The 288,358-nt window shown below is 38.6% G+C and overlaps 4 protein-coding genes and 1 pseudogene across 5 annotated transcripts; 4 read left to right on the forward strand and 1 right to left on the reverse strand.

The window, feature by feature from the left end:
• The first annotated feature begins 40,409 nt into the window (after nucleotides 1–40,409).
• On the forward strand, nucleotides 40,410–173,500 carry Adgrg4 (adhesion G protein-coupled receptor G4). The gene is made up of 23 exons (XM_090327178.1): nucleotides 40,410–40,479; nucleotides 56,222–56,836; nucleotides 76,265–82,201; nucleotides 83,688–83,782; nucleotides 86,005–86,069; nucleotides 87,263–87,302; nucleotides 88,968–89,020; nucleotides 90,812–90,975; nucleotides 93,272–93,404; nucleotides 95,255–95,373; nucleotides 106,608–106,824; nucleotides 108,432–108,591; nucleotides 113,341–113,475; nucleotides 116,717–116,836; nucleotides 118,720–118,765; nucleotides 120,425–120,528; nucleotides 126,909–127,030; nucleotides 129,288–129,556; nucleotides 134,067–134,145; nucleotides 137,526–137,806; nucleotides 144,966–145,067; nucleotides 146,034–146,201; nucleotides 173,361–173,500. Exons 1-23 carry the CDS (start codon nucleotides 40,410–40,412, stop codon nucleotides 173,498–173,500), a joined length of 9,234 nt encoding a protein of 3,077 aa, XP_090183304.1.
• LOC150041594 (ATP synthase peripheral stalk subunit b, mitochondrial pseudogene) lies at nucleotides 67,826–68,768 on the reverse strand (annotated as a pseudogene).
• A 38,711-nt stretch (nucleotides 173,501–212,211) lies between the features above and the next one.
• On the forward strand, nucleotides 212,212–216,355 carry Brs3 (bombesin receptor subtype 3). Its single transcript, XM_090326075.1, is given in 4 exon segments — nucleotides 212,212–212,645; nucleotides 214,301–214,652; nucleotides 215,944–216,314; nucleotides 216,316–216,355. Coding segments are annotated over 4 exon segments (1,197 nt in total).
• Nucleotides 216,356–220,983: 4,628 nt separating this feature from the next.
• On the forward strand, nucleotides 220,984–238,239 carry Htatsf1 (HIV-1 Tat specific factor 1). 2 transcript variants are annotated; one of them, XM_090325742.1, is made up of 10 exons: nucleotides 220,984–221,103; nucleotides 221,389–221,626; nucleotides 223,196–223,376; nucleotides 223,711–223,758; nucleotides 224,188–224,342; nucleotides 226,251–226,414; nucleotides 226,868–226,967; nucleotides 234,224–234,313; nucleotides 235,305–235,442; nucleotides 236,401–238,239. In XM_090325742.1, the coding sequence occupies exons 2-10, from the start codon at nucleotides 221,441–221,443 to the stop codon at nucleotides 237,607–237,609; spliced, it is 2,271 nt and encodes a 756-aa protein (XP_090181868.1). In that variant the 5' UTR covers nucleotides 220,984–221,103; nucleotides 221,389–221,440; the 3' UTR covers nucleotides 237,610–238,239. The 2 variants fall into 2 exon arrangements, with proteins under 2 accessions (XP_090181868.1, XP_090181869.1); XM_090325743.1 differs by lacking the exon at nucleotides 220,984–221,103 and having other exon boundaries at nucleotides 221,326–221,626.
• Nucleotides 238,240–252,398: 14,159 nt separating this feature from the next.
• On the forward strand, nucleotides 252,399–274,409 carry Vgll1 (vestigial like family member 1). The gene is made up of 6 exons (XM_090326415.1): nucleotides 252,399–252,431; nucleotides 253,931–254,003; nucleotides 256,021–256,240; nucleotides 264,505–264,924; nucleotides 266,819–266,878; nucleotides 274,244–274,409. The coding sequence occupies exons 3-6, from the start codon at nucleotides 256,027–256,029 to the stop codon at nucleotides 274,285–274,287; spliced, it is 738 nt and encodes a 245-aa protein (XP_090182541.1). The 5' UTR covers nucleotides 252,399–252,431; nucleotides 253,931–254,003; nucleotides 256,021–256,026; the 3' UTR covers nucleotides 274,288–274,409.
• The last annotated feature ends 13,949 nt before the right edge of the window (nucleotides 274,410–288,358 follow it).

A 288,358-nucleotide genomic window follows, 5' to 3' on the forward strand; every position in this document is an offset into this window, starting at 1 on the left:
GATTTTAATTTCTTGAGCTGTAGGTATATATATATACCTGGAGCTTCAGCTCCAGGCCTGAGCACTGTCCTTGGACTTTCTCAAGGCTAGAGCTCTACCACTTGAGCCTCAGCACCACTTCTGGCTTTTTTCTATTTATGTGGTACCAAGGAATTGAACCTGGGTCTTTGTACATGATAGGCAAGCACTCTACCACTAGGCCAAACTCCCGGCCCCTGTGTAGGTATATTTTAAATATGAGGCCCTTGTCTGTTGTGTGACTAGTGAAGATCTCCCAGTCTACGGGCTTTCTATTTATCTTCTAGCTATGTCCTTTGCCATGCAGAAGCTCTGCAGCTTAATGTAATCCCATTTATTCAAACTTTCTTTGATTTGTTGTCTTTTAAGGAAGTTTTAGCCTATACCTAGGAACCCTGGTGATTCTCCTATTCTTTCCTGTAATATTTTCAGGGTATCTGCTTCTACCCAGAGGTCTTTGATCCTTTGGAATTTCTTCTGGCACAGGGGGATATATAAGGATCTAACTTTAGTTTTTAATAGGTGTTTAGCCAGTTCTGCCAGCACCATTTCTTGAAGATGTTGTCTTCCTTTCATCCTATTTTTTTGGCTCCTTTGTCAAGGATTAGTTGGCCATAGATCATAGATTCATTTCTGGGTTTTTAGTTTTATTCCATTGGTCCCCAGGCCTGTTTTCGCACCAGTATCATGCTGTTTTAATTACTATGGTTTTGTAATAGAGTTTGTAGTAGTATTGGTATTATTCCAGTGCTGTTCTTTCTGCTAATGATTGTTTTTTTGCTATTGAGGGTCTTTTATTATTCCATATGGATTTTTAGATTGCTTCTTCTATTTCATTGAAGAAGGGTGTTGAGGTATTGATGGGTATTGCATTGAATTTTTATGTGGCTTTTGGCAATATTGCCTTTTGCATGATGTTGATCTTCCAGGAACATGAAAGGTTTTTCTACTTTCTGATATCAGCTTTAATTTCCTTTTTCGAATTTTTGAAGTTTTCTTCATAGAATCCCTCCAATTCTTTGGTTAAGTTGATTCCTAGGTATTTTATTATTTTTTGAGGCTATTGCAAAAGGAGTTGACCACTAACACTCTGAAAGATAAAATTTGATGAGAAGTTACGTATGAAAAGGCACCATATATAACATTTTCAGGCTTCTTAGTGGCTCTTAAGTCCTTAAGTCTACAAGGGACTTGGTAGAAGTTGGGAAAAGAAGACATCCACAAGCCTAAATTATATGTAAAGAGCCAGGTGAATAAAAAGGGTCTTAGAGGACCAATGGAAAAGAAGGCAGTCTTGTTTGGAGTGGTCAGTGAGGCCCATAGAAAAGCACTGGCACTTGTTCTGGATCTGAAGTGGAGATTGCGAGATTGCCTCTAAGCTATAGCTTTAATGTTACTGATAAGACGAATCTATCAATGACCAGATATCATTATTTCCCCCTCAAATAATCAGAGAATCTAGCTTTCAATGTGCAATATCTCATTTTCAAATGATAATTTTTAAAGTTTTTCCAAACAATGTGGAGGACAAATAAAATTATTAACTATCTAAATTATCCAATACTATTAAAATTTTCTAATTGCTTCATTATTTTTTGTTAGTCATAGGGCTTGAAATCTGGGCATGGGCACTGTCCCTGAGCTCTTCAGCTTCAGGCTACCACTCTACCCCTAAGCCACAGCCCAATGTCCCATTTTCTTGTGATTAATTGGAAGTAAGTTTCTCACATTCTTTAATGCCCACACGATCCTCAGATCTCAGCCTCCTGAGTAGCTAGAATTACAAGCATGAGCCACCCTGCCCGATGAATGCCTGATTGTTTAATGTTTGAAAACACACCCAGAGTCTGTACTTTGCTTTAACTGATATGTCTTTTAGACCTCTTTTATTCTACAGCCTTTTGTTGTCTATAGATCTTTCATTGATTAATATGAAATTTAGAAATCAACTTTTTATCAAATAGGTGAGTCATTCACTTAAACTTTTACCAAGGACCCACTTCATACTTAGCCAAAGAGATGAAGAGTCTGGGAGGGAAGTCTTATTCCAGGTCCACAAATCTTATTGGTTACAAGTAATGATTATGAAACCCTTAGGTGTTTCCTTTGAGGCTACAGCAGCTACCTAAACAGCTCCCAACAGAATGAATATTTGTCTGTGTGTGTGTGTGTGTGTGTGTGTGTGTGTGTGTGTGTGTGTGTGTGTGTTTCTCAGAGAAATACTAGAGTTGAAATCTGTCTGTTTGGGAGGCGTACTGTTTATCTGGGAGTCAAAACAGATTCACAGCTGTGAAAGGCTTCTGGAAGCTCCTTTCCAGAATTCTTCCTTCTCCTTACTCCTCCCTTGTCCTGCTCTGCTCTCCTTCCTGTATTTGGAAAGCATATGGTCCCTGGTGAGCAGAAGAGAGTTGGGATTCTCTCCTACTTGGCCATTCCCCCACTCTAGTCCTGACACCACATAGTCATCATGGCTCTAGAAACGGTCAAGTCTTTTACTAAAAGGTGAAGTTTTGAAAATAAAACATATACAATCAGAGAATTTACCATATATACTCTGAGAAATGACCAAGTCTCACAGATTTACATTTAAACTCCACTACTCAGATTGTAAACTTGCAAGCTTACAAAGCACATGATGGCTCTTTCTTTCCCTCCTATCGATCCGTTGGCTTCATCCATCACACCATAGTTGGGACAGAGCTCAGGTTTCTTCTTTTCCCCTTTCTTTTCTGACTCTTGCCCTGCATCTGCTGTAACTTGGCTATGATGCACAGGAACACTGTTGACTCATTCTGGATTCTTTTCCTTTCCTTTTTCTTTCTTCATGCCAAATCGACTCACATTTTCCTTCCTTTCCCCAGACCTACATTTTCTTGTCCCCCGTGGTACACTCTTACCCTTCAGTCTTGCCATTTCTCGCTTAGCTGATGAGGGCTTTCTCAGCTCTGGAATTCTCACAACAATTACCATACATACCCTTTATCCCTAACTGAGCCTGTGGCAGTCACCTACCTTCCCTTTGCACAGCTGGTCAGACTATCCGTGTCATCTCACTCAAGGGGGTATCTGGCCCTTCCTGGGAGGACAGCTGATTCTCACTGCTGGAGTTCAGCACACTGGAAAGAGCCAAGCTCCCAGAGGAGGAAGAAGAGGCCATGAAGGATATCCCCTTCCAAGCTGGAAAGTCAAAGCACAGAGAAGAAGGGTGTGGCAGCAGTGACAATCTGCCTAGAGTAGTCCATAAGTCTTGGATACCTCCTTGTAACTAGCAACAGCTGCCATTTGTCAAGTGACTCAATGGCAAGTCTTAGTGCTAGAGGTCTGTTATGGACTACCTCCTGTAATGCTCACCACAACTTTGTGAGTCTGCCTCTGTTATCATCTTTATATTACCAATGAGGAAACAAACACAGAGGAATAACTTTGCCCAAGTGTGACAAAGCCAGCAAGCGTAGGCTCAGGACTCAGTCCACATATATCTGACTTCATGGCTAATATTCCTTCCATGGGGACTCCCAAGTTTCTCAGTTGATAAACCTTTATAATTCCTAACTTAGTATCTTCTACTTCTTCTGTCATCCAGTTAACAGTCTGGCTACCAACTCTCTTCCAAGTTGTGCTTTCTAGTAGGTGAGGCCTCACTACAGTTGTGAACCCAGAAATTAGTATAGATGAATCCAAATTCTTTAATCTCTGACACCTTTAATGGACTGGACTTAAATCACTGAAACTGAGTTTTAATTTTCGTTGATCTCCCTTGTATTTTGAGGCAGGGGAAAGGGTAGAGGCATAGCTGAGACAATATATGTTAAAGGGAAACATATGACATTTATCACACTGTTTATACATAACACTGGGAATATTTGTTCAGTGAATGAAAGAGTACTAAAAGTCTCCCTGGATACAGAAGAAATAAGAAATAAAAATATTTTGGATGGCAACTGGGATGTGGAAAAGCCTGGACTTAAAATTATTAAAAGGCAACAAAATGTCCTAATTTTTCTCTTGATTTCCAATAAAGTAAAACAAATATGAATTGCTTTTTTGTCATTCAGAAAACAGCCTGCAATATAAGAGGAAGATGTATAGGATGTCAAAAGCGCATAAAATAAGCCAGGCACCAGTTGCTCACGCTTGTAATCCTAGCTTCTCAGGAGGCTGAGATCTGAGGTTCATGGTTCAAAGCCAGCCATGGAATAAAAGTCCTTTAAACTCTTATCTCCAATTAACCAGCAGAGAAGTGGCACTGTGACTCAAGTGGTAGAGTTTTAGCCTTGATCTGAATATCTCAGGGACTGAGCCCAGGCCCAGAGTTCAAACTCCACGACTGACAAAAAATGGGGTAGCATGCATGAAGACCTGATCTCTATTCCTCAGTACCACATACATAGAAAAAGCCAGAAGTGGTGCTGAGGCTCAAGTGGTAGAGCTCTAGCCTTGAGAAAGTCCAAGGGCAATGCTCAGGCCCTGAGTTCAAGTCCAGACTGGCAAAAATAAAAGATAGTTTGGGATTCTAATAGTGGTAAAATTTGGAGCTGGTGGCTGGGACTTTGGCCTAGTGGTAGAGTACTTGCCTAGCATGTATGAAGACCCAGGTTCTATTCCTCCGTACCACATGCATGGAAAAAAAGCTGGAAGTGGTACTGTGGCTCAAGTGGTAGAGCACTAGCCTTGAGAAAGCACAAGGACAGTGATCAGGCCTTGAATTCAAGCCCTGGGATTGGCAAAATTTGGAGCTGGTACTGGTCGCTCACTCCTGTAATCCTTGGTACTTAGGAGGATGAGACCCAGGATCTGAGTTTGAAGCCAGTCTGGGCTAATTAATCACAGGAAAAGGCAGAAGTGGCACTGTGTCTCAAATGATAGAGCTCTATCCTTGAGTACAAAATGCTCAGGGAAAGTGTACAGGCCCTGAGTTCAAGCCTCAGGACCAACAACAACAGCAACAACAAAAAAAATCCCCACACATCACACGTGGCATTCCTTCCTTCCCCCGACATAAGACAGTGTAGACCCAAACCCAACTACATTTTCAAACTTTAGACATGAGTTGGTCCTGTGGCCAAATGGAAAGGGACAGTATCCATATATTCATAATCACACACACACACACACACACACACACACACACACACACACACACACACACTGTAAGCTAGTGGTTCCCACCTATATTTCTAGCTACTCAGAAGGATGATGAGACCTAAGGATCACAGTTTGAAGCTAGCACAGGTAGACACCCCCCCCCCCGAGAAATGGAACTGTGGCTAAAGTGGTGGAGTGCCAGCTTTGAGAACAAAAAGTCAAGAACAGTAATGAGGTCCCGAGTTCAAACCCCAGGACTGGCACACACACACACACACACACACACACACACACACACACGCACACAACCCCAACCAATCAACCAATCAACCAAACAACAAAAGAAAAGGTAAAACAAACTCCACTTTTATGAAACCTAAAAAAACGTTTCCTAGGGAATTTGAACCACATTGGGAGTTTAGTCAAAGGACAGTTTAGACCTCCCTTAATCTTGTGTGGGTTCAGAGACAGAAGTTGATTGAAGTTCCAATTGATGGGGCCGTGCTCTCCTGACACCAGATGTGGTGTTCTTTCTTTAACATATGCATGTGAACAGCTTACCAAAAAGTCTTTTGGAAGGAACATAAAATGAGCATAACCGATACAGTTCTGGGAACCGTGTACAAGCCAGCTACATTCTGATTAAGCAAAAAGAAATATAGGAGAAAAGTGGGAGGAGATGATCCAAAATTGAGAAAAGTGCACTTGAAGACCGTTCAGCAAGCCTACAATTTTGTCAAGCTTCCTAGAAGATATCTACATGGGTGTTGTTGTGGTCTCATTACTCACTGCTCCCACTCAGATAGTCACGCTGATCCAAAAGTGTCTGATTTTTCACCTTTCCTATTTCCCATAGGTGTGAGTCAAAGTCAGGATAATGTGACTCAGGAGCTATCCAGAAGATTAAGGAGTTAGAGGCAGAGAAGGTGGCTATAAACTGTGCCTGTGAGCCTAGACCAAAGGCTGAGGTGCAAAGAGGGAAGATGAGTGAACTCTAGTGTCCCTGCAAGACTTTGTAGAAGAAATGATACTTCATGAGTTTGCTGTCAATTGGATGACACCATTTCTTTTGAGACAGTGTTGCTATGCTGTATAGGCTGGTCTCAATTTCCTGGGCTCAAGTATTCTTCCTGCCTCAGTCTCCCAAGCACAGCTCAGAGCTGTGTGTATGATTTATAGTCAATAAATTTTGTTGGTGCTGATGAAGTTTGCTATTCTGCATAGAGATAATTAATTCAATGGAAAAAGACTCAGGAACAAATGTGCAGTCGATTGGAACTAACAGTTCTTTTCTCTCTCTCCTTTGCCTCGGAGAAGAGTGGGTGGGCCCAATTCTGGTTTCTTCTGGATATGTGTACACTGGCAGAGTGTGGATGAGGCCCACTTAAGAAGGAAGGTGTGAAAAATAAAGCACTGACTTCAATTTTGGTTCTGTAGAAATATTTGGATAGCTTTTTTAGTGATGTTTTCATGATTAAAAATGACCCAGTATGTATGCTTGACAAGAACAGAGGCCACAGTATGCCTGACATATGCTTTTTTTCTCATGGCCATATGTTTTGTTTATATCTTAATCCCCGGCCTGCTGAGAAATAGCTGGATAAGGCAGCACTTGGGGGAACCTCTGTCAGTTGGTCTTAAGATATTTTCTAAGCCTCTGCTATTCACACATCCTCCACTCTGAGTTGAAACTTGGCCCTGGGCCTGTGGAATTGCCATAGGGCTGATTGAAGGGGAAAGAAAATGTGAAATAACTTTGTTCAGATTTGAGTCAGGAATATGTCGTCTATTTAGAGAAGCAAGACAATGACATTTGAAGGAAATTGGTTCAAGGAGATATACTGTCATTATATGAGCATTTAAATTTTAGTCACAGACTAGCTTGCAAAAGTACTTTTTGACTTGTTTAGTCCTCAAATGTGTTATTTATCCTCTGCACTGTGATGGAAAGAGTGTGAGTTTAGGGATTTAATATTTCTAGGCCCAGGCTCTGTTCTGCAGTCTCAGTTCTGCCAGCTAAGGGTTAGAGTCTTAGGCCTGGAGCTGCTTGTGTTTCCCCATTTGTAAAACAGTAATGACAGTGGAGGTCAAGGCCCATTGTTTTCAAATGTTGTATTGATAGTGCAATCAGTTGATATAAAGGATCAAATGCAGCTAGGTGCTGGTGGCTCTCACCTATAATCCTAGCTACTCAGGATGCTAAGATGTGAGGATGGTTGTTAAAAGCTAGCCAGGGCAGGAAAATCTATGAGACTCTTATCTCCAATGAACCAGCAGAAAACCAGAAGTGGTGCTATGGCTCAAAGTGGTAGAGAATTAACCATGAACAAAAAAGCTCAGGGATGGTGTCCAGGCCCTGAGCTCAAGCTAGACTGTTAACTGGATGATAGAAGAAGTAGAAGATAATAAGTTAGGAATTATAAAGGTTTATCAACTGAGAAACTTGGGAGTCCCCATGGAAGGAATATTAGCCATGAAGTCAGATATATGTGGACTGAGTCCTGAGCCTACGCTTGCTGGCTTTGTCACACTTGGGCAAAGTTATTCCTCTGTGTTTGTTTCCTCATTGGTAATATAAAGATGATAACAGAGGCAGACTCACAAAGTTGTGGTGAGCATTACAGGAGGTAGTCCATAACAGACCTCTAGCACTAAGACTTACCATTGAGTCGCTTGACAAATGGCAGCTGTTGCTAGTTACAAGGAGGTATCCAAGACTTATGGACTACTCTAGGCAGATTGTCACTGCTGCCACACCCTTCTTCTCTGAGCTTTGACTTTCCAGCTTGGAAGGGGATATCCTTCATGGCCTCTTCTTCCTCCTCTGGGAGCTTGGCTCTTTCCAGTGTGCTGAACTCCAGCAGTGAGAATCAGCTGTCCTCCCAGGAAGGGCCAGATACCCCCTTGAGTGAGATGACAAGGGATAGTCTGACCAGCTGTGCAAAGGGAAGGTAGGTGACTGCCACAGGCTCAGTTAGGGATAAAGGGTATGTATGGTAATTGTTGTGAGAATTCCAGAGCTGAGAAAGCCCTCATCAGCTAAGCGAGAAATGGCAAGACTGAAGGGTAAGAGTGTACCACGGGGGACAAGAAAATGTAGGTCTGGGGAAAGGAAGGAAAATGTGAGTCGATTTGGCATGAAGAAAGAAAAAGGAAAGGAAAAGAATCCAGAATGAGTCAACAGTGTTCCTGTGCATCATAGCCAAGTTACAGCAGATGCAGGGCAAGAGTCAGAAAAGAAAGGGGAAAAGAAGAAACCTGAGCTCTGTCCCAACTATGGTGTGATGGATGAAGCCAACGGATCGATAGGAGGGAAAGAAAGAGCCATCATGTGCTTTGTAAGCTTGCAAGTTTACAATCTGAGTAGTGGAGTTTAAATGTAAATCTGTGAGACTTGGTCATTTCTCAGAGTATATATGGTAAATTCTCTGATTGTATATGTTTTATTTTCAAAACTTCACCTTTTAATAAAAGGCTTGACCGTTTCTAGAGCCATGATGACTATGTGGTGTCAGGATTAGGGTGGGGGAATGGCCAAGTAGGAGAGAATCCCAGCTCTCTTCTGCTTACCAGGGACCATATGCTTTCAAAATAGAGGAAGCAGAGGAAGGAAGTTCTCATTTTTCATCTACATATCCATATTCTTGAATTTCAACATTTAGCCAATGGACTTGAGGTGCCAGGTCTAACTTCAGTCACTTAGGCATTACCAATTATTTAATAATAATAAGTAACAGGATTGGGTAGTTAGCTCTGTAAATCTAGTTACTGTTTTATCTAATAGTTATAACAACTTTTGGAGTAAACATTTTATACAGAAGGAAACTGAGAATTAAATGAGATCATTTAACTTGCCCAAATCACATAGCTAGGAAGTAGCAGAGTAACATTATGCACTCAATTCACCTGATTCAAGGGTCAGGATTTTGTTTTCAGATGGAGGGTGGGGGACAGGGATAGAAACATATGTTTCCAGCACTGACTGTTAACTGCTGGGCTCAAATTGATTCTCCCATCTTAGCTTTCTGTGTGCTGGGATTATGGATGTATACAACCACATCTACCTTGATCATGTTTTGTCTCTCATGTTTTCATTTATGAGATTGTGACTTAACTGTCTTTCCTATGCACTCTACTGATATATTATTTTTTGCTAGTCCTGGGGCTTGAACTCAGAGCCTGGGCACTGTACTTGGACACTTTTTGCTCAAGAGTAGCACACTGCCACTTGAGCCACAGTGCCACTTTCAGGTTTCTCTTTGTATGTGGTACCAAGGAATTGAACCTAGGGCCTCATGTATGCTAGGCAAGCCCTCTACCACCTGGCTACACTCTGGCTATCTCTACTGATTTTTCAAGTATAAAAAATGTGATAAAAATTCTAAAGCATCTTATAGGGACTAATTAAATGTTGCTTGAATATGTAGGAATTTTGTAAATGGAAGTTTTTTTTATCAGTTGTCCTTAATTTAGCTATAATAATTTGATAGGATGCTACCAGTCACATAGCCCAGCCAAATTGTCATGTGGCTGGAGAGAATCAGTGATACATGTCTGAGTAGTGGGTCATGTCTGATGACTGCAGTATGTTGTTTATAAATATGATATTTTTCTGTGCGAGACTCACCTTTGTTGACCCTTTCATATACATGTATTCAATAGTATCAGATAAGGTAGACATGGTCTGTATTGTCAGAGGAAGCCTATCTCTTCTACTTCAGGTCTTTGTTATGGATGCATGGAATGAGACTTTAATCAAAGAAATTAGAGAGGGAGACACATAGAGTTAGACTTATCACACCTTCAGATTTGAATCAGACACTGTTTTCATTGGGAGAGGGCTTAGATATCCTCTCATGTGACATCTCCTTTTCTTAACCTGTTACTTCTTGAATCTAGCTTATTGATTCTAGTTAAAAATGCATATGCTGTGCAGTATGAGGAAAAGAAATAAAATTGTAGGTAGTATATTATATCAGACTTTACCACATGAAATTGAAGTACAAAATGTCATCAAACATCTCTGTGTGGACCTAGTGGTAGAGTGCTTGCCTAGCATGCAAGAAGCCTTGGGTTCGATTTCTTGGTACTACATACACAAAAAAGCCAGAAGTGGTGTTATGGCTAAAGTGGTAGAAGGCTCAAGGACAGTGCCTGGACCCTGAATTCAAGCCCCAGGAATGGCATAAATACTCTGAGACAGGCTCAATTATCATTTCTCAAATTACATATGTCTAGGTAAACTGTCCCAGTGTACAAAGTTACTAAAGGAAAATATTGGGTGTATTGACCTCCCAAGATGGAAAGAAGAAGAAGCTAGTAGAAATAAAGACATCTGAGCCATTAACTATTTATTTAATCTTGTGTAAATCACTCTAGATGTGTTTTATTCTCTTTAAATTAAAAGGCCTATTTGATTACAGCTCTCATTCTTTCCTGACTTTATAAAGTCTATGCTTCCTCCCCCAACACACACAATGTGTATAATCATTTGCAATCATTTGTGATTGAAATGAAATAACTTAGCTGTTCAGAAAAATTTAAAGATAAAAATACAAATTGTGAACTTGTTTCTGAACCAAACACAAATACTAGAGGTCACCTTAGAAATAACAGGAAAGTCCACTTGCTGCTGTTTGGCAAAACTGAGTGCTGCTGCCACCTAGTGAATAAAAGGAGTACTGACTTCATGCAAGGCTAGGTCCTTCTGTGCAAGTCCAGTCATTCAGTTGAACAGATAATTCAGTAGGATTTCATGGGTGTGTTAATATCAAAGTGTTTGCTTCAGTATTTTCCAGCTAATATCTTTCCATTTGAGAACAATGGGGCTGTGAAGAAGTCCTACACTGGGCAAGACATTATCTGTCTTTTGCGTCTTCAGATTACAGTAATAGCCCTCAATTAGTGAATTGCAAATTTCATCTGAGAAACTGCCCAGGGATCTCAGTGCTTTAACATTTCTAACCATTTTCTATGTCACCTGACTACTGGTATCTCACTCCTGTAATCCTAGCTTCTCAGGAGCCTGAGATCTGAGGATCACAGTTGAAAGCCAGTCTGGCCAAGGAGGCCTGAGACTCTTCAATTAACCACCAAAAAAGCTAGAAGTGAGCTGTACCTCAAGTGATAGAGTGCTAGCTTTGTGCAAACATTTTCAGGGACTGTGCCCAGGTCTTGAGTTCAATCCTCAGGACCAACACACAACACACACACACACACACACACACCACACACACACACACACACACACACACACACACACACACACACACACGGAGATACTTCTTAGAAGAAGTAAAAATGTACAATAGAAAACTTGAAGAAATAAAAAAAAGAAACTTGAAGAAATGTTCAATGCCTCTGACTAGAAAGGAAATCCAAATCACCTCACCCATAAGAATGGATCAAGAAAATAATAACAGATACTGTCAAAGATGTGGCCATAATGGAACCCTGATACACTGCTGATGAGAATGTAAACTTGTTCAAAGATTCTGAAATGAAGCATAGAGGTGTCTTGAAAAGATTAAACATAAGAACTACAGTATGACTCAGAAGTTCCACTCCTGGACATTTATCCAAAAGATCACAAATCATGTTACAGTAAAGTAACCAACACAGCCATGCTTACAGCAGCACTACTCACTATACTTAAGACATGGAATCAGCCTTGCTGCCCTTCAATGGATGAATGGATCAAGAAAATGTGGTATTTGTACACAATAGATTTTACGTATCCATTAGAAAGAACAATAATGTACCACTTGTACAGAAATGGAAAAATTTGGAAAAAATTATAATTAAGTCAGACACAGAGAGACATATGTTGCATGATTATCCTCATGTGTGGAAGCTAAAATTAGCCTATAAACCTATATGTAAGCACATCAGGTGGTATGCAAGTGGTTACAAATGAATTCATGGAAATAGGGTGGATTCAAGGGAGAACTCAGTATAATTCATTAAAAAGGCAAAGTCCAAGTCCAACAAAATGTGCACCAGGAAATAAGTACTAGAAAAGGATGGAATGGGGACAAGGAGAGATGGGTAGATGAAGGAAGAGAAGAAGAGGGGAGAATATAGTTAAGAATTCAATGTGGGGGCCTGGAGTTTGGCCTAGTGATAGAGTACTTGCCTAGCATGCACGATGCTCTAGGTTTGATTCCTTGGTACCATATGCACTGGAAAAAGCCAGAAGTGGTGCTGGGGCTTAAGTGGTAGAGCACTGGCCTTGAGCAAGCCCAAGGACAGTGCTCAGGCCCTGAGTTTAAGCCCCAGGACTGGCAAAAAATAGAAAAGAATTCAATGTGTATACTACAAAATTAAAAACAAGGAAGGCGTGTGTTGGAGGAGTGGGTGTGAAGGTTGAAAAGGGTGACAGTGATCCAGACATATTGTACTCATAAACTGCTTTGTTAAATGGCAACTCCATTCTACATTATTATTTGTAAACTATAATGAAAAACATAATACAAATGAAAGTGAAACGCAACAATTATTGTGAGGTTCACCTAAATCTGATAGAGTGCATTCTTTGTCACATAAAATCTTTTCTTTTTTATGTGAGTCTTAAAAAAAAGTTAAAAAAAATTGTATTGTGAAGGTAATGCGAGGCAGGGTTACAGTTACATAAATCAGGTAAAGAGTACATTTTTATGATGTTTTGTCAGTCATGGGGCTTGAACTCAGGACTTGGGTAAAACAAGTGCAATGATGGTACTCATTAGACACTGGAAAATGAATGGTACATCTTGTGGGAGAGGAAGGGAGAGAAAAAGGGAGAGAGAGTGAGGGAAGGGGAGACACGAATTGTATATACTGCTCATTGCCTGATTCATATAACTGTATCCTCTCTGTATACCAGCTCTACAATAACAATAACAGGAAAGAATACACCTCTTTTTAGACAATCCCCCCTCTCTCTTTCTCTCTCCCCCCCCCAGTTTTTCCCGCCCATCCCCACCCACAAGTTTTTGAATTCAAAAGCTATTCTTGCTATTATAACTAATAACTTACAGCAATAACTTACACCAACAACTCTACCAGTTAACAGCAACAACAACACTAATAGTACTGGCTGAGAGAAGCAGGAGATGGATGTGTCATGCTTTGTATTTAGTATCCCACATATCTAACCATAGCGTGATGAGGTCATTATTATTATGATTACTCCCATTTTAGAGTTGAGTAGACTTAGGTTCAGAGAATAGCTGATGGAATATCACATGGCTCTTCCTCCTGACCTCAGAGCACAAGTCAGCTTTCTCAGATGCACTAATACCAGAGAGCAGAAGGCAAGTGCATACCCTGGCTCGGGCACATACATCTTTCTATGTCTTTGAGGAAACTTGCCATCCCCAGAGCATGTTGGAAATAAATGCAATGACAGTGGAACATTGCAAGCCTCTTCTCAGGGAACTGATGTATCGGCTTAGTAGGCTAGTTGCCTGTAGGGGGAGAGATTACCTCGGGAAAATGTTTTCCCTAATGCATTAAAAAAAATAGTTTGCTAGTTAGGAGGTAGAAAGGGAGATGGGACTATAGGAAAACAGTTGACTCATTGTTGGAGAAGAATTTTTGATTCTCTGGTTTTTTAGATCATCAATAGAAAGGGAAATTGCTTCTCTCTATTATCATTTAAGAAATTAATTGTGTACTTATATGATCTAAATATTTTTTTCCATCACAGCCAAAATGCCTTCAGTAATAAAGAAGCATGTACAGAATTATTCATGGAAGAAACAGACTTCCTTCTGGTGTTTGTTGTTACATGTGAACCTCCTTCCCTCTCACTGAATTAATAAGTAAATCAAGTGGTTCCTTAAATATCTATCTATCTATCATTTACCATCCAGTACACTATAGAATATGTACTACAAAGATTTCATTTTGGTCCTTTAAACATCTCCCCTTTTGGTTCTCTGGGCTCAAAATATAAGCCTACACAAATTTAACATTTTATGTTATTTCTCTGAAATTTTTTAAAGGCAGAGAATTATTAAGGAATTTAGAATATGTAAACAGGAAATGGTTAAACACAAGCTGAGAATACTTTTAAGAAGAAATGAGTTTGAGACTAAAGGAAGTTTTGTACTCACGGGGTCATCAAATGAGAAAAAGCCTGCTTTAAGAAATAGGAGATTCAGGCTAGGAGTGTGGCCTAGTGGTAGTGTGCTTGTCTATCATGTATGAAGCCCTGGGTTTGATTCACAGAAAGAGCCAGAAGTGGTGCTGTGGCTCAAGTAGTAGAGCGCTAGCCTTGAGAAAACCCGAGAATAGTGCCCAGGCCCTGAGTTCAAGTCCGAGGACTGGCAAACAAAAGAGTAAGAAATAGATTCACTCTTGGATACTGGTGGCTAAAGCTTGTAACCTCAGCAATTCAGGAGGCTGAGAGCTAAAGATCAGAGTTTGAAGCTAGCCCAGACAGAAATGGTAATGAGATTATTATTATCAATTAACCAGTAAAAAGCCAGAGGTGGGGTGTGACAAGTTGTAGAGGGCCAGCCTTTAGAAAAAAAGTCAAGCCAGAGTGTGAGGCTCTGAGTTCAAGCATCAGTAGAAACAATAAACAAAGAAATAAAGAAATAGTGGATTCTTCTTTTCAGCACTTCATGTGCTGATATTGGAAGTTGCAGCAGAATTTTCAGTCATTCTCTAAAATAAGCCTGAGGTGCAAGAAGACCAATTTCCCTTCTAGGGGATAGAGTGGGTCATATTCATCTTCAGATTCTCCGATGTTAAGGTTCTTCATAAATACTTGGTGAGTTAAAAGAAACTTTGTAATCAGGTGCCAGACTTTGAAAAGTAAAGAAAACGAGGAAAAGAAAGGAGAAACTACAGACTTCATTTCCGAGTGTGAAGATTGTAGACAGTGAAATGTTCCATCGCATTTTATGAGTCATAACTGTGATAAAAAGCAGCACATATGGGCAATTTCTCAGTGAATTGCTACAGCTCCTTTAGAATCCAGATATAGACCTTTATTATGGAGTTTACTCTAAAACAGTATTTAAATTTCTATAAACTAAATCTTGCCTGGCTGGGATGTTAGCTCAGAGAGAAAGCACTTGCCTAGCAAGTACAATGTCCTAGGTTCAATCCCTAGTACCAAAAAGAAAGGACAAAAACTAGTTAAAAACCCAAACAAAAAAAATAGCTCTGTGTATGCACACTGTGTGTGTGTGTGTGTGTGTGTGTGTGTGTGTGTGTGTGTGTGTGTGTGTGTGTGCATACATGTGGGTGTACTTAGTTCAGAAGAGCTTGTACTGAAAAAAATTAGACTTAGGGTATTCTTACTATTGGAAGTGTCTTAACACTTTCATGATGTAGAATATGACTTGCTTTCTCCCTAGCTTTTCCATACCCTTTTGTTCAAGTATGTGGCTGCTCCCAGAAATTCTGGGATTTCTGTCTTTAGGTAACCTCATCTAAAAACTATATCTGAGAAGGAGGAGGTAGAAGCTGTGAAATCTTACAAAGGAGATTTTTTTTTGCCAGTCAGTCGTGGAGCTTGAACTCTGGGCCTGGGCACTGTCTCTGAGCTCTTCAACTCAAGGCTACCGCTTTACCACTTCAGCCATAGCCACACTTCCCATTTTCTAGTGATTAATTGTAAATAAAGAGTCTCACAGACTTTGGTGCTAGGGTAGGTTTTGAACCGAGACCATCAAATCTCAGCCTCCTGAGTAGTAGCTAGGATTACAGGTGTGAGCCACCATACCCAGCCAAAGGAGATTTTTTTTTATGTATCAAGGATGATGCTACCAGATGGCTGAATAGAGGTCCAATATCATCCATCATTGTAATCATGGCTATAAAAGAAACACAAACTGATAGCATCAAATGCCGATGAAGATGCAGAGTATTTACATCTCTTTTATTTCTAGTGAGATGAGAAATCTTCAAGAAAAATGAGATAAAAATATGTAATAATTAATTCTGTTGCCTGGAGTGGATTTTTTTTGGGCCAAAGACTAAAAAATGGTATTTTATAACCAGATCCTTATAGGGTCAGTAGCTGAAAATAGTGGTGTTCATGTGGTGTGTGCTTACTGAATTAGTACAATTGAAGAATCCATATGAAAGACAAGTTCATGATCTGGACCTGAAGTATTGTGCAAAGGAGTTTATTTGTGATTAATTACTGTAATTAAAATAATATATTTTTGAAAACAATTTCTACCCTTGGCAGAATACCTTCTTCCAATTAAAAAATATGTTTTAAATTCTGAGTCCCCTACCAGTAAGACAGAAATTTGGAGAGAGACAAACAGAGACATAGATACAGAGAGACAGAGACATAGAGACTGAAGACAATGTAATTTGTCTCTTTTTGCAAGTGTGAACGGTGAAGGTCAAAGGTAGGAAATCTTCCCTCTAGTTTCCCAGTCTAAAGCCAAGATCAACACCTTAGGCCCCAGGTTGGCCAGCCAATGCAATTTAGTGTGTCCATCATGCCTCCCTTCAGTTTTATGTAGTTTCCCAGGATCTCCTGATATGGAGATGCATGTGATCAGAGGATTTACTGTACCTTTCACAATCAATATTGATTACTTTCTATCATTAATGGCTTCTGCTTTCAGCCAGAATAGGGCACTTCCCCAGCTCAGTTATTTCCCCAGTAACTATAAATTACAGTCAAGGTCCTGTCTTATCTCCACCTGACTCAAATCATTCTCCTGGCTTAGGAACTCTGGGTAGTTTGCTCCACAGACGTTGCTATGGTTATGTTTGCCTGAGCACCTGCCAATTGGGTTAACATAGTCAAATAAGAATATGCTTTCTGTCTTTTGCTTCTGGAGGGGTCTTGTCTGGAGTTAATTGAAAGAGAAAGCATCAAATATTCTGAATAAACATACACTGCATTACACGGGGAAACTAAATCGAGCTGGAAAGTAATCTGAAGCAATGGCTACTCAATAGAAGCAGAAGTCTGTACTGTTATTACATGCCTGAATTGTTCATTGAGAAGCCATGTTGGGGGGAGGTGGCAGTTAGAAAATGACTGATTACTGTATAATCAATAGCCTTACCATCTGGTTGATTTCATTCCAGTTACTTTCGCTGAATACCAGCAACCAGAAAACAATTCATCTGCCCATGGTCACTTAATAATTGTTCTGACAGAATTGATTGAGACTTCTTTTCATCCATGGAAACACACTGACTTTTGTATGTTTTTGACAGGAATTTGGAAGTCTTGTCAGTCTGTAAATGATTCAAAAGCTCCATTTTCTTTCATAAATAAAATACAAATTTGCCTGAAGGCAGAAGGTTTTACTATGTAACCTATTACTTATATAATGGAATCACTAAACACGCTGAAAATTCCCCTTTCCCAAGTCCTGCCTATCTTGTGAGTGCCATTAATATCTCCACCCTACTCCACCAAGAATACTCCATGAATCCCAGCATGTACACAGGCCTATTTGTTTGAATGAGAAGTCCTAAAGTTTACCCGGACTAGAACAAGAAACTGTCACTCACCCAAAGTTCCTCTGGGGACCCAGTGCTGGGGTGAGTGATTTCATTAAAGAGAAGAGAACGAAGTTCTATGCTGTCAAAAATTTCTATGTATTTGGAGCTGGGTGTATTATGGCTTGTGACTCCCAGAACCTTCCCATGAGATATGTTATTTTCTCATAGTTTATCTCATTTCTTTCTCACTGTGTAAGAGATTTTGTCTCCATTGTGCTGTAGAAACTACTGCTGATGTTGGTACACAGTTCCTACAGTGTTCCCAGGCAACTCGATAAGTATTTTCTGTGTCTACAGCCAGAAATCCCTTTTAACCACTACCCTATTATATGACAGAGGAATCTAGCAACATATAGAGTCACCTGAGAGAAGGGGCCAAAGCAGCATCCAAATGTACATTGGTCTTTTCCTAGAGAACCAGACAAAAGATATTTATTTGTTTAGTTACTGGGCAGAGGACCAAGGAAAGCAGGATCCAATCAGGATGAGGGCTGGTTACAGGGTGGGGCTAAGGATGGACCAGGCTGATAATTAACAGAAATTTCCAGCACCAAGGAGAGCTCCAAGCTTCTTTTTTCCCATTGGGGGTAAACCTGGGCTTTGACATGTCCTCTCATTTGTTCAAGGAGCCTTTCCCACCAAGTCAGTGTCTTCAGCAGCTGGGAAGGATGGCTTGTACTACTCTTGTGGCTGACAGCTTACAGATATGAGTGGACTGTTAAGATGAAGGGCCAGATTTCTCAACTGTAGCCTAGATACCCCTCTAGCTTTATCCTCAAACTGCCTCGAATTCTGGATTAGAGAAGAAATAAACATGGCAGCCAAGAAAACAGGCAGCATTTCATATCCATGTAGCCTCAACTTTCAGAGTAAATTATTATAAATGGAATAAGTAACATGTGTCTTTCTTGGCCCTTATTTAAGTTATTTTTAGGAAACTTCTCCATGTCCTCCCTCTGTAATTACTGTGAATGATACAAAAGAGGGGAAGAAGAGAGAAAGAGAGAGAGAGAGAGAGAGAGAGAGAGAGAGAGAGAGAGAGAGAGAGAGAGAGAGGGACTTAATTTGCACAGGGTGAAATGAAAATGTACCAAAGTGTAATGGAATTTCATTAACTTCGGAAATGATGATGAATGCTGTCCAAATAATTCTCACTAATGCATAATTCACAGCTGAAAATAGAGCCAAATTCTCCTAAAAAGCACATCCATTTATGCCCCCAAATTAATTTGGTGTGTTATTCAGGATGGTTGACAGGATAAAAGATCTACTATGAAATGTAATCATCTATTAAGATTGAGAATCTATGAGTCTTTCTGGTTTAGTAGATGAGGGAAGCTGATACAAGTGGCACCTTGAGAGGCAGACACCCACAATTCTTATTCTCATAATTTGAGTCTCCCCAAAGACATAATTTCAGACATAACCACAGAGAAAAGAAGTTTGGATGAGCTTTGAAATCTCCATAGCAACCATGGCCCAATTCATATATATCCCAAAAGCAATTTAAAATCAGTTTTAAAAGATTCAAATGGGGCCAGGAAAAGGCCTGTAGGTATTCTGACTGGGAATGCCATTACTAATTAATCAATATTATATGTTTGTATGATATGCAAATTATGCAGACCATTATATATACATTTGCATATAATTAGACTGAGAGATTCTCATTGTCTCTATCCATTCCTACAAATTCCCAGTGACATTTTGCACTTAGTATCTTAAGACTATGAGCTTTTAACTATTTTTTTAATAAAAACCATTTCATGCTCTTTTTTATACTCAGGAGAGGATTAATGGAAAGAGACCTTTTCACCTTTATATCTGACATAAATCCTACCACCTATAGTTGTCAGTGTAAGATTATTATTTTGAAGCATGAAGCCCGCCATTGGTTCAAGTTCCATCCATGTGAATCTGTAATTTCAGAGGTCACTTAAAACCATGTAAATCTCCATCACTCTTCCAAATAAAGAGTTCTTTAGCCATCCTAGAGGTCTTTAGTTAGATATGTGAATAATGTACTAAGAGAGGGATTCTGTAACAGAATGAAATCCTTCTCTTGGTAGAAAGCACTATGCTGAAGTAGAGAGGCCTAAGCCACCAGGCCTACATGAATCTATAGCAAGATTAGAACCGAATGTAGAATATGGAAACAAAAGTATGCGATTGTTGTTCTTAATGTACTCTGTTATTTCTTGTCTCTTTTTTTGCCTTTAAGGTTAATCTCATATTGTTACTGTTATCTGACTTTGTTACCTGGTATATTGTATATACATTTATTGGTTTATTTGAAATAGGAAATGGAAATGGGCAACAAGATGATTGCGAGGGGGAGGGGGGATGGGGACAGAAACATGAAAAGGTATTCAATGTGTGAGAAGTAAGGCACCTATTACCTGATGAATGTAACTGTAACCCCTCTATACATTATCCTGACAATAAAAAATAAAAGATTTTTTAAAAATATTAGAACCAAATATAATGAATGGTAATATAGAGAGAGTGATGAACTAGGAGAACATCCATTGGCCAGTTCCCCCAAAATGGAAATCTCAGTGAAGAAGTCATCAATTACTTATGTCATGGCTTCTTCAATCTAAGGTTCCCCCATAAGTTAGGGAACACTGTGCAGGAGTTGGTAGAGTAATACCAGAAATGACTTCTGAGCCTGGTGCGGTGGCTCACACCTATGATCCTAGCTACTCAGGAGGCTGAGATCCGAGGATCATGGTTCAAAACCAGCCGGGGCACTAAAGTCCATGAGACTCTCATCTCCAGCTAACCATGACAAAAACCAGAAGTGGGGCTGTGGCTCAAGGGGTATGGTAGTATCCTTGAGCTGAAGAGCTCAGGGACAGGGCCCAGGCCCAGAGTTCAAGCCCCATGACCAAAAAAGAAAAAAAAAGACTTCTGAAAAATATTTTATCTATTTCCCCTCAGTAGAGTATAGGGCATTGGTGAAGGTACAATATGAGAAATAGTGCATATACAACTACCCTTACTAATCTTTTCTTAATTTTTTTGGTCAGTCATGGGCCCTGAAGTCCATGAGATGAGTCTGATGGACTTTAGTGCCGGGATGGCTTTGAACCATGAACCTCAGAAGTGTGACAGTTTCTTTCTACAAAAGGTCCCTAAGCAACTCAGTAAGCACCTTAACCAGACTTGTAATAAGCAATTTCCAGAATGACCACTAAAACAATCTGATATCTTCCTCCAAGTAGAGGATGTGCTTTGGGTGAGGGAATGTGATACAGAAAGCACTTCCTCCAAGAAATATACCTATCATTCCTTATGGTCGATGCAACTTTCTAGATCATGCCTATTTGTGTTAATGGAAGACCTTGTGATATAGATGACAAGTGCCTCTAAATTTGCACAGTGTATATAGCAACTGATGATGTCATCAGGAGGGAGAATAGCCATTGGCTCTCTGTCAAAAGGAAATCTTGTGGAGAGGGGAGTATTGCCTCATAGTGGATGCTCAAGACTTCCTGCTAAGAGTTTTCTCAGCCACTTTCAGAGTAACGTCAGAGGGGTCTGGAGTTTGTCCTAGTGGTAGAGTGCTTGCCTAGTATGCACAAAGACCCGGGTTCAATTCCAAAGTACCACATAGAAAAAAGCCGGAAGTAGTGCTGAGGCTCAAGAAAGTAAAAGGACAGTACTCAGGCCCTGAGTTCAAGCCCAGGACTGACAAAAAAAGAGTAATGTCAGAGATGACTTCTACAACAATCTACTCTCCTTTCCAAGGTAGAGTTCAGGCTGTAGGTGTAATGTAGAAAACACTGCTTCCTAATACCACCCCTGTCAGTCTCAATAACAGAGATGATCATACAGACCCCACAGCTGAGAGACATCTGCACATCAAGTTTGGCAGCTAATGATGTCTTTGGAACAGAAAGTGCATTGGTTCAATTTCCAACAATGGAAAATATGAGTACAAGATTCATGCCTGACAAAGGATGTGTCATTGCCCCATGACTTACATCCTTCAAGTCTAGGAAAAATATGTGGCAAAACCACAGCACTAGCTCACACATGAAATTCTAACTATCCAGGAAGCCTAGATCTGAGGACTGAGTTTCAAAGCCAGCCTAGGTAGGAAAGTCCATGAGACTTATTTATTTAGTTATTTATTTTGCCAGTTCTGGGCCTTGAACTCAGGGCCTGAGCCCGGTCCTTAGGCTTTCTCAATGCTGGTGCTCTTTTACTTGAGCCACAGCACCACTTCTGGATTTTTTCTATGTATGTGATACCAAGAAATCAAACCCAGGTCCTCATGCATGCTAGGTAAGCACTCTACCAATGGGCCACACTCCAGGCTCCATGAGACTCTTTTCTTCAATTAATCATTAAAAAAAATCTGGAAGCAGTAGAGCTGAAAGTGGCTCAAGTGATAGAGAAGAAAAGACAAAACAAAATAAAAATACCCTCCTAGGCTCTGAGTTCAAGCTCCAGGGCCAGCAAATAATCCAACACAGCAACAACAAAATGGAGTAGTAATACGGAGATCATCTCATTAAAACTGATAAAATCTAGAAAACTCTAAATCGATTGTTTAGTGGAGGTACTATGTGAATTTCAAATGTCCTCAAGGTCCCATTACCTGATCTGGTCTATCTTGATTTAATTTTATGAAATCATGCTCTGAAGAGGAGCAGACTTGAGTTCTGTTTCAACTGGTAGAACACCAGTCAAGTAAGCAAGGCAAGCTAAGCACGTGTGAGACCCTGAATTCAAATCCTGGTTTCCGCAAAAAAAAAGGAAACCATTATTTTTCAGAGATACTCAAAGACAAAAATTTAATAGATGGATCATAATGTCCTCACAATGGAAACATCATGGCTTTATTACCTGTTATACAGCACTGTGTTCAGGTATATGAAGAATTTAGTCAGTGGAGACTTCTGAAACTCTCTAAACTCTTTTCTTTGGACAAAGTACATTATATGGCTTTCCTTGGCATCACCATTTGCTGTAACCACTGCTATCTGTGTTAATGGTAATCCCTGTGATATAGTCTACAGTACTATTAAATCTGCACATTGGGACTGACAAGACATAATGCCCTTAGGAAGGAGAATAGCCATTAGCCACTTTTCCCCAGTGGGAAACCTTAGTGAATGCCTCACAATGGAGACATTGAGGCCTCTCTAGCTGTTAATGAGTTCTTCAGCCATTCAGAGAACACCGTGTGAAGATGTGTGAAGAGTAACGTTAGAGAATTTGTGAAATAATCTCATCCTCCCTAGTTAGACTGCATGGTTATGGTGTGAAGGTTTAAGGTGGAAATTGTTTTCTACATATACCTGTAGCTTAATACATGATCTTATTTAGACTTCAGTATAGTTAATAGTGCACATCAGGTGGTAATTGAGGTCATTAACAAGGAGGAATTTCAGCTGGCAGCTTGTGACTCATGCTTGTGATCCTTGATACACAGGAGGCTGAGATCTGAGGATCATGGTTAGAAGCCAGCCCAGGTAGGAAAGGCCACATGACTCTCATCTCCAATTAGCCACCAAAAAGCCAGAAATAGAGCTATGGCTCAAGTGGAAGAGCACTAGCTTTGAGTAAAAATGGTCACGGACAGAGCATAGGTCCCAAGTTCAAGCCCCTGGATTGCTACACAAAAAGAAGGAATTTCATCGGCCCACCTTACATTAATGGGAAGCAGTGGATGGTGGGAGCATGATATGTGACAAAAGAGGTATCATGGCCCCTCTCTGTGAGAAAGTGGAGGTGAAATCCCAATATGTCTGTAGTGTATTTAAAATGTCACTAGCTATGGAATGATAACATTTGGAACACTGTACATTTTGTTTTTTACTGATGTTACCCAGAGTGAAATTTCAGATTTCCTATAGAGACCACTACCTTATAAGAGCATCTCTATTATTTTTATGATATAACCCTTTTATGATGAGTTAAACCAGGAGAAGTGTTCATTTTGGTTATTATAGATGGCCTTGCTTAAGCAAAAACTCATCACATTGATCAGGGAACTCTATAACTTAGTGGACATATCATGAAGTCCCCTCAATGGAAGCTTCATAGTTTTTCAATACTAAGGGTTCCCTAACATTATCAGAGAGCACTACATTTAGGTGAGAAAAGATAGATATTAGTAATGATGGCTAAAATTCTCTAGTCCTCTCCTTGGGAAAGTACAAGATCCAAGGGCAAATAAATCACTGACATTGTATTTAGGTAAACTCATGAAAATAGTATTATTTGTGACTGGAGAGTCATTTGTAAATTCTAAATTGTGTCCGGTGTATGACATGTGTGGAAGTGATGATGTGAATAGGGAAGTCTACCTTTTCATAATACAGCCATCACTTCTCACGTTGTAAGCTCTCATCATGGCTAGTCATAGTCTGCTTTTTAGTAGGAAGATGGGCATTGGCCCCATTCCTCCAATGAGGCACCTCTGTGTATCAGCTTCCCTTACAATGGACCTATTGCAACTCTCCCTTCCTCTGTGTGCCTTCAGCCACTTAATGAATTGCTGAATAGTGAATAGCAATATATTAGTAACATATTTGATGACTTCAAAGTATTGCAATTTCTCCAGGACACTATTCATGTGTGATGTTGGCAATTGTCCTGGGTGGGGTGGAGGTAGAGTGTTAATCTGTAGGGATACTCATATTTCCTTTTTTTGTTTTGCCAGACCTGGGGCTTGAATTCAGGTCCTGTGCATTTTCTTTGTCTTTCTCCAGGCTAGCGCTCTACCACCTGAGCCACAAAACCAGTTGCAGATTTTTCTGTGTATGTAGTACCAAGGAATCAAAATCAGGACTTCATGCATGCTAGGCAAGCACTCTACCACTAGGCCACCACACTCCCAGCCCTTATGTTTTCATTTTTGTTTTTAATAGCCGAATCTCATTGTATTAGCTATTTTTATGGAAATAAAGCATATGGTCTTAAGAAACTAGGTGGCTGCAATTGGCCCATTTTCCATTAACTGGATCTTTAGTTTCAGAGGCCAATGATATTTTGTAATGGAGGCACCATGGCTCCTGTTTCACATCGATGCCTTTAGACTGTTAGGAAGGACTTCAGATGATATGTGTTTAGTAATGTCAGACAATATGTGTCTTTCCTTGAACTGCTTTCTTAAGTTCCTTAAAGTCTGACTACATCCCATTCTTTTCTTCATCCTCTACTGTTCCCATCCAGTCACCATGGTAACATTCTGGCATCATATAATTCTTACATCACAGTAACCTGGCAACCCCTATTAAGGGTACTCAAGTTGAAACATAGCATTTACTCAATTATCCAGCATGTTTTCCTAAGGCTTATCTTAAAGGAAGGTGTACATACCTCAGAAATCTTTTGAAAAGTGCTGAGTAATTGTAAAAGTGCCCAGTGTAGCTCCTTTGCAGGCACTCAGAACCCTGCATCACTATCAATTGTTGTTTGCCATTTCCAGTCTAATTCATCTCCTGAGGTTCCTCCCCACCATCTCCACTTCAGGTTTTTAGGCCTAATTTGCATTCAGGGTCAAAGCAGTTACCTTTCACAGTCCAGGTCCATAGTCAATTTCTGAAGGCTTCTTCCAACCCCTAGGTTTAGTCATTTTCTTTCACTTCTACAGTGACTTGAGACCCTACAATGAATTTGTCTCATTTCTCTATCCACTATTAACACACCTGTTGGATTCTATATTTCTTATTTAAAAACTGTTCATTTTACTAAGTTGAATGAATCCTTATAAACTCTTTGGAGGAAAAAACAATAAATCAATATATAAATAGCAAATAAATAACTTCTTCCAGAGAGTTCCTCTTTTAAGCCCTGGCTTGGTGAGTCCACTCTGGCACTTGTTCTGTGTACGCCAACTACCCTATCTCTCATTACCTTTTGCCTTTTATCAGCTGGCTCTGCTTCTTTTTGAGTGCCTTGATTAGTGTCAAGTGTAACTACTCACCTGGTGGGTGGATGAGCATTGTTAACTCTCTGAAATGAGCTTTGCCTTGAATGTGGTTTGTGATGTCCTCAGTGAAGTTCCTCTGCAACAGCTGTCCCAGAGGATGAGTCCACATTTTTTTTTACTTTGGCCCATCCTTGATTGTCCCTTGTGTCCTAAGTAGCCTACTAGGTATGACCTTGCCTGAGTGATGACAATTGCACCAAGAGTACTTTAGATATGGAATATATTTTGAGGATTGAATACTTTCAAAGTAGAAGCCTATCCATGTGTCAAGCATAAAGATTAATACAATGACTTCCCACGATCCCACATTCAAAATGTCACTACCCTTCTCAATCCTAGAACATCTGAACAGTCATTGGAAATAGTGATGGAATCACCTGAGATGTATTATTTATTTTCGTATTTCATTATACCCAATAACTGAAGCATGTCCCTTTATTACATGATGTAGCAATGTGTTATAGAAAAACTTATGTAGATTGCAGGTACATTTAATGATTCGCCTCGGTGTAAAACTCTTGTATTAAGACCAAAGTTGCTGGTCCCTAGTGGCTCACAACTATAATCCTAATTACTCAGAAGGCTGAGATCTGAGGATCCCAGTACAAAGCAAACCTGGGCAGGAAAGACCATGAGGCTCTTATCTCCAATTAACCAGCAAAATGTCAAAGTGAAACTGTGGGTCAAGCGGCCAAGCACTAGCCTTGAGTGAAAAAGCCAAGTGAAGGTGTTGAGACCCTGAGTTTTATAAAACATAGTTGCTTTCTTTTTTATGAATCATGGAATAAAGCATTGTTCGTTTTTATAACATGTTTACTTTACCTGGAAAAGAACCCCCTAATTGTTCACTGGTATTAAAAGTTAAAAAAAACCATAATACTATACAGAACATCTAGTGATTCTCTCTAATAATCCTTATGTACTAAGTGTCCATTAATTCTTCACAGATAAAAAGTGAAACCAAGGTGGTCCCAGTGGCTCACGCTTGCAATGCTACCTATTCAGGAGGCTGAGATCTGAGGATCAAATATGGAAGCCAGCCCAGGCAGAAAATCTACAAGATTTTTTCATCTCCAATTAACCATAAGAAACCAGAAGTAGAGCTGTGGTCAAAATGGTATAATGCTAACTTTAAGCAAAAAGATCTCAGGGACCATGCCCAGAACTTGAGTTCAAGTCCTATGACCACCACCAACAACAAGAAAAAGGAAAAACAGAACAAGAAGGGGGGTAACACTAGCCAAAAAGAAATGTACTCATTACCTGACTTATGTAGCTGTAAATCCTCTGTACATCATCTTTACAATAACAAGAAAAAAAAAGAAAAAAGAAAAAAGTAAAACAAAAAAATAGACAAGTAGAATATTTTTTCACAAACTTATGTTTCCTCTTAAACTTCTCACAGAAATTAAATCAGTTCTGGTGGTTTCACTGATTATCACTCATATTTACCAACTGACAAAAGATAAAAAAATAAATATAATGATAGTAAGCATATGATTTTAACCTCATATGACTTTAACCTCAAAATGCTTTGGTATAAACTTTTTTCTGATCTTTACAGAAACGCATATGAAAGTGGACAAAATGAAGGCCCTTTTAGATGCTGTTAACATAAGGAAATAGCTATGATAAAAGTGGAACACCATTCAAACCACAAGGCATTAGAATCACATCATATAACCTTAGCTGACCAGTAGCAAAACAAGCAGCCTCTACAACGTACTTACTGCAGTAATCACTCAGGAGGGACAGACTTAAAGGAAATTAAATGAACTTGTTGTTAGCCATCAAAGACAAATCCTTACTTGGACAAAAAGGAATTGGGGGCACATTTTTGAGATCCACTGGACAAAAATTTTATTTCTGTCAGAATGGGTTAATGGAATCAAATCCCTTAAAATGGAATTCAGCGGATGTTAGTGGGTCATGCTTGTAATACTAAGTATTTATGAGGATATTGGTTCAAAGTCAGCTAGGCAGAAAAGTCTGCCTATTTTACAATGAGCCATTTAAAAGTCAGAAGTGGAGGTGCGCCTCTAGTGGCATAGTACCAGCTTTGAGCAAAACAACTAAGTGATAGCCCTGAGTTTAATACTCAGTACAGGCTGGCATTACCCTTCTCCCCCCACCAAAAATGGAATGCAATAAAACATTCTTCATAACATTCTGTACAGTATTGGAGATAGATTGGTAATAATACCAAACTAACAATGACGGGAGTAATTTAAAAGGTTTTCTCAAAGATGCCTCAGTTTCTAACAACATAGTTTTGTCTCAATGACAGAACTAAACGCCTTTAGGAACTTTTGTGTACCTTTATATGGACTCCATAGAAATGCAGCCTGAATAGACTGCATTATGTTTGTGATTATTTATTTAGAGGAAGAGTTAAACCTTTCATGTTAGAGGGCTACAGCTCTGTATTTATTTGTAGAGGTTGCTATAACAGAACATCATAAACTTGGGGATAAGCAGCTATTGTTTAAGTCTGCCATAAAGATGTGAGCAATTTTTGGTTTCTTTGGGAAATAATCATTCTCAAATTTCCTGTTTGATTTCTTCTCCTGGATATCCTCACATCAATTTTCCTCTATGTATGCCTGTCTCTATCCAGATATTTCTTTTTTTATAAGGACAGGGCCCACTCTAATAACTACATTTTAATGCAACCAATTATCTTTGCCAAGAACCTAATTCTAAATAAGGTCACAATTAAAGCTTCTAAGATTAGGCTTCAGAATGTAAATTTTGGAGGAAATATCATTTAACCTATAATAGACCTTAACTATGGCACAAAGGATTTTATTTTTTATTTTCTTTTTTTCCATCCTGGGGGATTCCGACTCTAGTGACAGGGGAACTCATTTTAATGACACTGTTATTAAGAAACTCTGTAAAGTTTTACCTTTTATCCAGAGACGCCACCTGCCTCATCACTAACAATCTTAAAAATAGGGAAATGTTATGGAATTCGAAAATGGTAATTAGCAAAGCTCTCAGAAGCCCCAATCCTTTTGTGTCCTAAAATACTGCCATAAGCTTTAATGTCTGCATGACCAAATTCCTCTGAGATTCATCTACAAGTTATCTTATGAATTAAGAGGCTACCCTATGTGTTTGGAGATTTCACATGTACTCTTAGCTGTTGCTCCGTTACAGACAGATATGTTCAATTACATGTTAAGTCCAACCAGCAATCTAGCAAAAATTGGCTCTTGACCTCACATCAGTGAACACTTCCAACTTTACCACCAGTAGGTAAAAGCTGCACTTCTAAAATTCCTGTGTAAACAGCCTGTGCATGACCTGAAGCAAGAAGGTTTAATCTTTTGAAAAAGACACCAGGGAAGCATCCTTATCAAGCTTCAATACAGGACCTTGTTAGCCATAAGTGGTGATTTTTGGTTTCATATTTCCCAACTCAAAAGCCATATGTAACTTCATCCTCATTACTGTTCAGCTTTCTATCTGAAGACTTTAAATTTTGGCTTCTTAGGAATCCTCCATAAACTTGCTCATTTTAGAGGTGGACAGTTTTTATCTAAATTGACAGAACAAGATAATTTTTTCTCATTTCACAGCACCTTTCTTTGTTGTTTTTTACTTTTCTACCAATATTGCTTATTATTCCAGTTTCATGACTTTTCGAATATTAATATGACATTCGTTATCTTCTTTCTATTATTTTTACCTTAACATCTACCACTTAAAAAAATAAGGCACTCGTATGTTTTTTCCATATAGCCATAGCTTTCAAGTTAACTGATTGCTGAACAGGTCACCCCCTGCCTAATCCTGCTGACAAAAATGTAATAGCTTTTCTTTAAACACCTAGGAGGTAGATTCTCTTTTACAGGTCTCTTCTGGTACTTGTTTCTCTCACAGCATTAAGTCCAACTTGTAGTCCAGCAAAAATTGGATCTTGACCTCACATCAACAAAATGGTTCAATTTCAAACCATCATAAACCTACCAAAAAGATCTAGTCAGTTAGGAATGAATACTTTTCTGATATTGTGGTTGCAGTATTCAGTTTGTTCTCTTCAAATTTCTTTACAAGAATTAAATATATTAAAAGGATTTATTCATCAAAACATACAAATCGGTGCATTCCTAATGTAATAAATGATAATTATACTCCTAAACTATGTTCCACTAAGATTCTACCACTTCTTCTGTATTGCCAGTTTATATACTTGCTCCCACATAGCACCAATTGTGTATTTCAGGTAACTTTTAAAGACTTAAAAGTACCATCGCTAGCTGGGTACTGTGGCTCACGCCTATATTCCTAGCTCCTCAGAAGGCTGAGATCTGAGGCTCGAGGTTCAGAGACAATTAACCACTAAAATGGGAAGTGGGGCTGTGGCTTAATGGGTAGGGCAGTAGCTTTGAGCTGAAGAGCTCAGGGACAGCACCGAGGGCCAGAGTTCAAGCTCCATGACTGACAAAAAAAAGGACCATACCTTTAGTGGCTTAAGAAAGAAAAGATTATAAAAGAGGATTTATTTGACTGGTGAAAATGTGGGCCTGGGGAAGGAAAAAGGAGAAGGCAATTGGAGGGGATATGATTAAAGTACATTATATATTTATAAAAGTAGCATAATGAAATCTGGCATTGTTGTCTCATGCATGTAAATCTAGCTATTCAGGAGACTAAGACTTGAGGATCATGGTTCAAAGTCAGGTTGGGCAGGAAAGTTTATGAGATTCTTTTTATTTGTTTTATTTTTTATTGTCGAGGTGATGTATTGAGGGCTTACAGTTACATTCGCCAGGTAGTAGGTGCATTACTTCTAACATGTTAATACGCCTTCTCATGTTTTTGTTCCCATTTCCCTCCCTCTCACCTCCTCCCAAGTTTATGAGATTCTTATCTCCAATTAACTCACCAAAATCCAGAAGTGACTCAAAATGTGATTCAATTGGTAGAATGTTAGCCCTGAACAAATAAGCTAAGGGACAGCACCCAGGCCCTGAGTTCAAATACCAGTACCAGTGCGCACGCGCCCCCCCCCACACGCAGTGCATTATGAACCACATTGAAGTATAAAAAACTGAGTATAAAGGAGGGAGTGGGGTTAAGAAAGAATATAGATGGGTGAATTAAATCAATGTCCTTCTATGTAAATATTGTAAGTATCATAATTAAAACAGTTGTAGAATTTATTTATGCTAAGAAATTTTTAAAAAGACATATCCAGAAAGCTCCCAAATGAGATAAAACAGAGGTTATCCAAGAGACCTTCAAGAGGAACAATAAATTTCTTCTTTATGATTATATTTCACTGATTGCCTAAGTAAACATAAAAGAACAAGGAAATGAAGTTTGTCTCTGACACTAGTCAAAAATGGTACAATTCTCCGACAAATGGTCTAAAATCATGAGAATTTACTCATGGGCAATCATATAGCCCTTGATTTCCTCTTAGTTAATCAAGGAGGATTTTGTACTAAAGTTGTTTATTATAACTATGGAAAAAAAAACAGTTGTTTGTGAGTATTAAAAGAAAAAGTTACTTGGTTTTCTGAGATTCTAGGATGTTTCCATTGCTTGGGTTTCATAATTTAGGCTCTTGATTTTGAGACTCATTATTATAGTTTTTTTAATGGTAACTACTCTTCATACAGTTGCCTGATAAAAATTTCTCCAGAGAGTTTTTTTTAAAAAGAATTTTGTGTTCCTACCATATATCTATTTTTATATCTGTGAATGCAACAACCCATCCTGCAGCAAGGAGAAAACACTAAACACAGTCCAAGTATTGACTCTAATCTCTAAATAACCTCCTAATCATTAGTGGGGAGAATATGGATATCAGAGAGCAATGTCCTAATATCTAACAACATCTACTCTTGTCAATGGAGACAAGAAAGCATGCTGTCACTTCAAATGTCTTGTCTCATGCCCACTGCTAGTACTCCATGTTGTCCAGAATATGCTGGTCTCCTGGGGCTCATGAGCAATCTCATGGAATGTGTCTGACTATTTCTCTAAGATCATCACAAAATTTTTCATAAGTTTGTCTAGATATAGACAACATTAACCTCACTGTGCAGCTCACAAAATGAAAACATCCCCCTTTCCTGGCTATTGTGAGTAAATTCTACTTCTTTACCTTCCCTCTGGATAAGATTTAGTAAGACGTCAACTTATAGAAAGTAATCGGATGATAATTCTGGTATATTCACCATAAACTCTCCTCAACTGCCCCAACCAAAGCCCAAATCTTATAATCACTCTTTTCTTATTCCCTATTACTGGGTTTTCCTTTGCTGCAACAATAAACCCAACTTACTGTGTTAATATTTTTTCTAGTATTTTGCTGAGGGGCATTGACACTAGATAAATTTTTAATTAGTATCTATTAATTATACAAAGTGAGGGATTTCACTGTGACATTTCCATATACACATAATACACTTTGATCATATCGTGTTCTTTATTAGTCTTCTTATCCTCTTCTTCCTTGCTCTTTTCCCCTTCCCTGTCCACAATTGTAATAGTCTCCCTTTTGCTTTTATGTCCTTCCCCCAACTAGATTCCACCTATAAGAGAAAACTTGTGTTATTTGTTTCTGTGAAACTGGCTCATTTCACTTAACATGATGATCTCAAGTCCCAACTACTTTGATGGTTGCTAAGAGCTGCTAATGAGACTCATCTCCAAGACATTGAAGATAATTTTCAGAAAGCTAGACTTTTTTCAGAGAACAAAGTTAATGTATTTTCCACAGTTTTCCAGCTGGCTGGAACAGAACAAGAGAAAAAAAAAGCTCTGATAAGATTTGGAGGGCACTATGGAAGAAGCGTAGTTTTATAGACATTATGTCTTCTGACCAACCAGGTCTTCCTCCCTCTCAGTTTCTCCAGGTACCTTTGAAGTCTTATCTAGTTTTATCATCAGGGTAATGCTACACTGTTCTGTCTTGAGAAATCCAGCACTCTAGTGTTGAGTACTTCAGTTTTGTTTGGGGGCTAGGTTCTCTGAATTGGAATTACCTTGAGTATCATGCAAACCTTCAATATACATGTGCATTAGAACAAGGGAACCCCTAAAAGTGGTTTTCTCTTTCCTAGCAATCAAGAGAAGTTAGTGAAGGAGAGATTCTGTTTCCCATGATGAAATGTGTGAGACTACCATTGTCTGAATGATGATTTACTCCTTGGTCGGGATGCAAGTGGAAGATATTTCTCAGGGAAGGCTTCACAATGACAGCTACCTTGCGTCTTAAATGATGAGATAATCAAGAGGTGGGAGGCAAGTTGTGGAAAGAATATTCTAGGTAAAAGGGAGTAGCAGTTGAAAAATCATACACTCATGAAACACAATACACGATTTTGAAACTCTGAGTGGTTCACTATAGGACAAAATGAAGCAGCTAGGGATATAAGTGGTGTCGAGAGACAAGACTGAGGAAGAATGTTCTTTGCAATGCTACAGGGTTTCAGCTTGATAAGTGAAATTATCAGAATTTTCACAGAAAGGCCACATGGTGAAACGTGCAGGGAAAGAAACCTTCTCTGTTAATACAGATGGATCTTCTGCTATTCCCTTAGTTGCCTTAGAGTCAATTTTTAAGCACAGCAGACTGAGTGAGCCTTTTAAAATGTGTTAGCTCCTGTTACTCTTCTGCTCAAGCTTGCCATGACTTGGGTCTTTATTTTTGCATCCCATTTTTTTTTCTAAAAGAAATCAAGAATCCTTAGAGAAACCATGTATTTTAGCTACTAGGCTAGTATAAAAAGCAAGCTAACCTTGGAACATCTTGTGCAAAAAATCGTAGGAAATATATTGAAAGGACACAGAAGCAAATTGAAAAGGCTTCCATTGCATAAATTGGGGACAATTTGGGTATCAACATAACATTTTAGGATAGAGTATAATCCAGTGATTTCAATAGGAATCCATGAGTTCATACTGATAAAAGGAAGAATTAATGAATATGAGAGTAGAGAAGATTCCTTTCAGGAGAAAGATGACTAATAAATACAGAAAAATGATGAGTAGAAAAACGTCATCATTTGAAAACTGTCAGATAAAAATTAGTAATGAAAGCTGCTGAGTGCTTGTGGCTTACACCTGTAATCCTAGTCAGAAAGCGGAGATCTGAGTATCATTGTTCAAAGCCAGCCCAGGCAGACAGTTCTGACTTTCATCTGTAATTAGTAGAAGTAAAATACTAGCTCAAGTGGTATAGCATCAGACTTAAGCACAATATTTATACAAAAACATATAACCCTGTCAATTCTAAGTTAGAAATTAGAGTTAATTGAAAATGGAACTGATTTTGTATATTATTTCATTTATACTATGAATACTGCAGAGTGAATATCACCATCACAAACACTTCCATCACGCTCATCATTTCCATTTTACAGATGGGAAACCTGAAGGAGTAGGATGTTAGCGAATGCAAGCAAACTGACTTCAGTCTATTTTCTTAGCTCCTATGCTGTGTTGCCTCTACTGAGTTGTGACACATTTTATATGATGCATACAGGCATGCAAATTTATGTGACATTTAAAAACATATAGTAACTTTGTACAAAGCAATACTACATACCTGTAAGGGAGGTCAATATATTTAGTATACGTATGAAGGTATGTATGTGGATGACAACAACTAGACAAGTTGATTGGAAATGTTTAAGGTGACAATTAAATGTAATTAAAATTGTCTTCCAAAATCACTTAGGAAGTCATCAACACTTAGGACTTTTGATCCATCATTGCTGGGCCCAGATTCAACAGCTGGCTGATAGTTGGGATGCTGGCACTAAGAAAGGCAAGTGTGAAGACTGGCAACATGGTGCCATCAACAGAGTCAGGGTCTTTTCTGGTGCCAGAAATGGGAACAGAGTCTCAAGTCATTCATCTCAGCCATGTCTATGACAAGACAAGTAAATCAGCAGAGCCATATGGCCATGTAGGCCTCTTGAGTTTTCAGGGATGGATGGCTCATAACATCCCATGATAGCCTTTTGTGGTATTTATCAACTCCTATAGTCAATAATGACTTATTTATATCTAGTCCATGTCTCCCACTGCAATTTCAGTCCATTTCCTATTACTCTGTAGATATGGGGAACAGATGGTCACCATTCTCCTGGTAACCTCCCAGAGAATGGAAATTACTGAAGCACCCCAAAATGGCACTTACTTGCCCAACCAAAGAGTTCTAACTCCTTTTATTTTGCACAGGTTTTATTTTCCAGTTATTTCATTTGAATTACATTGGATTTTCTCAGAAAACTACATAGTGGTTTTCTTTGAAAAATAAACCACATGCAAATGATTAAAATGCTAAGATGACAAAAGCATATGTGGTGAAAAGTGAGTTTTCCTCCCACCCAAGACCCCTCAGCCCTTTTGAAAGCAACTATTCTCCCTAAAGTGTCATTCCAGAGAATTATATTGATGTAGCCAACTATGTAGAAACTCTATTGTCATTAGATTATTTTCCTTGTGCATTAGCTCTTTGGCATCATGAGAAAATACTTGACACAGGATAGTGATTCAGCTTCCCATTACTGTAGTTTAATTTCTGACACAGGCTATTTCAGAGGCAGACTGAAAGACTGGAGTCCAACAATCCCTTTCAAGAACCAGCCCCAATGATGGAGTCTATTAGCACACCTCATATAGTTCCACAGAACTTCCCTATAGTACCACACTAGGGACCGAGCATTTTTTAGCCATTTGAGGGACACCACTAATCTTCAGACTCTAGCTATCTTCAATTCAGCAAGTATTCATTAAACTGCTATTATAACTCATAATTCAGGCACTATGTTAACTCTTGTAGCAGGTGACAAAGTGAACAGAGATGAATTTCCTTGTCCGTAAGAATCTTACACTGTACTGGGGAGGAAAGACAATGCTCATTCATGTACCAAATATTGATTTTTTTCTCTTTCTGTGCCAGGCAAAGCATGGAACCACTAAATAACATGGAATTCTTGCCCTTCTAGGACTTAGGGTTTTGTGGGACACCAATGAGCGTTTATGATGTATTTGTGTAGTATCAACAAACAGGAGAGGGATGGATCAATCCTTTACAATTATTCCACAACTCCTTGTAAGCCAATGGATTGGAGAGAGGAGGTTATAAAACTTTGGCACTCCAACTCTGAGCCAAGAACCTTTATACATGTTGTCTTATAATCTTCACAACAATAGAACATGAGTTTCATTATCCATGTTTTACCAATAGGGACAATCAGAGATCCAGAGATGTAAAGCACCTGGCCTTGGATAACACAGCTGGGATTTCATGTGAGTCTGTCTTTTCAGCCAATCCTTAGATCTTAACCATTTCATCAATCACAGCTTTTTTTGTGTATCTGTGGGTCATGTGGCTTGAACACTCAAGGCTACCACTCTACCCCTGGGCCTGGGCGTTGTACCTGAGCTCCTCAGCTCTAGGGTACTGCCCTACCCTTGAACCAAGTCTCATTTCCTGTTTTCTGCTGGTTAATTGGAGATAAGAGTCTCAGGTCCTTTTGTGCCTGGGCTGGCTCTGAACCTTGATCCTCAGATCTCAGCCTCCAGAGTAGCTAGGATTACAGGCATGAGTCACAGTGCCTGTCCAATCATTCACAGCTTTTGCACTATGTCTGCGAATCAGGAGATCTCAGTTTTAGCTCTTGTGCTTTTACCAGCTTTCTGATGGTAGGCAAGTCATTCTACTTGCTGGATGTTAGGGTCCTTGTTGTGACTTTTAGAGGCTGAGAGTAGAGGATGTCAATATGTTCGTGTCTTCTTGGCCTTTGCTTTCTGCTAATAGTCCTTGAGTATCTCCATCTTCCATTGTCTCAATAAAGTGTAATGAACCTTATTTAAGTAAGCAAGTATCATTTTAATATATCCAGCTTAATTGAAGCAATAATTAACTAGGAATTCAAGATAATACTTAATGAAAATTGGGAAGGAGCCCTGAAATTAATGGGTTATTGCAGGTATACAATAACCTGAGAACTTTGCTCAGGCTGATTTTATGCTTCAGAGAACAGCCCTATGACGTGCTGCAAGGCACAAAAAGAGGATCTATCCCAGTCAATATGCCCCATAAAGTCAAGAGCAGAGAGGTTGGTTTGATTAGCAAAGGTGATCAAGGCTCCCTGTTTTCTGCTTGTATCATATAGTGTCAAATGCAGGGATTTGGTGAGCAGATTTGGTCATTTGTATAGCAAATTCTTTGTTGAGGCTCCACAGAGACAAAAGGGTAGGACATCAAAGGGATTCTGTTCTCAGGTAAGCTTTTCTCCCTGTCCTCATTCTCTTTCCTCCTGTGTTCTCCCCTTCTCTCCTCCTTCCTTCTTTTCATTTCTCTTTTACTACTTTCAGTGGTACTGGGAAACTCAAAATTTCTCCATCAGCCTCTTTCTTTAAAATGTTTTATGAAAGCAACAATTATTCACGGAAAGAAACCAGTTTGCATGTAATTGTATGAATTATGCAGGTGTCAAGCTTCATTTTTTCTTTTTCTCTTTTTTCTTTTCTTTTCCTGTCAGTTTCCATTACCTTTTTTTAAGTGATAAAAAATATATTCTTTTGGAAAGCAAACAGTGCATAACCATAGATGGTATAAAGAAAATCAATTTCCTTTTATTCTTTCCTTGTCCTGTTTTCTCACCCTTTCTTTCTCTTCTTTCCTTAAAATATAGAATGTAGATGAGAAGGAAAGAATAAAGCAATATAGAATTATATTGTATACAGAAGAAACTTCTTCCCGCTCTGCCCAACCTCCAGTCTATCATTCCATGCCTGACATATAGACTTACTTATTCCTTTTAGTGGCTGCATAGTATTCTGTTGTTGAATGTCCATTGATTTACTTATTGGATGCCAGGTAAGTTTCTGAAACATGCCTTGGAATTGTTATAGAAGTTTAGAGGAAATGTAAGAAAGATATAAATTGGCTTGTTTGTTGCTGAAAATTCCATTTTATAGATAGCGATCATATCCATTTCTATAGCACTTTATGCTTTGAAAATTGCCTTTGCAATATCATCTTATTTGATTTTCTTCTAGTGCAGCTCTGGGAAATAGGCTGATTATTATCTAAATTTTTACAGATAAGGAAACTGAGGCCCAGGGAAATTAAGGAACCGAAATGTGTACAGTCTCAAAGCTATTTACTGATTCTCAGTGTAGTCCTCTTATGGCACTATAAATTTAAGCTGCACTTCATCTCAAAAGTCACAAAAGATTTAGATATCCTTTTACTCCTAATCTTATAGTTTAGAAAATCCATCCAAGTCATACAAATTGGCTTATTATTCTAATGAGAATAGTAGTTGAATTCTTGGTTGAGATGAAGAGTCTGGTTAATGGCTGGTTGTTATGGCCAGCTTAAGATTCATTTGGTTTCCTAGTTGACTTCTGTTATATTAAATGTAGCTCCAGATTCCACTTAGCAGTGGAAAGAAATACAGTGTGTTAAATTATCCGATAGGAAAGGAAATGCTTAAATCAGAAGTGAGCCATTCAGAAATGTATTTATTTAAATCAGAAAATGCCCATCATCATTCTACTGTCAGATTTCTGTAATACATGCCACTAGAATCTGTGGTTTTAGCCAAAATTTGTATTTTAACTACAACTGTTATTGAAGAAAGGGTGACATTTTTGTGCTGTTTCCTAAATAAAATATTCAGGTACAATTAATTAAGGAGAGATGAATAAATCCAATAAGATGGTGCTAAAATGGTGGTCAAGTTTCTCCATATAGATCTGCTTCAAGAATAGACATGATCTGAGGAGTTACTTTTGTCAATAAAGTCTTGCATAGCGATCTTTTAATCCTGCATGATCATTACACAGCAGATATGCTGAAAATCTCATATTGTCACCACAGATATGTGTAAGTGTGTATCCATTAAAAATTAAGATGAAGCAATTGGGATGACATGAATAAATAGGATGGTGTCTTAAAAGGGATTTGGGTGCAGTGACACGAACACAAGAAGCCCATGTGATAGCGAAGCAGAGATCAGAGTGTTGCATTTGATTTAAAGGAAGATGGCTAGCTGTCACTCCATCAACATAGAGAGAGGCCAAGACAGGGTCTTCCTCACAGGCATCTGAACGAATTAACCCTTTTGATCCTTTGACCTCAGATATCTAGCCTCTAGTGTTGACACAAATTTGAAAGAGGCTTTTCAGTAACTTAAATTGCCATTTTTCCTAAGGATTGGAGGATCATGCTAAAATTTAAATAAATATTCCGAGATTGATATACTACTGGAATAATAGTGTTTGAATGAATGCTGCTTTTGTGTCTATTCCTAAATGACATCTCGCTATTAAATATTGTTTTGAAAAAAATTTAAAGAAAATTCTTCTTCCAGATTTGGCAGGCCTGTTGATGCTGAGTATAGGAGGTCTTGTGAATCTGATTGTTGCATTTTGCAGTACAAACAACGCAGAAACAGATGAAGCACACACACACACACACACACACACACACACACACACACACACACACACACAAATAACACTTGTAGTCTTCCCAACAACACGAGTTTCCATCATGGTCTGCCAATTTTTGACCATGGAACACATTTTGTCTCTGGTGAGATCCATGCCGTGGAAGTTGATCAGGCAGATCTTGCCCTGAACATCCTCAGGAATTAGCTTGGACCTCCGAAAGGCAACTTCATCATTCTGCACATCAGCAAGGCTCACTGCGTACCCCGACACTTGAAGCCATCACATGCGATTTTGGTTCCTTGAGTCCTTGTGACTAGTGTTTCCCCAATATTCCTTTTTTCTCCCAGTCCTGGGGCTTGAACTCAGGGCCTGAGCAGAGTCCTTGGGCTTTCTCAAGGCTAGTGCTCTATCACTTGAGCCATAGCACCACTTAGTGCTTTTGCTATTTATGTGGTACCAAGGAATCAAACTCAGGTCTTCATGCATACTAGGCTAGCACTCTTACCACTAGGCCAAACTTCCCATTCCCCAATATTTCTTATATTGAACATGGCCGGCGCTTTCACATCGTACCAATCTTTCTTAGGAAATAGATCAACCACTTCCTTCTTGGCTCCCTTTTTGCCACTTTTGTAAGGCACTTGTTCTTGCTCACTGTCATGTTGCTGTTCAGAGCCAAATAGCAATGGGAAAAACTTGTCAGTTTATCTACATCATGATGTCTTCAGTAAAAAATAAAAATGCTTAAGAAGCCTGAGTTTGAATTGGGAAAACTGGAGCTTCATTCTAGTTCTAGAAAAGCTACTGGGGACAAGACTAGTGCTAAAGTCAAGCAAGCTGATGGATATGAACCACCAGTCAAAGAATTCATTTAAAATTCTGATTTTTAATAGTGACAAACAAAAGGCCTATTTGTGATGGTTAAAGTAAAGAAAATTACAAAATCCAGCTAGAAAGTTAAGGATCATTAAAACTACAGATAGTTGGGTTGAAATTTATGAATTAAAGTATTGCACTGTGTTTTGCAGTACAGAGGATGAAACCCAAAATCCCGTGCATGCTAGGCAAGGACTATTCCACTAAGCCATATCTCTAGTTCCAAGTGCATCATACTTAGTAATCATGCATCTCATGACTATCTTCTCCATTGGACTAGCTGCTCCATTAAAGTCAGTTTCTATCTTATCTACATAGTCCTGTTTTCTCAGTGAATAAAATGAGGACACATAGTAGGAATTTAATAAAATTTATCAAGCAAATATAAAGAAAAATCAGTCAGTAAGGTTTCAGCCAGGGTGAATAATTAAGACATGAGGTTGACTGACATAGCTTAAAGCCTAAGCTGTAGTGGAAAGAAGTGGGCACATATACTTAGACATTTTTTTTGTTCTGAAATTGAGCTGGGCATATTTTGACTTTTTGAATGCAGGTTCAGACAATGAAAGAACACATCGTATATCAGAGACTTTATGGATTGCTTCTCGTGTCAAGTTTCATCTTTCTTTCAGGTAGGAAAATGCATTCTTATTGTTTCTTCCACTACCTCCTATGATCTCAGAAGTAAACCACTTGAACTGTTGGGCTGTCTATGAACAGCCTTCTATTGGGCAATATGATTATGGGGCAAGGAGGAAATCTATTCAATTGCTGGAGAACTGACCTTAAGCAGGCAGAAGCTTGGATCATTGCTTTCCACCAATCTGAAATGCCATTGATGGACAATGTACCCCTAACAAAAGACTTTGAATTTCTTTTGCGTTCTTTCCTCCCACACCTACTGCTTTATGTAATGTTCCCTGGGACCTATTGTACAATCTTTCTGCCCATTATACATATGTGACAATGATCACAGAATACAGGGAAAGCTGATTCATAATGATAAACAAGCATATATCTGAAAGATGGCAGACCTTACCTGTACCCTGTGACAGGAGCAGAGATAGACTCTTTGTTGCTATTTTGCAGTGAATATGATTAAGATGGTTCACCGACATAATTGGTAATTTGGAGACTTTAGGGAGAGGTTTGCTTGAAAAACTGCAATCCTAGTAATATTAAATAAATTCCATTAATAACATTGTTCATTTATCTCATCAGTCTTTATATGAGAGGTCATGAGTTGCCAGTGAATGGCAATACCTGATGATATTGACCTTAAGTGCCATTTGAACAAAGCTCAGGTTTCAGAGCTAATCTGGAAAAATACCAATTCATCATCCCTCCCACAAGCAAATACAGGCTGGCTCCTTGCTGAGTGCAGGGCCTGATGGGAAATTGTGTTTCTTGCAATAAAAGTTGAAATGGGGCCTGCAGGGCATAGTGGCAACTCTATCACCTGGTTTACCTACCTGCTAAGATGTTAATTCATCTTTCCCATGCCTGTTTTTAGAAAGGCAAGAAATGGTGCTTTCTCTATTTCCAAAATATCTAACACAGATCTTGATGTAGAGATTAGACACTTGTTTCATACAAAACTGCTTAAATATGGGCTGGGAATGTGGTTTAGTTGTAGAGTGCTTGCCTAGCAGGCATGAAGCACTGGGTTTGATTCCTCAGTACCACATAAACAAAATAAGCAGGAAGTGGCACTGTGGCTAAAGTGGTAGAGTGCTAGCCTTGAACAAAAAACAAAAACAAAAAAACTCAGGGACAGTGCCTAGAACCTGAGTTCAATCCTCAGGACAGGCCAAAAAATGCTTAAATAAATACAATTTGAAATAATACTTTAGACATCTTTATTCTGGGGATGTATGTGACACAAACCTTCATGGCTTTTGTATGAAGGATCATGGAATAGAATCAGGGATAGAGTGATATAGTAGAACAAAAATAGATGAGTATGTGGTCCTGAATAACTGTGGATAGGTTTTTTTTTGAGGAATACCACTAATAACTGAAAATTATGATAAATATGCAGAATAAAACCTTGAAGAAAGAGAGGCCAGGAATGGAGGTTTATACCTCCAGAGGTGAAGATTAGGTTAGTGGTCAGTGTGCAGTCCAGGCAAAAAAAAGTTGGTAATGACCTTTCTTAACAAACAAGCTACATGCCTGTAATCTCACCCACATGGGAGGCAAGGCTTGATCCAGGGAAAAATATGAGACTATATCTGAAAAAAAGTAAAATAAAACAAAAGGATTAAATGTATGGCTGAAGTGGTACAGTGCTCAAGTTGCAAGCACAAAGCTCTGAGTTCAAATCCCACTTCCATACAACAAGTTTTGCAAAGGTTAATCTAAAGCATCACACGGTTGTCCACACTACTTTTCTGTCAAATTTATGAGTCAAGGCAATGATTCTTTCTAGGTTAGCAAATAATTAAGTACAATTGTCCTTCCACTGGTGACAAATGCATCATTTTCTTCCTGGAAAAAAAGCCTTTTGTCCTTGAAACAGTAATATAACTAAAGTTTTAGTTCCCTTCTGGCGCCAGACCAGTCACCAGCATCCTAACTGTGAGGGTCATTGTGAGGCAGAGATTAAGACTAGCTCAGAGCATGACTCAGAAATGCTCTACCTGGATGGAACTAGAGTGAAGTAAGTGTTTTCATAGAAGAATACCAAAGGTCAAGAAGAAGGAACTAGATGTGTCATAAAGTCTAATTGGCAAAAGCAGGGTCAGCAAGAGGGGACCAAGTAAACTCAGAAGTTGCATAGTTTCAGGATACAGCAGGACATGCAGGATGAAGCTGGAATGGAGTGGGCCCAAGACTTGGGTTGTCAGAAGGATTCATCTTTCCTGCTGTTCTGTCTTAGTTGGTTTCAGCTGCTAAAACAGAATACTCTAGACAGAATTGTTTCAACAGTAAGTATTTATGTCCTAAGTTTACAAAGATAGGAAGATCAAGATATTGGCCCATCTCTTCTGGACTTTCTTTTTTTTGTAGGTTGTGGGGCTTTAACTCTGGGTCTGGGCACTGTCCCTGAGCTCTTCAGCTGAAGGGTACCACCCTACCCCTGGAGCCACAGAGCCACTCCCTGTTTTTTAGTGATTCATTGGAGATAACAGTCTCACAGTCTTTAGTGCTCAGGCTGGCTTTGAACCGTGATCCTCAGATCTCAACCTCCTGAATAGCTACGATTATAGGCATGAGCCCCGCTCCCGGCTTTGTTTGGTACTTTTTTGTTTTTGCTCTTAGCTGACACTCTTATCACCTGAGCCATGGTACCACTTTTCAGCATTTTCTGGTTATTTGAAGATAAAATTCTTGCAGTTTTTCTCTCCCTAGGCTGGTTCTAAACATCAATTCTTAGTCTCCTGATTAGCTAGTATTATTATCTTCTTGGGTGAGGAGACCGCTGGTATTGAATGACACACGATCATAGGGCACTGAAGTCAACTTTCTTGATAGATAAATTCTCACACCGAAATCCTTTTGACATGGCAGAGACCTAGAGTCATGTTAAAAAACATCATTCCAACGCTGGGGAGGCCAGTATAATCCACGTCAGTCAGGATGTGGTAGCTCTGAAGAGGCAAAGCAAGGTATTTGGCTTACCAGGAAAAGTTCCATTTTTTGAAGCGCTCATTTGGTGAGAAAGAAATGTGTTGGGGGTGAACACTGAATAGAAATAATAAATTTCTGTATAAACTCTAGAACTGTCCTATCTAAATGGTAATGATTTGTGAAATGGGGCTCTGTAAGTTTTAATTAAGATAAATTCTTCAATTCTAAATCACATAAACCCATTTTAAGTGCTCAGTTGCCTCAAATACATATCTTGCTACCACAATGAAGTGTATAGGTGTAAGGATATTGTTATAGAAATGAATAGTACTACTTTAGAGGGTTATGAAAATTGGCCTTTTGAGAAAAGACCTTTTAAGAAAATGGTTTTACTGAAATACAATTTACATACCATAAAATCTACCCAGTCAAGGGGCAAAGTTCAGTGACTTTTACTGCATGTACAACATTGTTACAACCCAAACCAATGTTTAATTTTAGATTTTTATCAACCCAAACAGAAACATCAAATGCTCTAATTATCCTCTTTTCCATTACAGACCCTGGAAATGATAGTCCTACTTACTCTATGGATTTTCTTTTGTGGACACTTCCTAGAAATGGAAGCATAAAGTATCTGGCCTTTTGTGACTATATTCATATATTATTATAAGAATATTATATTATTTGTGAAGATTCGTGTGTGTGTGTGTGTGTGTGTGTGTGTGTGTGTGTGTGTGTGTGTGTGTAAACCAGTCCTGGGACTTGAATTCAGGGCCTGGGTGCTGTCTCTGAGGTTTATGTTTCCTTTTTTTCCCCCTCACGACTAGCACTCTACCACTTGAGACTTGAGCCATACCTTTATTTCTGGCTTTTTGATGGTTAATTGGAAATGAAATTCTAAGGTTCCTGGCTTGTAATTTGTTACGTATGCACTTTTGTGTTAATCTGCTAGGCTAGGAATTACCGAGATGTTATCATAACTTCATAGAGCCCTTGTAGGAGGCAGAGGGCTTAGGAATTCCACTGCTGGCTAATGACCTACAGTCTTTCTTCTTCTGGAAAAGGTTCCTATGTTTATCCAATTACCCATCCCGCAATCTTTCTCTTTCCTGTTCTATCTGACTCTGAGTTTACAACCACCTTCTTTTATGCCCCATCTCTACAGTGTCTGCTATGGTCTGAGCCTTCTTTTTCTTCTCTTAGAGCACTTCAATAGCCTCCTGACTAGAATCTTTGCTTCTACCATAATCTATTTTCAACATAGTTGCCAGTGACTTTTATTATATCAATTACATCATGCTATCTTTTTACTCAAAACTTGCCAAAACGTCCTCATCACAGAATACATACAATACAAACTCTTGCAAAAGATCTAAAAACCACTATATCATCTTTTTTCCCACTTCTTGAGGCTGACTTTTCTGCCACATTTTTTTCTCCCTCTTCTCCCTCTGTTCCAGACAAACTGACTTCCTGCTGTTCCCCGAATTTGCCAAGTCCACTAAAAGGACTTTTGCCATGTGATTGCCAATGCCAATGTCTGGGCTACTGTACCCTGTCTCTTTGTAAGTACTTTCATCCCCTAGGAGTGAGATAAAAAGCATTCTACCTCAGAGAGGCTTGACATAACTCCCTACCCAAGGTAGACTTGTTATTCCCTTCATCCATGATTTCAATTTAGCCTGTTGTTTCCCTTCAACGCACTTCTCCCAATTTGTCTTCCATTCCTTCCCTTTTCCTCTCTACCCTTTCATTTTTCCTTTGGTGTGTGTGTGTGTGTGTGTGTGTGTGTGTGTGTGTGTGTGTCTGTGTGTGTGTGTGTGTGTGTGTGTCTGTGTGTGTGTGTGTCTGTGTGTGTGTGTGTGTGTGTGTGTGTGTGTACTAGAACTGGAGCTTGAACTCAGGGCCTCATATTCTCACTTGGCTTTTTTTTCTACTCAAAACTGGTGTCCTACCACTTGAACCACATCTTTACTTAAAGTATTTTGCTGGTTAATTGGTGATAAGCATCTCTTGGACTTTTCTGCTTGGGATCCTTGGATCTTAGCCTCTTGAGTATTAGGATTACAGGCATAAGCTACGCTCACCCAGTATTGTCATTTTCATTACAGGTTTATTGACTGACTCTCTGACACACACATATGGTCTCTCTCTCTCTCTCTCTCTCTCTCTCTCTCTCTCTCTCTCTCTCTCTCTCTCTCTCTCTCTGTCTGTCTGTCTTTCTCTCTGTCTCTCTGTCTCTCTCTGGGATGTTGCTGACAAGGCCAGTGATCTTGTATTCTATCTTCATTCTTATTACTTTACAGTAACACTAAAATAGAGTGCTCTTTGACCACTGTGGATTAAATTAATTTTCCAGACGGGAGTCTAGCTTTATAAATAAAGACATTTACCTTGTTTGCTGAGACATAAACCTTGAACCTAAGATTGTGAAGGAATAATCGCATTATCTATGTGAGAGTAACCCCTCTGCGGCCTGTTCCAGGAACTTTTGTCAGGCTGCATATATCCTGGAAGGGGGACTGTGGTTGATAGTTCTGTGACTGCTGACTGGTAGATCTGGCTTATCTAAGGATTTACATGTTTATACACAAGACTCATAACTGTGGGCAGTGGGTGACAATATTTCTAATTCTCTGTGGCTGCCCACCTTATGACCCTGTTGATGTGGGTATCAAAATAACCCATTATCAGGCACCTATCTATATCTGCTCAGACAACCATAATTTTGCTAGAACAAAATTTGATCTATAAAACTTTTCAAACCTCCAAACCATTGAAAGGATTAATGATACTAAGAAGCAACAGCTATCTTATTTTTAAAAAGCTTCATATAATATGGAAATATAAGGCTATTTACCCCCTCCTGTTGATAAATATTGACATTTTCCAGTTGGAAGACATGAAGTGCCTTTGGCAGATTACTCATCCCTGGGGTACCTCTGGTATGCCTTCCCCGAGAAATGCTCTGCTTTCTCTTCTTCCACTGATAGGATGCCTTGACAAGTTCACTCTATAATTGCACTCAAACATATGTAGTATTCAATGACCATCATTGTTGACACATTTTTCCCTAGGGTCTCTGGTTTCGTGAATAATGACATCTATTTTGTGAGGTGAGACATGGATTTAGAGTCCAAAATTTGGTTGAGATTTCAACCTTTCATGGAATTGTAAGTTGAATTATGCCTTTGTTACAGTTATATGTTGAAGTTCTAACTCTTAGAACTTGAGGATGGAATCTACTTTAGAAATAAAGTCATTGCAAATATAGTTATCAAAGATGAGATCATATTGGATTGGAGTAGAGCCCTAATCCAATATAAACGGTATCTTAATCAACAGATGAAATTTAGACCCACATGTGCATACAGGGATCATATAAAGCTAAAGGAAAATACTACGCCAATATAGTCACCCATCAAATATTGCCAGGAAACAATCGCACACTAAGAAAGGATTTCTTCTTCACAGTCCTAAGAAGGAAGTGACCTTGTAACACTCTGACCTTGGACTTCTAGTCTCCCACATTGTGTGATAATAGATTTCTGTTACTGCAGTAATCCCGTTCATTGTTAAAACAGTGCTAAGACCCAGATATTTGCACACTGTTAATATTACTGGTGATATGGAAACAAGAGGTTTATCTTTGTTCTTAATGTACTATGTGAAGCTATTTCTTTTGTCTTCTTTTCCCCTTAAAGTTTATCTCATATTGCTACTGTATCTGACTTTGGTGCCTGCTATATTGTATATTCGTTTGATTTGTGTATTTGAAAATGAGAAGGTAAGTGAAAACCAAGATAAGTGGGAGTGGGTGGGGAGACGGAAAATGGGAGAAAAATATGGGAAGGGGTAACAATGTTCAAGAAGTAATGTACCCACTACCTGATGATATAACTGTAACCCCTCTGTACATCACCCCAACAATAAAACAAAATTAAAAAAGAAAAAGAGGCAGTATTGTATCCTAAGGACTACAAAAAATTCTTGGTTCAGGAAAAAAAGAGCAAAGCAAGTCCCCTTGTGGATTGAAAAAAATACACATTAATTAATTCAAGTATAAATATGTCTTAGATACATATTAAAGTTACCACTAAAATACAAAACAGTGTATAAACTAATAAGATATAAAATATTTAATAATTACATATACTATTGACAGTGTATGTAATGTATATCTACAATGAACTCAAAGCTGGGCACTACTGGCTTATGTCTGTAATTCTAACTACTCAGGACGCTGATATATGAGGATCATGGTTCAAACCAGATAGGGCAGGAAAGGCCATGAGACTCTTTTATCTCCAATTAGCCACCAGAAAAACAGAAATGTTGCTGTAGTTCAAAGTGATACAGTGCTAGGCTTAAGTGAAAAGAGCTCAGGGACAGCACCCAGGCCCTGAGATCAAGCTTCACTACTGACATTAAAAAAGAACTCAAGTAACTCAGAGTTTAATTCAGTTTAGTTATTATGCAATTATTTATGTAGCACATATGCAAAAAGTAATATTTATATATTCCTATATGTATGCATATCCCTATATACCAGTATTATAATAAATCCAAAATGTGTATACATATGAGATATAATGTATGTATATAAGTATATGCAATTATTACATCATACACTACATATTACATATCTATTTCATCAAATTTAAGGCATGTCTATCAACACATGGATTAACATACCAGTTCTGAGAGCTATTTACAATTTTCATCTTAATACATTTTTGTGATTATTATTATTAAGGAAATGTACAGAGGGATTACCGTTACATACATCAGAAGATGAGTACATTCCAATATAGTATCTAGTGAGAACCACTGCTGCATTTGGTCATTTTTTTGTCCAACCATTTCTGTCCTCTTTGTACCTTAGTGTGTTTTTTCATATATTTGTATTGCAATTAATAGAAGGGTTATATTATGTTTACCAGATAAAAGGTGCATTACTTCACAAATATTGATACCTTTTTTCATGTCTTGGTTCCCATTTCCCTCACCCCACCCTTGCCCCTCATCTTGGTTTCCCCCTTTCCCTATCCTATTTCAAATAACCAAATACACATATATACAATATATCAGATAACAAGGTGAAATACTGTAACAATATGAGATAAGCAAGGTACAGCAAAAGAGATGAGAGATAACATAGTACATTAAGGACAACAATCACTCATTATATGGCTTTTGTTTTAATATATTCTGGAGGTCCTTACATTTAGCATTATATTGTATGGCCTATGTATCAAGATTTTGCTCTATTGTAAATCTCTGCTAGGAGAGCCCAAGGTTTCTACTGATTATAACAAATGAGGGAAACCATTGAGCCTATGTGCCTTTGAGTCTGACTTACTTCACTTAACATGATTTTTTCTAAGTCTTTCGATGTCGTCCTTTCTGTCAGCAGCATACAATTCCATTGTGCATAAATACCACATCTTGTTGATCCACTCATCAACTAAGGGACACATGGGTTGATTCCATACCTTTGCTATGGTAAATAGTGCTGCAATGAACATCGTTGTGCTAGTGGATTTAGTATGTCATTGTTTCTGGACGATTGGGTAAATGCCAAGTAGTGGAATTGCTGGGTCATAGGGGAGTTCTATGTTTAGTCTTTTGAGGAACTGCCATACTGCTTTCCATAGTGGTTGAACGAGTTTGCACTCCCACCAACAGTGTAGTAGTGATCCCTCCTGGCCACATTCCCTCCAGCATCTGTTGTTGTTAGATTTCTTGATCCTGACTATTCTAACTGGAGTGAGGTGGAATCTTAGAGTTGTTTTGATTTGCATTTCTTTTATAGCCAGAGAGTTCAAGCATTTCTTCATGTGTCTATAGTCCATTCTTATTTCTTCTTCAGAGAAGACTCTCTTTAAGTCTTTGGCCCATCTTTTAATGGGATGGCTGTTTCTTTGGAGATAGATTAGGAGTAATTAGTTTGGGAGTGATTTTTTGAGCTGTTGATATATTTTAGATATGAGGCTGTTGTATGGTCAGTGAAGATCTTCTCCCACTGTGTAGGCTTTCTAGTTTGCAAGCTATGTCCTTTGCCATACAGAAGCTCTGCAGTTTAATGCAGTCCCACTTATCCAGCCTTTCTCTGATTTGTTTTGTTTCGTGGTCCTTATTAAGAAAGTTTCGATTTGTTGTTGTTGTGATTCTTGGTCCTTATTAAGAAAGTTTCGACCTGTGACAAGGAGGCCTAGTATATCTCCTATTCCTTCTTGTAAAGTATTCTGTGTGTCAGCTTTTACCTCAAGGTCTTTGATCCATTTGGAGTTAATTCTAGTGCAGGGTGACAAAGAAGGATCCAAATTTAGTTTCCTGCGGGTGCTTAACCAGTTCTTCCAGTTCTTGTTGAAGAGGCTGTCTTTCTTCCATTGTATTTTTTCTCCCTTATCAAAGATTAGGTGGCCATAGGTCTGTGGGTTAATATCTGGGTCCTCAGTTCTATTCCATTGGTCTTCAGGCTAGTTCTTGTGCCAGTGCCAAGCTGTTTTGGTCACTATAACTCTGTAATAGAGTCTAAAGTTTGGTATTGAAATTCCTCCAGCACTTTTTTTTTGTGCTGAGAATTGTTTTTGTTATACCGGGTCTTTTATTATTCCATATGAAATTTTGGATTGCCTCTTGTATTTCTTTTAAGAATTACATTAGGATATTGATGGTTATTGTGTTGAATTTGTAGATAGCCTTTGGCACGATTGCCATTTTCGTGATGTTAATTCTTCCAATCCAGGAGCATGGGAGGTTTTTCCATTTCCTCAGTTCTGCTTTAATTTCCTTTTTCAGGGTTTTAAAGTTTTCGTCAAAAAGGTCCTTTACATTCTTAGTTAAGGTAATTCCTAGGTACTTTATTTTCTTTGAGGATATTGCCAAAGTAGTTGCTTTCCTGATTGTTGTGTCGTTCCTCTCATTGTTGGCATATAGGAAGGCAGTTGAGTTTTGAGGGTTAATTTTATACCCTGCTACCTTGCCAAAGTTTTGAATCAGCTCAAGCAGCTTGGGAGTGGAGTCTGTAGGGTTCTTTAAATACAGAATCATGTCATCTGCAAAGAGGGATAGTTTTACTTCCTCTTTCCCTACTTGGATCCCCTTTATACTTGCTTCTTGCCTTATTGCACTGGCTAGGAATTCTAATACTATGTTAAAGAGTAATGGAGAGAGTGGGCATCCTTGTCTCGTTCCTGATTTTAGAGGAAATGGCTTTAGCTTTTTGCAATTAAGTATAATCTTTGTGTGCTTTTTGAGAAATAGTGAGGAATTCATGCTCATAAATCCTGACCATGTGAAAATTCCATCTACTCACACTCTCTAAGATCATATAAGAGCAGCTGGGAGTTTGACCTAGTCTTGTGGTAGAGTGCTTGCACAAAGCCCTAGGTTCAGTTCCTCAATACCACATACATAGAAACAGCTGGAATGTCACTGTGGCTCAAGTAGTAGTTTTGGGAAAGCCCAAGGACACTGCTCAGGCCCTGAGTTCAAGCCCCAGTACTGGCAAAAAAGTAAAAGAAAGAAGATCATATATGACAATAGACCTGGAATCTCAGTTCCCAAACTTTGCAGTAGTTTTATATTTCAAGGAGAAACATGAAGGAAGGGCAGAAAACTCATTATAGAACACATCCCATCTGCACTTCCTCCTGTTTTCAGTTGAAACAATTGTTTGGATAGTTTGTATTTTGAGGTTCTAAACATTTTACTCCCTGATATTTTAAAAGAATGTATTCATTACTTTGAGCATCTAATAAGGAGGAGTTCTCTGCTGATCTTTTGCTAACAGTTTCCTAAAACACAGGGCAAGACATGTTTAAGTATGCTCATTTTGTGCCAGGCATTTTATCCACATTATTATATCTTTTCATGAAGACAGCTTTCCATTGGCTTATCCATCAACCTCCGCATTTATGTCCAATTATTTATGCAGTCAAAAACATATAAGAACCTGCCAATGAAATTTGATCTCCTCACCTTACAAATTTGTGCAAAAATTAAACTCCACTGAGAGACTTCAATGTAGCAAACTGAATTGATAAAATGCTCAGAGGAAAGCTTTGAGACAAAGTTTCATAGCCTCTGATATGGCTATAAATTCTTTAAAAGGATATAAAAGCAATCAACAGAAGAAAAATTAGATGAATTGGATTTTATCCAAATTATAACCGTTGGATAGGTACATCCAAAGACATTATCAGAACAACCTGATGATGAGCAAAAATATTTGCAGGTCATATAAGATTTTAGTGTCCAGAGATATAAAAAGAAATGCTTAGAAAAAGGGAAATTCTTACATTAATGAATGAATGCTTGTTTAATGAACCAGAAAACTAGAACATGTCTGATCTGAGGAAAGGTATGGGTTAAGTTGGATGAAAATAGGACTAGACAACCTGAGGCATGATTGTGTTGGAGGAAGAATGATAGAGAGGATTACATTGAACATGCATTATACACATAAATTGATATGCGGGATTGAAAGTCCTTTGTGTAACTGCTTAAATATTACAAAATGAAGACATTAGTATAATTAAATACTTTAAAATGATTATACTTCTATGGCACCCCAATGGAAAATGGGCAAATATTTGTATTTGAATAGATCCATGTACAAAAAGATATGTAAATAGTTAAGAATATGAAGAGCTATTTAATGTCATTAATCACTAAGGAAATACAAATCAAAATTACAATAAAATAACTGCTTCCTACTCTCTAGGATGACTAGATAATGCTAATCATAATAATTTTATACTGGAAAACAGCAAGTGTTGGTGAGGATGTAAGAGAAATTGAAACCCTTATCTATAAAATGGTGCAGTCATTTTGGAAAGCAGTTGGTTAAACAGAGAATATATTTATGACTAATCCAAAAGGAACTGAGACAAAATGAATGTCATGAAGTAATTGATGGAAAATGAATACCAGAATCATAGCAGCATTGTTCCTAATTGTTACGTGTAGAAACAACCTAAATATTATTAACCAAGTAATCAAATCAACAAAATGTGAGTTTACACATTGATAGATTATTCAGCCATTGAAAAGAATGAGGTATTGATACCTGCTAGAATATGGATGAGCATGGTGCTAAATGAGAAGCCAGATGAAATAAGAAGCCACATACTGTATGAAGATTCCATTTGTATTAAATACCCACATTTGGCTAATCTATAGAGGCAAGACGTAGAAAAATTGTTGCTATGGTTGGGACAAGAGGCCAAAGAACTGATGGCTTGATGAGCACACAGTTTCCTTTAGGAGGTGAAGGAAATGTTCTGGAGCTAGATAATGATGGTGGATGTGTACTTTTGTGAAGATGATAAAAGGGCCTAAGTTCTACACTTGAAAATGCTGGATTTTCCAGTACAATACAATTGCGCTTGATGCTCTTTGAGCTGTAATATAGACATTTAAACAAAGCTTATAATGAATTTTTCTTAGCATGGACCACACTTGCAATGTTCTCTCAGCAAAGCAAGAAATGAACATTTCCATGTAAATTTCTCACAGGACTGAGTAAAACTTGTTCATAGGAAACTAAGTCAGAGGGCCAGGAGCATGGTCTAGTCATACAGCACATGCCTAGCATGCACGAAGCCCAGGGCTCCATTCCTCAGTGCCACATACACAGACAAAGCCAGAAGTGGTGCTGTGGCTCAAGTGGTAGAGTGCTAGCCTTGAGAGAGCTAAAGGATGGTTTCTAGGCCCTGAGTTTGAGCTCCAGGACTGACAAAAAGAAAAGAAAAAGAAAAAGAAGTTAGAGGAAATACACCAAATATTAATGGATGTTGGTTTGGGGTGCCAGAAGTTTTCGGCTAATTTTTGTCCTCCTTTTACTTTCCAAAGCTCTCTATTTTTTTTAAAAAAAAAGGTACTTACTTTCACAATGAACAAAACACTTCTTATTTTTTTAATGGGAAAAACCATAAATGGGATTAAAAGTAAAAGAAGCAACTAGATAGGGGTGAAAAAAAAAGCAAAGGAGCCCAAACCAAGAGAGAACCCACTTTAGGAGAGCAGTCATACAATTTGTATTTGAAAATTGCCAGGGAACAGATGGCAGAGTCCAGGCAGACATCTGCAATGGATAGCAAAATGGTATGCAAAGGCACAAGTGGCCTTTGAAGGAGTCCCCTGAGAAGCCTGGCGAGAAGAATTGTGGGGCCCAAGTCTGGGCCTCCTCACACCTGGGCCTCCTTGGACCCGTGGTGGGGGGCAGGAGGCTGTAGGAGGCTTAGCGCAGATGTGCTTGCCTGTGTCAATGTGCAATCTGTCTCCCCACCCATTTTTATGATTATAAATGTTACACCTAATTTCAAAATGGAGATATCATTGAAATAACCATATAGAACAATTGAAACCTCTGCTTAGGAGAGTCCAAGCATTCTACTGATTATGACAAATGAGGGAAACCATTGAGTCTATGTTTAATGCAGTCCCACTTATCCAGCCTTTCTCTGATTTGTTTTGTTTGTTGGTCCTTCACTTAATATGATTTTTTCTAAGTCTTTCCATTTCCTTACAAATGGGGTGATGTTGTTCTTTCTGACAGCAGCATACAATTCCATTGTGTATAAATACTAGAGATAGAGCAAAACCTAGATATATAAGGCCATACAGTATGACTCTAAATGAAAGGACCGCCAAGATATAGAAACAAAAGCCATACAATGAGTGATTGTTGTCCTTAATGTACTATGTTATCTCTCATCTCTTTTGCTATCCCTTGGTTATCTCATATTGTTACAGTATCTCACCTGGTTATCTGATATATTGTATATATCAGATTGTATATATTTGGTTATTTGAAATAGGATAGAGAAGAGGAAAAACCAAGATGAGGGGTGGGGGTGGGGGGAGGGAAATGGGGACCAAGACATGAGAAAGGGTATCAATGTATGTGAAGTAATGCACTCTCTATCTGGTGAATATAATGTAACCCTTCTATTAATTACAATCAAAATTATATGAAAAAAGAAAAATTGAAACCTGTTGAATTTCACATATATTCTTTTAAAAAGTATTCATTTATTTAATCTGTTGTGGCGCTTGAACTCTGGGCCTGGGTGCTCTCCCTGAGCTCTTCAGCTCAATGCTATCACCCTACCCCTTGAGCCACAGCACCACTTCTAGTTTTCTAGTGATTAATTGGAGATAAGTGTCTCAGACACTTTAATTCCAGTGTTGGCTTTGAACCATGATCCTCAGATCTCAGCCTCCTGAGTAGGTAGGATTGCAGTTGTGAGTGACCACACCTGGCTCACCAAATTATTCTTAGTTAATGTGTTCTTCCAAATTTTCTTCTATGTATATACAAACATATTTTAATTTAATATTTACATTTTAATTTACCTTGTTATAATTCTATTTCTATTTATGTTTAATAAGACAATATCTTAGTATACATTTTACATAAATGTGGGCCTTTTAAAATCTCTTCATGACTCTGTAGTTCTGGTCTTCTCTATATACCATTGTAAAAGGTAGTCATTTTCCTAACTAGAAACTTTTTGCAGATGCACTGTTTTCATTTTTCTCAATAAAAAGCAATGATATAATAAACATTCTTATACTATCATCTTTGTGCCTAGGTATTTGAATATGACTATCTATAGAATATGCTTATTTCCTGTTGACTTCTAATGTACTGTTACTGTAGTCACTACTTCTGAGTGGAGGTGCAGCTCTAAATTACAGTGTGTAGGGAGCTTACTCTTCCATTCTTCCACAACACCTTTTGGATTGAGTTGAGATGTACTGAGATTGTTCCTAGGTTGAGATAGGGTGATCCTCAGATATTTTTTCCTGTTGGCTTGGAGCTGTAAGACTGGTAGTAATGAAGGTCTCTTCCTGTAATATAGGGGTCATGCCTGCCAAAAGGCTATAGGAAGGGACAAATCCTTCAGCAATGTTTGAGAGGACTTTGTGTACAACTTAATCTTCAATACTGATCCGGCATAGACTCGAATGTGAATGATGGCCCATTTTGTCAAGCAGATATGCAATAGTTCAGACAAGAATCTCATTTTACTGAAGCAGCCCCTGAGACCTTAGTAGGAGGTTCAGATACTTGCTGAAAGTAGTTCAGTTCGTGCATGTCAGAGCTGCAATTCTGCCATCTTGTGTGACTCGAGATCCAATGGTAACTGGGCCCAGGGCCACCTGGAAGGCCTTAATGCTGGGTGCAGCCCTTAGTGAAGATGGGGAGGTGGGCAGAAGATGCGCTTAGAGCAGTGCTCTGGACTTCCAGTAATGCCCAGCTGGTCAGCCTTTAGGAATCTGTCAATCTCCTTCAATGAGGAGCAGTCCGCAGAAATGGAATAAATCTAGTAATTTGGCCCAGGAAAAGGCATCAGAGAAACAAATTGCTTCTGCATCATGAATGTAATAAGGCAGTTAGGGTGGCGGAAATAATTCTCTTTTGATTACATGCATAAGGATTATTTGTAGCAAATGTGAAGTCCAGGCCTTTCCCTTGGCCTCCTCCACCCCACCAGCCATGTACTTCTAAATCTTTCTCCAAACTCTCCAGCTGCTGTGTACTCGGGAATCACTAATCTAACTTTTCATATTAGTCCAGGAAAAATACAATTAGGAAAACAATTCTTTCTGGCAGAAAACAGCACGCCAATGTCAAATGGAGATGAGTTTCTTTTTCTCCCATTTCCTTATTTGTATCAGATTTGACTCCTAATTAGGTTGGGCCATTTGACTATAGTGCCAAAGACGATATGTTTTCTTAAAGTGAAATTTCATTTGTTTTCTCTTTTCAAATTTGTACAGATCCACTTTCCCTAAAAGGAAAGAGGCTAGATTTTTATGGAAGAAGTGATAGCTACGCAAGCCTCACCAACAGCATTCCTGAGCTCAGCCGATTCACAGCATGCATCGATATGGCCTTCATGGCTGACCGCCCCACTTTTTGGATGGTCTTCTCCTATATTACTAAGAACACCCTCCTGGGCAGAGAAGACATACAGCTCGGACTTGCAGGGAACCATCGGCAGCTAATTCTATACAGCTTGGGCAAGGCCTTTCATATCAGTCACCACCTAACTCCATTTCAATGGCATACAATATGCTTGATACGGGATGGTGTGAAGGGCAAATTTGAACTCTTTGTGAATAAAGAAAGAATATTTATCATAATGGATCAGCCTCACAGCCTGACCGCTAATGGGACACTGGTCTTGGGATACTTTCCTAAGAATGGAGAGGGCCATGTGAAAAGTATGGCACCTCACTTTACTGGCAGGTTGTATTACTTTCGACTCTGGGATCGCATTCTGGAAGACGAGGAGTTTATGAAGTGTTTAGGTGGAAATGTAGTTAGTTGGGAAGAAGATGATTGGCTTGTCCACAAGATCATCCCAACACTTGATAGGAGACTGCGTTGCGGTGAGTAATCTGGATTTTTTCTCCTCTATTAGCAAGGATAGCATGAGTAGATAGCTCCCTCTGCTTACTATGCTAACTAATCTACTCCTGGGTTGGGGCTCTGTCCTATAAGGAGCACAAAAGGTTACCAATATTTTTGCATCTGCATTTATATGGTATGCTTTTTATCTTTCATTTTGATAAAAAGCTTTCACATTTATAGGAAAAAAATTGCTAAAATAACAGAACTAAGAGATTCTTTACCCAGATTCATCGATGCTTAACATTTTCCATTCATATGCTTCGTCATTCTCCCTAGCTTAATGTCTCACTTGTCTCTTTTCCTCTGCCTCCTCCTTCTTCTACTCCTCTCCTCCAACTCTTCTTCTCTTCCTCCTTCACAGCACACATGTATACACACAGTATACACATGTACACACTTATGTATGCATGCATGCATACACATACTCTTCTGTATACACACATACACACACATACACACACCTGCTGTTTCTGAGTCATCTGAGACTAAGCAGCAGGCATGGATTCCTTTTTACCACACTGTCTCAATCTGTAGACCCTAAGAGTAAGGAATTCCTTAACCCCATTACAATGATCAAAGTAAGAAATTTTAACAACTGTGTAAGACATCATTCATAGTTTATATCTAAAGTCAATTAATTGTCCTATCAAGTTTCTTTATAGCTAGTTGTTGTTTGGTCTAAGATCTCAGTCAGGATCATTCAATATATTTAGTTACCATGTCTCTTTACTCTCTTATCTGAAACAGACCCTCAATCTTTCCTTGTCTTTAGGACAAGCATTCATTTCTGGCTTACAGTCCATTCTACGTGTAGAATGTCTCTGAATATATTTTTGCCTAATATTTCTTCTGGTTAGGTTTAGATTGTGTATTTTTGGTAAGAATATGATAGAAGTGATGTTGTATGCTCAGGAAATACATGGTGCCAATTTGTCCCATTATTTGTGATGGTAACTTTAATCTCTTGATTCTGATGCCTGCCACATTTTCTCCACCATGACGTTATTACCTTTTTCCCTTTGAAATTATGAATTAATTTCTAGAAGATATTCTCTTCTTCTGAAACTTTCACCTAACAGTTTTTAATATGTTGATGATTCTTGCCTGAATCACTATCATAACAGCGGCAAAATGATGGAGTTTAAAAGTGTTCTATGTTCTATAATCACTAGTTTGTTTTCTAATGCAAGGAAGGGATTTCTCTTTTTCAAAATTTGCTCATTCAATCATTTTTGTTTTTATTTATATGACGATGAATTCATTGATTATCAGTTTTAGTCATTGAGTTACAATCTGTTCCAATTATTTATTTTGATGGTAAAATTGGCTCACAGTTGACCAGTGGGAGCCTTTCAATCTGGCATTTCTGCCTTTTTGACACACTCTACTATTCTTTTGAGTGTTTCCTTACTTTTTGGCACAACAAGATACTCCAGGCTCATCTCGTACATCTTCTGTTCAGTCTAAAAACCAGCCATTTTACCAAGGTGCCTTGGTTTCTTTGCATGGCATAAGATATTTAGAAAGCAATTTATTGTGAGTAAAATACTGTCATAGAAAAATCTATTCGGAATTGAGTTTAATAATGAAACCTGTCTTATTCTAATTGTATATGGGTGTTTCTCCTTCCTAGTGGGTTTTATTTTTTTTGGAGGGGGGAGAGGCTGGCCCTGGAGCTCGAACTCTGGGCCTGGGCTCTGTCCCTGTGCTCCATTTTACTCATAGCTAGCACTCTATCACTTGAATCACAGCTCTAGTTCTGGTTTTCTGGTGCTTAATTGGATATAAATCTATGGACTTTCCTGCCAGAGCTGGCATAGAACCATGATCCTCCGATCTGAGCCTCCTGAGTAGCTAAGATTACAGGTGTGAGCCGTCAAGTCCTGGTTCTCCTTTCTACTATTGAAAAGAAAACATGGGATTGTTTTCTTTGTACAGCCTTGGTTTCCTTCAACTCCACTCAGTCCTATCCACTGCAATCATCAGGATCCTGAAGAGTAGTAAATAGCCCCTGATAACAGCATCAACATGGGATTTTTCTCGAGCATTATTTACTACCCTTACGGCTGTAAATTAAGCTCAGTGCTGTTAGCCCAAGCCTGTAATCCTACCTAACCGGAGACTGCGGATCTCGGGTTAAAGGCAGCCTTGGCAGAAGAAGTCACAAGACTCCATCTCCAATTTACCCAAAACAAAAACCTGAACTGGTGGCATGGCTCAACTGGTAGCAAACCAGCTCAAAATGCACTAGGCTCTGCTGGAACTCCACCAAACAATTCTTCTAAGTTACTAGTCAAATACGCAGAGAAGCTGGGGGTTGAACAAAGATGTGTCCGATTGCAAAGCTCATGTTTATTTAGCCCCACACGTTGCACTAATATTAACCCAAGGGAATTTGTGACCGGTAAAATGACCTTAGAAATTCCACTGAAGGGAATTTCTGGCCTCCAGCTATAATCACTGTGGCCTCACCTCTGATTGATCTCGAACACCATAGCATTTCTCCTCCTTGTGTCTTGGCCATATGATATCTAGGAAAGGGGTAGTAATAGATGAATAAATATGAGTGATTACAAAACATCTATTTTTTAGCTTTTAACTAATAAATTGGTACTTATGGTCCATAGAAGGATTCTGATCCTTAAAAATAAATTTTAATGAGCACACTGCTAGGTTTCAAATCTCAATAAATCTATGCACACATTAATTATATATGTGTATATTTATATTCATGAGAAGAAGGCTGTAGGGAACATTTGCTCAAAGCCAGGAGCTCTACCTCGGTTTAATAAACAAGTATTCACTGTAGTTGGACACATCAGAGGAATATTTAAACAGCACAGTGATAGTAATGGTAAAAGTACTTGTTAGGAATTTATTTGGGGAAAAGGCTAAAGCTTTTCTTTATTTTTAAATATTGCAAATGCAATATATATGACTATGAATAAAATAGATTTTAAAATATAAAAGTATAAGAAGTAAAAAGTAAATCTTCTCCCTCTTCTCTCTATGTCTATTTTAAATAACTGTTTCCTAAGGGGTTTACAAGTGTGCATGAATATGTACATATATGTTCATGGATATGTATGGCTTTAAAACCAAAAGTAAAATTTACATACATCCATATTGTCCTGAAACTTTATTCATTTTAAAGTATTATCATGGAAACATAACTGCATTTAAATCTGTATTTAAGGCTGTCCATATTTCCTTGCATATATGTAATATTATTTATTGATATGTTTATATACTTACCACTATTCTGCAGGACATATTCCTAAGAATAAATTTCTCAGAAAAAGCAGACAAGCTTTGCAGTTTAATTTGTCATTTTAACATTATTTTCATTTAGCTATACATTAAAATTAATGTGCCTCTGAAAGTAAAATTAATCAATACATATAATAAAATATATAAAGGTTAATACCTTTATATATTTTGTGATATTTTTATTTCAGTTCTTTATCCTAGTGCCTTTCCCCAAAAGTAATGTTTCTGAACAGTTCTTAGGTATACTTGCAGAGTATCTATCTATCATCTCTCTGTTGGTTTTCATGCAAATATTCTGGATTTTTCCTGTTTACAGTAATTATTTAGTTTTCTGCACCTATTTTTTAATTTGCTAATAAATTTTGAAGCTATTTCTACATCAGAAATTATCAAGGTATCTGATTATTTTTGAAGTTGGACTACTACTTATGGATACAATAGTCTAAATGTACTCTATCAATAACTCCATTTGAAGGTTTTTTTTTAGCTTGTTTCTACATTTTAGCTGTGACAAATATCTACAAGATTCTTTTTAAAAAGTAATAAATGATGACAGAAGTGTCTTAGAGAAATCCTTAAGAGATTTAAACTTTCAGTTTAATCACAAACTGAAGCTCCTCTATAGTTACGAGGGAGCATAATTTCCTAGTCTCAATTCAGACACATGATCCAAGGAAGAATTTTTTCTGACCTTTTAATGTGTAAAGATGAGGAGTCTTCTCAAGATCTACAGATTAAATTTCCCTTGGTTATGCATTTGAGAAGTCTCTATTTAAAAAAATGAAATAACATGAATTGAGTCCATCCTAAAAAATCTACCCCAAATTAAAACAGATCCATTTATTTGTGCTCTAATACTTCAGGTGGTTTAAATTATGTACTAACCATCCTTAAAATACACAGTGATGGGTGGTATATTTTACATGCTTCCTAAAGGTCTTGTTTGGCCTGCTATTAATCCCTCCATCCAATTCCCATCCCTCATAGGAACTGTTGTGTGGTGATGGACTCTATAGCCAACAGACAATTTGATGTTGTCCTTGTACATCAATCCTCCATGCTATCCCCACTTTTCATCACAAAAGATGACCAAGAGCCAGCTGTTTCAAGTTCAATCAAAGCTTCTTACAAAGCTTCTTACCCACTATGTCCCTCCCCTTATTGGTATTTTCCCTACCCTCTCCCCTTCCTCCTTCCCTGCTCCTGTCCCTCCTCCCTTCCCTGCCCCTCCCCTCTCTCAGGATTCAATTTTCATGTATTTGATTTAAAAATGAATTTAAGCACTATTTTGAAAATTTGTTGCATTGTTTGAAAAAAATATTTTTTGGTTGTTTTTTTGTTTTGTTTTTTTTTTCTTTGTACCTCACAGGCAGATCTGATTGTGGCAGTTTCTGATCACTATTATCTTTCACAAATGTAATCAACACATGGAATTATATTTTACAGAGGTTATGATTGAAAGAAGTAGATGTAATAAGTGAACTAGAGCAACACACAGATTTAATATGAGGTGATAGATCCAAATCACAACCAGAATTTGATACCTTTACAAATGTTCTACTTAATATTCTCTTGGCAGGTACTTCTGCCACAAAGTGTCTCATGAATATTCAGTTACTCTATACCCTATTCTCAAGCTCCCAGTGATTACAATAATATAAATTTTACCTAGTGTGAAAGAGCAAATGTCAATTAAGGCCACAGGACCCTGTGAATTAGTATTGATTACTATGCAGAGACCATGGGATTTACAGAAAGAAGTTGTAGAAGTGATGTTGTATTCACAAATAGGAAGAAAATGAGTGAGTGTGGCCAAATATGGAAGTCAAATCCTGTGGCTTCTGTGGTCCTTCCAGTACAAATGGGTATTTGCTTACTACTCCATACCTGGATAAATGGGAATTTCCTTTTGGAGAAAGTTTTATTGCATTTCCCTTGTTCTTCTGTGGATTTTCCTGCACAATCTGTACAGTTTCTTTCCATGTCAATTGACAGTAATACAACCTACCAACCCACCAAATTTCTTCAGTTTTATTTGTACTTATTGACTATATACATATTAAGTTCTCTACTATTTTTGTCACCTATGTATGCTCATACATCCACCACTAGAATGAAGATGCTGAAATGTTCTTGTACCACAAACATCCCTCATACTGCCTTTTTATAACCAGCCCTCCTACCCATCCTTTCCTTCCACTCCACTTCATTCCCTGAATCCATTACCATAGACAACCACTAAATTCTCCTCCATTTCTAAAATTCTATTACTTCCAAAAATTGCAGAGTACTCTTCCATGATATTGGTGCATCTAGATTTTTTAAAATAAGGTCAGTCTCTTGTTGAAAGCATTTGGATTGATTGCATTTTTCAGCTAGTACAAAAAATGTTATAAACTTTTCTGTATAGGTTTTGTGTGAACAAAAACTTCTTAAAATTTTCTCTGGGATAAATCCTTATAGTGAAATTTTCGGGCTATACAATAGTTGCAAGTTCAGCGTTGTAAGTAGCTGCTGGACTATTTTCCAAAGGATGTTGCCATTTAACATTCTTACCAGAAATGTGTGGATGTACCAGATTCTCCACATCCTTAAATTTTGTGTTCTCTAGCTTTTAACATTTCTCATAAATTTGTAAGATTATCTCCCTGAAATTGGAATTTGTATTTTCCTAATGCATTTCTCATTGCTTACTTGTTATTAGTTTGTCTGCACTGATTAAATTTTTGTTTCTGTTTTCATGCTTTTAAATAATTACTGTATTTGCTTGTTTTATTGTTGATTTTCAGAAGTTTTTTTTACCTATTCTAGTCCTTTTTTGGGATATGTACTTTACAAATATTTTCTCTTATTTCATAGAATTTTTAAAAACCTTTGTCACATGGGCTTTCAAAGAATTTTTTTTATTTTGAGGAAATCTAATATACTGGTGTAGTTTTAAATGGATCATGATCATGGTATCAAATCTAAGAACTCTTTGCTTCACCTTAGATTCTAATTCCTTTTTTCTTGCCACACTGGAGTTCTTCTAGCTTCTAGTGCTAATTAACTATCATAAGAATGGGTATCATTGACTTACAAATCGTAGTGGTAAGCATTCAGTCTTTCACCATTCATTAATTACTGTACATTTCTGGATGGTCTACTTGATCAAGTTGCTGGAAATCTTTTCATTCCTAACTTACTGAGAGATTTATTGTGAATAGACGTAGGACTTTGACAAATGCTTTGTATCAATTGATGTAAGCATAAGATTTTTCAGGCCCAGGAGTTTGGCCTAGTGGTAGAGTGCTTACCTAGCATGCATGAAGACCCAGGTTCGATTCCTTGGTACCACATGTATAGAAAAAGGCCAGAAGTGGTGCTGTTGCTCAAGTGGTAGAGCTCTAGGCTTGAGAAAGCCCAAGAACAATGCCCAGGCCCTGAGTTCAAACCCCAAGATTAGAAAAAAAAAAGATTTTTCTACTTAAGCTTGTTGATATAATAAATTATACTGATTGATTTTTCTCTCTCAGCTTCTCCTTTGTGTGTGTGTGTGTGTGTGTGTACTGGTAACAAGATTTGAACACAGATATTAACTCTTGCTTAGCTTACTTGCTCATGGCTGGAGTTCTACTATTGACCCATGCCTCTACCCTAGATTTTTACTGGTTAATTGGAAATAAAGTCTTGTGGACTTCTCTGTCCAGGCTGGCTTCAAATCACCATCCTATATGTATCAATTCCTGGTATTTTTGTTTCTTTTAATACATTTCCAAACTCATTGCCCTTTTCTTTCCCTTTTCAGACTTTAATGATATGAGTGTTGAATATTTTCTATCTCACAGATCCTTGAGTATGTGTCCTTTTTTTCAATTTATTTTCTCACTGTTATTTCAGTTGAATAAATTCTATTTTCAGATTAATGATTCTATTGTAATCTTTAGTATTGAACTTATCCATTAGTTTTAAGATACTGGTTCTTATAATTTTTTGTTCTATTATTTCCACTTGCTAATTTTAATAACTTCTATTTATTTTCTGCGATTTCCTATTCTTTCACTTCAAGATAATTTTTATTTCCTTGTATAATAATTTTTATAATGGCTGTTTTAAAAATCTTTGTCAGAAATGATGCATCTCAAGGTCTTAGAAAAACAAACATACGCCAAGCCCAAACCCAGTACAAAGAAACAAATAATAAAGTTAGATCTAAGATTAACGAGCAATGCAAACGATCAGTGAAACAAAGACGTAGTTCTCTGAAAACACAAAAAATCAACAGATTCCTATTAAAGCTAAACAAAAGACAAGACCCAATTTAGAGAAATTAGATGTGAAAAAGAAGATAACACAACAGTTATCACTGAAATCCAGAGAATCACTAGGGATTATTTTGAAAACTTATACACAACTGGAAAATCTAAGCAAAATGAACAAATTTCTCATATATATGACCTATCACATTTAAACCTAGGGAATACAAAAAATCAAAATATTCCAATAGCAAGCAATAAAATTGAAGTTGTAGTGAAGTGTCCCATCAAAAAATTTCAGGACCAGATAGTTTCATTGTTGAATTTTACTAGTGCTTTAAAGAACTAATAGTAATGCTCCTCAGACTATTCCATGAAACTGAAAATACTACAGTGAAATCCATTAGTTTGTACAATTAATATATGCTAATAAAATACAATAAAATTCATTCTAGATAATTCCAACATCTAGTTCATCCTGGTGGCCTCCATGCATAGATATCATTTTTCATTGAAATTGTGATTATTTGCTTTTTGATAGGGTTAGGTGAGTTTTAAAATTGTATTGTGGTTATTTTGTCAATTATGTTCGAAATCTGAGTGTTATTAATCTGTGTTTATCTTGAGCCCATAAGCATTTTCCCATCCTTGTGAGCTGTGTTTCCAGATACAGATCAATTTTCAGAGTCCTTGCGGGGGTATGTTACTACTTACTTTTATTTATTATTCACCATTCCTAGGGCTTGAACTCAGGACCTGAATGCTGTTCTAGAGCTTCTTTTTTTGCAAAGAATCCACCTGAGCCACCATTCCATTTCCAGCTTTTGGGGGGTAGTTTATTGGAGAGAAGAGTTCATAGATTTTCCTCCCTGATCTGGTTTGGATTGCCATCCTGAGATCTCAGTCTCCTGAAAAGCTAGGATTATAGGTGTGAGCAACAGGTGCCTGCCTGTCTTGCTTACTTTATTTGGTGCCTTTGGAGCTCCCACTGGAGCCTTTCTGGGACTGCTGTGTAGGAAACAGCAGTTGTCCCTAGGCCAGATCTCTCAGCTGTGGAAGAGCATGGTAGGATTTTCTTACTGATATCTCTTGGTTCTAGGTTATGCATTGCTAGTGGTCCCCTTTTTCTTTTACTGTTGCCTGCTTGAGAGTCTTTGGGGAGAACATGCAGCTTTCTGTTACTTTCTTCTTTGTTTTATGCCTGCCTGCCTTCGTGGTTATCTCTTCAACAGAGACTTTAAGATGATGTGAATTAAGAGTCTTTCCACACCCAGTGCTATTCAGTCAGTGTGTTTTGGTGGGGAAAGGAGGCTCAAGCTTGGGTGCTTACTGTTAGCCAGGCTCCTGTAAGTTCCACTTGGCCTACTTAGACTGTTGTGAGATTGAATGTTGGGGACACGAGCTGCTTTTTATGTTAGGTTTGGAGAGAGAGGAAGATGCCCTTCATTATTTCATTCCTCTATTCCTGGGCTTATAAATTAGTTTACTTTCTTCCTCTTTGGTTATCATAGACTATTTCCAGAACTGGTGGGTCTACTTAGTTGGGGAAAGGAAGGAAAATGTAGATCCATGCCATGTCATTCAGTTGAGGAGTCTACATTTGCGTTTCACATCAGTTTTAGGGCATTAGAAAGTTTGTGTGTGTGTGTGTGTGTGTGTGTGTGTGTGTGTGTGTGTAAACAAATAGGTGTGGTAAAATGATCAAGATGATATTGATATCTTTGCAGCAATCTGAATTACAACATTTTCATTTCTGAGCATGATAGTCATTATATTCAGCGAAGATAAGTATAGCATTTAGAGACTGTAAGAAAAAACATCTTTACCGCATATGGAGAAAAGCAAAGGAATGATGAGACAGAACTGCAGTGAACTTAAATCACTAGAAATGATGGGTGTGCAGAAAATCTGAATTATTGACTTTAAGAACACAGAAGTACATATGAACTAAGACAAAAAGGAATCAATAACTACTAAAAGAACTTTCTATTCATTATCTGCTCTCACCACTCTCTAATGATCTTGAACATGCTTGCTAATTCATTGTAATAAATTGCTAGACTTTAGGGTTTGATAGGGTTTTTAATTTGTTATAGGTTCTGTCTCCAAAAAAAAAAACCCAAACCAACTACTGGTAACTTGATTACATCATTTTGATCTAGGATAGAAGCAATTCTTTAAGGGAGATGTTGTTCCATAAATGGCCATAATTTGAGATCCCCATTGGCTTTCAATTCCTAGGCTAATGAGTTTGGCTTCAGTATTTTAGTTTAGCACTACAATGACCTCCTCTGAAGTATGCATTTTGCAATTCATTTTTGAATGATTGCAGTTTCTGTAGAACTTGGTCTTTAATAACAAAGTCTATTTCTCCTTAGTTGTTTTGAGTAATCGTTTCACTTCTTTCTCCTGGGTCTGCAGTGGTTCCATGTAAATTGAGAGTATGCATTTATGAGTGATCAGTCACTGAGGGATTGCCCACACTGCCTTATGTCTTCTGTAAATGTTGCATCTGTGAAAATCTCATCTTCTCAGCACTATGCCTCTCTGGGCTTCATCTCCTTAAAAAAGAATTGAAACAGTTTCATTTAAAAATTCTGTCATTTTTAATGAATAAAGATTTGACTATTTATTATTAATCATTTCAGAGAGAAAATGTGATACAGAGGTCTCTCTGAGACTAAACCTTACATCTGAATGTTTCATTGGGAGCGGAGGGGGTTATAAATATACAAATTCAGGCTTCCGGTTAAAATGGAGCAATGTAGGTGCATTATTTCCTACGGGATCTCTAGCACTTAAGATGCCACTTGCTAGGCAATCTTGCTCATTTCACTGGTATTTATTTTTCTAAATCTATGTGCTTCTTTGAGATATTCCCTAGAAATGTTACAAAATCTTGTACCTCTTCTTTTCTCTTTTCTTCCCTCCCCTCTTCTCCCCTCTCTTTTCTCTCCTCTCCTCCCCACCACTCTACTTCCTTCCCCTCCTTCTCTTTCTCCTTCCCCTCCTCTCTAATCCTTCTCTCTTTTCCCACCTTTCCCCACCTCTCCTTTTTCTTACCGTAATCAGTGTGTGTGTAAAATTGTTCAAGTTTTTTAAATAGATCACGCTACCACATTATTACTGGTCTTCCATTGTGAATACTATGCATTCAAAAACCCAATCTTCCACCACAAAAGGATGCACAGAACACATCAGCTGTACCATGGACACAGCATAAGACTACATACAAAGGGGTTCTTGCCCAAAACATGTCTGTTTCTATCACTGTCTACTTTCACTTTAAAATTTTTTTTAAAACCTGGAAGATGATGTCACTTTATTGGAAGATGGTGAAATTAGTTACAAAATTAAACTGTAACTTGGTAATAATTCTAAATTAGCAACACATTTTAATTAATGCTAACTGCTTATTCAAAAGTGATACCGTAACTCAAAAGATAGTTCAGAATGAGAAACTGGACAATAGAGTTCGTTTACTAAATGAAACTTGAACTTTTCCTTTTTAAGAGAAGTAAACTGATTTCAATAGATAGTAATACAGAAAGACTTTTGCACATAAATTTCAATTCAGCCAATTGTTTCTGGTGATTTCTGATGGTTCATTTACATAACCGGCTGTGCTTGAGCCTTCTTCGCCAGCATCTTTGATCTGTGATGCACTTGGCAATTGTCTCCTTTTCCTGCTGTGCAGAAATGCTCTGAACCACACGCTCCTCCCCCCAGTTTATCATGTGCACTTTCGCTGAAGCATATTCTGCACAGAGATATGGTAGTCCAGGCGATTCTTTCCTTCCTTGTGTACACTATGCAGCCGTTCCCGGTAAGTAACTTCCAAGGCCATAGCAATGTTATTCCTCTGAACATCAAAAATGTAGTGGCGTTTATGAACAAGTGCCTTCTGTGCCTTCTCTGTATCAATTGCTTTCTCGATTTGCTTGATGGAAGCCTGTTTCACCTCTTCGAGTTGGGCAATGTTTTGCTCATTGAGTTTATCAATAAAATCTGCGCAAGCGGCTCCATATTTTTTAATTCCATAGACCATTAATAACAATACTGCTAAGCCAGAGAAGGTCTCTGGGGTAATCACATATATTTCTTTGGATAGAAAATACAAGATAAGTCCAGTTCCAGGCACATAGGGTCCGGTTACACCAGTTTTAGGATAGAGAAACTGGAAGAATTCCTTCGGAATCACCCCCAAACGTACTTTTCTTCCATATTCGGGAAGAGGTGGTACAGGGGCAAAACCTGGCTGTGTAATGTGAAAGATCCTTTTTGTCTGCAGTGTCCCCGGTGCCAGCAGGGCTGCGTTCTTCAGACAGGGAGCCGCAGCGCTGACGGCGGAGATTGCCACCCGGGACAACATGGCTAGCAAACATCCACACAGCAGCCACTGAGTCCCTGTCCAAAATTTTTATTTTTATTTTTATTATTATTATAAAGTTGATGTCCAGAATAATTACAGTTATATAAGTCAGGTAATGAAAACCTTTCTTTTTGGAGAATGTTATCCCTACCTTTGCTCTCTCCAAGTTTTTTTCCTTTCATCCTTGATCATAGTTATATAGTTCATTTTCAACATAGTGTCTACAGAATCAGTGTTCAAATTCAAGATTTCATACTCATTGGGCTTGCCTATAGGCTTGAGCCATTGGCATTTGCATATTCCATTTTCTAAGAGTTTCCCATTATTTGATATGATTAATAATGCTCTTTGAATTGTCCGTAGTTTATAAAATGGGAATTGTGGTTACTTCTATCAATGATTGATCTATCAACAGAGAGGTTTGTGAACTTTGGGATATCACATTCCTCTTATATGCTAGGAATGAAGGTTTGAAAATCCAATTGGCTTGGGTAAACCCATGTGCCAAAAAAAGCAAAAATAAAACAAAAAGCAAACAAACAAAAAAAACCCCCAGGATGCTGGGCGGGAGTTTGCCCTAGTGGTTGAGTACTTGCCTACCGTGCACAAAGACCCCAGTTCAATTCCTCAGTACTACAAACATGGAAAAAATGCCAGAAGTGTTGCTGTGGCTTAAGTGGTAGAGCTCTAGCCTTGAGAAAACCCAAGGACAAAGCTCAGACCCTGAGTTCAAGCCCAGGGCTGGAAAAACAAACAAGAACAAAAAAAAAATCAGGATGCTGCGAATCCTCTTTTTACTTGTAGTTATGGGTAAATTTAAACACAGAGAGACTGAAATAATGTTGTCACTGAAATATATTGATTTCTTGATGAGGCCTCATAATGTGAACTTCTGAAAACTAAAGAATGTTGGAAAAATTTAAAATGTTTCTTATATAACTTTGAATCTTTTTGTAAATGTATACAATTTTGTCAGTTCATCTATATAATCAAACGGAGGCTTCTGATTGTCAATTATTTTACTTGCTATAAAATCCCAAAAAACATTGTACACACACTTAGAATTCATGTAGATGTAAATTAAAAATAATTTGGATGCTCAAGACAATGAAATAAGCTAGTAAAATGTCTACTACCACAGTTATTCCTACGTCATAGTTAGTGTGTTCCTCAGATGGGTAAATTCAAAATACTAGTTTCCCTATATAAACATAGATGATTTCATTGGGGGGAAATTGAATAAGAAAAAGATTATGACTCAGTCTTCAATTGTACTATGCACAATTTTCACTTGGATGCTCCATCATCACATCAAATTGCACTTATCCAATCTGAACTTGGTATTTGTCTTCAGAATGGGGCTTTCTTCCCAATTTTCCCATTTCTACAAATATTACAACTACTTTATGAGTTTCCCAAATGCATAATTTTAGTGCTCTGGAAGTTTTCTACCCTTTTTACATTTTCATTTCTTTGCTATGATACCTTGACAATTCTCCCCTTCCATAGCTATATGGTTAGGGATCTTCACACGGTCATGAACTCATTTCCAAGCATTTAGCATATCCATTCATTCAATTTGCCTAAACATATGTCTTGAACATCTCCTGTGTGTGAGGTGCTATACTAGGACCTGAAGATAGATACATACAGCAAGTCAGCAATGAAAAATGAGGCCCTTGCCCACACAATTTAGTGAGGAAGACAGACATTAATAAGTATATAAAAAGACAAGTAAAACTGCAGCTGTGACAAGAACTATAATGAAGAGGAACATGGTGGCATAATATGCTTGAATATATTAGTTTGTTCCTGTCAATGAGGTCAGAGAAGGAGCTGAGATCAGAAGGATGAATAGAAATCAATCAGATGAAGAAAGACACGCAAAATGGTCTACATAGTGGCAACAGCACATGCAATATTCTTGTGATAGAAAAAGTGTTAAGTACTAAGTATAGGAGGAATAGAGAGAGGCTTCAGATGAGGCTTAGAAGGTGGGAAAGACAGTAGAAAAAGTGACAGAGAGAAAGGATCAAATCATATGTAGCTGTATATACCCTATTTAAAAACACTTTTCTGTTTATCCTATAAATAATATAAAAGCCAGCTGGGCATAGTGGCTCATTCCTGTAATCATATCTACTCAGAAGGCTTGATCTGAGGATCAAGGTTCAAAGCCAGCCCGGGCACAAAAGGACCTGAGACTCTTAACTTCAATTAACCTCTAGAAAATGGGAAATGGGCGTTGGCTCAACGGTAGGGTGGTAGCCTTGAGCTGAAGAGCTCAGGGACAGTGCCCAATTCAAGCCCCATGACTGACAAAAAAATAATAATATAAAACCCACTAGAGGCATCTGAGTACATAGAAGTGTGTGCTTGTGTGTGTGTGTGTGTGTGTGTGTGCGCACATGTACTTGTGCATGTATGTGACATGATCATACTCATATTAAAAAGATTATTCAGCTTGCTTTTGGAACAGACTGGAAGAAATCCAAAAATAGTGTCATAGAGTTCAGTTAGGAAGCTACTGCAATTATATGGATGATAAATTTGTACCTTTGTAAACGTAGTCAGTGATGGGAGAAAAGTTGATGGAGTCAAGAAATACTAAGTTTATAAAAACCACAGGACAAGATCATAGATTGAGTCTGCAAAGTACATGAGAGAATGGAGTAGACAGATGGAGAGGACTTTGCTTGTATAATTCAATGATGCCATCCAGTGAAGGAATATTAGAAATTCTTAGTTTTTAATTTTTTTTTTTGCCAGTCCTGGGCTTGAGCTCAGGGCCTGAGCGCTGTCCTTGGACTTTCTCAAGGCTAGAGCTCTACCACTTGAGCCACAGCACCACTTCCGGCTTTTTCCTATGTATGTGGTACTGAGGAATTGAACCGGGTCTTCATGCATGCTAGGCAAGCACTCTACCACTAGGCCAAACTCCCAGCCCTAGAAGTTGTCTTCGTTTTGTGAGAAGATAATGAGTTCAACCTCGGGTACGTTGAGATATTAATGATCTAAGAGATTATGTGAAGTAAACAACTGGTTCTATAAATGTAGAGCTCCACATAGAGATGTGCTCTAAATACAGAACTCCAACACTCACCTGTGGAGATGTGTACAGTGTAAATTCATAGAGGGGAGAAGTCCAATGATGCGACTCCATTAAACAACTAACTTAAAGTTTAACAAAATGAATCTCAGTAAGTTGGCATGTTGTTGATGGGGGGTGAGGTCAAGGGGAGGGAGAACAGACAAATGGAGCAGGGGAATGCAATCATAATATTGAATGTACATATGGGAAAATGGAACCTGGCACACTGAGGGCATGGATGGGGTTGGGAGGGATGGAGGAGAATGATGGGAGGGATGACACCGATCTACATACATTGTACTCACAAACTGACATGTTGAACTGAAATCTCTTTGTATAATTGCTTAAGTATACTAAGTAAATAAGTAGAAAGAAAGAAACTGTGGGTACAGGCAAACTATAAAGTGACAAGAAAATAGAGGCTATGACAGAGCTTTGGTCAGCTAAAATAGAATGAGTCTGCAAAAGAGATTGTGGAGGAGCCACCAGAGAAGTGAAGACTAGATAGGCATTTTTTGATGAGACAAGGAAAAAGAAAAGGAACAGAGTGGCTCCAGAATGATTTGATTTTTTTTGCCAGTCCTGGGCCTTGAGCTCAGGGCCTGAGCACTGTCCTTGGGCTTTCTCAAGGCTATAACTACCACCTGAGCCGCAGTACCACTTCTGGCTTTTTTCTATGTATGTGGTACGGAGGAATCAATCCCGGGTCTTCTTGCATGCTAGGCAAGCACTCTACCACTAGGCCAAACTCCCAGCCCTCATTTGATTTTTATATTTTTCTCACAAGAGACTGAAATGTGTTCAAACCCAGAAGGAAATACTCATTAGGAAAAGGTTAACTACAGTCTTGGAAATGGCAGAAAGTGATAGGATCTAAAACACAGCCAACCTTTGTTTTTTTTTTAATATTTTTTATTGTAATTAATAAAAGGGTTACATGATATTTGCCAGATAGAAGGTGCATTAATTCACATACATTGATACCCTTTCACATGTCTTGGTCCCCATTACCCTCCCCCCCACCCCCCGTCTTGGTTTTCCCCCCTTCCCTATCCAATTTCAAATAACCAAATACAAATAAATCCAATATATCAGATAACAAAGTGAGATACTGTAACAATATGAGTTACCCAAGGGACAGAAAAAGAGATGAGAGATAACATGGTACATTAAGGACAACAATCATTCATTATATGGCTTTTGTTTCAATATCCTGGAGGTCCTTTCAATTAGCTTCACATCATATGGCCTTATGTATCAAGGTTTTGCTCTATTGCAGATCTCTGTTAGTAGAGCCCAAGGTTTCTACTGATTATGACAAATGAGGGAAACCATTGAGCCTAAGTTCCTTTGAGTCTGGCTTACTTCACTTAATATGATTTTTTTTTAAGTCTTTCCATTTCCTAACAAATGGGGCGATGTTGTTTTTTCTGACAGCAGCATAGAATTCCATTGTGTACAAATACCACAACTTGTTGATTTACTCATCAACTGAGGGACATCTAGGTTGGTTCCATATTTTTGCTATGGTAAATAGTGCTGCAATGAACATTGTTGTTCTAGTGGATTTAGTATAGCCTTGTTTCTGGATGATAGGGTAAATGCCAAGTAGTGGAATTGCTGGGTCATAGGGGAGTTCTATGTTTAGTCTTTTGAGGAACTGCCACACTGCTTTCCATGGTGGTTGAACGAGTTTGCACTCCCACCAACAGTGTAGTAGTGATCCCTCCTGACCACAGCCCCTCCAGCATCTGTTGTTATTAGTTTTCCTGATCCTGGCCATTCTAACTGGATTGAGGTGGAATCTTTGAGTTGTTTTGATTTGCATTTCTTTTATGACCAGAGATGTGGAGCATTTCTTCATGTGTCTATAAGCCATTTTTGTTTCTTGTTCAGAGAAGACCCTCTTTAAGTCTTTGGCCCATTTTTTAATGGGATGGTTGTTACTTTGGAAGTTAGTTTTGGAGTGATTCAATTTTTTGAGTTGTTGATATATTTTAGATATGAGGCCTTTGTCCGTCATTTGGTTGGTGAAGACCTTCTCCAACTCAGTAGCACAGCCAACCTTTGAACTAATAATTTTGACAATTTTTTCTTTGGAAGTAGGAAATGTGATTATCTGATAAACAAGTTTAGATGGAGTTTGAGAATTAAGAATGTTTAAGCGTTATTGCAAAATAGTTACATACAGTGACTTAAGAAAATCAATAGGAGTCTGGGAAACAGGAAAAGTTGATTTGTGGTTGGTGATAATGTGTTTATAGAAAAACAAGCATCTTCTCTTTTGTGACTTGACTATACCCATCAGTGCTTGATTGTTCAAGTGTAGGTATGGAGGTAATGAAGAGTTGGGCTGGCCCACTTGATGGGAAGAAAATAGGATAAGGAATTCTACCAGCCTCTGACAATCTTTCTTTCAATTTCTTCCATTTCTGCCCTACCTGCATACAACATGACATCCACTTTCAAGACTACCTTTTTATCAAGAACCTACACTCTTTCTTCCATATGGTTTAGTGGTTTAGAGCCCACATGACAAGCAACTCAACTTCCAACTATAAAACTGAGCAAATCATGTGATATTTCAGATGTTCCCTTTCTTCAACTCTAAAATGATATAAACTATAATGTATACAAATATATGCTTGATAGATGGATTAAATGAGATAACATGCAACATTGTTCTTGGCTTGCAGTAAGTGATCAATACACAAAAACACCTATATTAACTCTCCAGCTAGCTTGACCTTTTACTGGTTCCATAGTTGTCATGTTCTTTTGCCATCTCTACTGAACTTTTTAAAAAAAATTATTTGATTGTCAGGGTGATGTATAGAGGGATTACAGCTGTGTTCATAAAGTAGTGAGTATATTACTTCTTGAATATTTGTACCTCTTCCCATGTTATTCTTCCACTCCCCCGACCCCCACCCAAGTTGTAAAGTTCATTTTCAACATATTATTTTGTTAATATCACTGTTACATTGGCTCTCCCTTTCTCCTTTGTCTCATCTTATTTTCCCCTTCCCTTCCATAATTCAAATAAACAAACGTATATACAATATACCAGGTACCAAAGTCAGGTACAAAAACACTAGAGGATTAACCATAAGGTTAAAAACAACCAAAAGAGTATGGAATAACTTCACATGGTACATTAAAGATAACAACCTTGTTTTCCTGCATTTGTAACAGTTAGTATGTGTCTAGGATTTTCCTAGCAGAGAATCGCAATAGCTCAAAAATATTTGCATATGACTTCATAGGATGCAGTTATGCGAATTGAATAGGAATTGATATGGAAACAAGAAGTTTATCTTTGTGGTTGTTGTCTTTAATGTATTTTCTTGTGGATTATGGGGTTTAAACTCTAGGCCTTGGTGCTGTCCCTGAAGCTTGTTCACTCAAGGCTAGTACTCTATCACTTTGAGCCACAGCACTACTTCTGGTGGTTAATTGGAGCTAAGAGTCTCGCAGACTTTTCTGCCTAGGCTGGCTTCCAACCATGATCCACAGATCTCAGCCTCCTGAGGAGCTAGGATTATAGGCGTGAGTCACTGACACCCAGCAACTGCATGCATTTCAATCCAATGTGAGCTTCTTTTTGGAAGATTTTAAAGTATGTAATTCAAGTTCTTAACTAGATACAGAACTAATCAAGTTCTCTTCTTCTCAAGTAAATTTTTATGGTTATATCTTTGAAGTATTTGGAACCCTTCCCAAAGCAAATCATCTTCATCAGTGTACCACTGCATCATGTGTCCTTGTCTAGGGTACCTATATCTTTCATGGAGCTATTATGCAATGGATAATTAGTTAACCAGGGTTTTATAAGAAATATATAGATATTTTGTAAAGTAGAAAATCATCCTATGAAAAACAGTAATCAAGTTGACTTGATTATAGTTGTGATACTCATCTTTCTTAAAAATTAAAAGAAATCACACAGCTCATCCTTAAAGAACTGTCTTTGATTTTTTAAGAGTGAACCCAAATTAACATCGTAAGTTTTGCAGAAAGGAAACTGCCACATGGTTCAGGCAGAAAAGAATTTATTGGGGGGAACAGAAAACTGCCAGCCTGCCTGGAATGGAGGCATGTGTAGAGACGAGGAAAGGAATAAGAGAGAAAAAGAAGAGGAGGGGACTCATGTTGAGCTGGATTATATAGGGAAAAGAGTGAAATGGGACCACTGCGGATGCAAAAGTGATCTCAGAGCCTGGGGAATCTCTCACTGTCCAAGGGAAAGGTGACCAGGGAGGTTAAGGAACTGACCTCAGCAGATGAGGAAATGACCTCAGAGTCTGGGGTCCTTTGCTGACTCACAGTCAGGTGATTGACAGCCATGTGATTTCTGGTTTCTGGCAGGTGAATTGGAAAGGGGAAAGGCTATTCTCGGGTCAGACTGAATAAACATATGCCCTCTGATTTGTTTCAGTTGTTTCTGAAAATATGACAAGTCAAGAAACAAGTACAACTCTTTCACAGCAAGTACATGTGACAACTCCTTCCCAAATTACTGGACTACACCCACAAAAGACTACATATTTCTCTACAGTAATGTCTAAAAGCATGCCTGTACTTATAACTGATCATACAACTATATCACAGTCCAATACAACATCTCCACCTCTCGTCACGACTCTATCAAAAAATTTGAAGACATCTATAGCTGATATAGCTATAGATGTCATATCTACTTCCACAGCTATCACTCTGCCTTCTCAGAGTACACTCTCCTCTGCTACCATCGATTCCATGAAAATAGTGGAACACTCATCTTCAGAAAGTACAAGGACAGCAAAAATGGTAGAAGCCATAGCTCCTGAGACTTTTCATCCAACTAGAGCTACTCCTGTATTTTCTGTACCTGGTGTTACCAATAATCAATTTGTATCGAAAACTTTAGCAATGGAATCTCAGACAACCATTGCAAGGACATTATTTTCAACTACCAAGTCAACATTCATGCCTGAAACATCCTGGCCTATACACAAATCCACAGATACTTCAGCACTTCCTATTGGTACACATGGACAAGAATTTCTTGTATCAACAGCTGCCAGAACCATACCTTGGTCCACAATAGAAGAGACTTCAGCTGTAGCATCTAGGATTGGGACTTCACTGGTCTTCCCAACTTCCAAAGCTGCTCTAATGGATTCTGTAGTTCCTACAACTGAAGTACCACCAACATTGGCAACAACTGAAATGGAAACAGCATTTACAGTTGATTCAGGGTTGTCTACCAAGACCACATCTGCCCGAAGACCAGTTGAAACAGAATGGACACCAACACATTTCCACAATGCCCCTTTGCCTACCATGGAGGATACCACATCTACCTTCCTGCCCAGAGGCACCACTTCTATGACCCTTTCTTCCATGATTGCTGCTCCAATCACTGGAGTTCAGCGTACACAGACTGTTACTGATGCTGATGGCTCCCATACACGATTTACTCCTAGAATCACACATGCACCTACATTGGTTGAAAGTATGCCCTCTATGGCTACTGTAGAGTCTGCATATACCCACAATACACCTACAGCTGGGGAACCCAAGCTTACTTTGATTTCCACTCAGTCAGCTTCCACATTCCAGGCATCTGAATCAGGTTCTACATCTGTACCTGGTAAAACTACTCATCAGTTCTCTACCAGTGCAATTACTTGGACTTCTAGGCTAGGACAGAATTTTTTGACGTCTATGAATACAAACACCACACACACATTTGTACCTAATAAAAATTTCACATCAGCATTCCCTGGCAATACTACTGATACAGGCCATTCATTCACAACTACAGATACTACCAGGCCTCTACCAATATCTACAGACAGAAAGGTTACCACTAGCATTGATACTATTACAGTCAGATATCCAACAGCTCTATTTAAACAGACATCTCCATGCTTTGCTAACTTGTCCATCACGTCCAGAACCACATCTGTAACCAATCCTAGTGAATTTAACCTTGCCACTTCATTACTGGAAACCATTTCTATGTACACAACAAATGGCAATGAACTTTCTTTAATATCAAGGGAGACACTGGATCCATCAGTACATAAATCTACTGACATGAAACTCATTTTTCCTACTGGGGAGAGCACTTCTGAGACCAAAAAAACAGAAGCAAATGGCATAAGCACAAATGCAGATACAATAGACCCTGTATCAAAGTTTCCAACAAACCAGATATTCAATACCCCCGTGACAAGAAAAGAAACAACTTCTCAGAACCATAAGGGAAAATCAACTGTAGCAGCAGTAGCTGAGGGTTCTGCATTTTCAGCAATGCTGGAAACAACAGAAGAATTAGCACAAATGATGACAGTTTCTGTCACCCCTGTTTCCCCTTTCCCTGACATGGAAACATTGACTACCATAGTGGACAGTAAAGCTGAAACACTTGAATTGGGAGGGAGTTGGCTTTTAACACAACTCAGGGAAACCACACCAAAGAGTTCATACAACGGAACTATGGAAATCTTTAATTCAACCCACACCTATATAACACATTGTAGGATGTCAGAGACTACTGAGAGTAATTCAGATCGATTGCCCACTTCGACAATCACCCAAAGATCACCCAAACCCTTTAGTGCTACCACCACAAGGAAATCAGAAACCAGTTTTACCACTACCCCCACAGACAAGACAACTGGATCCTTGTCTGCTGGTGTATTTTCTCCACACAGTGTAGCTGCTCATTTCTCCACCACCTCTACACTTACAACCCGTATGGACTCACAACCAATTAATGTCTCTGCTGTAACCTCTATGGTGCTGTCTGGAGAGTCTAAGGTGACCATACCAAGGTCTCCTATTAGAGATTCTTCCACTTCTCTACTCTTTGATGTTTCACCTTTGTCATCAGCTACAATAACCATACCATTGGTGCCGCCATTGAGTCAAACAGCTTCCATAATCAGCAAAACAATGCCGATCCACAGAGACTCAATCCACACCACTTTAGAGCCCACAGTGGCTTCTACCATAATGACACTCACAGAAGTTCCATCTTTGACAAAAACTCAGGTTCCCTCACAGAATCCCCTTACCCCTGTAACAATTAAGGCTAACATCACCCTTTTCTCTACCTCCACTGACACAGTAGCTCCATCTGCATACACTCTTATGTGCTCAAAACCTCCTTCTGATGACATTCCTTTTGTGTCCTCTACTCATCTAATATCCACTACATTGCCACCAGTAGCAACTACATCCTTATCTCAAGGGGAAGAGACATCTACTAATGCTCTTAGCTTACTGCATACTTCTGGTGGTGGTGATGATGTTAGCTTGGCTACTATCACCACAGAGAACTTTGGTGATGATGGAATCATATCCTTACACACCTCAACCAACAAGGCTACTACTTCATCGGACAATCAAATTTCTCAATCTCCTACAGCTCTTGTAAGCACACAGGTCTCCACCCGCTTGATGACTGGTACGACTATATTTTCTGACAAAGAACAGATGATCATCTCTGTAGAAGAAACCCCTAGAACTACAGAGATGACAGAATTTTCTCCATCAAACAATTCTTTCATTTTCTGCTCCCACAGTACTTTACCTTTGGAAGTGACAGATACAGGATTCTTTGAGACCACTGAAATTTCCAGTGACCAAACGTATTTGTTTTCAGAGATTCCACTTGGGACTCTACCTGATGGGAGTTTAGCTACATCTCCCATTTCTGAGTGCACACAGACAACTCAAATCTTAACCTCAAGCAACTTAATTGATGTTGATATTTCAGAAATGAATACATCTCTCCCTTCACAAGCTCTGATAACCAAATCTGTGTCTACTAACAAACAAAGCTCAAGTGCCCTTTCTTTGAAAACTCCCAGGACTGCAGAGGAAATAGCAAGTTCCTCCTCTGTGCCTCACCCACTTTCTTCTAGCCAGGATACTTCATTTCTAGATAATGCAACTTCTAAGACAGTTACTAACACCATGCTTTCATACTTGCCTTCACTTAAAACTCAGCCTAAAGTAACTACAATTTCTTCTTCCATTTCTGAAAGCACACAGACTTACCCCAAGTCCTTGTCTTCTTTCACAACCACACTATCCAGTGCCAATTTCACAATTATCCCTAATGATGGAATCACTGCAGCTCTTTCTGTTCCAAATGAACCTTCAACACATGGGGAATCTTCTATGGACACATCAATTCCTATTTATCAGATGTCCTCATTGCCAGTTAATGTCACTGACTTCACCTCCAAAAACATTTCTAATACTTCCACAGTAGCAGTGACTAGGTCTTCTAAAACCACACAGTTAGGTTGTTTGAAAAGTGTCTCTCCAGATACCTCTGAGATGCCTTTAGTGTCAGTTAATGACCCTTCTTTCTCATCTATAGCAGTTTCTTTTCTTCCAGATATAACAGATGAATCATTGTTCACACTTTTGTCTTCCATTTCCCCTATAACTACTATGCCCATACAAACATCTACATTGGATATCATACCTGTGACATATACTGGGCATACTTCAAAATATACCAGAATGGCTTCCTCTGCTTTCAGTAATTATGAAATGACACAGGTGTCCACCAAGATCACGCCTACATCTGTTTCCACTCCAACAAAGCCAGTTTTTCCATCTATGAGAACCATTCCAACCACTGCTGTGGATGAGAGAGTGACTCTAGTTTTAGATACTACTACTGTCTCTCCACTCCCTTCTAAAAACACTGAAGCCATTTCTTCCATTCCATGCAGCACATTTTCATCATTAATATCAACAACCCAGCAATCATCAGCTGAGGCTACAACACTGGGCCTGTTACCTGGGAATACTTACAGTTCCCAATCTACAGAGAACAGTGGTAGAATGACCGTTTTCGAAAATATTTATTCTAGAATTACTAGCCCTGAAAATGTGTTTTCACCTACTCCTTCAGAGGGTCTCCATACTTCTTTAGATATTCACGTTTCTAAACCATCTTTGCTAAGTTTTAAGAGCACTCCTGGACCTACAGACAATGTACCTTTCCTAACTACATACCTTTCCTCAAATACTGGAGAGGTCACATCCTCATCAGAAAGCACTTTCTTAAGAAATGAGCTAACAAAAAATGTCCCATCTGTGACAACTTCTGTCTCATACCTTCCCTGGATCTCATTGAGTGCAACTCCACGTTCCTTGACATCTCTTCTTTATTCACTTCATGGTACTGATGACAAATTCTCTACTTCAAAGACCTCTTCTACACTTACATCCCAAGTGGTTGAATTTCCAGTTCAGGGAACACAAATCACATCCAGTGATACCCAGTCTCTACTTACAACTTCCTGGAACACACCCACAGCTAAAGATGCTCCATTTCCTATTTCCACCAAAACTTTGATGCCTGCACCTAATCAGATAGAAACAGAAACTCTAAACTTTATTTCTGGCTCTTTGCCAACATTATCATCCTCTCAGAGTCATCTTGTCTCTAGTGATCTTATGACATTACCAATTTCTGCATCTGAAATGCTTCCTAACTTTGGGTTTTCAGAGAGTCATTCATTATCAACATCTTCAAGAGCCCTCCCTACCACCTTATCGAAAACCAACCATCCATTTGTGAAAACAGACACTTCAGTAACTTCAGGGACAACCCTCCTACCAAATCCTTCTGCAATTGCTAAGGCTAGTACTTTACCCACACAGACTTGGATCTTATCCAATCTTCCTTCAGGTATGCCCCTGGCAACTGTATCAAAAGCTCCTCCTTTTCTAACTTCTACAGTAGAGACATCAAAGCCCACACTTCCAACTTCTGACAGGCTATCAGTGTATCCATTCCGTAATGTTACGACATCACCCTTTGCTTCTAGAAGCACCACATTCACCCAAAACACTCTTGCACCTCTAGTTGGCAATATTGATACTGGTTCCCCACCTTCTTTTCCTGTATCTACAAAATACACAAGTGGTAATCTATATATTTCTACATACCCTGAGACTTCCTCCAGAGCCACTGGACCTGACGACTCCAAGACTGGGTCTCAATCTCTATTGTTTAGTGAAATGAGTTTATCACCCTCTACAGCTGAGCATGCCTTGTCTATTGGTTCCATGACACTTTCTACTTCCACAGAAGCATTGGTACAGAGTAGACTTCCAACTACATCACCATTACCTATTTTAATTCCCCTTAAGCCAACATCAAATTCCCTCATTAGCCCTACTACATTAACTACTACTGGAACATTAATCCCGCTTGCATCCACTGGAGTGACACATCCTTCTACAACAACTATGTCTTCACTAATTTCTTCCTCAGAGACAACCTGGCAAGACTTCACATCTACTTTTCCATCTACAGAAGCCTTGAGTTTGCCAGTTGCCATAGAATCCACAGGTACTATTCCTTTATGTGTATCTTTTTTTTTGCCAGTCCTGGGCTTGAGCTCAGGGCCTGAGCACTGTCCTTGGACTTTCTCAAGGCTAGAGCTCTACCACCTGAGCCTCAGCACCACTTCTGGCTTTTTTTTCTATGTATGTGGTACCAAGGAATTGAATCCGGGTCTTCATGCATTCTAGGCAAGCACTCTACCACTACGCCAAAATCCCCACCCCCTTTATGTGTATCTTGCTAACAGAATGTGTGAAATATAGACCATGAGTTCTCCAAGGTAGTCAGGTCTCTGAAGGAAGAAATGTAGGAAGAAGGGTATGAATTTTACATGTCCTTCAGACAGTAAAATGGCTAATGTACAGATTTCTCTATCCATGTTTCTTGTCTTTATTGAAATGTAATGCAAATTTATCATTTAATTCAGTGCAACATTTCAAAGCATCCTTTCTGCTTGCTTTGTTCTCTATGTTAACAGACATTAGGAACCTTATACCTACCAAGAAAGAGGATAATATGGCCTCAGGGATGATCATACTAACCATATACCAGAAAATTCCAGAGGATAGTCTATCTTGCTTTTTCATGTGGGTCTTAGCTTTATTCAATCCCAGCTGGCCAGGAATGTTAATCCATAACCAGGATGCACAAGGCATTGAAATAGTTCAACTTTTTGGATTGTTCCTGCAACTTTTAACATTTCAAAACAGAGCACAGCAAGATCATGAGGGGGACAAGGAGAGAAGCCCCCAAAGCAGAAAGTAAGTCTTGAGTGAAATCATTACGTCCTTGGGATAAATGGTCTTTTGAAATAATGTTCATTTTGAACATTCAGTAGATTAGAAATGTATTGGCCACTGAAAGTAGAGAATTTAGAGGGCCTATAGTATGTCCATCCAGTGTATGGAAACAAAATATATCCAAATAATCAAAGTAAACATAAGATGGTAATATCTTCTTTGTCTTACTTTTATATATGGAGCAACAAGTTCTGATTCTTGACATTGACAAAGTTTAGAAGTGACAAATTATTGTTTTGTTTTCTTTAAAGTTGTGAATATAAGCGGGAAACTGGTGGCTCATGCCTGTAATTATAGCTATTAAGGAGGCTGGTGTTCAAATCTGCTGATCGAAATCCAAAGCTTTGGATTCAAGCCCTAGGACTAGCACCCCCCCACACGAATAAATAAAATGGCAGGCTGGGAATGTGACTTAATGGTGGAGTGCTGGTTTAGCATGTATGAAGCCCTGGGTTCAAATCCTCAGTACCTCATAAACAGAAAAAGCTTAAAGTGGTACTATGGCTCAAATGGTAGAGTGCTTGCCTTAAACAAAAGAAGCTCAAGGACAGTGCCCAGGCCCTGAGTTCAAGCCCCAGGAATGGCAAAAAATAAAAATAAAAAAAAATAAAATGGCAAATAATTTTGATCAAATTTACAAAATTTATATTTCTTCAAATAGCTGAACAAAATTGCCTTATTTTTAATTGCAGTTTCCTTCTATAATATCGAAATGAGCTTCTCTGTCTTTGATGAAGAGCCAAGGATCCTTATCACCAGTGTTATACATGAATTTACAAAAGATTGGGTAAAATACTCTTTTAAATATTTATGATATATAAAATATATGCAAATATATGTGACAAAGACGGAGTAGATTAACACCAGACTTTGCTTTTTCCTACTTATAATACATTTCACAGATAATTTTGAGTTTTTTCAGTGCACATCTATTTACTCTGTAAGAAGCACTCTGAAGATCTATGCAATCTCTCTTTCATAGTATCAGTGCTAAAAGCATTATGGAATGTTATTATTTTCATTTTTCAGATGTGCACATTTCCTTCCACTGACACAAATTCTGAGTCATTGCCAAATTTTCCTATTTGAGAGAAATAGGAGAGCAGTGATAACAAAGTTTATGCCATTGTACTTAAGTATATTTTCTGCAGTTCTAACTTTTCTCTTTCTCCAACATAATAAATGTTTTAGTTAGCTTTATATTTTTATAGTGACACTAAAATTTAAGCTCTGAAAAATCATCCCCACATTGACATTGAAAACAGAAAATGCATGTTCTCTTTTGTTCTTGTTTGCATTAATACTCTTTGCAAGTATTAGGCCTTAAATTCAGGACCTAGACCTCTCACTAAGCTCTTCTGGTGATGGACTAATACTCTACCACTTGATCGATACCTGCATTTCTACCTTTTGCTGGTTAATTGGAAATAAGAGTCTTATGGATTTGCCTGTTGAAGATGGCTTCAAATCTTTACTGTCAGATTTCAGCCTTCTGACTAGGTAGAATTATACACATGAGCCCTGCTGCCCAGCTTGTGTTGCCTACCTTTAATAACAAGTTATATTCTTTTATATTTTATATACATGTGTGTCTCTATTTTTTTCACATATATATATATTCACAAAAATAGTAGACTCATACTATTTCTGATATTCTTTAGATTGCTTTTCCACTCCTTACTTAACCATGTATCCTTTCTCCTTGCTTGTGTGTGTGTGTGTATGTGTGTGTGTGTGTGTGTGTGTGTGTGTGTGTGTGTGTGTTATAGAAGCCAGGGCTTTGCACATGCTCCATGAGAACTCTACATACATCTTAAATTTGCATCTTTGAGCAAATCTCAGCTACCTTATATACTGTAGCAGATACATAATATTTCATTACATATTTGTAATGTAATATTTTGTTTTGCTCTTGAATCCAAGCATGTGTCAGTGGGCAATTAGATTATTCCTGTTTTTAAACAATACTGAAAACAATGTTCTTGTACATGTTATTTTGGAACACCCAAGTGTTTCTATAGGACTAATTATTAGAATTGAGGTTATTGAATCAAAAGTCACAAACATTTTACATTTACCTAGCTGAGCACTACAGGCTTATACCTGTAATACTAGTTACTCAGGAGGCTGAGATCTGAGGATCGTGGTTCAAAACAAGCATGGGCAGACAACCCCCCTCTATGAGACTCATCTCCAATTAACTTCTTAAAAGTCAGAAGTGGCACCATGGCTCAAGTGGTAGAATGTTAACCTTGTGTACAAAAAGCTCAGGGACAGTGCCCAGGCCTTGAGTTCAAGCCCTACAATTGACCAAAACAAAAAATTATATGTAAACAATCTACCAGATACCAACGTGTACCTTCACTACAACAATGAATGATCATATTAATTTCTTTTCTCCCCACTGGCACATATTTTAAAGTATATGTGATATAACTGCAAGTGTCTTAAACATGGGTGACGGTATCATATCAGTTTGTTCAGGTTGCCATACGTGGATACACAAGAGTGGGTGACTTGAAAAGAGAACAAAGCAACAGGCATTTTCCCAGACTTCTGGGCAGAGATATTAAACATCAAGATCAAGATACTGGCAAGATTGGTTTCTGGTGGCATGTCTCTCCATAGAAGCTTTCAGAAGGCTATCTTCTTCTTGTGTCCTCAAATGTCCTGTTTGCTTGAATCTCTGTTTATTTCTATTACAAGAATATCAATCATATTGGATTATAGTTCTACTTTTATTGTATTAATTCACCTTAATTACTTGTAGAATGGCTATGTCTCCAAATGGTATCAAATTGGAGGGTTGTAGTTTTCAACATTTGAATCAGAGGGAACACAATTTAAGTACAAAATGTAAACTGACAACTTGAGTTAACTGAATGGAAATGTTCCTGTTGAAATAATGAATGCTGCCATATCATCCCACATGGCTTTGCTTGGTTAAAGTAGAAGAACAGGAATGTGAAAACTAATATTTTTTATTTCTGTTTGTTTTTAATTCTACAGTTGAACTCTATATTTCAGGACAGTGAATTTTCTCTTACTCATCTGGATATTCAAATTAAAAACAGGTATGTGAATGATTTCGGGGGTTCCCGTGTTTTTGCCTAGGATGTAGAGATGGCTACAATTAGAGATGTATCTTCTCTTCTGATAATACATTTGTTTTTGGAATGAGTATGAAATTAGTCTTACTTAAGAGAATAAAGCCAATGGAAGAACAAAACAGAAAAAATGTAAGTTGAGGTAACAGTGAAATAGGACTCATTTTATAGCAAGCTACTCTTGAGGGTGACTTGTTATAATCCAGTCCCATGAGATGAGGACTCACTCACATGATCACATATCAGTCCATTATGAGACCTCTGTTCCTGTGGCGCAACTGTGTGTCACTAGACCCATCTTCCAACACTACCATATGGAGAATCATGCCCTACCAGGAGAATGACTATTGTCTTATGCTTGGACATTGGTTTCTCGTACATGTTCAAATACAAATGCAATGAAGCAGTATATACAAATAAAGAGAAGAGAATCCATCATTGCCTATTGTCTGGGTGGCTTACACCACAGAATTTGTTTTCTTATTGTTCTGGAGGCTGGAAAGACAACATAGTCAAGACCTTGTTGAGTTTGTCTCTGTATTCCCACATGGCAGAGAACAGGGACAGGAAGCTCTCCTGCCCCTAATGTCTGATGCATACTAATCCTGTTAATGAAGACTATACCCTCAAGAATGGACCTACCTTCGAATAACCTATTCATAGGCTTCAAAATGTGAATTTGGGGGAGGACAAATATTCAATCCATAGCACTTATGAAAAGAAAACCGGAAATAGATTAGCCATACAATATTCTATTTAAAGTTGTCTATTGTTTTTCCTTATTACAAAAGTAATATTCTGGGTACTGTAAAATCTTACAGGTGTATAGAAATCTATGTTAGGAATAGTTAAATCTTTAAAGCCTTGCCTTTCTTCACCCTTGGATAGATTGTGTTATCCCCATACAAAAGAATCTTATAGAGTGGTTAAAACTACGTAAATTAAAATGATGGCGATTTTATAACCTACTACTTCCTAATTGTCTTTCAACATTTTGTTAATAAATACTCTTGTGATTATTTATATCCATTGTATTTTAGTGGCTACATATTATAGAGTAGTAATTGGCTCTCCTGTCTTAGTTTTCTTTATCCTGATTTTGCTCATTGTGTATGTTGTACTACATTTCTGTTGTAATTTTTGTGATGCTTTTGATACAGAGACACTTCTAAGGAAGAAATGGCCATGTACCGATATATTGTAAGTAATTTGTAAAAATGAGTCTACTTGACACCATCTTATATATGATTAGATAGAAGTAAACAGCTCTTTTGCCCAAGGGTATATTATCAGGCAAGGTGCAGTACTGACAATTGGAGGTCAAATTGTATTATCTCCTTTGGAAATGGCACAAGAACTTATAAAAAAAAACCATGTCCTTCTGTTCAGAACATGATAGTTTCTTGAGGCACATTTTGTGGGGTATAGGACTATGGAATGACCTGGGGAGATATATATATATATTATATATATATGACATTATAAGATTGTGATTAATTGTAGATACCTGGCCTACAAAAAGCCTGTCTTTTTCAAGAACTACACCACTGTTTACATCATGGCATTTACATAATAACTCTAAACCTATTATACTAGACCCTCTGTGTAGATTTGGCATCAGAATATTACAAAGCAGTCTTGTATCATCTTTGCCCCAAATCTCAGTATTTTTCCAGTGTCTCAAAGCTTTATAATAGTATACTCCAGAATGACTAGAGAGCACTCAGCGTTCAAGGTATTTAAATGAAATAAATATTTTGACTGTACTCAATCCAGTCAAGCCGACAGTGTATTCCAAATCACCTGCCATCATTTAAAATACTTTCTGTAAATAGCTGTCAGAATTTTAACATTTAACACATTATAGGTAATGATAGAACTAATATTTTGTCAAACAATAGGTATAAAAGCTTTATGGTAACAATCTGGTCAAGTTGGCTGAGTTGGAATCCTTGCTTCTACACTTCCTTACTGTGAGAATTAGACAAGTAAACCAGCCACTTTTTGACATGGTTTTATTATCTGTAAAATTAGGGCTGTTAGAAATATAGAGTAAGGTAATCTGTGCTTAATGCTTAGAACAGGACTAAGGAAGTATCACACCCTTTCTGCATTTGTTGTCACCACACTGTTAAAATCCAGTTCCAGAAGATTTTACTCCTAGTTCTGTAACTCATCTCCTGTGTGATAATGGGCAGATTAGCTTGAGACTCAACTTACTCCTCTAGCAAATGGGTTGACTCTATGTTGGAAATGAACTTTACAACTTGGGGTATGAAGGGAAGTCAGGTGAGGAGAGAAAGTGGGAGAAGACAAGAGAGGGGGCAACAAAGTTTGACAAGAATTGCGTTAATTTCCTTACTTAAGTAACTGTAACCCCTGTGTACCACATCACACTTACAATTTAAAACACAAAAGAATGAAAATGGGTTCAAACCAAGCCTTGCATTATGCACCATACAAACTAAATTCACTAATGTTTCTGTGCTGGTCCTGGGGCTTGAACTCAGGATCTGAGCACTGTCTCTGAGCTGTTTTTGCTCAAAGCTAGTCCTCTAACACTTGAGTCACAGCTTCGCTTCTGGCTTTTTGGTGATTAATTGCGATGAACAGTCTCATGGACTTTCCTGCTTGGACGAGCTTTGAACTGTGATCTTCAGCTCTCAGCCTCCTGTGTGGTTAAGATTACAGGCATGAGCCACCTGCATCTCTTTAAATGAACATTTTAAGGGTTGTTTGCAGACAGCAATGGGTTATATAATTGTAAATCAGACTTAGGAATGATCTTGTTTTAACAGTAATCTGCTAACTCAATTTTGACATGTTTTAAGATTTCAGTGACTATGTACTTTCCTTTTGCATCAGTTAGGACAGCGAGAAGGGAAAGAAATGGCTACAATTTCCCATGTACCATACAGGTAGGAGCTGAATTTATTCGTAGCTGGTACATTTAGTTCTGATTTTTCCTTCCATTTAATTCTGTATGTGTAATGCATTGGTCAGATGTGTCAGAAGGAGATCAAAGTACCTGTGGTTATTTTTCAGATGCTGTAATTTGGCTCTTGCCTTCATAAAATAACTTGTTTTGGTTTGGTCCTGACACAGTCTCATAATCAGCCTGCTCTCTCTGTGTGAAGAAAAAAGGGGTATAAATTTATTACAATTTGGGGTTGGGGAGATAAAGTATTTGTTGTGGTCCATTCAGTGCTACACAATGAAAGCATCTGCAGTCCCTGTTCAAACTATGTCCCAGCTTCTCCTGGAGTCATTGGGTTTTATCTACTTGATGTATGCAATGAAGTGTACATATCCAAAGCTAGCACATGATGAGATGGCTAGAATGGTCAAGGTACCAGAACAGAGGGTCTCTTAAAAGCAAAAGAAGACTTTTTTGTGTGCCAATCCTAAGGTTTAAACTCAGGGCTTGGGCATTGCCCCTGAGCTCTTTCTCTCAAGGCTAGCATTCCTACCACTTTGAGTTAAAGCTCCACTTGTGTCTTCTGGTGGTTAGTTTGAGATGAGTCTCACAGACTTTTCTGCCTGGGCTAGCTTTGAACTGCAATCCTCAGATATGCCTCTTGAGTAGCTAGGATTACATATATGCCTCTTGAGTAGCCTCGAGTGCCCAGCTTAAAAGGAGACTTTAAAAAAATACAACTGCTTGGGTCAGAAGTTTGGCCTAGTGGTAGAGGGCTTACCTAGCATGCACGAAGACCCAGGTTTGATTCCTTGATACCACATACACAGAAATGGCTGGAAGTGGTGCTGAGGCTCAAGTGGTAGAGCTCTAGCCTTGAGGAAATCCAAGGACAGTGCTCAGGCCCTGAGTTCAAGCCCAGGACTGGCAAAAAATACTGCTCTTCAAGCTGGAAATACAAGAGCTGCAAGGGGAGCACACCCACATGGAATGGATAGGATGAGCAGGAGGGATTAGACAAACAAATTTGGGGGGAGGACAGGGATATCTGACTTGTAATAGTGAACAGGAAACATAGCATGTATGTTCTGAAAAGCTATGTGTACAAATGCAAACTTAAGAAGCTAGTTTTAAAATCTGAAATGTTTTCCTTAATGGGATATATTTAACAACATCCCTATGGGTCAAGGTTAACAACAGCTCTTTCACAATACATCCTTCAAATGGATAGAAGTATGGGGTAGATCTTTATGATAAAGGGAAATGTCATTTCTCTAAACCTCAATTGCTCTATCTATAGAATGGGAATGAGAGTGTTCAAAGAAGTAATATGAATGGAAAATAAATTTATTAGATGATAGCAGCACACATGTTACCCATCACTGTACAATAAGTTGTCCGCAGAGCTTATCTTTTTAGACTAACTGTGCACAGGCTTAGTTGCCTTATTATAAAAACGATGGGTAAATCAGAGACAAAAACAATAAAAGGTTTTCTCTGAGATAATTTGGGAATTCTCCATCTTCTCTCTTAATTCGAACTCCTAGAGAAATCTCATGCTTAATCCATTTCAACCTAATGTAAAGGTCGCTGAGTATTATTTTGAAAATGAGTTTTGAGCTATCCATTTTGGATTGCAATATGCTGTCTTTCTTAGTAGTTGTTCCTTAATAGCCATGAGATTTTATGTACTACCAATCAAGGTAACTATGCCAAGTTTCAGCATTGAAGACAAAGTTGCCTTCTATTGATATAATGGCAGCATTTTCTTTTGTGTCCTGTTTTCTTTTAGCTGTGATTGTCAGGTTATTATAAAGGCCGACTCCTCTTTACCAACCATGAACTTGATCAACAGAATCAGAAGAAAAATGCACGGCAACTTCACACATGGGAGCTTCACACAAGATCCACTGACAGTATTAGTAAAGTCTGATCACGTAGTAGTGAAAAAGCTAGGTAATTATTTTGGTGGAGACTTCCTGTGTGAATTCACTTTCCTTATTACAGATTCATCGTGCATATTTTATGAGGGCTCCTAAATTTTGAAGGAAGAAGAATCATCTTTCCACATCCTCAATACTTATTTATCCCCAATGCCGTGTGTGTGTGTGTGTGTGTGTGTGTGTGTGTGTGTGTGTGTGACAGTTCTGGTGTTTCCACTCACTCAGGATGTAGGTGCTGACCCTGATCGTTTCTTTGCTTTTTTTTTTTACTCAAGGCTAGAACTCAAATGCTTGAGCCACACCTCCACTTATAGCTTTTTGATGGTGAATAGGACATAGGAGACTCCTAAACTAGCCTGTATGGGCTGGCTTCAAACTATCATCTTCAGATTCTGCCTTAAGAATAACTAGGATTACATGCACGGGCCATGAGTGCCCAACATGAGCTTTCTAAATTTAAAAGCTTATAAAAGAGTAGAGAGAATGGGGAAAGGGGTGACTGTCTAAAAAAGGAATGTAGTCATTACTTGAGTTATGTAACGCTAACCAATCTGTATATTACCTTTATACTAACAATCAAACATAATACTATTTTTTTACTTTTCTAGATAACTTCTGTATTAAAGAGTTGAAAATTTCCCTTATTTCTTGTGGACTTCCGTTCAAATACCACATTACAAAGATACATTTTCTTATCATCTTAAGTAGTACAATTTTTACCCTCTGAGTTAATTTTTAATATTTCAGCTCATGCATATTTTCTTATTTTATTTTTTCAATTTCTATTATATTTTATTGTCAGGGTAACATATAGAGAAGTTACAGTTACATTTGTCAGGTAGTGGGTATATTACTTCTTGAACATTGATACCCCTTTTCATATTTTTCCCACTTTCTCTCCCCTTCCCCCTCCCAATCATCTTGTTTTTCCCCTTTCTTTCCCCATTTCAAATAAACAGATAAATGTATATACAATATACCAGGTAACAAAGTCAGAAAGAAAGAAAGGGTGATGTGAGAATTTATAAGAGAAAGTTGCTTGCCTGTGAATATTACCATTGAACAGTCCACCCACAAAACTGAGAGATTTTCTCCTGCATAAATTCTCATACACTTGGAAGAGCTTCCCTACTTCACTCGACATATGCCCTAATAGATATTGCTAGTGTATTGACTCATCTGGTCATTCTATTCATCTTGGGAAGTGATCTGGAAGTCTCCTTGATTGTTCTGATGGGCATTCACTTTTCCAGTTAAGGAAAAGTAATCAGGCCCTTCCTACTTTTTCTCTTTGCTACCAGCTTTATTCCCTTTCCTTTGTAGTCTGCTGTAAAAACTTTGACTATCACCTCCCCCCCCACATACCTCATAAACGTAAGTACTAAAGAAGTCATCCTTGGCAGCAAGCGAATGAAGTAGCAGAGGCCAGGCTGTGGTTTGGCATAGAATTGTAAAGATTACATGCAACCCACCCTGCAAATGACACTAACAAAAATGACTTGAAAATGATCAGGAAATGTCTTTATTCCTCATTCACAGAGGAGGCTGAGGTGACTCTGCAAGCTTGGCTGGATCACTTTTTGAGCCACTCTGTCAACACCTAAGGGAAAGATTTCCAAAGTCAAGGTCATATTCCCAGTGCTTCATTAAATTGAGAACTTACTACATGGAACTAGCCCAAACCACATCTCCATTAGTGGGACATTGCCTGCCTGGTGGCCTCCCATGAAAAAATTAGTTCTGCCCCCACAACAACAGCACTGGAGATAGCTTCCTTGTCAACATGGGTCATGTCAGATCCACTGAGTTTACTAAAATCAAACCCACCTCAGAGTTCATGAAGAATGAGGCGATGCTCCAACCTATGCCAGTCTCCTTTTGCTCGTGTATCAAACTGGTGATGGTAGATACTTCACAACAAAGGAAATTGTCACTGTTTCATCTAATACCTCTTTGTGTGCTTTGATTTTTCCCAGTGTGTGTGTGTGTGTGTGTGTGTGTGTGTGTGTGTGTGTGTGTGTGTGTGTGTACTTAAAAAAAACCATAAAATGTAAGCCTTTCCTGTCAGTTACTGGTTTTAATGAAAAGGACTAAACTTGCAATGATTATACTGGATAGCTTATTCAAATAAGAACATTCCATTTAAAGCTATTTTCATTGATGCCTGGTTTAAATATCCTGATTGAACCCATTTCCTCTTTTTATTTGCTGCTGCTTATGTGCAAGGTAATAATGATGGCCTATACTAAATGTTTATGATATTTATAAGGGCCTTTCCCTCTGAAAGTGTGCCTACATTTTCTCTACAGAGCCAGGAAAATGTGAAGCAGATGAGACACCATCTATATACAAAGGGATTTATCAATGGCTGCCAACTAACCCTACTGAGACAGCCCAGACTAGATGCATAAATAACAAGAATGGAAATGCCACAAGAATCTGGTATGTACCTATCAAGTTCTCATGGCTAGTTTACACACACCAAGATCTACTTGGCTGAAAACTTTATTCTATGTTATTTGTCTAAGTGTGCTCCCTCCCCTTTCTCTCTTCTGTGAGACTTTCTCTTACCCTTAGCACTTAAATATATACTTGCAAAATAATAAGAAAAAAATACAAGAAGACAAAAGACACAGTCACTTGTTATTCTGCCACATGAATACCTCGTTTTAAGCCGGTGTATCCTTTTATATTGACTCCTCTCTTTCAATCTTACCTTTGCCTATATACCTCTAAGTTTTCTGTACCAGTAATCATCAGTCTAGAGCCAATAATGCAATTTACCTTTTCACGCAATAGTTCATCAAACATGCTGCACGCTTTACATTCACTTTTTTAATGATCAGTTCAAACAAATGGCCTCAGATGCGATGTCACAGAGGAGCCATAATAATTTGCTAAATTACCCTTCTATTGTTGAATTTATCATTTTCCTTTTTTTAAAAAAAATCAGCCCTCTTCTCTTACTCTCTGCTATTAATGGTTTATGCCATTTAATGTAAGTGGGCAAGACTACAGGGCAGCAATAGAGGTTAAAATGCACTCTTAAAAAGCCACATGTCTCACTGCACCCTACCTTTTCCTGCCTACATCTAATCAGTTAGTATGGTAGGCATCTTTGACAGCCACAGTTGGAGCCCATATCTAGGCTATCCTCTTCAACCCATTGCCTGATGCAAGCCTTTAGTAGCTCTTATCTGCTATTAGGGCAGTCTCCATGCCTTCTATCCATCTAACCCTCCCTACCTCTATTCCCCACTGCTGTCAGCATGATTTTCCTGAAAGTCTGGTTGCCTTGGTGTCACATTCTTGTGGAAGAATGAACTCTCCACTAAATGCAGTCCTCAAGACGTCAGACTCCCTTTCTTTTGTCTTATCCACCAGGCTTCTGTTCGTTACTATAGCCACACAGACTATCTCTTATTGTGGATTCACTGGACATTTCCTTGTGTCGCTTTGCTTTCTCTGCTTAGAGATTCAAATGGGTGCTACATGTCTCTGCTCCATCCCTGCCTTCTTAGTGCGAAAATCCTCTCAGTTCAAAGAAAATCCTCTCAGTTCAAACATGGAAAGTTCTCTTTGCTTAGAGGCTTGATAGATTCACTTTTGTTAACACAGTTTCTCTTCTATTTTGTCTAGTATTGAAGATTTTACATTCAGTCTGAAACCACTGAATTACAAGCTCCAGGCATGAGTCACCAGTACCTGGCTTACAAATACATTTTAAAAAGAAATGCAACCTTCTGCCCTGGCTGCTTAGAGAATGCCAGCTCTGAAACATTTTGTATACCAGTAATAATGTGTTTTTGAGACTGAGTCCATTGGTCATTATTATAACTTCAGCTACTGGAGAGGTAGAGAGAAGATTCAAATTTGAGGTCAGCTAGAGCAAAAAGTTGGCGGTCATCCCTGCCCATCTCAGTAAACAAGCCAGGAATTCAAACCCTAGTTCAGTCCTTCCCTATTTGTCTGTTCCACCTCTTATCATTGTGTGGTATGACAGGTGCTCAAAGAGTGCACTGGGTGCCTTGAAATAAGTTGAATTGGGTGCAGCACAGGGAAGGTGGATGATGATTGCTGATAAGGCACAGAGGGTTCTACACCATTGTCTTGAACAAAATTAAGATGCTAGGATAGCTTAGAGAAAATTTCTAAATAGGGGTTTCCTCTGCCCTGCCCCATTTCCAGCTACTGGACTTCCACTTGGCCAGGAGGCTAAAGGTGGGTGAGGAGAATGACATCCTTCCATGAGAAAGTGAACTAATGCATCCTTTTCCTCCCTTTCGTTTCAGTTCAATCAGCATCCAAACAGGCAAGTCTCAATGGGAAAAACCAAGGTTCAATCAATGCAAGTTGCTTCAAAGACTTCCTGATAAGATTGTGGATCTTGCTAATGTTACCATAAGTGATGGTAAGATCGCCTTTTACACCTCCAAGAAATCATGGAACCTCGCTTAGAGTGCGTATATTTCCTGAGATCAGCAAGAGTACATGCAAAGCTTACTACATTAAGATCTTCCTTGAAAAAAAAAATACCAGTCCAGAAAGTAGATACTAGATGTGGAATGGGGGGGCGGTGCAAGAAAGGTTGGGACTATTATTTTTTGTACTGTTTTATAATTTCTATTTTATAATTATGATCCATTATTGATTTCCATTTTATGTATTTACTACTTCGTTTGCACTGCAGTGACTTGAACTCAGGGCCTCATGTTCACTTGGCTTACTTGCTTTGCTGAGCTTTTTGTCTTAGTGATGTTTTCAGATAGATTCTCACAGTGCATGACTAGGTTGGTCTTGGACTTCAATTCTCCTACCTATGACCCTTGCTTCATTAGGAGTGCAGACATGACCTGCCCAGCTTCTTTGTGGAGATGGGAAGGAATGTTCATCAACTTTTTGGTCCAGCTGACATCAAACTTGAATCTTCTTGTCTCTACCTCTCTAGTAGCTGAAGTTATAAGAGTGAGCCACTGGACTGGGTCTCAAAAATATGTTGTTTCTGGTATATAGAAAAACATGAGAATGGAGATCAGTGTTGAAAAGGAATGTACCCACTACCTAACGAATGTAAATGTAACCCCTCTATACATTATCCTGACAATGAAATACAATAAAAAAAGAAGAATATGCTGGGCACGGTGCTCATGCCTGTAATCTAACTACTCAGGAGGCTGAGATTTGAGGATCAAGGTTCAAAACCAGCTGGGACACTAAAGACCATGAAACTCTTACCTCCAATTAACTACTAGAAAACCGGAAGTGACACTGTGGCTCAAGAGTAGGGTGGTAGCCTTGAGGTGAAGAACTCAAGGACAAAACCCAGGCCCAGGGGTAGGGCGGTATTGAACTCAGGGACAGCGCTCAGGCTCAGAGTTCAAGCCCCATGACCGACAAAAAAAATGTTTCAGAGCTGGCATTTTTCTAAGAAGCTGGTATAGAAGGTTGCATTTCTTTTAAAAATGTGTGTGTAGGCCAGGTACTGGTGACTCATGCCTATAATCTTAGCTACTCAGGATACTGAGATATGAGGATCTTGGTTCAAAGGCAACCTGAGCAGAAAAGTCCAAGAGACTATTATCACCAATTAACCATCAAGAAGCTAAAAGTGGAGCTATGCTTAAAGTAGTAGAGTGAAAAAGACAAGCAAAAAGTGCAAAAGAGAAAAAGAATGAGTCCTTGTGTTCAAGACCCAGTACCAGCATCCACATAGACATTAATGCTTTTGCAGAAATGAGTTAGTTTCCAGTTTTAATTTGTGATATTTTGTGATCATCTTTCATATTGGTAGGAAAAAGATTCAAAATAAAGTGCATCTCTTTAAAACACATGGAAGCTGTGTTCTGGTGGCTCATGCTTGGAATCTTAGCTACTTAGGTGGCTAGGATCTGAGGATCACTGTTAAAATCCAGCCCAGGCAGGAAAGTGTGTAAGACCCTCATTCTCCAATCAGTCACCCAAAAAGCTGAAAGTGAAGCTATGGCTCAAGTGGTAGAGCACTAACCTTGAGCACAAAAGCTCAAGGCAGCACCTACATCCTGAGTTCAAGCCCTAGGATGATCACACATACACAAAAAAAACGGATAAAAAGAAACACTTTGGTAATGGATGACACACAGAGATTGAAATGCTGTATACATACGATATACCAGAAGTATAAGTTCCTGAAAATGGAATTGGTACGTCAGTCACACTTTCGATGGAGTCAACACACTTTCTGTAATTTTGGCACCCACTTGCAAGGTAGGAAAGTGATTCATTCCAATATCTTTTTTCATATATTTTTATTGTAATTAATAGAAAGGTTACATGATATTCGCCAGATACAAGGTGCATTAATTCACATACATTGATACCCTTTCTCATGTCTTGGTCCTATTCCCTCCCTCACCCCCACCCCCCATCTTGTATTCCCCCCTTCCCTATCCAATTTCAAATAACCAAATACAAATATATCCAATATATCAGATAACAAAGTGAGATACTGTAACAATATGAGATAACCAAGGGACAGCAAAAGAGATGAGAGATGACATAGTACATTAAGGACAACAATCACTCATTATAGCCTTATCACATTGGCTTCCCACCCCTAGTAATATAGTTTTAGGTTTCCCATATGACTTATCATGACTTGTTCATTTCTTCTTAGCACTGAGTAGTACTCTGTTAACTGGACGTACCACAGTGTATTCATTCACCTGCTGAAGATCATGTTGGTGATTTATAAGTTTTGGCAATTATGAATGAACTTGATATAAATACAATGCAGGTTTTGTTTTAACATGAGTATGTTTTTGGTATATTTCTAAATATCAACAAGTATGTGACTCCTGACTTTTATGGCAAGGATTTTATAAGAAATTACCGCATCTTCCAAAGTGTCTGTGTCATGTTACATTCCCATCAGAAGTCAACGAAAGCTCCTCTCATTCCATTAGCACTTAGTGTTTTCAGGGCTTTGCATTTTAGCCATTCTAGTGGGTGTGTATTCAATTTCATTCTTAAAAATTGTTTAACCCTTTTCACAATTAACAAATTATATTTTAACTCTTATGGTATACAACATGCAGTTTAGGGTTGTTTTAATTTGTAATTCCCCAGTGACATATCATGTTGAATATCTTTGTATTTGTACTTATCATCTACCTATAGATCTTGTGTTTCTGGTGGTGGTGGTGGTGGTGGTGGTGGTGGTGGTGGTGGTGGTACTGGGGTTTAAATTCAGGGACTTGCACTTGCTCAGCCAGTCCTCTACTACTCGAATCATAGTGCCAGCATTCTTTCTGTTGTTATTTTTATGAATAAGGCTCCACTTTGTGCCTAAGCTAGCCTGGACTGTGATTTCATATTTATGCTTCCGATAAAGCTGGGAAAAGTGGCATATGCCAACACATAACTTTTCAGTGGTCGAATGTCTGTTTTTTTTCCTGGGCTGGCCTCAAATAATGATCATTTGGATTTTGGCCTCCTGAATAGAGAAGATTATAGTTATGAGCCATCACTTCTGGCATCATGTGCATATGTCTCTTGGTGAGATGTACACTATAGATGAATAATTATATATGGGTTGAAATGGTAACCCCAGAGTAATGGTATTTTGAGTTGGGACATTTGAGAACTGATTACATCATGAAGCAAAACCCTTATGAATGAGATGCATGCCTTCATAAAAGAGGCCTAGGAGAATTTATTAGACCCTTATACTATGTGAGGTTATAGTAAAAAGATGAGTGTGTGGGAACCAAGAAGTGGGATGGCAAATGCTTATTGATGGGTGACTTTTAATTTCTACACAACTTCCCAGACATAGCTTCTGCCTTAAGAAATTGAGGTATAAGGGAAAAGAACTCAGCCTTCTAACAGTGAACTTTCCAGACTTGTCTTCCTTGCATAAGTTACAAATTTGAGATCCTTGCAGAAGGATATGTAGAAGAATTAGAAAAGCAGGCACAGCTCTGAAAGTTTCTATGTGGGAAATCATGACTCAGGGCAGGAAGTAGTGTTGCCTTTTGGAGAGACTGGAGGGAACGATAGACAAGGCTGTGTTTCATGCTGACCTCCCTCCCTCCAAGTGACACATTTTCTTTAGACATGCTAATAGAATTTTCTCTTGTGGAAGAAAAGTTAAGAAACAGTCATAACAACAAGAAAAGCACTATATCGTGTTGAGATTTTTAGAAAATTGACTGTGAAAAGTTACCATAGAGTGAGAGAACAGTTGGATGGTGATTATAATGTATGTACCTGAAAAGTGAACTCTCAAGTATTAGCTCTGAAGGAATCCTTCTCCCCTTCTAAGGTAGTGTAATGAGCAGTAAGCGCAAAGTAAAGAAATATGTATTACGTTCAATTACTTTATTTTTCAGTGTTGCTGATGAGCAGTAGATTTCTTCTTTGGAGAATAACACTTCATTTTTCTCCCTTAAATGCTCATTTTTCCTACCACTTTAACACCACAGATTTGGAAAATGTGTCCTTGTTTCAAAGTTCTTTGGGTTTTATTCTGTGCTCAATTTTGGTCACTCATATGATATGAATGCAGCATGCTTTAATGAAGTTGCCTTGGACCTGCCTAAGAATTCTCTCCCACCTTCATCTAGGTCACCATCATGGCAAACAGAATAAAGAGGGACTGTGAAAATAACATAGGAGGTCAGGCCCGGTGGCTCATACCTGTAATCCTAGCTATTCAGGAGGCTGAGATCTGAGGATCACAGTTCAAAGCCAGCCCGGACACTAAAGACCTTGGGACTCTTATCTCCAATTAACTACTAGAAAATGGGAAGTGGGGCAGTGGCTCAATGAGTAGGGTGGTAGCCTTGAGCTGAAGAGCTCAGGGAGAGTGCCCAGGCCCAGAGTTCAATCCCCATGACTGACAGGAAAAAAAAAGAAAATAACATAGGAATTGAGGATTAAGCTCAGTGATAGGTGCTTGATTAGCACGTGAAAATCTGGTTCCATTCCCAGATGGTAAGATAGAAAGATTGCAAAATACTGCCATTCAAACTCCCAATAATATTGAGAAAACTAATAAAGGCTTGAATGCACAAAGATGGGCATGTGGGGACTTGAACGAAAAAAGATTTCAGGAAAGACCTCAAACTCTGGAATCAAAGAGGATTAGAATGTCTTCACATCTCAATTTCTTAATTAGTATAAAGTAGATGTTAAAAGGACTTGTCACATAGTGTTATTAAATTAGTGATTAAATAGGAAAACTCATGGAAAATGTCTTGCTGTCTAAAAATCTCCAGAATCAGTTCATTCTTCATCAAGCAGGGTTGGCTAGTGACTGCATGGTGTGGTAGAATCTGGCAGTAGTGCTATGGGTATTAATGACACTAACTTTGCAGAAGTTTAGATGTTTCTACCTACTCATTGTTCATGCTCATTTGGGATGCTTGCTCTCAGAACCCACAACCCTCACTGGAAGAAACCCTATGGTGTGTTGGAACATGTTTACACCCAGTTCTATGCAAGAAAGACTTTCATTTGTAGCATTTGCCAATTTTTATGATGTAATAGTCCTCACATACCTGAATCCAAACGATACCATGTAGTCACTAAGATACAATGGATAGAATTAATCACATGAGCATTTATTAACAAAATGTGGCAAAATAACTAGGAAGTAGTGGGTTATGAACTCACCATCATGTTGATGTAATTAATTTAATTGTAAGTTAGTATTATACTGATGCTTAAACTTAGGATTTTACCATTTGCTAGGCAAGAAAAATCTCCTAGTGAGCTAGCTACATACCCAACCCTACTTTTTTCACCTATTTTAGCCTTCTTATAGTTGCCAGGATCACAAGTGCATGTTACTATGTCCAGCTTCCCTCTTTTTTTTTTTCTTTTTCTTCTTTGGTTGGTCATAGGACTTCCTTGAACTCTGGGCCTGGGCGCAGTCCCTGAGCTCTTCAGATAAAAGCTACCACCCTACCCCTTGAGCTACAGTGCCACTTCCAGTTTTCTGGTGGTTAATTGGAGATACGAGTCTCATGGACTTTAGTTCTCCAGACTGGCTTTGAACTGGGATCCTCAGATCTCAGCTTCCTGAGTAGCTAGAAATAGAATTGTGAGCCACTGTGTCCAGCAAGCTTCCCTCTTTTGACACAAGTCTTATGGACTTTTCTGCCTGATCTGGCCTGGAACATCAATCCTCCCAGTGTTAGCCTCCAATATAATTTTAGAAGGTCAGACACATAATGACACCTAGTTGTTGGTTGAGGAGTGTTGGGAACTTTTCTGCCTAGATTGGCCTCAAACCACAATCTTCCCATTCTCATCCTGCCAAGTAGCTAGCATTACAGGTGAAAGCTACCAGGGCCTGGCCTACTTTAATTTTGAATGATGGCTGTGTTTATGAGCAACTCAAAAAAGTCCGGTAAATTTACAATTGATTTTCTTTTTTTTTTTTTGCCAGTCGTGGGGCTTGAGCTCAGGGCCTGAGCACTGGCCTTGGACTTTTCTCAAGGTTAGAGCTCTGCCTCTTGAACCTCAGCACCACTTCCAGCTTTTTTTCTATGTATGTGGTACCGAGGAATTGAACCTGGGGCTTTGTGCATGCTAGGCAAGCACTCTACCACTAGGCCAAACTCCCGGCCCCAAGGACCAAAGATTTTTTTTTGCCAGTCCTGGGCTTGAGTTCAGGGCCTGAGCACTGTCCTTGGACTTTCTCCAGGATAGCACTCTACCACTTGAGCATCAGCACCACTCTGGCCTTTTTTGCTATATATGTGGGGGCACCGAGGAATCAAATCCAGGTCTTCGTGTATGCTCGGCAAGCACTCTACCACTAGGCCAAATTCCCGGCCCCACAATTGATTTTCATGAAGTAGTACAAGTTGACTCAATGGATCCAGTCCACTGCTGAGCCTAAGTCACCTGAAGAGGTCATATATATAGTCAGTTGAGTGCACAGCTTCAGGGGACTAGCTTTTGGTCAGTACCCACACATGTCAGCCATGTGTTTTCCACTTTCAACTTTCAGCCCAGGCTCCCTTTCACATATGTCCTGTTACAGCTGCTATCAGACTACAACTGCCTGAGAGATCCATCCCAAGTGAGAAGTGCTTGATTGAGCTATTCAACACACAAATCTATAAGGCATAATGGTGAACTCTATAAAGTCATTACGTTAAGAGGTACTTTATTATCCATTAATAGATAACTACCACATGGACTCACAGGAATACTACCTATTCTTGTTGTTTTGATTATTGTAATTATTATTTACAGCTTGCTTGTACCAATATTGCAAGTGATAGGGAGCCATTTCTTGTGCAATTAATAAAGGAAGATACCTTTGGTTGCTTTTGTTTAGGGACAAAGAATTGTTACACAATGAATATAATTTATGCTGAATTTCCCTTAAAATCTTTTTAAGTCTCGATGAAAATTCTGTAATTACTTTCCACAGTGTAGTTAGCCTCCCATTGGCCTGTTGTTTACTTTCATTCTGCCACAGCAGGGACTGTGTGAAGTGAAGTCACACCACTGAAGGCCAAAGAATTATGACTAGGCAGTGCCAGAGATTCCATTTTCAACAAAGCTTGAACAATTTAATAAGAGCACCAGACAATCTGTGAACAAACACACTCTTTTATTTGTCATTTGCCTCTTATTTTTCTTAGATTGTTTTATTAGTTGTACACGGAAGGGGGATCATTGTGACATTTCCATACATACATTCAATATACGCTGATCAAACTCATCCCCTCCATCTTTCTTTTCCCTTCTTAAAATAATTTCAACAATGTATATGAAGTACTTCTATGATATTCACTTGCATTTACCATCTCTGCTGGGCCTCCCCTTCCCACTGAAAAATCTGGCTTCCTTTTCTGCTACTCATTTTTGATATTTCTTGACTTTATTATCTTTCAGTATTTGTATGAAGGAGTTACCATTTAACAAAGCAGTTGGGGAACACACTATATCTTGATCAATGTCATCCTTTAAACAGTCTTCCATCCCTCTCCTACTCAGCGTTTCCCTTGCTCTTCTTAATTTTGTAGGATGTATATTGAATTCTTGTTATTTTATAGAATTCTGTGTCTTTGGGTTGGGTGTGGTGATTGTAAAGCTGGGGTAGGAGGATCTAAAATGAGTTACTAAGTTAACTTTTGTACCACTTTTTTTTAAATATATATTAATTGTACCAAGGCAATTCAATAAAGTAATTCATGTGCACATATAATTTCATCAGATTAACCTCATATACTGCTCTTTTATTCCCTACCCTTACTATTTTCTCACATTTTAACTGGTCAGCAGATCATTATTAATAGGTACAAAATACTAATTTAAATATTATTATGAAGGTAGTTCATCTCTTTCTATTTCCCCACAGACTTGGGGTCTTGGACAACTGAATTTCTTTTTCTTAGGTTGATCTCAATTTTATTTTTTATTGTAATTAATAGAGGGGTTACAGTTATATTCACCAGAGAGAAGGAGCATTACTTATCACACATTGATACCCCTTCTCATGTTTTTGTCGCCATTTCCTTCCCCCCACCCCCTCCCCTTATCTTGTTTTCCCCCCTTCCCTTTCCTATTTCAAATAACCAAATAAACATATATACAATATACCAGATGACACTGTAAGATACTGTAACCATATGAGAATAACCAAGGGACAACAAAAGAGATGAGAAATAACATAGTATATTAAAAACAACATTCACTCATTATATACCTCTGGCTTGCATATCCTGGAGGTCCTTTCATTTAGCCTCATCCTATATGGCCTTATGTATCTAGGTTTTGAGCTATTGTAATCCTCTTCTAGGAGAGTCCTACAGGTGTACTAATTATTACAAATGAGGGAAACCATTGAGCCTATGTTCCTTTGGGTCTGGCTTACTTCACTTAATATAATTTTTTCCAAGTCTTTCCATTTCCTTACAAATGGGGCGATGTCATTCTTTCTGATGTCAGCATAGAATTCCATTGTGTATAAATACCACAACTTGGGCCAGGATTTTGGCCTAGTGGAAGGGTGCTTGCCTAGTATGCACGAAGACCCAGATTTGATTCCTCGGTACCACATATATGAAAAAAAGCCAGAAGTGGTGCTGAAGCTCAAGTGGTAGAGCTCTAGCATTGAGAAAGTCCAAGGACAGTGCTCAGGCCCTGAGCTCAAGCCCAGGACTGGCAAATAAATCAATAAATACCACATCTTGTTGATCTAGTCATCTACTGAGGGGCATCTGGGTTGGTTCCATATCTTTGCTGTTAAGTGCTGCAATGAACATCGTTGTGGTAGTAGTTTTAGTATGTCCTTGTTTATGGAAAATTGGATAAATGCCAAGTAGTGGAATTGCTGGGTTATAGGGGAGCTCTATGTTTAGTCTTTTGAGGAACTGCTTTCCATAGTGGTTGAACGAGTTTGCTCTCCCACCAACAGTGTAGTAGTGATCCCTCCTGGCCACATCCCCACCAGCATCTGTTATTATTAGATTTCTTGATCCTGGCCATTCTAACTGGAATGAGGTGGAATCTCAGAGTTGTTTTGATTTGCATTTCTTTTATGTTGGCCAACTCAGTTTCTATGTAAGCCATTGTTGGGGTGATTGCAAAGCCATGAGGGAATTGAGACTACCTCAGTTAAAATTACTTAATTTGTGTTAAGGAGGGCAGTCATTCATAAGGAAAAAATAACATAAAATAAGGAAGAAATACAGTCTGGCCTGTGTAGGTTGTGTTTTGAGGAGCTTGAGGTAGGGGACATTGAAAGAGAGAAAGTAAGAGAGAGAGGGAGGAAAGAAAGGAAGAAGATAGAGCCAGAGATTTATATTTTTAATTTAATTAAAATTTTAGTGAAGACAAAGTAACATTTTTTTCTTCTGTTTTATCTATTTTCGCAATTCTAAGGTAAGAAATCAGGTCCTGGAACCTGATAGACAGGTACTTTGTCACTCAAGGCACATCTTTTTGGTTATAGTTATTTTTTCTATAGACCCGAGTGGTTTTTGTTTAGGGGTTCCTGAACTGCAATCTCCCTGTTTTGCTTCTCATGTATCTGGGATGACAGGTGCATACCACTATGCACAATTTATTTGTTGAGATGGAATTCTTATGAAATCCTTGCTTTGCTTGTGCTAATCTGGAACTGTGATTCTCCTAATCTCTCCCTCTAGAGTTGTTGGGATTTCAGGTGTCATCTAGATTCAAGAGTCCTTTATATTAAAGATGTGTACTAAAGTATTAATGGAATAAATGATATGACATCTGAGAGGTTCTCTAAAATCACCTGCAGTTAGGAAAAAATACAGGGTAAAGTAGATCACATCAGATTAGCTTTTCATTGATACTTGTCGAAGTTGTGTGATTCATAAAGTGTGTGTGGATTCATTGTACTATTCTTTCAACTTTTGTATGTGTTTAAAAATTTCCATAATAAAAAGTGAAGAAAAAAGTAGGAGAGTTAATACCTATTGTTCTTACTCTCTAGAAAAATCTCAATTAATTGCTTTCTATTATGTGGTCCACATTTGCTTCTTTTCTGTCAGCAGATGGTTCTTGACAGGAAATTACAACCACCACCTTTGATTATGAAAACTTAGACGAGTGTTTACTGTTATTTGAGTATAGGTGGCATCTGCTTAACTTAAACCAATACTTGAAAGCCTTAACTTAATTAGAATCAAATTTCAAGACAATTCTTCAGTGACAAAACGATTTCCCTACTGCATTGAAAAAAGGTTTGATGACTAAAAGCATGACTTATGTGGTATTTTCTGGTACTAAATCTATTGTAGAAGTTGAAGTCCTCATTTTTTCTGTGTATAAACTTGATATGTATTACCATTTTATGGGCTTTTATATTTTTGTGGGTCATGGGGCTTGAACTCAGCCTGGGCACTGTCCTTGAGCTCTTCAACTGAAATCTACTACTCTGCCCCTGGGCTTGCGTGTTGTCCTTGAGCTCTTCAGCTTATGCCTTCCACCCTACCCTTGAGCCAAGTCCCATTTCCGTTTTCTAGTGTTCTAGACATTAATTGAAGATAAGAGTCTCAGGTCCTTTTGTGCTCTGGCTGGCTTTGAACCTTGATCCTCAGATCTTGGCCTCCTGCGTAGGTAGGATTACAGTTGTGAGCCATGGCCCCAGGCTGGGCTTTACTTTTTTATGCCATTGAGTTTTGAACTCAGGGCTTCAGGCTTGCTAAGCAGGTGTTGCACCAGTTGAGCCATACCCCTATCCCTTTTTGCTTTGATTATTTCTAAGTTAAGGTCACTTGTTTATGCCTGGCTTGGACTGGACTGTGATCCTCCTGTTTATGCTTCCTGCTGTAGCTGGAATAACAGCTGCTTACCACCACACTCAGCATTTTCTGTTGAGGTGGTGTCTCAGGAACTACTTTTGCTCTGAATCCATTATCTTTCTTGCCTCAGCTTCCTATGTAGGTGGGATGGCAGATGTGAGCTGTTGGTTAAAAAGGGGTCTCATGAACATTTTCTGCTCTAAATCATGATGTTTCCAATATCTGCCTCCCACATAGCAAGGATTCTAAGTGTGATCCATTGACACTCAACAATGCTTTTTACTTGTCAAGAGAAAAAGGCAAACTAGCGTCATCCTAACTAAGTGTGTTACTATAGGCTGTACATTTCTAATTTTTTCCCCTCTAGAAAATGCAGATGATGTGGCAGAACACATTTTAAATTTGGTGAAGAAATGTTCACTTCTGGATGAAGAAGAGACAAAAATAATTGTTTCTAAAGTAGCTGATATCTCAAAATGCGATGAGATAAGTATGAACCTAACCCAGATTATACTAGAATTAATCAATGCAGTTTCAGACAAACAAAATGATTCAGCCTACAATCTCCATCCAGTGAGCAATGAGTAAGTAGCAACATGTTGGTAAAAGGAATTACCTCATAAAATTTAAATGATTTCTTATTACTTCCTTAGGCTCCAGTTGTAACTAATATTGATGGTCAAGTAGTTGTGCAATCAGAACACACTATATTGCAATGAAACCATTTTACTTCAATAATAGAAAGGGTGCCCTCAAATTTGAATTGAAAACTAGTAATAATAACATTCAAATAAATACTTCATCTATGCGCAAATCTCCAACCTAGTTCTCCAGTTCTACTGTTGGTTGGCCAGTATTCCACATATCTATAAAAATGCATCTACCTGGGTGCAGTGGCTTACGCCTGTAATCCTAACTGCTTAGGAGGTTGAGATCTAAGGATCGAGGTTCAAAGCCAGCCCAGGCACTAAAGAACGTGGGACTCTTATCTCCAATTAAGCACTAGAAAACCAAAAGTGGCACTGTGGGTGGTAGCCTTGAGCTGAAGAGCTCAGGGACAGGGCCCAGGCCCAGATTTTAAGCTCCATGACTGAGGAAAAAAATGCATATAAACAGTGTTAATGAGAAACATTGGAAATTGTACTAGTTAGCTCCCTGTAGTTTACTGTCAACAAATAACTGGGGCACATTTACTTTTTAATCTACTAAAACCTCCATTGGAATCCTTATATTTCTATCTCTTCCCTCATATTCAGTCCCTGCATCAATTCTCTTCTGGCCATCAACAGTAGATATCAGCACAGCATCCTAATTGGTCTCACCGCTTCCATTCTTGCCCTGTACATCCCATTTTCTACATAGCAGCCAGGGTGATCTTTTAATGCTTATATCAGGTCATGTCCTGCTTTTAAATCCACTCTTTTGGATTCTATTTTGTGTCAAGTAAAATCTAAACTTCTTATGATCTTCCTGTTTGTACTTCCCTTTATCATTGAGAAGACAGGCACACATCAGTGTGCCCAGTCGCTCGTTGTACTTTCCCTGTATAGTATAGGATGAAAGATTATGGACTCACCATTGCTTGAGATGGAGTCTAGAGAACTTTTATGCCTACTCTACCCTTGCATCATAATACCACCACTTCGACTTCCCAAGTAGCTATGATTATAGGCTTTAGCTACCACATCTGGCTCCACAGTTGGCTATTATTCTGTGTCCTTCCAAAGCCAGCAATCTTGATTTAGTGATACTAAGATTTGAACACCGGACCTTGTCCTTGCTAGGTAAGAGCTCTGTGACTTGAATAATGCTATCCTCCTTTTCTGCTTTACTCATTCAAAAAAAAAAGATTTTGAATAGGGTCATACTTTTCCCCTCGCTGGTCTGGAATATCTACCTACTTATGCTTGGCTGGCAGGCCACAGTCACTTCCCTTCCTGACCAAATTTTTAAACTGGTTGACAAAAAAAAATGTCACAAACATTTTCCCCTATGTTGGCCTCAAACTACAATCTTGTCAATGTGACTGTCCCAGGTAGATGGGAATCACCATAGCCAAATTCATCTTTAACAATGTAAGTTAATAATAAGGGCACAGAGCAAAGTGTTGCACTGAGGAAATCTCATGAGGAAGGATGGGTTTTACATGAGCGAACTAGGAAGATTCTTCTTCACTCATGTTTCCTCGCAGAATTCTCCAGATAATCGAACGTGTTGGTCACAAGTTGGAGTTTTCAGGGACGTCAGCAAATGTCACAGTGGGTGGGCTGGCTTTGGCCGTGCTGCAGATGGATCACAGTTTTGAAGGTATGGCCTTCAGCATCTGCTCCTCTGAAGACACAGCTCCTGAGGTGAGTGCACTCTGGAAACAGAGCCAGGCAGCCAAGGACCATGTCCAGGGATTTCTTAGGTGGGAGAAAGGACAGTAGCAAAAGTTTCTTTCGGGGAAGTTAGGGAAAAAAATATCCCAAAGAAGATGCGCATATAAACTTTGGTAGACTAATATCTTACTTAGTTGGAATGATGTCCTTGAGATGCCAAATTTGGCCTCCTGGCATAAAATCATCTCCCATGTCAGTTATTACTTATGGACTACTTACTATATATTGTGCGTTGTGTTAGTCTTTTGTGAATGTGTAAGAAAACAAAAAAGTTAAATAATCTAAGGATACACACTCTAATTTCTAAGCCTGAATTCATACCTATGTCTGTCTTGGAGTGTTGTGTGCCCCCCAACCCCAAGTAACTATAGGTGGCTTGTCTAAAGAAACCTTTGTCAAGCCGGTTGCTGGAGGATCACACCTGTAATCCCAGCTACTCAGGAACTTAAGATCTGAGGATCATGGCTCAAAGCCAGCCCAGACACTAAGTCTATTAGACTCTTATCTCCAATTAATCACCAGAAAACTGGAAGTGGAGCTGTGGCTCAATGGGTAAGGTAGTAGCCTTGAGCTGAAGAGCTCAGGGACAACACCCAGGCCCAGAGTTTAAACCTCATGACCACCACCACCACCACCACCAACAACAACAAAAAGACATTTGTCAGCTGGGCAATGGTGTACACCTGCAATCCTAGCTACTCAGGAGACTGAGATCTGAAGATTGTGGTCCATAGCCAGCCTGGGCAAGAAAGTCTGTGAGAATTTTATCTCCAATTGACCATCAAAGGCCTTTAAGTGGAGCTGTTGTTCAAGTGCTAGAGCATTAGTATTAAGCAAAAAAGTTCAGAGACATTCTCCAGGCCCTGAAATCAAACCTCAGATAGAACAGGTCTGTGCGTGTGTGCACACATTTACGCGCACGCGCACACACACACACACACACACACACACACATGCATACATACACAAGAAGTTTTTGTCCCCAACAAATGACAAAAAATATTTTTGTTTCTTATTTTTTAAAAAAATTATGAAGATGATGTACAGAGTGGTTACAGTTATATAAGTCAGGTAATGAGTACATTTGTTTTTGAACAGTGTCGCCTCCCAGTTTTTTTCTCCCAATCCTCCTCAACCACAAGTTGTATAGTTAATTTTCAATGCAGTGTTTAATGAGGATCACTGCTGAATTAGTTCACCCTTGTTTATTTTTTAAAGACAGTTTCTCAGACTGAACTTGAACTTAGCATTTTCCTGCCTGTAACTTCTAAATACTGAGATCAAAATCCTGTACCACCATGCCTAGAAGTCTTCTGACAAATTTATTCTTTTTTCATGTTTTTATATTGTTACAAATAGAGTAATTTTAAAATTTGATTTTCTAATTATTTGCTGCTAATATTTAAAAGGCAAATGATTATGTATAAAATATATTATATATAGTTTATATATATTTACATTACATATAGAATACAGGTTGACTGAGCATTTTTTATTTAAAAATTCTGAATCTAAAATTACTTTATATTTTTGGATTTTGTAGTGTTTCAGACTTCTGACTTTCAAATGAGGGCTTTGTGATGGGCAAAGTCTCTGCAAATAGATATTTCTAAATCCCTCAAAATTTGAAATACTTCAGCTACTAAGTATTTGTGAATAAGGGATATTAAACATATATATATATATATGTTTTTTGTATCCCAGCAGGTTATTGTTCCCAGCAGGTGTTTTGCAAATTCCTTAAGATGCTATACAAGCCAACATCATCTAATTTATAGAGTTTTATATCTTCCTTTGTTTATTTCTTCTATTTATTTATGTCTGTATTTGTGTAGAAGAATCATGCTCCAGAGCTTGATTCTAATTGTGAGGGTGTGCAGGTATGTGCCTGGGTCTGACTGTGAGCAGTAGAATCATGACTTTTCCTGTGATCCTGAATAGGATTGTGAGTGTTCTTTTATCTGTTTATGTTCACTAGGATCACGTCTTGCCGTGTGATTTGAATGTTTTTGGTATGTGTGAGTATGTTTTGTTCATTTTTCTGTCAGTTTATGTATGTATTCCAAAATCCCATTTTGGATTTGATTCTGAGTTTAAGTGTGTTTGTATGAATGTGTGTGTATGTGTGTGTGTGTGTGTGTGTGTGTGTGTGTGTGTGTGTGTGTGTTGTCGAGGATCATCACTTGTTCTGTGATTGAATGTGTTTGTGTATGTGTCTATCTTTACATGCAAGGATTATGACCTGGCCTTTAATTCTGAGTGTGTGTGTGTGTGTGTGTGTGTGTGTGTGTGTGTGTGTGTGTGTATTTGTCTGTTTATATACCTGAAATCCTGCATTGATTCTAAGTGGGAGTATGCATATGAGTGTTTGACTCTCTACGTATATCAGTATCAAGTTTTGGCCTGTGATTTTGAGTGTTTTTGTCTGTATAGAATCATGCCATGGCCTGTGTTTCTGGGAATGTGCATTTGTGTGTGCTGAGATCACACCCTGTTCTATGTTTCTGAGTGTCAATGAATGTGTCTGCCTATATGCTAAAGGATCATATCTGAACCTACATATCTTTGTGCATGTGCATGCATGGGCAAAGTTATGGATGAAGTTAATATGGTTTATGGAGGTAGTTCCCAGCCTCTAGGGCTAGGTGGGAGACTCTGAAAAGAATTGGATGATGGGATTTTTGTCCTTGCTCCTGTTGATGTGTTGAATTATATTAATTGGTTTGCGTATGTTGAACCAGCTTTGCCTCCCTGTGATGAATCCAGTTTTATCATAGTGTATAACTTTTTGATGAGTTGTTGTAGACGGTTGGCCAGTATTTTGTTGAGAAGTTTTGCATCAATGTTCATCAAAGAAATAGGTCTATAGTTCTCTTTCTTTGATGAATCTCTGTCTGGTTTGGGGATGAGGGTTATACTGGCTTCATAGAATGAGTTTAGTAAAGAGCCTTCGTTTTCAATTTCGTTGAAGAGCTTGAGGAGTATTGGTGTGAGCTCTGCTTTGAAGACCTTATAGAATTCAGCTGTGAATCTATCTGGCCCTGGGCTTTTCTTAGGTGGAAGTTCTCTAATTGCCATTTCTATTTCAGAGCTTGAAATAGGCCTGTTGTGTTGTGTTAGTTCTTCTTGGTTCAGTGTGGGTGTGTTAATATTGGCTAGGAATTCATCCATTTCATCTAGATTCTCAAATTTGTTGGCATAAAGGTTTGAGAAGTATTCCCTCATGATATTCTGGATCTTGGTAATTTCTGTTGTGATATTACCATTTTCATCTGCGATTTTGTTTATTTCGATATGCTCTCTTCTTTTTTTGGTAAGATTTGCTAAGGGCTTGTCAATTTTGTTAATTCTTTCAAAGAACCAACTCCTTGTTTTGTTGATTCTTTCTATAGTTTTTTTGGATTCTAAATCATTTAATTCTCCTTTGATTTTAATAATTTGCTTCCTTCTACTGGGATTAGGGTTGGTTTGTTGCTCTTTTTCCAGGAGCTTAAGGTGAGACATTAACTTGTTGGTTTGCAATTTTTCCAACTTGTTGTTGTAGGCACTCAGCGCTATAAATTTTCCTCTGCCTTTGCTGTGTCCCAAAGGAGTTGGTATTTTGTGTGCTCCTTACTGTTAAATTTCATAAACTGTTGGATTTCTGTTCTGATCTCTTCGATGACCCATTGGTGATTCAACAATGTGTTGTTCAGTCTCCATAGAGTCTTGGCTAATTAAATTTTATTTGATTTTTTTTCTGTGGTGGGAATTGAACTCTGGGCCTGGACGTGGTCCCTAAGCCCTTCAGCTCAAGTCTACCACCCTACCCCTTGAACCACTGTGCCACTTTCAGTCTGCTCCACTTTTGGTTTTCTGGTGGTTTTGGAGATAAGAGACTCAAGGACTTCAGTGCCCAGGCTGGCTTTGAAACATAATCCACAGAGCTCAGCCTCCTGAGTAGCTGCGATTACAGCAGTGAGCCACCTAGCCCGGCTTGATTGATTTTTCTTTTTTCTTTTCTTTGTTTAAAAAAATTTTCATGTATTTTTATTGTAATGAATAGAAGGATTACATTGTATTTGCTAGATAGAAGGTACATTACTTAACAATCATTCTTATGATTTTATTTTTGCTAGTCCTGGGGACTGAACTCAGGGCCTGAGCACAGTCCTTGGCCTTTCCTCAAGGCTAGAGCTCTACCATTTGAGCCTCAGCACCACTTCCAGCTTTTTTAATGTATGTGGTACCAAGGCAAGCACTCTACCACTAGGCCAACCTCCTGGACTTGAATGATTTTTACATTATCTTTTTCAAGGTACAATGGGCTAAATTACAATTATGAGGCTTCCCCCGCCACCTAGACCTTTGTTGATTCAGATAAATTAGGAGGAATGTAAATTTATGTATTTGGAAAAATAAAACATTGGAAATTAAAAAAAAAAGAATTGGATGATGGGGCTGGAAGTTTGGCCTAGTGGTAAGAATGATGCTTGCCTAGCATGCATAAAGACTCAGGTTTAATTCCTCGGTACTACATAGAAAAAGAAGCTGGAAGGGGTGCTGTGCCTCAAATGGTAGCGCTCTAGCCTTGAGGAAAAAAGCCCAAGGACAGTTCTCAGGCCCTGAGTTCATGCCCCAGAACTGGAAAAAAAAAAGAAGCATTGGATGAGATGTGAGAAAGATTTCACTCTGATAGATGAGCTCTCTAAGCTCTTATTTCCTCTTTTTTATTGACAGATTTACTTAGGTGATGTCCCTTTGGGGAAGGTTTTGGTTTCCATATATTTACCTAAATCACTAAGGGAAAGAATTCCTTTGAATGGCTTACAAACTATTCTGTTCAATTTTTTTGGCCAAACTTCCCTGTTTCAGGTAAGCTCTTGCTTCTGATAGCTGTCATGAACTGGCACATGGTGACTCATTGTAATTATAATCTCCTACTTTCAAACGGTTCTGTTTATTTTAGAAAATTCTCTCTGATTGATTCCAGGAGTGTTATCTAGCACAAGCCCCGGCCTTTGGCATGGATCAACATGTACTTTACCAGTTTTCATTTCTCACAGTTTCTCAGCAATGGAAGGGGCATTGAGGATTACATGATGACTATGCAGAGGCCACATTCGCCTGATGGAATGGCCTTTGAGTTTGCCAGTGATCTCCCAGTCTCTCCTGGCTTATCAAAGCCACAGTACCTATTTTGAGGAGCTAATTTACTAGATACTTGCCTACAGGCATTTGCTTCTTTTTTCCCCTTTATCATAAAACCTTTTCTGGTGATTCTAGTCCCCACACATGCTAAAACAGATAAAATGTGATATGTGAAGGGCATGGGTACAGGAACTAAACTGGTGAAACTTGAAGCTTACTTTTCCATATTCTACTTGGGCAAATTATTCAGCTACCATGTACCTCAGTTTTCTCCTGTGTAAAGTAGAAAGAGATGTTGAAGGACTAAGGGAGTTAACACATACACGAAATGCTTACAATGTTGCCTGACACCATCATATGTGGTTAGCGTTGCTGTTATTAGTATCCTATCTTGTGTCTCTGCCTAACAAAGAGTCCATTCCTTTAGATCGTGCTATCTCACTAGCTGCTAGGAAAAGAGTAATCAAACTTTTAAATGACCTAGATGATGGTGAACACTATTGGTTGTTAATGTTTACACTTACCATCTCATTGACTTCTCACAAGAAACAAAAACTCAGAGGGTAAGGAGTTTTGCTCAAGGTCACACAGCTAGGACGAAATAGAGATAGGAATCAAATTCAGGGTATCTGACTACAAATTCATGTATATATAAAATTAATGCCTTAATTTTTCCAAGTAAATACATTGGACTTGTAGTGGTCAACATTTTACAGGTTCAACAAATATGTGAATATCTCTGGAGAAGAGCAATTTACCATCTACCACACTACTTTACCATCTACCAACTCAAATATACCACAGCACTGCCAACTATAAATGTAAAAAAATTGTGTTCTCTTGGAATTTTATAATCTAAATTCTGTAAATTCTATTTGTTCCTATAGACTTAGCTGAAATCCTACTCAGGATGACAACTTAGAACTAGTGAACATCTCCTCCCTCTTCCCTGCTCCCTGCACAGAAGAGACTTTTGTACACCTAAAAATTTTAAATGCATTTTGTAGCTGTCTAAACCTTTTAATAGGCTTTTCACTTCTCTGTACCATCTGAGACACCATTATTTTTGTTCTTAATTTCAGTGCTTTCGTCACCACTGTGTTCATCACAGAATAAAAGATGAATTTGTTTTGTCTAGATTTCACACTTAATAAGCAATTTTTATTCACTAACACCTTCCACCAAAACAGATTAGAGATCTTTGCCAAAATTAGCCTGGACAGACGTCACAGTGCTAGATAAAGAAGGATTAGAACTAGCCTGCATCAAATTCAGGGGCGGGGGGAGGACGTGATTGTGATGACACAGTGTCTCATGTCTACATTTTACCAGTGAGGACATTGAAAGCCAGAGAAGGCAAGGTACCTGTTAAAGATAGCATGATTTATTCCTTTTTTCATCTAGCAAATGTCTATCACATTCTTCGTCTGTGTCATTCATGGATCTGAATGCTTGGGACATAATGCAAAGCATGACAGACCTAGGAACTTCCATCATGGATAGTACTGTGGGATGGGATTAAGCAGAAACTATATTTCAGCACTGAAAGGGGAATCTAGGTTACTGAGGAGAGTTTAAAGACATGATACCTTTTACATACCTTTTTCTTCTGTTTCTAAATCTCACAGGCTTGCTTTTACACTGTTTCCTCTAACATCTTTTGATCGAAATCTTAACTGTCATTACAGCATATTACCTTTGAAATTGTTGATAAGGACATCTTGTACCTCCTCCAGTCCTCTACTAGTTAGGTTTGGTTCTCAGGGAGGTAAAATGCATAAGTCAAGGGCTCGGTATTATAGGGGCTGTGCAACTGAAAAAGAGGGCATCACTGCTCATCAAGGAAAGCAGGAATCACTTTAGGAGAGCTCTCAGCTTACAAATGAGGTTGCATAGGAGCTATTAGATGAAAGAAAATGGACAGAAAAGGGTTTCTTGGCAGAAGGGATAGTTTGTGTAATAGTTCAGAAGTGAATCAGGTAAAACTTGAGTTGAGGGCACAAAGAATGGAAGGTTGAGAGATGATTTTGTTCCTTTACCAGCAGTTCCACCACTTAGTAAGTAACAGAAATAAATCCAGAAGAAGAGCTTAATTTGGTTCTAAGTTATTGGGGGTGTCTATTCTTTTGTTCATTTCCACCAAAATTAATTAGCACTCCCCTTGTCTCAAAAGGGGCACTCGAGTTTGTTGCCTTTAAACCAACATTAATTAACCATCTCTGCCCTGTCATTTATTGGCTGTGTGACTGTTATACATTCTGGAATTGAGCCTGTCCAATCCTCTGTTTATCAGAAAGTATCCATATAGTACACATAATATTTTATGTGTGCAGAAAACACTTAAGCAAAGTATCTGGCCTACCATGGACATAAGGTAAAAATGTATGGCGTACAGTACTCAATGTAGGAATTGCCAAGATACACAGTGCCTGTGTTATAGCCTCTGAGCTCATAGTCCTAAATGGAGGAAGTAACTTATTTCACATTGGAGGTTAATCAGCCTGTTTATATCTCCAGTGAGGATAGAGCTGGGAGTGGTTTATAGCTAATCCATGATGAAGTTAGAGTCCTTATAAGGATTCTATAAGGAGAGAGTCTCTTAATACAGATGGCTTAGGGTTAAAAGTAAAGAGATTGTAAAATGTTAACAGCTGGAGAGTTGTGCAAGTTCTTTTGTTGCTAGTGGCGCTTTGAGGTACAAGTACAAAAGCAATGTTGGTTGGCTAGATAATGAGAATGTATGGATAGGTTAATGACTTTTTCTAGTTCACTATAATTGAAACATCATGTACAGAAAGGAGATGAGGTGAATGATCTCTGAAAATTCAGTTAACTTATGATTTTATTTTCCATATTTCTGTAACATATGCTATTCATAGCACTTCACAGATTCAGATTGACCGTGAATATGCAAGTAATTATTAATTTAGGGGCCAAATTCCTCTTCTTTATGTTTCATGTACAGATCAAAAGTGTTACAAAGGTTTTAACCTCATATGTTGTGAGTGCCAGCATATCAGATACATCCATTCAAAGTCTGGCTGATCCAGTGGTTATCACTCTGCAGCACATTGATGGAAACTGGGTAACATGTCCATTTTTGTCTCAAGACCAAATTAACTCAGAACCACTCTTTTATTTTCTTGTTAAAAATAATTGCCTGGGGGCTGGGGATTTGGCCTAGTGGTAGAGTGCTTGCCTAGCATGAATGAAGACCCAGGTTCGATTCCTCAGTATCACATACATAGAAAAAGCTGGAAGTGGTGCTGTGGCTCAAGTGGAAGAGCTCTAGCCTTGAGAAAGCCCACAGACAGCACTCAGGCCCTGAGTTCAAGCCCAGGACTGTCAAAACATAACTGGTTAGAGCCCGAACTATGGCCTAGTGGTACAGTGCTTGCCTAGTATGCATGAAGACCTGGGTTTAATTCCTCAGTACCACATACATAGAAAAGGCTAGAAGTGGTACTGTGACTCAAGTGGTTGAGCTCTTGCCTTGAGATAGCCCAAGGACAGTGCTCAGGCCTGAGTTCAAGCCCTAGTATGGGCAAAAAATAATTGGTTAATTAATGTATATATAATGCAAAGATTTAATGATGATTGCTATGTTCTAAGTAGCAGAAACATGATGTAACTGGAGGGAAGATAGAAATAACGTCCTGTTCAGAAGTGATAGAGATAGTGAATGATGGGCATTATAGCATTATGACGCATTGGCAAAGAAGTATCAGGCGAGTTGGGTCTCTTCGTTGCCCTATCAAACAATGACATTTAATTCTATGAATGTTTGAATGGGGCAAAAAACTTAAATCAAAATAATTGAATATTTACAGTCTTTGCTCTTCCACAAAGAGCATTACAGTATATTAATTATCATCAAAGGACTAAAACCATAGTCATATGACATAGCATAAGGCCTACATTACTAAATGATCAAATTTAGCCATAGTATAAGAATGAATTACTATTTCATTCTGTGATGTTAATGTGTGTCCAGTATGAAGTCTTCCTTCATGTGCAATCTCAAAGACCATATGGCGTAACATATTTTTTCACTAGTTTTGATTCTAGAAGAAAATGAGGGAGAATAAGAGAGGAAATCTAGTAAACAGATAGCAAATGAAACATGTTTAGATAGGTAAGAACTCTCATCCTGGGGTGGGGCCATGGCTGTCAAATCATCCCCAATAACTGTTTCTTGCCTCCATTTTCCAGTAATTTTCAATAGACCCAATGAAGGGAGAAATTTAATCTTCTTTCCATAAGTTTTGATCTCAGGCTTGAGCCTCCAATTCCAGAGATCCATAAAAAATACTTGCTACACATTAGTCCTACTCCTGGACCATGGTCTGGGAACATGGCAAATTCCAAGTATTTTGAATGACACATGCAGGATCACCATGCAATGATATTCTTGGTGGTAAATGCAGGATTGGATGGGGTTGATCTTAAAACTAATTCACGAAATAGTCTTAGTGTATGTGTATATGCATGTACATACACACACACATATACATACACATACCAAATAAAAATGAAATGTTTTGTGTGCATTTGGTACTGTGTGGTAACCCTCTCAAGAATAGTTATTTTGCCAGGTCCCAGTGGCACATGCCTGTAATCCTAACTACTCAGGAGGCTGAGATCTAAGGATCGCAATTCAAAGGCAGCCAGGCACAAACGTCCATGAGACTCTTACCTCCAATTAACCACCAGAAAACTGGAAGTGGTGCTGAGGCTCAAGTGCTAGGCTTGAGCTGAAGAGTTCAGGGACAGTACCTAGGCCCAAAGTTCAAGACTCACAAGTGACAAAGAAAGAAAGAAAGAAAGAAAGAAAGAAAGAAAGAAAGAAAGAAAGAAAGAAAGAAAGAAAGAAAGAAAGAAAGAAAGAAAAAGGAAAGAAAAGAAAGAAAGGAAAAGAAAAGAAAAGGAAAGAAAGAAACTTACCTCTGATGTTTTTTTCCTTATCAGAACTATGATCAAGTTTACTGTGCCTTTTGGGATTTTAATGCTAACAGTAAGTACTTTTATTAGCAAACTATAACTTTGCCCCCCTCTTTTTCCTATTTGGAAGTTAAAGGGAGGTGTCTTGTCTTGAAGCTGTGGTGTTATTGGACCCTACAGAGCATAGTGAATGGACAAGATATAATTTTTATGACAAACTAAGGCAAGGAAATTTAAGAGAAAAATTCCGCTTTACGAAGACAATTACTAAAATCACACAATAGTGCAGAATGGCTTTTAGCAATTTAAAACAAGTTGAGAAATGATTAAATGACTCCTTATGTACAGTTTCCCGTGGGAATTTGCAAAGCATAAGTTCATCTTCTTCCCTTTTTTTCTTTCCCACTCTTTGTAAGGCCACCATGTGATCTTATATAGGCATTTACTCTCTCAGGGCCCCAATTTTTGAAATGTGTTCATTAAAGTGATGAGACTTGTTGATTGGTCCCTAAGGGCCCCTCCTCTTTGGGTAAATATAATTATTTGGTGACAGTCCAGCTAAAGGGGATTGTTGCTGTGGCTGTGTTTCTTTTAAGCTTGCTATCTCTACTGGAATATCTAGAGCTAGCATCAAATATCAGAGAATTCCTACACAGGAATTCAACTTTCCCTGGAATAGCAAGCCTGGCTATGAGTTGGCCCTTTTATCTGTGGAAATTCTGCCTTGGGATTTTTTTTCTTTTTCACTATCCTTAACATTCTAGGAGAAAAGGAAAATCTTGTCCCCTCTAAGCTTTCTCAGATGCAAAACTATAACCCTTTGTTACAAACAGAAGCAACAATCTCCTGGCCTGGCCTCTTCCAAATGTCTCAGGAAAAGAACCCTATAAAATGATATGCCTTGTCCCAACAGCTTCAATAAGTCAATTTCTCTGTTCATTAATGCCAACTGATGAATTTCCTCACGCTATCTTTTGCTGCTGCCTTTCTAGCCCACAGACTCAAAACTTCTTCTTTTAAAAAGAGGACTTATCCTTGAGAGACCATTTTGACCATATAGGAATACCTGCCTGAGAAAATCCTTTTGGGTTTTCTAATACTACCCTGGTAGTTCTATGCTAAATTTCCTCAAGACCCAGGACTAGCAAACAAGAGCAGATGAGAGTTGGTTTTGGAATCCAAAGTATGTTCAGGAGAAGCCATTCACGTGTCTGGTAAACCAGATGCCCTACCTGGGCATTCTAGTCAATGATCTGGCTTGAGTATGAAGCCCTGGAAATCTTTTCATTTCTAGGTTGAAGTGGCTATTGCAAGTTTCTTTTCCAACACTACCTAATAGGTTCAAGTGCTAGCCTATATTCCAGAAGTTCATGTCCTTCACAAAGTTCAAGATATTCCTGTTTCCTTTGTTGGCCATTAAATTCAATCTCATTACTCTAGCTTGGTGGCAGAACTGTTGTTTATAGTTAGAATCTACCCTAATCTGTAGAGGGATGAGTGGTACACGAACAGAGAAAGTGACAGACAGAAGGTATGCCATTTATGAATCCCCCTCCCAAGGCAATTTGTTCTATTAGACTTAATTTAATTTTAGTATTCAATTTTATCTCTATCTTTCTGTCTTAACCAACAATGCTAATCATAACACACGTTCGGATGGTGCATATAATGAAAAGCTAAACATTTCTTAGAAATTTAAAATTGCTTTGAAATTCCCTTCTGTCTCCTGCAGATGGGCTAGGTGGATGGAATTCATCAGGATGTAAAGTAAAGGAAACACATGTGAATTATACAATCTGTCAGTGTGACCACCTCACCCACTTTGGAGTTTTAATGGTGAGTCATTTTTTCATCAACACCACTATAGAGTTTTGAAACTTGTATTAGATTTAGACCTGTATTTATAAACTAAGTTACGGGAAAAGACATCATCTCCTTCCATCTTGCTCATCTAAATACAGAAATTGAAATGCATACACACACACTTCTTATAAGATTAATGCCTGTTATTTAAATTTCAGCAATACAAAAATTATACTCATAGCATCACAACCTGAGGGATTACTACCTATGACAGTCTATTCTGTACAGTCATGTGCATTAATAGTATATATTAACATATGGTTTTGTTTTATAAAAGTGACATCTGAGCCAGTCTCTGGTGGCTCATGCATGAAACCTCAATGTCCAGGGCTTTCACTTCAGGCCCCAAGTCTGGCACCAGAAAAATAAATTAATAAAATGTACAATCAAAAAAATTTAATTTATCTTTCTGAACTTCAATAGGTGGTACAAGGGGGTCACAATTTAACATGTTCATCTAAGTATCCACTGACTACTTCCTGATCAGAGCCGCCCTTCCACCAGTCTCCCCAGTCCCACTTGTTCCTTCCCCCAGAATCATTTCACATTGCTCACTTCCGTTATATTTTCACTACTTTATTTTCCATTTATATTTCACAACTTTCTAGGAAATATGCATTTGTCTATTTCAATTTTTAAAGTGCTTCTAAGGTATAGCAGCAGTGTGTGTGTGCACTTAACACACCAATTAGTGGATATTTTAGCTGTTTTTCCTCTATTAAGATTTTTGCCTTAATAATCATCATTATTTACTTATCTTCAAACACAAAGGAAATGATTCCTGTAGGATAAAGGAATTGAAATAGAAGTGCTAGATTAAAAGGCATGAACATTAAAAATTTTAAGCTTGAAGCCAGGCACCAATGGATCACACCTGTAATCCTAGATATTCTGAAGATTGAGGTTCAAAGCCAAGCCGGGCACTAAAGACCTTGAGACCCTTATCTCCAATTAACCACCAGAAAACCAGAAACGGCACTGTGGCTCAAGTGATATGGCGGTAGCCTTGAGCTGAAGAGCTCAGGGACAGAACCCAGGCCCAGAGTTCAAGCCTCAAAAGTGACAACAACAAAAACAAAAAACCTAAGCTTGAAAATAATTATAAATAAATAAAATAAAACTTTAATCTGAAAAAAAATTAAAAAAAAAATAAAACCCACCATCATCAAAGACTAAAAAAAAAAAACAACAACAACAACTTTAATCTGGCTCAGGTAACTTATGCCCTTTATCCTAGGTACTTAATGGACTGTTAGGGGAGTGAAATTGAGAGAATCTCAGGTTGAGGTTAGCCCAAGAAGAAAAATCTTAGAGATTCTATGCCCAAAATAACCAGCAAAAAGCTGGGCCCTGGGCCAAGGGTTTATCATAGTGGGAGAGTGCTTGCCTAGCATGCACAAAGACCCAGGTTTGATTCCTCGATACCACATACATAGAAAAAATCTGGAAGTGGTGCTGAAGATCAAGTGGTAGAGCTCTAGCCTTGAGAAAGTCCAAGGACAGTGCTCAGGCCCTGAGCCCAAGCTCAGGACTTGCAAAAAAAAAGCTGGGCCTTGAGTTTGAACCCTAGTACTGAAATTACTAAACAAAAAAATTAATACTTGCTGTCAAATTTAGATATTTAAAAATGAATTTTCCATGTGTATGTACACCATTGCTGGATCTTGAACTCAGGGAGTGGGCACAGTTCTTTAGCTTTTCCACTCAGTGCTAGAACTCTGAAACTTAAGTCACAGCTCTACTTCTGGATTCTGTGTAGTTCATTGGAGGTAAAAACCTCATAGATTTTCTTGTATAGTGTGGCTTCAAACCACCATCCTCAAAACTCAGCCTTATGAGTAGCTAGAATTATAGTTGTAGTTATAAAGACATTTTAAAATATTTGTAGCTTTTATCCTAATAAAAGTTATCTGATCAGGGCGGGAGTTTGGCCTAGTGGTAGAGTGCTTGCCTAGCATGCACGAAGACCCGGTTTCGATTCCTTGGTACCACATACATAGAAAAAAACAGAAATGGTGCTGTGGCTCAAGCGGCAGAGTGCTAGCCTTAAGGGAAAAGCCCCAGGACAGTGATTAGGCCCTGAGGTCAAGACCCAGAACTGGCACAGACACAAAAAGTTATCCAATCAATTTGTATACTGATCCTTAAAGTCTCATTGATAGCTCTCTTAGTTCCTTCACTCCCATTAGAACTTTCTGAGTTTCCCTTCCAAATGGCTCATAAATGTCTCCCTTCTTTCCTATCTATACACAAGTAATTTTTTAGTTCTCTTAATTTACTCTCTATATACTGATATCTGAGTGTGTCCTATGTGAGTTCTCCTTACAACTAATGATAAATACTTCTGAGGGCTGCGAAGCTAGAAGGAAGGGTTACTTGTTTTTATTTCTGAAATAGAATCTTGCTATGTATCCCAGGCTCTTCTCACATTCAAGCTGGCCTGGAACGGTGATCCTGCCTCTACTTCCCAAGTGCTGAAATTACAGCACTATGTGTAACTATAAACTAGCCTGAGTCTATTTTATGGGCTTTTCTTTTTTCTTTTTTATTGTAATTAATAAAAGGGTTACATGATATTTGCCAGATAGAAGGTGCATTAATTCACATACATTGATACCCTTTCACATGTCTTGGTCCTCATTACCCTCACCCAACTCCCCCCATCTTGTTTTCCCCCCTTCCCTATTCAATTTGAAATAAAATACAAATATATCCGATATATCAGGTAACAAAGTGAGATACTGTAACAATATGGAATAACCAAGGGACAGCAAAACTGATGAGAGATAACATAGTACCTTAAGAACAACAATCATTCATTATATGGCTTATGTTTCTATATCCTAGAGATCCTTTCATTTAGCGTCATACTATATGGCGTTTTGTATCAAGGTTTTGCTCTATTGCAGATCTCTGCTAGGACAGACCAAGGTTTCTACTGATTATGACAAATGAGGGAAACCATTGAGCCTAAGTTCCTTTGAGTCTGGCTTACTTCACTTAATATGATCTTTTCTAAGTCTTTCCATTTCCTAACAAATGGGGCAATGTCATTCTTTCTGACAGCAGCATAGAATTCCATTGTGTACAAATACCACATCTTGTTGATCCACTCATCAACTGAGGGACATCTAGGTTGGTTCCATATCTTTGCTATGGTAAATAGTGCTGCAATGAACATTGTTGTGCTAGTGGATTTAGTATGTCCTTGTTTCTGGATGATTGGGTAAATGCCAAGTAGTGGAATTGCTGGGTCATAGGGGAGTTCTATGTTTAGCCTTTTGAGGAACTGCCACACTGCTTTCCACAGTGGTTGAATGAGTTTGCACTCCCACCAACAGTGTAGTAGTGATCCCTCCTGGCCACATCCCCTCCAGCATCTGTTGTTATTAGTTTTCCTGATCCTGGCCATTCTAACTGGAGTGAGGTGGAATCTTAGAGTTGTTTTGAATTGCATTTCTTTTATGACCAGAGATGTTGAGCATTTCTTTATGTGTCTATAGGCCATTTTTGTTTCTTCTTCAGAGAAGACTCTCTTTAATCTTTGGCCCATCTTTTAATAGGATGGTTGTTACTTTGGAGATTAGTTTTGGATTGATTCAATTTGTTGAGCTGTTGATATATTTTACATATGAGGCCTTTGTCTGTTGTATGGTTGGTGAAGATCTTCTCCCACTCTGTAGGCTTCCTAATTAATTTCCTAGTTATGTCCTTTGCCATACAAAAGCTCTGCAGTTTAATGCAGTCCCACTTATCCAGCCTTTCTCTAATTTGTTGTGATTCTTGGTCCTTATTAAGAAAGTTTCGACCTGTGCCAAGGAGGCCTAGTGTATCTCCTATTCCTTCTTGTAAAGTTTTCAGTGTGCTGGCTTTTACCTCCGGGTCTTTGATCCATTTGGAGTTAATTCTAGTACAGGGTGACAAAGAAGGATCCAACTTTAGTTTTCTGCAGGTGCTTAACCAGTTCTGCCAGCACAACTTGTTGAAGAGGCTGTCTTTCTTCCATTCTATTTTTTTGGCTCCCTTGTCAAAGATGAGGTGGCCATAGGTCTGTGGTTTAATATCTGGGTCTTCAGTTCTATTCCATTGGTCTTCAGGCCTGTTCTTGTGCCAGTACCAAGCTGTTTTGATAATTATAGCTCTGTAATAGAGTCTAAAGTTTGGTATTGAAATTCCTCCTGCACTGTTCTTTCTGCTAAGAAGTGTTTTTGCTATACGGGATCTTTTATTATTCCATATGAAATTTTGGATTGCCTCTTCTATTTCTTTAAAGAGTGACATTGGGATATTGATGGGTATTGTGTTGAATTTGTAGATAGCCCTTGGCAAGATTATCATTTTCAAGATATTGGTTCTTCCAATTCAGGAGCATGGGAGGCTTTTCCATTTCTTCAGTTCTGCTTTAATTTCCTTTTTCAAGATTTTAAAGTTTTCATAAAAAAGGTCCTTTACAATCTTAGTTAAGCTAATTCCTAGGTACTTTATTTTCTTTGAGGCTATTGCAAATGGAGTTGCTTTCCTGATTGTTGCCTCATTCCTCTCACTGTTGGTGTAGAGGAAGGCAGTTGATTTTTGAAGGTTAAATTTATAGCCTGCTACCCTTCCAAAGTTTTGAATCAGTTCAAGGAGCTTGGTAGTATTCTATAGGATTCTTTAAATACAGTATCATGTCATCTGCAAAGAGGGAAAGTTTTACTTTGTGGCTCAAGTAGCAGCACTATGTGTAACTATAAACTAGCTTGACAGTCTATTTTATGGGTTTTTCTTTTTATAAAAAAAAGCATATAGGGCCAGGAATGTACCCTGGTGGTAGAGTGCTTGCCTGTCATGCATATATACCTGAGTTCTACTCCGTGGCACCACATATAGAGAAAAATCTGGAAGTGGTGCTGTAGTTCAAGTGGTAGAGTGCTAGCCTTGAGAAAGCGTAAGGGCAATGCCCACGCCCTGAGTTCAAGCTCCAGGATTGGTAAAAAGCATATAATTCAACAAGATGTACCCAGTTAATATCTGTAAGAATTTGGGGGATATTATTATTATCTCATGCTTGGTAGGCAAGTACTCTAACACACAAGCCACACCCCAATCTCTTATTGCCTTATTTACTTTTTCACATAGGTTCTTGCATTTTCCCAGGCTGGCCTCAGAGTATGATCCTCCTAACTATAGCCTCCTATCTAACTGGGGCTATAGTTATGAGCCACTATGTCCATTTGTTCTTTTGAGAGAGTGTTTTCCTAACTTTTTGCCTGCGCTGGCCTTAAATTAAAATCATGAGAATTTTGTTTATCTCCCTTCCAAATTAACATCAGAGTCAAAGGTTGCATGGCCATGGCTGGCAGTTTGGCCTAGTGGTATAGAGCTTGCCTAAAATGCATGGAGACCCAGGTTTGATTCCTTGGTATCACATACATAGAAAAAAGCTGGAAGTGGTGCTGAGGCTCAAGTGGTAGTGTTCTAGCCTTGAGAAAGTCCAAGGACAGTGGTCGGGCCCTAGTTCAAGGCCCACAACTGGCAAAAAAAATGTTGCATGCTCGTGTTCTAGCTTTTTCTGAAATTGTCTTTGTGATTTTTGTTTGGGACATAGACTTTTCTTTTGAAATGTGAATGTTTGAAACAAACTAGCATTACTCAGTGGTGGGACTATCGCTCATCAATTATTTGACCCATAAGTGGAGCCAATTCTGTGCATTGTAAGATGTTCTGAAGCCTCCTACTATATGCCAGCAGCACCTTCCCAGCGTATTAAAAGCCAGACTGTCTCCACGTTCTATCAAATGTCCTGAGGGGAGGGATAAAATTCCTTCCTGCTGGAAGTCTTCCTCAGAGTAAACCAAGAAATTGCACTTATAGATTCAAATAATTTTGAGTGCTACTTCATGTCTCTTATTAAAACTCACATTAAGGATCTACTAGATCGTTATTATGGATTCTTAAGGTTTTCATTGTCCCTTAAGTTTGTAAACATATGTGATATCTAAGAATAGGGAACATGTTTATGTCCTGTACAGTGTTTGGGGATTCGTAGATCAGATAATGATTAATTTTGCATACCAAATTAAAATCTATTCACTTGATTATATTTTAAGTGTAGAACATGTTAATGACAATAAAACCAAGGACAAAACATTATTCCAGTGTTGTAGATGGCTGTGTATGTCCTTTACACAGCCTGTGGTACTGCGTATAATCAACAGTGTATGGTCTTATATCACACATCTGATCACATAATCTGGTTATATAAGAGGTGTACAGAGATTTTATACATGCTTGGGATTACATGTTAATGAGCACTGAAAGAAATATAAACTTTCTCTGGTACATATGTAAAATACAATACATTGATTTCTTAGGATTTATCCAGGTCTACAGTAGATGCAGTGAATGAACGGATATTAGTGATTATAACAAATACCGGATGTGGCATCTCTTCCATTTTCCTGGGAATTGCAATGGTGACATACATAGCTTTTCAGTAAGTGATGCAGTCTTGCTCTGTTTCATTTGATTTGATGGATTCCGTTGTCATTGGAGCTCTGTTAGTTTCATGAAAACATCATATTCGAGTGTGCAGGTTAAAGACAATAAAGAATATTGGCCACCTCTGAGAACAGTGATTTGAAGATGCTGGACGGGGGCTTGAACTGAATGCTTCATGCCATTCACACCATGCTCCCAGCCATGTAGCCCTCTTGTGTTTGTCCTGGGGCTTACATCAGTGCCTGGGAGCTGTCCCTGAGCGTTCATGCTTATTTATGCTACATCTCCACTTCCAACATTTTGATGGTTAATTGGAGATAAAAATCTCATGGACTAGGATCATGAGCATGAACCACTGGTACCCAGCAAAAGATTTTTAAATATGATTTGAATAGTCAATAAACTAGATTTCATTAAAAATGAAAGATTCCGGGCCTGGGAGCAAGGCCTAATGGTTGAGTGCTTACTTAGCATGCATAAAGCTGTGAGTTCGATCCCTCAGAACTACATACACAGAAAAAGCCAGAAGTGGTACTGTGGCTCAAGTGTTAAAGCAAAAAAAAAAAGCTTAAGGACAGTGCCCAGGCCCTGAGTTCAAGCCCAGGACTGGGTAAAAAAATAACCAAAACAATATTGAAGCTTGTTTTTAAGGTACTATGTGAAGTTATGTCTTTACTCTTTTCCCCTTGTTGTTAATGTATCTGACTTTTGTACCTGGTACATTGTATATACATTTGTTTATTTGAATCAGGGAAGGGAAGGCGAAAACAAGATGAGGAGACAAAGGCCAAAGGATGAACCAGTGTAATAGTGATATTCACAAGACAATATGTTGGAAATGAACTTTAAATCTTGGGAGGGATTGGAGGAGGGAATGTGGGAGAAAACCATGGGACAGGCTAACAATGTTCAAGAAGTAACATACTCACTGCCTGACAAATGTAACTATAACCCCTCTATACATCACACCGATAATAAAATAAAAAAATTCAAAAGACCTTGTAATGATAGGGAAAAAGCAACAGATTGAGAGATATTTGCAAAGCATATACAGCAGACCCTTGCTACTCACACTTACATGGTTCCAAGAAGATCATTCTTGAAGAAAGCCCATGAACGCTCAGGGTGCATAGTTTCAGTGTTGTACTGTGGATGTTTTCTGCATTTTCCCCGCAATGCCACCAACTCTTGCTAAAGACATACCACCTTTAAACAAATCTCAAATGATCATTTTATCATTTAAAGTTAGCCTATTAACTTTTACCTGGAATTTTATATTGTTTTTAATTTTGAGAGGCAATTTGTCCCAAATTGGGAGTAGCATAAGGGAACTCTGAGTTGTTGAAAATATTCTATGACTTGTTATTTTTTTGTTTTATTTTTGAGACAGTTCTCAGTGATGTGGTCCAGGCTGGCCTCCAACTATCAGTCCTTTTAACAGCCTTCCCCAAACTTGAGATTATAGCCATGAACCCATTGTGTATCTTTCTATCTGAATGAAAGTTTTACAGGCCTGTATACAAGTAAAGATACCCAAAGGGTTTTCATAAGACCTCTGTATATTAAAGTTGTCCTCAGTTTAGAAAAATTCGCAGCAGTAGGTGCTTATGGCTCGCATCTATACTGCTAGCTACTCAGGAGGCTAGCACCCAGTTAGGGAATTCTGTTTTTAAAGTTTGAAAACACTGGGCCAATTTGCAAAACGAAATTTGTGATTGGTTAAGGAAACCCAAGGTCATATTTCCATGAAGACAAGCACTGCTGTTATCTTTGAAAATATTTAAGTAATTCCACTTGAACAGTTTTCTGTGGTCATCCTATTATTTACTAACTTCTAGATACAGTTTGCTAAAGTGATGATGATAGAATTTGATGATGTAGGAAATTCCTTTCTTTCTAAATGAGAAAAAAAACAGGAGCTAGCTAGTTGAGAGAAGCTATTAATCCTATTTTAAACTCACCATATTCCAATATACTTGACTCTAACTAGTAAGACAGTAGGGAACTCAAAAATTCAATATATGTATATGCGTATATATATATATATGATAAGATGAATACTTTTATTTAATTCTTTTGAGAGAGGACCTTGCTACATAGTCCAGGTTGGCTTTGAAGTAGAAATTCTCTTTCCTCAACTTCCCAACTGATGAGTAATTTGTAATAAGCAGTGGTTTATTTTTTTTTCATTTCTTACTACAAAGGTAAGGATGCAGAGGATATCTCACTAAATAGTGTCCTTTTCTTTTTAGTAAACTTCGAAGAGATTATCCTTCCAAAATTCTAATCAATCTGTGTACAGCACTATTGATGCTAAACCTGGCATTTCTTGTCAATTCCTGGTTGTCATCATTTCAGAAAGAGGGACTTTGCATTATGGCTGCAGTAACACTTCATTACTTCCTGCTTGTTTCTTTAACTTGGATGGGCCTGGAGGCAGTTCACATGTATTTCGCTCTTGTCAAAGTCTTCAACGTATACATTCCACATTATATCCTTAAGTTTTGTGTAGCTGGTTGGGGTAAGTATAACTTCCATTTACTTTAATGTCTTTCTTTAAAACCTGTGCAGCTTTATTTCTGTTCTTTCTTAGTCTGTTTTGAACTGTGTAACAGAAAATTGGAGATTAAATTTGTCTACTGGGATTGAAATTCAGGGCCTATGGCTTGTTTGGCTTGCTTGCCTTAGTTGGTACTTTGCCACTTGAGCCATGACTCTACCCCAGTTTTTTATGTTTATCTTGAAAATGGAGTTTCATGGACTTTTTCCCCCAGACTGGCTTTAAACATAGAATTATGGGTGTGTCTCATTTGTAAAGCAATGCATGTCTTAAGTTCTAGAGCAACAGAGTTCAGTATTAAATGGGCCATATCATGTGAGTACCTTTTCTGGTATAACAGGCATCAAATGAAAAAGAAAGAGAGAAGATAGGAGACAGAATTTTTCCTTTTACATACAACCTATTTCTAGGGAAAAAAAGAACCCATAACTGTAACCCCTCTATACATTACCTTGATAGTAAAAAATAAAATGAAAAAAAGAAAAAAGAACCCAGTCCTGTAACATTAGTATCAATCCATTCATGAAGACAGAACTTTTATGATCTAACTAATTCTTAAAGATTCTAACTCTCAATACTTGGACTGAGGATTAAGTTTCTACCTTGTAAACTTTGGGGGACACATTCAAACTACAGCAACTCCACGAGGCAAATCATTGGAGATGGAAATTTAGTAATATCATAAGTTCAGACTTTCTCTGCTCTATCAATTTACATTTCAACCTTTATAGCAAAGAATTTATAGTCAGATAGGAGGTGAGTACTTGCTTGCATGTGCTGATAAATTCTATACCTACAACTGTGATCCTGTCAGTTTTAGCCCTTTCTTTAAAAGAGTTACACTCGGATCAAATACCTACTGAAATAATAACATTTAGTCCTTGCTTGTACCAGGTGCTATTCTCTGTCCTTTACATACTTGTTTAGTCTTCACTATATCTCTACAGGATGGATTCCATTCCACTGAGGGCTCTGAGGAATGGAGAGATCAGGCATTTCACCAAAAACTCACACAGCTACTAAGTGCCACAAGTTAGATGTGAACCAGATAACTTGTCTTCATAGATTGGACTATTTTTTGCCAGTCCTGGGACTGGTACTCAAGGCCTGGGCTCTGTCCTTGGGCTTTCCTCAAGGCTAGTTGTGTCTACTACTTGAGCCACAGTACCACTTCAGCTTTTCTATGTATGTGGCACCAAGGAATTGAACCCCGGTCTTTGTGCATGCTAGGCAAGCACTCTACCACTAGGCCAAACTCCTGGCCCCAATAGGTTGTTTAAGAAACAGGGAAAAGACTTGAAATGGGCAAAATGGTGTCTTACCAGCCATTACCTGACAATACCTGATATTACTTGAGGTATGGCAATACCTCTTGACCATGATTATAACTCATGCCCTTGGAGTAATCGAAGAATGAAACTCAACATGCACATTTCCTGATATAAATACCCTTCTATTGGCTCAGCTTAGATCTTTTCTGCGTTCTTTTGTCTAGTCATAACATACTATTTAGTGTTCAAAAATGTGTTGGATGTATGAAAATGTATGTAAAAGAGGATGCAAAGGGCACACAAGAGATAGAATATCCCTCCCCTATTAAAAAAAGAGAGAGAAGAAATAACCACATGGCTCAGTTGGTAAAGCGCTAGCCAATGACTGAAAGTGGCTGGAAGTACTGAGTTCAAGTCCTGGTCTCAGACCTAAAAAAAAAGAAGGAAAGAAAAGATAATATTTTCCAATGACTTTCAAAAATCAATAGATTTTTAACAAGATAGTGATGCCTTTATAAGTTTGTTAGCATAGTTCATGCCTTCATTGGATATTTCATTAGTACTATTATCTCTGCTATTGTGGGAAGAAGAGACAAGAATATATTAAGCAAAGCATAATCTAAAATATGTGTCAATACACCTTGGAATTCATCTGAAACAGAGCCCAAAACATTTCATATACCTCCTTTGTACCTGGCATTCCTTATCTTATTTCAACCAGAGGACTGAAAAATGTCACAGAAGCATGTTCTTGAAAAATTCAAATTCATGTACCACACATAGGCCCAATTCTGTGACAGAGTTGTAAATGACACTGGGTTCTGGCTTTCCTTCTTCATCCACACTCATTGTCAGCCACCCTCTCTGATCCTTCCTCATTCAGTAATTTGTTGGTATTCTTTGGGGCTTGCTTCTGGTCTCTCTGTTCTTATTCCACACATTTCCTGGGCTGCTGAGAGTGGCAGGAAAAGTGAAGGCTTGGTATTTGGAGATAAGAGAATCTTGAAAAATGTCAAGTACACATCCAAGCCAACACATCCCAGGGCCTAGGTTTGACTGGCTCAAGCAGTAATGAAGGATGGCATGAGATGCTTTTACATTCAATTTATACTTACAAAGGCAGTGAAAGAAAAAGTAGCTACAAATGTCAGCTCCTAAGTTCTTGAATCCCATGCTAAAAAGAATGACACCCAACTAAGAAGGAACTTTCTGTACAAGTTGTGGATTCCCCCCCCCAACTAGCTAGTTCTAAGCGGAAGCTAGATGGTTTTCTGTTGTGCAGTCCTCTTCTGAGGGCAGAATATAAACTGTCTCATGGCCCCCTCCCAGAAGAGACAGGAAGATAATGATGTTGGAATCCTTTCTGAAAGGCTTCCTATTTTTTCCCATTTGTAAAGGACCACAGAGCACTCTGAAAAAAATCCAGATAAGCTACTAGGCACCAGTGGCTCATGGCTGTAATCCTAGCTACTTGGGATGCTGAGATCCGAGGATTGCTAGGCCAGCCCAGGCAGTAAAGTCTGTGAACCTCTTATCTTCCATTAGCCACCAGAACCAGAATTGGATCTATGGCTCAGGTGATAGAATGCTAGCCTTGAGGAAGAAAAGTCAGGGACAACGCCCAGACCCTGATTTCAAGCCCTTGGACCAGCATGCACATTCACACACATGCATGCACACACTCACACACAAATTTACATACGCTGGGATCTAAGCCTTTGCCTGTGTGGTCTATGTAGCTACATTCAAGGTCACCAAAGAGCCACTGCTGAGCCATGGATGGGAATTGTGGAGTATTTATTAGACAAATACCATCATCATCTGCCTTCCTGATGCCAAAACAACCTGTTGTGAAGACAGTCCATTATTTAACTCAATTTCCAAGGCAATACATCTGTCTACATTAAAAATTAACCATTAGAGATTTTAAAAACTTATAAACAGGGCTGGGAGTTTGGCCTAGTTTTAGAGTGCTTGCTTGCCAAGCATGCACGAAGACCTGGGTTTGCTTCCTCGGTACCACATACATAGAAAACGCTGGAAGTGGTACTGTGGCTCAAGTGGTAGAGCTCTACCCTTGAGAAAATCCAAGGACAGTGCTCAGGCCCTGAGTTTAAGCACCAGAACTGGCTGAAGAAAAGAAGAAAATATAAACATTTAAGCTTGAAGATTACTGACAGATAGCTAATTCCATCATAAATATGAGGCTTTTCCCCATCTAGACTTAATGGGATATTTTTGAGAAGCAGCTACAGAAGGCTAGGCTCTGTTAGGTGTGTGCTATTGTGATGATCACAGATTAGAATAATAGAGGGTTTTTCAAGATGGTTAGTCCCCTAGAGTTTGGAACTGTTTTAGAAAGTATCTTGCAAGGACCCTTTAATGTATATGTGTGTATGCTCTTGCTTTAGGAGAAATACAGTTTTAAAATTAAAGAAGTCATTTAAGTTTTGCACATGGACAGAAAATTATACTTTTAAATCCCATTTCTATGATCTCATCATCTTTGGCCATTTTGTTTGAACTGATTGCTTTTAAATTTTTTTGCCAGTCCTCGGACTTGAACTCAGGGCCTGGACACTGTCCTTGGACATCAAGTCTAGAGATCTGCCACTTGAGCCGCAGCACCACTTCTGGCTTTTTCTGAGTATGTGGTACCAGGGAATCAACCCCGGGCTTCATGCATGCTAGGCAAGCACTCTACCACTAGGCCAAACTCCCAAACTCCTGACTGCTTTTTCATAGTCTGGCTGAATTGACTGGCTTTTAACTGGTCCAGCTAGTCAAAATGTCAAACCTCCAAGGTGACTAAGACACAAAGATAGTGGAAACTAAGGGGAAGTATTGAAAGGGAGACCCCCCAAAACTGGCATTTCAGCATCTGAGAAGAAATGCTTGGTGTGGACTTGTGTTCTGATGAATTAGATAATTTTATTATCAAGCTGATCCTTTTTTTTTGGCACTTGAGCTATTTTTAATAACCAGTGAGTGTTTTATTGGAGCCATTGGCATAGTTTAGTTTAGCAGATTGGAAAACTCTTGGAAATTAACTTGGAAGAATTCACAAACATTTTGCAAACAATAGCATTTTTACTCTTATACATCTGTGGCTAATTGAAATAAATATCAGCACCCACAATCATTGATTAGGATCCCTTCCCTGGACTTAAAGAATCCTGTGGCTTCCTTTCCTACTCTAGGAATCCCAGCAATCACCGTAGCCATCATAGTGAGTGTGAGAAAAGATATGTATGGAACTCTGAGCCCAACAACTCCATTGTAAGTATTAGCAATTTTGCTTCTCAGGTGCTAGGGCGGTGGGCCAGTCTGGAGATGGTGGGATGATCCTGGATTTTATTTTAACACTGGCTTCAGGGAACACTCAATCTCAGTATTTTATTTATTTATTTATTTATTTATTTATTTATTTATTTATTTATTTATTTTATTGTTAAGATGATGTCCAGAAATTCAGACATGATCACACAAATAGAATCCTTAGGTGCTTAGGCTCTCTATGATACTGAGCAAATTGCCTTCACAGTTCATTTCTTAAGGTTTTCTTACTCTCAAAGTCATTTACACATTAAACTATCTTCATAAATAAAGTGGTCAGCCTGTTGGCTGATCTTGGATAAGTACTATATATCTGGCAGCCATTAACACTACAAAACTGACAGACCACTGGAAAGAATTAGTGGCTACTCCAATGAAATATTAAGCTAAAATGGAAAACATTTTCTTCATTCCCTAAAGGAGACTGCATAGCTTTCCCTTAAAACTGGCTTAGTTTCTGTGTCCTCTTCTTTCTGCCTCTATCTTTCTCATTTAATATGTAAGCCCAGCTCTCTGGTTCTCTCAATCCCAGTGTCATCATCCACTCCAATCCATCTGTTCATGACCTTCTTTTTACAATCCTGTCATTTTCTTTTTTTGTGGGTCATGAGGCTTGAACTCTGGGCGTGAGTGCTGTCCCTGAGCTCCTCAGCTCAAGGCTACTGCCCTACACTTGAGCCAAGTTCCACTTCCCATTTTCTAGAGATAAGAGTCTCAAGTTCCAGAAACATAAGGCCATATAGGATGAGGCTAAATGAAAGGACCTCCAGGATATAGAAACAAAAGCCATATAATGAGTGATTGTTGTCCTTAAGGTACTATGTTATCTCTCATCTCTTTTGCTGTCCCATGGTTAACTCATATTGTTACAGTATTTTATCTTTTTATGTGATATATTATATATATATGCTTATTTTGTCATTTGCAATAGGATAGGGAAGGGGGGAGAACAAGATGAGGGGTGGGAGTGGGGGGAGGGAACTGGGGACCAAGACGTGAGAAAGGCTATCAATGTTTGTGAAGTAATGCACCTTCTATCTGGTGAATATAATGTAACTCTTCTAATAATTACAATAAAATTATATGAAAAAAAGAGTCTCAGGCTCTTTTTTGCCTGGTCTGGCTTTGAACCTTGAGCCTCAGATCTCAGCCTCCTGACTAGCTAGGATTATACAGTGCCTGGCAACCCTGTCATTCATTAGGCTGGAAAATATCTCTTCCGACTTTGGGATTTTTCTTACTTACCTATTATTGTTTACATTCCCATTATTGTTGTCTCACAAGGTCACTTCCACTACAGATTTCCTCTCCCACTGGACTGGAATGAAATGTAAGAGGTCCTGCTCCCAAGACTTCTGTCTTTTATATTGTGATGACAGTTACCAGTAGGTCAAAATTATATTACCCTTTCTTGCCAGATGCTTTCTAATTAAAATTCTTTGTTATCCATTCTTTCTCTCCTTTTTCTCTTCCCTTTCTTCTTAGCTCTATCTCCTATCTATCTTTGCCTGTTTTGTACCTTAAAAGGTCCCTAGCATCTAGCTACTGCTGATTCTTCTTTAAAGAACAAAAGCAGAACAAAATCATCTCAGCCCTTCGCCAAAAGAGCCTTTTCATGTTCAAATTTATTAGGAAGAGACAGATGGCTCTGCGACTTTTTTTTAAATAATTAGATTCTGAAAGGTAGTTCACCACATCATACACGAGTGTTCAAAAGGGTAGAGGCTGAGAAGGAAACCTCATCCACGCCCTCATATACTCACCCTCAAGGTAGTTCTTATGACCACTAGTAAATCTGAAGCTATTCCCTTGCATGTTTTTTGTTGTTTTATTTCTTCAATTATTTTATTTTAAATTGATGTATAGAAATTGTACATATTTATAGAGGACCCTGGGATGGCTATATATATATATATATATACATATATATATATATGTGTGTGTGTGTGTGTGTGTATGTGTGTGTGTGTGTGTATACCTACAACGCATATATGTAGATATGTGTATATATATATATTATATCATGACCAAAACAAGGTAGCCATCATCTCTAACATTTATCATTTGTAGTTCAAATATTCAAAATGTTCCTTATAATTAGACTGAAGCATACAGTGCAATATTATTGCTTACAATCAACCAACTGGGCAAATAGAGCACCAGAACTTATTTCCTTATGCCTATTATCATTTTGTTCTATACTGAACACCCCCCCCCCCAATTCTCATTCCCTCCACTCTCCACAGCCTCTGTTAACTGTTCTACTTTCTACTCCTATGAGATCACCTTCGTCAGATTCCACCTGTGAGTGACCTCTTACATAATCTGTTAGCCAAATGATAGATTTATACCATTTTGTATATTGTTCTTTTCAACGAATAATATCTCTTAAGGATGCTTCTTTAACAAAGCTTAGACTAACTGTTTAGTTTTAAGTTTTCTATAACTTCCTTGAAGGCTGACGGACTCTTAGGATTCAGAGAACCCTAAGTCTTAGGAAAATTCAGTGTTCTCTATCACACCCTTCCAACTCAAATGCACATGAATTCACACATACACAAAGTTGCACATACTAATGTGAATAACATGTATCAAAAGAATTCTCTGTCCAGAAAAGTGGTCACAGTTAAGTTGACACACAGTTGCATTAGTTAAGCTGGTCTATATTTAAAACTCCAGGGCACTGCTTCTGGTAACTGAAAAATGGAATATGTTCATTTGAACTACTGCACATTTCTCCTTTTAGAGCAATTGAGTGCCATTAGTCCATGCAGTGGCCAGGGTTGCCTTTTGGATTCCAAATGCATTGTATTTTAAAGCAGCACAGTTAGAACTCTCCTCTTTTGTTGTATTTTCATTAACTCTGACAAATATTCATTGATTGACAAGCATTCAGAAAAGCCAGCCATGGCGCATATACTTTTACTATGATATTTAACATGCAAAGAAGAATTCATCCTGCAAATAATAGCTGAGATATGAGGTAGTGGGAAGAGAGCCACTTTGGGCGAAAATACATCATTTGTTTTTCTACTGTTACAGAAGAGAATAGTCTCCTAGGGAATTAAAGCGAAGAGGCTTGTCCATATGTAGGGGAGAAATTGCCTCTCACATTTCTAACTTTGAAGTGAGGCTCAGGAGAGTGAAGTCTAGTCTCTTCGTTTCCAGTGGGTGTAAGTGAAGTCTGTCATATTGGATCCTCTCACCAGGTCTGGGTGTCAGATTGAATGAAAATAGCTAGGTGATTGATCTTCAGAAATCCTGTAGAGAGAGGTTTATGCTCCCCTACCTCACAAAAGTCTTCTTTTCATTGTCTCTTACAGCTGTTGGATTCAAGATGATTCTATATTTTACATCTCAGTGGTGGCTTATTTTGGCCTCATATTTCTCATGAATCTCTCCATGTTTTGTACGGTTCTTGCTCAACTGAATTCCGTGAAATTCCAAAGCCAGAAGACTCGGAGAAAGATGATCTTACATGACCTCAAAGGAACAATAAGCCTGACATTCTTACTTGGCCTTACATGGGGGTTTGCCTTTTTTGCCTGGGGACCTGTGAGGATCTTCTTCATGTATCTTTTTGCCATATGTAACACTTTGCAAGGTAACTTCTACCTCTTTTTTTGCCACTCATGGGGCTTGAACTCAGGGCCTGAGCACTGTCCTGGGGCTTTCCTCAAGGCTAGAGCTCTACCACTTGAGCCACATTTTTTCTATGTATGTGATACCTAGGGATCGAACCCCGGTCCTCATGCATGCTAGGCAAGCACTAACACTGGGCCAAACTCCCCTTCTTTTTTAAAAAAAGAATTTTGCCCATCCTGGGGCTTGAACTCAGGGCCTAATCGCTGTCCGTGGGCTTTCTCAAGGCTAGAGCTTTACCACTTGAGCCACAGCACCACTTCCATCTTTTTCTGTGTATGTGGTACCAAGGAATCAAACCCAGGTCTTTGTGCATGCTAGGCACGCACTCTACCACTAGGTTACAATCCCCAACCAATTTCTACCTCTTCAACCTTCCAGTGGCTACCTAGACTTCCAGCAGGGCCTTAGATTACCTAATGGAGATTCAAGGCAGGACAACATATTCCAAAATGCCTATGTGTCTATTTTACATAGCCACTGGAAAACATTAGCTAGATCTAGCTCTTATAGAAGAAATACAGTCTTTTCTCTTAGGGATATGGGAACATCCCAGATAAGCTTACCCAGCTCTTTCTAATTGTTAAAGTCTATCTCAAGCATTGACTGATAATACTTCATGCAGTAGTCATGTGTCAAATGTATTTGCCAATGTACAGATTCACACTTGTGTTGATTTTTTTTGCTAGTCCTGGGCCTTGAACTCAGGGCCTGAGCACTGTTCTTGAGCTAGCAAAACTACCACTTGAGCCACAGCACGACTTCCAACTTTTCCTGTGTATTTGGTACTAAGGAATCAAACTCTGGGCTATATGCATGCTAGGTATGTACCCTACAACTAGACCAAACTCTTGGCCACTTGTGGTTTTTTTCCAGTCATGGGGCTTGAACTCTGGGGCTGAGTCCTGTCTCTGATCTCTTCAGCTCAAGGTCACCACCCTACCCCTTGAATGACAGTGCCACTTCTGGTTTTCTAGTGGTTAACTGGAGATAAGATTTTCATGGTCTTTAGTCTCTGGGATGGTTTTGAAACATGATTCTCAGATCTCATCCTCCTGAGTAGCTAGGATTGCAGGCTTATGTTGATATTTTTAAATGCACAATCTGCTTGAACTAGCAATTACTGGACAATAGAAATAGTGAAATTTAAAGCCTATAGATTCTGTCTCCATCATATATATTAATATTTTCCGAAAGAACCAGGCAAAGAAATTGTACAACTATAGAGGAATGAAAGTTGAGAGCAAAGAGCTATGTGCCAAGGCAAGAGACCAAAGTTCTAGTCTGTTTTTTTGCCATTAACCTTCCTGAAAATATTACCACGAGATATTGAATACTCCTAAACTAAACAATCTAGAGTTCGTAAACCTCCTATGTTCTAGTGAAGAATCAAATGATTAATGAAGTAATTAGGGATAAAAGATGGCACCAGAAGCAAAAGCTAGAAATCTATACCATGAGTATTTTACTGATGTTAATTTAACTTGATTTTTTCTGTTCAAATATTAAATTGGGGTACATGCAGAATGTTTTTATGGAAACCTGATATTTTCCCCCTCCCATCCATTGTCCTACTTTGCAGCCAGAGAACAACCTTAACATTCCATTGACTTAAGCTATCCTTTCTCTGTTGTCCACTGTTTTACATTCAGTAAACTCCCGCTTCCAAAGTTCAGCTCGCTGGTGGTTTCATGGGATGCCCTAGTAGGGAAAGATTTCTGTGGTTAAAAAAAAGGTTGGGAATCGTCGGGTGTAGTGGCTCATACCTGTAATCCTAGCTACACACAGGAGGCTGAGATCTGAGGATTGTGGTTCAAAGCCAGCCAGGACACTAAAGTTTGTGAGACTCTTAGCTCCAATTAACCACTAGAAAACCAGGAGTGGTGCTGTGGCTCAAGGGGTAAGGCGGTAGCCTTGAGCTGAAGAGCTTAGGGACAACTCTCAGGCCCAGAGTTCAAGTCCCACCAACAACAAAAAAAATGTTGGGAAGTGTGGCAAATGATATCCTTTAAGTCTCAGCAATAATCATCAGCACAATTAAAGCTCTCAGACATGATTGGGGAAATCTTTAAATATAAAAAATCCTTTAGAACTCTTTCCTTATTGTGGTTGTGAACTCCCAAATATCTTTTGGAAAGTTGACTTAATATGCTGTTATTATATAGTAGAATGAGTTAGGCGTGTAGTGGAGTAGTCTAGTAAAAGGTATAGTTTTTGCTGTCATATCTTATGACTGTCTCCAAAATCCATCTCACTTTAGGTCAGCAAAACTCAACTGAAATTTCATATATCACTAGATCTTGACAATTTAATAGTCCCCTTCATCTGGAGTTTTAGTGTGTAGAGTTTCAGTTACCATCACTAGTGAATCATGATCTGAAAACTTTAAACAAAAAACCAATAATTCAGAAATTAACAATTCACAACTTTTAAATAATTATTCCAGTTGGTGTGTTTTGTGATATTTCTATTTTGTTATGAATTAGAATTGTTCATTCCTTACTATGTCTACTTTAGAAATTAAACTTTATTATGAGTGCATCTATAAATAGTATGTAAAGATTTTGGAGCTGTCCACAGATTCAGACAGTCATGTGGACTCTTGGTATCCATCTCCTTTGAATAATGGGAGTCTCCTGTATATCTCTAGTTGCAAAAATACCCTAATTTGGGGCAAATCCTGTAGTATGCCATTTAAGAGATATTTTCAGAATTTGAATGTAAATAATCATAGATAAGAACGTACTAGTTGTATTTTCAAATAAGTTATCCTCTATTTTTTGTTTTAACACATTAAAACTAGGCACCAGCCTATTCCTTAGAAAAAATATACTAATTTTCCTCCCCATAACATTTTAATTGCCTCTGGCAGTAGGGATTAGCTACACACACACACACACACACACACACACACACACACACACACACACATTTGGTGCCTTATGAAGCTACTAGCCCTTGGTTATAATATAGACTACTGATAAAGAGCCTTATGATGGATATAACCACCTGGCTCATACTGAAGTGCTCCAACTTGATATTCTAGCTTGATGTTGTAACCGCCAGAACCAGACAACTTTTATGTCCAGTGTCTTCAGAAGGAGATTAGAAACCAGGTACCTGGGCAGACTGCTTTCTGGATGCCAACTCAAGGGTTCTCTTTGACTCATTAATTTGAAAATTAATATGCTTGCTCTAGCAAAAGAAGAGTTTGAGGAAGGCTAACAAAAGAGCAAGAAAGCAAAAGCAATTCTGAACTTGAGAGTGTAGTTGCTTTCAACAGTCTTCCATTCTTTCTGTGGGAGGGAGAAGTAGAATCTAAGCAGGGAGCCTACAGAGATACAAGCAGAATTGATTTGAATATTTTCTTAAAGATAGAAACTGAAGTCCCTTAGATCCAGCATCATCTGAGCGAAGTTGTCTTTGTCTGTCAGATATGCTTTCTGTCAATCAAGCACCAAGTTCCCGGTCCTGCCTACAAGGTAGGATGTACCATTTTGTAGTGATGGTGTTTTCAGAGCCTTCAGTTTGCACATGCGTACACACATATACATATTGAATAACTTCAAAACAAGAACATACTGATGAAACTACTTACTAAAATGGCAATATCAAACTTGAGATACTGGCTGTATCAGGTGAACATATCATACTCATGACAAGCAGAGACCAAAACCTTTTGTGATTGTTTTTGCTTTGTTTTTATTATCCTTAAGTAGTTGCCATTTAACAAAGCAGGTAAAAATACATCTGGATCACTTCTTTCAACATTCCCACCCCATTCTCTTCATTCATCTCTCCCTTCCCCCCAATCTCATTCCATCCCTTTCAAGTACCTGGTCCCTGGTGTTTGCTTCATTAAACTATGATTTTTTTCTAAGGAATTATATGATTTAAATTATCCCCTGAATCTATTATATTTCAGTTAATGCCTTGGTCTCATCCTTCATCCTATGTCCTGGTAAGTAAGCAGATCTACCTGGTATTGGAAAGGCAAAAGAAGGCTGTCAGGTGGAGAGCCAGACCTGGCAGGCAGCACATTACAATTCACAGAATAAACTTTGAAGTCTGAGAACTAAGTCAGCACCATGCAGGAAATCAGAGCAGTCACAGGTGCTTGATGTCACTGCTGTCCCTTGTTTGTGCTGAAGCTGGGAGGGGGGGGTTACTTGTTCCGGGACTGGAGTTGACTCTCATCAGCTTGTGACACTGCCTTCCGGGTGGCCACTGTTCAGCAAAAAAAAAAAAAAGTGATCGATGCTGAATTTGTTACCATAGATATTTGATTACAAATAGAAGCAAAGAGCTCAGGAGAGTTCAGGAGACATGCCATTGTGGAATGAAAGCAATGAGAGGGTCTCAGGCCTGGGGCCAGGCAACCAAGATCTTCCTATTCCAATTCCCCATCAAGTTGACAGGAAGTCACTGGCCTGGGCCTGATACTTTCCAGGGGCAAAAGGCTCACTGTTCCATAAAGGAGAACATTTACATTCCAATCTGCTTCGATTTATATTTGGGGAAGGGTGGTACAATGGTTAAGATCGTGGATTCTATGATCAGATAACCTGTGTTCCTCCTTCCCACGGCTTCCAAATCAATGTGACCTGCATCAATATGCTAGATTTCTTAGAGTTTTAGATTTCTTATTCGTAAGCCTGTCACAAATAGCACATTGCTTATCATAGCACCCTTGCTTAGGAAACATCTGCTATTATTTGTTATTAAATGATTATGCTATTGCCTCCTCTCATTGCTTCTGGTTACAACCTGGCAAGCACATAGCACGCTGAAATTTTTTTTCATTGAAAATCCTTTCAGATCTGTGACTAATGCTACTTTTTTCTCATGCTATATTTCCATTCCCAAGTTTTTCTTTTCCAAATAGATACAACAGCTCTTCTTTGCTCTGTTTTTTTTTATTTTGCCAGTCCTGGGCTTGAGCTCAGGGCCTGAGCACTGTCCTTGGACTTTCTCAAGGCTAGAGCTCTACCATTTGAGCCTCAGCACCACTTCTGGCTTTTTTCTATGTATGTGGTACCGAGGAATCAAACCCGGGTCTTCATGCATGCTAGGCAAGCACTTTAACCGCTAGGCCAAACTCCCGGCCCTGTTTTTTTTTTTTTTTTACTATGTCTGTTTGTCATTATTCTTCAATGTTATCATTATTATTGAATCAGTTTTTTGGTGTTAGTAGGATTTGAGCTCAGGTACTTGCATTTACTAGCCATGTACTCTGCCAATTGAACCATACCTCCAGTCTCCTTTTCATCATTCTTTTAAAACAAAGCCCTCCAACATGAACATGTAACAGGGATGATCAAACAAGATCAGATGACCGGAGACTCTTGCTGGTCTAAATCAAGATTCTTTACTTCCACTAATGCAATAACTGAAATAAACTTTGAAACCATTTCCTCTTTTGCTTTGTGCTAAGTTTTCAGCAAGTTAATACCATTCTGAGATGAATAGTTTACCTAGAAGACAACTTTCGAATGTAGAGACAAGTTGAATTTTGTACAGGAAACAAAGACTTTCAAAATACACTTAGGCTGAAACACCTACTTTGAAACCCAAGCAGGTATTGCTAAGGCTGTAGATAGCGAGAAGAATTTATGTATCACTAAGTACCTTAGATTTAAGTCAGCAACTATACATAGTAGTGGAGGCAAAGGGAAAGGTGATGTAAGATTGAAAGGAAGTCTGGGGCATAGGTCAAGTGTAAAGTATGGCTTACCTAGGAAATGCATACACCAAAAAAACAAAAAAGATGAAAAGGAAATTTGTTAACATATCAAAGACTTAGCAGCTAAGTGCTGAGAGTGGTGATACATGGAGACTTACTATGAGAAATATTATGAGAAAAAGTTTTATTGACGTTTCAGGGGAGAAGAGCTTCACTTTGAGATCTCTAGAAAGGTTTTGTCAATAAAGTTCTTCAACACAGAACATAAATAAAAATCAGAGTATTGGTAGGAGTTCTTTCTGCCACCTTTCGCCTGCAACTTTAGGAGATTTGTAGTCATGACCAGATTAGGTCCTTCTTTTATCGTCTAAGGAGATATTTTGTAGAATGGGGATGAAAAGTGCCCATATTGCTGATAGATATGTTTAGCACCTCCCTCTCACTTGCAGAACAAAATTAGATCTGGCAGTGGGAATTGAGGGCACCAAACACATGATTTCTTGATGGTATAATTGCACCAAAATGAATATAGATTATTTATTACTGTGTAACAAATTACTCTAAAATGTCAGTAGCTTAACACAACATGCATTTGTTATCTTACAATGTCTGGGGGTCAGGAATCTAAGAACAGCTTAGCTGGATACTTTTGGCATATAGATTCTCATTAATTTGGAGTCAAGCTGTCAGTTGGGCTTGTAGTCATCTGAAGACTTGACTGGGGGATCAGCTTTCATGAAGGCCCAATCATATGATTGTAGTTTACAACTACAAGCTTCTCCTCAGGGGTCCTTAAATATCTCCAGGATAAAATACTTAGCTTCTTTTGGAAGAAGAGAGTATGAAGAGAGATGGGGGAATGGGAGAAGAAAAAGGAAAGGGTGGGAAGAGATGTACAGATAAACAGAGAGAGAGAGAGAGAGACAGACAGACAGACATAGACAATAGAGATAGTTAAGTGTCTTTTATAGCCTAATCTTGGAAATACAGGCCATTATTTTTAACATATTCTATTGGTAGAATGTCAAAAAGACACCATATAAGACCATATAAGAGTATAGATGCCTTTGTCAATGCTAGAAAGATGAGAGGAGAATTCCAGTAACAGTCCAGGCATTTGGGGAAGTAGTATTTATGGTGATAAGAAAATACCTGACTGTGTTGGGGCCAGGAGAGTAGCCTAGTGGTACAGTGCTCACCTACCATGTATGAAGCAATGGGTTTGATTCTTTGGTACCACATGCACAGAGAAAACCAGAAGTGGTGCTGTGGCTCAAGTGGTAGAGCTCTAGCCTTGAGAAAGCCCAAGGACAGTGCCCAGGACCTGAGTTTATGCCCCAAGACTGGAAAAAAAAATTTAAGGTAAGACCTGATTGTGGACATTGGTGATAAGTGGCAAGAGAGACTGAAAACAAGTGATTTCCTTTTCCTGGATTAGGCTTCTTCATTTTTGTGTTTTACTGTGTGATGAGGGAGAGTGTGCGGGAGCAGTTGCACCTTCACCTCCACTGCAAGTGGCTGAGACTCGAGAAGTCTTCCGGTAAGCTACTACTCTGGTAAGATTTTGAATTTTACATGTTTTATGAAACTCATCAGATTGACTTACCCCTTAATGGGTTTCTACACAAAAGCGATCAAAGTTGAGGATATTTCCATATTATGAAAATGATTTGTGCTTCGTGTTAAGATGAATCAAGAAGTCAAGTGAAGAATAGTGGAGCTTTTCTTTTGCCCCACATTCCTTACATTGTTTCTGGTGTATGGCAGCTCAGTCTTAATTCAATGCCAAGAATATTGATTGGGTTCTTACCATGTTGCAGTGATTTGTGCCCAGTAGCCAATAGTGATTGAATCGGATGTGAGAAACAAGGAATGATGTTGACACTGGAAGAAGTTAACTGGTATTTATAAGGTGTCTGGCCAGTGGGTCCTGTGGGTGGTATTTCTGATACCCTCTCTGCAGAGTGGCAGATGCAGTGAACTCTAATGCTTCCTTTTACCATTGATGCTCCCGTTGAGCTCCAGTTCTTTACTTGCTTCTGGTGCAGGGAAACTGATTTTCCATGTGTGGAAAGGATCTTCTAACCTGTTTCCTTTAGGGAAAGCAGATTATGAAGTGCAAGCTTCTCTACGCAGTATGAAGGTCTTCCTCTTTATCAACGGCATACCAGTAAACTGCTGGTTTTTATATTCTATAAAAAGCAGGCACCCCCACTCATTGTTCTTCCTACATCCTATGTTATTGTATACGCTTGGTTCTCATATCTTTATAGAAAAGCTGACACTCAGAATGAACAAAGACAGTGCATTGAACACTAACTAGTGAATGTAACTGTAACCCCTCTATATCTTACGATAAAATAAATAAAAACACAATGCATTGAGCTTTGTACTTTCGATAGGAGTATTGAGGGGGCTATCAATCACAAATCTTAAAGTTCACCTCCTTTTCAGTGCAAAAGTGAGTGCATGCGTTTTCTATTTTAACTTTGTGGTGCTGTTTCAGGGGGGAGCAGCAGATGTGGCATGCATATTGCGTATAAACAGGAAAAACTGAAGAAAACCTTGGAGCACACATGGCTGAAGCCCTCCTTCAAGTCAACAGCAACTTGCACCACATTCAAATCCACAGGATCTGCACGAGGAACTCCTTGTGAAATAAGTTTCACAAATGGTGAGGGGACAGACTGTGTTATGTATATTTGTGCTATATTATTGTAAAGCTATGCCCTGGGTCCTGGATAGTATCCCTCATCAAGACCAAGTATATATTTGTACTGACACATACTCAGCCATATACCATTATATAGGTATTTTCTTTTTCCTGTGCATACATATACCCCCTACTTCTCCCTACAAACAGTGCCATTCTTGATGGAGAAAGTGGGTGTAAAAACACCTACACAACTGAGTATGTACAAATCGAATGGGTTGTTTGATTCAGGGAGGAGATAAGAGATAGGGCATTAAAAATTCACAAGTAGTTAAAAAAATGTCACAAAGTGTTGAAACCAGAAGGAACTATAGTCATTGCCAAGGATAGTTGTCAATGGACTGATGCACAACTTTTTCAGGGTAAAAACAGTAAGTTGTGAATAGTCAGTCTATTCGCTGTAATCTAGAACTACAACTCATATTCTCTGGACCTCAACACTGTGAGTCCTACCAAAGCCAAACTCTGGAAAGTTGACCTTCTTCCACGTGAAAGCATAGTTCTCAGTAGAGACAGGTACCTCAACTTTGTGCTTGGCATTGCATTAATCCTACCTTTATCGTATGAGGAGCTAGAATGGATAATCTCTTCTCTCCCCTCTCTCTTCTCCTCTTCTCTCTCTCTCTCCCTCCCTCCCTCCCTCCCTCCTTCTCTCCCTCCCTCCCTCCCTCCCTCTGTCTCTGTCTCCCCCCCTCTCTCTGTTGGTCCTAGGGCTTGAACTCAGTTCCTGGGCTCTGTACCTGTGCTTCTTTTCTTTTTGTCAGTCGTGGGGCTTGAACTCTAGGCCTGGGCGCTGTCCCTGAGCTCTTCCACTCAAGGCTACCACCCTACCCCTTAAGCCACAGCGCCACCTCCCCTTTACTAGTAGTCTATTGGAGATAAGAGTCTCATGGACTTTTGTGCCCACGTTGGCTTTGAACCACGATCCTCAGATCTCAGCCTCCTGAGTAGCTAGGATTATAGGAGTGAGCCATTGCGCCTGGCCCTGAGCTTTTTTTTTTCTTTTTCCCAATGCTAATGATCTACTGCTTGAGAAATAGCTCTACTTCTGGCATTTTTGTTGCTTAATCAGAGGTAAGAGTCTCATGGACTTTCCTGCCTAGGCTGGCTTCAAACTGCCATTCTCAGCTATCAGTTGGATTCTGAGATATAAGTTTGTCGATTCTAAAACTGAACTCTGAATGCTACTGTCAAATGGATGGTAGTTGGGAGCTTAATCCCATTTGCCAGAGTGAGAAATCATGCCCTCTACACCAACAGGCACTCTATAGCTTGAGATACAACCCAGTTTCCTGTGTAAGTATTCCATATCCATAAAGGATGAAGATTTGCACCTCTGCTTGATAGCTTTGAAGGTAAGGCTGTGATCCTCCTCCCCTAGGTTATGGCTAACAGTAGTTATTCACAAAGCAGGAAGAACATACATAGGTATTGTATACGCAGTGCTGTCCGGATGAATTAATTTGCTGCAGATTTCTATTATAGCTAAACCAAACAGCACAATCTTCACTCCCCTTGTAATTACTCATCCCATCATTCCATGAAATTTTCTTGTGATGCCACTATATGCAAAGTCTTTAATGTCCCAGTTGAAATTCTTTTTTTCTCCTTTAATGCAGATGGTTTTGATGAAGATCCCTATTGTTTCTCTCCCTTGAGTTGTGAAGTTATGCCTAATTGTTTAAGAAGAATATTACCTGGTGAAATCAAAATGAATTCTATTCACAAACAAGGATCTTTGTCAATCAATCCCATCACAGATGCTCATCTCCCACCAGGCCTGGACTGGGGAAAATGTTAATTTGTGAAGCAGTCTGCTTTTAAACATTGTTTTAGAAAGGACAGCATGGATGCTATTTAGTGAATATTAAAGCCAGAATTATTCCATACAATGTTACAGTTTTTTCTTTCTTAAGATAAGTTGGGGGGGTGCGAGTGTAGCCTACTGGTAGAGTGCTTGCCTAGCACAGTGACAGGGCAAGGTGAGCAGGACAGTAGGGAAACAGAAGAGAGAAGTATTACTCAAAGTAATACCAGAGTAAGTAAAAATATACAGTTTTCTAGCTTTACATTCTGTGATTAAGCATGATGAAAAGGCTTCAGATTCTCATCCTCAATTCTATCACGTAGGTTTCCAAGCCAAGCAGGCTACTCATATTGTACTGTATGGTATAAAAATAAATAAATATCCTGGATATATATATATATATATATATGCAACAGTGCTATCAGTGATTACATTCCAGCAGGAGAACTGCATATCTTGTGGCAAGGGGCAAAAAAAGAGATTTACATTTCACTAGCTGATTCTTTGTGTCTTTTAAATCTTGGGCTGAAAGAACATATTGCTTCTTCGAGTAATTAATAAGTAAACAGCCTCTTCCAATGAGAAAGCAAAATTCTTGACTTTGTAAACCATAAATCACATTTCTTGTTACTTTTGTGAACACGTGTGATGCAATGGAGACTATGGAGACAGCAGACCTGGCTCCAATCTGGCTGTCAGCTCCAGAAGTAACAATAATTGAAGTGAAGTTTAAATGAGATGAGGTCTCAAAATGTAGCACAGTGAAACCATAGTAGATTTTATCTTCTTTCTCTTTTTACTCTTACCTGCTTACCACTTATTGCCTCTTAGCCCCATCTACCATGTCTGCTCCATTAAAGGAATCACATTAGAACTTCTATGAAAAGCTTAGAACTGGTTACTAGACTGGAGCATGGGCTAGTGTATTATGTAAAGCTTTTATGTATGGTGCTTTTGCTCCATCACATAATATTTTAAAAATGTGAAGGCCCTTAAGACCCAGAGTACTTATTATATCAGAATCTTTCCTATGACATTTTTGTGGCAAGGAAATTAATTCTATACCTGATGTCCCCATTTGGTTTCATATGTGATTTATGCAGGGGAAGGTAAGTGTGTGTGTGTGTGTGTGTGTGTGTGTGTGTGTGTGCACGCACACGCACATGCACATGATGTAACACAAATGTTCTACATACTGCATGTGTTTGAATTGGCAACATTTAATTGTCTTCACTAAAAAATAGATGTAAGGATAAGACCTGGATGTAATTAAGAAATTGAGCCACAGATATATTTTAGAAATGATGCTCTTGTCTGTTGTATGGTTAGTGAAGACCTTCTTCCACTCTGTGGGCTTTCTATTTAACTTGCTAGCTATATCCTTTTCCATACAGAAGCTCTGCAGTTTAATGCAGTCCCACTTATCCAGATTTTCTCTGATTTGTTGTGTTTCTGGGTCCTTATTAAGAAAGCTTCGACCTGTGTCAAGGAGACCTAGTGTATCTCCTATTCCTTCCTGTAAAGTTTTCAGTGTATCTGCTTTTACCTCAAGGTCTTTCATCCATTTGGAATTAATTTTGGTGCAAGGTGACATATAAGGATCCAGCTTTACTTTTCTACAGGTGGCAAACCAATTCTGCCAGCACCATGTGTTGAAGCTCTCAAAAACAAAACCTCAAAGGAACAACCATCCCATTAAAAAGTGGTCTAAAAACTTAAAGAGAGACTTCTCTGAAGAGGAAATAAAAATGGTCTATAGGCACATAAAGAAATGCTCAACATCTATGGCCATAAAAGAAATGCAAATCAAAACAACTTTGAGATCTCACCTCATTCCTGTTAGAATGGCCATGATCAAGAAATCTAATAACAACAGATGTTGTAGGGGATGTGGTCAGGAGGGATCACTACTACACTGTTGGTGGGAATGTAAGCTCATTCACTCGCTCTGGAAAGCAGTATGGCGATTCCTCAAAAGACTAAACATAGAGCTCCCCTATGACCCAGCAATTCCATTACTTGGCATTTATTCACTTGTCCAGGAACAAGGACATACTAAATCCACTAGCACAATGATGTTCATTGCAGCACTATTTACCATAGCTAAGTTATGGAATCAACCCAGATGCCCCTCAGTAAGTGAATGTGTCAAGAAGATGTGATATTTATACACAATGGAATTCTATGTTGCTGTCAGAAAGAACGACACCACCCCACTTGTAAGGAAATGGAAAGACTTAGAAAAAATCATATTACGTAAGCCAGAGTCTAAGGAACATAGGTTCCATGGCTTTCCTCATTGAAATAACTAATACACATCTAGGACTCTCCTAGCAGAGGATCACAATAGCTCAGAAGCTATGTACATAGGGTCATACAGGATGAAAGTAAACGAAATGAACTCTGGGTTATGGAAACAACAGGTTTATTTTTGTGATTGTTGTTCTTAATGTATTATGTGAAGTTATTTTTCTCTTTTTAGCCACTTATTGTTAATCTCATGTTGTTACTGTATCTGACTTTGTTACCTGTTATATTGTATATACATTTATTTGTTTATTTGAAATGGGGAAGGGAAGACGGAAAACAAGATGTTTGGAAGGATGGGGGAGGGAAACAGGACCTAAAATATGAGAAGGGGTAGCAAGGTTTGAGAAGTAATGTACCCATTACTTGATGAATGTAACTGTAACTCCGATATATATTACCCTGACAATAAAATAAAAAATAATAAAAAGTTTTTTAAAAAGAAAGTGACAAATAATAACAAATGGTTTGACTTGAGTGGGGATCATTTGATTGTTAAAATGTCCACAGTTGTGTTCATTTCCAACAAGCAATAGGACTTTGATTATGTTGCTGTTACTAGTATGATGTGTCTAATGACCAAGCATGCTCAAGAACAGAAGTTTTATTGCATAGAAAAGTTCACCATTCTTGTCATGACTTTTGTTAATTAGAAAAGCATGAGTTTTCTGTAAAATAGATAACAGAAGGAAGGGTGAGCAAATACAATAATTATATTCAATATACATTATGTTAAAAAAGTGAGCTAACTTGAGGATAGGGATGGGAAGGGAAAATTGGGGAGAACAAAGGAAAGGGTGGCATTGACCAAGATGCATAGTATACAGAACCTGACTTATGGAATTATAACCCTTTGTACAAGTACTTAATAACACCAGTAATAATAACTTTTAAAAGTAGATGACAAGTTGGGTGCGGTTGCTCACACGTGTAACCCTAGCTACTCAGATGGCTGAGATCTGAGGATCAATGTTCAAACCCAATCCAGGCACAAAAAGACCTGAGACTCTTATCTCCAAGGGTAGCGTTCAGCTGAAGAGCTCAGGGACAGCGCGCAAGCCGAGTTCAAGCCCCATGACTCACAAAAAAACGTAAATGACAGTTTGAAATTGAAAGGTGAATACAGATAAAACATCTTTTGTTTATCATTTGGTGTGTTCTTCCTGGACCCACTAATGGGTTGATACATCTATGAAGAAAAGTCAGGTAGATCCTAGTAATTATGGAAACGCTCTGGAATTATTGGGCTGTTTTCACTCAACCAACATTATCCAAATCTTCACTGAGCCTTCACATGGATTGATAAGATACAGACAGACTACCCTTTGTCTCCTAACTCCAGTTACCATTCATCTTGATTTGGGTCAGTTCTTTCAATAATCTCATCCCCTTTGACCCACTTCTTCCCTTACATTGCTCAATTGTGTATAGACAATGAATTCTTCATTGCATCCCTTCCCTTCCCCTTCATTTTCTACATCTCTTCCCTTGACCCCATCGCCCCCTTGCAAGTATTCATTACTTGGTGCTTATTTTGTTGGGCTTTGTCTCACTCTTTCTAAAAAAATGCACTATTTAAGCTTTCCATAATTAAGTTAATTTATTTGGAATTGCTTGCATACCACCCAGTGTGTTTACTTACAAATTCAGGAATATTCTATCCACCATTCCTGAGAGAAACCATACAATCTCTGGTTCTCTGGTTTTTCTTGTTTTTTGTTTGTTTGTTTTTGTGAGTCATAGGGCTTGAACTCAACCTGGGTGCCTTCTGTCCTTGAGCTCTTCAGCACAAGGCTACCACCCTCCTTGGATACAGAGTGACCTAACTCTAAGGATATTCAACATATGAAAACATGTTTAAAGATTAGCTACTATATTGAGTTGATTGCTTTCCTTCCTATAAAATATATTAAAATTTTAAATATCGATTTTTTAACGTCAAATTTTTATATAGGGCTTTAGACATTGACACAGTGAGACCTAAAGAGGACATTCTGAGGAGAGGATCACAAAGGTTCAATACCTATGTGTATTTACATGATCATGTAAAATGATGTTTATTGAAATGAACTCCAAGAAATAAAGATTTTCCTTTTCTTTTGTTTTGTTTTTGTTTGCTGTTGTTTTATGTACCTTGTGTCTTGTTTGTAAGTTTATCTATTTGGAAGGATAAGGAGGTGGAACAGAAATGGTGGCATAAAGTGTGAACAAATATAGCAGTGATGCTCACTAGACACTATGTTGAAAATGAACTATACAACTTGTGTGCAGAGGGACAGGATGGAAAACCTGGAAGAAAGTGAGGCAAGAAAGAAATGTACTCATTATCTGACATGTAACTATAACTCCGCTGTCCACCCCTATTACAATAATAATAAAAAAAGAAAATGAAGTTTTAAAAATGAAAATACATATACATAACATAATTTTTCAGGAAAAATATGTTAAGTGAAATACATTAGGACCATAGAGACAAACAATGCGTATTTTCCCTTATATGTGAAAGCTAGCTTTAGTTAATACAAATGTATGAACTGAAATATGGTAGATTCAAGGGAGAATTCAAAAAGTGTAATGTCTTATAAAGGCAAAGTCAAATGTTGAGCTACTACTAAACACCAGGAAGTATGTATTTGAATTGGATGGGGTGGAGTCACGGGGAAAAGGAGAGATGATTGAAAAAGAGAAGAGGCACGAAAGCATTCATGAATTGAATAGATAGCCTATAAAACTAAGAAGAGTGAGGGAAGGGGTGTATGAGGGAGGAATGGCTGCAGATGTTTAAGGGGTGACATTGATCAAGGTACAGTGTATTTCAAACTTGTTTTGTTTAATAGTAACTTTTGTATAACTACTTAAATGTAATAAAAGATGAAAGAACACAGTCTATCTAAAAAAAAGAAAATAAAATATGCTTACTTCTTTGTCTATATTGCTACCTTGGAACATCTTTCCAGATGAGTTGACACCTGGTTAAATTTTGGGGGGGTGCTTGATCAGAGAGCACCGAAGATGCTTAAGAATTTCCCCAAGACCATGACATGAGAAAGGGTATCAATATGTGTGAAGTAATGTAACTTCTCTCTGGTCAATATAATGTAACCCTTTTATTAATTACAACAAAAAATATAGGAAAAAAAGAGTGTCCCCAAATATCTGTCACCATAAAGTGATCTTAGTTTTTAGAATTCCTCAGCTGTGTGGGCAAGTTTAATTTTGTGAGGTTGGAAGCTAGTAGGTATGCTAAAGTGCATTCGCAAGCTTACCTTGCTAATGCCATGATATTTATCAAGTAAGATTTGTAGAAAAGATGGTGATAAGTGGCATTCAGGACCACATATTGGACAACATTAGTGTTAACACAAACAGAATCTGGATATGGTGACATATGTCTGTAATCCCAGAACTCACGAAGCTGAAATAGAAAACTTGCCAGCTTAAAACCAGCTTGAGTATATAGTGAGTTCGACCATAGTGAGACTCTATCTCAAAAATGCAAGAGTAGAAGTTGTGGAGCTCTTGCCTAACATTGGCAAGGCCCAAGGTTCCGTTCTTCATGTTGCAAAAATAAAATGATCCAGACCCCAAAGAAATCAACAATAAATACCAATTTAAATATTGAACAAAATCAAGTCATCTAGATGCATAAGAAAAATACAGATGTTTCCTTAATATATGAACTCCTTTGCAAGTCATTTTGCAAACTTAAAAGAACTGGCAAATTCCCAAGTCTCTAAGGTTTACTTATGCTTACTAGTATTCATTGCAGAAACAGAATTGAGGACTTTTGCTTAGCATCTTCTCTCAACTAGACATGAGAAGAAGCAAGACCAAAAGATGTACTGTATTAATAGAATGAAGACACTCAAATTGGGGAATGAGGTAAACAGAGAAACTGAGCTAGTCGCTCATCCATCATGCTCAGTTGGTCTTCAGCAGCAACGGGACAAGAAAAGCAAATGAATCTGGTTGCAGTGAATGTTGATGAAGGCCTACTTTATGCAAGAAAGATTTTTTAATCCACAACTCACAAATTCCCAAAGGAATAGACAACTTTAGAAGCAGTTCCAAAGGAAAAATAAAGATATAATGAACCACATTGCAACAGATCTTCAAATACCAACAGATACAATGAAATACATTATAATGGCCTACATCTCTCCAGACTGCATCACATAGGTCTGCAGAGGACCTAAGAAATGTGATTGTGGGCCAGAGTGACTGAGGACTGGTGACTGTGGAGCTAGTGAGAGATGGCATCTGACTAAAGTGATTAGAGAAAACAAGCACTCTTTAGACCTGAGTCTAGAAATGTTGGTAGGTAAGCATTTCTGTGAGATTGGACATTCTTTAAATCTGCTTGTGATCAGCTACAGCATGTTGGGCCCCACAGTTGTCTGTGCCCAGGTTTACGCTAAGTTTCAGAGAGGAAGATACAATAATGCAAAATGCACACCTCTACTCACTAGAAATTCGAACTACACTCAGCGGTAATGAAATATTTACATGTCCAACATGTCTCCAAAATAACATACGTTAGGTCATCAAATTGTGTGGTAGAGATGTTTAGGCAGAACAAACATTAGCTACTTAGTAATCCAATTCCACAAGTATCTATTGAGCATTCACTATGTTTAATGTACTGAGCAAGACAGACATAGCTTCTATAGTTGTCTGGGTAGCAAATTTCCAGTAACATTACAGTACATAATAATACTCTCTAATTCCACATTGTAAATTTTGATTTGGAGATCAACAGATATAACCTCTTCAGAAAAAATATCCTCTAGTTTCCAACAAAATTAAACATACCCTGGGACTTGGCCCTTGCACTCCTAAGTATACATTCTAGAGAAATGTCAGCCTGTATCTACAAAATATTAGTACATAAATATTCATAGTGACTTTATTTGTAATATTCAAAGAGAGAGAAAGACAGCCAGGGATGACATGGATCTAGGAGAATTGTACTCACAATTTGTACAACTAATGAAGAAAATCATTTTTTTCATATATTTTTATTGTAGTTAATAGAAGGGTTACATGATATTTGCCAGATAGAAGGTGCATTAATTCACATACATTGATACCCTTTCACATGTCTTGGTCCCCATTTCCAGAAAATCATTTTTAAAGAGATGAACATAGTAGCAACAGGTGAAATGATAAACCAATCATGGGACAATAATGCAATGGAATTTTAAATAACAGCAAAAAAGAATGAATTTTGGCTTCACACCACATAATGAATAAATACAAACATGTGTCAACGAAGATGGACAACAAGAATATATGTTATATGATCCCATTTATATGAATAGGTAAAAATGACTGATGGAAATCTCTAAGGTAGAGATATACACCAGAAAGGTACAAGAGGGAGTCACTTAGTATAATATAAATGACACACATTTCAATACAGATGGTGCTTGCACCAGTATATATATATATATTTGTATATTTAAAATGATGGAAGTGATGCACTTTACTGTGCCCATATAACTTTTTGTTTTCCTCCATATTCTGAGGCTTGAACTCTACTATGGGTTTGGGCGCTTTCCCTGAACCTCTTTTGCTCTGCCATTTGTGCCACAGCTCCACTTTATGCCTTTTCTATGATTAATTGGAGACTGGAGTCTCATGGACTTTCTTTTCTTTTCATATATTTTTTGTAATTAATAGAATGGTTACATGATATTTGCCAGATAGATGGTGCATTAATTCACATACATTGATATCCTTTCACATGTCTTGGTCCTCATTTCCCTCCCCCCACCCCCACCCCTCATCTTGTTTTCCCCCGTTCCCTGTCCAATTTCAAATAACCAAAAACAAATATATCCGATATATCAGGTAACAAAGTGAGATACTGTAACAATATGAGATAACAAAGGGACAGCAAAAGAAATGAGAGATAACATAGTACCTTAAGGACAACAATCATTCATTATATGGCTTATGTTTCTATATCCTAGAGATCCTTTCATTTAGCGTTCTACTATATGGCCTTTTGTATCAAGGTTTTGCTCTACTGCAAATCTCTGCTAGGAGAGCCCAAGGTTTCTACTGATTATGACAAATGAGGGAAACCATTGAGCCTAAGTTCCTTTGAGTCTGGCTTACTTCACTTAATATGATTTTTTCTAAGTCTTTCCATTTCCTAACAAATGGGGCGATGTCGTTCTTTCTGACAGCAGCATAGAATTCCATTGTGTACAAATACCACAACTTGTTGATCCACTCATCAACTGAGGGACATCTAGGTTAGTTCCATATCTTTGCTATGGTGAATAGTGCTGCAATGAACATTGTTGTGCTGGTGGATTTATTATGTCTTTGTTTCTGGATAATTGGGTAAATGCCAAGTAGTGGAATTGCTGGGTCATAGGGGAGTTCTATGTTTAGTCTTTTGAGGAACTGCCATACTGCTTTCCATAGTGGTTGAACGAGATTGCACACCCACCAACAGTGTAATAGTGATCCCTCCTGGCCACATCCCCTCCAGCATCTGTTGTTATTAGTTTTCCTTATCCTGGCCATTCTAACTGGAGTGAGGTAGAATCTTAGAGTTGTTTTGATTTGCATTTCTTTCATGGCCAGAGATGTTGAGCATTTCTTCATGTGTCTATAGGCCATTTTTGTTTCTTCTGCAGAGAAGACTCTCTTTAATCTTTGGCCCATCTTTCAGTGGGATGGTTGTTACTTTGGAGATTAGTTTTGTATTGATTCCATTTTTTGAGTTGTTGATATATTTTACATATGAGGCCTTTGTCTGCTGTATGGTTGGTGAAGATCTTCTCCCACTCTGTAGACTTCCTAATTAGTTTACTAGCTATGTCCTTTGCCATACTAAAGCTCTGCAGTTTAATGCAGTCCCACTTATCCAGCCTTTCTCTGATTTGTTGTGATTCTTGGTCCTTATTAAGAAAGTTTCGACCTGTGCCAAGGAGGCCTAGTGTATCTCCTATTCCTTCTTGTAAAGTTTTCAGAGTGTCGGCTTTTACCTCCAGGTCTTTGATCCATTTGGAGTTAATTTTAGTACAGGGTGACAAAGAAGGATCCAACTTTAGTTTTAGTGGTGCTTAACCGGTTCTGCCAGCACCACTTGTTGAAGAGGCTATCTTTCTTCCATTCTATTTTTTTGGCTCCCTTGTCAAAGATGAGGTGGCCATAGGTCTGTGGTTTAATATCTGGGTCTTCAGTTCTATTCCATTGGTCTTCAGGCCTGTTCTTGTGCCAGTACCAAGCTGTTTTGATAATTATAGCTCTGTAATACAGTCTAAAGTTTGGTATTGAAATTCCTCCTGCACTGTTCTTTCTGCTAAGAAGTGTTTTTGCTATACGGGGTCTTTTATTATTCCATATGAAATTTTGGATTGCCTCTTCTATTTCTTTAAAGAATGACATTGGAATATTGATGGGTATTGCATTGAATTTGTAGATAGCCCTTGGCAAGATTGTCATTTTCACGATATTGATTCTTCCAATCCAGGAGCATGGGAGGTTTTTCCATTTCCTTAGTTCTTCTTTAATTTCCTTTTTCAAGGTTTTAAAGTTTTCATCAAAAAGCTCCTTTACATTCTTAGTTAATTCCTATTTTCTTTGAGGCTATTGCGAAAGGAGGCTATTGCTTTCCTGATTGTTGCCTCATTCCTCTTACTGTTGGCATAAAGGAAGGCAGTTGATTTTTGAGGGTTCATTTTATAGCCTGCTACCCTTCCAAAGTTTTGAATCAGCTCAAGGAGCTTGGGAGTAGAGTCTATAGGATTCTTTAAATACAGGATCATGTCATCTGCAGAGAGAGAAAGTTTTACTTGCTCTTTCACTATTTGGATCCCCTTTATGCTTGCTTCTTGCCTTATTGCACTCGCTAGGAATTCTAATACTATGTTAAAGAGGAGTGGAGAGAGTGGGCATCCTTGTCTCTTTCCTGATTTTAGAGCGAATGGCTTTAGCTTTTCGCCGTTAAGTATAATACTAGCTGTGGGTTTGTCATACACAGCCTTTATTAGATTGAGGAATGTTCCATGGATTCCTAGTTTCTCCAGAGCTTTTAACATAAAGGGGTGTTGGATCTTCTCAAATGCCTTTTTTGCATCTATTGAGAAAATCATGTGATTTTTGGTCCCTGCTCCCGTTGATGTGTTGAATTATATTAATTGATTTGCGTATGTTGAACCAGCTTTGCCTCCCTGTGATGAATCCAGTTTGATCATAGTGTATAATTTTTTTTGATGAGTTGTTGTAGATGGTTGGCCAGTATTTTGTTGAGAAGTTTTGTATCGATGTTCATCAAAGAAATAGATCTATAGTTCTCTTTCTTTGATGAATCTCTGTCTGGTTTGGGGATGAGGGTTATACTGGCTTCATAGAATGAGTTTGGTAAAGAACCTTCATTTTCAATTTCATTGACGAGCTTGAGAAGTATTGGTGTGAGCTCTGCTTTGAAGACCTTATAGAATTCAGCTGTGAATCCATCTGGCCCTGAGCTTTTCTAAGGTGGAAGCTCTCTTATTGCCATTTCTATTTCAGTGCTTGAAATAGGCCTGTTTAGTTGGGTTAGTTCTTCTTGGTTCAGTGTGGGTATGTTAATATTGGCTAGGAATTCATCCATTTCTTCTAGATTCTCAAATTTGTTGGCGTAAAGGTTTGATAAGTATTCCCTCATGATATTCTGGATCTTGGTAATTTCTGTCGTGATATTACCATTTTCGTCTGTGATTTTGTTTATTTTGGTATGCTCCCTTCTTTTTTTGGTAAGATTTGCTAAGGGTTTGTCAATTTTGTTAATTCTTTCAAAGAACCAACTCCTTGTTTTGTTGATTCTTTCTATAGTTTTTTTTGGATTCCAATTCATTTAATTCTGCTTTGATTTTAATAATTTGCTTCCTTCTAGTGGGATTAGGGTTGGTTTGTTGCTCTTTTTACAGGAGCTTAAGGTGACACATTAAATTGTTGGTTTGCGATTTTTTCCAATTTGTTATTGTAGGCACTCAGAGCTATAAATTTTCCTCTGAGTAATGCCTTTGCTGTGTCCCAAAGGAGCTGGTATTTTGTGTGCTCTTTTTTGTTAAATTTCATAAACTGTTGCATTTCTGTTCTGATCTCTTCGATGACCCATTGGTGATTCAACAATGTGTTGTTCAATCTCCATAAGTTACAGGCTTTTCGTTAGTGGAGTCATGTGTTCAGTTCCCATTTGATGCCTTTGTGGTCTGAGAGAGTGCAGGGAATAATTTCAGTGTTTCTGAATCTGTCCAGGTTTGTTTTATGGCCTAAAATTTGGTCTATTTTGGAAAATGTTCCATGTGCTGCTGAGAAAAACGTATATTGTGTTGTTGATGGGTGGAATAATCTGCAGATGTCTGTTAGATCTTGTTAGTCTATATAGTTGTTCAATTCTAAGGTTTCTCTGTTGAATTTTTGCCTTGTTGATCTGTCCAAAGGTGATAGTGGCGTGTTAAAGTCACCAACAATCATTGTGTTTCAATCTATGTATAGTTTCAGTGAAAGTAAAGTTTGCTTGATGAAGTTCGGAGCTCCGGGATTCGGTGTGTAGATATTTAGGATGGTTATGTCCTCCTGGAGGAAAGATCCCTTTAGTAGTATGTAGTAACCTTCTTTGTCTTTTCTCACTAATTTTAGTTTGAAATCTATTTTATCTGATATGAGGATGGCAACTCCAGCCTGTTTATGGGGGCCATTAGCTTGATACAGATTATTCCAACCTCTCATTTTCAAAAGGTGTTTGTTTTTTGGGGTAAGATGTGTCTCTTGAAGACAGCAGAATGATGGATCCTGCTTTTTGAACCAACTAGATAATCTGTGCCATTTAATTGGAGAGTTAAGTCCATTGATATTGAGAGTCAGGATTGAGAAATATTTATTAGTTCCTGCCATTTTTACAAGCTTTCATTAGGGCCTGTGTCTTGATAATATTTGTGGTACTTAGATGTTATGAGTTTTAGGTGCCATGTCTTTCTCTGTATTACATTTATGTTGGTTTTCCATGTGTAGAACATCTTTGAGAAATTTCTGTAGTGTTGGTTTTGTTGCTACATAATGTTGAAGCTTTTCCTTGGAATGGAATGTTTTTATTGTTCCCTCAGTTATGAATGAGAGCTTAGCTGGGTACAGTATTCTTGGCTGGTAGTTATTTGACTTCAGGGCATGGTATATATCGTTCCAATCTCTTCTTGCTTGCATGGTCTCATCTGTGTAATCTGGGGTTATTCTGATTGGATTGCCTTTATAGGTGATTGTTGTCTTCTCCCTGACTGCTTTTAGGATCCTATCTTTGGCCTCTATTGATCTAGTTCAGATTATAATGTGGCGGTGGGATGTTCTTTTCTGGTCAGGTCTGTTTGGGGTTCTAAAAGCTTCTTGTATCTGGATGGGTCTGCCCTTCTGGAGATTTGGGAAATTCTCTGAGATGATTCCCTGAAGTATATTTCCAATACCATTGACCTCTTTCTCTAGACCCTCATCAATACCAATTAGCCTTAAATTAGGCTTCCTAATTGTATCTTGAACCTCCTGAAGCGCTCTCTCATATTTCCTAGATTTGAATGGTCTCATTTTCTGTTCTTTTTCTATAACAACTAAATTATCTTCAACCCCGGAAATTCTCTCTTCTGCATTGTGTAACTTGCTATCAAAGCTATCTACTTTATTCTTCATCTACCTTGCTTCTAATTGCTCATTTTTGATGCCTTGCATCTCTTGTTTTAGATCATGTATGGATTTCTTTATCTCCTTGATTTCCATTTGAGTGGTTAGCTCAACAGCTTTATTCTCTTTGGACATTTGTTGGAGTTCAGTCATTTTTGTTTGTGGATTCTATGAATTCGTCCATTTTTCTTTGAAAAACCTTTATTATGGCCTCCTTTATGGCTTCCCCTTTTTCACATATCACCTTGTTTATGGTTTCCTCTTGTTTAGCTGTGGCTTCCTCCCTCATCTCTTTCTTTATGTTTTCACATTTTTCATTAATGATGTCTATCAATTGCATTTGTATAGCACTTGGAAGGCTCTTCTGTAGATTTGCCACTGACTGCTCCATTGTCTGTTTATGTTGGGTGGGAGATGCTATTCCTTGATTTGACATTTTTCTTGAGTTTCTTGTTCTGCCCATTTGAGGATGGGAGCAAGATTAATACTAAACAAGATTATAATTTTTCAGATATAACCAACCTAGACCTTTTTAGTTGGCTGACAATAGATATTAGCTCTTTTAGATCGGTAATAACACTCTCTCTTTCTTTTTGTACACTTACATACAAATCTAATATAATCACAGATGACCCATTTATGACCAAAACAATAAGCCCCTTAATCCAATCTCTATTGTATTTAAGTCCCTCTGGACCTAGAGTATAATTGAACACCTAGATACACAGCATTGCTCAAAAACCATCAAATGTAGAACCATGCATTATAAGAGTTGAAGGATGAACAGAGGACCAGAGATAGAAAAATAATATGAAAGACGACAAGGGAGGTAGGAAAAGAATAATACAGGAGTGTAAGAATATTATAGTAATGAAGAAAGGGTATCGTGTAAGGATAGACAGGTAGAGTATTTGTGTAGAAAGTTTAGATGAACTTAGATAAAACTTATCAAAATAAGAAGAGTAATAAGAAGAATATATAGCGAAAAGAGAGAGGTTGATATAGGAGATTTCAATGATACAATTTAAGAAAGAAAAGAAAAAAAGAAACAAAACAGCAACAAAATAAAAGAAAATAGAACACACACACACACACACGCACACAAAACGAAAACAAAACAAAAACAAAAAAAAGAAAAGAAAAGAAAAAAAAGAAAAAAGATGGGGGGAGATTCCTCACTGTTCTGAGTTCTTACCCAAGAGATACCAGAGTTGAAAACCCAGAGTTTAAAAAGCAGGTGACTGTATCAATATGGATATTGTTTTTGTTCAAACTGTACCCAGAGCTGTCACTGCGTTTCTAGGAATGACCACAGTGACAGCAGGATTGCGGGAAAAGAGAGGAGAAAAAAAGAAAGAAAAAAAAAGGAATGAATCATAACATTAGAAAAAAAGGTGTAGGTTAAATGGCAAAGAGAAAAATAAGAACATTTAAGAATGCAAATGAAATGGGGTTTTAAAAAAAGATTTTAAAAAAAGGGTATTCTTCAGGTTTGTTTGTTTTTTTTTTGTTGGGGTGAGAGGTTAGGAAATTTGTGTCTCCACTAAATTCGGGATCCAAACACTTCACAAAGTCTTTTTCTTTTGTGATTTGGCTTTGCGGTTTTTCGAATGAGATTGCTTGTTTGGTAAAACAAAGCTGAAAGATCCACGGGTGGCTTTGTTTACCAGGTCTGTGGGCTGTGCAGGAGGATGGACTTCAGCAGTGCTGGGACCGGATTTTTGGCTAAGGGATCTCTGGGAAATCCTTTGCCAGTTAGGTGGTGCTGTCAGCAACACCTCTCAGGCTCCGGTTGGTTTGGCCAGCAGTCAAGATGGTGCTGCTCTCAGCTGGTAGGGGAGCCGTTCCTGGAGCAGAAGTGGAAAGTTCTCCTCAGAGGTACTCACAAATTGCCGGATTCTCCGGTTCCGTGAAGCTGGCAGGTCCGTGCACGGTGGTGTCGGGTCTGGGCTCGCGCAGGCTCTGTGTGGCTCTGTCTGCAGCAGGCGGGTCTGCTCTGATTCAGAAGAGCCTTTGGCTCCCCAGCCGCTCCGTGGCGGAGCTCCAGCTCTCTTTTAGCGCTGGTATTCTTCCTTTTTTTTCCTCTCTGCCTGAGTTCTCTGTGGTCCTAATGCTTACTTAGGATCAATTTCTGTTAGAGGACTGTCTCCTGCACTGGCAGTACATGAATCTTGGCAGGAGCTCAGTACTTCTCACCCTGAACCGCCGCCATCTTCCGCCGAATCCTCACGGACTTTCTTGGCAGTGCTGGCTTCAAACTACAATCCTCATATCTCAACCTCCTGGATACTTAGGATTACAGGAGCCACCAGCTCCTGTCCCCATACAACATTTTAATGAGCATTTTAGTAGTAGCTATCCAGACTTAAATATATGTATGCTTAGATAAAAAATCTCATATTGAGCATTACACTGTGCATGAGGATACAAAGATTGCTTGAAGGGTCATTTGCTGCACCATAAAATAGTAAAAATTGGAAGTAAACTCAAGATCCTTTTAACAGCAAAATAAAATTAAAATAAATCTAGTCTACACATGGCATAGAATACCAATCAACAAGAAGACTTCTAGAAATGATTAACAATTTGAATATAGTCACAATATATTTTTTACTAAAAAGTATATATATATATATGTATATATATTGTTCATCTACAGACCAAAAAAAGTCTGTAAGGATGCAAGCTTCTTTGTGATAGCGGTTTACTTCTGGGAAGAGGTGTATACAAGCAGTAATTTTCTATTTTATATATGATTTTATGGTTTAATTTTGTAACAAGAAGCCAGATAAGATGACACACATCTGTACTTGTAGCTACTCCAGATGTAGAGGCAAAAGGATGGGATTTTGAGGCCAATCTGGGCCTCTTTCTAACTTTCTAAGAGTCTTTTTAACTCTTATCTTAAAAACAAAACTATAGGGGCTGGGAGTTTGGCCTAGTGGTAGAGAGCTTGCCTAGCATGAACAAAGTCCTGGATTCGATTCCTTGGTGCAACATACATAGAAAAAGCTGCAAGTGGTGCTATGGCTGAAGTGGTAGGGTTCTAGCCTTGAGAAAACACAAGGACAGTGCTCAGGCCCTGAGCTCAAGCTCAGGACTGGAAAAACAAAGCAAAATTAAAAAAAAAAAAACCTAAAGAGCCTAGGAGTGTAGCCCATGCCTGACTAGCTACAGAGACCCTGAGTTTAGTCCTTACTACCACTAAACAAAATTCATAACACCAATCCACAATTTCTGTTAGAGTTAAATGTTCTAGCATTTGGTGCATGGATGTTAAAAATCATTATGCCTTTTTCATAGAAAGTTCCCTTTATTAATACAAAGTGACCTTATTTATTTATTTATTTTTGCATTTTTTATGGTAATTAGTAAAAGGGTTACATGATATTTGCCAGATAGAAGGTGCACTAATTCACATACATTGATACCCTTTCACATGTCTTGGTAAGTGACCTTATTTATGTCTACTAACTAAATTTTATTTGAAATTTGTGTATGAGTATCTCTACTGCTGCCTGTTTGTATTCCATTTGCTTTGAAGATTTTTTTCCAACCTTTCACTTTAAGGCAGTGTTGTTTTGGGTCAGATAAGAGTATTTCTTGTAGATGTTAGGTCTTGCCTGTTGATCCAACTTGTTATTTTAATAAGAATAGCACAACAGGGCATGGTGGCTCATGCCTGTAATTCTAGCTACTCAAGCTGAGATCTGAGGATCAAGGTTCAAAGCCAGCCCAGGCACTAAAGACTGTGAGACTCTTATCTCCAATTGATAACTAGAAAACCGGAATTTGGGCTTTGGCTCAGGGGTAGGGTGGTAGACTTGAGCTGAAAAGCTCAGGGGCAGCGCCCAGTCCCAGAGTTCAAGCCCCATGACCCAAACATACACAAAAAAAGAACAGTACAGAGAGTTACTGATGGCTCAGGGCTATAATCCTAGCTACCTGGGAACCTGGGACCACAGGTTGAGGAAAGCCCAGGGAAAAAGTTCATAATCCATGGAAGTAATGTCATGCTGTTGTCATTTTGGTTATATGGGAAGATGAGATTGAGAGGCCCCGAGTTCCAAGCCAACCCAGTCAGAGAAAGCAATAAAATTTTATCTCAGTGGAAGAATCTGGGAATGGTGATGTGTGCCACCGAAGCTATGACAGAAATGCAAAAATAGGCAGATTGAGATTTGGACATCCATAGGTGCAGAAAATGACACCCTATCTCAAAAATAAGTAGTACAGGGCCAGGAGTGTGTCCTAGTGGTAGAGCGCTGAAGCCCTGGAATCGATTCCTTGGTAGTACATACCACAAAAACAAACAAAAAAAGCCAGAAATGGCGCTGTGGCACTAGCATGGAGAAAGCTAGAGGACAGTGCCTAGGTCCTGAATCCAAGTCCTGGGGCTTAAATAAATAAATAAGCAGAGCTGGCAACATAGCCTAGTGGTAGAGTGCCCGCCTAGCATGCAAGGAACCCTGGATTCAATTCCTAGGTACCACATACACAGAAAAAGCTGGAAATGGTGCTGTGGCTCAAGTAGTAGATCGCAAGCCTTGAGAAAGTTCAAGGACAGTACCCAGGCCCTGAGTTCAAGCTCCGAGACTGGCAATAAATAAATAAATAGTACAAAAATGGCTAGAAGCATGGCTCAGTAGTAAAGTACCTGTCTAGCAAGTACAAAGCCCTGAGTCCAACCACCACTACTATCCCAAAACAAGGTTTAACAATCTATATAAATGTAGATAGAGATGATTTTCCCTAAGATTGCTAATGCTACTCGGGAGGCTAAGATCTGAGGATCTTGGTTCAAAGCCAGCCTGCCCACCAAAGTCCCTGAGAGTCTTATCTCCAGTTAACCACCAGAAAACTGGAAGTGGTGCTGTGGCTCAAGTGGTAGAGTGATAGGAAGATTGCTATATAATTACGTATTATATGTATAATACTTTGTTTTGGGGTTTTGAGACAAGTTCTACCTATGTATCCCTGATTGACCTTGTATTCACAATCTTCTGCCTCAGCTTCCAATATACTGGGATTCTGGTTTACTCTATCATTATTTCTGGACCTACAATTTTTTGAGACACCTCTGGTACACTCAGGTAGGGATAACCTGAAGGGAATTCACTATATAAATCTAGAGCAGAAGTGAATACTTAGAGAAAGAAGTCAAAATTTGGGGATATGAATGGCAGTCTGAAATACCATAAAAGTTCATGAGTGTATCCAGGGGAAATATGGAAGCAAGTAAGCCCAGAAACAGGGAAATGCCAAGGGGACTAGAATAAGTGGATCAACCTGGAAAGGAAGCCTTGAAAGAAAAGCTAGAGACACAGGAGGAAAAAAGCCAGGAGTATGATATTCACATTGGAAATTATACCCTGTAGTGATAAATGCTGCTTGAATATTACATGTAGGGAAATGTATCTTCTGAATGAAGTGATAAGGAGACTTTGGTGAGTTTTAGGAGATTGAACAATAAGGAGCTAAATGTACTGCTTTTTTCCCCTAAGTTTAGCCAGTAAGTTCTAAGAATTTCATAGAGAGGAGATATCTGGGTAGCAGTGAAGTTAAAGGAAGCTTTAAAGTATACTTGGGTTGAAGAGACCTAAACAGTTACATAGTGAGGAGAAATAACAGAGCTAGAGAGATTAGAATGTTAAAGGAGAACAGAATTTAGTCAACAGAGCAACCGTGGTATCCACAGCACAGATGGAAGGATTCCTGACAGACAGAAGGTGGAGCACCCATTGTAGCGAGAAGGAAAGAGGCAAGGGTGGGTGTGGATACAAGCGAATTTATAGATTTGGTAAATAGGAATTTCAAGGATCTCTTATTTGATCGCTTCTATTTTCTCTGTGAAGTAGGAGGTGAAGCAACCTGCTGAGAGTGAGGAGAGAAGTGATGAGGTGGAGAAAGTTGAAAATAGCTGTGGTGGAGAACAGGAAGAAGACAGCCATAGGCAAACTGAATTGCTAGCCTCCATAAAAATCCACTTGAAGTCAAAGACCATGGTTGGAATAATTTGAGATGGGGGAGTTATAAGGAGGTGTTTATCTCTTGTGGGTGAGAACAGACACATAGCATTTACATGATGTCTAATTATCGATCAGTTGGCTTGATACAAACGACTAGCTAATTTGATGAAGAAAATATGCTAACAGAATTACTTGCCACCACAAGAATCCAACTCCTACAAATGGTGCTGTGGCTCAAGGAGTAGAATACTAGACTTAAGCTGAAGAGCTCAGGGACAGCGCCCAGGCCCGGAGTTCAAGCCCCTCTTTATTGCCCTTGCTGAAGAATTTGGATATAATTCCATGACCTTCATCTCTATAGAACATTGGAGAAAAAGAGACTCTAACAGTAGCACTTCATTATTCAAGTCACAGCTCAGAAGTAGCTTCCCTCTAACACCCTCACCTACGATTCTTTTCTAAATTGGAATGCTTCTCATTACATCATTATTTATGGTGACAGGGAGTTGCAGAAAATCTGGCATCCATCACCAACAGAGAGAAGAGGCAGAGTGTAGTGGACACATATTCTGAAATAGTTTGCAGCAATTGGAAGCAAGGAATTCACGGTACCTAGAGCAATACATATAGATGTTTTTTTAACCTAGCAATGAGTAAAAATTAGTACTAATGATATATAATAAAAAGATATTTAGTAAAATACACATTTTATTTTAAGAAATGTACCAGCAATGTTGAATTAATCCGAAAAGACTAGTTGCTAATCACGGAGGGAGGAGAATATGAATGAACTGTGAGAATGACAAAGAATAAAGAAGCTGTACAAGATAGCAATGATAAATGTGCCATGCGTTGAGTTTGATTAATTTAATCCTCTGTACCTAAAGCACCCACAAAATACAGAAATAAATGAATGAATCAAAATGCTTCCCTAACCTCTTGTAGACTTGGTTACAAGCAACATTTTTTATCTTCAAGAACTGGAGGCTGGAGAAGAATCCAGGCCACCTAGGGCTGTCCTTGGCCTTCTGGCTGCCATGTGTGTAAAGTGTACCAGATGGAGAAGGGGAGCTGTGGCTCAAAGTGCTAGAACACTAGCCTTGAGTGAAAGCACTCAGAGACAGCACCTATGTCCTGACTTCAAGCCCCGTAACTAAGCAAAAAATGTTATTAAAGTATACAGGATAGGGCCCTGGGTGTGGCCTACTGGTACACTTGCCTATCATGCGCAAATCCCTGGGTTCAATTCCTCACTACCACATACATAGAAAAAGACAGAAGCAGTGCTGTGGCTTAAGTGGTAGATTTCTATCCTTGAACAAAAGAAGCTCAGGGACAGTGCCCAAGTCCTGAGTTCAAGCCCCATGGCTGTCTAAATAAATAAAGTGAATATGATGATGTATTGCTATATGTATATGTTGTGAAATGACCATGACAATCAAACTACTTAAAATAGCTATCATGATCCTATGCATTTGTACTTAATAATCATTCTTCAGTGCTCCTTGGTCAAATTTAAGTACATAGTATAGTATTATTAACTATAGTCACTACAATATAGAGTGAATCATCCCATATGATTCACCTTATTACTAGAAGTTTATACTCTGGCCAACTTCTCCCCACTCTCTTCCACCCCAACTCCTGGTACTGTACCTTCTGATATGGTTTTTTATGAGCTCCACTTTTTTAGCTCTTACATATAAATGATATCATGTCACATTTATCTTGTTGAATCTAAGTATGTCACTTTAAGTGAAATAATATTTTTTCTGGTTCATCCATGTTGTCAGAAAAGACAGCATTTCTACGCTTGATGTCTGTTGTATTCCACAGTTTAAAGAGATTGTAGCTGTATCTAACTGCCTGTCAGTGAATATTTAGGTTGTCCCCATAGCTGGGCTATTGAGATCCTCCAGTGTATATATCATACTTGAGTTAGCATGTTTGTGAGATAAGTATATGATTTTGCATATGTTTAGAAATATATTTACCATTTAGATCTAAGTTCCACATAAGAAACAAAACACATATACATAGAGAAAAAAATTGTGGGTCATAAATAAGGGCTTGAACTCAGCCTGAGCACTGTTCCTGAACTCTTCAGCTCAAGGCTACCACCCTACCCTTGATGCAAGCCCCACTTCCCATTTTCTAGATGTTAATTGGAGATAAGAGTCCCAGGTGCTTTTGTGCCGGGTTGATTTTGAACCTTGACCCTCAGACCTCAGCCTCCTGAGTAGCTAGGATTAAAGGTGTGACCTACTATATCAGCTTAGAGAAAAATGTTTAGTAATGCTTGCTGTGACTAGACCAAAGAACTAAGGTTGTTGACTGAGTTGAAGCTTCCGTTTTCTCTCTATAAAAAAGGGGGTGGGAGAGGGAAAGGGGGACAAAACATGAGAAGGGGTATCTATGTTTGAGAAATAATGCACCCACTACCTGATGAATGTAACTGTAACCCCTCTATACATTACCCCGACAATAAAATAAAAAAGGATTGATAGCCTTGCTTATCTCATAGGATTATGAGCAATTCAATGAGCTCTTAGAATACAATGGTAGTTTATACAACATATCTATCAGTAAGTAAATCGTCTTCTTCTACAGTGCTTACACTGGAATTAAGAGTGTATTCTGAAATCTTTTGAAACTCTTCTGATTTTAATCTTCCACACGAAGAGATGAGTCATTGTGGGGGAGCATACAAACACTCAGTATCAGTTTTGTTCTAGAGCACATCAAACCACATCACACCCAATGACCTCCACAAAGTTTTCATCACATTTGTGTTCCCTAGGATATAGTAATTATATGTAACTACCAGAGGCCTAGGGAAAAAAGCTTCGTTCAAAAGTACAATCTTCTCTCAAAAAGGGCCAAGTGTGTCCACTAAGCAAGCATATCCCTTGAATGCGACAAGGCCATAAACTTGCCTTTCTTTTATTCCCTGGATGTACATCATTTCCCTTGGTCTCTCTCATGCTCTACTTGCCAAGTTAAATTTCATGAAAGTAAACTTACATCTGAGAATTTTTTCTTGCTCAACCCTGATGTTCCTCTAAGATCTTTTGAAGCAAGTGAAAAAGCAATATTACATAAGCCACAAGTTAAGACAACTGAATGGACCTAAGGAGAGCTTAGTTGTGATATAAACAAAACTTACAACACAGTTAATCTGACAAGTGTATATGGGTGTGCATAATTATTAAGATGTCATATGATAAGTAGGCATAAATTGGCATGAGCGAGTCACATTAGTTATTCTTTTTACATAGCTGTGCCTGATTGCATGTTCCTTCTTTCTTAATTCTCTAGGCTATTTCTATTAATGACTTCGAAGGCTGCTTTGCAAAGCACTACATTCTGTTGTATTTGTTTTTTTGTTTTTGTTTTTTTTTTTTGCCAGTCCTGGGCTTGAGCTCAGGTCCTGAGCACTGTCCTTGGACTTTCTCAAGGCTAGAGCTCTACCACTTGAGCCTCAGCACTACTTCCGGCTTTTTTCTATGTATGTGGTACCGAGGAATCAAACCCGGGTCTTCATGCATGCTAGGCAAGCACTTTAACCACTAGGCGAAACTCCCGGCCCCTCTGTTGTATTTGTTTATTTGCTTTTGTCTGTTAATTCCATGTTGCTTCAGAGCAAACGGTGTTCTTTCTAAGAAGCATCCTTCCATCACTTTCTCAGGGATCTACCTCTCTATCAATTCCCTTTCTCCCCTAACCCACCTAATCTGTACCACTTTGTTCAGCTGACCCAAGCCTCTGGAGTAATGCAAGAACTTGTCTCCTCCTGCAGTAACTGTTAGCACCCTTCCACCACCAATGTAGATTGTTGCTCCTATGCACCACTGAAACTGCTCTGGTAAACATCACCCCAGACCTATTGATTGACTGATCTCATGATTCCCTCTCAGCCTTTACTCTCAGTAGCTGCAGCTAATGTAACTTTATTGCCCCCAAAAGGTAGAAATCTGGGAGTTACTTATCTCTCCCCATTCTCTGATTGTATATTCAGTTAATTCCTCAGCTTTAAAATACGTTTGAATCCTTAACTCGGTTCGTCCTCCGTATCTCCTGAATTTAGTTCAGGGCCTCTGCAATTTTGATAGGATATCTCTCTTCTCTTGTGGTCTCCACCAACTCTAGAGATTCCCAACTACAACAAGCTCCCTAGTCTTCCCTGGGTGCTCAATAATCTTTTTATATTAAGAATCAAAATCTAACTAACAATTCTGAAATATATTTCTTATAGAAAATGCCGTCTGTACTCAATGTATAGCATATATAGATTCTGAGCCAATTATGCTACATAGCTGAATATTCACTGCATGGATGCCCTGGAGCAGAAGTGTCCAGTGTGATTTGTAACATTAGAAAAGCTCAGATAAGCCCTTTTGTGTCCTTGGGTTGTTGGCCTGTGGCCTCCTCGTTTTGTGCTTTCTGGAAGTATTCTGTAAATTATAAAAGGCAGGCTAATCACTGCATCTCAATCATGGAACTCATGCCTTGTTTTATAGTAGGGAGATCTGTAAAAAGAAAATGCCCTTTCTCTCATGGCATGGGCTGGAAAAAAGTAGGGCTAATTCTTGGCAGCACCTTTCCCAGAGCTCTCCACTCCGCCCATTTGGAGAAAATGGATCTGATTGCAGGTTCCCTCAGCTCATTGTTACAGGTTATTCAGATTTAACAAAGATATATTTTTAAAATGTTTCTGTGTCAGTGTTACATAATTCTCAGATAAGAAATCCTAGCATTAAACTGTTTCTTTGATCTTGCCTTCATTTCTCCAACTGTATTCTAAATGTGTATCTTAACCATATCACTTCTTGGACAATGATAAGGTGTGTCCATTTCCTATGTTAGTTTGCTGTTTCTAATGCTGTTCACTCATCTCTTTCAGCCTGTCTGTTGGTCAGTCAGTTAACCAGTCTTAATTGAGTAATTAACAGGTATGCATTGCCACTGTAATAGGCCTCTACTGGGAAAGGAGAAAGGAAAAATTAGATTAACACAACTTTTTACACTAAGAAGCAGAGCGGAGCTTATATTTCTGAAATGTATTTCTTATATTACAGAAAATACCATCTGGATTCAATTTGCAGCATATATAGGCTCTGAGCCAATTCCGCTACATAATTGAATATTCGATGCATGGAGGCCCTGGGGCTGATAGGTACCATGGGAATTGTCGTATTAGCAAAGCTCAGCTATGCCCTTTTGGGTTTTCTTGGCTTGTTGGCCTGTGACCTCCTCCCTCTGTGCTTTCTGGAAAGCCCCATCACTGTATGCAAATAATTCCTCCTTTTCAACACCTCATTAAAATACACTGACAAAGGCGTTCACTGCTCCTTGTACTCTTCCAGAGCACATATCTGGATGCTTACAGCACTGGCTTAAACATTGCTTCTTACCTCTAGACAGAAGCACTTGGAGTTCAGGATCTTTGTAGGGTTTTGTACATCAGAGATATGGTACATCAGACTCTACTGCATCAAGTAACTCTGGAAGTATAAAAGTTGCTACTTAAAACAAGTTCCAAGCCAAAACTGCCATTGGAGGCTCAGGGGTGTCCTTTATTCTGACTGCCTCTCTTTTCTCCACCCAGCAAATCTGCTAGTCTTTGCGTAGGTAATGATTCATTCACCTAGCTTAGCAAAGGCTGCTCTAGGATCATTTCCTGTTTATCGCTCAGAGCCTCTCAAATCACTTGGGGATCTCATTAAAATGCAGATTCTGAGACAGCAGGTTAGACATGGGCCTTGAGATTTGGCATATATAACATGTATCTGCATATCTAAATAGCTGCTAAGGTCCAAGAACCACACATTTTGAGTAGCAACATGATTCCTGTGGATTTTCCCTCTTCTGAGGTCCTCTGGTCACCTAAGTTGAGTGGATTGTGTGTATGGCATGGGGTGTATAGTACCCAACCAGCTGGGCACGAGAGGTTCCCACCTGTAATCCTAGCTGTACAGGAAGCTGAGATCTGAGGATCGGGAGGTGAAGTGAACCCAGGCAGGAAAGTTTGTGAGACTATTTCCAATTAACTAGGAAAAAAATAAAATGCCACAAGTGGAGCTGTGGCTTTCTATTTTGGGGAGGGCCAGCCTTGAGCAAAGGGAAGTGACATAGTTTCCTGTTATTCTCCTTCCAATACAGGTTCTGTAAGGTATGTGCACCTTGAAGATTTCGTCCATCAGAAGGGAGCCCCTTTGTTCTAACACAAAAGTAGCATATACTCTAGCATCTTTGGCCACAAGTGTCACGCTAGCTCACCTCACAATTTATCCTTTGCTCCTTTCTGGCTGGTTGCTCAGCTTGAGGGTTCTATATGGGATTTGACCTCTGTTCTATTGCTTCTAGGTCTGCCCCTGCATTTGCTGTACTGTGAGAAGCAACAGGATGTAAAAGAGTCTCATCAAAGAGTTGCCGCAATAGGTCTAGCTGCTGCTGCTTCTGCCGCTTCTGCCTTTTATTTACTATGTAATCTCTCTGAGTGTTAGTTTCCTCATTTATCAAATGAGGATTGATAAAATCTATTTGGGGGGCTTCTCTGGGTTATTGTGAGGATACAAGCGATAAACGAGGGGAAAGCCTTTTGTAAATTGTAAGGTTCTGTACAAATGTCAAGAATTATTACAGAGGGGTTAGATGGCATATCTTTAAATCCCTATGTAATTCTCCCTAGCTCAGAACTATAGTACCCTGTGGCTGATGGCTTTAGAGCCTACTACTGGTTGAGTGCAGGAAAGAACACACACTGAATTCTTTCTAACAAAGCCCAGTTTATTTTAATGAATAGCACTGTGTGCCAACTTTTGAAGGAACTGTAACCCAATTCCACCAGCTTGCACAGTCATCAAAAAGACAGCATCCATAATGTAATCACAATGTTTTAATTGGAATCAGCCTGTATAGAAACACCAACATGAAAATAACAAATTCCAAATGTATGGTTTTGAGAAGAATCTTTCACTGACTTTTTTTTAATCAAATTTGGAAGATTGACTCACCTGTTTATATGCTAAAAAGAACCCCCTTATTTTGATTTCTGAATACTTTCTCTTCTAATAGTCAAACTTATTATAGAATAAAACATTTTGATAATTGCTTTTTAATATGATGAAAGGTTGGAACCTTTCCCAATGACAAGGAAATGAGGGAATATAATGGAATGATGTCTTGTAATTTTTATAACTTCCAAATAGCAAATGAGAGAGACGTTCATTTATTCACTGAAGTTTCCTTCCAGAATCACAGAATTACTCCTACACAGCAATTAGAAGGGGAAGATGAATGTTTAAACGTTAGCAGTAACTTGTCTTTCTGGGAGGAGGTAACTGGGTTTTTAAGTTGTTAGCAATGAAAAATGTTCATTAACAAATAGCAAAATTTTAACTATTCCTTCTATATATTCTGGCAAGATTTTCTATCCTGAGGAAATAAATAAACCATCACTGTAATCTATGAAGATTTTCTTTTAAAACAGAAGCCAAGACAAATAATGTAAGGTGTATACTTTCAGTGTTAATATTTGTTTGGGAGGAGGGAGTAGTTGTTAAGGTTTTTGTTTTTTGTTTTTTTTTTGGTGGGGGGGGACAGTTCTTGGCCTTGAACTCAGAGCCAGGGCACTGTCTCTGAGCTTCTTTGCTTGAGGCTAGCACTCTACCCCTTAAGCCACAGTGCCATTTTCAGCTTTTTCTGTATGCGTGGTACTGAGGAATCGAACCCAGGGCTTCATACAAGCACTCTACCACGAAGCCACATTTACAGCCCAGTGTTTGGGGTTTCATCTATCATTTTTCAAAATTTCTGGCTGGGAAGTTCAGTGGGTAGCAAGTGATAGCCAACAATGCCCATGGTCAGTCTGTTTGGAGGCCTCGCAGCTTCTCTCCATTCCAAGGATGCAGCCAGATCTGTCAGTTGATGACTGACAAATGAACTGGCCAAGAGAGGTACTGATTGGATGAATTCCAAATCCTACTTTTCTAAGGTACTTGATTATATTTTAATCATTTCCTTAACTCATCCGGATATTTTCTTTTTCTTTATTTCTCTCCCCCATCCTTTTATCCTCCTATCACTATATATCTCTGTCTCTCTTACAGTAAGCCCCTTCAAACTTCCAACCCTCTTTAGAAGTTGGTGACTGTTGGATTTAAGGAGAGCTGACTCATTTAATAGCACATCTCAGTGGGCAAAGGTTGCTTCCTTTTTTTAACCTTAAAACTTTATTTCTTTTTGACACTTTTCATCTCTACTTGACATTTTTTCTCACCTATGTCCTTTGCCAGTTAGCTCCGAGAAGGGAGTAACAAAAATTAATGGAAAAGGACACCATGTCTATTAGTATCCTGTGTCTTTAAGTCCTTCCAAGAGCATTACAGTCTTGTCAAGGGTTGTGTGCTTCTGCCAAGAGTGAAAAGGCAGAAAATGGGCTTTTGAAGAGTATTTTATATCTTAATCCTCTAAACTAAGAGATTAACTGTTGCCAGAAAAATCACTCCTTTTCTCTCCTCATTCCAGACCTCCTTAACTCAAGGATATATAATTTTCAACCCATATCAGATACATTTTTGGAAAAGATGTATGTAAAAAGATCCAGATTTTTTTCACCTTGCCTAATGTTTTGTAAGTCATGGGTTTGTTTCAATCATTTATCCCAGTCCGTTTTCCATAGTCATTCATTAATTCAATGAACATTTATCAAGAGACTCACTTTGTGCTGGGTCAGTCCCTGAGGACACAATGAAATAAATCAAAGGTGAAAAGTTCCTGTCCTGGGTGTAAGTAGAAAGCAAAATCGCCATCATAAGGCTTCCACATTAGTAAGAGACTTAGATAATCCACAAAAAATTGCAATATAACGCACAATTTATGTATACAGTGAAAGACATAGATAAGGCTTTATAAAATCACAGAGCATGTGGTGATTAATTCTAAGGGTGGGGGTGATAAAGAAGACTTCATAAACTAGGAGAATTTTAAGCTGATCTCTGAAAAATGAGTTGATTTCTCTGGGCCACATTGTGAGGGAAAGGCCTCCTAGGCTGAAAGAACAATGTAAGAAAAACTGAGAAGGATGGAAAATGCTTGCTGTGTTTGTGTAGCTACATGAGGGGAAGATGGTGAGAGAGAAGGAGAAAAAGCAAATTAAGGCAGACAGGCTAGAGAGAACTGATTGGAACACTTTGTACACATGCAGTTAATACTGAACTCACCCCTGTGTAACTACTGTATGCTAATAAGAAAAAAAGGAAACAGAAGCTCTCAGAAGTCCACACCAAGGACCAGTAAGTACTTGGGGACCTTCCTAACTTGTTACTCCCAATTGTCATCTGCAATTATCCACTTCCTTCCATTGGTAGGCTATAGTGATTAGGTCTCAGTAATCAATAAGACTTGTCCTTTCAATTTGTCTGTTTCTGACTACCTTGGGTTATTCTCTAGCTGAGTCTCTAGCCCTTGAAAAACAAAAGCAATCTTTGGCCTGTATCCTGGTTAGTTCTCTGTTTCCATTGCCAAATTCCCTGTATTCCCCCAAAAGCCAGGAAATGTCTTTGTTAATACATGACACTTTGGCCACCGACTGGAGAAGTCTGAACTTGTTTCTAGAAACAGGGTAGTTTCTTGCACTAAGATCACTTGGAGAAGTAGAATAAGAATAGAATTAATTTGATATGTTAGAAAAATGATGAATGGACAGAGGAAGGATAGGCAAATGCAATCAGAATATATCAGAATATTCAATGCATATATGTGGGAATGGAACGAGGTAAAATGAGGGATGGACAGGGTTGGGAGGCAGAAGGAAGAATGATGAAAAGGGTGACATTGATGAGGATGCATTGTACTCACAAACTAACATGTTGAACTGAAATCCCTTCATATGATTACTTAAGGATAATAAAAAAAAGAAAAATGTGTTCTGCAATTTCAGTATTCTAATCATGAGAGAAAATATTCAATAGCATGACACCAGTTGCATCTTAGGAAATGGGAAATTGTGAATGATTAGGGACAATCAAGATAAGCTGATGCTTGTCTAAAATACATATTTTCTGAGAGCCTTATTTATACTGGATATGGGAAAAATGCTTGAAGACACTGATATCTTCAGATATTTTACAACAATCGTGTATGCATTATCTGTCTAATTTTTTTAGTACTATTAGGTTAGCATAATAAATGACCCGTAGTGTGAGTTTGATTAAGTCAAGTTACGTTTGAATTTAGCCTCGGTTACATATTAGTCATGCAACTTAAGCAAGTCATTTTTAATTTCTTAGAGCCTTAATCTCTTCTTCTACAATGTGGAAAAAATAAATAATTCTTACCTTATATTGATGCTGAGATTAATTGAGATAATGCCAGGCACCAGACACTCATACGTACAATACTAGCTTGATACAAGGAAGATGTCTGCAAGATCAAGGTAAGTCTATGACGACACACTTCCAAAATAACCAGCAAAAAATCTGGAGTGGTAGAGCACCAGCAAAGCTAGCAAGCTGAATGAGGATGAGGCCCTTAGTTCAAACCTTAGTACCACCAAAGTACCTGGTACATAGTAAGTGTCCAAAAAACATTTGTTGCTACTGTCATTGTCATTATCAATTTATTATGTACCTTCAAATAACTTTTTTCCTAATTTTTTGCTTAAAATGATTTCTCTGTGGTATTCTATTTTTTTTGTTAGTCCTAGGGCTTGAACTCGAGGCCTGGGCATTGTACCTGAGCTCTTCCACTCAAAGCTACCACCCTATACCTTGAACCACAGCACCACTTCCGGTTTTCTGGTGATTAATTGGAGATAAGAGTCTCACAGGCTTTAGTACCCAGAACTGGCTTTTAACCATGATCCTTGGATCTCAGCCTCATGAGTAGCTAGGTGGCATAGCCACCACACCCAGACAGAGTAAGGTTTTTTTTTCTCTTTTCTGCAAGTCCTGGGGCTTGCACTGGTCTTTGGGCTTTCTCAAGGCTAGAGCCCTACCACTTGAGACTCAGCAGCACTTCTGTCTCTTTCCATGTATGTGGTACTGAGGAATGGAACCTGAGTCATAGTGCATGCTGGGCAAGCACTCTACCACTAGGCCAAACTCCCAGCCCCTTCTCTGTAGTATTCTTAAGATGACCTCTAATATTAGGTTAAGAAGTGTAAAAACTTGACAAACAAGTAAATATAAAGTTCAAACGTTATCTTTTTTATTGTATTGTATTGTCAGGGTGATGTATAGAGGGGTTACAGTTACATTTGTCACGTAGAGGGTACATTACTTCTTGAACATTGATACCCCTTCTCGTGTTTTCTTCCCACTTTCCTTCCCCTCAGCCCCTCCTTCTCATGTTTTCCCCGTTCCCTATATCCAGTAAACAAATAAACATATATGCAATACCAGGTACCAAAGTTGGATATAGTAACAACATGAGATAAACCATAGGGGGGAACAGAAATAACTTTACATAGTAGATTAAGAACAACAATCATAAAGATAAACCTCTTGTTTCCATATCCTGGAGTTCATTTCGCTTAGTCTAATCCTATATGGCCATATGTGCATAGCTTTTCACCTATTATGATCCTCTGTTAGGAGAATCTTAAACATATAGTAATTGTTACAAATGAAGGAAACCATGGAGCCTATGTTAATTTGGGTCTGGCTTACTTCACTTAATATGATTTTTTACAAGTATTTCCATTTCTTTACAAATGGGGCGATGCCATTCTTTCTCATGGCCATTATGTAACTATACCACATCTTGTTGATCCATTCATCTACTTAGGGGCATCTGGGTTGGCTCCATATCTTAGCCATGGTAAATAATGCTGCAATGAACATGTTTGTCTTGGTAGGTAGTATGGCCATGTTTCTGAATATTTGCATAAATGCCGAGGAATGGGATTGCTGGGTCACAGGGGAGCTCTGTGTTTAGTCTTTTGAGTAACTGCCATACTGCTTTCCAAAGTGGTTGAACAAGTTTACACTTCCACCAACAGTGCAGTAACAAAGTGTTGGAGAAATTAGAAATTCATGGAACATTCCTCAGTATAATAAAGGCTATATGTGCCAAACCTACCACACCTTCTTAATCCATTCATCTACTGAGTGGCATCTGGGTTAGAAGTTCAGTACTGCAATTGACAATAGAGTATAGTTACTGTTTTTCAAGTTCCCATTAATTCCTCTGATTTTGTCCCCAAGAGATGATAAAGGAAGAATGATAATAAAAATGATCAGTGTTATGTGCTCAAACTTTTCCCCACTTCCTATAAACTCAGGGAAAAAGGTCTCCTAAACTTAAAAGGGAAATATCTATTTAATTAGCTAATATTACCAATATTAGGTCATGGAGATTCAGGGGAGCTCTCTCTGCATTATAGACTTGTTCCCGAGACATGTTGCTCTAACTCCTGTGCTCTTATGTAAGAGCACTACAACTGACTGAAGGCAGACAAGATTGCTGCTTCCTACCAAGGAAGAATATTTGTCTGGCCTAGGCAACCAGTCTTTTTATAAAAGCATAGAATTCCTCCATACTCAAAACTGTCTATTTTTAAAATCCTAAGTCACTGCTAATGGATCAAAGTAAAGGGCCATATTTATTGTGATTATTATGTCTCCATTATTTTAAAAGCCTTGAAAAAGTAGAAGAGCAAATGTACTGACCAAGACCACTTTTACCAACTGGGCATTCTCCTTTAAATTTATCCAAGTAAAGAATTACTGAGCTGAGCTCTGAGGGCTCACACCTGTAATCCTAGCTACTCAGTAGACTGAAATCTGAGACCTAAGGTTCAAAGCCAGCCCAGTCTGTGAGACTCTTATCTCCAGTTAACCACTAGAAAACCAGAAGTGGCGCTGTAGCTCAAAGAGGTGGAGCACTAGCCTTGAACTGAGTTCAAGCCCCACAACAGACAAAAAAAAATATATTGCAAAGCAGTTGGTATGCTCTTCTTTTTGGTAGTATTGTTGGACAAGTAGGGAGAGATGCTTTTGCAAGCATAGTTATTCTCCCAACTATCATGACAATATCCCCCAAAACATGAAATATAAACTATGATTTGTTCCTCCATTTTGTCAGTATGAATATACTCACATTGCCAATAATAAAGAACATCTATTTAGCTCTCACAAAACCTTAGTCCTGGTAACTCCCGAACCTTGTAGAAACTGGAGGACCAAAGCCAGACAGTATTTTGTTTCACAGGAAGAGAAGTCTCTCTTCTCTTTAGTTCTTGTTATTAAACTCAAATGGAGGGAGCTTAAGCAATGATCCTGGATGCTACTGCCTTCGAGAAGCTTTCATCACCATATAGATGGTTCCTGATATCATAGATCCAGGAAATATCTTTAAAATGATGTAGGTTGACTTGGAGACTAGAGAAGAGCAATAACATCACATGAAAGAATGAGCAGCTGTGTTTTGGGTAATACTCACTAGACACTATATTGAAAATGAACAGTCCAACATGGGAAAGGGGTGTGGGGGAGGAGAAGGAATTAAAGAGCGTTCAAAAAGTCAAAAAGTAATATTCTTCATTGCTGCTGATAGGTCAACTAATCTGAGTATTCACTCAATTTGGCAAAACAATAATTGTTGGTGAAGCCGAGTGCGGTAGCTCATGCCTGTAATCCTAGCTACTCAGGAGGCTGAGATCTGAGGATCAAGGTTCAAAGCCAGCCTGGGCACAAAAAGATTTAAGACTCTTATCTCCAGTTAACCTCGAGAATATGGGAAGTAGGGCTTGGCTCAATGATAGGGAGGTAGCCTTGAGCTGAAGAGCTCAGGTACAGCACCCAAGCCAGAGCTCAAGCCCCATGACCCACAAAAAATTATTGGTAAAATTATTCCAGAACTATTTCTGTGGTGTGATAAGTAAAAAAGTCATACCTGGGAGAATTAGGGAAAAAGTTGTAGAGAAAAGTTGCAGGGTAGAAAGTAGAGATAGACCTATAAAACTATATTTAAAAAACTTTTTTTGTAAGTTGAAGTAGAGAACTCTTGAAAGGGGCTTGAGAATACAGAATTGTTAAAGAAGGGAGATAATGTAATGTGGCCAGATTCTGATGGGAATGTTCTAATTGAGAAGGAGTGATGAACACATAGGAAATTGTGATAACTAAAGGAATCAAAGCATTAAAGGTAAGAAGAGTTGTCATGCAATTCACAAGTGATGAGTTTAGTCTTTGGCAGGAAGAAGGAGATAATCTACATTGTACTAAGAAGAAGGAAAAAGCTGGTAAACATTAAGATAGAATCAAGTATTTAGCAATGAGAAGATTCATTGGTCATGAAACAAATATCAGTAATTTTTCTATGTTATATCTGAAGGTAGTGAAGAGATAGAGTCCTTCCTCTCACAGTATATCATTCTCATTCTGAGAGCAATATGGGAAAAATAAGATGCATAATGCCTAATGGAATTTCAGACACAGATCAGTATTGTGAACATACTCCTATGTTTTGTGGAATGTGGTGTTCTTAGAAAGTTGATATGGGTAGTTAAAAATTGGTAGCCAAGACAGTCCTTTAGGATATTCAAAATGAAATTATAAAACCATGTAATATGCACCTTCTATTCCCCTCAAGTGTCCAGTCAATTTATCATTGTCAAGAGAACACAAAATATTTTGGCCCACTTTAGTGACACTTTCAAAGTACTTGACCCAGAATGGCTTCTGAAGATAGTGCCAGGCCTCAATGGTTCATGCTTATAATCCTTTCTACTCAGGAGGCTGAGATGTGAGGATTTCAGCTCAAATACAGTGCAGGGAGAAAATTCACAAGATTACACCTTAAAATAGCAAGCAAAAAAATACAGGGCTGGTAGAAAAATGCAAACAACTCTGAGATTCCACCTCACCGTAGTTAGATTGGCCAATATTTTGAATTCCAACAACAAATGATGGCGGGGGAATGTGAGGAGAAAACAAACCCTACTGCACTTGGTGGGAATGTAAACTAATGTAACAACTCTTGTAAGCAGTGTAGAGGTTCCTCAGAAAAGAAACTAAGCATAGACCTTCCCTACAACCCAGCCATACCACTCCTAGGCATTTATCCTGAACATCATAAGCCAGGATATGATAAGAACACTTCATGTTTATTGCCACACTACTCACAATAGCCACGATATGGAAACAACCCAGATGTCTCACACTATTGTGGATCCAAAAAATGTGTTAACTATATACAATGGTATTTTACACAGCCATTAGAAAGAATAAAATAATGCTATTTTCAGGGAAATGGATGAAACTAGAACAAATCATGTTAAGCAAGGTAAGCCAAGGTCAACGTGACAAACTGCATGTTCTCTCTGATATGCGGGTGTTAGACTAAAAATACACTAAGATATAACAAATTACAAAGAATTCTAGAGACCTATATAAAGTAAGACCAAAAGAGGATAGTCTTAGAAGAGAGTCACAAAGGTTTAGTGCCAAGTACCTCTTCATATTTATTTTAAAAAATCTACATACTGAAACTCCTAAGATCTGTAAACAAAAGACTTTTCATCTTTGTTTTCTCTTTTTGGATAATTTGTCTTCTTAACCTTATATACTGTGTATTCACATGTATATCTCCAGGAGGATGGAGAAGGGGACATAACTCTAGGAAAAAGGGCGAAGAAGTCCAGCAGTGGGGCTCAAGGGTAGAGAAGGGAGGGAGGGAGTTGGAGAGAGTGAGAGAATAGACACTATATGAAAGGAAATATACTCATTGTCTGACTCGTGTAAATATAGCCCCTCTGTATATCACCTTTATAATCAGAATAAAATAAATTTTAAAAAATAATGGTAGCCAAAGAATTCCTCTCTGAGGAGCAGAAACTTAAAATGATGAAACATGTTGCAGGAAAAGGGAAGTCCCTGAACTAAACTCCTAGAGTGTGTGAATAACCCTGCAGAGGAAAACACAAGTACTTGTGAGAGGAGGTAAGAGTGACTGAAACCTAGCCAAGAAAAAGGAGATTGGAGTATTGGAAATGGAAGTTTGCCTGAAGACATGGCTAAGACATGAAATGACATTCTAGGATCCATAGGAAGAATTTGAAGACTTTAAGTAGAGGAGTGATCTGATCTGATCTACTCTTTAAAATGATCATTGTCTACCTTAAAAGAATGGAGCATAGGAAAGCAAAAGAAGAAACAAAGAAAGCCTTAAGGATTGAGCAGGTTCTGCTTATTAGTGATGTAGAGAGAAAGGGTTGTCATTTGAAGAGGAGAATAAGAGTATTGGACTGTGGAGTCTAAGTTGGTAAGAAAGTGATGACATGGGCGTTTCAACTTGTCAGTAAACATGTCACAGAACAGTGAGAGAAAAGGAGGTTATTCTTAGGAAAGCATCACAGCGGCTCAATAGCTATGTACTTATCATTCAAAATGATGTTTATCCGAAATGAGCTCCAGGATATGGAAACAAGAGGTTTATCTTTTTGGTTGTCATTCTTAATGAACTATGTGAAGCGATTTCTTTTCTCTTTTGTTTCCATTTATGATTTATCTCATGTTGTTAATGTACCTGACTTTAGAAACTGGTATGTTGTATATACGTTATTTGTTTATTTGGAATAGGGAAGGGAAGGGGAAAAAGAAGACGATTAGGAGAGGGGGGAGGGAAAGTGGGGAAAAAAAACATGGGAAAGGGTATCAGTGCTCAAGAAGTTATATACTCACTACCTGATGAATGTAATGGTAACCCCTCTATACATCAACCCAACAATAAAATAAAATTTAAAATAGAAAGGAAAAAAGTAAGTTATGTACCCACTACCTGACAAATGTAACTCCTCTATACGTACCCTGACAATAAAATACGATGAAAAAATAAATAAAAACCATCAAAAAAGAAGTTATGTACCCAGCACCTGACTATAATTATAATTATAACCCCTCAATGCATCACCCTGACAATATTAAGTACAATTTTTAAAAACGATGCTCATCAAAATGAAATCCAAGAAATGAAAACAAGAGATTTTTTATTATAATGTTTTGGGTTCTTTTTTCAGATTTTTTTCCTTTTGTCCCGTTTTAAAAGTTCTGTATCCTTTGTCTTGTATATAAGTTTATCTGATTTGAGGAGGAGAAGGGGAAGTACAGAAATGGTAGGGAAAAGGGTAAGCAAATTCAGGTGATACTCACTAGACACTGTTGGAAATGAAGCATACAACTTGATGGGGGAGTCAGGAGGGAAATAACCGAGAGACAATGAGGGAGGGGTGACATTGTTCCAAAGGTAATGTACTTATTACCTGACGTAAGTAACTAGCCCCTCTTAACCACACCTTTGCAATACGTTTTACAATATGACAGGATTCGTGGGTTGGAGGTGTAGGTAAGAATTAAAGAATTGTTGGAATGGAGAAATTGGGGGAAGTAAGCAAGAAGAGTTGAAAGTAGTAGAAATGGTGATGCCAAAAGGCAGTCCATTAAAAAAAAATAATGACCATGTAAGAAAGTGGTTGAAGTGGCCCAAAAGAAGACAGAGGTGGAGAAAGGGAAAAATGATGGATCTAGGTTGTTGAGTATTAGATTGGAAACTCTGATGGTTAGTGTAATAGAAATGATAGTGACCAAGTCTTGAAATTTGGATTAAGAAAGCCATCTGGACACTGAAATGTTCCATGAAGAACTGGCAATGACTCAGGGATGATAGTTAACTGCATTAAGGAAGGACAGTATCAATAGATGATGGTTTCTATTAGCTCAAAGAAATATAAACTGAGGTCATCAATGGAGAATGAGAAATATAGAGCAGTTATTTTAAAATAATTATTTTGGATGAATGAGAAAATGAACTTACAAAGATTACCTCGTGTATTTCTGATTCCGATTCAAGTGAAGGCAGCCATTCTAGTTCTGTGATACTGTCCCAGAATATCATGGGCTATGACCAATTATACCTCAACTTTTCCCTGGTAAATGCAATAGGGATAATGGGGAGAGAGATGAGGAATCAAAAGAGGGGGGAAGAAGGAGGTGAGAGAGGGAGAGGAGAAGAGAGGGAGACAGAGAATATACCTCAATTTCCTCATGTGTAAAATAGGAATGTCAATAATCCCACAGTCAGAGCCTATATGAGCATTGACAAGTTCACATATATTCCTGGCATATAATAAGTCTTATGTTACTGTTACCTGCACAGTTTAGGGGTCTTTCTACTTTCATTATGATGTGAATTGATAGTTATGTATTTCTCAACTAAAATAAATGATACTCCTCCAGATTTCTAGAAAATGCATAATTGCTTCTGTGAAAGACACAGCCGATCAGTCTGCCTCAGATCACCAGGCTGTGTCTTGTGGCTTTTCACTTTAACATTTAGTCTCACATGCAGCATTATTTACCTTGTCATCTGAAATGAGAATATATCCCTTTCTTGTTGCTCAAAGTACATTCTATACAAACCCTATTTAGTATCTCTGTCATCTTTTGAGTCCTAGTGCCTGGCACATATTAGATTTCAGTGAAATATTAGCTAGTTGTTAAGTGAATATATCTTTCTCTAGATCCTTTGTCAAACAATCACGGTGCAGAGAACAAGAATTTTAAAACTTTCTCGGTAAAAGACCAGATAGTAATTAGTTCCATAAGAAACTATTTCCAGTTTGTGAGCAAACTCTGCTACAGGGACTTTATGAAAGTCACCCCAAGCCACACATGAGTGGAGCTGTGTTCCCAATAAAACTTTATTTAAAATAACAAGTGAGCAGCCTACAGATCTTAGTTTGTCAATTCCCAATTTATTGAATGGTAGGAGTCTTTAAAAAAATGTTGTAAAGGTGATGAACAGGGGGATTATAGTTACAAAAGTAATGAGTACATTTCTTTTTTTTATTATTTTGTCAGTCCTGGGCTTTATCTCAGGGTCTGAGCACTGTCCTTGGGCTTTCCTCAAGGCTAGTATTATACCCTGAGCCACTGGACCACTTCTGGCTTTTTCTATGTATGTGGTACCGAGGAATCGAACCGGGGTCTTCGTGCATGCTAGGCAGGCACTCTTATCACTAGGCCAAACTCCCAGCCGAGTACATTTCTTTTTAAACAGTTACCCCTCCCTCATTTTCTCCCACATAACTCTTCCCCGCCCTCTCCCCTCCAAGTTGTCAAGTTCATTTCTAACACAGTGTCTAGAGAGTATCACTGTTGCATTAGTTCATCTTCTGTCCTGCTGGTTCTTTGATTCCCTTTCCCTTCCACAGACCAGATAAGCTTATATACGCGACAAAGGATACAGAAAACTAAAACAGAAAAAAAGAAACCACTGCATACAGACATAAAAAAAACCCTCTTGTTTCCAATTCTTGGATTTCATTTTGATACACTTCATTATATATGGTCCTAGCAATTGGGCTATTGTGATCCTCTGCTAAGAATGGAAACCCTGCAACCTATATTTCTTTGGGCCAGCTTGTTTCAATTAATATAATTTTTCTAGGTCTTTCCATTTCCTTAAAAATAGGGCAATATCAGTCCTCATCTACTGAGGAACATCTGGGCTGGTCCTATATCTTAGTTAGGTTAAGAAATTCTGTAATCAGTGTAATAGTGATCCCTCTGGACACATCCCCACCAGCAACTATTGTTATAGACTCCTTGATAATGGCCATTCTAACTGGGGTGAGGTGGAATCTAAATGTTGTTTTGATTTGTACTTCATTTATGACCAGAGATGCTGAGCATGTCTTCATGTGTCTATTGGCTGAATGACAGTAGTCTTAAAAATAAAAATGAATCAAACAGCATAACTTATTGGTAACATGTACTCAAATGCATTGCAAAACTTTTTTTTCCCAGTTACAGTAATGAGCAGAGATTTAAGCCACAGACAAATTCACCTGAATTCTAAACCTTTTCTATTGGATAGGCTCTAGATTGGTTTACTATGTTGGCAAATGAATGAGGGATACAATGTCACAAAATTACTGAGCTATGAATGAGTGTGAAAGCCAAGGGTGCAGTAATTCAGACTTAGTGCTCATTTATTTTCTTGGGTTCTTCTACATGATTCTTTGAGTACACCAATAATTATAGACTGTACAGTGTAGGATAGAGCTGATCAGTAGCTCATAGAGAAGTAAAGCACTGCTGAGGAATCCTGCTTGTGTGCTGCTTCTCACTTCTACACAAATCCCAATACAAGCAAGTCTCTAAATAACCTTTCTCTTAAAACCTTAGCAGGAAACCACAAGGAGTGGTGCTCAGTCATTCATTTATTCATTCATCCATCCATTAAACAACCTAGCACCTGTTCTATACCAGAGTCTATGGAAATCTAGGGGACATAAAGAATGAAAATGCACTATTTATTCCTGGTAATCTGGAGCTCACAAGCTAATAAGGCAGACAGATCAGGAAGCAGGTAGTAATATTTACATGCCAATGTGACATGGTAAGTGTTATTGGAAAACATTGGTTTGTCCTAGAATTTAAAAATAATATAGTTTAGGTGCCGGGAGTTTGGCCTAGTGGTTAAAGTGCTTGCCTAGCATGCACGAAGACCCGGGTTCGATTCCTCGGTACCACATACATAGAAAAAAAAAAGCCAGAAGTGGTGCTGAGGCTCAAGTGGTAGAGCTCTAGCCTTGAGAAAGTCCAAGGACAGTGCTCAGGCCCTGAGCTCAAGCCCAGGACTGGCAAAAAAAATAATAATATAGTTTGTTATTTGGATAGTACAGACTTCATTGGAACTTGAGGAAGATCACACAGGAGTAAAATAAATGACTGCCACAATGTTTACTTTTATATGCATATGTATACGTTAATTTATTTATTTAAAATGGGGAAGGGAAGAGGAAAAACAAGATGATTGAGAGGGGTTGTGGGGAGGGAAAGTGGGAGAAAAAACATGGAAAGGAGAATCAATGTTCAAGAAGTAATGTACCACTACCTGATGAATGTAACTGTAACCCCAACAACACCCCAACAACAAAATACAATAAAAAGTATCATCCCAGAGAGGATATACTCAGAGAATAAAGATGAATTAGCCTAAAAGTAGTCATTAGTGATCCCAATTTGTTGTGATATTTGTGGAGAAAGGCTGTTTGGAAAGAGATAGCAAACCAAAAACAACCTGGTAAAAAGCACAGGCTTTGATTCTCTCATGATCAGTACTAGCCTGGAAAGATTGAGGTACAGAAAATACGGGGGACTATTCTCATTATAAATATGTGGGATGAATAACTCTATCTGATGTATTTGGCATAGGAGAATAATTAGAAATTCTATTTATGGCCCTACTTATACCTCTATTGCCAAAAGTAATGATTCACCATAAGTGAGAGATTTTGCCTATGTTCATTACCACCATTGCCTGCAACTCAATTAAAATGTACTTATGTTTCAATAAACCTTGCTTTTCCTGGAACCCAAGCATCAGACTCAGTCAATTTTTATGTGCTAAAATTTTAACCAGTATTTTAGACTTTCTAAATTAATAAATCTTTACTCTTCAACTTAGACACTTGATAGGTCTTATTAACTATTGAATAACACAAATTTATGGCACAGGTACAGAAAAAGACAATATAAAAGCAACCTAAATTATCATTTTTTATTTAAGAGAGAAGGAATAAACTTTTTTTTATCGGACATGGGGCTTGAACTCTGGGCCTGAGCTCTTCAGCTCAAGACTACTGCCCTACCCCTGGAGCCACAGCACCACTTCCCATTTTCTGGTGGTTAACTGGAGATAAGTCTTATGGTGTTTAGTGCCCGGGCTGGCTTTGAACCACGATCCTCAGATCTCAGCCTATCTATCAAGAGGCTGAGATCTGAGGACAGTGGTTCAAAGCCAGCCCAGGCATGAAAGTCTGTGAGGTTCCTGTCTCAAATTATCCACCAGAAAACCGGAAGTGGTACTGTGGTAGTGGTAGAATGTTAGCCTTGAGCTGAAATGCTCAGGCCCAGAGCCCAGGCCCAGAGTTCAAGCCTCACAATGAACAAAAATTAGGTTTATAAGGTAATGCATCACATAGCACTAATGTAAGTTTAGACAAAAGTTTATACATTGAAATTTTATGATTTAGGGCCCCCCCTGTAAATTACTTCTTTGTTAGATTTTTGCAGTGGTATAGTCATACATTGTATTATTAAGGATCATGTATATAAAAATTACCTGTTACTTTAATTTCTTTTTTTCTAATACTCTATGGTTCTAGAAAATGTAAAAATGAGCCATTTTTTAAAAAGCCATTAAAGTAGAAATGGACTATTTGGTAATAGGGAAGGATGCAAGGGGACCAGGGACAAAATAGAGGAAACATTAAGTAATATAGACATATGATATGCATACATATTACAAAACACATTGTTTATAATTGGTATACATTATTAATGGTTCTTTAAATGCCACAATGACTAGCCTTGTACATAAATCATCTCACACATGAGTGAATACATTTGTAAGAATAAGTTTCTTGAAATGAAACCACTAGAGCAAAAGGCATGTATATTTTCATAGAGAGAAAAATCAGTCCTTCTACCTGCAATGGATGAGAGTACTTGTTTCCCTTATATTTCACCTATAAAATATATCATTATACTTTGTCAACATTACAGGTGAGAAAAATATCAAAGTGGCATTTCTTTTCTTTCTTTCTTTTTTTTGGGGGGGGGTGGTCACGGACTTGAACTCTGGTCCTGGGTGCTGTCCCTTCAGCTCAAGGATAGTGCTCTACCTCTTGAGCCATAGCTCCACTTCCACAGGGGAGTTTCAATTTGTATTTCTTAACATTATGAAAGCTGAACGTTTTCTTACATGTCAACATCCATTTGCAGTTTTTCTGTGAACTGCTCGTTCATCTTCTCTGTCTATTTTCCCTTAGACTTGTTGATCTTTTTCATTCCAACTTGTAATCACAATTCATTTAGAAAAATTTGTTCTTTAGGTGATATGAATCCCCTTTTCTCTCAGTTCGGTTGTCTTTTCCTTTGTTTAGGTGTGATTTTTTTTTTACCATGCAGAAATTCTTTATTATTATGTAGTCAAATGTGTCAGCTTTTTCTTTTATGGTTTTTGGGTTTGTGACACATTTAGAAATGCCTTTTTTATTCTGAGAGCAAAAACAGCAGACATTTCAACAGCTATGATTTGTACATCTTCCTGCTACAGTTTAAAAAGCATTTTACCTATAGCTTCTTCCACATCTGACCTCCACCCCAGGACGGAATGGACTGGATATAAAACATTCTGCACAGTGAGCCTTGAGTTACAAAACCAGTTGCTATGGAAATTTGTACTGGCTCTGTTGTTTTAAAAACCCTCATTATTTTTCTATTATGACTAAAACCCTATACTAGGCACCTAGTTAGGCTACAAATATGAATGTAAAATACAAATTGACCTTGTTTTCTAAGGAATTTGCTATGTACTATGGTAGATAAAAATAAGTACATTTTACAAACATTAGTAAAGGGGAGAGTAAAGTAAGTGCTGGGTAGGAGGGATAAATATAGTTTGAGTGTACACTTAGTTATTACTGATTACTAATGTTCTTACCATGTAGAACTGGCCTTGACAAGCTTTGTCTTTACAGGGCCAGATAGTAAACACTATCAATTGTACTTAGTTGCCCATGTAGAACAAGGAAAGTGGTAGTAATTTTTTTTGTTAGTCCTAAGGATTGAACCCAGGGCCTGGAAGCTGTCTTTGAGCTTTTTCACTTAAGGCTAGCACTCTACCACTTTAAGCCACAGCACCACTTCTGTTTTCTCAGGTTAATTGGAGAAAAGCTTCCACTGCACTTTCCTGTCTGGGCTTGCTTCAAACTGATTATCAGATCTCAGCCTCCTGAGTATCAAGGACTACAGGTATGCGCCCCTGGCACCCAACTAAAAAAACACATTAATAGACATTAACATATGAGTTTTATGGCATTTTTACATGTGCTAATTTTTAGAAAACTTTTCTCAAGCATTAAGAGTGTTAAAACAACAACAATACCCTCTTAGCTCATGGATCATACAGAAAGAGATGGCCTGCAGGTCACAGCTTGCCAGTCCAACTATAGCAGTTGGATTAACTCCGGAGCAGTTCATTTCAGACAGCTCTATCGGTTATTGAAAGCCTCACATTTTAATGTGGAGTGTATTCTTTGATTTAAATTTTTGCCAAACGAATCTGGAAGCAATGAATAGGGCACTAATGAATATGTGACCTTCTCCTCCTCAGCCAAATACTGCTTTGAGGTGGAGAGGATAGAGTTCTTTGAATCAAATTCACTGATTCCTTCTGTTAAGCTGCCTTTCACTTAATATTTCTGTCAGAGCAACTAGAAACTATGGTGATTGATGCCATAGAAACACACTGTGAGCAAGTCGGGTGAGGAGGTTGTGGATTGTGGCATGGCTGCAAGACAGAAAGCTTTTTAGCTGCCAATCTTGGAAGGAAAGTAATGGAATAAAATGCAATATAGTGAGCCTGCACGGAGACATCCTGTTTATAGAGCATTTGCAAAATATATCATCACCTTTCATTTTAGCCCAAATTCACAATAACCCTGGGTAGTGGGTAATTTTTGTGTAGGTAAGATTGTGAGGCATTGCCATACGTATAGGAGCCAAGTGGCCTTTAATGCTTAAGCCAAGACCAAGACCACAATTAATAAATAATTGCAAGGAAGATGATGGTAGTAAAACTATGCTATTCATTGGATACTGGCTATGCTCTGAAAACGCAGCTAGGCAAATGGTCCACAATGCCTCATTATAACCTCACAACTGCCAAAGTATGGGATCATAATGGCATTGTGCATGGAATCACAATCTTTGCAGTCTGATAAACTAGGTTCAAGGCTTAGATCTGCCATTTAGAGCTTTATAATCTTATCCTTATCAAACTCTGCATCTCAGAGTTTTGATCTGTCAAAAAGGAAACGGTTAGCCAGGTGCTGGTGGCTCACACCTCCAACCCTAGGTACTCAGAAGTCTGAGAGCTGAGGATCGTGGTTCAAAGCCAATCTGGGCAAGAAAGTTCATTAGACTCAAAGCTCCAATTAACCACCAGAAAAACTGCAAGGGTCTGTAGCTCAAGTAGTACAGTGCTTGCCATAAGCAATGAAAACTCAGGGAACAGGACTCAGGAATCAGATTCTGACTTGAAGTCCCAGGATCAGCACACACATAAAAGGAGAGAATGGCTTCCTACTGCCAAATCCCACTGTTTCTTCTCCACTTTAGAAATGTTAATGATATAAATTTTAGAACTGTCTTTAAAAAATAATTGTATTTTATTGTCTGGGTGATGTATACAGGGGTTATAGTTACAATCTGTCTGGTAGTGGGTTCATTACTTCTTGAATGCTTTTCTCACATTTCCCCTCCCCCACTCCCTCCCAATCATCTTTCTTTCCCCTTCCCTTCCCTTCCCTTCCCTATTTCAAAGAAACAAATAACCTTAGAACTCTTTAGTTCAGTTCTTTGGTGCTTTGTTCAATTTCTTCCATTTCTTTGTTGTTCAGATTGGGTAAGATCTATTGATCTGTCTTTGATATCACAGATTCATTCTTCTGTTGTTTTCAACCTACAATCGAGCCTGTCCAGAGAGTTTTTAATTTTTTAAATTCATGTTTGGCTCTATTAGTTCCATATAAGTCTTTTTTAAAATGAATTTTATTTTCTTGTTGAATTTTCCTTTTTTATTTGTTTCCAGATAATTTATAATTTCTTATTGAAGCGTGCGCATGATTGCTGCTTTAAAAAAGATTCAAATAATTCCAATGACTTAGTTATCTCATTGTTGGTATCTGTGTATCATCAGTTCTCATTCAACTATAATTGTCTTGATTCTTGGTGTGATAAGTGGTTTGATTGTGTCCTAGACATTTGGGATATTCCGTTAGGAGAGTCACTGGACTCTTATGTAATCTTTCCAGCTAGGAAACAGCCATCCTATTTAGGTGCAGTGTGTAGATCCATATGAGGCAAAAGTGAGGATTCATTTCCAGTTGTTTCACTGAAGATCAGTGGGGCAATAGTTTACCGTTTCACACACATATCTTGACGTCATGACAAATTACTGTCACACTGCCTCATTGTACCTTGCCGATACTGGGGAGAAATGGACTCCACTGACTGCACAATTGTTAGTAACTCAGAATGAAGACTATACTTGATGTACCCTCATCTTATTTAGTATGTTGGTGCCTAATAAAAGATTGAAAGGTTCTGCTTCCTTATGGGCTCCAGGGACAGCAAACTGGCAGGGAAATCAGAACATTACCTGCTTCCACTGGAGAGTGAAGGAGACAAGTTCCTTGCTCAGCTTTGACAAAACCATGGAGTTTACTACAGTTTTTCAATTGGTTGAAGGACAGATATTTCCAAATGCTTTTCTATTCTGTTATAGCACTCCATTCTTGTTCTTGGCAATGCAGAAATCAGTCTTCTTTTAGAACTCTTTTTGTCTGTGCCTGTTGGCTGTGTAGTGTTGGAGACATCTCCAGTGCCCTGTATCTGGGTATATAGGAAGCAATGAGTAAATCCAGGGGATATACCAATATGAGAGCCTCATGTGCCAAGATCCCAACAGTCTATCTTCTTTCCACTTTTCTTTTTTCCTCCAATATGTGTTTGTTATATTTGTCTAGCATTTTTAATTGTGAAAGGGAAGACCTGGGAGGAGTAAATGTGGCCCATCAGCCACAATTAGATGCCAGATCTTCTAACATGGTGCTTGTCTGTGTCTCAAAGTTTGCGAGTATGTACTATAGGCTGGATGTAGTGATGACATTTCCCTTGGCTCAGTTTCATTTCTTTTAAATGTGGCAGTGTAGCTACATTGAGATGAGTAATTTATGATGACACCAAAACTAATAATAGTCATATAATGTTTACTATCTTTCCTAAGAGTGCTGGTATTGTAACTTTCAATGAATAAATACCTATAATAGGTCCAAAATCTCTAATTGACAAGTGTAATATCCAAAATGATTAAAAATCTTAAACTTTAAAAACTCTCTTGGTGGTAAAAATCTGTCCTAAAATGGCATTTATGGACTTTATCTCCTGTATTTAATGTGAATACATATCCATTTCACTGTAGAAGTATTAATGGATTTTCCTGTGGGATTTTTTTTAGCCTCAGACCCCATTAGGGATGTTAAGAAATATCAAGTATATGTACCACATTATCTTCTAAAATCTGAATTTTTTTTGAATTCTGAAATGCAGCTGGTCCCAAGGGTTTTGAATACGGGTTCATGGATTAGTTCCAGCTTCTGTCCCTGCCTCTAAGATTCCATTAAGGGAACATTTTCACCGATGCTTTAAAACTCTTCCCAAATTATAACTAGAGTAACATAAGTGATCACAGAAGTAAAAAAAGAGTTTGATAAACCCAAGCAGATGACTCAGCAACTGCCCATTTATTGTATCAGAAACACAACCTATCACTGAGATCATAGGGTAAGCCTGACCACATTCTGTTGATATTAACACCCATGACCCAACTGTTTTTTCTATAATATCAAGGTGAAAACCTGCATAGATCTAGTAGTGGCACACTCAAAGAGGAAATATCAGAGCATTGGTAAGTGAGGCGAGGTTCTGAATGCTATCTCATCTTCACTCACTTGAGTCTTTAGCATTTTACTATAGCACACATAAGAATCTTTAGTTATAATAATTTACCTTAAAATTAACATTAAACCATCCATATAAAAATAAGAACCTTGCATTACATGCACATATATCCAAACTAAAATGTGTCCTGACAGCTAAACTCATTTCCATTGATGTGTTTGTGGAGCCATATTCATTTCATTCATTCATCCATCCATTCATTCATTCAACAAATAATTACTAAGAGCCTACTCTGTATGACACACTGGAACTGATGCTATTTGCTCAGAGATAAACATAGATATATTCTCAGATGTATTTGCCAAGTAACATCTTGAGCTCAAAGTAGAAAGGAAAAAAAGGATGTTTGTACTGCTTCTAATTTCCTGAAGATTGAATTATTCATTCCATTAGCCAGTGGGTTCCAAAAGTGTCTTATGATGTGGTGTTTCCACTGGGAGAAACATGAAAAAGAATAGTGTGGTTTCACTGGTTGTACTTATTGAAATTATGCTATATATTTACAAGACAAGGGGACAGAGAAGACTTAACTACCTAGTGTGCTCACTTTTTACCCCCAAAACCTACTTTGAAAGCCTTAGCACATGCAGGTCTCACTTCTTTCCAGACAATGTAAATTCAGACCTATCTCAGAACTTAACGTTGACTATCAATCCTTACTATACATTAGGAATCATCATTAGAAATTTTTTTTGCCAATCTTGGACTTTGGCTGTGGGCCTGAGCACTGTCCTTGAATTTTCTCAAGGCTAGAGCCCTACTAATTCAGCCACAGCATCACTTCTGGGTGTGGTACTGAGGAATCAAACCTAGGTCTTCATGCATACTAGGCAAGCACTTTAACACTAGGCCAAACTCCTGGCCCCATCATTAGAAATTTTTAAAAACAGGCTCGCACCTATAATCTTAGCTGGTCAGAAGGCTGAGATCTGAGGATAGTAGTTCAAAGCCAGTTGAGACAGGAAGATCTATGAGACTCATCTCCCCAGTGAATCAATAAAATGCCAGAAGTAGAGCTGTGGCTCAAGGGATAGAGTGTTAGACTTGAGCACAAACACTCAGGAACAGTGCCCAGATCCTAAATTCAAGCTACAGTATTGGAACAAAATAAACAATATATGTATATCAGGATGTGTGTGTGTGTGCGTGTAGACTGACATTAGAACAATTGATTCAGTCTCCTGAACAGTGACCTAGGCATAGGTTCCTCTTTTTTGCCAGTCCTGGGCTTGAGCTCAGGGCCTGAGCACTGCCCTTGGACTTTCTCAAGGCTAGAGCTCTACCACTTGAGCCTCAGCACCACTTCTGGCTTTTTTCTATGTATGTGGTACCGAGGAATCGATCCCGGGTCTTCGTGCATGCTAGGCAAGCACTCTACAACTAGGCAAAACTCCTGGCCCCACATAAGTTCCTCTTAAAAGTTACCAAGTAATTATGGCACTAGTGCGAATTATAATCCACTACAAATCTAGATTAAAATTGCTTAAATTCAGTCTTCTGGCTTAATCTGTTTACTTGGATTTTCTTAAGGATCTGTTTATTATGTGCCAGGCATTACCATAAAAAATTTCCATGTACTACTTTGATTTTATTTGCATGAAATATTTGAGTGAAGGGGTAACTGGAGGGATTGAGGGCTTTAACGCTCATCACCATCATATCCTTGAAATCAACTTCAAATAAACATAATGATAAAACATAGTACTTGCTATGATCTTAGGAAGAAACTCTCCCTGATAATTCCCTACAGCTAGAGTGTTTAAATCCCTCCTATGGAAATCCAGTAATAGACACTGCCTCAAAACAATCCAGGAGCATAACTATTATCATACCTGTAATTATCCCATTACCATCCAAGGACAGGTAAGTGACTTTCTCAGGGCTACACATCTAACAGAGGTGAAGCCATTTCTATTCATCACCTTCATAAGGACTGGTACAATGTGCCCTTCTGAACTCATATGCTAACACTGTAACCCCCATGAGATTCTATTTAGAGATAGAATTGGGGCCGGGAGTTTGGCCTAGTGATAAAGTGCTTGACTAGCATGCACGAAGACCTGGGTTCAATTCCTCAGTACCATATACATAGAAAAAGGCAGAATTGGTGCTGTGGCTCAAGTGGTAGAGCCTTGAGAAAACCCAGGGACAGTGCTCAGGCCCTGAATTCAAGCCCCATGACTGGCAAAAAAAGAGAGTCTAAGAGAAAGTAATTAAGGTTAAGTGATTCATACAGGTGGGACCTCCATCTAATAGAACTAGTGTCTTTATAGGACCTAACACCAGAGAGTACTCATTTCTCTCAGTCTGTCTGTCTCTCTGTCTCTCTTTACCATGTGAAAGCATAGTAAGAAAGTGACTGTCTAGCACAGGAGTAATTTTAATACCAGACTTTAGACTCTATCACATAGCTATAGTAACCAAAACACTTTGGTACTGGCACAAGAACAGGCCTGGGGACCAATGGAATAGAACTGATGACCCAAATATTAACCCACAGACCTATGGCCACCTAATCTTTGATAAAGAAGCCAAAAAATAGAATGGAAGAAAGACAGACTCTTCAACAAGTGGTGCTGACAGAACTGGTTAAGCACATGCAGAAAACTAAACTTGGATCCTTCTTTGTCACCCTGCAGCAGGATTAATTCCAAATGGATCAAAGACCTCGAGGTAAAAGCAGTTACACTGAAAACTTTACAAAAAGGAATAGGAGATACACTAGGTCTCCTTGGCACAGGTAAAAACTTTCTTAATAAGGACCCAGAAACACAACAAATCAAAGAAAGTCTGGAAAAGTGGGACTGCATTAAACTGCAGAGCTTCTGTATGGCAAAGGATATAGCTAGCAAACTAACTAGAATGCCTACAGAGTGGGAGAAGATCTTCAACAACCATACAACAGACAAAGGCCTCATATCTAAAATATATCAACAGTTAAAAAATTGAATCTCTCCAAAACTAATCTCCAAAGAAACACCCATCCCATTAAAAGATAGGCCAAGGACTTAAAGAGAGTCTTCTCTGAAGAAGAAATAAGAATGGCCTATAGACACATGAAGAAATGCTCAAACTATCTGGTCATAAAAGAAATGCAAATCAAAACAACTCTAAGATTCCACCTCACTCCAGTTAGAATGGCCAGGATCAAGAAATCTAATAACAACAGATGCTGGAGGGGATGTGGCCAGGAGGGATCACTACTACACTGTTGGTGGGAGTGCAAACTCGTTCAACCACTATGGAAAGCAGTATGGCAGTTCCTCAAAAGACTAAGCATAGAGTTCCCCTATGACCCAACAATTCCATTACTTGGCATTTATTCACTTGTCCAGAAACAAGGACATACTAAATCCACTAGCACAACGATGTTCATTGCAGCACTATTTACCATAGCAAATATATGGAACCAACCCAGATGCCCCTCAGTTGATGAGTGGATCCACAAGTTGTGGTATTTATACACAATGGAATTCTATGCTGCTGTCAGAAAGAATGACATTGCCCCATTTGTTAGGAAATGGAAAGACTTAGAAAAAATCATATTAAGTGAAGTAAGCCAGACTCAAAGGAACTTAGGCTCAATGGTTTCCCTCATTTGTCATAATCAGTAGAAACCTTGGGCTCTACTAGCAGAGATTTACAATAGAACAAAATCTAGATATATCTGGCCATATAGAATGACGCTAAATGAAAGGACCTCCAGGATATAGAAACAAAAGCCATATAATGAGTGATTGTTGTCCTTAATGTACTATGTTATCTCTCATCTCTTTTGCTGTCCCTTGGTTATCTCATATAGTTACAGTATTTTACCTTGTTATCTGATATATTGTATATATGCATATTTGGTTATTTGAAATATGATAGGGAAGCGTGGAAAACAAGATGAGGGTAAGAGGTGGGGGGAGGGAAATGGGGACCAAGACATGAGAAATCAGTGTTTGTGAAGTAATGCACCTACTATCTGGTGAATATAATGTAATCCTTCTATTAATTAAAATAAAAATATATGAAAAAAAGAAAGAAAGTGACTGTCTACTAACCAGGAAAGGGGTCTTCAATAGGAATGGACGGTACTGATCCTAGATCAGAAACTACTACACTACTCTGCTTCTAGAACTATGAAAAATAGTTATCTATGCCTCCTGCTCTATGGTGTTGTAATATGAGAGACTCAGTAATTTAACACAGCTGGTATCATCCTGTCATAGACTGGCCTAGTGCCCATACCTGGCACATGCCAGCCTTCTGAATGAGCGGAAAGACTGAAATGCCAAATTCATTACCACTCCGCATGTTCATCATCCTTCTTGAACACCTACCTGTTCTAGTGGCTCTGTAGCTCACCCTTGAATCTTAGATCCTATATGGGACTGTAGCCCTTGTGTTTCTTTTCAAGTCCGTTGCTTCCTCCTTCTTTAAGGTGTCAAATACATAAACACACCATACTAAAAATGACAGGAATGTAAAACAGGTCCTCTTGGGTTTGGGCACTAATGAGAGGGGAAGGGCAAATGAAAAAGCATGACATAGGACCAATCTTGTCCAAATACATTATGTACCTGTGTGAAAATGCAATGGTAAAGGCTTTTGATACTGGGAAAAGAAAAGTGGAATGAAGAAGAATGATAGAAGAATTAAATATGAATATGGTACATTGCACATGGGGAGCATCTCAAAACGAACACCCTTGGAAAACTGATGAGTACGAAAACTAGTAGCGGAAAATAGTGCTGACAATGAAAAGGGACTAGAATTCCGTGCCTACTTGGATCATATAGTGAAGGTTAATGTATGAGATTTTTTTTTGCCAGTCCTGGAGATTGAACTCAGGGCCTGAGCACTGTCCTTGGACTTTCTCAAGGCTAGAGCTCTACCACTTGAGCCACAACACCAATTCTGGCCTTTTCTATGTATGTGGTACCGAGGAATTGAACCCGCGTCTTTGTGCATGCTAGGCAAGCACTGTACCACTAGGCTGAACTCTCGGCCTATATGAGAAATTTTTCCTCTTCTCTCTCCCTAACTCCCTTCCTTCTTCCCTTCCTTTATTCCTACTTTCCTTCTTTCCTTTCTTCCTTTCTTCCTCCTTCCCTCCTCCATCCTTCCTTTTTTCCTCCTCTCTTCCCTCCCGTTTTCTGTTTGCCCCTCTTCTTTCCCTTCTACCTCCCTTCCAACAGTTTTATGTCAATAAATTGACTTGTCTCCCAAAACACCAGCAAAATTTCATGGAGTCAGGCTTGAATATTAGTCTTTTGGGGACACTGACCCCAGGTTCACTTTATGGTGCTCATTTTGTGAAATGACAGTTCCTAAGAACTAGTATTCAGGGGTGATTTTTTCACCTCAGAGCGTGTTCTCTTACCCTTTATTTCTTATTCTGGATAGACGAGATAATATTCACAAGGCAAGGAAGAAGGATGAGGGATAGCATAGCTACCCTTAAACGTAGATTGCATCAGAAGTAATCACATTCTATGCCACTTGATTTGAGCTGCACCTTGAAAAGATTTCCATGTACACTAATCCACCAAACTCTTTTTCTACTTGTTCTTCAATTTCACCATTGTCAGTCATCCTGATGTAAATACTCAGTTATCCCCAGACTGCTTTCTTCTTCAGGCTCTTCTGGAAGCCCTAGAAGAAATTTTCTATTAACTGAACTATTTCCCTTATGAACCAACACATACACTTTCCCCTTTTGGACAAACATACAGCAGCAAAATGCAAAAGGCCTTTAGGTGTAATTCCTGATTGTATAAGACAAAGACCTAGAAGTGTCAGTAAACATGAAATAGATAATGTGAGTAGATCTATGAACACAGTTAAGAGTCCTGCAAAGAGAGTACTGCTGGAAAAGAGGCAACAACTTTTTCGTGGCTGTCTCTACCAGTCCACAGAATACTTTCAGAAATCCTTAAACAAAGCTGACCTCTGGCAAATCAGCCCCTGAGCTGTCTTTCAGCCCATCACATAAAGCAAGGAGCACTACTGATGCACATTTTTCAGCCACAGATTACCACCCACACGTGTCTCTTCCACATAGATAAAGCTTACGGATGACAGAAGAGCTGTGAGTTACCAGGCACCTGCCTCTGTAAAGCAAAAACACAGCTGCTGTATCCCAGAAAAGGGATCTTGTGTTCTGGGCCAAAACATATTCTTCACTGTTTCTACCATACTCTGCAGAACTGATGCAAAGATTCCTGTTCGTCTGCACACTGCATGTTCTCTCATGGGGGTAACTAGCCTCTAGGAAGTAGGGGCTGGTGGGGATAAGGAAACAACTTAGTTCTGCTGTTTCCACTGTCCCCCACAATTAGTACCAAGCAAACCTGTGTTGTCTATCTTCTGGATTTCCTTCTAGCTACCCATCAACAGGGGATTTTTCTTGATTCAAATCTCTCTCATTTTTTAATGCAGGATTGTTTCTAGTGGGTATAAGTAAGACCATGGAAGAGCTGTGTTTCCATTTCTATAGCCCTTCAGAGAAAAGGCTGCTGGAGTCAAAGCCATAAAGCAGAACAAGGCTGTGAACTAGAGAAGCAAAGTTTATTCCATGCCTTCTTATGCCTTCCTTTGAGCTAACCTCTTCCTCATCAAACAAGAGAATAAGTTTTGATTCAACACCCCCCTCCCCCAATAATTAGTACACAACTTCTACTGGAAATAGATAGGACTCTCGGAAAATGGTGATTTTCCTCTCTTGGTCTCTACAAGGTCAGAAAAACAGCAGCCCTGTAAAAATCAAATGTAGCTACTTTTATGTACAAAAGAGATAAAGGATGAAGTGAAACAGAGAGCTCCAAAGACCTAAGCCTGTGACAAGCAGTAGCTAGATTCCAGAGGCCTAGAATGGCTATGCTGGCAAATTGTTTTGATTTTACAAATGCATCCCTTTTGATACTCATAGTTGCTGTGATCACATATCCTTCTGAAATCTTTCAAGATGTCATCTTTCAGGTTATATAGGTAATATGTAGACATATGATGTGTGGGGAGGAAAGAGATCTTAAAAATAGTTCATTGTCCTTACACAAAATCTTGTCATACATCTTTTTTTTGTGTGGGTCATGGGGCTGGACACTGACCCTGAGCTCTTCATCTCAAGACTACCACCCTACCCCTGAGCCTAGGTGTTGTCACTGAGCTCTTCTGCTCAAGACCTGTGAGCCAAGCCCCACTTCCTGTTTTGTAGTGATTAATTGGAGATGAGAGCCTCATCCTTTAGTACCCGGGCTGGCTTTGAACCTTGACCCTCAGATCTCAGCCTCCCGAGTAGCTAGGATTACAAACGTGAGCCACTCACACTAGGCTTCCCTTGATTTTTTTGTGGGTCATGAGGCTTGAACTCTGGCCTGGGCGCTGTCGTGATCTCTTCAGCTTAAAGCTACTGCCCTAACCCTGGGCCTGGGTGTTGTCCCTGAGCTCTTCAGCTCTAGGCTATAGCCCTACCCTTGAGCCAAGCCCCACTTCCCATTTTCTAGAGGTTCATTGGAGATAAGAGTCTCAAGTCCTTTTGTAATTTATTACAACTATTCATTTTGTTGGATCTTGAGTTTGTCTTTTTCTTATTAATTACACCATTTGAATTCTCCCCTGCAAATAACATATTTTGGTTAATACATTTGTGTGCACTTGCATACAACCCTATATGTTTAGTTGTAACATGTATAATTAGTTCTAGCTTCAATATATCTTCTGTCTCTTTGTGGTCCCTTCATTTTACAAGTACTAGGTGATGTGGGGAGCTATTTATCACATCACTCTGCTAGAAGGAAAGTGCATCAGGTAATAAAAATGCATCCAAGAAGTAAGAATAAAAAGAAAGAAATTGTGAATTGAAGCTCAGGAACACATTCACAAGGGCCACAGTCATTTGTTTTCCTTGTCAGGTTTCTATAGTCCAGTTCTTTTTATTATGTTTGTACATTTTCAGAGCTCCAAACTATCTTTTTTATCCACAACAATTACCTCAGCTCATCTAGATGTTTTAGTTTGCGTGTTTTGGTATGCAATGCTTTATTTTCAGCTCCTCTACACTTTTACTAGAAATGTGTTTTCAACAATCAAGTAGAATCTTCAGGTTCTAAGGACCATAGACACAGAGAGCTATTTTGAAACATAAACATGGCCAAGGAAAGTCTATCTTCCCTTGTGACAGACTGTAAGAGGTTATGTGGCCTGGGAGAGGACAGTGCAGATCCTGTCATATGCCACACTCTGGTATCATTGTTAGGAATGCACATCTACTATTTGTGTATTTGATCCCATAACCCCAATCCATGTGACCAGGCAAAGGGCATTTAAGGATTCCTAGGCTAGCTTTGAGCTGTAAGTTCAAGCTACCTTGATAACTTTCTGTGAATCTGGCTCAATATTTTATATGAATCCATCTCTACTTTTTCCTACCTTTACTAAACTTGGACCCAAGTCTTTCACTTAGTAATTTATAAAAATCTCCCCCCTCTCTCTCTGAAGTTCACTTATTTCTTGGGAGAGGTTGAGGTAGGTAAATCATGCACCATTACTGTGAGTGTCTGGATAAAAAATCCTTGAAGGAGCCACGAGTCACTAATGCTTATCCTTTCCATGCCCGGTATCCTACACTGTTTGATTAACATACTTTACTTCCTCCTAGATGCAGTTAAGAAGCTCTAGCTGATTCAATTCATTTTCTCTTTCTTCCTCCCCCACAAAAGACTGACTGAAAGAAACCAAACCAGATCCAGCTAATCAGAACTACCAGCCAGGGCTTAGGAGGTCTTCTGTTGAAGGGGTTTTAGCTAAAAATCAACCAGGTCACAAATCTGAAAGGTCAAGACTCTGGAGAACAGATCTTTTCACAATTCAACCTTCTCCTATCCTATATACCACGAACCATCACAGAGACTAGATCTTCTAACTCTGACTCAACTATTAGGAGCCTTTATTCTTTCTGTCTGATTTATTCCTGCTTTTAATTCATCCTTAGAGTTCCTTTCTTTCATCTGGTCTTACAAAGGAATAGAAAGAAAATGTAGCTCTTCCACTTACCAATGTGTCTGATCTTAAGCAAAATCCTTTATCTTTTCATGTCTAAAATGCAGAACAATTTCATCTACATGTCAAATATGTTTGCAAATTAAATGGTATAAAAATACTTAATGCATATAGCACTCAGCTTACAGTAGGTGCTCAGAATATGGTGGTTGTTATTCCATTTCTATACCACTGAGGTAGCACTTCCTTCACCTCTAGATAAGGCTAGTATGGTCTAATGAGAAGACAAAGTAAGATAAATATTATTCCTCTCATTTACATCCTAGTTACTATTTAATGTTAGTTAAGACATTTTCCTCTATAATCAAGATCTGTCTCCCCCAGCAACAAGCCCAGCAAGCAGAATTTTTTTAAAAAATAACATAAAATTAACTTGGCCCTAGAAACCTCTTTGTTCTTCCTCATCAAGTGCTTTACCATATTCCAATAAGCCCGGAAAATGGGAATACATAAAACAGGGTAAATCTTACAATTAAATAAGATTAGGTGATTGTGTACTTAAATATAAAATGAGGTGTTGGCAAATCAAAATGATATTCAGAATAATCTAGAGTGTGCCACAGTATATCCCTTAGTTGTAGTTTAGTATATTGTTATATGAAAAACCGAGGGTTTTTCATATGCTAGGTAAGTGTCTTCCCACTGAGCTACAATCCCAGCCCTAAGTGCACTTCGTAAGAGATAAAGTATACCTTGTATTTTATATAGAAACCAAGCTGATCCAGACACCCACTTTAATTCACCAAAGTACACAGCCTAACCATAAATGTAAGTGTGGCTTCTGTCTCCCTATATTGCAATCAAAATATGTGAGAACTGATATTTTGTCGGAGAATATGAAGAAGTGTAAATCCATTGCCCTTCTGTTAAATTATTTGTAATAACTTCTTATCACCGAGTACCGTGTAAATTCATCAAACAGCACTCACACAGGTACTGAAAGTTCACATCAGCCTACTTTGCCAGGCTTATTGTTTTTCTCTTCTATATTCACACCCATACTATGGTAAAGGCAAAATTGTTCACTGAGTCAGCCTGCCCTCCCATACATTCCCACCTCTGTGTCTTAGCTCCTTATTTTTTTTCACTTTTTCCTTGACCTCATCTCTACCTATTGACATTTTTGATGATTCCTCTAAAAATGGGTCATTTCATGATAGTCCTAATTCTTAACCCCTCCTTTAACTATGACGTCACTTACCCCTGAACCATGACAGTTTAATTTCTATGTTGCTTGTGGCATGGAATTTAGTTTAGACTGGGTTGTGGCCATTACTGAACTTCAGATACACCAAGCCGGTCTGGTCAGTTTTGAAGTCATGGAGAAAATGAGTATCTTCCACGCAATAAAGCTTCCCAATACAAGGAAATAACAAATCCTGCAGAGTTGACTCAGGAGTGTATGCAGCAGAAAGCAGAAATTAGGAGTAGAATGTGGCAGTTGTTATCTGAGTCTGTGCTTAGTACTGTTTCCTGGTGTATGTCTGTGTCCTATCAAGGATTTCTCACTCTTGAAGGGGTCTCATGTCACCGATTGTTGAAGTCAACAGCATAAAGGATGTTTAATGGTCTGAGATGGTTTCAATGAATCCAGATAGTAGAGAAGAGCCAATATGTTGCTTGAATATGACATTTTCCAAGGAGGGAGAAACAGCATCTAGGTCACTGCAGGGAGGGTTTGGCTCAGAACACAGTGGTATTCTGGACACTCAGTGGATGCTCTTCTACTAGGTGGTGGCTCATGTAATTTGACATAGGCCCATGCAATTTTTCTTTATGATATCTCCAATCTATATCTACTGGTGGTATCTTAAGAAACCATCTTGGCAAGTTGGCATTCTGTGCTTGAAGTAGTCAAAGCTGGTGCCTGGGAAGAGACTACCTTTCTTTGACAGAACCAATAACCTGGTTCAATGTAATAACTTCCTTTTTCCTGCATTTCAGCTTCTTTGTATATAAATGAGAATTACAGAGTCAGTCAACTGAGATCACCAATTGAAATCTCCTTAAAGGTGGCGGTGATGAAGTCCCTTGCAAGAGGTGAAACTAAGTGGTGCACCAAGTGCATTGAAAAAAGGAAAGAGAAGGTTGATTTGTGGTTATACAGACATATGGAAGTAACCCGAGAGATCCCTGGCTCCATTGATCAACATGACAATATCTTCTAGAAAAAAGATGGGGTTTCCCTCATTTGTCATAATCAGTAGAAACCTTGGGCTCTCCTAGCAGAGATTTACAATAGAACAAAACCTAGATACATAAGGCCATATAGGGTAATGCTAAATGAAAGGATCTCCAGGATATAAAGACCAAAGCCATATAATGAGTGATTGTTGTCCTTAATGTACTATGTTATCTCTCATCTCTTTTGCTGTCCCTTGGTTATCTCATATGGTTATAGTATTTCACCTGGTTATCTGATACATTGTATATGTTTATTTTGTTATTTGAAATAGGATAGGGAAGGGGGAAAAACAAGATGAGGGGCAGGGGTGGGGGAGGGAACTGGGGACCAAGACACGAGAAAGGGTATCAATGTTTGTGATGCATCTTCTCTCTGGTGAATATAATGTAACCCTTCTATTAATAACAACAAAAATATATGAAAAAAACTTTTAAAAGATGGGAAAGGAGGCTTTCAATGCCTTTTTAAGTAGGGTGCTGATGGGTAAAATATTTATCTCTTTTGTAGACTTCACATGCCTTTATACTGCCAATGCCTAGCAGACCAGCGGTAATCACTGAAGAGGAACAACTATGCCACTATCAGTGTAAGTAGAATGCCATGGAAAATGTAGGGCAGAGTTTAGGGCTTCTAGTGGAACAGCAACAGTGCCTGACAGAATATATATTTTTTACTTTTTTTTAATTTTTTTTTGTCAGCCATGAGGCTTGAACTCTGGGCCTGGGAATTCTCCCTGAATTCCTCAGCTCAGGGCTACCACCCTACTACTTGAGCCACAGCACCACTTCCAGTTTTCTGGTGGTTAATTGGAAATAAGAGTCTCACAGACTTTTGTGCGTGGGCTGGTTTTGAATCACAGTCCTCAGCTCTCAGCCTCCTGAGTACCTAGGATTACAGGTGTGAGCTGCTGTACCCAGCAGAAATATATCTTTTTATGTACAAACAGAAGATCTATGGAAGAGCCAGAACAATTAAAATTTGGTATGAACTCTAGAAAAGCCTTGGCACTAAATTACTGCCAGGACTCATTTTATGTTTCTAGAAGCACTGGGGTTTGAACTCAGAGCTTTGCACTTACTAAACAGGGACTCTACCACTTGTACCACTCACTAGTCTTCAGACCCTAACTTTTACAGACTCATATGAGTGCTTGAAACAGAGGACTTTGCAAGATGCTAAACATCTTGTGTAAGCCGGAATGTACTGGGGTCAGATAAATTCAGAGTTTGTGATTGTTTCCTTACTTTCACTCCATTAAGTTCTTTGGAGCCAAGTACTCCTTTTCATCTCTGTCCATATCTCAGAGCCTGGGCATTAGTCCTCCTGGAACACAGTGGAAGACTACTAAAATATATGCTTCATTTCTAATCCCCCTGATGACATGGAACTTCAGGCTTACTTTTTTCTCATAGTTTTCAGCTCCATTGTGGTACAGTGTTAACATCATGAATTCACCTACTCTAAGCATATATATATATATATATAGTTTAACTTTCAATAAATGAATGCAATCAGGCTACCATAACTGTATCCCATAGAACACCTCCACCATCCCCAAACTTCAAACTGCAGACATAGGCATCTAAAGATGTGTGAGCTATCATTTATGGTTTCATCTTTCCTAGAAATTTTATATTTAAAAAATCATGCAGTGTATCTGGTGTTGGGGCTTGAACTTTGGGCCTAGGCGCTGTCTCTGAGCTCTTCAGCTCAAGGCTACCACCCTACCCCTGAGCCATAGTGCCACTCTGGTTTTCTAGTAGATAATTGGAGATAAGAGTCTCACGGACTTTAGTGCCTGGGCTGGCTTTGAACCATGATCCTCAGATCTCAGCCTTCTGAATAGCTAGGATTACAGATGTGGGCCACCTTGCCCAGCTGTTTATGATTTTTTATATGAAAAATGTTTCTGGATGTATCACATGCTAATCTTTATATTTCCATTCATTTTGGGGGGCAGAATTGTGGCCATAGGACGAATGTCTAGACCTCATTGGTTTGAAGAAGGGTTAATGAATAGGATAGTTAAACAATGTGTAAATCAGAATTTGAATAGAAGTGTGCAAGAGAATTCTTGAAAAGGAAAGAAGAGTACTAAGAAGAAAAAAAAACGTAATGAGATCAACTCATCTTTCTAATTTGTACCTCGATATTTAGGAAGCCTATACATTTTATCTAGTGCAAAATGGTCTCAACCGGTTATGATGATAGAGCTTTACACTGATCACAGCATATGAGATTTCGCATGTGTGGGTGGAAAGAAATAGTGATAAGGGACATCTAGAAAGGTACCTGAATCTGAGAACAGCCTGCATGGTTATCCACTTTTAAGCAGCCATTAGGTTTAGTCATGGCAGGCATTTGCCTTTATAAAAAAATTCACTTGAAAGTTTCCACTGGTGATGGACTTAGTACAGCTTACCATTGAAATTTGTATTTGTTTAACTTTGTTTCTGCAAAGGCCATCTAAATAGTAATGTCTCTCTTGTGATATGAAACTGTACCCAGCAAAGTTTTGAAGTAATAAGCTATAAGGAAAAGCAACTTAACAACAAGTATTAATTGCTATTGCCAAAGTATACCCAAAAGTCAAGTTGTATTCCTTACACTTGCTCAAACTCTGTTGATTTATAACCAAGAAATCCATCCTGTTTCTTAGCACAAATGTGTAAAAGAAAGAAACTATAATCAGAAATGAACAGTTTGGGATATTCATTTTTCATTTTGTAAACATACAAAGTATTTGTGTTTGAGTCAGAAGTAAAATGTCTTTCCTATTCATCTTCTATTAGAAAGATCAACACAAACACTCTGACCATTTGGGCAAAGGTTCCCCAAAATTTAGAGTCTCACATTCTAGCTCAGGAGGGATGGAAAGCTACAGAGAAGAGATGCAGGCCCAGAAAAATATTTGACTTGTCTTTCACATCACATAGTACAATTTTCTTTCATGAGAAGCCGGGACTGTCTCTGAGACCCTCATAGGAGAACTTACTGTCTGGAATCAATTGCTGTGAGCTTAAATAAGTGATTCTCCAAGTTTATTTTCCCACCAGTAGCAGCAGAAATTGGTAATTTGAAGAAGCACATGCTCAGAACCCACCCTAGACCTACTAATAATTGTTCTTAATGTACTATGTTATTTCTCATCTCTTTTATTGTGCCTTGATTATCTCATATTGTTACAGTATCTTACCTTGTTATCTCATATATTGTATATATGTTTATTTGTTTATTTGAAATAGGATAGGGAAGGGGAAAAACAGGATGGGGAAGGGAGGGAGGGAGGGAAATGGGGACAAAAACATGAGAAGGGGTAGCAATGATTGTTAAGTAATGCGCCTTCTATCTGGCGAATATGTTACCCTTCTGTTAATTACAATAAAAATATTTTAAAAAAAGAAATTCTAGAGTTGTAGCTCCACATTCTGTGTTTTGATAGCCTACCTGCAAATTATGATGGAAGACAAAACTTCAGACCCACTGTTCTTTTTTAACTGATGATCACAAACCAAAATTCCAGTCTGCCTCTACCTACTATTTTATAACTCCTCTCGCCGCAAACTTTTATGAAGAGTTCTTTTTTTGCACACTTTGATTCCAAACTCCTTAGCCATTTGAAAAAGATTCTGACTGAGGTGTAGCTTCGGTGGTAAAGCTAGTGAGCAAAAGCGTCAGATACCAAGTTCAAGTCCTGGTCTCAGATCTGCCCCCACTCTCCCCCCCCCCAAAAAAAATATTTTAGCAGCTTTAACTGAATTTGACTGAGCAGGAAAATTCAATTTAAGAAAATTGGTGCTTAATGCATTCAATGTTCAATAATTCCTTTGAGTTATAAGTGACGTTACGATTGTGTCCGTCACTTAATCTGAAACCAAGTAGTTGATTTTGGGAATCGTTGATGATAATATTGACCAATTGTCCTTGTAAAAGTACAAAACAGTTTAATCATGTTGTATAGGCCAATGTCCTGCAACTTTAGTTACAAATGATTAAATAGACAAAAAGGTAGATAGAAAAGCAAGTACATTTAAATTAGCTATCAGGAGTTGCTTGGAAATCTCTTGTACTTGGGTGAACAGAATGTGTAAAAAACAACCCAACAAGCTAAGTTTACAATGACAATGAGCAAATATGGCTCACTGTCAATAAATGAGTGTTTTTTGAGCCATTTTCACTTATTTTTAACTTTCCAGAAGCTAGAATCTGTTTCATTTTTGCTTTGCAACAAAGAAATTGTGAGACTTAGATGAGACGCTTTCTTTCTCAGGACTTCAATTTCTATCTCTACAAAATGAGAACACTTGATTTCATCTCTAAAATGACTTTCATCTCTGATAACCCGTGATTCTGAAATTCTAGGTATCTAAAAATCCCTACTGATCTAGTACCCCTCCCACCTCTAGTATTTCCTGACCTTTCCTGACCAATTGTGACTAGAAAAAAAAGATCAAGAAGGCAAAGGACATCTAATGGTTGCAATTGAAACCATTTAAGAAATCATACGCCAGTGTTGGTTTATTACAGAATAGCACTATGTGGAAATCAAACATGGTGTGAGTTGGGAGGTACTCTTTGGTAAATGAGACATAGAAATCCTAGAGATATTTCAACATTAGGTATGTGAGAACAAAATATAAGTTGGAGAGAATTCCTGTATTATTTTGTGTTATTTTTGTAGGGATTATTTTAAGAATCCAGCCCAGTGTATGAGATTACTTAAGTGTATATATTTAAAAGCTTAGAGATTGGAGTTATGCAAATGCTTCCGTTCTCTATTCCTTCCTAAAACACATATTTAGCTGAAGAATTCAAGCAGTGACAATAATTGCATAAAATATGGAGGATAGGTGTGGCGCAATTAATCAGGAAGTTGATACAATTCAATCCACTTCACATTATCTAGAGTTTATCACACCTATTCCATCAGTATTAAGAAGAGCCTTTGTTGGTATTCCTGTTCCTCCACTAGCTAAATACTGAGCCATTTTAAGTAAATATTTATTAATGGAAGAAAGGAATAAAATATTTTATTCCTAGCCAGGCACTGGTGGCTCACATTCATAATCCTATTTATATAAGAGTACGTTGTCATTTTGCATTTGAAAATTTCAGAGACTATTTAGTGCATTCAAACTGCTGACCTGCCTCCCACTCCATTCTTTGTCTGTCTGTCTGTCTGTCTGTCTGTCTGTCTGTCTGTCTGTATCTCTCTCTCTCTCTCTCTCTCTCTCTCTCTCTCTCTCTCTCTCTCTCTCACACACACACACACACACACACACAACACACAAATATACATTATATACATTGTATTAAGATGGGCTTTTCTTGTTGTTACTAGAGGAAATTTTTAAATTTTTGCTTCCTTAAATTGATATAAAGATCACATATATACTATGGAATAATCTATGGCAGCTTTTTTAACCTGAAAATCATGATTTTCATTCTTACGGGCCCTTTTGTGTCAAATCCTTAAGAGATATTGTTCTATCTTATTTTGTCTTAAAGTAAGGCTGGTTTATTTTAACCATTTTTAAACAGAAAACTCCGAGAGGTTTTTATTTTAAAAAATTGTAATCATCAGTAAAATGGAATATTGTTTCTATTTGAAGATTTAGAGCCAAAAAGATACTAGGTTGGGTAGATTTTTCATTTCTTAAAGGTCCCTTTGATATAGGACAGCCCAGCCCCAGGAAAATACAGAGTTGGGCTGTACCATGTGTCAGAGGTAGGTATTAAGCTTGGGCCACTTGAATTGCTGTTTCTTGAAAGTGACAGGAACCCTGTCAAAGTGTGAATGATTTGTTACTTCAGCATCTTATCAATATTAAGCCTTGAGGGGGTAGGTTCAACTTTGTGCTTTGGGGGATACCTACACGTATTCACCATGTAAAGGAATGTGCAGTAGCTTATCCAGTGCTTGCAGAAGGGCAAATGAGGGCAGTTTTAGGAGGAAACCATTGAAATTTATATAGACCATGCTGGGTAGGTATGAGGACAGGGTGATTCTAATAAACAGTAAATCTAATTAATAAATCTAATTATTCAAAAGATGCCCAACCAGGAAGGAAGAAGCAACGGCAGAGCATTTTCTCAGCCCCCTATCCTCATCTTATGTCATAGGATCATCAGTAAGACCCCCCTCCCACACACACACACTCTACCTCTCACCCTCCAGTGCCAGATTGCTAAGTGCTTAAGCCAAGAATGATAGAAGACACAAAACAACTGAAGGAAAGGAGTGGCCACATGTCTTGGATTTTCTTCCCATTCTGCTGTGCAGTGTTCTCCTGACACCACCTCGTCACTAGACGTAAGCACTAGACGTGACAATCAACTCCATTTAAACTGAGCAGGAGAAGCTCAGAAGACACAGTCTCCAGGAGAAATGTCTCAAAGGCAGCCTCAGTCACCTAATCAGACTTTAATTCCAATTACAAATGACACAGAATTATCAAGCTCTGTGGTTTCCAATGATACCACAAATAAAGGACAGACCGGAGACAACTCTCCAGGAATAGAAGCACTATGTGCCATCTATATCACTTATGCTGTGATCATTTCGGTGGGCATCGTTGGAAATGCTATTCTCATCAAAGTCTTTTTCAAGACTAAATCCATGCAAACAGTTCCAAATATTTTCATCACCAGCCTGGCATTCGGAGATATTTTACTTCTGCTGACTTGTGTGCCGGTAGATGCAACCCACTACCTCTCTGAAGGATGGCTGTTCGGAAAAATTGGTTGTAAGGTGCTCTCTTTCATTCGGCTCACTTCTGTTGGTGTGTCGGTGTTCACATTAACGATTCTCAGTGCTGACAGGTGAGTGGCTTTTCTCTTGTTATATTTGTCAGGACAAGAAATTTATAGGCAAAAAGGAAAGGAAAGCTTGTAGTTAGCTTTTTCTGCCTACTCTTCTGCTTTTCTCGCACTCTGAAAACTGAATGCAAGCTATGAAAATCTGGTGGCATTTTCAATAAAAGTTGTTAGAAAATGATTTTTAAAAATTCTGTTAGAATTTGTGGAATGTTTGAAACTATATGCTGCTGGGGGAGGGGATTTGTTTTCTTTGATCTGTAATTGTTTTCTTGAAAGAATACGGAACAATGTTTTTATTTTCCTCCAGCTTATTAAATAAGGCAGATTGCTGCAGGTGCAAAAGACGGAAAACATCTCTATGCTTTATACATTAGTGCAGCCTAGTGGTATAATATAGTCAATATGAAAGCAATGGTATAGATGTGAAATTAACCATGTATACATTGCCGTATATTGGAAGGTTAGAAAGAGTCTGCCTTTAATTGATTTGGTATCACCAAGTTAGCAGGAAGAAAAATATAAGGGTTTCAGCTCTGTGACAACACTGTAATGTCATCACTTAATTCTATTTGTTTTCTCTATAGGCATTCAGGGACACGTGGTTTCAAGAGAAATGAATTAATCTTGATTGACTTTTAGAGTTCTCACTGACAGGGTGTTTGGACCATGTTAGGATGTTTTCAGTCTAAAGTACTATATTGGGTTTCGTGTGTGTGTGTGTGTGCGTGTGTGTGTGTGTGTGTGTGTGTTTTGTGTGTATGTGTGTGTGTAATTACTGTACAATGATAACTGTGAAAGAATGAAAAAAATTAAAGCTCTAAATGTCTTTGGGTTTTTTTTCCTTAAAGTGATCTTTAAAAACCCTGCAAGAAGCCTGTAAGTAATCAATGCCTGGCAGTACCAGAAAGACTTGCTTCTAGGGTCTGCAATCTGACAAGAAGAAAAGGCTTTCCTTGTGTGTTTTTCTGATTTTTGCTTTGAGTAATCATATATTCTATTGGTGGGCAGACTCACATTAAACGCTATAGGTCTTAAGGTGGATTTATCCGAAAAAGGAGTCATCTCTGTACTGGTACAGGACTTCCAATTTCACCCTTGGCTTGCCCTAAATCTCCCCCACTGATTGATGGATCAGCTTGGGCAACAAAGTAGCACTTATGAATGGGGAAGAAATTAACCCTTTCCTCTTTACTGCCTTAAATCTCTGGAATTCTGTTCTAGACAGATTGAAGACTGCTCAGCCATGAAGAAAGGAGAATTAATTCAGTTTAACGTGAGTCACTTATAGGAAAAAAAAGTTGTTTAGAACATTTAAGATAATGCACAGATAGTGAATTTGTCTCAATGACACGTAAAATCATGCTTAAAATATTTGTCCAAAATACAGCATGTGAACATAAAAATTATAGAAATTGCAAATCTAGAATTTCTTAAAGGAGTGAATGAAGGAAAAGCCAATTCATCTATATGAAAATGCTGAGGTGCATTATGTGTCTTTGAAACTACAACGTGTTCTGGTTAGGTTAGGTCACCTAAGCAAATAGATAGAACAGGAGAGGTAAGAGGTAGAACTGATGACTACTCTGCTCACTTGTAACTCTAACATTCTGTAATGTCGATACTGATTTTAACCTTTTGCTCTGGTTATGTGTTTCTAGATATAAAGCAGTTGTGAGGCCACTTGAGCGACAGCCTGCTAATGCCCTCCTGAAGACGTGTGCAAAAGCTGCCTGCATCTGGATTGTGTCTATGATATTTGCTCTACCAGAGGCTATCTTTTCAAACGTGTACACTTTTCAAGATCTCAACAAAAACACAACACTAGAATTGTGTGCCTCTTATCCTGTGTCTGAGAGGCTTCTTCAGGAAATACATTCTCTACTGAGTTTCTTAGTGTTCTACATTATTCCACTCTCAATTATCTCTGTTTATTATTCCTTGATTGCTAAGACTCTTTACAAAAGCACCTTGAACATACCTACTGAGGAACAAAGCCATGCCCGCAAGCAGGTATGTACTAATGGGCACTCGTGCAAGTACACTTTGAATTGGGAAGTGCAGTTCGAAAAGTGTACTCTGCACTTTTGCAGAGTGTGCATTTACCTGTGCATAAATATAATAACACTGCACTGTTTTTCGTATGTACAAGAACCTTTGTTCATACAGAAAACAGTCCCATAGTAATATCTGGCTAAGTAGCTAATCTTGAGCAAGTTAGTGAGTCCCCTAAGGCTCAGTGTCCTTATTTTTAAAATACACAGTAGGGAAGGTGACATAGAAGAGTAGTCAGTCATTTACTCTATAGAATAGTAACAATAAATTGGCGAGACAATAAAGCAACACATTTTTTTCTTTTACAAACTACAACAGAATAATAGAGATGCACATAATAGTAGAACTTGTCCAACTCACGACATTATGCAAGGCAAATAACTTACACATAAATATGAGCAAAACTGAGGCCGGGGACCTTGCCATAGTGAGAGAACCCAGTGACTCACACACTCTTCATGAAAGCTGCTGCAATAGCCAGGTGCTCTCTCCTCTCCTAAATGGGGATAGAATAAAAGATGTTCTTTATTAAAACACAGTTTCATTTGATTAAGGGGAAAAATGAGTTTTATCTTCCAGGAGGGACGGGAGGAGTTGATTCCATTCACTTGCTGATTGTGGGGCCAGTTCCTTTCACATGGGTACTCAGGAGGCAGAAGCTACATGCTCAATGCCTGTAGATACTAGTTATCTGTGTCCATAGGCTATATTTTTACTTAACTTGTTGCATCTCTTGTATAGATGCAGGTAGGCATATTCCCATACATGAAAGATGGCACATCTGATTTTTATTCCACTACAGAATTTCTATAGTTTAAAAACTTTTTGACCCCAATTAGAAAACTTTCATAAGTCCCAGAACACTGTTTTAGCAAACAGCCTTCACTGGGGCAGTGAATATTTTACATTATATCTCTATTTTTAATTGAGCCAAATCACCGAGAATTCCACAGCATATCTTAAGTTGACCTGACTGTCAGCATTGTAGAGTATTGTAAAATAAGGGGTTGGGGAGTCTCTGAAATAGTTAATGAGACCAATATCTTGGTTAGCTTGCTGTGTTCTGTAACCACTGGCTGACTCCCTGCATGTCCCAACCACTTAGCTCAGGAAGTCATAGTTCAGTTTGGTAATTATATATCTCAGTATAAATCTGGAAGATGGCTTTTCTTTCTCTCAGCTAAGTGACTTTTTTCATGTTTGTGTGTGTGGTGTGTGTGTGTCTTTTTGTCTTTTCCTCCTTCTCTAGATTGAATCCCGGAAGAGGATTGCCAAAACAGTTCTGGTGCTGGTGGCTCTGTTTGCTCTCTGCTGGTTGCCAAATCACCTCCTGTACCTCTACCACTCATTCACTTACCAAAGCTATGCAGACCCCTCCTCCGTTCCTTTCCTTGTTACCATTTTCTCTCGGGTGCTGGCTTTCAGCAATTCTTGTGTAAATCCCTTTGCACTGTACTGGCTGAGCAAAACTTTTCAGAAGCAGTTTAAAGCTCAGCTGTTCTGCTGTAAGGCAGAGCTTCCCGAGCCCCCTCTTGCAGATACTCCTCTGAACAACCTGGCTGGGATGGGGAGGGTCCCAGGAACTGGGAGTGCACGAATTTCTGAAATTAGTGTGACCTTGTAGTGGCTGTGGTGTGAAGAAAGAAGAGGACAGAGTCTAGCCTTTCAAAGGGAAAATGATATTTTACCTCCCAGCATGTGTGCCCAACGCTACACTGGGTATCAGTATGTGGTGTATGGGTTTTTGTTGGTTGTGATTTGTGCTGAAATCTTCAGAGTGAAGAATCTCTTCAAGTAAAAGACAAACTGTGATTTTCTTCAAAGTACAAATGGTAATGTGATTGGGCTTTCTAAATAAAATGATGCCCACAAAGTAATGAAAGTCAAATTTTATGCCAGTGAATTATCAGGGAGGTTGAATAGGAGAGATGAAACATAAAAATCCAATTTGTTCTCAATATATCTCTGATACTTCTAACTTCTCATGTGGTTGTCATAAAATTGTGTTTGTGTTTACTGTGTGGTATAAATCTATGGATTCAACTTTGTATGTGAAAAGGGGATCAAAAACAGATTAAAATGCTTCTTCTGCAGTTTTCTTTAAAAAATGATGGCACTGTTTTATTCATTACCATTCCATTAGAAGTAAAACTCTGCAATCAAAATGAGAATGTATTGGGGTCCACATGTATAAAGATCTGAGTTGGGATCTTGAACAGGGTGCTTGATTTATTGGGTTGACACTTTCTGTCTTCATATTTTTTCCATTTAAAATTGCCTTTATTTAGTAACTGGGAAGACTTATCTTTCACAATTATTGTAAAGAACACGCCTTATCCATGGGCCACATTTACAGTAGAGGGCCCAAAGGATGACTTTGATCCCAAAGCCTGCAAACCTGCCAGTGTCTGAAAATATTCCTTGAAAACAATTCATTTCTTTGGGTAAGCACTGCCCTCTTTCTAAAAACTGGCAGAAGTACCACATGAATTTCCTAATACCTAACACCTGCTTGATTTATATCCAACTTGATGGGTGCCTAAATTCTGTAAGTGTACATCCTTGGAAATCAGATAGAAGGCTCTGATTTCCTGTCCTCTGCCTCTCTATGCTAACAAAATAAGCTTGTTAATAACTGTCATTTAAAAAAATGCTGTCAACAGATTCATCAGATTTAGATATGTTGTTTCAGAAAATGTATTCTTAGAGCAAATTAAAGCTTATATTTGGCACTAGATTTAAATTTGTATTTTGTAAAAACTTGATTTGGAGTGTGCATTTTTGGTAGATCTGAGCTTTATTTAAATGGCTAGTGTAGTTGTGAGCTTTTGCTAATGATGTCATACAAAATGTAGTAGGAACATTAGAATTTAAATTCTTGTAAAACTTAAAGCGGGGTGCTGATACTGTCTTAGTATTGTTTTAAAGTGGGTCTTGTAAAAGTGGGAAGCAAATAAATATAAAATAAAAGTTTCAATGTCTTTGTGTAATTTTATATCCTATATTATTTCTAAAGAATATAAGAACCCATTTTATTTTATTTTTTATTGTAATTAGTAAAAGGGTTACATGATATTTGCCAGATAGAAGGTGCATTAATTCACATACATTGATACCCTTTCACATGTCTTGGTATCCGTTTCCCTCCCCCCCCACACCCCCCACCCGTCTTGGTTTTCCCCCCTTCCCTATCAAATTTCAAATATTCAAATACAAATAAATTCAATATATCAGATAACAAAGTGAGATACTATACCAATACGAGATAACCAAGGGACAGCAAAGGAGATGAGAGACAACATAGTACATTAGGGGACAACAATCATTCATTATATGGCTTTTGTTTCACTATCCTGGAGATAAGAACCCATTTTAATCCAAAGATTTATGATTTTTAAATCACAAAACTCCAAATTATTTTTCTATTCTCACTCTGAGTAAAATAACATCTGTACTCTACTAAGCATAGTTTAGAATTAACTTAAAAGAAATAACATAAACAGTTTTATAAGGCATCATTATCCACCTAGGCTTAGCTACACAATTGTACAATATTAGCTACAATTTTAACTTTCAGATTGGTCTCTCTTAACAGATTATCCTTGTCATGACTAACTTTACCAGTAGGGCTCAATACTTACATTTTTTTTCACATTGCTTACTGGAGTACTGGAAGGAATCCATGTGTTTTGGAAGTTCTAGATAGAGGAAGAGGCAGACAATTTGAAAACAAATGGTCCATATGTTACAATTGTTTTCAGGGTCTTCTTTTACCCAGGTTTTAGAATATGGGCCATAATAATAAATGAATTTTGAATCATGAAAACACAGTCACTGAGTTTGATATAGCAAAAAAACTTTCATTGAAAATGAAAGTGCTAAAGTATAACATTTGCATCCTGAATTTGGTTTTAAAGCATTTCTGCAATTTAAAGCAACTTAGGTCATGCTACTGTCAATATTTTTATTGGAAGGAGTTCCTTTTATTTTAACTAAGTGTTAAAATTACTGGATGTGGAGCTGGGAGTTTGGTGTAATGGTAGCATGCTTGTGTAGCATGCAGGAATACCTGGGTTCGATTCCTCTGTACCACATATATACAAAAAAGCCTGAAGTTGTGCTGTGGCTAGTCGTGTAGAACACGAGCCTTGAGGAAAAAGCCCAAGGACAGTTCTCAGGCCCTGAGTTCAAGGCCCTAGGACTCCCAAAAAATTAATTACTTAAATAAAATAAAATTAACATATGTGCAGAGAAGAACATTTCTAAGTTTAGTGAGCTTCAAAACACCATTTAAAAATGTAGTTTTGTATAGCTCTTTAAATTTTCAGAGTTTCTCAGAATGATATATCTGTTTTCTGGTTTTGCAAGTGAATATAACTTGCAAAGTATCTTGAAAAATGTAGGTTACAAAGCAAAGATGCTTGCAGATTGCCTTAGTTTCTAGAGAGTTATTCTATAAATACATAGGAAAATAAGCTCTTTTTACCATTGGGGAACTTCCTAACTGGTTCCTGGTATGCCTTTTAATTTTTTTAGTGGGTCTTTGTGCATTGGTTCTACACGTACTTGTTTTATAATAATACTTCCTTGAAGAGACATTTTTTGGGCCTATTTCATCAAATGCAGTTTTAAAACATGGGATCTCTCTAGGTCACCCCCACAGTCTTCTAGGCAGCATTTGGACCTACCGTGATTAGGTGACATGAGATTTAGATATAAGAAAAAATTTTGGTCACTTTTCGAGAGTGATCCTGTGAATATTGCAAGCACTTATGCATGTCATGTGAGAGAGGGTGGGAAAGAACCTAACCCACCTATTCTGTGAAGTTATTGAGGGACGAGATCAGAGTGCAAGAGCATATTGTTGAAAAGAGATGGATTCTATTTTTAGACCGAGGAAGAAATATAACAGGTTTAAACTAACCTAATAAAATTCCTAAAGCATATGTAAATTTAGATATCCAATAGTTCCTACCGAAAGAAAAAGTCAAGGAAAAAAATGTAATTGAAGACAAAATCAATTTTTTTTTGTTTTCATTGATATAGTAAGTGGAGAGCCAACATTTTGAACAATTTGCACTTTAACTACTATGTTTACAAAGTAAGCCACAGCAATAATTGTTTTTTTTTTCTGGGAAGCTTTTCCCACTCTGAACTTACAATACTGATATTTTTATGAATTCATTTTTACTTTTTATCCTTTTTAAAAAGCTTCAAAGATAGTTTTAATAATGTAGCAGTAAATATTAAGTACTATAATTCACATAAGAAAAATTCTGCATCTTCAATAGCTTTTGAACACACGGACATGTGAAGCCCAAAACTGTTGCGTCAAGTTTCTATATCATTATATATTCGTATCGTTTGTCAATGATCAAGTTTTCCTGGCCTATACTTGTCTTGGTAACTGGTGTGACCAGAACGTTCAACAGTCTGTGGCACTTAGGAACTCAATAAATATCTTCCCGATTTACAAATACAGACCTCTTTAATCACAACAATGTGTGTGTGATTCCGAAGGCGAGGCTGTTGTTTAGGTCAGCAGATGCTGCCTTTTCACACGAAAGGTAGAAATGGACTGAATGAGACAGTTAAGGTAGTGTTTACAAGCTGGGATGTTTACACTGAAACCCTCCTCCCAATCGTACAGCATAAGGGCAGGCATCTGTCGCCCCTCCTTTCTTCCCATAAGAGAACTGTAGTGTGAGGAAGGTACCAGATTTTTTTTGAAAACGGGGGTGAGACTAGGAAAAGTTAGCCTTCCCACACACCCTTCCCTCATTCATTCACCTTGCACTTGATACTACCTAGCGTGAGACGTGTTTGTACTACTAAAATGAACAAGAATGAAGCCCTATCCTGGGGCAATAGTTTACAAACAAGTAAAGGACCTGTTTCCAGCACAGGGGAGGGGCATTGGGGCGAAGGAGGCACAGCGTTTTGTCGGGGCTGGAGAAGGTTGTCCAATCCGCCCCACCCACTTCGTCAAGATGGCTGCCGCAACACGCGCCCAATCCCTGCTGCTTGGGAAGGTTCCCACGCTCTCATTCGAGCTATGGCTGAAGCTAGATCCAACCGGACCAGTCTGGAAACCCGCCGAGCACAAGGTCCCTAGGTGGTGTGGGTCCCTGCGGGCCTTTCCCCGCCCACAGGCGGACTCTGGTAAGTGTAGACACGCGGCCTTATAGCGCCCTCTGGCGTCCCGCCTCGAATACTGTCTCCGTCGGCGCCATTTGACGCCACAGTAGGCGTGTCGACGCGACCTAGACGTCGCTACGCATCGAAAATAGCGACTGCGTCAGCGTGAGCTTCATATTCAAATCCCTCACGTTGCCGCGGGAGCTGAGTTCGTGCAAGATTTGCTTTGTGGCGGTTCCAGCGACAGCGGCAGCGCGCTCACGCGCTCCCGGTAAGCCCAGGACAGAGCGGCACGTAACGAGACCCCGCAAAGCCAGCCACATGAGACGCTGCGCGGCCGAGTTGTAGGCTATGGCGCGCGCGCATGCGTGTACGCGGGTGCGCTTGGTGGGTGGCTGGGCGGAGCGGGGGTGTGGCGATTGCGGTGCGGTTCCGACTTCCCAGGGATTGCTGGGGCGCTGCAGGGAGGCGGGCCGGGGGAAGGGGGGTGGGAGGCGGCTGGACTAGAGTCAAGCTTGATACCGCGGCCGATCTCCCTTTCTTTGCTCCTCTCCAGAGTCATTTTGGCCTCACTTCTGTGAGCCCGGCTCCTGGGTTAAGTAGGAAACATGAGCGCCAACAACTTGGATAAAAACGATGAGTTTGATGAGCAATTACGAATGCAAGAATTGTATGGAGACACCAAGGACGGAGACACCCAGAATGATCCCAATGGAGAAACAGATCCTTTGGGACAGCAGCCAACTGATACCCCGTATGAGTGGGACCTGGACAAGAAGGCATGGTTCCCCAAGGTAAGATCACAGTGGGTGACACTGCGGAGTGGGCCCCCTGGCAAGCCTTCCTGAGTACTCCTTGCACATTCGCTTGGCTGAGGTTCCTAGCCCTAGCCCCTCGTGGATGGTGACGCGTCTTTTTGTTGTCTATTGCAGTACTGACATGTAAGGAACGTTAACCTTTAGCATGCTTTTTTCAATATCTTGTTTAGGCCTTATTAATTTTTTTGTGAAGGTCATACTTGATTATTGGATTGATGACTGCCTTTCATTGCAAAGTGGAAAAACACCAGGTCTAATAACTGTTCGTTTCAGATAGCTACCTTTACTTATTCAGATGTTTAGTTTATGTGCTATGTGCACAATGTAGCTTGTGGGCCTTCTCAGTCTAGCAATTTGTATATTTTTCCTGATCAAACCTTCTTTGTACACTTATTATTGTGCTGAATTTTCTCCTCCAACATCTATATGGTATCTATATCATCACAACCAATGACTACAGAAGCAGGGAAAACATCTGTGTACATTTCTTCAGAATACTTGGAAATTGCTAAGTATTTTATTTCAACTTGGAAGTAAAATAACTAGTGTTAAAATTTTGGTGTTATAAACTTTGTGGTAAAAGTACTCTGTTAATCTAAGCCTTTCACCAAGCAGGGCATCTGTGTCAGAGACCCCACTAAGTGACTTACAAACAAGTAATACAAATCACACCCCTTTATATGAGTGAATATTTTACTTTCAAAATTCTTTAGTTCAACTCTCCTTTTCTCTTTTGTAATTCTACTTATTCTAATCCCTCCAAATTGCTAACATCTACTACTTCACTATGTACTCATACCAGTTTGACTGAAAATTGGCTTTCTTTCCATCTAAGTATTTTGAGAAATAGTTTGATAACAAACAAATTGCCACCTTTATCTTTTTATGTAACTGATATCCCTGCCTTTGGCTAAATTTTCTCCATTTCTCTCTGTGCTTATTATTGATGGATACAAAGACATAACTGCATATATACCATTTTAAATGCTACTCTCTCCCCAAAGCTTAGAAGTTGAATATAAATTGGAGTGGTTTTATTCTAACACAACATCATAAGAGTTAACTAGTGGTAAATTTAAAATTAGCATTTTATATACTGGTTGTTTACCCCATTCCATTTATACCGAATCTGTGTTGTGTGCTCAAATTTACCTGTGAATCTAATGGAGATTTTTGTAATTAGATTGTTGGTTGGCTTTTCTTGGTTACTGTTTCATTAATCAGTTGTATTTGTAGCCTGAGTCAGGTAGACTCTAGAAAACTATTAATTTTTTTTATGAAACAACTAAAACTTAAGTTGCCAACACCAGTGAAAATGCTTTAACTTACCTCACATATTTCTGTTGATGATCTTAGTTACTAATCTTTTTAATATGGCATACACTTTTCTATACAAAGTTACTATTCTTTCAAGTGTAACTACAACAGTTCCATATAGTGATTGCTATATTTTCACTGAATATAATATACTATAACACATTTAAATAGTTTTATGGCCAGAACTAACTTTTACTTTTTTCTGTGTGGACTAATTTTCTTGTTTAGATCACTGAAGATTTCATTGCTACATATCAGGCTAATTATGGCTTCTCTAATGATGGTGCATCTAGTTCCTCTGCAAATGTCCAGGACTCTAACAGTAAGCCTGTAGAAGAATCTCCACAAACAAAACCCCCTGAGACCACTGATTCCAAAAAGAAAGGAGAAAAAAGAAAGGCTGACTCAGGTAAATGGTTCTACCTTGAAAACATGAGTGTAAAAGTTAAAAATGTATTTGAACATTTAGTCCTACTGTGAGGAATTATAGTAAGATGAACTTTTTGTCAGACCAATGTCATTCATAATGAATCAAGATAGACTTTATTTTAGATAGGACTTTAAAACTATTTATCAAGATGTTCAAATATTTTAAAGCCAAGGAGCAATTTGAGTTAGTTTCTCTTAGTCTTCTTAAGGGTAACTGAGTTCCTAAAAGTTTCACAAAACTTTCTTGTTGTCAAACTTTCAGTATGTGACTCTTATTTTTCCTTACAAGCATTTATCTTACTTTTGATTTTTAGGATGGTTTCATGTTGAAGAAGACAGAAATACAAATGTGTATGTCTCTGGTATGTATGCCTTTTAAAATAAATTTAGGCCTAAAAATATTTGACATTTCACAAACTGATTTTACTTGTTCCATTTTTTCATGCCATTTTTTGTTCAACTGTTTACATTAGTAAAGAATTTGCTTATTACAGAACTAGGAAAATTGAAGTGTGTGCAACTTTACATGCCATTCTTATCATCTTCTTAGGAAACCTATCCGTTTACCCCTTCAGGGTCAGGGAGGCCAGAAGAAAGCATAATTTTACTGTATGTTGAAATGCATTAAAAATAATGTGAACGTTCCTCAGTTCTGTAGATATGAATTTTGCGTTCATTTAGGAAATCAGCTTTGGACTCACCTACTTTGTATATATCTAATTAGCATACTAAGCAACTCTCAACTTTATTAATATGTTGCATTATGTTACATTTATTTGCTAAAATTACAGGTTTGCCTCCGGACATTACAGTGGATGAATTTATACAACTAATGTCCAAGTTTGGCATTATTATGAGAGATCCTCAGACAGAAGAATTTAAGGTTAAACTTTACAAAGATAATCAAGGAAATCTTAAAGGAGATGGGCTTTGCTGTTATTTGAAGGTTAGTTATATGATAAATAAATTTCTTCTATTTCCATTTTGAATCCAGGAACTAAGACTGTAATCTTTTATATATAGTATCTTAAACCAAGAATTATTCAAAAGTAGCTATAAAAAAGCCATAAATTTCAGGTGGTTCTTGTGTATATCCTATGTTTGTTACCAATATTTTTCTTTTAAAATACAAAATAATTCATAAATAAGTTACTGAGATGCTTTTGTCTTAAAAATTAGCAGAGTTAACTACTTGCAGCATAAACTTTGAGCCTTTCAAAACTTACAATATTTACTAACTGCCTGTTCATTAAAGGAATTTTACAATCTCTGAATTTATACCATACAGGGGATGATAACATATGATCACTGATTTAAATGGAAGAGAATAAAGAGTAATATTAAATTTGCATAGCTTTGTATGGTCATGGGGCCATTAATTGCTTGGGAAAAGCTCATTGCCAAAGGCAGCCATCATTTCTGAAATACTTGGCAACTTAGATGGGTATATTATACATTGCTGCCAGGTATAGAAGAAATGGATCTGGTGGTGACATTTTTCATACAATCTGAAAATAATTACAAAGTAACAAATACATAAGTAGCAGTACAAATGTCACAGGTGTATTGTGAATGTACAGTACCCTAGTGGGAACAGGAGCAGGTAGGATTGAGCTAACAAGTTTTGGAGTGATTGATAGGATTTGACCTGGTTATGAGATATTTGACCTGGTTCTTACACATAATGGATATGGGACATAGCCATAACTGTTTTAGTATGACACTTTTGTAGTGTTCAATGTAAGATTTGAGAGTTTTACAAATTCTGCAAGGGTCACTAAAAGTTTCTGAAGTGATTCTTAGGAGGTTTCATTGGTTTCCCAGGAGTTTCATGAAATTCCATATATACATTCTAGGGCTCATAAAAAAGTACAGGTTTGTCAAACCTAATTGAATTCCAGAAAAATAGTTAATTGTGACAAGATCCATGCTTGATGTGAACAGCTGAGTTCAGTTGTCCTTTTTTTTTTTAAACCTTGTGTCAATCCTGGGGCATGAGCTCAGTGCCTGAGTGCTTCTCTGAGTTGTTTTTTTTTTTTAATCTCCGCTTAAGGCTAGCATCCTACCACTTGAGCCATAAACTATTGGCTTTTTGCTGGTTCCTTGAAGATAGGAATCTCAGGGACATTTTCCTACCCAGGCTGGCTTTGAACCATGATCCTCAGATCTCAGCTTCCTGAATAGCTAGGATTACAGGAGTAAACCACTAGCATCCAAATCAGTTGTTCTTTTGTGTTGCTTCTGAACCCCTAATCTTTAACTGGGTTTGCATCTGATACTATCTTATTTGTGAAGGACCCAGAATCTGTAATTTATCTAGCATATAAACCATCAAATTTATATTCTATTTATCAGTGAATTACTGACCCACATATTACATGATGAAGGTTAAAAGTTAAGGCTGATTATACTGTTCCTAATTCCTTGAGTCATTCAGTAAGTATGAATATTATAGGAGTTTAAAAGTAGAATGTACCTCAGAAATCACACAAGTCATCTTTCCTCAATATTGGAACTCGAAACGGCAAAATTATCTATTAGCATAGTTTATTGAAAATCTGATATGTGCTGTTAATCCCTAACTTTTCCATGAATTACTCCATATTGTTTTATCATGAGCTGTGTCTAAGGCATTGCTGTTTAATTCTATCAATAAAGAAATTGGGACACCAAGAACTTGGATTAACTTACCCAAGTTCACGCAACTGGTGAGGTATAATTATGTCCTCCATGTTTCCTGATTTTTATAATAGAGTTCTTTATCCAAAAGTTACATAGTTACCATTCATCTAAATATAATTGAATGACTCCATTTTACCATTGACTGATTATATTTTATTTCTCCTTTATAAAGAGAGAATCGGTGGAACTTGCATTGAAGCTGTTGGATGAAGATGAAATTAGAGGCTATAAGTTGCATGTCGAGGTTGCAAAGTTTCAACTAAAAGGGGAATATGATGCCTCTAAGAAGAAGAAGAAGTGCAGAGATTATAAGAAGAAACTGTCTATGCAGCAGAAGTATGTATTTTGCCTCGTGTAATAAACTTAAAGTACATTTTTTGCAATTGCCACCTGTATGTCTACAGTTTTTTTAAAGTAATAATCAGGAATCTTCTGTAGTTAGTCAGCAGACTGGCAATGGTAGTGTAATAAAACAAATAGGGAGCTTAACTAAGCTAAGAGAAGCTATGTGCTAAGAAAATATTGAATATTAAATTAACTAATATATAGTTTAGACTTGTACATTAGAACCTTTAGTTCATTTTCAGTGTAGATTGAAGTCAGCTATATCAAGAGCCAATTTTTTGTGCCACTATTTTCATTTCAGAAAGATGTATAGAGGAACTGTGACTAAAATGCATATTATTTTTAGGATAAAATAATTATCTATTAAATAATCAAGATTATATTAACATTTTTCTCTCTAACTAATTGAGCCCAAATTCAATTTCTGCTATTTTATTGAATTAGACAGTTGGATTGGAGACCTGAGAGGAGAGCTGGACCATCCCGGATGCGTCATGAGCGAGTTGTCATCATCAAAAATATGTTCCACCCTACAGATTTTGAGGTAGGAAATAGTCTTTTAACACATAGAAATACCAATATGCCCTTTTTCAAGGATTCTCAAAGTTTATTTGCCCTATCTTTATCTTTGCACATCCCATTTTATGTTTGTAGAAAATGGAGTCAAGGGCTAGGAGTTTGGCCTTGGAGTGCTTGCCTAGCACATTTGAAAACCCAGGTTTGATTCCTCAGTACCACATACATAAAAAAAAAGCCGGAAGTGTTGCTGTGGCTCAAGTGGTAGAAATCTAGCCTTGAGAAAGCCCAAGAACAGTGCTCAGGCCCTGAGTTCAAGCCCAGGACTGGCCAAAAAGTATAATGGAACCAAGAATCATTGTAATTCTTAAAAATTTCCCCTTTTTGTTAAGCTCAGTGTTCTCTCTCTCTCTCTCTCTTTCTCTCTCTCTCTCTCTCTCTCTCTCTCTCTCTCTCTCTCTCTCTCTCTCTGTGTGTGTGTGTGTGTGTGTCCATTCTAGTATTAGGGCATGAACTCAGGAACCTAGGAGCTGTCCCTTGGCGTTTTTGTTAAGGTTAGCAAACTACTACTTGGGCTATAGCTCCTTTAATATTTTGCTAGTTAATTAGAGGTAAGAGTTTCATGGACTTTTTTGCCCAGGTTGGCTTCAAAGTGCTGCTCTCAGATCTCAGCCTCCTGAGTAGCTCAGATTACAATGTCCTTTCAATTATATCCCAGGTATCTCTGCTTAATACTCATACTGTGGCCTCAGACAATAGCAACTTGATATGAGAAATACTTAAGAAATATCACAGTACTAATGCTGATGGGAACAAATTGTGAATATTGAGAGCAATTCAACAACTAGAGATTAGTTTTAATGGAGCCAGTCAGTATCATAGTTGCAAAGAAATTTCCTACTGAAGTTTGACTCTTTAAAAAAAAAACCTTAATTTAATGAGATTCTGTCCGTTATACAAAATAGTGGATTGTGGTTTTCAGAACACCATTGTTAACAAAACTCTTCAGTGGCAGTTAGCAGAATGTTATGATACTGTTCACATAAGACCATATAGGGGTGCCCTCTAAGGGACCCAAAATGATATTCTCATTTAGACATTGTTTACAAACTAAGTACAAGAATGACATTGGTTGAGATTGGAACATTTGTAAAACTGGAATTTTCCATTATGAAGATTTCTTCTCATGCTATCATAGAAAAAAATTGCTTTTCCACTAATGATAATATCCCCAGTAGGGAGAGATGGAAGTAGAGGTACAAGGTGGGGGTTGGGTGGCTCATGCCTCTAATCTCAGATATTAGTAAAATAGATTGGGAGGATCTTAGTTTGAAACAAAGGCCTTGACCTCAGTAGGCTGGCTCAATCTACTGCAGCCTTGCTTTTCATTGGATATTTTTAGGATGGAGTTTTGCTTCTAGTTGGAGCCAGAATCTGCCTGCTTTTAGATTTCCTGTTGTCACTGGGATCACAGGTGCATGTCACTGTATTTAGCTTCATGTCCTGGAAACAGACTCTAATGGACTTCTTTGCCTGGGCTGGCTGGCTAGGATGACAGGCACATGCTGCTGTGCTCAGCTGTGGGTTGAGAAGGGCACCTCATGAGCCTTTCTGCATAAGCTGGCCTTCAACCACAATCCTCCTATTCTCATCTTCCCAAATAGCTAGGATCATGGGCATGAGCCACTGGCACCTAGCTGTAGTTGATTTTTTTTTTTTGCTTGGTTGTGGGGATTGAACTCTGGGCCCGGGCTTTGTCCCTGAGCTCTTCAGCTCAAGGCTACCCCTTGAACCACAGTGCCACTTCCAGTTTTCTAGTGGTTAATTGGAGTCTAGTGGTTAATTGGAGTGATTAAGTGGAGTCTCATGGACTTTAGTACCCGGGTTGGCTTTGAACCACGATCCTCAGATCTCAGCCTCCTGAGTAGATAGGATTACAGGTATGAGCCACTGTGCCCTGCTTGTAGTTGATTTTTGAAATGCTGTCCTTGCCAGGTGGGAGTTTAAAAGAAATATATAGATATTCCACAAGACACATTTTATCTGTATTTTATTTAGGTGACATTAATTTTTATGGCTTGAAGTCCTTGATTCACATATTTCATACTTGTAACATTCAAATATGAATGTAATTACATACTTAATTCAAATTTCTGTTTCACAATCTCTTCCTTCTTCCTCCTTTGTCTTTCTCTGCATTTTTTCTTTCCTCTCTTGCCTTGCTCATTGAGATTCCTCATTTCAGTCTGTCACTGAGGGCACACCTACCTTTTCCTAGCTCAAAAAATATTTGTTCCCAGAAGCTACATTTTTTTCTACAATGATCATTACAAATTTTATCTACTTGGCATTTTCAAAATAAAAGCTTCATGTTTAACAAAATCTTGATTATTTAAAAACAATCCTTTCTCTTGATTTAGTATAAACCTTACTTTTCAGTTATTCTGTTTTGATTCCTTCCATTGCATTTATTATCAGAAACAGTTTTACCTCGTTGCTGGTATGTGAGCTCAGTGGGTGCTAGGACTTTGTCTCATTTATTTAATACTGTATTGCCAGTCTAACCAAGGGCCTTGTGAATGCTAAGCATGATACAGCTTTACCATTGAACTGTATCTTTAATCCTAGCCAGTATTTATATGAAGAATAGCTGAAAATAGATGGGATTCCTGCTAACTTCCGAGCCAGAGTCTTTATTTACCCAATGGATAAGACATTTTCTTTTTTTTTTTTTTTTTTTTTGCCAGTCCTGGGCTTGGGCTCAGGGCCTGAGCACTGTCCTTGGACTTTCTCAAGGCTAGAGCTCTACCACTTGAGCCTCAGCACCACTTCCGGCTTTTTGCTATGTATGTGAGTTACCGAGGAATTGAACCCGGGTCTTCGTGCATGCTAGGCAAGCACTTTAACCACTAGGCCAAACTCCAGGCCCCTGGATAAGACATTTTCATCTTTAGCCTCTTTGTAAAAGTAGCCAAGTTTTTTCTTCAGCTGCTTTGATTCACAGGGTGGTAAAGGCAACATCTTGGCAGTGGTAGGTTCAGAGTTCAAAAGGAAAGAAGTCTATGTTGGAGCATGCTGCCCATGATTGCAAACCTGCCTAACGTCAAGTGGTCCAACTAGCTTGATGATGGCTTCTCAGCAAGAGGAATGACATGTCTTAATTTTCTTTGACTGTTTTTGTGGACCTGGGCCTCAAAGTGTATCAGAAAAGATGCATGAGATCCAGTGGGATAGACTGTAGCAACAAATGATTATTTAGAATTTAAGTTAGTTAAACATAAATATGTTTCTCTTCCATCCTTGTACTAGGTTCTTGTAGGTTTGTACTCTTGGATAGTGCACATATAAAATTGCATTATCACAGAAATTATTGGTAAATAGTGGTATAGGCATTATATAACTACTTTTTTGTTGTTGTTTTGAGTCATTATATAACCCAGGCTAGCCTTGAATTTAGGATCCTACTGCCTCAGCTTCCTGAGTGCTTGAGACTATAGGAGTGAGCCACTATAGCTGCCTTGTAATGTAATTATTGACACAATTTTAGGGAATCTCTGATTTGACCAAAGACAACATATGAATTTACTGTGAGACAGCAGCATTGAGCCTTTATAAGAAAACAAAAATTTGAATTGTCAGGTTACCCGAAGGGAATGGATGGATTAGTGTGGGGATGGAGCGTGTTTTTATTCCAAATAGTTGATTAATACTAGAAGCTACATTCCTAAAAGTATTCTGATATCAGAGTAAACATTAAAGGCGTACATTCTTTTTTTTCTTTCTTTTTTTTTAAATTTTATTGTTGGAATAATGCATAGAGGAGTTACATCCATCAGGTAATAGGTGCATTAATTCTTGAACCTTCTCATGTTTTTGTCCTCCTTTACAATCATCTTATTTTTTCCCCTTCCCTTTCCTAATTCAAATAAACAAAGAAAAGTGTGTATAGTATACCAGGGAACAAAGTCAGATACAAAGTAACAACATGAAATAAACCATAAGGACAAAAAAAGACAAGAGAAATAATAGCACATTAAGAACAACAATCACACAAGATGAACTCAAGGACTTCCCTATCTTAATTTGAAGACTACTGACTTTTGGAGGGTAACATATCTCCCTTTCAGTCATTTTCCAAGCTCCCTGACAGGCTGAATTATCTGTCACTCCCCAGATGATTGACTCTCTCTCAAGCATCTTATCAGACATCTCTGAGGGTTTGGTTTTGTTTTAGACAGCAGGAATTTAGCTGTAGACCTTTGTGCTCACATTCTTTATGTATTCAGTTCACCCATTATTTTTATAAAGTCATTGTTTGTTAAATCTCTTCTTGTACATATCACAACTGTCCAATAGAAATACAATTTGAGCCACATGCATACGTCAATTTTTTTCTGTAGCCTCAATAAAAATATAAAACTACTGAAATTAAATTTAATGAGACATTTTGTATGAACCAATATATTTAAAATATTATAACTTAAACATGCCATGAATACCAAAAATATTAATTAGCAATTGGATTATATTAGATTTTTTCTTTTGGTGCTTTAGCACCAAATCTGATCTTCAAAATCTGATGTACGTGTCACACTTTGAGCACACCTCAGTTTGGAGCAGTCATTTTTCCTGTATCCAACTTAGGCATTTTAAGTTTAGATTGGAAAGGCATGAGAACCAGGCTTATCTCTTCTGGAAATAGAATTTGAAGAGATGACTGCAGAGGCTTTCAGTGCATGAGTCTGATTTTAGACTCTGGTCTGTTGTACAGTGTCTCATCTTTAGAAAAATTCCATGTGCAGCTTGCTAGGTTAGATTCTTCCTAAAGGAGGGAGTGTTATCTTTAAATATTAGGCAATAATGATAGCTTTTCAAGCTGCTATAAGTAAAAATAGGCCTGAGAAGACTTAGGCTAAGAATTAATGTCATGTAGGAAGAACATTGAAATGTTCACATAGAAATGAAGTTGGTGACTCCCCCCACCTTACAGAGAATCACATTCAAATTCAAAGTTTGCTATGTACTTACCTGTAATTGTTTTTCTTTTTTTTTATATAACCCTGAAATTTCTTGGTGAATAAAAGGAGGATGTTGAAAACAGCTTATGTAAAGCTGGGTGCCGATAGCTCATGCCTGTAATCCTAGCTACTTCAGAAAGCTGAGATCTGAGGATCATGGTTCAAAGCCAGCCCAGACACAAAAGTCCTTGAGACTCTTTACCTCCAGTAAACCACCAGAAATCCAGAAGTGGTGCCATGGCTAAAAGTGGTAGAGCACTTAGTGACTTGAGCTAAGAGCTCAGGAACAGTACCCAGGCCCAGAATTCAAGCACCATGACCACTAAAAACTAAAACAAAAAACAGCTATGTAGAGAGCCTGCCTAGTAAGCTTAAAGCTCATGAGTTCAAAACCCAGTACTAACCCCCAAAGAAAAGAACAGTTTATCAAACTCTGAAAATGTCTTTATTGAGATTGTTATATATAAAATTTTGTGCTATATTCTGTGGAGTATACAAAATTCAGGCAAACAAGGTTTCAGCAACATCACTAGAACCTAATTACCAAAAGACCTTTATACCTCTAATTTCCAAAAGCCCTTTTAGGATCCATCTCCATTCTTTGTGGGTCTGACAATTATGTATAAAACAGTGCCTTCTTCAAAATTGGTTTTCTAAGCAGGTCTGATAATTATGTATAAAACAGTGCCTTCTTCAAAATTGGTTTTCTAAGTGGAAAAATAATATAACCTGCTAGGTACAGGTTTAGATTTCTGCAGATGATTAGGATTTTATATTTCAGAACCTAAATCTGAATTCAGTAACAGCCTACCAGTTGTTTACCTTTGCTTTTGGGAGAATTTTAGAGGAGGGAAGCCACTTCGTGGTGGTTCATTATGGTTCACCTTCTGTTGGTTAAAAAAAAAAACAGGTAAGAAAGATACACTTAAACGTTTCCTAGAATATATAAATGGGCTTCAATAGAAATTCACAGATCTTCATTTATATTTGTTTGTAGTAAAAATTCGACTTGGTAATAGAGATTGTTCTGAGCCTTTTTTCTGAAGATTCTGAAGCTTGAAGTATAAAAAAAATTCCAATTGAAAAATGGCATTAAGAGCCAGTGGCTGCGTTTGTAATCCTAGCTACTCAGGAGGCTGAGAGCTGAGGATTTCGGTTCAAAGCCAGCCCAGGCAAGAAAGTGTGAGACTTTTTATCTCCAATAAACTATTATCAGAAAGCCAGAGTGGAGCTCTGCTCAAGTGGTAGCATGCTAGCCTTGAGCCAAAGAATCTCAGAGACAATGTCCAGACTCTTGAGTTCAAGCCCCAGAACTGGAACCAAGAAAAGACACTAAGCATATATACTCTGTATGAACCTTTTGTGTGTGAAAGCAGCAGAATATTTGTGTGTGTGTGCGCGCGTGCGTGTGTGTGTGTGTGTGTGTGTGTGTGTGTGCGTGTGTGTGTGTGTGCGTGCGTGTGTGTGTGTGCTGGTACTGGGACTTGAACTTAGGCTTCCATGTTATTGTATGTCTGTTCTGCTCAATGCTGTTACTCTACATCTTCACTTCTGGCTTTTTGGTGGTTAATTGGAGACAAGGGTCTCATAGACTTTTCTTCCTGGTCTGGCTTTGAACGCTGATTCTGAGATCTCAGCCTCCTGGGTGGCCAGGATTACAAGCAAGAACCACCAGTACCAGTCTTTGAATTTAATATACTCACAATCATAAGAAAGCACCAGCATAAATGCACAATAGTTTTAGTGTGTTTAATGCATTCTAGTTTTCTTTGTAGTGTGGAGTTTTGTGGTAGTGTGGCAAGAGCTTAGAAACAGGAATCATTATCAAGTTTATCTTAGGAATTAAAACAGAAACTTAGAAGTACAAAAAGACAAACTTATACCATTTAGGCAGTGAAAGGGCTATTTCTATTATATTTCTGTAAGTAGGAATCTGTGTGAAACACAAAACAAAGGCTTTCATCAGTACAATTATGCAGTGTGATTGAGGAATTAGTACTAGGACTTCTCTTACAATTACTGTTAATTTGGGATTTCCAGTTCCCACTTACCTTCCTTTTGCTTTGCCACTGTGGACATTTGCTCTCTGCTATGATTGTCCCTTTCCTGTGTCTGAAAGCAGGCCGACCTGTACTAGTAATAGTGATTATAGTAGTCTAACTTCACTTAATTTCAATTTCTTTTTTTTAGCTTTGTAGCGTGTAAACATCTTTAAGCAAACTCCCAGTCAGAACCAAGTCCATCTTAAGCATGTTTGTTTTTGCAGGATGATCCACTGGTGCTGAATGAGATCAGAGAAGATCTTCGAGTTGAATGTTCAAAGTTTGGACAAATTAAGAAGCTCCTTCTCTTTGATGTAAGTTCATGGCCTGCACAAATGAACCTGAAAGCAGTCATTCTTATAGTTTATCAAATGATTATTGGACATCAGGTTGGCCCTAGACTTTTGATTCATGTTTTTATATAGTAGGTCTGCTTGTTCACTATGATTAGATTCACATGGTTTACAAGCCAAGGCTTTGATGAATTTATTTACCTTTGTTATTTCTCTTTATGGTTACTTTTTTTTTCTTTTGCCAGTCATGGGGCTTCAGCTCAGGGCCCTGGCACTATCCTCAACCTTTCTCAAGGCTAGTGCTCTGCCACTTGAGCCACAGCACCACTTCCAGCTTTTTCTGTGTATATGGTACCGAGGAGTTAAACCCAAGGCTATGTGCATGCAAGGGAACCACTCTACCACTAGGCCAAGCTCCCAGCCCTTTTATGATCACTTTTTAAAAAGAGTATGTGATAAACTGAAAGAAAGTATAAGAAATATACATGAGAGTTTACAGTTTCCTATCCACCCCCTCTGTGTTTGGAACAATCAGGAAAATTTTTCTCTGACATAGTTCCCCTCTTTCACCCTTCATTTACTCCCAAAATTGACACACAATAAATAAGAGTCACCATTGATTGCTGATGTGCTACTAGCCTCTTTACATATTATTTCACTTTGTTAGCTCACAACCTTTCCACTTTACAGATGAATCTTGGGAATAGAGCATCTTGCCCAAGGTTTGTGCAGCTAGTAACTGACAGCCAGAATTTAGTCCCAGTGTGACTAACGTCGAATTTCAGTTTTAACAGTCATACTCTTGTCTGTCACTAGGTAGTATTAACAGAAAGGACTTTGTGCTTGGTTCTTGTTAGTTATGATGAAGCTAAAACAGCAGCTTACTGCATGTCACTGAGGATAAAAAGGGAAGAGTTCATGAATTCTTTTAGCTACTATCAGAGAATGCTACTTATGTACTTCATCAAGTGTGTTTTTGGTTTAATCTTACCTGTCATTCTTTCTTTCTTAGAGGCATCCAGATGGTGTGGCCTCTGTGTCCTTCAAAGAGCCTGAGGAAGCTGATTATTGTATTCAAACCCTTGATGGAAGGTGGTTTGGTGGCCGTCAAATCACTGCCCAAGCATGGGATGGGACTACTGATTATCAGGTAAATTATTGAAACAGAATTGTTTCATGTAAAGCACTAACTTAGCAGTTCTCTGCATTGAATTGGGGTCTTTGGCTTAATGACTTCATATAACTATTTGCTTCACATGAGAATGTGCATTCTGAGGATAGAGAAAAAAAATTCAGTCTCAGTGTGAGTGCGTAGCGCATGTACACACACGTGCATGTGTGCATGCCAATCCTGAGGGCTTGAACTCAAGACCTAGGTACCGCCCCTGAGCTCTTTTTGTCAAGGTTAGCACTTTACCATTTGAGCCATTACTAAACTGCCCGTTTTTTGGAAGTTTATTGGAAATAAAAATCTTACAGACTTTCCTGCCTCTGCTTGCTTTTGAAATACAGTACTCAGCTCTCAGCCTCTTGAGTGGCTAGGATTACAGGTGTGGTACACCAATGCCTTCTGTAGGGGTTTTTTTTGTAACTCTGGGATTTTGAGGCTTCTCAAAGTAGTAATAGGAAAAAAATATTAAACACAAGTGTTTTTTCTTTCTTCGTTCTCTAGTACTGAGGTGTTTGTAGCTATTTAAATACTCTTCTTTAAGGTCAGTCAGTTAAGGTATAAAGGTTTTGTTTGTTTGTTTCCCATTCTTAGGGACTGAAGTCAGGGCCTGAACATTGTTGTTGGGCTTTCCTCAAGGCTAGTGATCTACCACTAGAGCCACAATACCACTTCCAGTTTTTCTGTGTATATGGTACCGAGGAATTGAACCTGTGTCTTCATGCATGCTAGGCAAGCACTCTACCACTAGGCCAAACTCCCTGCCAAGGTATAAATTTTGGCAAGTGAAGACTAAAGATAAAAAAAAATGACTTGAGTCTCCTAAGAAGAGTTGCCTTACAAAATCAGAGAACTTTAATCAATATTAGAAACGCTTGAAGAAGCTGATACTTGTTTTTGCTTTTAACTCATTTTAATGGCAGTTTCTACTTATCCGCAGGTTGAGGAGACCTCACGAGAAAGAGAGGAGAGGCTGAAAGGATGGGAAGAATTCCTGAATGCTCCGGAGGCAAACAGAGGCCTTCAGCGTTCAAATTCTGTCTGTGCTCCCGAAAAGGCAGGGCCTTCTAGAGTAAGGCATTTTTCAGAGCACACAGGTGCACCTGATGTGAATGATCAGGACGCTCCGACTGGAATGGCATTTGAAGAACCTGTTGATGAGAAGAAGTTTGAAAAGATGGAAGATGGAGAAGAATTCGAAGACACTGCTTCAGGGAAGGATGTTAAAGAGGATGGGCCTGCGAAAGAGATTCAAGAAGGTTGCTCCACCAAAGAGTCTGAAGGAAGCTGCTCCAAGACAGCATGTGAAACAGGCTGCCCCGAAAAAGGGCTCGGAGAGGGTTGTTCTAAAAAGGAAGTAAAAGAGAATGGCTCTGAAAGAGAGTCTAAGAAGATAGTGAAAAATGATTGTGAAGAGAATGGCCTTCCACAAGCTTCTGAAGACAGTGAGCTGGACAAGGAATGTGAAGAACAGGATAAAGAGTCAGAAGAGGAAGATTCAGAGAGAGAATCTGAAGACTGCTCTGAAAAGCAGTGTGAAGAAGGTTCTGAAAAAGAAATTGAAGAAAATGGTCTGGGTAAAGATTCTGATGAAGATGGCTCTGACAAAGAGTTTGCTGACAATCTTGACAAAGAGTTAGAAGAAAATGACACTGACAAGTCTGACTTTGATGATGGTTCTGAGAAGGTGTTGGATGAGGAAGGCTCCGAGAGAGAATTAGATGAAGACTCAGAAGAAAAGGAGGAAGACGAAGGTATGTATGACAAGGTTTTTGATGATGAGTCTGATGAGAAAGAAGAGGAAGAAGATGCAGAGGAAAAAGAGGGTGAAGAATCTGATGAGAAAGAGGAAGAAGATAATGCCGATGAAAAATTGTTTGAAGACTCAGATGAAAAGGAAGAAGAAGATGCAGATCTAAAGGAAGAGGAAGATGAGGACGACGAGAAGTTGTTTGAGGATAACAATTCCAATGAGAAGTCATTTGATGAGGAGGAAGGTTCCAATGACAAGTTGTTTGAGGATTCTGATGAAAAAGGGACTGTAACAAATGCGAAGGAAGATGGGCCTCTGTCCGCAGGCAGCAGCTTCGTTCTCAGTAGTGATGACGAAGATGAAGACGAGGAGGAGGAGGAAAATGATGATGTTTAATCCCTTACACTTGCTTTTAGGGAGAACCCTCCATCTCCATTTGCCTGTGCTTCAGGGTCATCACTAGTAGTAGTAAATGAACATGTGCATAGTTGTAGGGTGCAGAATGCATTATTGCGTTGAAATTTTTCATTGTTACCTATATGTGTTCCTATAGATTTTAAATATATCTTAACTGGCTTTTCATTTAAATATTCATAGGTGAAAGGCAAGTAAACTGGATACTTGCCCTTTTGTCAGATTTGTTAAATGCATGCAAAAGAATATTTTTAAAAGTATTCTGATTGAAGTTTGTGATATTCAAAAATAAAAAATAAGTTGATAATCTGCGAAACCTAAAAGTTGGACTTGAATTAAGTTTCATTTTAAGTTCATGGTATTGCTAAATCCCTGATAGCTTTGTCTCCAGTTTATGTGGCCACTCTTGTCCCTCTTTCCACATTCTAAACCAGAACATGATCATAAACTCATAGTTGATATAACACTGTATTTTTCCTCATATGTACTCCTTGCGGACTGTCCATTTTCTGCCCTGTTTCCATTAAAATTGACTCCTATATGTGAAAAATTGAATTTCCTGTAGACCACAGCTTTAATCATTGCCAATATAGGAAAAATCAATGAATTCTATCAGGTACTATTTCTTAGCCTCTCTGAGCCCTTTTGGAAGTTGATGGAAGTTAGGAAACTGCTCCCTAGAAATATGTATGTACACATACTACACAGCTTATAGATATTTAAAGGGGTTCACAGAGATCCCCTGAAGAGTAAGAACTTTTACCATGAATACTCCAGCTTTTTGCTTTTATTTTAAAATCACAGTTCCTAGCATTAAAAGAAGCTGTGCAGTTCCAATGGTGAGTCCTCTAGTGTGTTCTCTAAATTCAGCATCTGTGAACTACACTAATGACGTAGCATTAAGAACTTAAAAATTAGTATTAAGCTACATTAGTACTCTTTCATTATAGTGTCATGAGTAAAATCTTTACCCTCTTTAGACAAAAGGGTTTCTATGCATGAAGCCCATTTCTGTTCTAATTATTTATGTCTGGAATGTTTTAAAATCTTTTTTTTTTGCCAGTCCTGCAGCTTGAACTCAGGGCCTGAGCATTGTCCTTGGGCTTTCTCAAGGCTAGACCTCTACCTCTTGAGCCACAGCACCACATCTGGCTTTTTCTATAGATATATATGGTACCCAGGAATCAAACCTAGGTCTTCGTGCATGCTAGGCAAGCACTCTACCACTAGGCCACACTCCCGGGCCAATGTCTGCAATTTTTTAAGAGCTAGATTTTGGGGACCTGGGGCTTGAACTCAGAGTCTGGGCACAGTCCCTGAGCTGCTTTTGCTAAAGGCTAGCACTCTACCACTTGCGGCACAGCACCACTTCCAGTATTTCCTGTTTATGTGGTGCTGAGAAATGTAACCCAGGGCGAAATGTTGGACAGTTATGTTTAATTAGTTCTAAAGGCATTTGCCTATCTCATTCATCATCTCTGAATAATACTAGTGCAGGGATTTTTATCTGGAGATATACCTGTATACATTCTTATGTTTGGGGAATTGGTACAGTATAACACAATAGATTACTATCTTACAAGATAAACTGTTTTAGAAATATGTGTCAAATACTAATAAAAGTAAGCCTTCATAATGTGGGTAAAATGAAATGAAAAATATTAATAAAGTTTGAGTTCATCAGTTCTTCAAAAAAAGAGAAAGAAAGGTAACCTAAAGCTTCATATATGCACAGCCACCACTCTACTACTAAGCCACATTCCCAGGTCCAAAAATCTAGATTTTTACCAATAATAAGCCTATAAAGATAAAAAGAAGGTATTAGATTGCAACACAAAATACTGTTTCCTTCAAAGGCATGCTAGAGTCATATAACTTATTAGAGAATTTGTTTTCTAAATGAAAATAACCTGTACACTATGATTAAAACATAATTTTACCATAATTAACTCTAAATTGCATTTTTTACAGTAAAATGTGTAATTGGGAAAATCTAGCATCTGTCAAAACAAGATATTTATATAGCCTGGAGTATTAACCATTGATTAGTTAAGAATCCTTATCCATTACTTGGAATGCTAAAAGTTTATTAGCAATGTAGTAAAATCACCATGTTTTGGTCTTAATTGCCTAAACAATGCTTTGCTAGCCTTGGTAGTTTGCCATCCCAAGTGAGTGTGTGTGTGTGTTACAGGATGGTATCCCCTTTTCCTCCTAATTTGATTGATACCAAATACTTGTATTCTTTTTTATTGTACTTTATTGTCAGGGTAATGTAAAGAGGATTTACAGTTACATTCATCAGGTAGTGGGTGCATTAGTTCTCAAACATTGATACCCCTTCTCATGATTTCCCTCCCCCCACCAAATACTTGTATTCTTTCCATATAAACACTGTAAGTGAAAGGCACAACTGTAAAATAAATAATCTTGTGAGGTAATGTAACTAGAAATTAAAGTCATGAAACACAGACACATGGTTACCAAGTAGTCAGATTTTATTGGTCCTAAAAACTTTATTGCGGCAACAATACATCTATTATAATTTCTAAATTCAATGATCCTCAAGATTAATTATTGTTCTTCATTCAGTCCCATATGAAGCAGGAGTGACTGCAACCAGTCTTTGAACGAGTTGAATGCCCAGCTCTTTTGAGTCCAAGAGTAAGTTTACAACCAACTTCTAACTTCACATTAGAAAATAAAAATACTACTGGCTACTGGCAATTAAAATAAGCAGAAATTGTTACTTTTTCCTACAGAAGAAATGCAATTAAGGCAAAAATAGTCATTTATTTCAATCATATCCTCCATCTCCTTTTTGCAGTAGTAATATCAAGCTCTTTTTGGAGTTCTGGAGTTCATTTGGAAGCTGTCATCTCGACCTGTTCAGAAGGCAACATAGTTTCCTGATTTAAGTTATTTGGTCATTTTTGAAGCATTGGAGAAATGGTGGGGATTCAAATACTATGAGTCTTTTTTTTAAGTGAAGTTAGGCATTGATGGCTCATGCATGCCTGTAATTCTAGTTACTCAAAAAGCTGAGATTTGTGGACTGTTGTTCAAAGCCAGGATGTCCATGAGACACTGTCGTCAATTAACCAATAAAGCTAGAAGTGGAGCTGTGACTTAAATGACAGAGTCCCAGTCTTGGAAAAATAAAGCTGTGAGGAAGAATCCCTGAGTCCAGACCCCTTCTACCAGCACACAATAAAAGAAAAAGTAAACCAAACACTTCCATGTAACATTGAGTTCTCAGTCTGAATGAAGCCATTGATTAGAAAATACTTGTTAAAATTCTTAAGGATTTTTTCTTATTGAATCTTTCTAATATACTATGTATGCCTAAAAAGCTTTCCTTTAAAATCAATTTACTTTCTTTTTCATACCCCATTAATAATACTGGCTTGATTATTCCTTTATAAAGTTACAAATTGAGGGCCTCGAGTTTGGCCTAGTGGTAGAGTGCTTGCCTAGCATGCATGAAGACCGGGGTTCAATTCCTTGGTACCATATATGGAGAAAAGGCCAGAAGTAGTGCTGTGGCTCAAGTTGGGGGAGCTTTAGCCTTGAGAAAACCCAAGGACAGTACTCTGGCCCTCAGTTCATGCCCCAGGACTGGCACAAAAAATCAAATTGATGCTGTAAATATCCTAATTCCTTGGCATCAGGTATCATAAAAAAATGGCCATTAAGGGAAAAGCATCACCATATAAAGTTGCCTTGTTAGTGCTTAGATTCCCCTAGGTTAGTTTGATCGTTTGAAACCAAGAAGACTCTGTGCTTATGGTATGCCAGGTGTATGACCCTGTTTACAAGCACGAAAAGGAGGGCGAGGAAGAGGCACTGTGGCTCAAAGTGGTACAGCGCTAGCCTTGAACTCAGGGATAGTATCCAACCCCTGGGTTTAAGCCCAAGGACAGGCACACAAAAAAAGGAGGGTTTGGGTTCAGTTCATAGAACTTACAGGCTGTGATATTGCTATGTACTGATCATCCCAAGCTAGATAAACCTAGGACAGCTTTATAACAGCTGATAACTGCTGACTTTCTCAATGCCAGCCTTGAGAATTCCACTACCTATGGTAATCCTGCTGAAACTGTAAAGATAGGAGAGTCGGAATCTGAGGAGAAGAGTCCTTTGATTTGTTGGTTTCTTTTTATCAAGGTTTAAGCTAGAAATTCACCTGAAATAATTCTAAACTTGCAATATTTTAATGTGAAAACACCCAGGCTTAACTAAGTAGCTTTCAACTTGGAGAATGGAATTAACCACTTCTTTGTTGTTATTGTTTCCCAAAGTCATTTATACTGGATTTTAAAGAACACCATTTTTGGAGTTTAGATGATTGTTAAGTGATTATTCAATTAATAACAATGAGTACGATAGTTCAGTGCATTTCCTATTATATTATATAGCTACATAGGCTATCAGATTAAGATGATATATGCTAATTATATGCTAGATGAGGTAGGGCAGAGAAATAAAGGTAACACTGAGTCTGGTGTCCCCCCACACCTCACGAATGGCAAGTGTAGTCTCTTCATAGGATGAGGCTACCCAAAAATGTGGCACTGACCCAGCTATAGCACTTAGAAGAGCCCAGAACACTACCTGGCACACCACGAGGGCTCAACGAATACTTGTAAGATGAACAAACTTCTCTAGATATACTTGTACGGCCTCGTTGGCTTACAGGATTTCACGCTGATTTCTTCATCCTATTTGGTGATTTTAGTCTTAAGCTAGTGATCCTCTTACTCTGTTCTTCCAACCTCAACTCCACAACTGCTCAAACCAAAAATATTTCTTTGATTCTTTGATCTCTCTCTCTCTCTCTCTCTCTCTCTCTCTCTCTCTCTCTCTCTCTCTCTCTCTCTCTCTCTCTCTCTCTCTCTCTCTCTCTCACGCGCCCTCCCTCTACCTCCCTCCCTTTCTCTCCCCTCTCTCTCCTTCTACACATGCAAGTCCTATTGACTGTAAATATGTCCAGAATCTGAATACATGGCTCCATCTCCACTCCCAACGCTACTATATACCCCCTCTTCTCTTGCCTAAAAAGACCTTCAACTTTTTGTCCTCTTCTGGATAAGTGTGTGTGTGTGTGTGTGTGTGTGTGTGTGCTGGTCCTAGGGCTAAACTCAGGGCGCTTTCCTTGAGTTTTTTGTTTTGGTTTTTTACTTTTTTAAAAAATTTCCCCAGGCTAACACTCTATCATTTGAACCATAGCTCCACTTGTGGCCTTTTCTCAGTAATTAATGGGAGATACAAGTCTCAGAGACTTTCTTGCCCTAGCTGGCTTCAAACTGTGATCCTCAGATCTTAGTGGCTTGAGTAGCTAGCACTACAGGTATGAGCCACTGGCACCCAGCTTCTATGGAATTGTTTTCCAGATGGATTTTTAAACTCACTGTCTCAAATGCCCTAATAAGTGGAGTTCTATTTAATCACTCCAGTCAGATAGCACAACAGACAAAATCCAAGCTCCTTACTCTACCTGCCTATGGGCACTGAAGGGTCTTATCCTTGGCTGCCTTTCCAGACTCATCCCAGAATTCTTCCTGGTCGACCACTCTTCCGTTACACAAGCAATATTTCAGTTTGCACCTCAGAGGCACTTGCCTCTGCCTGAGATGCTCTTTCCCAGCCAAGTAAGATAGTTCTCATCGTTCTCAGATTAAGCTACTTACCTACTTAAAAATCCTAACTATACTATGCATGATAACCCATCCTTCTTCCCCACTGAAATCTCCCCTTCCACTCTTACTGTTAAATCTTTTTCAGAACCATTCCAAAACTCTCAGATTGGCTTATGTATTTAGCTCTCCCTGCCCTTCCTTCCATCACCTCAGTACCATGCAAGATCCATGCCACCCAATGCATAGTAGTGCATAATAGACAACCAAACACTTTTTCAGGTGTTGGAATAATCATGATGGTATTGTATTAATATTTAGCAGCACTTCAAGGAGGCCATGGGAAAATAAGCAACAGTTATAATTGTTAATATAAAACAGTGTGATAATAGTTTGAAAACATAAACTTCATGGGTAGAATTACTCACTATTTGGGAACATTAAGGTTATATCATCACAATTTTATTGTATTTCATTTTAAGTATTTCATCTTTATGTGGAACAGAATTTGCATTATAGCAAAGTATTGATGAGATATATTAAGCTTTGGTATAACTAATCACTAGAGTTTCTCAGTACAGAGCTAATGGAATTCTCATTTCTGTAAACCTTGCTAGAACTATTATTATTATTATTACTACTTGTGGGGGTCCTATGGTTAGATCTCAGGGGCCTGGGTACTGTTCCTGTTCCTGAGCTTTTCTGCTCAAGGCTAGTGCTCTAACTCTTGAGCCACAACTCCACTTTCATGGAAATCTTGCTAGAAACAAAATATTTTTCTTAAATAAATGATGTGAGCCAGGCACTGGTGGCTCATGCCTATAATCCGAACTACTCAGGAGCCTAAGATCTGCAGATCACAGCTCAAAACCAGCCTGGCCTTGAAAATCCACTGATACACTTATCTTCAATAAACCACCAGAAAACAGGAAGTGATGCTGTGGCTCCGAGTGGCAGACTGCTGGTGCTGATCTTAAGAGCTCAGGGACAGCGCCCAGGCCCAGAGTTCAAGTCCCACAATGGACCCCACCCAAACATATTATGTAAAACTTCCTATGAAAAATCTCTCTTGATGCAGTCTCTAATATTATTTAAGTCTCTGATACTCTATTTTCTTTTTCTTTTTGTTTCTTTTTGCAGTCAACGGGCTTGAACTCAAGGGTCTTAGCATTGTCTCTGAGGCTAGAGCTCTACCACTTGAGCCATAGTGCCACTTCCAGTTTTTTCTGTGTATGTGGTACAGAGGAATAGAACTCAGGGGTTCATGCATGCTAGGCATGCACTCTACCACTAGGCCACATTCCTGGACCCTGTTACAATATATTCTTTTTGCCCATTATTTTATTCTATATCTGCTCTGCAGACAACCAGAAGTTTTACCAAAAATCTTGTGTTTAAGAATGTGTTCGAGGGGCCAGGAGTTTGGCCTCGTGGTTGAGAGCTTGCCTAACATGCACGAAGACCCAGGTTCGATTCCTCGGTACCACATACATAGAAAAAAGCCAGAAGTGGTGCTGAGGCTCAAGTGGCTCTAGCCTTGAGAAAGTCCAAGGACAGTGCTCAGGCTCTGAGCTCAAGCCCAGGACTGGCAAAAAAAAAAAAAAGAATGTGTTTGGATCTCTTCAAGCCTGGCTCTTCGTGTTATGTGTGGCTATTATATTAAGAAGTGAGAGCTGGATTATTTTTAATTAAATTTGCTTTTATTAAAATTAAGAATTCCAGTTTTAATAATTAATCATACAGAGAACAAAAGACAATATATATGGAAGAAGATATTTATAGTACATTATATCTACTAGCCAGATTTTGTAATTATGCCTAAGAGAAATACAGGACAATCTAATTAATGCATGGGGGAAGACTTGAGCCAGAACTTATCACTGGAATATGCCAACAGGCGTCAGTATCGACACAGGATGGTAGGGATTTGAGTCAATTGTCAATATGACTGTATTTCGTTTATCTGTTAGTATTAATGCCAATGCATGGAGCTCATTTTCAGCTCCTATTAAATTGAAATTATCAGGAATGATAACAGTGATAACAGTGGCACCACTGAACCATTTCCAAATAGACAAGTGTGTAAGCATCTGTGGGCCTCCAAATCTTAGAAGTGGTACTGTTGTTCAAGGGGTAGGGTGGTAGCCTTGAGCTGAAGAGCTCAGGGATAGCGCCCAGGCCTAATTCAAGCCCCATAAGCCACCAAAAAATTTTTTAAGTGATCCAGGACATAGGTTTTTTTTTCCCTTATGTAACACAGGTCATGAAACTTTGCAGGCAATTAATGTTGATGTCTTTGCATCCTCTTTATCTACTTTGACAAGGTAACTTCACTTAGAAAAAAAAAGCAGAATCTAAACCACTGAATAAGTCACACTAGTACTAAAGGAAGTCTGAAGCAAATTTCCTACTTTTGACTTAAAGTCTTCATTTATGGCATGAAAGTTGCTGACACGATACTTCAAAACATTATCATGCTAGAAACCAGGCAAGGTGGCTTGTGCCTGTAATCATAGCTACTTAGGAGGCCAAGATGGGAGGAGAGTGGTTCAAAGTCAGCCAAAGCAGGAAAGTTGATGAGTTATACCTCTACTTGCAGTGTAGGGTTAATTGGAAATTCAGCACCTCATGGACTTTTCTGCCTGGCCTGCCTTTGAACCACTATCCTCAGATCTCAGCCTCCTAAGTAGCTGGGTTTACAAGGGTGAGCCACCAGTACCTAGTTGAATAAAGACTTTTAAAATAGTTTTTAATTAAATTAGATTATATGATGCTGGGACAGTGCTGGAAAGACACATTCATTTGCAGAGAGAGGACAATTGGAGAGAGGATAATGACAGGACTGAAGCTCTAGAACAAGTTATTCCAACTGCAGAGATGCAACCAAGTCGATTTTGACCGAACACAGTTTTTGCGTGCATACGTGTATGTAACATCATTTGGCCTTGATATGTGTCCAGCAGTTTCTGTATTTTACTGTCAAGTCCACACACATTGTATTTGACTGTCTGCTCAGATTTTACCCAATGAAATGCACGGTAAAAGTGACTAGGCCCCTGTGTCATTTCAGGACCATATATGAAATTACCCTAGGGACTCCCAGAAATACTTGATGGGAAGAGAGTTGAAAAGATTTCAAGTTTTGCATATGTAGCTAATGAAGGATTTACTGGCATATGATAACCAGTGTGACTGTGATCTCATGGCTACTGGAGATGGATCGTATGGTGCCCTTTAGATGACCTATGCTTCTACTTTAGCATACAATCTATCACAAAGACTAGTTAGAATATATGGCCCACTTCCAGAAATTTGGACTTAGTAGATATGGGGTACACCCTGAGAGTCTGAATTTCTCACACTCTCCTAGGGGATGCAGATAGTTCTGGGCCAAACAACACATTTTGAGAACCACTGACACTGAGAAGGAAGTAATCTCTCCCTTCTTTTCATTTTTGTCGTTGTAAGACTGGAACTTGAACTTGGTACATGACACTTTGCACATTGACTGGCACTGTAACCCCAATCTCTCCCTTAAAAGCTTCACTGGATCACGCCTATAATCCTAGCTACTCAGGAGGCTGAGGTCTGAAGATCTCGGTTCAAAGCCAGCTCAGGAACTAAAGTCTGCGAGACTCCTATCTCCAATTAACGACCAGAAAACCAGAAATGTCACAGTGTCTCAAGTGGTAGAGCGATAGCCTTGAGCTGAAGAGCACAAGGGCAATGCCCAGGCCCAGAGTTCAAGCCCCATGACATACAAAAAAAAACCTTTACTGGATAAGTACATATGACCATAGCAGATGCATAAATATTGGACACATAACAATGGGAGCGAAACACTCCTTATTTCTTCCTTTTGGTGTCAAATTAAGCTAATTTGATTATGTGGCAATCCACATTGATGGTTAATAAAATGGCAAAGAACATATGTGCTGTACAGCCAACCATTCCAAGGAAATGCTCAGTTTGGGGTGCATGATCTTTACAAAAACATTGTATATTTGAATTAATGTACATTTTTAGGGTAACTTGGTTCATTGTGATGTTTCCATATATGTAAACAGTATGCTTTGAACAAATTCATCTCCTCCATTATCCCCTTTCCTTTCCTTCCCCCCTCCCTTTTGGAAATACCTCTTGATAAGTTTTATTAACCTGTCTGCATGTGCACTTATGTAATTTCCTTCAATCCTTATCACCTCTCCTACTAAATGTATTTTATTTTTTAATTGTATGAATGTATTCTTTACCAAGTAAACATGATCAAAAATTTTTAAGGACACTGGGTATTGTTGACTGAATTTAGATTCTGTGAATCCTGATTCATTTATAAATGAAATAAAGAGGGACACAAATGGATTCTCTTTCCTATTATAAATGCGATAGATTGTTAGTCAAGACTTCAAAAAAGTATCCACTGTTTCCCCTCCAGGGAACCTTTGCTGAGTTAACACCTTCAGGATGGTCATATCTAATGGAGAGGTAATTTCAGTATGCTATATCTCTTATAGACTGATATTTTTTTTTCTTGGAGGCTTGAAACAACAGGAATTTATTATGTCACAGTTAGGGAGGCCAGAAGTCTGAAATCAAGGTGACAGTGAGGTCACCACCTTCCAGAAGGCTCTAGAGGAACATCCTTCCTTGCCTCTTCCAGCTTCTGGTGGCTCCAGGTGTTCTATGGATGGTGGGGGTAGGGCATAGCACTCTAATCTCTGCTCCAGTTCCTAGTATGTTCTCCTCCTCTGTAGTCCTTTCTTCTGTTTCTTATAATGCCACAGGCTTTAGGACCTATTCAGATATTCCAAGATATCTCCAGCACTTTATCTTCAGTCTGCATAGGTCATTGCAAGTCACATTCACAGGCTCATAGGTTTAGGATGTTCCTATATATGTTGTTATTTATTTTTTGAACTGATACTCCTTTTTGTTAGTCCTGGGGCTTAAACTCAGGGCATGAGCACTGTATTTGGGCTTTCTCAAGTCTAGAGCTCTACCACGGGAGCCACAGCACCTCTTCGGGCTTTTTCTATGTGGTGCCAAAGAATCGAACCCAGGTGTTAGTGCATACTAGGCAAGAACGTTACCACTAGGCCTAACTCCCAGCCTGGACTGATATTCTTAAAGTTGATTTGACTTTTGCTGTTAAATTGATTAAAGGCTGATAGTAGTATTGTATTAATGGCTCCAGTGGTTTTCAACAGAGCAGTGTTCTTGCTGAGACTTTATAGTTTGCTTGTAATTATCTTGTTATAAATCAGAAATGTATTTGTGTTAGAGGTACAATTCTTTTCTTCAGAATAGACTCATGAATGATTTACTACATCATAACTCACACATACTTTAAATTTTGATTGATTCTACCAAATTACCAACCAGAAATCTTTGCGCTAATATACATTTACAATAAACATATGAAGATAATCTCTTCCCATATGTTTGTTAGTACTAGGTATCCTTTGCCAATTTGATTTTTACTTCATTTTTACTATACTAATAACAAGTGACATTAAGCAACGTTGTTGATTTTCACTATCTGATTTGAATGTCTATATTCTTTCTTGAGTTTTCTGTTGGCTTTTCTGTCCTTTCTAAATGGTTTGTATAAGTTCTTTTAAATATTATGGTTAGTATCCATTATGGATCATTGTCACAGTAGTTTCTATTAGAACACTGTTTATCTTGTTGCAGCCTAGAAGTTCACTTTATTATGGTTGACAAATTGAGCTCTTCATTACTCCTGAGCTTCATGTACAGCTTGGAAAGACAATTCTCACTTCAATCTCACATTAAAATGCATTTCAATATTGTTATTATACAATATTACATTGCAATACATTTCTATGAACACTTTTGTTTGAGGTACTAGAATTTGAACCTTCTGCTTTATGTAGGACTGTGTACTCACTGGCTGAAACCAGGAGTGAGCAATACTTCAGAACAATGTGCACAAAGTGAGAGAGTGTCCCATCTGCTTTGGCACAGTTTTAACTCAATTCTCTGTTTTCTGCTCCCTTCATTATTCCTTCTAGGAGTGCTCATAACTCTTAAACTTCTTCTAGGGCTCCATTTTGAAGATTCATGGTCATTTCTCCAAAATCCTTCTTCTGTTTCCGGATTAGCTGGGTATACATTATATTATCCAGAAATTTCTCACTATTTCTGTAAGTTCAATAAAGTACCACTTTGCACAGGCTAGTTAACCTCTCTGTGATGGCTCACTCAATTTTTAAAAATTGGACAATAATAGTACCTGCCTTACAAAATTATTCAAATGGTTTATTGCACATAAATTTTTATCACAGTATTGGTTCACTGTATTTGTATTAGCGCCAGTGATACTTTTTCTTATATTTGTACTTATTTGGCTATTCTAGTGGGATTTTAGAAACAATATGAGAGTAAATGCATTGACTCAGTCCATCACCCTAAACTGGAAGAATACACTTGCTTTCAAAAACACAAAAAATGGGGGGCCGGGAGTTTGGCCTAATGGTTAAAGTGCTTGCCTAGCATGCATGAAGACCCGGGTTCCATTCCTTGGTACCACATACATAGAAAAAAGCCGGAAGTGGTGCTGAGGTTGAAGTGGGAGAGCTCTAGCATTGAGAAAGTCCAAGGACAGTGCTCAGGCCCTGAGCTCAAGCCCAGGACTGGCAATAAAAAAAACACAAAAAATGGATATTCCAAGTGGTGAATTTTCTGCCATCTTGGACTTGTTCTCCTTCTGATATATTTAGAATAGTATAGGTGTAAGAATTTTAGTGTTGTGGTGCATGTTTGTAACCCCAGCTCCTGAGAGGCTGAGGTATGAGGGGGCAGCTTTAGCCTGGGAGATTGAGACCAACCTGGGCAACATAGTGAAGCCATGTCGCAAAGGTTAATAATGCACCCTCACTTTAAAAATGAGCAAAGAAATGAGAAATAAATTCTCCAAGATTGCAAGCCTTCTTAGAGTCAAATTCTATGACCACTTAAAATAAGTAAATGGATGATATCTATCATATATACCATAGCCATAAAATTCATTGTGTCTTTCTGATCATCCTAAACTCTTCCCAACCTGCTCTTAAAAAAAAAAACTACACCTCCTCCTATTGAAAGTCAATCCCTCCTGGACTTTGATTCTATCCACTCTTCCTGCTTTCACCAGTATTTTGCATTAATAATGCTTTCTTGCTGTGGTATATTCAACTGGATCTTCTGCCAATTGGGCCCCTTCTGGTAGTCTTAAATAGCATGGAAATGTATTCCTTTAAGAAATTGAAACAGTAATCTTATTCAGTCCTTCAACTTCTACCCCCACGTTCTGTTCCATGGGTTTTTTCTGCCTCCAGGAGTTCTGTGTACTCCTGCAAAGCACTCCCTGCATCATCAGTGCCAGCACTTCTCCTAATCCATCTCACTCGAGTCTTTGTTTGGTCTCATCCCTGTACCAAACATCTCTTTCTAAAACTATATCTGACTTCTGTGTTTCCATGCTTCTCTTCAGGCATCAGAATATTCCACTTCTCACAAGTGTTTAGCATGGATGATTAGTTCCACCTTCTCAAAATATATTCTTCTCTTGGATTTAGGATAGTGGCCTCACTCTAATTTCCTTCCTACCTCGTTGCCCATACCTTCTCAGTAATGTGTTTGGGATCATAACTTCCACATGGCTGGGCATCATCACACAAACTTAGACTTAATTCCTCCCTATGATCTCTGGATAAGTTAGATTTCATGTCTTAGAATTGATATTCCCTCAGGAATTAAGAAAGCATGTATCTACATAGCTTTTCCCCTGTGGGTTCAGGTGTTACCTTACTGGAAAGTTCTTTCCTGACTATCCTCTATAAATGATCTCCTTAGCACTGCTTGCTGTATTTTCACAGTACTTATCACAATCTGACATTATAATTAGAATGTAGATGATTAAAACATGCACATAAACATACCGTGTATAGATATTCTCTGATAACAGAGATATGGTCCATTTGTTCAATAGGGAGTAGAACTTCCAAAAACAGTGCCTGAAACATTGCATGTGCTCCATAAACACCCATTGCATTAATTGTGTTCAAGTATAGAAAGAAAGGAGCTATTATGATTCAATTATTAAATGTCCTTCACAAGCCATGTGTAAAAAGAGTCTTACTTGCCAGCCTGTTGTGCCACTGGGTGGTGGTAAAATCTTTAGAAGGTGGGTCCTTATAGACAGAAGTTAGATCATTGGAGGTTGGATCCTTGAAGGGTATAATGAGATACTGGAACTTTACCCCTTCTTTCTGCTTCCTGGCTGCCATGAGGTGAGCATCTTTGTTCACTCATATATGCCTGACTATGCTGTTTTGTCCCATCACATGCTCAGAGTGATAAAACTCAAGTGATCACTGACTTCAATGTCTAAAACTGAGCTCCTAATGCATTTCCTCTTTTTGATTTTCCACTTAAGTATTTTGTCACAGCAAAAGAAAGCTAAAAACCATAAGAACAAAAATTGGATACAAGGTTTGAGGTCTGTAGACGATGCCATATTTTTAGGTACCATTGAAGATATTTTTTAATGAGGACTAAAGTTTCCTGCTCCAAATCTCCTATTGGAGTCCCTAAGTTGCTTCCTTTATTGCAGATGTAGAGGAATCTTTCCTCCCAGTGTGGCCCATGGAAGCATGGGATCAATTCAGAATTTGAAGAGTCTGGGTTCTCTTTTGCTTCCCAAGAGGAGAGAGGGAGAAACTAGAGATGCTCTAAGCCAATCTGTAGATGGGATGTGTCCTCAGCTTGATCTAAACCCACAATTTATGTTTTAGATGTTATTGAATCTGTGTATGTTTGGGGGCAAATATTTGGACTCCAGTTTGGGAGACAATATGACAAAGTACTTTTTATGCAAAAATAAAGAAATAAAAAAGTGGTACTCGTTTTCCTCATTCCTACAGGTGCCCAACCAGGTTGACTTGTTGGAGTGCATTTTCTGCATTCTTAATAGATAGCTAGCAGGAAACGCCTTGCACAGCCTGAGCTAAAGGGATAGAAAGTAGCAAAGGGAGGGTACAAATTCCCAGCTCCTCCTTCCCTGAGCTGTTCCAAAGTGAGTCAGACAGCTCTGGTCATCAAAACGCATCGTTGCTTCCCTACTACAGAATCCTGTTCTATCTCAGGTAGTTTTCCAGAATAAAGGTAAGACAAGCTGGGGACTTTGGCAGGGGAAGAGGGGAGGATATTTGACTGGAAAGAAATTGTACAGCATTACATGCTGGGCTTAGCGAGAAACAATGTGATTCTTTGGGGGCTTTTGGTGCAGATGATCACAGTGACAGCCATCCCTCTGGATTTGCAATCTAGTTAGGGGTGCAATTTTGTTCAGCTGTGATGACTGAGTCCAGGCAGTGTGCATGTGGCAAACTTGAAACTAAACTTCTGGTTTTGGTACTTTAGAAAGTAGTTTAAGTCTACTTGGAGCACTTGCTATCTTTCTATTTTGGAAACTAGCATCTCCTGAGACAAGGCTTTGCAGCAACCCTCTCTCCCAGGCCACAAACTCTACCCATTCCCTCCTGAATAGGCTCCTCTTATTCATCGGAGGATGAAGGCCTCAAATTTCTCCGAAGGCTGCAGTGAGAGTCTGTCTTTTATAGAATTAAAATCAATGACAACTCGGACAATTACATTTTATTTTATGTTTTAATTATTATTATTCTGGGGAAGGGAAGAGGCAAGATCTCCTATTGAGCAAGCTGGCCTGGAACTCCCATGAGGATCAAGAGATCCTCCTTGTCCCAGCCTCCCCATTAGTTAGCACTCCCACACGTGTTGCCATAGCATCCAACTCAGTTCTCTCAAATGTATTACCTCTTAAATACAATTTCCCTCCACTGGTATCCAAATGTAAGCCAGGGAATTGCTTGTGCCATCAATCCAGGGAAGGAATACCTTTTCTAGTGTGTTTGAAGAGGAAAAGAAAGGCAGAGGTAGTACGTGTGGTGACTCAGGATATCCACTTACTCGTGGTCTGAGCTTCCCAAGTATGATGAATGGAAACATCACCTCTGAGTTTATTTTTAACCTTTTCTAGCTGTGACTATTTGGTCTGTGATCTCTCTGAACTCTCCCCAAGAAGACTAGGAATGTGCATGGGGCCCTGATGTCTAACTAAGACAGGTTTCAGGCTGTATTAAGCCTGAGCCTAACACCGTGGCCATTGGCAACATGGAACACAAGAGGGTGAGTCCTCGAATGGCGCAAACTGACCCTTGCAGCAATGTGGAGGCTTGCAAGAAGCCCTGAGGGAGTGAGCAGAGATTCTGCCCGCATTCCCCAAAGAAAATCATAGTGTTGGTTCTGTGTCCTGGCTTGTGGGCCCGTAGAGATTAGAGATCAACATTGCCTCCATCTGTGATAAAGGGGATTCTGTGGCCCATAAAGTGAGACAGAGAAAGAGAGAGACAAACACAAACACAGAGACAGAGACATGGAGACAGAGAACAGAGGAAGAGACAGAGACAGAGAGGGGGGACTGCTTCATTCATCAGGTAGGCAGGAAGGGATGAAAAGAAGTAGACAGAGGTGGGACCTAGAGAAACCTAGGTTCAAATGCCAGCTTTTCTACTACTTGCCAAAATGGCCTGAGCAGTTTCTTTTCCCTTCTCTAAGCTCCAGCTTGCTGTTTTCTAAAACAGGAATAATAATACCATCTTCAAAGCTTATAAAGATTGGAGAAGGCAGATATATACAGCTTCTGTCACAAAACAGGTATTGTATAAGTTGTATCTTTAAACTATTTCTGCATCCATAGTTATCATTACTTCTTAACATCTTTACTGTGCCAAGTGTCTGAATGTATCTTGGCACTTTATGTTGAATAATTTAACTATAGCAAAATGCACAAAATGTACAGTTTGATGAATTTGGGCAACATAGAGGCATCCATATAGTAAACATCACCCTCATCAAGATACAGGACATAGAAAAGTATAGCCATGCATACTCAGGAGGCTGGGAAAAAGGGATTGTGAGTTTGAGTCAAGCTCAGTATGTATGGAGTAACACTGTTTCAGGATAAACAGAAAAGATGTACCCCCCACAGGCAACTGCTGTTCTGATTTCTATCACTGTAGATTATATGTGGTTGCATAACATGTAAGTGAAATCATACAATATGTGTTTGTGTTTGGCTTTGTGTTGGGCTTCTTTCACTTACTGTAATGCTTCTGAGCATTGTATTGTTCTTGAGTGGACTGGTAGCTTTTTCCTCCCATTTTATTGACAGATTTTACAAGTTCAAATCTGCCTTCCTTTGTTTCTTCTTTCACATTCTTTTCTTTCTTTTTTTTTGCCCTTAAAGAGCGGGACTGGATTTTGTCACTGACTTTTTTGTTCAAAGTTAGTGCTCTACTACCTGAGCCACAACTCCACTTCTGGCTTTTTAGAGATAAGAATCTTGGCGACTTTCCTGCCCAGACTAGCTTCAAACTGTAATCCTTAGATCTCAGCCTCTGAGTAGCTATGATTATAGGCATTAGCCACTAATGCCCAGCTCAAATCATTCTTTCCTACCTAAGAGTACTGTAAAGCACAGAGACATTATGTGTTACCCCCAGAGTTGGACAGCATAGGAAAAGCTCTTCTCCCTCCTCATCTGTGTATGAAATGACATTCAGTCATTCAGCCATTGTTTACTAAATATCTGCTTTGTGCTAGGAATGAACAGAGTAATACTTTCTGATCTAAACGATCTTTTAGACTAGAGTAAAGGCAATCTATTACATCTTAGTCATTTTCATTGTGTGCAAAGAATGAATAAATTCAAAACATCTTTGGCTAGAGCATGTGGCAAGTCAGATTTTGGTAGATAAAGCTAAAGAAGTACCCTGTGAGGTGGTTTCTCCAGTAAAGAAAGGCTACAGTATGCCTTATGTGCTCAGTTGATGTACATGCAAATGGCCTAGTGGCTTCTGCCTTTTAGGAGATGACAATGCAGCCAACACCAGTGATGGAATCCAACTTCAGAGCAATTCCTCAAACAGTGATCGGGTATCTTTTCTATTCTAGGCAGCATAACTGACAAGCTTATAGTCTTTTATAACATTGTTTTCTGGAGATCCAGATTTGTTTCAGAATATGTCTATCGAGTTCTTAGAGCTGGTGATGTTTGGGATTCCTCATTTTTTATGCTAGAGTGTAGGTACTGGCAGGACACCATCTTATACAGATCAGGGTAGCAGGACTATGAGAATTTGATTGGTCTCATTGTCTTACATGGACTTGGTCAAGATGGGAAAGAACGTTTACTATTTAGGTTGAAATTGCGTAGCACCCACCGGATTGCTTAGCCTAGCTTTCCAAGGGAGCTGTGTCTAAAGATCTTTCTATGCTAACCTTGGTTCATTTGTTGAGAAGCTCACTTCTACATAAGCCAACTTACTGTGGGTTGTGACTTCAACATCTCCCCATCCCTTATCTAGTTACTGATGCTTTCCTGGGTTGTCTAATAATCCTCATTTGCAAGTGAAGGCCATTTTAGTGCTTTGTAGAGCTTTGCTCTGTTGCTCTTTGATCACTAAGCTCCTTAGTAAATGGTGTAGGCCAGCACAGAATTGTTATTGGCATTAAAGAATGTGGTGGTACCCTGGGGCCTCTTTATTTGCTAGAAGCAAACAGTAGACCCACAAGTATGCCCGTCATTCAAATAGTAGCTAAGTCATTGATAAAAGAGTGCGAATGACATTTTGCTTTTGCCTTGCATCCATCACCTGCCTGTACCACTTAGGCATCAATGGAGGAAATGAAGAAAACTGGTGTCCGGCTGCCCAGAGGCAGACAGAAGCCTATAAAGACTGAATGGAATTCCCGGTGTGTGATCTTCACCTACTTCCATGGGGATATCAACAGTGTAGTGGATGAGCACTTCTCCAGAGCTCTGCGAAATATCAAGAGACCCTGGAGACCACATCCCACAAGCCAGAGTGAAAATGTGATACTGAGCAACGGTGAGCATGCTGGGAAGGAGGAGGTTTTTGCTGTAAGATCAATTCTTCGAAATTCTCCAATGCCATGGGTAATGTGTAGAGTTACTAAATGCAAGTCACTTTGCCTAGTGAGAAGCTACACGACTGCTTAACAGTTCCATGTAAAAATGTTTAATCAAATTAGTTCACCGAGGTCATGATGTCCTCAGTTGTGTTAAATGCTGGATTTGAAACTGAGCATACTGTAAGCCGATCTATTGCTCAAAAGAGGAATATCATATCGTGTGCATTTAAAATACCCAAATTTCAGGAAAGCCATATACAATCAAGCCAGTGGGAGCCACTGACTCTAGGCATTTTGGCTTTTAGGAGCCCTCACTTGAATAAACATTTTTACATTATATAACATATTTGCATTGGTATAAATATGAAGGTAATCCAGACTGGATCCATTTTTCTGCATGCAGTATAATGATCATAATCACTTCTTCTTCTGATTTGAAAATGAATTCCAATTTTGTAAACCCCTAAAAATATTCATGGTCCCTAGGCCCATTGGCATCCTGTATCTATTTAATGAAGTCACCACTAGACATGGCTGTTTTGTTTCTCTTCTTAGGATTTGTCAACACCAATTCCAATATATATTTATGTTTCCTTCATGACTGCACCCCGCCTGCTGAGTCTCTGAATTCCACGACATTAGATACTCAGTCTGTTAATTGTTTCTTTCCAAGTAGCTAGCACAATAATGAGGCTTATGGAAGGTGCTTAATAAGTTATGTTTGAATGAATGAAACTGTGCTTTGGATTATTGAAATGTAACTTACAAATGAGGTCCCTTGGTGTAGTTTCCCTTGCTCATAACATAATTCCACAGACTAAGTTACGAAGAAAACAAACATATTTAGGCTGAAGGTTCTGGTCTAAGGTCAGGGGCCCATATTTGCTAATGGCCTTCTCATGGACAGAGTCCTAAAGCTTTGCAAAGCATCACAATGCAAGATCCCAGGAAAGTATATGTGTGTGTGTTCTCTAACCTCTCCTTATTGAAAAGCCACTTGCAATGTAATTATGGGGAACCCATCATTATTATGCCGTTATCTAATCTGCAACCATCTCCACTCCCAAATACCACAGTGGATTAAATTTCTACCCGCATAATATTTCACAGAGATTACCCTCCAACATGACTTTCAGAGTAGACAAACCATGTTGAAATCATAGCATAGGTTATAAGAGACATGGGGTTCTGTGTGACACAGGGCATTACAACCAAAATAACATGTTGGCAGGCCAGCTCTACTACTCCCTCATAATACAGACTTAGGGCATATAACTTCATCTGTCTGTGCCTCAGTTTCCTTGCCATTAAAACAGAGCATTACAGGAGGAGGTTTTCAAGCAGTCACTGGCATGATACATGTTGAGTGACCAGTAATAAGTGCTCTGGGGAGATGGTGAGAGCAGCTTCACATGTTTTGTTTTTTCCTGAATGACTAGGATGAGTGTGATGACCTACATTCAAATGTCAGGATCACAGTGCAGTAGATCTCTCCCAGGAGCTCAGCTGTGTGGATGCTGCCATGTTTTCATTCTTTTTACTTTTTTTTTCAGGGAGGTGGGGGTCAATCCTTTGGTTTGGACTCAAAGCTTGGGCGCTACCCCTGAGCTTTTGTGCTCATGGGTAGTGTTCTCTCATTTGAGCAACAGCTCCACTTATGGCTTATTTATGGTTCATTGCAGATAAAAATCTCATGGGCTTTCTGTCCATGCTGGATTTGAACCCCAATCCTCAGATCTCAGCCTCCTGCGTATCTAGAATTAAAGACATGAGCCACCAATTCCTGATTTATTATAGTGTTTCTTATGTCCTCTGACCCTCACATCACCTAATTATGTGCACATGGCCCTGTTCTTGAGGAAGGCAGCTGTTCTAAATAGAAACATAGCTTTTTTTCTCCATTTAGCTACTTATTTGTTGTGCTTTTCCAGTGAGAATCTCACAAGTCCCTTGACTATACAGATGTTGTCTCGCTGCCTAGTGTGGACTAGAATAAATATTTGCCTGCTGATTGAGCAACTGAAGGAAAGATTGTCTCCCTCAAGGCCTCTCTTATCACAGCTAGGAGTCATGTTTCTCACAAGCTCTGCAGCCTCAGGGGAGGGCCCCATGAACTGGTTTTCACTGGGGGTGTTATATGGCAGATGGACAGTTTGGGAATGGTGGGAAGCTATAGAGGGCCTTTCATTACTGACTGCTGGTTAGCATCCTCGTAACCCCTGAAGGCCAGCTTTGAGTAGCCAAGGTTCTACCACAGCCAGGATGAACAGAACAGGTCCATATTCATGGGCAGGCACTGAAGACTTGCTCACACTCAAAGGGCACTCTGTCAACCAAATATGCAAAGCTCAAACAGAGACCTGTGTAGTTAGGAAATGTTATCATATTGCCTGGTTTCTTTGCCCAAATCAAAGTTATTCTTTATTGATGTAGGTCTAATGTACCCTGGCTATACTACAGGAAAGAAAACACAAACTGGAAGTATCTTTGAGTTATTTCCACTCAGAGGACATGGAGCATTTCAGAATCTTGAAACAAGGGAAGATTCAATAAGCTTTAATTTCTTGGTGAGGGGGGCATGGTCCTCAGGGTATATCTCAACTGGTATTCTCCTATCCCAGGCCTTGCCCCAAGAGAAGAATCAAGGGATTCTTACATTTGAATACCCAGAAGTCTTCGATAGCCACGCTCAAGAAGCTCCACCTCCTCTCTGCTCTCCTACCTTCCATAGTTAGTAGGGGTGGTGAACAAGTGTTAGGTCTGCATTTCAGTGAGAAAAGCAATCCACAGTCACGACCTTTTTGAGTCCTAATAGCCTACACTTCTGTTCCAGTAAGAGGAAGTAATTTGGGCATGCATATAGTGAGAAGGCATCACCAACATCATTGCATTTACTTTGGTCCTCAAAACTCTATGTGTTTTGTACAAGAAAATTCATGCTGCTAGAGGATAAAATGGTGCTTGCCTTTGAGAGGATTACAGACTGGCCCAATGGACCTTTCGAGGTCATAGCCATGTTCTGTTACTCAACCTGGGTGCTTATTACCCAGCTCATAAAAATTCTGTCAACAGCACACTTATATTTGTGCGTATTGTTTGACCTACAAAATACTATTTTACTATACCTAGCTCATTTAAAAGAGGAGGAAACAGCAGTGCAGTGAGGGTATATGCTAAAGAGATGAGTTGCATAGCCAATGAGTGGCTGATATGGAAACTTACCTTTTGCTGGACTTCAGAGCCAGTCTCTTGACATTACTGCCCTGACAACTGAGCCAGTGAGATGATTCAAATTCCACCAGGATTGGAAGTAGTAGTGCTCATAACTGGTAACACTGAGCATTTACTCTGTGTCAGGCCCATGGCTATGGGTCCCTGACAGTTCCTCTCACTGTTCCCATACTTCTGATGGGGAAAGTCAAGTGCATCATTGAATGTTTTGTCCAAAATCTTACAGGTACTAAGGACTGAAAACTTTGTTTCCCATATACGGCTTTGATTTCTGATCCAAAGATCTTAATCACTCAACTTTCAAGGCTAACATATGTTCTCCAGTTGGGAAAAGAAACTAAGATATCTAGCAAAAGAGAGAGAGAGGGAAGGAGGGAGGGAGGGAGGGAGGGAGGGAGAGAGAGAGAGAGAGAGAGAGAGAGAGAGAGAGAGAGAGAGAGAGAGAGAGAGAGAGAGAGAGAGAGAAGCTGAAGAGGCTGAAATCTGAGGTTCATGGTTCAAAGCCAGCCAAGACAGGAAAAGGCAAAGTCCAAGTGAGACACTTATCTCCAATTAAATAACCAGAAACCCAAAAACTGGACTAGGCTCAAGGTGGTAGAATACTAGTCATATACATAAGAGCTCAGGGACAGGCCCAAGCCTTTAGTTCAAGCCCTGCCATGGAAGGGGAAAAAATGTAAAGACCCCCCCACTAGGCAGGCAGGTGATGTGAATGATGTGTGTGACAAAAAATTCACCTTCGTATCCTGGAACGTGACTGCCTCTTCTAAGCTGCCTCTTCACTGTTGTCCAGCACAGAAAGACAAATATGGCATGTTGTTACTCATATATGGGATGTAGACCTAATTTGCTCTAGGCAAGTTACTTTAAGTCATCAAGATTACTGTGAGATGGGGCCGAGAGTTTGGCCTAGTGGTAGAGTGCTTGCCTAGCATGCACTAGCCTTGAGAAAATCCAAGGACAGTGCTCAGGCCCTGAGCTCAAGCCCAGGACTGGCAAAAAAAAAAAGATTACTGTGAGAACATATGAGTTCAAGTATGTAGAGTGCTAAGCAAAGTATCTGCACTATATTAACTGTTCAGTAAACAGAAATTATTCTACCATTTTGTAAATTTTAGGCTAGAAATTCAGGGAGGGTCTTTCTGAGAGCGATATATAGATATAGATATAGATATAGATATAGATATAGATATAGATACATAGAATAGAAAGTCTGGCCCACCTGGCAAGGATACAAAGGAGGGATGGTCCACTGCAGTGGAGACAAAATTTTCAGTTTCAGAATTGCTTTCCAGAAGATCCTTAGTCTTCCACAATTGTAAATGCAGGAAATGGTAGTGTTTCTGCATGTGTGTGCAAGACAGAAAAGGTCGGAGAGGTCTATGGAGGCAGAATAAGAAATGGGAATTCTCTGAACACATCAGCTCTTTTGAACCCAGGGTCTTAGAAATTTCAAAAGTAGGCTATAGATGCCCAGGGTTGAAATACATACAGAAGAATATATATGAACTCTAAAAGAAATCAAAATCCAAACCTTCTCTCAGCGTACTGAATTGAAGGTTTCTCCCATGCATTCAGTTTGAAAATGTAGTGAAGCCCTCTGGAGCAGGCTATCCTCTCTCTACAGGATAGATGGGCATGCTTCTTGGAACATTTGATCCACAGAGCCTCAGAAAGCGTAGCCCAATCAAATGCAGGATCCTCAGTCCATGAGCCCCCAACACCAAGTCTGATATGGGAAAGTGGAACTTCCCAGGCTGTCCACAATCATTGGAGTAATTAGAAATCAGAACTGAGTTCAGTGTGTCTCCATAGAAAAGCCCAGTCAATCTGTGCTCTGCTGTGTACCCAGTGACTGCATGGGTGGGCCCTTAAATGGTGGCACACCACCTATGCCTCTTAACATTTCAAAGAATTCTGGAAAGGAAGCAGTTAAGAGAACTATTCAAAAGTCTATGTTTCAGGAAGCTTTGTTTTGTACATTTCAAGCTTTCAGTGAACACCTCTGTTATATGTATGAGGTCTGGAGGGCCAGTTTCGATGGAAAGTACCCAGTTGTCAGAGGCTACAGTGTGTTTCTAATTTGTGCTTAGGACATGCAGTACTCTCAATCAATATGGAACATGGACAGTGATTATACAAAATCAGCGTTAATCACCCTGTTTGTGCCACACAGTGTCCTAAATTGCTACTAGCCTGGAGATATCAATTTCCATAAATAACATTCACCCCTAGGCATATATCCTGGTATATTTCCTTGCCCTTCGTTAAATTAAAGGAGAGTTACCATTGCCCATTACTCTTGGTGAGGTGCTGTGCAGAATGGCTGTACAGGCATCTTTTGTTTTTCTCATCTCTACATAAAAACCTATGGTGATGGGTTAGGTTTACTGTGCTGACTTCTCAGATATTTTTATCTTCTACAAAATCCAGTTGAACTGAACATTCAGGAGAGCTGAGAAAACTGTGCATGGGGAGACAGGGGAGCAAGCGGTGACTCAGACAAGCTCTCTTGCTAGCCAATATTTCTTTGTCTGTGCATCTAGACCCCTCCTCCAGTATCATTTATAGATGAGACGCCCCAGGCTTTAAGCACCATCTGGTAGAGCTCAAGCTCTTTTCCTTCTCGCCTCTTTGCCCAAGGGGGTGCTGAGAATGGAGAAAAAAATCCATCCATGTTGTGAGCTATGCTAGCTAGCCATCTGAGATCTCATATTCAGCTGGTAGCTCAGGCACAATTGCAAGAGTATCTGTAGAACCCAAGGAGACTCCATCTTTTTTGTGGGCCACGAGGCTTGAACTCGGCCTGGGCACTGGTCCTGAGCTCTTCAGCTCAAGGCTACCACCCTATCCTTGAGCCAAGCCCCACTTCCGGTTTTGTAGAAGTTAATTGGAGATAAGAGTCTCAGGTCCTTTTGTGCCTGCGCTGGCTTTGAACCTTGATCCTCAGATCTCAGTCTCCCGAGTAGCTAGGATTATAGGCGTGAGCCACCATGCCCAGCTTTTCATCTTTTTTTTTGAGACTCCATCTTTAATTAGCCAGTCTATTGGCACTGTGAAAACAGGAACAGTCACCTGTTGAGCAGAACTAATTTGCATTTTCAGGATGAGGTCCAAGCAGCCAAGTCCCTACCTGTCACTTAGTTCTTTACAGGCCTAATCTCCTTTGCTATAGGCCTAATCTCCTTTGATTCAGTATCTTAGCATTTTCATGCCTCAGATTCCTCTGGAAAATAGGGTTTCACCCCCCTAGAGTTTTGAGATCAGCACAGGAGTGCTGGATTCTTTATAAAGTTTGGTGGAGTCCTCATATTTGTTGTATTTAAAGAATATAAAAGAGACCTAAACAAACTGGGCTCTGTGGTTCATGTTTGTAATCCTAACTATTTAGGAGGCAATAATAGGGTGGATCAAGGCTCAAAGCCCAACCAGGACCAGTTCTCTAGATTCCATTTCAACCAATAGAAAGCTGAGTACAGTAGGGCATCTTTTATCCCAGCTACATGGAAAATGTAAATAGGCGAACCACAGTTTCAGTTGGCCAAAACACAAAGGTGAGCGTATTAAAAAATTCCAAAGGCCTTCTTGAATACTTGTTTGTTAAACACGTTATTTGAAATATGATGTAAAAATCAATGTTAATAAATTCATTAATAAAAAATACGAAAGGCAAAAAAGGCCCAAAAAAGATGAATGCTACCAGTACCTAAACACAAAGTAAACATTTATACTTCTAGAATAGTTTCTTAAAGAGGTAATTTAACAAGGGAGCAAAGATGTATACAAAAAGATACTCACTAAAATGTTGTTAATAGAATTGAAAAAATACAAAATACAAAAACTACTGAGCTGGGGGGAGCTGGGAGCGCGGCTTAGTGGTAGAATGTTTGCCTAGCATGCACAAAGACCTGGGTTTGATTCCTCGGTACCTCATACACAGAAAAAGCTGTAAGTGGCACTGTGGCTCAAGTGATAGAGCGCTAGCCTTGAGCAAAAAGTGTCCAAGACAGTGCCCAAGTCATGAGTTCAATCCTCAGGACTGGCAAAAAAAACAAAAACAACTACTGAGCTGTGTACAAATATGACTTGTATTGTCTATTTTAATGATAGGATACTGTATAACATTTAAAAACTGATATTTAATGCTATTCATTTCTATGCAAGGATATTTATTATAATTTGCTGAAACAAATCTGCTTAAATTATAATACATGTTGTGAAAACAATGTATATAATAACACAAACCAATTCCAGATGGGAAGTGCAATTGAAAGAGGGCAGTACCTATTTATTGGTTTTAGGGTATGTGTGTACATGCATAAACTTGCACATAAATGTACTAAAAGTGTGTATGTTCACAGGTGCATGTGAAACTTTTTCAACTTAAAAATCATAATATGGGCCAGAGGTTTGTGGCCTAGTGGTAGAGCACTTGCGTAGAATGCACAAAAACCCAGGTTTGATTCCTTGGCACTACATACATAGAAAAAAAGCCGGAAGTGGTGCTGAGGCTTAAGAGGTAGAGCTCTAGCCTTGAGAAAGTCCAAAGACAGTGCTCAGGCCCTGAGTTCAAGCCCAGAACTGGCCAAACAAAACAAGACAAAACACCATAATATGCACCCAGAAGTGGTGGTTCACGCCTATAATCCTAGCTACTCAGGAGGCTGAGATCTGAGGACTGAGGTTGAAAGCCAACCTGGGCACTGAAGACCTTAAGACACATATCTCCAGTTAATCCATAGAAAAGAGGAAGTTGGGCTGTGGCTTAAGAGGTAGGGCGGTACCCTTGAGCTGAAGAGCTTGGGAACAGTGCCCAGGCCCAGATTCCATGCCCCTCAACAAACAACCACAAGAAATCGTGTGTGTGTGTGTGTGTGTGTGTGTGTGTGTGTGTGTGTGTGTAATAGAATTAACCCGAAGAAAATAAGCCACTTTCATTTTGAAATACTCTGCACATATCTAACATGGTTTCTAAATCTTTTCTTCTCAGATAGTAACATGCCACCGAATCAGTGGCGTTTCTCATCTCCATGGTCAAGGCCACATCCAGAATCATCTCTTGCAAATGGTGCCACCAGTAGCAGCTTGAATGTGTCTGGTCGCTTGATGATGGATCAGTACCCATTGGGCCTGACTGAGGCCTGCTCTGCACCTCCTGAGGGGCTATGGCATTTCCCCTCCCTGGCCAGCTCTCACTCCTCAGAGCCTGGCTACTCCCAAGTTTTCTCTAACAGGCACTTGGCTCCAGAGCCCCAACCTGATGGAAGACGCGATCACCTCCTCAGCCTTCTCCAGGGGGAGACAGGCCTAAAGCGCCACCAAGAGCGTGCCCTGCGAGACGAGTACAGCACCAGCCAGGTTGCCGGAAGTTCAGGATTGCTCCTCAGTGGGCCTTCCAGTGCTATCCCCCGTAAGGAGATAGATACGCCGAGAAGAGTGTGTGAGTGATTGTGACTGAGAGTGAGTGAGCATGTGATGAGCGGCTCCGATTAATGGCTGCCACTCTGGACTTGGGGCTTGCAGAGGGATGGAGTGTATTGCTTAAACATTCCATAGATCTTCTAGGCTTCATTGACATTCCATCAACCAGATGGACTTGGCCTGAATTATTCACTCTAGTCTGTTGATTTGGCCTGATCCTAGGAAAACTGATGGGCTGCTGCCTAAGTCATAGGGTCTTGCATTTACCTTGATGGGAGGTAAATGCAAATCATCTAGCTGCAAAACACTCTGTGACGCACCTACAGGCTCAGACTCTATTCTCTAAACAAAGTGACAGCTTGCAATGATGCCAGGCTCTTGGGCAAAACAAGGGCAATCTATACCAACCATCTGCTCCACACATTAAAATGCAAAGCAAGTGGAGATGAGGCCCATCTTGCTTGGAGACCTAACTGCCTGGCTGGCTGTAGCTCACTCCTGTGCACTGAGATTCCTTACAATCACAGCCTTTGACAACCATCTTTCCCCTGGAGCTAAAAACACCCTGAGGGCTCACTAGTTTTCCACAAACGAACTCACCCAACAAATATCTGTGCAAACAAAAGCATGCCACCAGAAAACAAGATTCCCATATTTGTAAAAGAATGAGGGTGGAGCAGGGGGCCAGCGGCTCACACTTGTAATCTTAGCTACTCAGGATGCTGAGATCTGACGATCATGGTTCAAAGCCAGCCAAGGCATGAAAGGCCTTGAGACACTTATCTCCAATTAATCAGCAGAAAAGTGGAAGTGGTGCTGTGACTCAAAATGGTAGAACACTAGCCTTGAGTGAAAGAGCTCAGGGACAACACCCAGGCCCAGAGTTCAAGCCACAACCACCACCAACAACAACAAATAAAAACAAGAGTGGACTTCCTGAATTATACTTGCACTAAAAAAATGCAACCTAGGCTTCACAAGATCTCCTTTCATGAGAAATACATGTTGTAATACAAATATTTTGTAGTTTCACAGGACCAAGGTGCATCCTTTTGCATTCTCTCTTCCCAAAGAATTTTCATTTGCAGCTCTCTAATATATATCTATATAGCTATGGTTATGCGCCTGAAAGTACTGGAAGCTGTCTTTACTGTCAGCTAAATATATTGTACACAAAGAGCCAATTCGGCATAAGTCCAACACTACATTCCATCTGAATGCTGAAAACAGCTTTTCCATTAAAATACTACCCCATCATTTCCAGAGTCTGATGAGGAGGGAGGGGGAGAGAATTAGACAAACGATTGAGAAATGTAAAAATATTCTCCCCCATGTTCTTTATAAAATTTTTTTCTACTGAATTCAGAGGGAAAAATTAAACCAACTGTGTTTATATGTTATGCTTATGCATACACATAGCAGAACAGTTTCAATAGTAAGTTAACACAGATGGCTCAAATCGTCATCTTGCAAACATAAAACCACTCTATAGATCAAATCCAATTCAGCATCTACTACAAGCCAGGCACATCATGCCTACGGAAAATTGAGGTATTATCTAGGTCCCAGCACCTCTAGAATGCATCCACAAACCAATGTTTATCATCAAATATCATCGCACTCTCCACATGCGTACGAATGCTACCATTGACTGTATTCATGGATGACAGTCCAGTCTTCATTAGGAACATTGCCTAGAAGATGAGGACAAAATCTAAGGGATTAATGACAGAATCTTCTGCGTTTAAGTATCTGTTAAGAGAAAATAGGTCTTATGTTCATTCACCGAGATGTAGACAATTTGAGACTTCTTGGGTACAACTGGGAACTTTCTCAGTTCCAGAGCTTTCATTTCCAGTCATGTTTTCTTCTTTGTATTCCAGTAAAGAAAGTATATGGCTCCCCTAGTGGTGGATCTGACAGACCCGGCCCACCAGTTCAAAGTAAGTATTTGGTTCAGCCTTGGGTAATGTGACTCCTTGTACTGGTAACAAAATTGAAATGTTTGTAAACTAAAAAGCTGGGCCGATAGCAGCTCACAGGAGCTTTATTTCTATTGTTTCATGAGTAGAATTGATTTCATTTTCATTTAAGTAACCCTTAACCGCTTCTGAAATCTCTTAAACTTATTTTCATGTGGCTAGAGAAACATCTCTATGGAGTTCTTTTATTATAAGCAAGGTGACCTGGAATAATGAAAATATTAATGAGGATTAGCTGTCCAGCTGTTCAGTTTTCAGCCTACCACCCTAGGACGCTCCAGAGTGGTATCGATGGAAACTTCCAGATGCAGACAATGTGGAGGGGGGGCAGGAATAGGCTCCTCCTAGCCTGGGATCTGGGTTTAAATCATGGCTTTGAATCATTGCTTACTAGTCTCTGTAACTTGGTAGCATTCATGATGCTTTTATCCTTTCCTTTCCTTCTCTTTTCTTTTTTTCTATTGCTGGTCCTGGGGCTTAAACTCAGGGCTTGAGTGCTGACCATGTTTTGTTTTTGTTTTTGCTTAAGGCTAGCACTCTACTACTTGAGCCACAGCTCCACTTCTAGCTTTTTGGTAGTGAACCTGGAGATTATGGTCCCATGGACTTTCCTACATGGGCTGGCTTGGAATCATGATTGACAGAGCTCAGTCTCTTGAGTGGTTAGGACGATAGGCGTGAGTCACTGGCACCCAAGTTGGTCACATTTCTTCCAAGCTCCATATCTAGGTGACTCATTTATTGAATGAGCTTTAAGATATTATCTATCTCATAAAGATTCTGGGCACATTATGTCACTCAATGCACATACAGTCTGAGAATAGTGCTACCGTAAGTCATCAAAACATATAGCCTAGGGCTACAGTTCAGGGTAAATTCTTGCCTACAACAGTTGCCCATTATTCAGAGACCCTGAGTTTTAATCGTGGCATAAAAAATTAAAACTGAACAAATAAAATGCATGTGACTTTGAGTTGATATTTTGTGTACTCCAAGCTTTATCCTGTGTGTTTAAAAGAGAATCAAGGGGCTGGGAGAAGTTTGGCCTAGTGGTAGAGTGCTTAACTAGCATGCATGAAGACCTGGGTTCAATTCCTTGGTATCACATACATAGAAAAAGCCTGAAGTGGTGCTGTGGCTCAAGTGGTAGAGCGATAGCCTTGAGGAAAGCCAAAGGACAGTGTTCAGGCCCTGAGTTCAAGCCCCGGAACTGGCAAATAAATAGATAAATAAGAATCAAAAGGAGCTGGGTGCCAGTGGTTCAAGTCTGTAATCCTAGCTACTCAGGATGCTAAAACCACAGGATTATAGTTTGAAGCAAATTCTGTGAGAAAGGTCTGTGAGACTTCATCTCCAAAGTAATCAGCAAAATGTTTGGCTGGAGGTGTGACTTAAGTGATAGAGCATCAGTCAAGAAAGCAAGTTAAAGGACTGCAAACCTTGAATGCAAACCATATTACTGGTACAGCGAGGCAGAGATGTAGGAAAAAAGAGACAGAGACAGAGATAGACCAAGACACTGAAAGGAAGAAACATCCATAGTCCCTGATCTCAGGCATATACTAGCCTGTGAGAAGATGATGGGGTGAGGAGAATATATAGGCTGCTGTTAAATGGTCAGTTCCATGAGAGTGAGGACTGAGATTTGAGGGATGAACTATTGGACTCCTCAATATCTGCAACAGTACTTGGCACAGACATCTACATATAGGTGCTGAATGCATGAGTGAGTGAATGAGTGAATTGATGCTGAAAACGATAAAAGATCACTTTAAAAGGAAATAGAAGAACATATTGAAGTAAGTGTGATGGCTCATTCCTGCAATCTCAAAATTTAGGAGGCTAAGGTAGGAGGAAGATGGAGAATTCTAAGTCAGCCTGGTCTATTTAGAAAGTACTTGTTTAAACAAGCAACAGCAACAACACAAAAATAGCGGGAGGGATCTGCCAATATAGCAAAAAAATATCCTGCTTGAAGCCTTATGTATGACAAACTAAACAGCCAACCTCAGTGATTAACTGTCCATATCCAAGTGAGGTCATATGTTTAGGACTGGATCACCTCTGGTTGGATTGTATTTCATATACGTCCCTGCCCATGGGACAAAAGACTAGGAGAGCTGGTCTTCTAATTCAGGAAAATCAGTATTGTGATGACTTCTAAGTTAATCTTCACTAATAATTTTCACATAATCTCATTGTAACTGTTGGCATTACTAATAATTTCATGCTTGAAAATTGCATATGTGCCAAAGTAACAGCATTAACATTTATTAAGGGTTGGCAATCAACCAAATACCATGTATGCCATCCTACTTATCATTTGTTATATGACTGTGATGTGTAATGTATAAATATATAATATATTATTATATAATATATAATGTATACAAATGCATATAATTATATGATTATTTTGTATAATGTATATAACATACATTATAATGATAATATATTACACAGAAAGAGGGATACAGAGGCTCAGAAAGAAAACAAAGAAGCAAAGAACAACATTATCTCAGGAAAGAGGTAAAGGGATGATCATTCTTACAGAGAATAGTTGAGGGAGGTGGGGGATAAGCACGTGGTTATAGCAGTCTTAAGGCGACCATCGTTCCACTGTGGCTTTGGGGAGAGGGAGGCTGCTGGAAGTAGGAAGGGGAGCACCAAGAAAGACCTTAGAATCCAACAAAGCCCTTTTTCTGAAGCAAGATACCAGTCTCCCAATCTTTTTTTTAAATTGGTAGTTGTAGTGTTTGAACTCTGGCCCTGGAGGCTGTCTGTAAGCTCCTCAGCTCAAGTCTACTGCTCTACCACTTTGAGCCACAGTGCCACTTCCAGTTTTTTGGTGGTTAATCGGAGATTAGAATCTCGTGGATTTTCGTGCCTGGGCTGGCTTTGAACTGCAATCTTCACAAAGATCTTAGCCTCCTGAGTAGCTAGGATTGCAGGCGTGAGCCACCAGCACCCACACAGTCTGCTAATGTTGTCTACTGTCAAGAACCACCCAGAAGCTTGTTACCAGTCTGGGTTATAAACCTTTCTTCTCAGTGGAGTAGATCTACATGAGATACATTCACCTCCTCATATGTTTTATTCATTATATATTTTATATTAGCCTCGCTTTGAAATGAACCACAGGGGTGTTACCATAGAGATTGTAATAGCTCTGAAAAGTTTGTTATGTGAGGTCCCAGATAAATATTTGTCAAAGGGAGGAAATCAGGGTCTCCTCCAGCCCCTCTAATATGGACTTAGCCTCTCATGCACCTATGTAGAAGGATTGTGTGGCATGAAAGAGTAATCACAAGTGAAGAGTGATGAAAGAAAAACCTTGGAAAAGGCATTCCAGAGGTAAGTTCCACCAACAGGGTGTCAAAACTTTAAGTGAGACTGATCTTATCTTTTCTGTGTAGGAATGGAAATTGATTTTGCATTACTTCAACATATGCAGCTTTTGTTGACTATTGATACTGTTTTTTTACTAGATGTAGTGGTATAGTATTGATTGCACCATACCAGTAAATAACATAGCCCTTGTCTGTGTGTAGCTAAGTGGTTTATTAGGAAATACATAACTTTCCACCATCAAAAAGTGGAGAAAAAACAAAAATATTTCCAAGTTGTGATCAATTTTGTGAAGGTATTAAAATAGAGGGAAATACTTGCCTGATATTGGTGGCGCACACCTTTAATTGTAGCTACTCGGGAGGGTGACACTTGGGGACTGTAGTTTGAAGCCAGCCAGAGCAAAAAAAGTCCATGAGACTCATCTCCAATAAGTTTCCAAAATGTTGGCGGTGGAGCTGTGATGGCTCAAATGGTAGAGCACCCGCCTTGAGCAAAATAAAGTCAAAGAACAGCAAAGGCCTTGCACTGAAGCCCAAGGACTAGAACAAAAAAAAAAAAACAGAGAGACCTCTGAGAATGTTCTATGTGTGTAAAGACCTGAATGAAGTGAGAGAGCCAGGCCTGGGAGGAGTTAGAAAGAAGCTAAGGGAACTGGAGGAAACTGTTTCTGCAAAGATTCAAGGTGTGTGAAAAATAGAAAGAAAGAGCCAATATAGATGGACTGCAGTGACAAAGAGAGAATGTAATACAGGACAAGGCTAAATAAGGGTCAACTGACATATGGGTCATATGAGAAGTTTGAATTTCGCATCCTAAATGCTCTGGTAAGGTGAGGAATGAAAGTAATTTAAGTGTGATATAATTTGTATCTGTTGAGGTCGAATGAGCTGTTATGGGGGAGATGAGATGGGAAAAGGGATAAATGAAAACACAGTGGGTAGGAGGTGAGAAACCTAGCAGGATGAGAACCTGCATTATGTGGCAGCAGTGGACATGGATAGAAGCTGATGCATTTTGTTTTGCATAAGTATATTTTATATATTTTTTTTATTTTTAAGCCAATATTGTTGCTTAAACTTAGGGTCTCACACTCTCTCTTGGCTTTTCCACTTAAGGTTTGTCTTCCTGGTGTGGCTTTGAACCATGATCTTCAGCTCTCAGCTCCCAGGGAAGCTGATGTATTTTAGAAGTCTCTGGGAACATCAGCTCTTAGAATTTCATGGAGTGGATGTAGGTAGTGTGGGGAAATAGAAAAATGTGGATGAGCGCCGAGGTTTCTCATTTTATCGAGTGTGTGAAAGGTGGTACTTGTATCACAATGGCAAAGACAATAGGGACCCCAAGACTGTACTGGCCATGTTAAGGCTACAGTGCCTATATGGCATCCAAATGGACATATCCTCTAAGCAAATTATATATGTAAATGAAGAGTTCAGAAAATTCCTAACAAACGTTTAGGATTTATCAGTACAATATAAATGGCATCCCTGGATGAGATCATCTAGGCAGAGTATGTAGATCATGAGAAGGAAGTAGAGGACAAAATCCTACAGAATGCCAATATTGGGAGGCTGGGAAAATGAGGAATCAACAAAAGAAAGTGGGAAATAGGGGCCCATGTGGCAGGAGAATTTGGACAGAAAGTAAAGAGAAGAAAGTTTGAAACAGAGGGGATGATCAAAGCTAGCCTCTGTCCAGAGGTCTAATAAGAAAAGGACAGACAATTTGCTGTTGGGTGGGTTATCAGTGAAGTTGGTTTTCTTGTGAAAAGCAGTCTTGTTGATGTGCTATCAATAAAACCAGCTTGGACTTGATTGAAGAGTGAAAGTGAGATGAGAAAATGGAGACGGTAAAGGTCAGCAGCGTTTAGAGGAGTTTAACACTAAAACAATGAGAGAAATGAACTAGCAGGTAAGGAGATCAGTGGTATTGCTTTTTAGAAGGCAAATAGTAGAGTTTATTTTAGGATAATGGAACAATCCAGTAAAGATGAAAAGATTGACAGCGTAAGAGGTGGTAACTTCATGGGAGAATCCTTAAGATTAGAAGGGACAGGTAGAAGTATTGATGCTCTCCTTCCATAGGACATTTACAAAGGAAGGCGAATGATACCACACAGCCAAATAGATTTGCAAATTTCTTTGTAGCAAGACTAAAGAATATGAATCGATTGGTTTCTGTTTCCTCAGTATGAATGATTTCTGCTTTTACAATCAACAGTGGGGTAGGCACATCGGATAAGTGTAAGAGTGGGGAGCGCTTAGAAGGAGTGTTGGAAGACAAGCCTGCTAGTAGAGACACATAAGCAGGATTTCTGATTGCTGATCAGAAGTGTGAGTTCATGGATTTCAGATGGAGGCCATCAGCTGGTTATGTGATTTTCCTTGACCAGGCTCCCTTTATATAACTTGCACAGAAAACAAGTGAGTGGCTCACGCTGAATTGCAATTGTAGCAAGTGAGTGTGGTGGATACAGAACAAGAATAGTTGAGAGTATTTGCAAATGAGTTAGTACAACAAGGGCCCATGGTATCTAAATTGCACAAAGAAGAAAATAAAGAAAGCTGGAAGGTAAGGGGCTAGTGGAGGTTAATACATAAGAAGTTGTGCTGAAATATTTGAAAGGGATTCCTAAAGCCAATGAAATGTGAAGTAGTGTGGTTGAAGTATGTTGACAATGTCTATGTGTGAATGAGTGGCTGAGGTAAAGTACAAAGTCATTATAGATGACAAGAATTATGACAAAAATCATGGAAATTGCATAAAAAAGAACCATCAACACATCTAGAATGTAGTGACCCACACCGCTATTCCATCTGCTAAGGAGATTGAGGTTGGAGGATCCTAAGTTCAAGACCACCTTGGGCAAAGCTATTAAGAGTCTATCTCAAGCACAAAATATAAACAAAATGACAAGGAACATAGCTCAAGTGCCAGAGTACTTGCTTGACATGAACAAGGCTCTAGGTTCCATCCCCAGCAATGAGAAAGAAATTTAAAAACTAGCAACAAAAATAGTAAGTACAGTAAGTACCTACAAAGATTTTATTTTTAATCTTATTGTTAATCAGAAAAACCAAGTCAAAGTGAAGATGGAACGAGGTCATTTTTCTTATGATTTTTTAAAGTTATTCACAGTAATTTCACTTGGACACATAGAGAGGCATCGTCTTGTGAAAAACAAAAGAATATGCCACGTGCCAGTAGGGCATGCGTATAATATTTGCTAATTGGGAGGCTGAGAATGGGAGGATTACAATTTGAGATTAGCCTGGGCCGAAAAGTTCATGAGATCCCTTCCCAACTGAGAGCTTGGTGGTGATGGCATACACCTGTTATCCTAGCTACACTAGATCTTGGCTTAGATGTATGAATGGAAGCAAGACTCCATCAGAAAAATAACTAGATGGGTGTCAGTGGCTCCTTAGTTAGTCAGTAGGTTGAGATCTGAGAACCAGTTTTCAGCCAGCCTGGATAGGAAATACTATGCAACTCTTTCCTGCAATTAACCAGCAAAAAGCTGGACGTAGAGCTAAGGTTCAAGTGGTAGAGCACCAGAGTTGAGTGGAAAACTTAAGAGACAGTGCCTAGGCCTTGAATTCAAGCCCTAGTACCTATGCATTCCTGCCACACATAAATTGGCAACACACAAAAATGGCTGAATATGTGGCCCAGTAGTTGAGTACTTGCAAACCAAATCTAGACCCTTATTTCAAACCCCAGCATCACGCAAATAAAACTAATAGTGAACATTTACTTAAAGGTATATTTGCTAGCTGATATTCTATGGGTTATATCTGTCTTGAATGCAATCCTCATCAGAATAAATCAGGAGTTTCTATTTACTTGTTCATTCAGCTAGGCTACATAACTGGCCCAAGGTCAAACAGAGGGGCAGCAGTGGATCCAGGACTCAAACATGGGTTCATTTGACTCAAGAGTTAGCTTCATCATCACGCCTATCTTCTTTTGCAGAAAACCAGTCTCAGGAAAGAGGAAAAGATCTGTTTTTTTACTGACACCGGTGTTGATGAAGAAAATTCTCAGTTTTAAAGCCTGCTCATGATTTTCTACTGTGAACACTGAAGGTCTAGAGACATCACCGTCCTTTTCTGTGTGTACTACTAAATAAAGATACGCAACAGAGTAGAACCAAGCACATGTTTATGCTTTTGTTAAAGTCATGCAATGCTCTTCCTTGGCTACTATGTAGTAGGAGTTTCCAGATGCAAGCAAATTCCCAGCATATAAAACCTGTAAATAAGCTGTTACATACTGTTAAGCAAAGAAGTCTGCCTATTTGCTCATCCTGTTGCCTCACTGAACCCCTTGCCCTTTTACCTGGAAATCATAGGCACTCTCAGGCTCACCCACCAGTAGTGTTCCTGAAACCAAGACTGGGCATGTAGTATTTTATGGGGCTGTTCCCCTTTTCTGACTGCATCGAGGTACCAAGAGCAGTCTGACACTTCCCAGCCTTCACTAGACTGTAGCCAAGTGTTCTTCCTCTACCAATAGCAAACGTGCACGTGGTAAAGGAGGGTCATATTGTGAGAAGAACGTTAACATGACTCCTTCCATGTCTACAGTCTAGAAGAAGACGTGACAAGTCTCCTTGTGGACTTGATAAATGAAGTACTTTCTCTTGGAAAGCTGAGGTCCTCAATTCTAAAAGACCAATTCCAAGAGAAAGTTGTTGAGAAATATAAGACCTTGCTGGTAATTGACCAGTGTATTCCATCCCAAGATAAAACGATTGCTAGAGAACTTCTTGTGTATGCAGAACATTTCTTGGGTACAGTGTCTTGAACTTTGCAATGCCTACGTGTGATTATGATGGCCCTGCTGTCTGACACCCTGTAGGCATCAGTGTGGACCTTAATAAAAACCTCCTACGGGGCCTACTAGGCTTCCATACACAATGCAACTTCTCCTTTAGTTTGTTTAGGGCTTGCAATCTCTAGGGAGTATTCATTTCTTTTTATCACCAAAGTATTTTGGGGATACCCTGTGGTGTGTCATCAAACTTGGAGGAACAAAGCAAGATTCAGTCCATGATCTGGCAATAAGATCTCTCTGCAGATCTCTCCATATCAAATGACAATTTCTGAAGTGCATTTATCCCCTCATCTGGAATCTTGTGTCCAGCATGGGCTGGATCCTTGTTCCATGACCCTTATGGAAGAAGTACTTGTCTTCAGTATTTCCATGCATACCCATCCACTATTGAGTAGTAGCGCATCTAATGAATAATAATAAAGTTATACCTTTTTTGGAGACTACTATGCTGACTCCAACTTTTATTTCACATTCAACATCTCACTTAAACTTTCCAGCAATGACAAGATTGGCATTATCTCCATTTTATCATCTGTAGATACCCTGAGAATTTTAGAAAGCAAAAGACCTTCCCCCAATCACAGAATAAAAGAGCTAACTCTAAAACATAGGTGCCTGAACCCAGGTTCCTTTTCTCTCCACCATAATTCTTTTTTTTGCCAGTCCTACGGCTTGCACTCAGGGCCTGAGCACTGTCCTTGGGGCCTTCTCAAGGCTAGAGCTCTACCACTTGAGCCACAGAACCATTTCTGGCTTTTTCTATGTATGTGGTACTCAGGAATCAAACTCGGGTCTTTGTGTATGCTAGGTAAGCACTCTACCACTAGGCCAAACTCCCAGCCCCATCTCCACCATAATTCTTACTAACATGGTTAATATCAGAATGGATCCAATCTATCGCCCACTCCCATCTGCTACATAAAAAAAATGACCACAACTCTTGCATGAGAGAATTAAGGAGCCTTGCAATTCTTCTATCTCATGAATACTTTTCCAGTGTGTCACATATGTTTCCTAGACTACCAAGAGGCAAAAAGACCTAGTCAGTACATTTTCCCTGAGTTTTTTTTTATTTTCAAAAAAGCCACGTATTTTTTTATAGATGAAGGGGAAAATCAGGGTGGAGGCTAATTGGAGCTCTTGTAGTATATAACTATAGAAACACATGTTTACCTGATTCATTCTATAAAAAAGTTTTGTCTGCATTAGAAGATAACAAGTATCATTAGAGTTGGATTTCGTTTTGCCAGTCTTGGGCTTGAGCTCAGGGCCTGAGCCCTGTCCTTGGGATTTCTCAAGGCCAGAGCTCTACCACTTGAGCCTCAGCACCACTTCTGGCTTTTTTCTACGTATGTGGTACCAAGGAATTGAACCCGGGTCTTCGTGCATGCTAGGCAAGCACTCTACCACTAGGCCAAACTCCCTGCTGGAGTTGGATTTTTTTTTTTTGCAATATTGGGGTTTGAATTCAGAGCTTTGCATTGACAAGGTAGGCACTTTGTATTTGCTAGGTAGACATTCTACTGCTTGAGGCACATTTCTAGTTCTGAAACTGAAATGCTGAATTGATGTGTTGTTCAAGGAAAAGAAGAAATTATTTCAGTAGAATTGACATGTAGTAACCTGGATGGTCTGAAAAGATTTACCTACAAATCCATGGATTCTCAGACTTGAATAAAGCTGAAAGCAACAACCAATCTTCCCACTTAATTTAAGAGGAGTAAAAGACCTCCTGCATTAAGAGAAAGAGATCCCACACTTGTATGACATACACAGGGAAATCCTTGACCAGATCAATTGCAAATGAATTCAGATTTCTCCCTTTCTTTTTTTTGCCAGTCCTGGGCCTTGAACTCAGGGCCTGGGCACTATCCTTGGGCTTTCACAACGCTAGAGCTCTACCAATTCAGCCACAGTACCATTTCTGACTTTTTTCTATGTATGTGGTACTGAGGACTCGAACCCAGGTCGAGTGTAAGCTGGGCAAGCACTCTACCACTAAGCCAAACTCCTGGCCCAGATTTCTCCCTTTCTATATTCATTCTGTTTTTCCTTTTCTATGATATTTATACATGGTTACTATGAAAAGGTCTAAATTTTTTGAATTTTATTTATTGTAATTGTAAAGGTGATATGTAGAGAGATTATAGTTACATAAGTCGGGTAATATATACATTCCTTTTCTCCCAGTTTTTCTCTCCCAACCCCCTTCCCTCACAAGTCATATAGTTCAATTTCAACATAGTGTCTAGTGAATATCACTGCTGTATTTTTGCTCACCCTTTGCCCACTATTTCTTTTTTATTGTAATTTATAGAGTGGTTACAGTTACATTCACCAGGTAGTAGGTGTATTACTTCTCACACACTGATACCCGTTCTCATGTTTTGTCCCCATTTCCCTCTCCCCACCCTTCCCAATCATCTTGTTTTCCACCCTTCCCTTTCCTATTTCAAATAAACATATATATCATATATCAAATTACAAGGTAAGATACTGTAAAAATATGAGATTAATCAAAGGGCAACAAAAGAGAAGAAATATAACATAGCACATTAAGAACAACAGTCACACAACATAAAGCACTTGTTTAGAGTCATCCTATATGGCCTTATGTATTTAGGCTTTGCACTATTGTAATCCTCTACTAGAAGAGTCCAAGTTTTGTACTAATTATTACAAATGAGGGAAATCATTGAGCCTATGTTCTTTGAGTCTGGCTTACTTCACTTAATATGATTTTTTCCAACTCTTTCCATTTTCTTACAAATGGGGTGATGTCATTCTTTCTGATGGCAACATAGAATTCCATTGTGTATAAATACCACATCTTCTTGACCCAATCATCTACTGAGGGGCATCTGGGTTGGTTCCATATCTTTGCTATGGTAAATAGTGCTGCAATGAACATCGTTGTGCTAGTGGATTTGGTATGTCCTTGTTTCTAGACGATTGGGTAAATGCTAAGTAGTGGAATTGCTGGATCATAGGGGAGCTCTATGTTTAGTCTTTTGAGGAACTGCCATACTGCTTTCCATAGTGGTTGAACGAGTTTGCACTCCCACCAACAGTGTAGTAGTGATCCCTCCTGGCCACATCCCCTCCAGCATCTGTTGTTATTAGTTTTCTTGATCCTGGCCATTCTAACTGGAGTGAGGTGGAATCTCAAAGTTGTTTTGATTTGCATTTCTTTTATGGCCAGAGACGTTGAGCATTTCTTCATGTGTCTATAGGCCATTTTTGTTTCTTCTTCAGAGAAGTCTCTCTTGAAGTCTTTGGTCTATCTTTTAATGGGATGGTTGTTTCTTTGAAGATTTGTTTTAGAGAGATTCAATTTTTTTAGCTGTAGATATATTTTAGATATGAGGCCTTTGTCTGTTGTATTTGCCCACCATTTCTGTGCTCCTCCTTATCCTCACAAAAATAAATTTACCTTTTCACATATCTTGGTCCCCATTTCCCAAGACATGTGAAAGGGTATCAATGTATGGGAATTAATGCAACATCTAGTCTGGCAAATATCATGTAACCCTTCTATTAATTACAATAAAAATATATGAAAAAAATAACCTTACCTATAAGACAAAAGGTACAGAAATTAGAAATGGTGACAAAGGAGGGAAAAAACAAGAAACATTGTTTTCCATTTTTTTGGACTTCATTTTGATAAAAAATATTATCTTATGTGATCATATGCCCATAGTTATTGAATCTTTGTGATACCCTCCTGAGAATATCCTCCTTTGCTGTCACTATATGAATGTCTAGAGTCCTGTATAATTTATCATGACAAATGTATTTTTTGCCTTTTACCATCCAGTGTGTGTATTTATAGGCTTGCTTTCTTTCCCTTTCTTTCTTCCTTCCTTCCTTCCTCCCTTCCTTCCTTCCTTCCTCCCTTCCTTCCATCCTTCCCTCCTTTCTTGCCTTTGCCAGTGCTGGGGTTTGAACTCAGGGTCTGGGCATTGTCTTTAACCTTCCTCAAGGCTAACATCCTACCACTTGAGCCATCGCACCACTTCCAGCTTTTCTGTATATGTGATGGAACCCAGGGCTTTGTGCATGCCAGGCAGGCACACTATCACTAGGCCTAGTATGCACAAAATCCTGGGTTCTATTTCTTGGTACCACATACACAGAAAAAGGCTGAAGTGGTGCTGTGGCTTAAGTGATAGAGCTCTAGCCTTGAGAAAGCTCAAGGACAGTGCCCAGGCCTTGAGTTCAAGCCCCAGGAATGGCAAAAGAAAAGAAAAGAAAGGAAAGGAAAAACCTTCCATAATGCTGCATTGGAAAAATTAATATCATGAAAATGGCAATATTTCCCAAAGCTATCTACAAATTCGCTGCAATATCTATCAATATCCCATCATTCTTTAATAAAATAGAGGGGGAAATCCAAAACGTCATATGGAATAATAAAATATCCCGAATATCATAAACAATTCTTAACAGGAAGACTAGTGTTGGAAGAATACCAATACCAAACTTCAAACCCTATGACAAAGACATAGTAATAGAAACAGCTTGGTACTGGCACAAGAATAGGCCTGAGAACCAAAGGAATAGAATAGAAGACTCAGAAAGGAACCCACAGACATATTGTTAAGGGAGCCAAAAACACAGGATGGAATAAAGCCTCTTCATCAAATGGGTGCTTGCAGAATTGGCTATATACACATGCAGGAAATTAAAGCTAGATCCTTATATATCACCTCCACCAGAAACTATTCCAAATGGATCAAAGACCTCAATGTAAGGTCAGATAACTAGAAAATATTACATAAAGGTGTAGGGGAAGCGTTAGGGCTCCTAGGTATAAAACTTCCTAAGTAAATACCCATAATCTCAACAAATTGAAGAAAGAATGGATAAATGGGATTGCATCAAAGTGAAGGGCTTCTGCATGGCAAAGGATATAGCTCACCAAATAGAAGAAGATTTTTACAAACTATGCATCAGACAAGGACCTCAAATATACTTAGTGTTCAAAACATTAAATGCCCCTAATAATAAGCCCTCAAAGAAACAACTCAATTCATATATGAGCTAAAGACTTAAAGATGGATTTCTCAGAAGTAAGAATGGCCAATGAACACATGAAGAAATGTTCAATATCTCTGGCCATGAAAGAATATTGTTGGTTAGAATGGAAACTTGTTCAACCAGTGTGGAAAGCAGTGTGGTTCCTCAAAAGATTAAACATGCAGCTTCCCTATGACCCAGTAATCCCACACCTGGACATTTATCCAAATGATCACGAACCACGCCACACTAAAGCTATGAATACAACCATGTTCACTGCAGCATTGCTTATGTAGCCAGGATTTGGAATCAACCCAGATGCCCCTTAGCAGATAAATGGATCAAGAAAAGCTTTCTTTCACTCCGTTTTGCATTGTACTCTCGCAATTTAAAAAGATATTTTGAGTCTACCTTGAAACATGACAACCCTTTGCACCCAAAGACAGGTTAGCTGTTCTATGTGTTGCCAGAATAGCTCCATCTATAGTCTATTTGATGATCATTGCACATGCTAGTTAAGTGGAGGACAGAGGGAAGCATTTTCCCCACCACACTGATCAAGGTCTTAAAATTGGGAAGTTGAGATTTGGCAGAAATATAGCCCATTAAATTCCTATACATTTCTTTCTTTCTTTCTTTCTTTCTTTCTTTCTTTCTTTCTTTCCTTCCTTCCTTCCTTCCTTCCTTCCTTCTTTCTTTCTTTCTTTCTTTCTTTCTTTCTTTCTTTCTTTCTTTCTTTCTCTCTTTCTTTTCCCTTTTCTTTTCTTTTTGTCAGTGTGGCTTGAACAATAGGTCTGGGTGCTGTCCCTGAGCTCTTCAGCTCAAAGATAGTGCTCTACTGATTGAGCCGCAGTGCTATTTCTGGTTTTCTGGTGGTTAAATGGAGACAAGAGTCTCATGGACTTTTGTGCCTGGGCTGGCTTGAAATGCAATCCTCAGATTTCAGCCTCCTGAGGAGCTAGAATTACAGGAGTGAGCCACCAACACCCAGCCCTTCTCTTTAAGTTTGGAGATGTTGAGAGTAGCCTGAGTAGTTCAGATTCACCAAGGCCATGCGCGAGCGTGCGTGCGCACACACACACACACGCACACACACAGTAGAGTTGTGCCTCAAGTGGTAGAATGCTAGCCTTGAGCAAAAATGTTCAGACACAATGCTGAGACCATGAGTTCAAGCTCCAGCACCCAAGAGAAGAACATCCAATTGGAGAAATAGACTGAATGAGCTTAGCATGATTCAGTTGAAGAACACTCTCACCAATTCCCAGTCACAATTTGAATCGCCTTCCTAGAGTATCAACCAGGCTAAAAAGTGACTGTATATGTAACAGGTGATGACTATTTCCACAGTTCTATGTGACCTATATTAGGGTTCCCCAGTCCCAATGGATACAGTAGTGTCTCCCACCACCCCGAAGACTTTTATGAGAATAAATACACCAAGCTCTTCCCTTGACTACTGAATCATTGTCTAGAGCTAAGACCTTTCACATCCTGTTGCTATGTATCTATTTCTTATTGCTGGTATAATAAATTACCCTAATTCAGCTTAAAATTTACAAATATTATAATGATGGTGATGAGAAGTCCTCCTACCTGAGTATCATTGAGTAAAACGAAGGTATTTGTAAGGAATTATTCCTTCTAAAGGCTCTAGGGGAGAATTTATTTTCTTCTTTCCAGCTTTTAGAGAACATACATTCCTTGTCTCCTGACCTCTTGCTCCATCTTCAAAGCCAGCAACATTTCATCCCTGATTGTAATCACGTCTCCCTTTGATTCTCATGCCTTACCTTTCCATCTTCGTGGCCCTTATGATTACACTGAATACCATATAATCTTCCCCTTTAAGGTCATCTGATTAGTGACTTTAATTCCATCTGTGCTTTTCTCCATTTTGTTCTGTGGCTTAATATGTTCACAGGCTTATAGTTTAGGATGTGAATATTGTTATGGCTATTATTCTGCCTACCATACTATGTACTAGCTGGAAAACATGAAACTTTGTGATATAAACATTTCTCCTCAAGGCTGTCATGTCTGAGGACCTGTATTTAGTCAATCTAAATGACAGAAATGGTAGTTTTCTCCCTTATATGAAATGGCTACTCTTAAAAAATATGCATACTTAGAGAGAGAAGGCCAACGGGAAGATGAATAGGATTGATGTTCTTCATACACAGGTATAAAAATAGAATAATGAAGCCCATTAAAATGGTTCAAATTGGGGGAGATTGGAAATAATGAAGAGTCATGAGATGGGGTACAATTGCTCGAATTACATTATATGCATGTATGGAAATACTACAATGAAATACTTTTTTTTCAAGTCCTGGGGTTTGAACTCAGGGACTGGGCAATGTCCTTGGGCTTTACTCAAGGCTAGAGCACTACCACTTGAGCCACAGCACCACTTCTGGCTTTTTCTATGTATATGGTACTAACGAATGGAAAGTGGATCTTCATTCATGCTAGGGAAGCACTCTACCACCAATCCAAACTCCCAGTCCCAATGAAACCCTTTTGTACAATTAATATACACTTATAAAATGAGAAAAATGTATATCCTGTGTCCTGACAAACCTTTCACCTCTGGGAAAGCATTGAAAAATTGAAAAATGCATAAAGATTTAAGTAGAAAGTCATTTCGTATTAATCAAGCACATTTCATGAAAAATCAAACACAAGATAAATGCCTTGAAGTAGGACATTTACTAGGCAAATTAATTCCATTTATACAAAATATTACAATAAGCAATCATTAAGATGATGCTATATTATTCATGAAACTGTAAATTATGTGTAAAAAGTAGCATGTAATATATTGCACACGAACACAAATGAAACTCATTATATAAATGTATATTCATAATTAAAATAGATAAATTATTTATTATATCATTAGTGCTAGTATGAAAGAACTCAGAACTGACCTTAAACACACTATGCTATACTTATACAATTGAAAATTATGGGGTAGATAAAAATAATCAGGTAGATTTGTGTACATTGAGAAAGAAATACATCTAAAATGAGTACTCTATCATGTGCTATTCTATCTGATGTATGTGCATGTGAAATGTATAAATAAGGAATGTAATCACAAGTAATCTGTTAGCAATGATTTGGGAATATGACTGGGGATGCTTTGTGTGTGCCCTTCAGACACATGAAATCATTTAAATGATTTAGGACACATCATTGCTTATCAGATAAATGTTAATTTTTGTGAAATACCAATTACCTGTATTTGGTGATTATTTCCTAATTTAATAAGTATCAACATCTGTAGGAATAAAAATGAATTAAAATTATTGTCTATCATGATGTTAATTTTACTAGTTGGTCACAATTTAAACCTCATAGTGACTCTGAGCAACAGACAGATGAGGAAAGTGAGGTTCAAGGAAATGTGTACATTCTCCTAAAATGAGAATGGCGGTTAGTAATAGTTAACCAATACTTAAGCTTTGCGCTAGTTATAATATATAACTTCAAACCCAACTTCCTTTGTTTTATTTTCAAAATATATAAGCTTTCTTTATCCATAGTTCCAGATGAAGAAACTGAGGTTCTAAAAGATCAGATAGCTAAGGTTGGGAGTGTGGCTTAAGTGGTAGAGTGCTTGCCTAGCATGCATGAACCCCTGGGTTTGATTCCTCGGTATCACATACACAGAAAAAGTCAGAAGTGGCACTGTGGCTCAAGTGGCAGAGCACTAGCCTTGAGCAAAAAGTGTCCAAGGACAGTGCCCAGGCCCTGAGTTAGAGCCCCACGACTGGCAAAAAAAAAAGAAAAAAACAGACCAGCTAGTTAAAACCTTGACAAGCCACAATTATTCCAAATCAGCTCTTTCCTTGTTCTTGTTCCTGTCATCAGCATAGTAGAGTCTCTGAAAGTTGTCTCCGGTGGGTCATGAATTTTCTTGCATAACCCTACATTTTGAGTTTTGCAGATGACAGAACATTCCATTTAGGATCTTGAATTTTCTATTTCTAGCCTCATGAGCAGCAATGGTTGTAAGAGATTTAGTCAAGAAAAGAGATAGCACCACTATTTTAGAATTATTCTTTTCTTAAGGTAGGGGGCAGGGGGGAAAGACCAGTTTATTTGGGGTGGGTGCTTATTTATTGTTTTTGATTAAAAAAAAAAACATCGTAAGAAGTGGCGCTGTAGCTCAAGGGGTAGGGCGACAGCCTTGAGCTGAAGAGCTCAGAGACACCACCCTGGCCCAGAGTTCAAGCCCCACGACCGATCAAAAAAAAAAATTCATCACATAAGAATGCCTGTGAGTGATTCCTTGTTACAGCCTCCAATAGGAGTTTGGAGAGGGGAAAATCAGGCTTGTTAGGTTTCAGTTTGGGGATATGAAAAAGTTTGACAGACCTGTTGCATAACAGATGAGAATATACTTAATATCACTGAAACTCTGAGCATAAATATGGTTAAGATGGGAAATTTTATGTTGTGGTTTTTACTGCAATCTAAGATGAAAACCAAACCTTATTAAAGACCTTATTAAACTTTAAAAATGCCCCAAAAAGAAAAAAAATGAGAGGCAGAGGTGACTGGCATGTTATTTTCTTCATGCTAATAGTGTAAATTTTTTGGTTGCCTTTACACTTAAAGCCAGTTCAGTTCCACAATCTTCAGTTTCTAGACCTGACCTACTATCCACACAACAGAGGACTCTAGATACACGTCTCGATCATTGATTAGAGCAAAAGAATGAGGGACCATTTCTCTGCTATACTATTTACTTGTAAAACCATCCACATGACCACAGTGAATCTTAAAGAACTGTTCGTTCCAACACATTTATAGAGCAGCTATATTTAGACGTGCCACTAGATGGTACAAAAACATAGTTTTCTGGTTGTAATTTTGTCATGTGAAGACAAGAGAGGAATTTAAAATACACCAAGTATATTCTTTGTGAAATTGAAAAAAAAAGAAGCAGGTTGAATTCATCTAGAAAAAGTAGCATTGTTGTTTTTTTCTATTTTTATTAGTTTTCTTCCAGCTTGCTAATGAGAGAAAAGACACATTTTATAAATGTTACAGCTCTTTGGTGACAGTGTGTGTGTGTGTGTGTGTGTGTGTGTGTGTGTGTGTGTGTCCCTTAAATGGTGATATGTTTTACTTACTTAACTTCTGGAATTTCCAGAATTATCAAAAGAATAGTTACTTTTTATATCTCCAATTTTAGGTTTCAAAAGTATAATACTTTGGGAAAATATTGTGTTTTCTGAAAACATAAATGCTTTGAAATTCTAAAAGAGAATATAGGAGGATTTTATTCACACACATTCTTCATAAACAAGTAGAAAAATGTAAAAACTTTCTGTTGAACTATTTCTGTATGAAAAGGGGAAACTCAGAAACTATAGATTTTTTGGAAAATAATTCTATTGAAACTACTATATGTCAGAATCTGTGGATTATATTTAGAGCAATAGTCAGAGGAAAATTCAGAGCCCTAAATATTGATGGCAATAACAATGAAGAAATAAAATATAAACAAATTCAGCTGAATGCTGGTGGCTCATGCTTGTAATCCTAACTAATCACTGAAATCTGAGGAGCATAGTTCAAAGCCAACCTGGACAGGAAAGTCTGTGAGACTCTATCACTAGTTAACAGCCAAAACCAAGAAATGAAACTATGGTTCAAGCAGTAGAGCACTAATCATGAGGAGAAAGCTCGGAGACAGGACAGAGTTCAAGCCCTAGTACCGGCGCAAAAATAAGTAAATAAATTCAATTTTCAGCTAAAAAAATAAGGACAGGGTAACACTGTTGAAAAAGAAATGTACTCAGTACCTTATTTATGTCACTATAACCCCTCTGTACGTAACTTTTACAATAAAATTACACTTAAACAAACCTAGAAAAAGATCAACAAGGTAGACCCAAAGAGGGAGGACACAATAAACAAAAAAACAAAATTTGAAAACTAGGCATTCAGAACATGAAATTGGTGATGGACTAAGACGTCTGAAATGGTAAGCTAAAAGAAATCTTTGCTTCTACCTAAGTTGTTTGTGTCCAGTATTTTGTCGTAATAACACAAAACTATCAAATACTGATTGATCTGAAGCACAAAGATTCAAACACATTGATCTCTGATGACTTGAACACACCACTGTTGTTGTCCCCTTTGGATAGATCATCCAGGCAAAAATTTGGCAAAGAAACCTCACAGGCAAGTAACTGCATTGACCAGCTAGCTCTAATACACATCTACAGAATATTGCATTTAGCAGCATCACAATACACATTTTTTTCTCCAGGCTTAATCTTCCTGTCATTAATATAGGGCTATAGACTGCAAACCAGTGGAGACTTAAAGCAAATATTCAGTCCTTTGATTGAACAATGACCTTAGTTCTCTGAAGTTCATTTCCTTATGAGGGTCTGTTTTGAGCACTTTATCATTATAGTGACTTACCCTCAAGATGAATTCAGATCTGTGTGAGGTCGATTATGCTTGAGTAAGGTGTGATATGATTTTCTGTGTATTCCTATTGGACCAAGCTGAGATTGAGTGCTTAGATTTATTATGCCATTGAATCTTCATGATAACTCTTTAAAACCAGCATCAGAGACTGTTATAAGAAGATTACAGCTTGGAGTGGTTTAGTAAGTGATCCAGCCTATGGAGCCACTTAAGTAGCAGAGTTCAGGATGGATTCAAGCCTGGCTTTCTCTGAGAGTATAGCCTATACTCTTAACCCCTCATTCACCTGCAGTAGCATCATTGAGTACTATTAATGGAAACCAGTAAGCTCCAAAAAAATCAAAATAAATAGAAAAACTTTTGCCTTCTCTTGAAAGGCTATTAGGTATAGCAGCATTTTTAGTGTCAGATGGAAAAAAAATAATATATTTGGTCTATAAGTTAGTAGAAGTAAGTGGGCAACTTTACCAGTATGCTAGCGTTTGCTTTCCATGGGGAACAAAAAGAATTAGCATCTGCTCAACCACTTCTAAAGACTCCTGACTCACAAATCTAGAGGTTTCATTTATTGTGTTTTTTTATCTAGCTGTAGAATATTGAAATCATATTTCAATAGGTGGATCTCTTTAGAGAGCTTTTGCCAAACACTGTTTAAAAAAAATAGAAGTCATCAGTTTCTAAAGCCAGGAATTCTCTCTTCATCCAGTAAGCTCTTGTGTCAAGTATACTTTTTTTTTGCAAAACAGGAAGTGGTAACACTCTTTACACTGTCCTTCCCTGGAGAGTTTCACACCTTGGGGACACTGAGGATTAGCTAATACTGGGAATGGTCTTGGTGACTCAAACTACTATTGTTGCCCCAGTTTCAGTTCACAATTTGCAAATTTTTTAGATGTTGAGGAACCACATTTTATTCAAAGCCAGTATGATTTCTACCCCCTTTAGAGACAGGTCAATTAGTAGGCCTGGTGTAAGAATGGAGATATGTATGGACCAGCCAGAGGACCTACATAGAGACAGGCTGATGCTTTGGGAGTCTCTGCTGCCCTCTGCTGGCTGCAGGCCATTGCTGTAGTTGCCAAGAAAGCAACTCATTCAAAGCACTAAGGAAAGCTTCCACTGTCACTGCCATTAAGCAGTATAATTTACAGAGTGCAATCTCAGAGCAAGTTCTGAGCTAGGTGCGACAGCGACAGAACTGGCGTAAGCTATATCTGGTGGGGAAGAGAGATTCTCAAGCAGAAAATCATAATAAATTGACATTAGTATTGGAACAAAGCATGGGAGAGGAGCCATGGGCTCCCGTAATCAACACTGCAAGCATCCACATGGGATTGCTCAAGTTAGCTATGTAAAATGATGTCGTATTTGCATAGAACCTGTGCATATCTGCCCATGTACTTCATGTCACATCAGATTACTTTAGATGTATCCGGTATAGCTAATAATGGTGGGAAACTGTTCATATTGAGACAGATGCCATGTTCTTCTTAGGACATTCATCTACAGTTGGTAGAATCTGAGGCTGTAAAACTAGAAGATAGGGAGGTAAAAACTGTACTGAATTTCTACTCTGTGCCAACTGACAAGTAAGGTTCTGGCAAAACAAACCAGGCAGGATTTTGTTGTTTTGCCTGTCTCTATGGATCACATCTCATCTCATTTGATCATCACAGAAAACCTGTGAGGTTTTTCAGGGTAGATATAGTGTTATTTTATGAATTAGGAAACCAAGACTCAGAGATGCTATATAAGTTGTCAAATTTCACA

This window comes from Megascapheus bottae, chromosome X (assembly GCF_031878675.1).
Source record: "Megascapheus bottae isolate mThoBot1 chromosome X, mThoBot2.hap1, whole genome shotgun sequence".
NCBI lineage: Eukaryota > Metazoa > Chordata > Mammalia > Rodentia > Geomyidae > Megascapheus > Megascapheus bottae.

What these genes read in the sequence shown, in the direction of transcription:
- Adgrg4 (XM_090327178.1), top strand. Translation starts at nt 40,410, where the DNA reads ATGAAAGAACACATCGTATATCAGAGACTTTATGGATTGCTTCTCGTG. An exon ending in TGATAGGAGACTGCGTTGCG is followed by an intron (nt 56,837 to 76,264) that starts GTGAGTAATCTG and finishes GATTTGTTTCAG; the next exon opens with TTGTTTCTGAAAATATGACA. An exon ending in GCCAAACTTCCCTGTTTCAG is followed by an intron (nt 113,476 to 116,716) that starts GTAAGCTCTTGC and finishes TTTCATGTACAG; the next exon opens with ATCAAAAGTGTTACAAAGGT.
- Vgll1 (XM_090326415.1), top strand. Translation starts at nt 256,027, where the DNA reads ATGGAGGAAATGAAGAAAACTGGTGTCCGGCTGCCCAGAGGCAGACAG. An exon ending in AAATGTGATACTGAGCAACG is followed by an intron (nt 256,241 to 264,504) that starts GTGAGCATGCTG and finishes TTTTCTTCTCAG; the next exon opens with ATAGTAACATGCCACCGAAT. An exon ending in ACCCGGCCCACCAGTTCAAA is followed by an intron (nt 266,879 to 274,243) that starts GTAAGTATTTGG and finishes CTTCTTTTGCAG; the next exon opens with AAAACCAGTCTCAGGAAAGA.
- Htatsf1 (XM_090325742.1), top strand. Translation starts at nt 221,441, where the DNA reads ATGAGCGCCAACAACTTGGATAAAAACGATGAGTTTGATGAGCAATTA. An exon ending in AGAAGGCATGGTTCCCCAAG is followed by an intron (nt 221,627 to 223,195) that starts GTAAGATCACAG and finishes TTTCTTGTTTAG; the next exon opens with ATCACTGAAGATTTCATTGC. An exon ending in AAACTGTCTATGCAGCAGAA is followed by an intron (nt 226,415 to 226,867) that starts GTATGTATTTTG and finishes TTATTGAATTAG; the next exon opens with ACAGTTGGATTGGAGACCTG.